Source organism: Hemitrygon akajei, chromosome 15 (assembly GCF_048418815.1).
Source record: "Hemitrygon akajei chromosome 15, sHemAka1.3, whole genome shotgun sequence".
Classification (NCBI taxonomy): Eukaryota; Metazoa; Chordata; class Chondrichthyes; order Myliobatiformes; family Dasyatidae; genus Hemitrygon; species Hemitrygon akajei.
In genome coordinates, this window is record NC_133138.1 from 7,709,160 (window position 1) to 7,997,517 (window position 288,358).

A 288,358-nucleotide genomic window follows, 5' to 3' on the forward strand; every position below is an offset into this window, starting at 1 on the left:
ACAGCACAGAAACAGGCCATCTCGGCCCTCCTAGTCCGTGCCGAACTCTTAATCTCACCTAGTCCCACCTACCCGCACTCAGCCCATAACCCTCCACTCCTTTCCTGTCCATATACCTATCCAATTTTACCTTAAATGACACAACTGAACTGGCCTCTACTACTTCTACAGGAAGCTCATTCCACACAGCTATCACTCTCTGAGTAAAGAAATACCCCCTCGTGTTTCCCTTAAACTTTTGCCCCCTAACTCTCAAATCATGTCCTCTCGTTTGAATCTCCCCTACTCTCAATGGAAACAGCCTATTCACGTCAACTCTATCTATCCCTCTCAACATTTTAAATACCTCGATCAAATCCCCCCTCAACCTTCTACGCTCCAATGAATAGAGACCTAACTTGTTCAACCTTTCTCTGTAACTTAAGTGCTGAAACCCAGGTAACATCCTAGTAAATCGTCTCTGCACTCTCTCTAATTTATTGATATCTTTCCTATAATTCGGTGACCAGAACTGTACACAATATTCCAAATTTGGCCTTACCAATGCCTTGTACAATTTTAACATTACATCCCAACTTCTGTACTCAATGCTCTGATTTATAAAGGCCAGCGTTCCAAAAGCCTTCTTCACCACCCTATCTACATGAGACTCCACCTTCAGGGAACTATGCACTGTTATTCCTAGATCTCTCTGGTCCACTGCATTCCTCAATGCCCTACCATTTACCCTGTATGTTCTATTTGGATTATTCCTGCCAAAATGTAGAACCTCACACTTCTCAGCATTAAACTCCATCTGCCAACGTTCATGTTCTCAATGTTTATTGCTTATTTATTTAACACTATTACTATTTATTTATTTTTGTTTTGACACAGTTTGTTGTCTTTTACCGGTCTTTCATTGATTCTGTTACAGTTACTATGCTATGAATATACTGAGTATGCCTGCAAGACAATGAATCTCAGGGTTGTGTATGATGACATATCTGTACTTTGATAATACTTACTTTGAACCTTGTACAGGGGCAACCCGATAAAGTGGCCACTGAGTGTACATTCATTTTTACTACCCTTTTCCTTTTTACACAGTTGAAGAAGTTCTTATAATCATGTTTCCTACCAATTCTCAAATACCTTTGTCCTGTTTTCTAATTTTTTAAATTAATTGTTGTTATTTCTGAAAGCCTCTCAATCTTCAGGCCTATTATTCATTCTAGCAACACACACAAAATGCTGGTGGAACACAGCAGGCCGGGCAGCATCTATAGGAAGAAGTACAGTCGAAGTTTTGAGCCGAGACCCTTCGTCAGGACTAACTGAAAGAAAAGATAGTAAGAGATTTGAAAGTAGGAGATTCATTTTAGCAGCAGTTTTGTGGCAATGTTGATTGGGGCTTTGCATGGAAAGTTTTGGTGGGGGTGGGAGAGGATGTTTTCAATTGACTGTCTGATTGGCAAGAGTCAAATCAAGACGATTTTTCCACAACTTACTCCTGGGTTGGAAAACTCATTCCAAGTAGTCATACAGATTGAATTGCACAATGCAATCACGTCACATTAGTCCTTTGTCGAGACTGATTTGAAGATATGTTATGAAAATGGAGAAATTACTTTCCTATGAAACTGGCATTACCTCCTAGCTACATGGACATCTCTTGAAGTAAATCATGCCAGGAAAGAAAAATGGAGAAGACAGAAGTACAATTGGAGACAGAAAAGAAGATAGACAATGAGAGCAGGATACAAAGAAAAATAGCCGTGTATGTTTACACAAGGGATACACAGGAGACCTTTAAAGCAGTAGGTATGCTGGGCTCATTTTTATTAATGGAATCTGAATTCTTATCTTGGAAGATATTTGCTTCCCTAACACTGAAAAATGATGTTCATAAGTTGTAAAGTAATAGCTGTCATCTTTCTCTTTATTCTTCTTGCAAACACACAAGAAATTATTCAGTCATGTCTCATGCTGTAGACATTCTGGCACTGTTATTTTCAGAAATTGATGTGGAATATTTCTGTATCTTTTATATTCAGAACACATCCATTACATAACTATAATAAATAAAAAAAAGGTCATGTGCCTTGAGTTACTGAAAAGGAGAGGCTGCCTCACTTATTATTTAAGAAAGTTTAAAGCAATTAAAAATGCTTGATTTTTTTGTCCTTTAACACACCTTTTTTTCCTTCAGAAGGTTAAAGAAACCCGGCACATCTCTGATGACCCTCATCAATTTTTTACTGATGCACCATAGAAAGCCTCCTATATGGATGTGTCACAGCTTGGTATACCTACCGCTCTGCCCACGACCGCAAGAAATTGCAGAGAGTTCTGAACGCTGCGTAGTCCATCATGACAACTAGCCTCCCCTCCACCAAATCTGTCTGCACTTCCCACTGCCTCCGGAAAGCAGGCAGCATAATCAACGACCCCTCCTACCCCACTTATTCTCTCTTCTTCCCCCCCCCAACCCCTTCAATCAGTCAGAATATACAAAAGCTTGAGAACACCAGGCCTCTACCCCACTGGCGTTAAGACTCTTCAAAGGACCTCATCCTCACAGAGGGACGAGAAGTGGTGAGAGTGAGCAGTTTCAAGTTCCTGGGTGTCAAGATCTCTGAGGATCTAACCTGGTCCCTACATATTGATGCAGCTATAAAGAAGGCAAGACAGCAACTATACATCATTAGGAGTTTGAAGAGATTTGGCATGTCAACAAATACACTCAAAAACTTCCATAGATGTACTGTGGAGAGCATTCTGGTATGGTGGGGGGCACTACTGCACAGGACCGAAAGAAGCTGCAGAAGGTCGTAAATAGGTAGTTGGCTCCATCTTGGGAACTAGCCTACAAAGTACCCAGGACACCTTTCAGGGAGCGGTGTCTCAGAAAGGCGGCGTCTATTATTAAGGACTTCCAGCACCCAGGGCATGCCCTTTTCTCACTGTTACCATCAGGTAGGAGGTACAGAAGCTTGAAGGCACACACACAGCGATTCAGGAACAGCTTCTTCCCCTCTGCCATCCGATTCCTAAATGGACATTGAACCCATGAACACTACCTCACTTTTTAAATATATATTATTTCTGTTTTTGCACGATTTTTAATCTATTGAATATACGTATACTGTATAAAGTATACTGAATAAGATTTATTTATTATTATTATTATTTTATTTTATTATTTTTCTTTTTCTTCTATATTATGTTTTGCATTGAACTGCTGCTGCTAAGTTAACAAATTTCACATCACATGCCGGTGATAATAAACCTGATTCTGATTCTGTTTCTCTTATATGATAAAATCAAACTCTTGAACTCTCGCTCTAGTACAAAGGCCTTGCATTTTATTATCTACCTGTAACTGTAATACTATATTCCGCATTGTTTTTCTTTCTTTTGCACTATCTCGATGAGCTGCTGTTCAGCACGATCAGTCTGTATGGCAAACAAACAAAAGAATTTCACTGCATCTCATTAATAAAACCATTACCTTAAGTCTAAGAAATAATATATATTACCTTCAAAGTCTAGTGTCTGTGTGTGTGTGTGTGTGTGAGAGAGTGTGTGTCTCTGTGTGTGTGTGTGTCTGTGTGTGTCTGTGGGGGTGGTATCGGTATTTATTGCAAAGATATTATCTTAAAATGTTAAAGGTGAATATTATCAAGGACAGTAATAGAGATCAGATTGTGGCATTATAATTCCTATAACGTCAATTACTTACAGAACCCAAGCCTCTACAAGCAATATTACAGTATGTGATTTCAGCTCTAGAACTTGCTCCCTTTAAATGGTACTGTACTGCAGTCTCTGTGTTCAGTACTGACTTTGCATACCTTCTCGTTCGGTATAAAATTCTCACCATTCTCTGCTCACAGCCTCATTCTGTTTGCAATTCCCACCATTGTTAGGGAAATGTTATTCAACTTCATCACTTCTCTTTCTTTCTTGCCCTTTCCTCATTCCCTGTTCGATTTTTAGCATAATAGCTCTGGATGCAGTTTTCAAAGGATGTGGACTGTGGTGAGTGAGTGATTTCAGTCAGGTAAGGGTGTGATCAAGACGTACAAACAAGCTGGATGAGCTCAGCAGGTTGGGCAGCATCTGTGGAAATGAGCAGTCAACGTTTCCAGCCGAGACCCTTCGTCAGGACTGAAAAAGGAGGGGGCAGGGGCCCTATAAAGAAGGTGGGGGGAGGGTGGAAGGTGCCAGGTGAAAAACCAATCAGAGGAAAGATCAAGGGGTGGGGGAGGGGAAGCAGGGAGGGTATAGGCCGGAGAGGTGAAGAAGGAATGAAAGGGGAAAGCACTATGGGTAGTAGAAGAAGGCAGAATTATGAGAGAGGTGATAGGCAGCTGGAAGAGGAGGCAGAGTGAAAGTGGGATGGTGGAAGGGAGAGGGAGGGAATTACCGGAAGTTGGAGAATTCGATGTTCATACCAAGGGGCTGGAGGCTACCCAGACGGTATATGAGGTGTTGCTCCTCCAACCTGGGTAAGGGTGTGATATGGGGGAGTTGAGGCAATTGGAGGAACTTTGACTCAGATTTGATAAACTGAAGTCCAAGCATTGAACGCTACAGTATATCAGGAAAGGGGTACATGATCTAGGTACTTTATTCCAGGAGTTGATCACATCCATAGGGAATGGATCAATAAAGAGGGACAGGAGTGTATGACAATATGGGACAGGTATCGGGTCCGAGAAGGAGCCTCAGCATGTGAACTTGTCTTCTTGTGTCTCCGGTCCTGATGCAGAGTTTCGACTCAGAACGTTGACAGTTCCATTCCTTGCTCAATCTGCTGAGTTCATCCAACAAATTGTTGCTTTTGAACTTGTCTAAGCAGGTAGAGGTTCTTGCAGTCTGCCGGACTGTGGTACACGGGGCTGGTCAAGTTGGTAGAGTGAAGTGGGATGTGATGATAAATGGGAAGAGTATTGTTTGAGGGATAAACCCTGTTTGCTCTCTATATTTGTGAACATGAGGCCTGGGGGCTGTTGCTTATCCACTGGCAGAGTTAAGGGCAGCTCAGTGAGACTGAAGAGGAATGCGGAATTGGTGGGAGGGACTGTGGAAGATCCAGTTGTCATTGGTCATCTGGAAACGAATATAACAAAGGAAAGGTTCTGTTGAAAGTTTGAGGCATTAGAGTATTAACTATAGGGGTTCGGACAAATTGGGGAACTGAGCATGTAGGATAAACATTGGTGTGGGAGAAATAGATATAATTTCAGGGACACTGCTAGCTGTACTGAGGGAAAGGTGATGTTCTGTGCAATGAAGCCCTCTAGGATGGGTTTTTATTTCAATCAGTCTGGGTGCAGAGTCCCAGCAAATTAAACAGACTTTTAACACTATAAATTGGCGAGTTGTTTTGTTATGTGAAACGGGGACACCTCTTTTTCCCTTATTAGGGAGAGAGAGTGCCTGTGGTATGTCGAATTAGTCTTTGGGATACTGCAAGTCTGTGTCTTTATTGATGCTTCGTCGCACGCTTAAGTGCTCGGTGGAGGTTGCAGATGCTTTATTGCTGGTGGGGAGGGGGGAGCTGGGGGGGTCTTTGGGATTGTAACATTTAACCGTCAGTCATTCTTTGGGGCACTCCTCTGTGGATGTTTGCGAAGAAAAAGAATTTCAGGATGTATATTGTATACATTTCTCTGACATTAAATGTACCTATTGAAACTCACTAACACTGTAGTTAAGGCTTTGAAATGAACAGATGAGTGAGGAGGAGGGAGGTTCCACGTTAAGGGAAACTTAGAAAGTTAAGAGAAAGGACAAAATGATAATGGATGTAGGAGAATGGGCAATGATAACAGAAAATGCCACGAAGGGTCAAGAGCAGACAAACCTGAGAACATATGGGTGGCACTGGACCTCAATGGTAATGTAGACCATAGTTTAAATTAGGAAATTAGATGTGTATGTACAAGGTAATCATGGCAGACTTTACATATAGATTGAACAAAACAATATATTATCTACTCCCTTTAGAATCTTAGAACAGCAGCCAAATCACCTCTAGCCATTTTTTCCTGGACAGAATATTCCAACTCTGCTTAATAGTTTATCATCAAGTAATCCTGCCCTCATCATCTCATTCTATTTGGACTTGTGTAAAGCTTTGGTTAAAACATTTTTGTACTTCAGTAATAAGAAACATACACCATATTCCCAAGGGCAATGCAGAGCAATCATTCACAAAGTGATAGGATTATTGTGATATCAGACTTTCAATACATCTCAACATCTGTTCTGATTTATTCATTCCTAATAGACGTCGTTGCAATAGTTTAAATGTATTTTTAATTTGTACTTTGCATTTCTCTCCGTTAAACCTTATCTGGTGTCAACATGTTCAAACAACCTTACAGCTTACATTTCTGTTTATTTACTATCACTTTCATTATGAAGCACAAATTTAGACACTGCCTGTGAGTCTTAGTTCCAGATCATTTATGAAGTCATTAAAAATTCCCCCGAAGTAGATCACTCTGTGATGCAGATTGCGAATGTGGTGCCACATGCTGATTTGGTCATTGTACAACTGGCGCATCAGAATTATATTTATTATCACTGACTTAACCAACATGGAAGTTATTGCTTCTGCAGCAGCAATATTGTGTAAAGATATAAATCATTATATAAATCACAAGAATAAGCAAATAGTGCAGAAGGAAGAAATAATGAGTTAAATGTTATTAGTGGGTCAAATACCATTCAGATATCTGATGGCTGAGGGGAAGATGTTGTTTCTGAATCATTGGGTGTGAGTCATCAAGCTCCTGTAACTGGTCCCCAGTGGTAATAACAAGAAGGGGGAGAGCCCCAGATGGTGGGGGCCCTTAGTAATGGATACCACCCTCCTGAGGAGCCGCCTTTTGAAGATGTCCTTGGTGGTGTGGAAGGCTGTGCCCATGATGGAGGTGGCTGAGGCTACAACCTTCTGTAGCCTCTTGTGATTCTGTGCATTGGAGCCTCCATACTAGGCTGTGGTGCAACCAAGCAGAAGGCTCCATCGTATCTGTCTTTAGTGACCAGTTAATCTAAAACATCTGTAAAGTATTGCCAATCATTCCTGCTTTCTTAATTTTCAAAACTGATTGTACCAGAATTATTATCAAAATACTTTATTAAAATCTAAGCAAATCACTTCCCCAGACTTAACCTTATTGAGCTGTCACTCCCTCAAAGTAAAATACACTTGAATGAGATAAAATACACCTGAACAAGACTTCTTTTAATCACGTTCTTATCATTTTATTTCTTTCTATGATCTTTAATGAAGTTTCCATAACTTAACCTTGAATGATCAAACTCTTGGGTAACAGTCAAGTATCTTCTTCCAATCCCAGATAAATCATTCGTTAGTGATATCTGAAGAATATGAAGAACATGTCCTGTAGTTTCTTTCATCAGTCCTCCACAGAATGAATGAAGTGATGCAGGGCATCAAGTGGCTCCCTTGATGGACTGTTTTCAGTGGGAGCTGTAAGTTTCTAGATATAAACTCTCTTCATTCATTTTGATTTAATAAACAGATTTGCTTCTGACAGTGCAGCCTGGAATGTAGTTTTAGAATGCTTCCATCTAGGTATCCTCTTCCTCAGATGAATGGATAAGGTCAATTTATACAAGGCAAGTTTCCAAAGCCAAATTGCATCAAGAATTACTTTACACTTGTGGAATTTGTACACTGTTGATAATGATTCTATCTTTGGATTTGAAACAAGTTTGAAACTATTTTAGCTACAATGAACTGTTCTATATATAGCACTAAAACACATTCATGACATACAGGAACCAGCATGGATAGAGCATTGGCTAATTGGCACAAGGCAAAGAGTGAGAATGGAGGGAGCCTTTTCTGGGTGGCTAGTGGTACTCTACAGGGGTCTGTGTTGGGAACCACTTCTTTTTATGCTTTATGTCAATGACATTGTTGAAGGAATTGATGGTTTTGTTGCCAAGTTTGCAGATGATACAAAGATAAGTGGAGGGGTTGTGTGGTGAACTACGTATACCTGTCTGGACACGCTCCCCCTGCTGACTGCTCCTGTGGCTCCTCCCACAGACCCCTGTATAAAGGCGATTGGAAGCACTGTTCCTCCCTCAGTCTCCAGGATGTTGTGCGATGGTCTCTTGCTGCTGATAGTGCTTTCTTCCAGCTAATAAAAGCCTATCTCTCGCCTCACGTCTCTGAGAGTTATTGATGGTGCATCAGGTTGGTAGTTCTGAGGAAACATAAAGGCTACAGAAAGACTTAGACAGAGTATGGGAATGGGCAAAGAAGTGGCAGATGGAATACAGTGTCAGCAAGTGTATGGTCATGCACTTTGGTGGAAGAAATAACATTGACTATTTTCTGACTGGAGAGAAAATTTAAAAATCTGTGCTACAAAGTGACTTGGAGTCACTAAATAGGTCATTAAGAAGGTAAAGATGAAATATGAAAGTAAGCTAGCCAATAATATTAAAGAGGACACCAAAAGTTTCTTCAGATACATAAAGTGTAAAAGAGAGGCAAGAGTGGATATCGGACCATTGGAAAATGATGTTGCAGAGGTAGTAATAGGGACAACGAAATGGTGGACGAACTGAATCAGTTTTCACTGTGGAAAACAACAGCAGTATGGTGGAAGTTCCAGGTGTCGGGGGTCATAGCTAGAGAGATGGATCTTGGGAAATTGAAAGGTCCAAAGAAACCTGGATCAGATGGTGTACACCCAAAGTTCTGAAAGAAGTGGCTGAAGAGATTGTGGAGGCATTCTTTTTTTTAAATAATTTTTTTGTTGAATTTTCAAATAGATTACAGAAGGAAAAAAAATTATTAAAAAAATTATCAACCCTTCCCCCCTCCCCTTAACCCCTCCCCCCTAACATATCCCTGTAGAAAGAGAAAAAAATTACTTATAATTTAAGAGATAAATATGAAATATTTCTGAAAATGTGGCGCCCTTATTTACAAAAGATAGGATTAAATATATAGGTGCCCCGAAGATAAAATTATTGGTCATCTGTGGAGGCATTCTTAATGATCTTTCAAGAATCACTAGATTCTGAATGGTTCTAGAAGACTGGAAAATTGCAAATATCACTCCAAGAAGGAAGAGAGGCAGAAGAAAGGAAACTATAGACCAGTTAGTCTTACCTCAGTGGTTGGGAAGATGTTGGAGTTGATTATTCAGGATGAGGTCTCAGGGTATTTGGAGGCACATGGTAAAACAGACCATAGTCAGCATGGCCTCCTCGATACGGGGAGAAGGTAAGAGATTGGAGCTGAGAGGAAAATTGGATCAGCCATGATGGAATGGCGGAGCAGACTCAATGGGTCAATGTCTTAATTCTGCTCCTATATCTTATGGTCATCCTCATGCAGAATTCTCCAAAGATTTACTTGTAGGTTGAGTCTGTGGTAAGGAAGGCAAATGCAATGTTAGCATTCATTTTGTAAGGACTCAAAAATAAATGCAAGGATATAATGATGAGGCTGTATAAGGTACTGTTAATGGCCTCACTTGGAATATTGTGTGCAGTTTTGGGCTCCTTATCTAAGCAAAGGATATGCTGACATTGGACAGGGTTCAAAGGAGCTTCATGAAAATGATTCCAGGATTGAAAGGCTTATCATAGGAGGAGTGTTTGATGGCTCTGGGATTCAGAAGAACAAGGGTGAATCTCACTGAAGCCTATCGAATGTTGAAAGGCCTCGACAGAGTGGATGTGGAGAGGATGTTTCTTAAGATGGGGGAGTCTAATACCAGAGGACACAGCCTCAGAATAGAGGGACATCCATTCAGAACGGAGGTGAGAGGAATTTCATATGCCAGTGAGAGGTAAATCTATGGAATTCTTTGCCACAGATTGCTGTGGAGGCTATCATTGGGTGTATTTAAGGCAGAAGTTGATAGATGCTTGATTAATCAGGAAGTGAAGAGACATGGGGAACAGGCTGGAGATTGGGTCTGGGAGGAAAATGGATCAACCATGATGAAATGGTGTAGCAGACTCCACTGGCCTAATTCTGCTCCAAAATCTTATGGTCTTACAACAAGTTGAAGAGAAAGGACAGAATTATAATGCAGTTAACACTAATGATAACCAAAGATGTCAGGAGAGCATCGAACTGACAGACCCGACTACACTGGTGACAATGGACCTCAGTGGTAAAATAGACAACTGTATAAATTTAAGAAATGAGATTGTAATTAACATGGAGGAATTTACATATCACCTGGGGCCACCAGACTTGCAATAATAGTGTAGAAGACAAATCCATGGAGTGTGAAAGAGTTCATTTTCTAGTTTGGGATGCTGTGGAACCAACATGGATATAGGCTTACTTTTTAAAGTTTTAGTAATGTACTATGAGAACAGATTACTTGATGATTTGGACATTAGGAACAGTGATCATGATCTGAAAGAATTTCATAAAAGAACTGAAAGTGAAATTGACTTCAATCTGAAACCAACATCTTAAACCTGAATAAAATAAATTGCCCAGGCATGATCATGAATTGGCTATGGGAGGGGAAATCCATTAAAAAGAATGACAGCACAAACATGGCTAACTTTTAAAATAAATACATAATACAAGCAATAAATATTCTATTAAGGCAACAAGAGTCCAGCAGGAAAATGGACAAGCCAAAAGTACCTGGAGAATTTAAGGATTTAATCAAAGTGAAAGCAGTAAGCCTCAGGACTTGGAAAATTTCTGACTTCTCAAAGGAGGATAAGGAAAAGCAGATGGTATGAGTTTTTATAGATGTGTAAAAAGCAATAGATTAGCAAAGCTAAAAGCATATATTTTACAGACTGAGGAGAATAAAGAACTGAGAGATAAACTAAAGGCATATTTTCACTTTATTTCACAGAGGAAACATGGAAATCCTACCATAGGTCTTGAATAAATCAGGATCTGAAATAACTTTGCAGTTATGCAAATTTGAACTTGGGAAAACTGAGTGGGATCATCCTGGGATTTTGAAAGAGGCTAATATGTACTGAAGTCTTAGGCACATGTTAAAATTTCTGTAAAGCCAAGATGCTTTCAAAAACAATGAAATTAAAAGTTTCTAAATATCAAAAAAATTACCATAAGCAGTAAACAGTAAAAAACTAAGTCAAAACAATATCTGGTGTGACCACCCTCCGCCTTTAAAACTGCATCAATTCACTGTCATGCACATTTGTAAGAAAATCGGCTGGTGAGCTGTTTCAAGCACCTTGGAGAACTTGGCACGGTCCTTCTGCAGTCCCTGGCTGTCTCACTTGCCTCTGCCACTCCAGGTAATCCCAGACAGCCTCAATGATGCTGAGACCAGGGTTCTATGAGGCCATAGCATCTGTTGCAAAACTCCTTGTTCTTCTTTTCACTGAGATAGTTCTTTAGGACTTCACCCATGTGTTTCAGGTCATTGTTCTGCTGCAGAATTGAGTTGGGAATCAGACACTTCCCTGATGGCATTGTGTGATGGATGAGAACCTGTTCGTGTTTTGAGGATTCCATTAATTCACACCAGATCACCAGCCTCATTTGCAGAAATACAGCTCCAAACCTGCGTGCTTCACTGTTGGCTGCAGGCACTCATCAATGTAGCACTCTCCAGATCTTCTATGAACAAACTGCCTCCTGTATGAGCCAAAAATATCACGTTGCTGCAATTGTTCAGCATTCCAGTTCTTTGTGTGTAGGCGAGTCTCTTGGCTTTGTTTCCACTTCGGAGGAATGGAAATCTTCCATGAAGACCTCTTCTAACAAGACTTCTCCAGATTGTAGCGGGGTATATTTGGGTTCTGGTGGTTTCTGGGAGTTCAGAGCTGACAACAGTGCTGGACTTCTTCCAATTTAGAAGGGACGCCAGTTTGACATATCTCTTGTCTGCTACACTCAGTTTCCATGGCCAGCCATTACGTTTCCAGTCCTCAACCTTGCTCGTTTCTTTGTGCTTCTTCAGAAGAGCTTGAACAGCACATATTGAAACTCCTGTCTTCTGCAAAATTTCTGCTTGGGAGAGACCTTGCTGATGCAGGATAACCACCTTGTGTCTTGTTGCTATGCTCACTCTTTCCCTGGTGTAAGATTTGATGATATGAACTGTTATATCTGCCACACCCTCACCTTTTAGTTGGGTTGTCCTTCACCCATTTCTGTTTCAGTTAATCAGTTTGGTTCATTCAACTCATTAGCACCTGTTGGTTATCTTTGTTTAATAATGCATTAGGCAATATACCTACAAAATAATCGTTTTTTATTTGAAAAGTGGTCTATCACTTAATGTGTTACTTCCTTTAATGAAATACAAACATTTCTCTGTAACATTTTAACTTTTTGGAAAATGAATGCTTTTTTCTACTGACACATTAATGCAGAAGACAAAAAATAAACATCAAAAACAAACTTTAAAAAAAAATCGAGGGTGCCTAAGACGTTTGTACACTTCCATTGTGGCTGCATTGGTTGTTACCTTCCAAAATTCCACCAAATCCAGAGAGGTGACCAAAGGTTAGATGCTAGCAAATGTAGCAGCAGAGAGTGAACAGAGAACTATAGATCAGATAGACGGGCATCAGTGGTAGTGGAATCAACTTTTTAAGTACAGTACTGGTAACAGGATAGTTGGAAAATAATAATTTGATTGGACATTACTGAACATGAAGTTATGAAAGGATGATCATGTCTATTTTCTGGAACCTTTTGAGCTTGTAACTACCAGAAAATATAAAGAGGAAGCTTTGATAAGGTGCCACACAAGAAATTACATAATACAATTAGCATACAAATTATTGGGTTTATTTACTGGTGTAGATTGAGGACTGGTTAATTGACAGAAAACAGTTGGAATAAATGGGTCATTTTTGGATTGGATGGCTGTGATGAGTGGAATGTGGCCAGGATCAGTGAAGATCCCCACCCACATGTTCACAAATTTATCAGTGATTTGGATGCTTCATGTCCACGTGTGCTAATGATACGAAGCTAGGTGGCAGTGTGGACTGTAAGGAGTGCGCTAAGAAGCTTCACGGGTATGAACAGGATAGTGACACAGGCCAGTTAGAATATAATATCAAAAAATATAAGGTCATCCATTTTGGTAGAAAAAATAATAAGACATAAGAGGTTGAATATTGCTTTAAGGGACTCAGTTTCTCTGTACACCCTGTGCTAAAAGTATCGATAAGCAAATAAACAGAGAGTATGTTGGTTTTATTGTAAAACTATTTCAGTAGAAGTCTCATGCTCTGAGCACATGGATTTATTGTGTGGCTGCATTGAGAATATTTTGTATGGATTTCACCACCATGCCTGAGGAAGGACAGACTTCAAGTAGAGCAAGTGCCAAAGAGGCTCATTGGAATGATTCCAGGGACGGCAGGTTTGTTGTATGACGAGCGTTCACACAGACCTGAAACACTGCTGAGTTTTGAAAAATGGAAGATGATCTCACTGAAGCGCGTATTCTCTTAGGTACCTCTTGTGCCTAATAGAGTGGCCACTGAGTGTACGTTCGTGGTCTTCTGCTGCTGGAGCCTATCCAGTCGAGGTTCAATGTGTTGTGCACTCAGAGTTGTGGATCTGAGTTCCTGTCGCCTTCCTGTCAGCTTGAGCCAATCTGGCCGTTCTCCTCTGACCTCTCTCATTAACAAGGTGTTTTTGCCCACGGAGCTGCCACTCACTGGATTTTTTTTTGTTTTTCACATTGTTCTCCATAAAGTCTAGAGGAGCTTGTGTGTTAAAATCCCAGGAGATCAGCAGTTTCTGATACTCAAACCACCCCATCTGGCACCAACAATCATTCCACTGTCAAAGTCACTTAGATCACATTTCTTCTTCATTCTGATTTTTGATCTGAACAACAACTGAACCATTGGACTATGTTTGCCTGATTTTATGTATTGAGTTGCTGCCGCATGATTGGCTGATTAGATATTTGCATTAACACACACACACACACACACACACACACACACACACACACACACACACACACACACACACACACACACACACACACACACACACACACACACACACACACACACACACACAATGCTTGAGGAACTCGGCAGGTCAGGCAGCATCTACGGAAAACAGTAAATAGTCGGCATTTTGGGCCAAGACCCTTCTTCAGGACTGAGTGCATTAATGAGGTGGTGTACCTAATAAAGTGGCCACTGAGTGTATGTTACTTGTCCAACAATTAGACAGGCTGGAAGACTAGATGCACGGAGGTTGGCTTTCTTGGATGTACATCCAAGTCACTGGAGATGTTCATTGGCTGGTCTACAATGAGGGGCACAGTCTTAAAATACAGGGTAAGGCTACGGAAGGGCTTAAACAGATTAGAAGAATGAGCAAAGAAGTGGCAGATGGAAGACAGTGTTGGGAAGGGTCTGGTCATGCACTTTGGTAGAAGAAGTAAAAATGTAGACTATTTTCTAAATGGGGAGGAAATTCAAAAATCTGAGGTGCAAAGGGTCTTGGGAGTCCTTGTGCAGGATTCCCTAAAGGTTAATTTGCAGGTTGAGCCAGTGGTGAGGAAGACAAATGCGATATCAGTATTCATTTCAAGAGGACTAGAATATAAAAATACTGAGGCTTTATAAAGCACTGGTGAGGATTCATGGAGTATTCTGAGCAGATTGGGCCCTTACCTAAGAAAGGATATACTGACATTGGAGAGCGTGCAAAGGAGTTTCACGAAAATAATTCTAGAATTGAAAGACTTATTACAGGAGGAGCATTTGATGGCTCTAGGATTGTGCGAGGAACGAGGAGGAATCTTGTTGAAACTTATCAAATGTTAAAAGGCCTCAAAAGAGTAAATTCGGAGAGGATGCTCTCTATGGTGGGGAGTCTCAGACCAGTAGACACAGCCCCAGAATCGAGGAGGGTCCTTTTGGAATGGAAGTGAGAAGTAATTTCTTTAGCCAGTGAGTGGTGAACCTGTGGATTCACTGCCACAGGCAGCTGTTAAGGCAGAGGTTGATAGATTCTTAATTAGTCGGGGCATGAAGCAATATCGGGAGAATGCAGGAGATTGGAGCTGAGAGGGAAATGGATCAGCCATGATGAAATGGCAGAACAGACTCAATGGGCCAAATGGCCTAATTCTACTCCTATATCTCATGGCCTTATGATGAGGAGAATTTTTTTCACTCAAGTGAAGAACCTGGTGGAATTCACTACCACACGGGGATGTGAAGGATTACTTGTTGAGTATGTTTTAGAAGGAGATAGTTAAATATCTAGAATCAAAAGATAACTACAAGTGTGAGAAGTGAGCAGAAATATTGTATTGAAACAGATGATCAGCATGATCTTTTTCAATTGTAGAGCAAGTGAGAAAAGACAACCTGGTCTACTCCATTTTAATATGTTTCTCTTTTCCCATGGACAATCTGACCACTTCAGATTGACACTGCGTAGTATTACTGTTGTGTTACTACCCACCATAAGCACTGTGATCAACATTTACCAGGCACCTCCTGCTACAAGAGCAGGCTAGAGCTGTGAGTCACTCCCTATTGATTTCCCCAACCTTTACAGCAAGGAATATAATGGGATTGGGCTGCTCTCACAAACCTCATCCCAAGCAAAAGATGACTGCAAGAAACTACAGAGGATTGTGGACACAATGGAACCATCATGGAACCAGCCTCCACTCCATGCACTCTCTCTACTCTTCTCACATCCTCAATAAAGCAGCCAGAATAATCAAAGATCCCACCTATCCTAGATACTCTACCTTCTCCCATCTCACATTGGCTAGAGGATACAGGAGACTGAAAGCACATCCCATTTAGACTGAAGACCACCATTACAAGACTATTGAATGGTTCCCTGGTACAACAAGATGAACTCTTGACCTCACTATCTGCTTCATTTTGACCTTTCACCTTACTATACACCTGCACTACACTTTCTTTGTAAATGGAACACTTCATTCTGCTATTGTTTTACCTCATACTACCTTAATGCACTCTTGTGATGAATTGATCTGTATGAAAGACAAGTGTTTCACTGTACTCGAGGGCATAACAATAATAAACCAAGTTACTGATTCACTTTACAGTTAATGTGACTGTCACTTCATCCACCACCCCGAACATTCCTTCCCTTCACCACCAGAAATCCACGGCTACAGGGCATATCATCATGAAAGATGTACTTCCATTCTCATCTAGGCTTCAACAGCACGCATTGAACCTGCAACCAAAGAAGTACAAGGAGATAATGAGATGTTTTTGAATAGCATTGCTTGCAAGTTCCTTTCTACTGTAGGCCAGAGACGGAAGTGACTGAATTGTCAAAATATCTTTACACAAAAGGTCCGGCGAATCTATACTGACTTTTTATAGAGCAAACTTGTCAGTTCAATTTACCTCTTCTTTTCCTGAACTGCAATTATTCTTCCTCAAGTCTCTACTCAATTCTCTTTTGAAGACACAAATTAATAATATTTCAGCGAATTCCAAACCATAACTCTTCCTTCAATAATGAAAGTTCTTCACACCCTTGTATCTTTTTCACAAAAATGTTAGATCTGCTTCCTCTTGTCTATGAACCATCTGTCAATGGGAACATCTCTGCTTACTCAAACTAAATGAATCTTTTTCACCTCAGTCAAATCTCTCACAGCCGACCTACTTTGGAATGAGAAAATGCTCCAGTTGTGGTGTATTGTACAGTATAAACATAACTTTGTCTCTTTAGAACAAAGAATGAGGAGGAACTTCCTCAGCCAGAGTGTGGTGATTCTGTGCAATTCACTGCTACGGACGGCTGTGCAGGCCAAGTCATTGAGTATACTTAAAGTGGAGGTTGATGGGTTCTAGATTAGTAAGGGTGTCGAGAGTTATGGCGAATGGGGTTGAGCAAATAATAATTCAGCTATGATGGAATGGTGGGGCAGTCTCGAAGAGCAGAATGACCTAATTCTACTCCTATGTTTTATTGTTTTATCTTCTTAACTTCTCACCTACCTGACCTCATAGTTGCTCTTATTTCACAACACACTCAGAGGCTCTCCTTGGACAGACAGCCTTGGCTTCTCCCCAGTAACCTTTCCAACACCACCTCTGATATCGCTTTTCTGAATGGTTTCCAGTATGCACAACTCCTTCATCGTGGTTCTTAACCAGCCTTGCTGCACCTTGGCAACAGTGCACAAAGCCGATATTAAACCCGAGGTAGGTGTATATCTGGGATCCTCATTGTCCTTAAGTCACCTTTACATGGCAACACGATTCTCTGTTGAGGCACCCAACTCAAACTGAGGCTGCTTAGCCTCTCCATGAGAAGCAGAAGTATTGTCAAAGCCATCCCTTTTTTCAACATCTGCCCAGTCTCTTCCACCAGAGTAGTTTCATCCAGGCTGCCTTGAATGTACATATTCCATGAGCTTTCATTACTCCAGTGTATTCTGGGAGAGGTAAAACACTGTCCTATTGCACCAGGGACTCAGCTACCTCATGTGACCCAAATGAATCCGGGTCCACTTGCGAAACAGTCAAACATGAGCAAGTGGGTAAACACGTACAATCAAGACCTTCATTCAGTCAATGATTCATTGAGTTATCACAGTTTTATTAAAAATCTACCATATGACTAAGATCTCTTAAATATTTTAAGCAAAGGAAGATTTGGCGGGCAGAGGCTTTCTCCCATAGGGCTCCTTTCCGGAGCACAAGCTGCAACATATCCTCCTGGGTAGATTAACAAAGGCTCATCATGAGCAGTTCCCTGCTGGTCTCAGGGTGACCTAGGCCCTCTTTTACAGCCGATGGTGGACTTCAGAAAGGGGAAGCTGGGAGAACACACCTCAGGCCCCAGTGAGGTGTCAGTGCAGCAAAGGGGGAGCAGCTTCAAGTCCCTGAGCGTCAACGTCTCAGAGGATCTACCTTCGCCCCAGAACATTGCAACCGTGAAGAAGGCACGCCAGCTGCTCTAATTCATTAGGAGTTTGAGGAGATTTGGTACGTCGCCAGAGATTCCTGCACATTTCTATAGCTGTACCATGGAGGGCATTCTGACTGGTTGTATCACCGTCTGGGATGGAGCCTCCAATACACTGGATTGCAAGAGGCTGCAGAGGGTTGTAGGCCCAACCAGTTCCATCATGGGCCAACCTGCCCTGCCATCAAGGACATCTTCAAGAGGTACATCTATTGTTAAAGACCCTCCCCATCTGGAACATGCCCTCTTTGAATTGCCACCAGCAGGGAGGAGGTACAGAAGCCTCAACACTCTCACTCAATGTTTTATTAACAGCTTCTTCTTGTCCATCATCGAATTTCTGAACAGTCCTAACGGTGGCTCCTTTGCTTGCATCTTTGGAAACAGCTCTATTTCTACCTTTAATATCTTTATTTTTCCTTTTTAGGGTTCTTTTGAAGACGCTGACCTGGAGTTACACACAGGCTTCGGTTCTTTGGGGGAATGGGACCCATTCTCGGGGTTTCGGGACCGGCCGCTGTTCGGCACGCCAAGGGTTAGGCCTGAGAGGCGGCCTAGCGTTTGGAAGCCTAAGATCTCGGGGCTCTGGTGACGGGCAGATCGAGGGTCAGAGTCATGGCAGGAGACTCGTGTGTCGTCAGGGAGGCCTGAAAATCTTTCCCTGTGGGCCCGAAGACCTGAGGTCTTTGCGATCTTTTTCCACTGAGGATAGGGGAGAAAAAAAAGAGGACATGGGTTAAGGGTGAAGGGGGAAAAGCTTAAAGGAAGCATGGGGGGAGGGGCTTCTTCACACAGAGAGTGGTGGGAGTGTGGAATGAGCTGCCAGATGAAGTGGTAAATGCGGGCTCACTTTCAACATTTAAGAAAAACTTGGACAGATACATGGATGAGAGGGGTATGGAGGGATATGGTCCAGGTGCAAGTCAGTGGGACTAGGCAGAAAAAAGGTTCAGCACAGCCAAGAAGGGCCAAAAGGCCTGTTTCCGTGCTGTAATGTTCTATGGCTCTTTTGGCACAGAGCACGTAAGAAGTGACAAAATGGACTTCTTAACATCATAAACCAGCAGGTTGTTGTTATGTCTCGCACTCGCTATGAAAATGGGGGACACATTCCTCTCCCTTGCCAGAGAGAGAGAGAACCTGTGGGTTGCTGAATGCTGGGTAACTGCAAGGTCTGTGTCTTTGCTATCACTTAGCTTGGCAGCTTTTTGTTTTGCTGGTGAGATCGTTGCTCTCCGCTGCTTACGTGCAGGAGGGGGGAGCGGGGGGGGGTGGGGGACTTTGGGGTTCTCCCGTTTAACTGTCGTTCATTCTTTGGGGCACTTCTCTGTTTTTGTGGATGTTTTGCAAAGAAAAAGCATTTCAGGACGTATACACTTCTCTGACATTAAATTGAACCTTTGAACCCACAAACACTATTTCATTCCTGAAGAAGGGCCTCGGCCCAAAACCTTCACTCTTTCCTCTTTTCCAGGATGCTGTCTGACCTGCAGAGTTCTTCCAGCATTTCCTGCGAGTTGCTTTAGATTTCCAGTATCTGCAGATTTTCTCATGAATGTAAAACACTATCTCATTATTCACCTTTTACACTATTCATTTTTGCAATTCTTATGTCTTGCACTGTACTGCTGCTGCTAAACAACAAATTTTACAACATGCGTAGGTGATAATAAACCTGATTCTTGCTCTGATCCTAATTTCTTCACCACATTCTAGGTGATGAGGTGAACGGGCTAACCACCAGACACTGTGTCAAATGATCTTGGATGTTTGATTAGTGAGAAGTTTGTTTAGGTGTGTTGGTCGATTGGACTCGGATAATTGAGACTCAAATGACAGTTGCACATTACTCTCTCCTCTGTACCAGTGATTTTCCAATAATCACGTGCAAAGAAACTTCACATTAACAAAACCGCCCAGCATTTTCAACACATTTCCACGGCACTGTGACCTGAATCATTAAAATTGATTTAAAAAGTCAAGATTGCTTTGCTCAGTGTGCAGCTAACAAGGTGCAAATGGTCTTGGACCAAAGATCGGTTGATAAGATGTCCTGGTAACAGGTTTAAAGCAATTTGGATTGGCTGTAATAAACTGGTGATTCATCTGCTGAAACCAAGTTGAGAGCGGCTGTGGCTTTAGCAGGAAGTGCAATCACACAGTTGGAGCAACCCAGGCAGTAAAGGAACAAGATTATTTTAAAGAGAAAGCACAAGCAAAAACGTACAGCACAGATAGAGTTGAAGTTTGAGGAATTTGAAGTTAATTGAAGCTAAGGAAAAGAAAAGTTGATGGGAAAGAGGGCAAATCTGGAAGTGGAATTATGATAAGAAAGAATTACTTCTCACTTATCTCAGAAGCAGAAACCATGAGTGGTTATTGATCTACAATGTTATCTCTGCTGACAGTGCCTGCTCGGTGCTTCTGGCATTTTCTGTTTTGATTCACACTTCCCCTGAGGTGTTCTCCAAAGATGCTGCTTCATCACTTATTGGCCCAAATGATTCTCTTCCTCAGAAAATGCTGGAAAGAATCAGCAGGTCAGGCAGCATCCTTGGGAAGAGAAACCAAGTTATTGCTTCAGGTCTTAGGTCTTTCATTTTATTTTCTGAAGAATCTTTGACCTGAAATGTTTCTCTTTCCACAGGTGCCATGTGAACTGCTGGATGTTTCCAGCACTTTCTCTTTTAAGTTCAGATTTTCAGCACATGTCGTTTCTACTTTTAATTTTCTTCCAGCTGTTCTTCATCTATCCTTACACTAACTGGAGCCTTCCTCAACCCACAGTACTGCAGGTTCCTGAAACACCCGGATGGAAATCCCACTGATCCTCGCCATCCACCGGTTTGTTATCGAAAGAGAAAAGATCTCTGCCAGCCAAGGTCGAGAAAGACAAGTGCAACAAGGTGATGGTCACAAAGGCTGGATATGACCAGAGCCACACAGCTAGGCAAACGAAATAAGGTTCTATCTCACCTGAGCTCTCTTAACTGCATCAGACTGGTTCAAAGTGTGTTGTTCGTGCTGATAAATAGTTCCATTTGAATTAGACTGAATTGACAAGCAATTCCTTACAGTGGAATCACATTCTTCCTTCTGGTGTGGTGCCAGAATTGTACACCGTGTTCCATTGGTAATCCATAATCTTCTTGCTCTCATAAAGTTATACCCCAGCACCATGATGCTAATAATTGTATATGCCTTCTTAACCAGCGTATCGATCTGTGCTGCTGCCTTCAATACGTACTCAGTTTGACTCACTGCGGACACACTTTCATGAATTTCAGTTCTGAAAGTGATTTATTTTAGTGTTTGCATGTTTTTTTTTCCCTGCACGTTGGGTGTTTGGTGGTCTTTTTTTAATGGTTTCTATAGTATGCTTTGTGGCTGCGTTGTATATAGTATACATATCTGATAATAAATATGCTTCGAACTTTGAACCCTAAAGTCCCTCTGTTCCTCAGTGTTTTGTGGAGCCCTTCCATTCATTCAAAGACGCCTTGCAAGTCTTCCTAAAGTCATTTTACAGGATTGAATTCCATCTTCCATTTCTCTTTCCATGTTAACGATACATCAATATCGGTCTTTACCCAAAGGCTACACTCCATATTACTAGGAACACTTCAACTTCTGCATCATCTGTGAACCTTCCAATTATACTTCCTACTTCCACATCCAGATCCTTAACATATATACAAGAAAATCGCAGATGCTGGAAATTCAAAGCAACGCACACAAAATGCTGAAGGAACTCAGCAGGCCAGGCAGCATCTATGGAAAATAGGCTTGGACCCTTCACCAGGGCTGGTAAAAAAGATGAGAAGTTAGATCAAGGAGGTGGAAGGAGGGGAGGAAGAAGTACAGAGTGGTAGGTGATAGGTGAGACCAGGAGGGGGGAGGGGTTAAGTAAAGAGCTGGGAAACTGACTGGTGAAAGAGTTAAAGGGCAGTAGAAGGGGGAATCTGATAGGAGAGAACAGAAGGCCATGGAAGAAAGGGAAAGGGGAGGAGCACCAGAGGGGGGTGATGGGCAGGTAAGAAGATAATGTGAGAGAGGGGAATGGGAAAGGAGAATGGTGAGGGGGGGTGGTGCAATCACAGGATGTTTGAGAAATCAATGTTCATGCCATCAGGTTGGAGGCTGTCCAGATGGAACATATGGTGTTGATCCTCCAACCTGAGTGTGGCCTCATTGTAGCATTAGAGGAGGCTATGGACATGTTGGAATGGGAATGGGTACTAGAACTGAAGTAGGTAGCCATCAGGAGATATTGCATCCGGTGCTCCAGGTGTGGCTCCTGTATATCGGTGAGACCTGACTTAGATACGGAGACCGTTGCGCCAAGCACCTACGCTCCGTCCACCTGGAAAAGTGGGATCTCCCAGTGGCCACCCATTTCAATTCTACTTCCTGTTCCCATTCCAACATGTCAGTCCATGACCTCCTCTAATGCCACAATGAGGCCACACTCAGGTTGGAGGAGCAACACCATATGTTCCCTCTGGGTAGCCTCCAACCTGATGGCATGAACATCGATTTCTCCAACTTCTGGGAACACCCCTCCCCCTCTCTTCACCATTCTCATTTCTCACTCTCACCTCATCTCCTTACCTGCCCATAACCTCCCTCTGGTGCTCCTACCTTTCCCTTTCTCCCACTGCCTTTTATCCTCTTCTATCAGATTCCCCTCTTCTCCAACCCTTTATCTTTTTCACCAGTCAGCTTCCCAGCTCTTCACTTCACCCCACCCCTCTCCTGGTTTCACCTATCACCTTGTTCGTCTTCCTCCTCTCCTTCCACCTTCTTTCTCTAACTTCGCATCTATTTTCTCCAGTCCTGCTGAAGGGTCTCGGCCCAAAAAGTCGACTGTTAACTCTTTTCCGTAGGTACTGCCTGGCCTGTTGAGTTCCTCCAGCACTGTGAGTGTGTGTGTGTGTGTACCTTAACAGTTATAATAACCTAAAAGTAGAAGCCCAAAGTTTGGTGAGTTCTGAGGACAAAACCTAGAGGTCACCGAGTCTGGAGAATCTCTAGGTCAGTGAATCCAAAGGGTGGATCCAACATCTGTGAGTCAGGGGCCAAGGCCAAGAACTGGAGGTCAGAGGCCCAGTGGCAGCCTCTGAGTCAGGGTGGGAAAGAGGCTTGTTTTGTTGTTATCGCTGTTGATCATTGTATGTTGGCTGTGTGTTGTTCTGCTGACCATTGTGGCCAGGGCATGTTGGTGCAGGAATGAGTGCTGCCCCAGCACACCCTTAGGTTGTGTTGATTGTTAACACAAATGATGCATGATCCGATGTGCATGTGATAACTAAACCTAATCAAACTCTAAATTAAATCTAAATCCAAACAGCTGAAGCTTCAACATCAATTCCTGCGGTGCATCACCTCCTGCTTCCTATCGCCAAGCTAATCTACCAAATTGTCCCAGATCCCATGGGTGTTTACCTCTTAGACCAGTCAGTAGGTAACTGTCAAAAGCCAGGTTATGTAGACGACATCAACCAATCCCTTACACAACAGTGGAATAACAGAGAGAGGTGAGGAGGTAGTCACAATCAAATTATTCAGTCATAATCTTTCCTTTTACTAACCTTAGTTAATCCCTGTCTCTCCTAGTGGAGATGAATCTGCTCGCCAGATATTTTTTCCAATAATTTCCCTACCACAGATGTTAGACTCATTAGCATGTAATTTGTTTACAAGTGTAAAAAATTTGCATAAGATATTTTGCTTTGACCATATAGCTTTCAAATGAACCAGTTAAGTGACAAAACAAAACAGTCAAGCTGGGGAACATAGTATAGAGCCAGTGATATTATTATTTGCTCCAGCTGTTCAAACAGAGAAAGGTGGAGAGGATTCAGGAAATGAGAAATGAAGTGGGAAAATGCTTCAGGCAACATGGCACTGAGTGACTGGAATTGTCTTAGTTTTGACTCTTGAGTTAACAAATCAGGTTCAGCATCCCAAGACAGGGAAGACCCATAGAGTGAAGTTAACCCAAAGCTGTGCTTGGCACAATTGAAGATCTGACACTTATACAGACTTTGTGATTAGATTACTATAGCTAATTATTTCCACATTCTTGAAAACCCCATTGCAGCTGTCTTGGAAACTGGTCATGCATGGACTGTTTGAGAGATGAATTCATAAGGGGCACTGTCCTAATATGCGTTCTTTATAAACCATGCCATTCCTAGAGTCATAGAGAAGTACAGGACAGTACAGAAAAAGGCCCTTTGGCCGGTCTAATCCATACCAAAACAATTTAAACTGCCTTCTCTCATTGCCCTGCACTGGGACCATAGTCCTCCATACCCCCTCTATCTATGTACCTATCTAAACTTCTCTTAAACATTGAAAGCAAGCTTACTGGCAGCTCATTCCACACTCTTATTCACTCTCTTTGAGTAAAGAAGTTTCCCCTCATGTTCCCCTTAAACTTCTCAGCTTTCACCCTTAAGCCATCGCCTCTGGTTGTAGTCCCACCGAGCCTCAGTGGAAAAAGCCTGCTTTCATTTGCCCTGTCTATACCCCTCATAATTCTGTATACCTCTATCAAATCTCCCCTCAATCTTCTTCGTTCCAAGGTATAAAGTCCAAACCTATTCAATCTTTCCTTATAACTCAAGTCCTCCAGACCCGGCAACATCCTTAAAAAATTTCTCTGGACGCTTTCAAACTTGTTTATATCTTTCCTGTAGGTAGGTGACCAAAACTGCACAAAATACTCCAAATTAGGTCTTATCAATGTCTTTTACAACTTCAACATAACATCCCTTCTCCTGTACTCAACATACTGATTTATGAAAGCCAACTTGTGAAAGTCCTACTTGCATCTGTCAATTGAGATCAGTTTTCTATGGCAATGTTTCTCTGTACATTTTTTGACAGAAGTACATATACTACATGACTTTGCGTACTGGAATGTCCGCAAAATGCAAGACTCTGCAGAAGGTGACCGACCCCAAAGACGCTCGGCACGAGAACTAGCTCGGCTGGACATTGACATCGCTGCTAGAAGCGAAGTACGTTTTGCAGATGAAGGATCTTTGACAGAGCCACACTCGCTTCGGGTCAGGCAGAGGCAGCAACGAGAACAGACTCTCAGGGTGGGCTTCACGATCCAAAAACACCATCATCAATAAGCTTCAATGCCTACCGGTCGTACACTCAGATCGACATATGTCCCTGCGATCCCTGCTGCAAGACAAACAATTCGTCACTCTTGTAAGACTCTATGTCCCCACACTGCAAGCAGACCCTCCTATCAACGAGGCGTTCTAGAGGAGCTGAAGTCCCTCCTACTGAAAACATATAAGACAGACAAGATCATCGTCCTAGGTGACTTCAGTGCCAGGGTGGGTAGAGAAGTTAAGGTATGGCTGGGAGACTTGGGTCATCATAGTGTTGGAAACTGCAACGACAATGGGAGGATTTTCCTGGAGCTCTGCACAGAACTAGAGAAGGGGCAGTGTTGGATCTCCTGTTAGGGAATGAAATAGGTCTGGTGATGGAGGTATGTGTTGCGGAGCACTTTGGGTCCAGTGATCACAATGCCATTAGTTTCAATACAATTATGGAGAAAGATAGGACTGGACCCAGGGTTGAGATTTTTGATTGGAGAAAAGCTAACTTTGAGGAGATGCGAAAGGATTTAGAAGGAGTGGATTGGGACAATTTGTTTTATGGGAAGGATGTAATAGAGAAATGGCGGTCATTTAAAAGGTGAAATTTTGAGGGTACAGAATCTTTATGTTCCTGTTAGGTTGAAAGGAAAGGTTAAAAGTTTGAGAGAGCCATGGTTTTCAAGGGATATTGGAAACTTGGTTAGGAAAAAGAGAGATATCTACAATACATATAGGCAGCATGGAGTAAATGAGGGGCTAGAGGAATATAAAGAATGTAAGAAGAATCTTAAGAAAGAAATTAGAAAAGTTAAAAGAAGATATGAGGTTGCTTTGGCAAGTAAGGTGAAAATAAATCCAAAGGGTTTCTACAGTTATATTAATTGCAAAAGGATAGTGAGGGATAAAATTGGTCCCTTAGAAAATCAGAATGGACAGCTATGTGTGGAGCCAAAAGAGATGGGGGAAATTTTGAACAATTTCTTTTCTTCGGTATTCACTAAGGAGAAGGATATTGAATTGTGTAAGGTAAGGGAAACAGGGAAGTTGTGGAAACTATGACGATTAAAGAGGGGAAAATACTGGCGCTTTTAAGGAATATAAAAGTGGATAAATCTCCAGATCCTGACAGGATATTCCCTAGGACCTTGAGGGAGGTTAGTGTAGAAATAGCAGGAGCTCTGACAGAAATATTTCAAATGTCATTAGAAATGGGGATGGTGCCAGAGGATTGGCGTATTGCTCATGTGGTTCCATTGTTTAAAAAGGGTTCTAAGAGTAAACCTAGCAATTATAGGCCTGACAGTTTGACGTCAGTGGTGGGTAAATTAATGGAAAGTATTCTTAGAGATGGTATATATAATTATCTGGATAGACAGGGTCTGATTAAGAACAGTCAACATGGATTTGTGCATGGAAGGTCATGTTTGACAAATCTTATTGAATTTTTTGAAGAGGTTATGAGGAAAGTTGACTAGGGTAAAGCAGTGGATGTCGTCTATACGGACTTCAGTAAGGCCTTTAACAAGGTTCCGCACGGAAGGTTAGTTAGGAAGGTTCAATCGTTAGGTATTAATATTGAAGTAGTAAAATGGATTCACCAGTGGCTGGATGGGAGATGCCAGAGAGTAGTGGTGGATAACTGTTTGTCAGGTTGGAGGCTGGTGACTAGTGGTGTGCCTCAGGGATCTGTACTGGGTCCAATGTTGTTTGTCATATACATTAACGATCTGGATGATGGGGTGGTAAATTGGATTAGTAAGTATGCAGATGATACTAAGGTAGGTGGCGTTGTGGATAATGAAGTAGGTTTTCAAAGTTTGTAGAGAGATTTAGGCCAGTTAGAGGAGTAGGCTGAACGATGGCAGATGGAGTTAGTGGTGTGAGGTGCTACATTTTGGTTGGAATAATCCAAACAGGACATACATGGTAAATGGTAAGGCATTGAAAAATGCAGTAGAACAGAGTGATCTAGGAATAATGGTCAAACACAAGGAAATCTGCAGATGCTGGAAATTCAAACAACACACACAAAATGCTGGTGGAACACAGCAGGCCAGGCAGCATCTATAAGGAGAAGCACTGTCGACGTTTCGGGCCGAGACCCATCGTCAGGTCTCGGCCCGAAACGTCGACAGTGCTTCTCCTTATAGATGCTGCCTGGCCTGCTGTGTTCCACCAGCATTTTGTGTAGGAATAATGGTGCATAGTTCCCTGAAGGTGGAATTTCATGTGGATAGGGTGGTGAAGAAAGCTTTTGGTATGTTGGCCTTTATAAATCAGAGCATTGAGTATAGGAGTTGGGATGTAATGTTAAAATTGTACAAGGCATTGGTACAATTGGTAAGGCCGAATTTGGAGTATCGTGTACAGTTCTGGTCACTGAATTATAGGAAAGATGTCAATAAAATAGAGAGAGTACAGAGAAGATTTACTAGATTGTGACCTGGGTTTTAGCACCTAAGTTACAGGGAAAGGTTGAACAAGATAGGTCTTTATTCTTTGAAGCGTAGAAGGTTGAGGGGGGACTTGATAGAGATATTTAAAATTATGAGGGGGTAGATAGAGTTGACGTGGATAGGCTTTTTCCATTGAGAGTAGGGGAGATTCAAACAAGAGGACATGAGTTGAGAGTTAGGGGGCAAAAGTTTAGGGGTAAAACAAGGGGGTACTTCTTTACTCAGAGAGTGGTAGCTGTGTGGAACGAGCTTCCAGTAGAAGTGGTAGAGGCAGGATTGGTATTGTCATTTAAAGTAAAATTGGATAGGTATATGGACAGGAAAGGAATGGAGGGTTATGGGCTGAGTGCGGGTCAGTGGGACTAGGTGAGAGTAAGCATTCGGCACGGACTAGAAGGGCCGAGATGGCCTGTTTCCGTGCTGTAATTGTTATATGGTTATAACTAGACCTGGTTATAACAAATACACTGTTTCAAAAAGAAAGCCAGGTTCAAGACGTTCTAGAATCACCCCTGATCCAAACCGTGGCATCTCCTGGACTACATCCTGGTGTGCCAAAAGGACGTGCTGGACTTTCTATGCATCAGGGGTACGCCACAGACTGGTCAGGTTGAAGGTCAGACTGGCTATCAAAAAGGGGACCACGGTGGAAGAGACTCCGGGTGGATAAGGTCTTCGATCTTTGAGATGTATTCCAGATCAAGCCAAAGGAGAAACTGGACAGCAAAGGAACCCCAAGCGCAGTCTCCGACACAGGAAGGAAATGGAAACACTGCCATCCAAGATGCGGCTGTTGAGGCAGTTGAGTGTCCTCAAGAAGAAACAAGGACTGGTTTGGTGAAAATGATGTTGAAGTTCGGAACCTGCTCCAGATCAAACGCTCCTCCCATCAGGCAGTGCTGTCTAGACCCGACGACCGTGCGGCCAAGGCAGAAAAGAGAGTTGCATGCAGCTCCTTCCAAGCCAGGCTGAGACAGATGCCAAACGATCAGCGGACTGCCCTAGCAGAATGAACGCAGCACTATCCAGACACCGGCAACTCTCAAACTTTCTTCAAATTGCTGCGTCCAGTGTGTGGTCCGACTCATCAGATTCAAGCCCCCCTCTATGCTCATCTGACGGCTCCAGCCTGCTGACAGACAAGGAAGCCATCATGAGGCAATGGACAGAGCACTAGGAGAGTCTTATCGGGGATATTTGTCAATTACAAGAAGCATCCATTAAAATGATCCTCCAGCATGAGGTCAGGCTTAAGCTTGAGGGCACGCCAACTCTGGATGAGGTCAAAGCCACTATTTCCAAGCTGAAATACCATAAAGCCCCAGGCATTGATGAAGCATACAAAATGGCGGAGACATTCTCCTGAGTGAACTCACAAACCTGTTTCACACTCTTTTGGGAGAAAAGTTGAATCCCAAATGACCTACGTGTGGTAAACTATGTGTATACCTGTCTGGACACGCCCCTCTGCTGACTGCTCCTGTGGCTCCTCCCACAGACCCCTGTATAAAGGCGATTGGAGGCACTGCTCCTCCCTCAGTCTCCAAGATGTTGTGGTCATGTTTGCAGCTAATAAAAGCCTATCATTTGCCTCCCGTCTCTGAGAGTTATTGATGGTGCATCACTACGTGACGCTATAATTGTCTCCGTGTACAAGGGGAGAAATTGGATTTCTCAAACTACAGGGGTGTTACCCTGCATCTCCATCCAGTCCAAAGTGGTCGGGTTAAACACAACGGGAAAGTCTGACCCATTCCCCATCAGTACCAGCATGAAACAAGGCTGAGTTTTTGCACCAACACTCTTTGCCATTACCTTCAGCATAATGCTACAGGAAGTGAAGAACACCACATCACAGAGCATCTACATTCAGTTCCCCACTGCCAGAAATGTCTTCATTCTCGACTGCCTTCCCGCAAGAACAAAAACCTCGCAAGAGCCCATACTCGAGATACAATGTGCAGATGAGTTTGCTCTTCTCACGTACACTGAGGATGCACTACAGGCTGCAGTCAGTTTGCCAAAGTGCAAGGGGTTTTGCGTTAACAATGATGCTCCATCAGAGGCCCCCTCGTGGCGTTTACAACCCACTTTGGATCACCATTGATGACCGCTCTCTCACCACGGCTGAGCAGTTCACCTACCTGGGCAACGTCAACTCCAACAAGGCTACAGTAGTAAGGGACGTTGACAATTGACTCGCCAGAACCAGCAGTGTCTTTGGGCATCTCCAAAAATGTGCGTGGAAGAACCACCAGCTGCGTCTGTCCACAAAAATCCAGGTTGCCGTTGTCACAACACTACTCGCTGACATCAGCGCTGGCTCCGCTCCATCATGGGTATCAGCTGGCAGGATCATATCTCCAACAATGAGGTCCTGGAGAAGGCTCAACATCTAAACGTTGAAGCCATGTGTCGCATGGACAACTCCAGCTTACTGAAAGCAGCACTCTATGGAGAATGCTCTCAGGGCAAGAGAGATCGTGGTGCCCTGTGCAAGAGGTACAAAGACCAACTTAAGCAGCAGCTCCCTCAGGTAAATATCGAGGTCAACGAGTGGCTGCAGGTGGCTTGTGACAGACACCACTGGAGAACGCTGATCCACGGAGCAGCCGAGAATTTTGAGGAATCCCGAAGAGTGACTGCCGAAGAGAAGAGTAGGCACAGGAAGGATCGTTCTACCCAAGAGCCCGCATCCCAGCTGTTCCCGTGTCCCTATGGCTCCAGGGTCTGCAGATCCAGAACTGGCACCAGCAACCGTGCTGTTGCTCCTGAGGACTTTTCTTCCCTCCTGATGTCCGCAAGCGAACAGCCTGCCATTATCATCATCATCATCACATGTACTACCTGTGTCAGACTGACCGCAATCTCGAGTTATTAGAACGTGACATTCCAACGCCACAAGATCCCATCAGGCCACTCCTTAGGACCTTGGAACACCATCAACATCACCTCTGCATCAAGCAAGAGATTGAAATCATGTCTTTATCACTTGCACCATTGTACAACAGGCGGTGCTGCTACCTCACGACTCAAGTGACCCCAGTTTGACCCTAACCTCCAGTGCGATTGGAATGGTATTTGCACGTTGTCCTATGACTCCTGTGCTCTTGTTTCCTCAAACATCCCAAACACGCACTGGTTGGTATCTGAATTACTTCTAGTGTAGATGGTGGCAGGAAAAAATCCAGGTTGAAATGGGTGAGTGAATAAATGGGAAAATGGAATGAGAATAGCTATGAACCGTATCACGTCCCCAGCTCACGTTGTACTGTCAATAACTATTTTGTTTCAGCCTATGACCTAGTTAGAAAGTCGAGGCCACCACACCCTGGCTGATATACAGTGCGTATAAAAAATATTCACTCCCTTTGGAAGTTTTCATGTTTTATTGTTTTACAACATTGAATCACAGTGGATTTCATTTGGCTTTTTTGACACTGAGCAACAGAAAAAAGCCTCTTTCATGTCAAAGAGAAAACAGATCACTACAAAGTTACCTAAATTAATTACAATTATTAAACAGAAAATAATTGCATAAATATTCACCTCCTTCAAGTCAGTATTTACAGATGCACCTTTGGCAGCGATTACAGCCTTGAGTCTGTGTGGATAGGTCTCTATCAGCTTTGCACATCTGGACACTGCAATTTTTCAAAACTCTGTAAGCTCTGTCAGATTGCTTGGGGATCACCCCTTCCACGTCCAATCACAATTTTTGTGATTGAGGTCTGGACTCTGACTTGGCCACTCCAGTTTATTAACTTTGTTGTTTTTAAGCCATTCCTGTGTAGCTTTGGCTTTATTCTTGGGGTCATTGTCTTGCTGGAAAACAAATCTTCTCCCAAGTCGCAGTTCCCTTGCAGACTGCATCAGGTTTTCCTCCAGGATTTCCCTGTATTTTGCTGCATTCATTTTACCCTCTACCTTCACAAGCCTTCCAGGGCCTGCTGCAGTGAAGCATCCCCACAGCATGATGCAGCCACCACCATGCTTCACGTCAGGATTGGTGTGTTTTTGATGATGTGCAGTGTTTGTCTTACACCAAACATAGCGTTTAGTCTGATGGCCTTAAAGCTCAATTTTGATTGAATCAGACCATAGAATCTTCTTCCAGCTGACTTCAGAGTCTCCCACATGCCTTCTGGCAAACTCCAGCCAAGATTTCATGTGAGTTTTTTCAATAGTGGCATTCTCTTTGCCACTCTTCCATTAAGCTGCGACCGGTGAAGCATTTGGGTAACAGCTGTTGTATGCGCAGTCTCTCCCATCTCAGCCACGGAGACTTGCAACTCTCCAGAGTTGTCACAGGTCTCTTGGTGGCCTCCCTCACTTGTCCCCTTCTTGCACGGTCACTCAGTTTTTGAGGACAGCCTGCTCTAGGCAGAGTTATAGCTGTACCATATTCTTTCAATTTCTTGATGATTGACTTAACTGTACTCCAAGGGATAGTCAGTGTTTTGGGAATTTTCTTGTATCCATCTCCTGACTTGTGCTTTTCAATAACCTTTATATGGAGTTGCCTGGAGTGTTCTTCTGTCTTCATGGTGTAGTTTTTGCCAGGATACTGACTCACCAGCAGTTGGACCTTCCAGATACAGGAGTATTTTTACCACAATCAATTGAAACACTTGACTGCACATGTGATCTTCATTTAACTAAAACCAATTGGCTGGACCAGTGATTATTTTGTGTATCATATTAAAGGGGGAGGTGAATACTTATGCAATCAATTATTTTGTGTTTTATATTTTTAATTAATTTAGATCACACGGTGCTCACTTTGACACGAAAGAGTCTTTTTCTGTTGATCAGTGTCAAAAAAGCCAAATTAAATCCACTGTGATTCAATGTTGTAAAACAATAAAACATGAAAACTTCCGGGGTGGAGGGAGCGAGTACTTTTTATAGGCACTGTAGACGTGTCTGGTGCTGTGGGTTGGATTCCTTGGGATTCAGCAATTCATGTGTCTGTGATTTCCACATTGTTATCTGAACCTTAATGGGAAATGTTCCAACTTCAGTTCCTCATCATATATAAAATTGAACCAATGGGTGATTTTGGTTTTACTGGTGTTTTTACTGGTTTCACAACCTCTCGTGGTTCCAAGACTCACCCCACACAGACAGGAAAGTTCACCAATGCCTCTATTTTCTGTGGAGGCTGAAGAGAGCTGGACTTTTCACATCCATACTCCTGTCATTCCACAGATGCGAGTAGAGAGAATCCTAATAAGCTGCATCATTGTTTGGTGTGGAAACTGCACTGGCACAGAGAGAGGAAGGCTCTACAACGGGTAGTCAAAACTGCCCAATGCATCACTGGTACCAGCCCATCCACCAACAAGGACATGTATCCAGAAAGATGCCAGAAAAGGGCCAGTAACATCATGAAGGATCCCACACTCCTGCTCATGGACCATTTGCCCAACTCCCCTCAGGAAGGAAGCTATTAACCATCCATGCCTGGACACCAGACTCAAAAACAGTTACTTTCCACAAGCAGAAGTAATGATCAACACCTCCACCCACTAACTCCACCACTACTTTGTTATTGCTCATCAGTCATCTTACGTACAGCCTAGCATCATCTAATGTACAAAGACTATCTATGTGTTTATATTTATTCTGTGTTTTATTATTATTCTTGTTCCTTATCTTTTATGTTTTTTGTGCTGCATCGAATCTGAAGTGACAAATACTTTGTTCTCCTAAAACTTATGTGCAGGAAATGACTTGAGGTGAAGCTTTACTTTCTGTTTATCAATGTTGGATCAATTCTTAAGAATTGTGGATTCCCTTTATTAAGAAGAATTACTGCATTTGTGAGAAGATGTTGCTCATTTCTTGGTAACAGTGCACCAGCATACAATAACAACAGGGGGATAATCACCTTTCATGGTGTATGATAATCAATCCTTTAACATAATAACACTTATCTTGATTCCCCATTTCTTAGCTTCTGCAAACTCGTATATTTCGTAATCACTTTTTGGGCAGCTTGTTCATACATAGGCATATTTGGGAAATTTGCATGGGCAGTGAATTGCCCTCATGGGGTTACCAATTTGTTTTCTACCAGTGATGACAGACATTCAGTATCGATACAGGCTGTCCTACTGTTTCATGCAATGAAACATGTTCCTAGAGTGGCCAGAAAATAAATTGGGCCATCAGAAGTTTGGGAATTGGAATTGATTAATTGTTGTCACATGTACCAAAATAGAGAGAATAATTTACTTTCTCAAGCCATCCATACAGATAATTTCAAAACATAAGTATATTGAATTAATACAAAGTCTATTCAGTATAATTCAGCCATGTGGAAGTGCATTCAAAGGTTCATTTCTTATCAAAGTATAAAACTCTGAAATTCTTCTTCTCCAGATAGCCACGAAACCAAGAAAGAAAAGAAAGGCCTCAGGCCTAATACGATCATTAGCCCTCAAATCCCACCTCCTTGCAAAAAACAAACAAACAAAAACAGAACAGGCACAGCAACCCTCAAATCCCTCCTCCTGCACAAAAATTGAGCAAAACGGATCAGGCATATCGACCCCCAAATCCCTCCTCCCGCACAGATCTGAAGATCTATCCTAAAATCATAGGGCCATAGAACAACAGAGTGCAGAAATAGGCCACTTGGCTCATCCAGTCTGTATCAAACCATTAATCTGCCTCATCCCCATTGCCCTGCAATCAGATCACAGCCCTCCATACCCTCCCTTACATGTATCTACCCAAATTTCTCTTAAATGTTGAAATCAAAACTACATCCACCACTTGTGCTGGCAGCTCATTCCACACTGTCACCACCCTCTGAGTGAAGTAGTTCCCCCACATGTTCCCCTTAAATCTTTTTACCTTTCACCCTTAACCCATGACCTCCAGTTCTAGTCTCACTCATCCTCAGTGGAAGAAGCCTGCTTGCACTTACCCTGTCAATACCCCTCATAATTTTGTATATCTCTATCAAATCTTCCCTCATTCTTCTACACTTAGGGAATAAAGTCCTAATCTATTCAATCTATCCTTATAACTCAGGTCCTCCAGACCTGGCAACATTCTTGTAAATTTTCTCTTCACTCTTTCAACCTTATTGACAACTTTCCTGTATTCAGGTGACCAAAACTGCATGAATATTCCAAGTTAGGCCTCACCAAAGTCTTATACAACTTCAACATAACATCCTAACTCCTGTACTCAATACTTTGATTTATGAAGGCCAATGTGCCAAAAGCTTTCTTTATCACCCTCTATGACTGATGCCTCTTTCAAGGAATCATAGATTTGTATTTCCAGGTCTCTTTGTTCTACCACACTCCTCAGAGCTCTACCACTCACTGTGCAAGTCCTACCCTGGTTTGTCCTCCCAAACTACAACACCTCACATTTGTCTGCATTGAATTCCATCTACCATTTTCCAGCTGGTCCAGATCCTGCTGCAAGCTTTGATAGTCCTCCTCACTGTCCACTACACCTCTAACCTTGGAGTCATTCACAGATTTGCTGATTCAGTTAACCACATTACCATCCAGATCGTTGATATAGATGACAAACAACAACAAACGCAGCACCAATCCCTGCTGCATGTTACTAATAATCCCAGGCCTTCAGTCAGAGAGGCAATTGTCTACAACCATTCTCTGGCTTCTTCCCAATGCCAATGTCCAATCCAATCTACTACCTTATCTTTAATACTGAACAACTGAAGCTTCTTGAACAACCTCCCATGCTGTACCTTGTCAACACCTTTGCTTGAAGTCCATTGATGCACCATCAATAACTCTCAGAGATGGGAGGCAAACGATAGGCTTTTATTAGCAGCAAAAGAGACCACGACATCCTGGAGACTGAGGGAGGAGCAGTGCCTCCAATTGCCTTTATACAGGGGTCTGTGGGAGGAGCCACAGGAGCAGTCAGTAGAGGGGCATGTCCAGACAGGTATATGTAGTTTACCACATCCATGTAGACAAAATCCACTGCCTTGTTCATCAACTTTCCTGAAAACTTCCTCAAAAAACTCTGTAAGATTGGTTAGACACGACTTACCACTCACAAAGCCACACTGACTATCCCTTATCAGTCCCAATCTATCCACATATTTATAAATCTGGTCCCATAGAATACCTTCCAATAACTTGCCCACTACTGATATCAGGCTCGTTGGCCTATAATTTCTCAGCTTATTTTTAGAGCCTTGCTTAAATTGTGGAACAACATTAGCTATCCTCCAATCCTCCAGCACCTCACCTATGGCTAAGAAAGTTTCAACCATCTCTGCTGGGGCACCTGCAATTTTTGCACTGGTCTCCCTTAGGGTCCATGGCAACACCTTGCCAGGCCCTGGGGATTTATCCACCGTAGTTTGCCTCAAGAAAGCAAACACCTCTTTCTCTGTGATCTGTCTATGATCCCTGCTTTGCCTGCTTCTATGGGCTCTGTGTCTGTCTCCTGAGTAAATATAGATGCAAAGAATCTATTTATGATCTCCCCTATCCTCCGCAGAACATATTGATGCAATTATAACGAAGCTGTGTTTTAATAGGAATTTAAAGAGATTTGGTATGTTACAAAAGGCTCTATTAAATTTCTACAGATGTACCATGGAGAGAATTCTGAAGGGTTGCATCACTGTCTGGTATGGTGGGGCTAATGTACAAGGTTGTCAAAAACTGCAGAGGGTTATAAACTCATGGATATTAGCCTCCCCAACTTCAAGGATATTTTCAAAAGCCAATGACTAACGAGTCGGCATCCATCATTAAGGATCCTCGCCGTCTAGGACATACTTTCTTCTCGTTACTACCATCAGGGAGGGGCAGGATGCTTTTAGGAACACCTTCTTCCCCTCCACCGTCAGATTTCTGAAAGGTCCATGAACCCACAAAGATCACCTCACTATTTTGCTCTCTTTTTGCACAACGTTTTAATATTTTTGCACTGTATTGCTGCCACAAAACAACAAATTTCACAACATAAGTGAGAGATAATAAACTTGGCTCAGAGTCTGATTCTGAAAAGCAAAATCAGAATGCAGTATGTAGTGTTACAGTTATGGTTATGGAGTAAGTGCAGTACAGGTAGACAACAAGGTGCAAGGGTAGTTTTTGATGTCAAGAGTTCATCTTTAACATACTAGAAGTCCATTCAAGGGTCTTATAACAGCGGCATTGGATTTGAGAGAGCAGCAGTGTGCATTTATTATAATCATATAGGTAAGATCTGAGGGGAGATCGAATATAAACTGTTGAAGGACACAGACTCAGAGACAAGGTAAGGGAGTGCAAATGATTTTTCATTTGGTTACAGGTCAGATGCTCACTAGGCAAAAGCAAAAACAGCCTTCTTTAATTAATGGATTTTTTTCCCCTACTGTTTAAAACAAGTCCATCTGTGCAGCAATCATTCATTTTAAGACTAGGCACTGTCAGCCTGGACATTGTGCATAAGGTTCTGGAATTAGAAATTACAAATCTTTGACTAAAACATTTTGTTGGTGATTAAGGAACAGAAATAGTTTAATATTTTCAATTAGGTACAATCACAAATAAATTAAGCTCCTCTATAATTCATTCATCATGCTTTGTATAATTGTCAGTTTGCACACCATGCCAATTTGCGCCAGCTTTTTCCTTTAAATCTTCTTGTCCTTTCTTGAATACAAAGAAACAAAAGTCATTAAAATCCACAGAGCTCCTTTCTGCTGTTGTCACTTATAGACCGATGCTTATGAGTAATCCTAAAAGGGCTGACAGGGCCACTGGAAAGCACTTCCTCGGGAGCTGGTGATTCACAAGTCGTGAATTTCATAGAATGTCCTTTAAATAATAAAATTGCTTTATTCCCTGCAGCGCTTCTTTTCCAGGAGCTGCATTCTGTCTCTCTTCTCTCTTTCATGTCTTGTTACTCATGGCTAATTTATCTATAATATCCTAACTTTTCCTATGCTCCTCATAAGAGGCCAGGCTCTTTACAATGATGAATTTTATTCACTTCACCATTCTCTTACTATTTGCCTTCCACATACTCTCTCAGATCTACAGTTGTGCTTCTCTTCCCAGCATAGCCCTTACACAAAAATTTCAGCGGAAGAAAATCCGTATTTGATCATGCATTGCCTTTTAAAAATGGACCCAGCTTTGTAAATAACCAACTCCTTGTCCTTGTCCTATTTGGTTAGCAGACTGTAACAAAAAATATTTAAAAATTCGTTTTGTGTTCTTTTGTCATTCGGTTCAGGGTATTCCCGTATGCATTCGCAAACAAGGAGACATCATGAAAGGCCACAGGAAACTTTATTAGAACTACCACAAATGCAATACAAAAAGAAAAAATAAAGTCTACAGTAGCAATAGTGCAGTAATCAAAATATTATTTAACATCCACTAAACAAACGGATCTCTGTAATGATCCAGGGTAGCCACAAATCCAACAATCTTACATATGACCTGTTTTCGCTCCCTCCCTCTGACTCAAACTAGACATACTCTAACTTTCTCAATGTACTTGTCCCTATCTTCTTAGCACTAGCAACGGTTGTGGCCTAGCCTAAGACCAAAACTCTCCCACTGCACAAGGAAAGAGCCCATTTTTATATCCTTTAGGATTCCTTTAAAGCGTAACATAATTATTACCCCAGTACTTTTCCATCCCTTGGTGGTTCCAGCTGCACCCCCTGATCTCTTATGACCTTCAGTCCAGACATGTTATTTAGGAAATTGGAGGAAACAAGTCTGTAAGGAGGAAAGGTTATTCACTGGTATCGTATTTTAACGAAGTGCATTCAAAATAGAAAAGTACATCACAGAAACAGGTCCTTTGGCTCTTCAAGCCTGTGCCCAGCCACTAAACTGCCTACTGTCATTAACTTGCAGCAGGATCTTAGCCGTTCATACCCCTACCATCCATATACCCATCCAAACTTCTCTTAAACGTTGAAATCAAACTTGCATGCATCACTTGTACTGGCAGCTCATTCCACGCTCTCACCACCCTCTAAATGATGAAGTTTTCCCATATGTTACCCTTAAACTTTTCACCTTTCACCCTTAACTCATGACCTCTAGTTGTAGCCCCACCCAACTTCAGTGGAAAAAACCTGTTTGCATTACCCTATCTATACCCCTCATAATTTTGTATACCTCTATCAAATCTGCTCTTAATCTTCTATGTTCCAAGGAATAAAGTCCTAACTTAGTCAATCCATATAACTCAGGTCCTCCAGACCTGGTGTATCCAGAGATACCGGCCACTTGACAGATGCACTGCCACCTGGCTGGTCGGAGGTCACACCACACGCCAATCAACATTTGGTCCCTCCCAACTAATCAATGCACACCTAAATTATTGGTCACCTTAATTGGATTATCGCGCCTAGCCCCATGCTATAAAAGGTGAGACGTGCCTGGCTCTCCCTCTCTTACAGACCACCTCTGTATTGATTTATGTTTGGGAAGGTTTATCGTTTGTCCTGGTAAGGGAGCCGCAGCTATTCGAGGTCAAGGGGGATAGCTGTTGTAGTGCTTTTCCCTTGTTCTTTGTATGTGTAACTGTACCCTGTCCCCCACACCGCTTTCTGTGTATTGTACAACCGACCCGACCTTCCTCACACGTGCTAACCCTAAACGTTTTTTGGTTAGAATATTGTAGTTGCTTGTGTTGATCCGACTTCCCCTTGTAAATAAATTCCTTATTATTAAAACAGTGTGTGTCCAGGCCTCTACAGTTGAGACTCAAAGAACCAGTTATTTTCCATCACAACACCTGGTGACATCCTTATAAACTTTCTCGTTACTCTTTCAACCATATTTACCTCTGTCCAGTAGCTAGGCACACAATACTCCAAGTCAGGCCTCACCAATGCCTTATCCAACTTCAGCGTAACATCCCATCTCCTGTACTCAATGTAAGAAGGCCAATGTGCTGTCATGTACCTTTCACTAGGTCTCATACCAAAGAACCAAAACACACAGTGGATCTGTTCATTACCTCGGAGGAGAAGCACCTCCACTCCTCGTGGATGGCAAACTGCTTCTGATTTACAGCCTTCAAAGTTCATTTTTTATACAAGTTCTCATGCTGTTCTTTGGCTGTTATCTGTTCCAGGAGTCAGCTCCTCCTCCTCAGTACAGCTGCAGTACTCAAGGCCAGGGCATATATCAACCTCCTCTTAGTTACGCAATGAACAATGATCAGGAGAAGACATGCTTCCTGCCACATACACACTTAGCTTATAGCAAAGCATTCTGGGATTATACAGGTCCCATTTTGTCACATTACAAGAATCAATGCATATAAATTCTCAAAAGTTTGGAATACATTTCCATATTCTCTCTTTGTCATTACATGACAACAGCATAACTTCATAAGCTTCTGCTTTAGAATAGAGTAATCAAAGTGATTGCAGACATTTTATGTTTTGTTGAAGTTGTATAAGACATTGGTGTGGCCTGATTTGGAGTATTGTGTGTAATTTTGGTCACCTACCTACTGGAATGATGTAAATAAAGTTGAAAGAGTACAGAGAAAATTTCTAAGGATGTTGCCAGGTCTGGAGGACCTCAGTTGAAACCATCACAGAGCTTTAGTCAAGCAAATCCTCTTCTCCCAGTCCAGACCAACAGGAACCCATTTTCAACAACTTCTCCTTCTTAGTCCTACTCTACTATACAAAAATCACAAGAGGATGACTCTCAATATTACAATGCCCATAGTCACTTCATAATGCAGGGCAGTAGTCCAGCATCATCATCCTAAATGGCCACAAGCTTCCTGTGGGATTATAACTGTGGAACTGGTCTCCTACTTCCTTAATCTTCCTGGTGGCCTCACGGATGTGATCTGTCAAGTGCCTGTCACAAGTTTGCAGTACAACAGAACAATGCAATGCAGGCAGTACACCAGGTTCAACTGCCACAGAGATTAGCATAGCTAGATCAGTCTTGAGAGGACGTAGATCTTTACACAGTCTATTTCTATGATAATTTAACAATATACAATATTTTCTATTCCAAATATCAATAGTATTGCTCCAGGGCTCCCTTTAAAAAAAATGGAAGTGATGGATTAATACAACAATTCAAATTTCCATTTATATCTTCATGTTTGAGTTGTGCAAAATGGAATTGAATGCATTGAATTCACAACAATAAAATGTTATAAAATCACTGCGTAAACCAAATACAGAGGGGTGAAACGGAATGAAGTGTAACATCAAAAGTATTACAGGGAAAAGATCAGATTATAAACAGATAAGTCCTTGCAGATATGGGACAATTACCATTTTAATATCTTATTTCAAATTAAAAGCAATGTTGGAGATCTTTTGAAAAAATATTGTCACCTCTCTTGCTCTTCTGGAGATACTTTTTTTACAATGGTTTCTTTTCACTTATCCAATCATTAATTTTGGTATTTCCAAGAAACTGCTCTTGACCCTCTTGAAGTAGATCCAGTTATCTTTCTCCTCAACAACTGTCCCCGCTTGTTCATTGCTTCTGCTTTTCCAAAGTGTCTTTCTAAAGTTCAGTTTTGGACAAGCTAATTGGAAAAACAACCCACTGTCTTTAACCTCAGTCCTCTTAACCTTTCCCTGGCCATGGATTCCATTCACCTCCTTTGTAACTTTTCATCATGGAATGAAGCATCCTATCTGATCCAGCTCCCATTCCCATATCACCTTCACCAATCCCATATCACCTTCACCAATCCCATATCACCTCCACCAATCCCATATCACCTCCACCAATCCCATATCACCTCCACCAATCCCATATCACCTCCACCAATCCCATATCATTTTCTCAATCCTACATGATCTTCATCACAAAGACCACTCGCTTTCTGTCATGTCATGTCCCTGCCTCCCATTCCTCTGCAATAATAGTGGATATAAAATCGACTGGTTGACAGAAATCTACCAACAACAGAGCTATCATCTTGATAAGTGAATATTAATCCTGAAAACGTCAATTTATTGCATGCATTTGCTTGTGTTCTATGGCATTAAACCTTTTATGAAAGGAGATCACCCAGAATTTGGGTTTCATCTTGTTTCGGTGTGATAAATATGCGCTGCTAATGCCCACCTGGATGGAAAACTATTTTAAACAATACTGTGGAATATTGACAGAAATGTGGCAGAAGCAGGACCCACAGTTGCCACCAGGAGCAGCATAAAGAGTCTCACCTGTTGTGACATTGCTGCTCTCATCCCTGGGAAGTGAATTGGTGCCTTTAAAAAAAATCTTGTCCATTGGGGAACATGAAATACGGGGAAGAGGAGACACGGCAGTCTATTCATGCCTCTCAATAGATGATGATCTGGTCTGATAGAATCCTGAACCACAAGTAGCCACTAACCTCTTTAGGGTGAGGGCTGGTCAAGGGGCCAAAAGTAAAGCCCAGAAATGCCTTAACTCAAAGATTGTGACCATTGGAGGGAGAATCATCAAATGGCGGGCAGGCCAATATAAGTATGGATTAATAAATTGATTTCTGATTCTAGCACAATCTGCCCATAGGTTTTTGTTTTGTGAAGGAACAGTACTGGTTATAGATTGCTCAGAAGCTCTTATGCTGGAGAATTCTGAGCCGTGATATTCTGAGCTGATGCTTTCAAAGTCAGTTGCTCAAAGGGGAATTAATTGTGCATCCCAGTAACTAAAGTAAATTGGGAGCACAGAAGAAAACTCAAGTGGAGCATAAATACTTGCATTGATTAGCTGAGTCAGGATTGGTTGTATATTCTATCTCATTTACGAGCAGATGAAGTTATGCTTGTACATAGGAAGAAGCGATTGAAGTAATTGGAGGGACCATCTCCTCATAGTAAAGCTGCAATTTTTATACTAAGAAATGTGAGCAAATATATTCAGTTTCTATGTCCATTTAAGGTTACAACATCTAACTGATATTAAACAAAAGTTTTCAAATAGTTATTGTATCTCTTCTACAGATAAATTACACTGGACAACAATTCCTTTGAAACTGTTGCTTCCTCAGAATTTTTTATTTTGCTTATGATAGACTGCATGAAGCAGAGCACAAATATATTTTCAGACTACTTGTATCATGTAGGAATTTGGAGAAACAATAAATTAACTTTTATTGATTATAATGCATTTAATTGCATAACAGTGCTGATGCTTTGCAATAGTTCAACTAAGCTAAACAAGTTTTGTTGATCATTTTCATTTGTACTCGGTGTCTGAGGCTTCTTGGTTAAGCGTCCAACAATAATCAGCCCGCATTGATGGATTCCAGTTGCCCTGATACCATTTCTCCATGACCACATTGTCCTGGCGAAACCTCTCACCATGCTTGTCACAGACAGTGTCAAGATTTGCAGGGAAGAAGTCTAGATGAGAATGCAGAAAATGTATCTTTAGCGACATGTTGCTCTTCATGGTTTTGTATGATTAAAGCATGCTGTCAACCAGCATGTAGTTCGGTGCTCTGTAGTTGCCAAGAAAATTTTAAATAACATCCTTGAATGCCTTCAATGCAATTTTCTACAGTCTCTCTAGAATTTCTTTGAATTGTCTGTCATTGATGACCTGTTTGATTTGTGGTCCAACAAAAATGCCCTCAATCTTGGCATCAGTTATTCTGGGAAACACCTTTCTCAAGATTCGAGATCCTTCATGGAAATTTATTGCCTTTCTGACATACAGCTTCTGCCCTGTCTAAGCATGCCCAGGCGTGTCTGGACAAGATAGAAAACTTTTCAGCTTCTATTGTGGGCAACATTTTAATTGACCTGAATTGTAGGCAATTTCAAAATAACGTGTGTGATAGGAAAATTTCATGCTGATTTTCATGATCAGCAGTCCAAAATCCATAAGATACAGACAAAAGTATTCAGGAAGCAAAATCTTTGTTGTCTGTGTAATAGGGAAAGTACCTTACAAGTCTTCCCAGCTTTGCTATTCAAAAAAAAAACAAAGACTTGACATTTCATTCTAGCACACAGTTGTTTTGTACACAAATCTTATGTCAGTGGTGTCCCGGCTGAAAGGAACACTAACAGACCATAACTTTAGCTTAACAGTTCTACCCAAGTGACACACAGAAATGATTGGTGGACATCCTAACATCTTGCAGTAATACAAGTGTGACTGCAAGGATGTATGTACATAATGGCAAATTCATAACAGCTATATAAGACCTTGGTCAGACCCCACTTGGAGTACTGTGTTCAGTTCTGGTCCCCTCATTACAGGAAGGATGTGGATAATATAGAGAGAGTGCGGAGGAGGTTTACAAGGATGTTGCCTGGATTGGACAGCGTACCTCATGAGAACAGGTTGAGTGAACTTGGCCTTTTTTCCTCAGGAGAATACAGAATGAAACCCACACTCTCACACTGTAACAGAGACTGACAGATACAGAATGAAACACACAATCTCACACTGTAGCAGAGACTGGCAGATGCAGAATGAACCCACACTCTCACACTGTAACAAAGACCGACAGATACAGAATGAAATCTCCAACGTGACTGAGATTAGAGGTGACCTGATAGAACTGAATTGAATTGACTTTATTTCTTACATCCTTCACATACATGAGTAAAAGTCTTTGTTATGTCTCTGTCTAAGTTTAATTAGCAGACAGGAGCTGTTGGTGGTGATACAGTCACAGGTATACAGGGAGTACACCACTCCTGTACTGACAGTCAGAGGGTTGGAGGTGAGGGAGCCCACTCTTACCAGCTGCCGGTGATTTGACAGGAAGTGCAGGATCCAGCTGCACAAGGCCGAGGTCTCTGAGCATCTGTCGAGCCTGGATGGAACTATGGAGTTGAATGCTGAACTGTAGTCCTAGAGCAGCATTCTCACATAAGCATCCTTCTTCTCCGGATGTGTAAGGACAGTATGTAGAGCAGTGGCTATTGCGTTGTCTGTTGATCAGTTGTATCGGTCGGTGAATTGTAGGGGGTCTAGTTTGGGTGGTAGCAAGTAGCAGAGGTGTATAAGATGAAGAGGGGCATTGATTGTGTGTATAGCCAGAGGCTTTTTCCCTGGGCTGAATGGCTAATATGAGGGGGTGTAGTTTTAAGGTGCTTGGAAGTAAGTACTGAGGGGATGTCAGGGGCAGGTTTTTCACACAGAGAGTGGGGGGTGCATGGAATTCACTGCCATCCGCGGTGGTGGAAGCGGATACAATAGGGTCTTTTAAGAGCCTCTTAGATAGGTACATGGAGCTCAGAAAAATAGAGGGCTATGCACTAGGGAAATTATATGCAGTTTTTAAGAGTAGGTTGCATGGTTGGCAAAACACTGTGGGCTGAAGGGCCTGTAATGTGCTGTAGATTTCCATGTTCTATGTTTTGTGTTCAATTCTGACTCAGCTAGTGATCAGACTTTTTTTGAGCGTCTTCCTGATTTACTTCAGCTTTTTTAAATTCCTTTCTTCCTTGTATACCTATACAGCCTCTCATAAAGTACACTGATGTAGATTTCCTCAATTAAAGAATGCGGTCATTCTGTCCACTTTCTGAACTATCTGCCCTCAAGAGAGCTTTGTATTCGAGTGATTTGTACCTTGCAGCTGGAAGTGGATTGGAAGGCATTTGGCTCCGAGCCATATATTGGGGTAGGCGACCAAAAGCTTAGTCAAAGGTCTAAATGAGAAAGGGGAGGTAAAAAGAGGGAGTGCTTGAGGGAGGATTTTCAGAGCTTGGGGCCCTGCCATCTGAAAACACCTTCACCAGGGGAAACAAGCAAAATCTGGGATTATTCAAGAGGCTGGTACAGGAGAAGTTCAGATATCTTGCAGGATAATCTTGAGATGAAGACGTTGAACCAAGAAGGGATTTGACAGCAAGGTTAAGAATTTCAAAGCCAAGCAGCTGTTTCTTTAGGATTCAGTACAGACCCACGAGCTCAGGGGTGATGGGTGAATGGGACTTGATGTTAAATGTGTTCAACAATTAGCATCACACGATTTTTCAGAAAAGCAAGTCGGCCACATCATTCTCTATTCGCTGGACATTGGGCATTACAACATCCAAACAAACTGCTTTCTGGCCTTATACACTTCCTTCATGCTTACATGGTGATACCTCAAAGATTAATATCCGAGAACAGCAACACACACAAAATGCTGGAGGAACTCAGCAGGCCAGGCAGCTACCATGCAAAAGAGTATACGGGGCATCCCCCGCTATTCGAAGGCAGAGGTGTTCCTATGGAACGGTTCGTAAGCCGGAATGTCGTAAAGTGAAGAAGTAATTACCATTTATTTATAAAGGAAAAATTTGTGAGCGTTCGCAGACCCAAAAAATAACCTACCAAATCATGCCAAATAACATGTAAAACCTAAAATAACAGTAACATATAGTAAAAGCAGGAATGATCTGATAAATACACAGCATATATAATGTAGGAATACTTTTCTACAATTATTGCAGCACTGTCCACTGCAGCGAAAATCTCACACAAGCGCTCTCGGCAGCACTCGCGGCAAAAACACACGGCGCAAGCGCTCCCGGCAGAAACACTCTTTCCAGTAACCTTTAAGCTACGAAGCTACCAAATAACACATAAAAATACATAGCCTGTATAAAGTACCCGGAATCGGGAAGACAGTGAGCACACTGATGATGGTGTGTTAGGCTGAGCCGTCGGAGGTTGGGGTGGTTGGAGGTACAGGAGACTGGGGTGTCATCTCATCGTCGTCTGTTTCCAGCAGGGCAGGCAGGTCACTAACGTCTTCTATGTCTGCCCGCCTCGTTGTCGAAGGTCGAGTTTGGTTCTCTGCTGTGACTGATGTGGAAGGCTTGAAATACCACAGTAAGCTTGACTGCTTAGCCTCGCGCATTTCTCTATCATACAGTTCTTCGTAAGCACTCAAACCATCCTGCAAATATGCCCTAAACCTACGTACCCTTTCAAAATTAAAGTCATACTTTTCTGCAATCATTGCAGCATTGTCAATCGCAGCGAAAATCTCACGCAATTGTTTCCCTGGGCGTCTTCACTTTCGCTACTGCGTTCGGTTTCAATTGTTATCCTTTCCTCTTCATCTCTCAGGTCTTGGTCATGGGATGCCAAAACCTCTTCAACATCATCTTCGTCAACTTCCACAAACCCTTACTTCGTTCAGCACGATTGAAACGCTTTATTATGTCTAGTTTTACGCTAAGTGTAACACCCTTACCAGCTCTTTTAGGCTTTTCCGACACCTTAGAACTCATCTTGGTAACGGATGCACAAAATAAATCGAAATAAAGCACAGATACTCACAGGCACGTGTCTAATCAACGCCGGTTAGACGGCAGTTCCGGGGGAGGAGCCTCGCTGCCTTTCTTCGCAAAAGTGAAACACTCTTCTGTTTGCGAAAACAGGTAACTAATGTAGGTCTTTCGTAACAGCGAGCCGACGTAAAGCGAACGTTCGAAAAGCGGGGGGGCGTGGGTAGTCGCCGTTTCAGTCCGAATCCTGCCGAAAGGTCTGTAAAATGACAGGCATTGATCGTGTGGGTAGCTAGAGGCTTTCTTCCAGGGCTGAAATAGTTAACATGAGGGGCATAGTTTTAAGGTGTTTGGAAGTAGTTACAAGGGGGATGTCAGAGGTAAGTTTTTCAGAGAGTGGAGGGTGTGTGTGGAATGCACTGCTGGCGATGGTGGATACAACAGGGTCTTTTAAGAGACTCTTAGATTAGTACGTGGAGCTTTGAACAACAGCGGGCTATGCGGTAGGGTAATTCTAGGCAGTTTCTAGAGTAGGTTACATGGCCAACACAATATTGTGGGCCGAAGGGCCTGTAATGTGGTGTAGATTTCTATGTTCATTTTGCGTGTGTTGCTTGGATTTCCAGCATCTGCAGATTTTCTCTTGTTTGCCAGAGAACAGTAAACGGGGGTTCAACTTAAAATGAGTTGACTGTCCCAGACATTAGTGAATCTTCAAAGAGGTGGAGATAGACAGTAAGTGCATTTCTTTTCAAGGAAATTGGATTAGGGAGGAAAGGAGTATAACTTGACAAGAACTGCATGAACATAAAAGTAATTAAATTATTGTATCATTTGAATTATTCATGCACAAAACCTTAAAATAGGTTGTGTTTCCGGATGAAATCTGCATGACCAATCTATTAGCTCTTAGCATGTTTCCCACCTGTGAGAAATAATAGCTCTTTCGTCACGTACAAAATGACTTAAGAAGAGATTTAACATGGAACATAAATGATTGATGAGGGGATACTTGGAGAAGAATTCCAATCGCCCTGATAAACAATTACTTGTTTGCATGCAGTAATGCTCAATAGAGAGTTCAGTTTTTTGGAAAGCAAATGCATGGGTTCACAGGATGAAACGGATGCAGCGCTCATGAGAAGGAAACTGTTGTAGAACATTGTTTATAGCCTGAAATTGATCAAGGTGGTTGCTGTTGTTTAGTGTGGCGCGTGATTTCTCTTCACGCTTCTAATTGATTTATGTTGGCGAGCCGCTCCTCCAGCTCGTGGCCGCAGGATGGACCGCGGCAAAACCGACTCTGATCTTGGTGAGAGGGCATGTGTGGACCTGGTGGGAGGACGTCCTTGGGTTGGGGCACCACAGGGTCAAGCTGGGGGGTTTGTCGGGCGCCCCATCAGTGTGGTGTTCGCGCTGTTTAGGCATGTCGACCTCTGAGTCTATTTGCAGCTGTCCAGTTAGCCGTGGCAAAGCGCAGGAGGAGCGAGGTGGGTCCATCAGATCTCCGCCGGGTGTGGGGTGCGGGTGCGTCGGAGGAGTATTTTCGATGAGTTTACGACAGTGGTCCCCAACCACCGGGCCGCGAGGAAACGATATGAGCCAGCTGCACCTTTCCTCATTCCCTGTTGAACTTGAACGCACGCGAGGTCATCAGTCGCCTAAACGCAGTGACACCCTTGCGCGGCCGGCGGGAAGTGCTGTTGATACTGGCCTGGAGCGCGGATTTGTTTAGCACACGAATGTTCGTGGGAAACCCGGTACTAAAATATTTGCACAGGACCTAATTCGGGCTCAGGGTTTCGTAAGTAGCAGAGCAACTACCTCGCTGCGAACTACTGAAAGTCATCCCTCGGCCGATAGATCCTACCTCCCTACAAGGGGGGCGGGCGCGGCCCTGTCACACTCCTCGCTCGGTTGGTCGCTCTCTCCGGACTGCGACCGCCGCGGCCCCGGCACGGGGACCTCTGGTCCTGACCTTGTCCTCTCACCCCACCCACGACCAGCCGCACCTGGCCAGGGCGTCTGGCGGCGGGCGGGCGGGCGGCTGGAGATTGGGCTCGGAGGCTGTCTAATGAGGCAATGAAGCCCTCAAAACTGCTTTGGTACCCTGAGTCCAAGCACCCTGCACTTAAAGACAAACCCGTTGAGGTTTTTTGAGCGGAAAAAAAAACGTGAACAAGCGGGACAGAAGCAAGTGCTGAGAGCCGCGAAAACTAAACTGCGGAATAGACTGGACATAAGGAACCCCCCCCCCTTCTAGTTTTTCTGTCTCCCATCACCCCTCGATGGGACCGTCTTGTTGCAGGCTCCCACTGAATCAGCGATATTGGTGTGTTGCAATGATTTTATATGTTCATACGAGGAAAATCTGTGCTGTGTGTTTAATATCCAAACGTTACTTAAAATGTTATGCTATTGACTTATAAGTGAGTTATAATTGACTTCTCACTATATTCATGTGAGGAAAATATGCGTTGTGTGTTTTAACATTAAATTCGTTAGATAAACCCTTTTAGAAACGAAATTGAGTGTATTAGCCACTTATAAATGACTTATAATTGATTTATCACCTATATTCCGGTCGTGATTAACACCCCGTCGGCCGGTCCGCAAGAATATTGTCAATATTAAATCAGTCCACGGTGCTAAAAAGGTTGGCGGCCCCTGGTTTACGAACTAAACTGGAATGTTGTTGGTCATGTTTTGGATACGCTGGTAGGATTCTGCCGAAGCGGCTCTTCTGTGGATGTCTGGGGTGCTATTCCGCTCATTGTTGGGAGTCATTGGACAGTGGAGGATTTTAGGGCTCCTGAGCTGTGTGTTGATAATGTTGGTGTGAGCACTTCTCGCCCAGGTGGGTGTGCAGTATTCGGTTGACTGAGAAACGTAGTGTTAGGCTGGACGTTCAAGACAAATGACTGGTTAGCTCCCCATTTGGTTCCTGCTGTCTTCCTGATCACGGCCTGTCCTGGGTTACAGTTTCTTTGCAAGATTTTGAAGGTGGATCTTGTACGAGAGAGTTCGATCTAGTGTAACTCCCAAGTACTTTGGGTGTGGATCTTTGGGTAGCTGTTTGTCATTTAGTTTGATATTAAGTGTAAGTGTGGTTAGTTGGCTGTCCAGATAAAATATGGAAATTACTGTTTTACAGACATTCAAATTTAGGCACCACTTTGTGAAGTAGTTGGATAGGGAGTTGATATCTTGGGTAAGGTTCTTTTTTCAATGGATTTGACATCGTTTGATTGGAAGGGTGTGGCCCAATCATCCGCATATACAACTTTAGCAGATTTGGTTTCAGGGAGGTCACAGATTGAACAAGGTTGGAGCCGGAACTGACCCGTGGGGACACCATTGCGGAATTTCATTTTGCAACTGGTGTCACTTCCTAGGCCGGTGAGGAAAGAACAGGTGCCTGTCGTTCTGTGGAGGAGATGCAAGATCTTTTTATGTCAGATGATTCAAGGTAAAAAAAAAACCACAAGCTGCTGTAATGAAGAATAAGGCATTATTTAATAACAGAATAGTAAGTAACTAAATGTTGAATCAGTATCATCACACGCTGGTGATTCAGTGAATAATTTATCACTTGTGATACAAAGATGTGCCATGAAGAATAATAAGATTCAACAGTGGCTAGATGGGAGATGCCAGAGAGTAGTGGTGGATAATTGTTTATCGGGATGGAGGCCGGTGACTAGCGGGGTGCCTCAGGGATCTGTTTTGGGCCCAATGTTGTTTGTAATATACATAAATGATCTGGATGATGGGGTGGTAAATTGGATTAGTAAGTATGCCGATGATACTAAGGTAGGAGGTGTTGTGGATAATGAGGTGGGTTTTCAAAGCTTGCAGGGAGATTTATGCCGGTTAGAAGAATGGGCTGAACGTTGGCAGATGGAGTTTAATGCTGAGAAGTGTGAGGTTCTATATTTTGGCAGGAATAATCCAAATAGAACATACAGGGTAAATGGTAGGGCATTGAGGAATGCAGTGGAACAGAGAGATCTAGGAATAACAGTGCATAGTTCCCTGAAGGTGGAGTCTCATGTAGATAGGGTGGTGAAGAAGGCTTTTGGAACGCTGGCCTTTATAAATCAGAGCATTGAGTACAGAAGTTGGGATGTAATGTTAAAATTGTACAAGGCATTGGTAAGGCCAAATTTGGAATATTGTGTACAGTTCTGGTCACCGAATTATAGGAAAGATATCAATAAATTAGAGAGAGTGCAGAGACGATTTACTAGGATGTTACCTGGGTTTCAGCACTTAAGTTACAGAGAAAGGTTGAACAAGTTAGGTCTCTATTCATTGGAGCGTAGAAGGTTGAGGGGGGATTTGATCGAGGTATTTAAAATTTTGAGAGGGATAGATAGAGTTGACGTGAATAGGCTGTTTCCATTGAGAGTAGGGGAGATTCAAACAAGAGGACATGATTTGAGAGTTAGGGGGCAAAAGTTTAAGGGAAACACGAGGGGGTATTTCTTTACTCAGAGAGTGATAGCTGTGTGGAATGAGCTTCCTGTAGAAGTAGTAGAGGCCAGTTCAGTTGTGTCATTTAAGGTACAATTGGATAGGTATATGGACAGGAAAGGAGTGGAGGGTTATGGGCTGAGTGCGGGTAGGTGGGACTAGGTGAGATTAAGAGTTCGGCACGGACTAGGAGGGCCGAGATGGCCTGTTTCCGTGCTGTGATTGTTATATGGTTATAAGAATGACCTTAGTACGGACCCTGATTTTTTTGAGAGTGGTAGAAGGCTGACGAGTTGTCCATGGGAAAGGGAAACTGGGACTCCATTATGATCTCCTATGTCTGCCTCTAGAGACCCATGTTGCAGATGGAGCTCTGTAATTGGCATTGATTTCCTCTAGTTAAAAATTACAGCGGCAGCAACTACAGATATTCATCATTCCATGCAAAAAATGGCAGCAACTGGATTTATGGAGTTGACAGGTTTTTCATATCTGACATGATAACAGTCATTAACACTTCTATAGACAAAACTATAAACAGCAGTAACATGGAACCTGAAGAGACATGTTTACATTTACCCCCAAACTTTGAAAGATCTGCCGAGTGGATTTGTTTGCAATTGTACATGTCAAATATGTTATATTTATTTTTATTTTAGAGATAGCACAGTAACAGGCCCTTTCTGGACCAACAAGTCCGCGCCGCCCAATTCCACCCATGTGACCAATTAACCTACTAACCTCATCTTTGGAATATGGGAGGAAAGCGGAGCACCCGGACGAAGCTGGAGTGGGGTCACAGGGAGAACGTACAAACTCTGTACAGAAAGCGGCAGGAGCGGCCGGATCACTGGCGTTACGCTACTGTATGAATTATGTGTTGCTACTGTAAGTCGGCAAACTTTGTATCAGCCTAGCATCGACAACATCAGTCTGGACAGCAGGAGAAATGGGAGAAGCACCACGCAGCCAGGCAGAACTTGCAACCTGCTGTCTCTCTGCACACTAGTGGGAAACACGGCGACTGACTCACTGTTTGGAATAAGGTTGACAGGTGGAAGAGCTTCAGGGAGCTGGCTCCAATCCTGCAGTCTGTGTGAAATCTACACATTTTACCGGTGACCACATGGGTTTGTGCAGGAGGCTCTGAAGTCCTCCCGTATCCTGAAGGTGTACTGGTTGTATAGCTGGCTACTCCAAGTGTAAGTCAGCAGCAACAAGAAGCAAAGAGCAAGTGATGGGCAGGAGAGGCAGAATGTGGGGGGAGGTGGGGAAAGGAGGGGCAATAGGACGAATGGCATTGCTCTGCCGGGAACTGGCATCGACTCAATAGGCTGAACATTCTGTGTTGTTGCAGGCAAGTAGGGCATAGGAGGAGGAGGGTGATCAGACAGCACAGTCTTTCTCACATTTTGAGGAGCTCAGTGATTCTGATGAGTGGATGAGGTTAGTGCACAAACATGTATTTGTATGTTTCTGCTCATTTCCTTATTGGTTTACTGGAAGTTTGTTTTGTGTGGGTTTGGAATTCAGTCACGGGAAAACTGCAGACAGAGGGAACACTTTGGGCTTTATAGACAAAACAACCAGGACGCCAATCAAAATATAGACTGATGCTGTCTGAACTTAGTTGTGTTGATCTGGCATCTTTCAGTCACAGTTAATGGGACATCCTGGACAGCTTACCATCTGAACACTTTTCAAAATGTCCTCAGCTCTAACTAACCAATAATATACTTTTACATCAATCATCCCCAATTGTACCAGCAATAGTGAATGACTAGCTTGGGTGGCAGGGTAGCATTGTGGTTAGCACAATGGTTTACAGTACGGGTGACCTGGGTTCAATTCCTACCACTGCCTGTAAGGAGTTTGTATGTTCTCCCTGTGACTGCGTGGGTTTCCTCTGGGTACTTCAGTTTCTTCCCACAAAAGGTTCAAAGGTTCATTTATTATAAAAGTGTACAACTCTGGAATTTGTCTTCTCTACATAGCCATGAAACCAAGAAAGAAAAGATCAGCAACATGATTATCAACCTCCATATCCTTCCTCCCTGCCAAATCCCCTGTCCCTGCACAAAAAAACAAACAAAAATGGAACAGGCATGTTGGCCCCCAATTCCCCTCTCCTGCGCACAAAAAACCGAGAAAGGTCAGGTGAAAAACACAGAATATAAAAAGGCTATAAGACTGGAAAGAAGAAGTCTATAGTTCAAGTGCATATCCAAAACGCTGAAAACCTGGGTAACATTCCCTGGGCACAGTGGCAAACCTTTCCCTCTCCAGCAGTGAGCGATCTCACCTGCAATCAAAAGGCAGTCTCCCCTCTCCAGCAGCAGAGTGATCCCTCAGCGACAAAAAGGCAGCATTCACCCTGATGTTACATTCTCCCTCATCGCTTCAGTCCAAAGACCTACCAGTTGGTAGATTAATTGGTCATTGTAAATTGTCCTGTGATTAGGCTAGGGTTAAATCTGGGGTTACCGGGCAGCGCGGCTCGAAGGGCCTGTTCTACATTGCATCTCAATAAATAGATTTATAAAAGGAGGCACGTATAGTATAATCGAAGATATAAAGCAAATTAAAAACAAATTTTTGACAGGTGTTTACATTGCTTTTAAGTTGTAGTGATGAGACTGCAAAAGCAGGGACACTTGCATCAGGATCCTAAAACCAGTTAAAGACCTGATCTGTGTGGAGACTCAGCCTTGCACCTGCTATGCCCATCTTGTTTGGAAAACTATGACATTGAATGGGCATTGAGCATCAGTAAAATAAAGTGTATTCAGGACTTGCCCCCAGTTTTCCTGCTCCTTCAGTACCTCAAAGAAACACGGAGGCTTCTCTTTACTGAACTAATCCATCCTCTTCCATCAGGTTAACACACATTTGTGAATTACTCTCTGCACTCCCAGGCCTTGGTCATCAGCTACACAAAATCCAACCCCACCCACCTTCCAACATCCCAATCATAGATGCTGCTTTCAAGGAGTTCTGCCACAAGGAAACAGCATTATCATCAAGGGCCCCACCATCCAGGCCATGCTCCCTTCTCACTACTGTCATCTGGCAGGAGGAACAGAACCAGGTTCAGGAACAATTATTACCCTTCAACCACCAGGTTCAGGAACAGCTATTACCCTTCAACCACCAGGCTCCTGAACCAGTGTGAATAACTTCACTCATCGCAACACCGAACTGTTCCTGCAACCTATGGACTTGCTTTCAACAACACTACAACTCACGTTCTCAATATTGTTTATTTATTTATTATTGTTATTTGTTTTTCTTTTTGTATTTGCAATTTATGGTGCATTGGTTCATGATTGTGTGTAATTCTTTTCATTGATTAATGGTTATTGTGTTTCTTTGTATCTACTATGAATGCCCACAAGAAAACAAATCTCAGGGTAGTATATGGTGACACATACAGTACTGTGCAAAAGTCTTAGGCACAGATATACAAAACTAGTGTGCCTAAGACTTTTGCACAGAATGGTAGTAATTTTATGTATTGCTGTGTACTGCTGCAGCAAAAAAAAACCAAGCAAATTTCATGACATGTGAGAGTGATGGTACACTTGATTCTGATATGGGTGGGCTGAGAGTGGAAGGGGGCAGGGAGTTGGGAAAAGGGGAAGGGAGAGGGGAGGGGGCGGAAAGCATCAGAGAGACATTCTGTAATGATTAATAAACCAATTGTTTGGAATCAAATGTCCTTGCCTGGTGTCTCAGGGCTGAGTGTGTCTGCACCCACGCAACCCCTCTCCCAGCCCCTGGCACTCCTTCCCTTCCATTTGTCCCACACCTTTCCCATGGTGCTCCCCGTTGACTAATACAGAACTGTGCAAAAGTCTTGGGCACTCTAGCTAGATATATACCTAAGACTTGTGCACAGTACTGTAGGTATTTAGATAATAAGTTGACTTTGAACATGGAGATCATTCCTGTCAGGGGATGGTGTGAGTCAATGTTGTAATCTATCAGTAAGAGTTGGGAGTTAGAATGGTTCGGCTTCAACTTGACACATTTAAATATATCACACTTACACCCACAATTAAAGCTGGGGTTTTGATAACTGGAATTGACATTTTACTGAATTTCGAGAGCTAGCATTAGGCTTCCAACAGCAGCAATGATAATTACCCATACCAAAGTAAAAATGTCCAAACTTCACAGGAGCGTCACACCAATTTTAGGCAGCAAGCTAAAGATAGCTTTATCCTTCACATGTACATACAGTGGAGTATGTCATTTCCACCAATGATCAATACAATCTGTTATGAGTGATGAACAGACCTGATGGTCAATGGGGTGCAGAGTTAACCATTCCCAACCCCCCTCCCGAGAACTACGAACTATTGCTGTTGCCATGCTGCTCGAGAGAGAGAGAGATAAAGCCCAGGCAAGAACATTTGCTACAGATAAGAGGGGGAGAGAGACTGTTGATTTACTGTATTATGACTCTTCCTGGATTATTTACCTTCTACTACAAGGACTTTGCTCGTTAACATTCCTCAGGAGATAGCAGGAGTGGCCTGATTTGATGGACACAGTCATTCAGAGTTGATGGATAGCTGAGACCCCTGTGAGTGGGGATAAAAAGACAGATCTGGAGAGACACCCTTCAGACACACCAGTGGACACTGACTGAGGGTTGTGAACCCACAGAAAGGTGGGGGCTTTGGAGACCGAACCAGGAGATCGGTCAATAAAGCTCACAGTGTTACAGCAGGGCCGGTGGGGACTTGTGTGTGTGTCCACTCGTGCCAGAGTGACGAGTCCACCACAGAAGAACGGTCTAGCTGAAGACCAGAGGGGTCATAACTGAATGGCCACAATGACACGATGGATTAAGAAAGCCACAAAAGGTTTGCCTGCCGTAGCTGTTGCTGTTACATCTCGCTCGCTCTCTCTCCAACGATTTCAATACAACAACCATAACTACTTCAGCATTTATGAACTGAACTCTATACTTTCGTATGACAATTCATTTACCCCTAGACATCGATAGAGCTTGTTTATTATTGATTATTATTATTCCTACACTTTTAGGTTTATTACTGCTAACTTGTTTTATATGTATATTTGCATTTTTGATATTGTATTGTGTAGTTTACTAATAAACACCTCTAGTTTGGTACCACCAGGCTCCAACGGATTCGTCTTTCTCTGCTGGTCAGACACCCAGTTACGGGGTACGTAACAAATCCAAGGATGGTGCTGGGGCAGCCCACAAGTGTTGCCATGGTTACGGTGCCAACATAGTGTGTGGACAACTCACCAACCCTAACCATAACCAGACATCTCTGGAGGATTGTGGGAAACCAGAGCACCAGGAAGAAACCCACACAGTCACAGGAAAAACGTACAAGCCCCTTACTGACAGCAGCCGAATTGATCCTGATTGGGGATCGCTGGCATTGTGCTAACTACTGTACTGTGGTTCCACCTCTTTGCATGTACCCTGATATATGCAAAGAGATGGATTTATGGACTCAGTTACGGGGGGGGGGGGGTTTAGAATTTGAGGCTTATTGTGCCAATGGCATATAGTAGGGTGAGGAAAATTTGGGATGTATTGGAGGCAGAGTGAGCGACCTCGTATCTTGAAGAAATGCTAATAGTGGGAACCATATAAATATGGGCTGGATTGAAATAGACAATTGAAGATGACATTGGATCAATGAGGGCCTCAGAGACCGATGGGTAACAGTGAGGTGGAGATGGGCCTTGCCCCATACACATGACGAGTTTTGGGAAGTTAAACCAAGGCAGGACGTGTAACTGAACAGCATGGTCCCAGAGAATGTTGTTTTAAACAGAGATCCAGGGGTACAAATATTTAGGAGCATTTTCGGTATCTCCCGGAGGACTTGCTCATTCGGATTGCGGCTCTGTGGATGAATAGATTCCTCGTCGGCGTCGCGGGACATTGAAACATCGTGTATGCTGCTGTCAAAAGAAGACCCTCGAGTCGGGAACTAGTAGAAGCGATGCTGCAGATTGTAACATCAACCAGCGAGCTGTTGGCCTCCCCCAGTCTGTTGCAGGAGCGATCTCTCTCTCTTTCTCTCCATTGCTAGCGAGAGGGAGCCTGTCTGAGTGTTGGGATGGACAGTATTTTTTGATGGACTCTGGGGGGGGGGGGGGGTCTGATGTTTTTGCTGGAGCACGTGGGAGGGGGAGAACTGATGCTTTTGCTGCTGCTTGTGTTTGGGGGAGGGGGCTTTGGGTTTTGGAGTTCTAACGTCTTCTGTCATTCATTCTTTGGGTTTTGGCGTCTGTTTTGTGGATGTCTGTGAAAAGTAAGGCTTTCAGGTTGTGTACATTCTCTGATATTAAATTGAACTCTAAAGTGGAGTTAGAGGTAGAGAGGGAGCTGAAGAAACTATCTGACATGCTTGTATTTATTATCTGTGGCGATGAGTATCAGATTTGGAATGTCATAATGCACTTGTGCCAAATGTTGGTCAGACTGCACTTGGAGTACTGTGTGCAGTTCCAGTCTCCCTACTATTGGATGGATGTGATTAAGCTGGAGAGGGTGCAGTAATAATTTACACGAATATTGCCCAGACTGGAGAGCTTGAGTTATAAGGAAAGATTGCAGAGGGCAGAACTGTTTACACTGGAATGAAGGAGGCTGGCTGGTGACCATATTGAAGTTTATATAGTCCTGAGGGGCACAGATAGAGTGAATGATCAGAGTCTTTTAATGGGGGTAGGGCTGCCTGAAGCTTGAGGACGCAGGGTTTAAGGTGAGAGGGGAAAGATACAAAAGGAGCTGAGAACTACTGGAATATATACATGGATCTGAGGGAATGGTAGAGTCAGATACAATTACAACATTTGAACAGTTATGTACATGGAAAGGAAGCAAGGGACCCAGCCAGGCAGATGGTTGCTGCTTCAGCTCAAGGCCAGTTCTTCCAGCAGTTTGTTTTTTGCTTCCGGTTCCACCATCTCGCGAGCGTAGGATTTTCTGACTCTTCTGCAATCATCTCCTGGGATGCTTTCTCAAATAAATGTAGCCATTCTGAATTCCTGGCTTTGAGGGTGGCCGATTATTTACAATCAATGAAATTCTGCAGATGAACGAGTAATTGGGCAAAGTCCAGAAGCAGAGAACAGCATCATTTCAGATCGCATTAGTAAGCTTTTGCAAACATTTGTAAATAATTGCAAACTGTACTTGAAGAAATGAGAGGAAGCCAAGGATGGCTGATTTACGACTATGAGGATAGATGGAGTGAGCTGGGGCTTTTCTCTCTGTGGCGGAGGAGGATGGGAGGGACTTGATAGAGGTGTACAAGATAAAAGGCATAGATCAGGTGGACAGCCAGAGACTTTTTCCCAGGGCAGAAATAGCTAATACAAAGGGACATAATTTCAAGGTGATTGAAAGTAAGTATTTGTTTTGCACCCACCACTTTGTGTATAAGCACCCTGCCAGGGATTGTGGTAGAGGCAGAAACATTAGGGACATTTAACAGATTCTTAGGTAGGCACATGGATGATTAAAATGGAGCGCTACATGGAAGGTAAAGGTTAGACTGATGTTAACGTAGGTTTGTAGACTGATTGTAGGCTTCAGGAGAGAGAAACCAGAGGTCCAAGAACAGAGGATCAGAGGTGGAGAGGGTCAGTGACTTTAGATTCCTAAGTGTCACTATCTCAGAATTCCTGTCCTGGACCCATCATATAAATGTAATTGCAAAAAAAGCACAACAGCATCCCTACTTGTTTAGAGGTCTGTGGAGACTGGCATGTTATCAAAATTTATACAAACTTCTATAGCTAAGTGGTGCAAAGTGTATTGACTGGATGCATTGTGGCCTGGTCTAGTGGATTTGGCCCAGTACATCATGGGTAAAACCCTCCCAACCATTAAGCACATCCACATGAAATGCTGTCGTAGGAAAGCAGCATCCATCAGAGATCCCCACCACCCAGGTCTGGGTCTTTTCTCGCTGCTGCCATCAGGTAGAAGATACAAGAGCCTCATGACTCACACCACAACGTTCAAGAACCCCTCAACCATCAGGTTCTTGAACAAAGTAGAACAACTACAATCATCTGTTGCACACCAATAATCTCACTTTAGGGAATCTTTATCTTATTATTTCATACTCTCATTATTTATTACTATTTACTTAATTTGTATTTGCACAGTTTGTTATCTTCTATGCTCTTACCCTTTCATTGATCCTCTTTACAGTTACTGTTCTATAGATTTGCCATGTATGCCCGCAGGAAAAGGAATTTCAGGGTTATATGTGGTGTTACGTATGTAGTCTAATAATAAATTTTACTTTGAACTTCAAATGGTCGACCCAGCATTGTGGGCCAAAGGGCCTGTACTGTGCTGTATTGTTCTATGTTTTATGATAATGAGAAGGAGAGAGGAAGCTGCAGGTGAAAGGAGGTCACAGATCCGCATTGAGGAAGACAGATGGAAGTGAGGCTAATTGTAGAGGCTAAGGAAATAATTCAAGGGTATTCAAGATTGCTTAATGTCAATACACAAGTGTAAAGGAGAACAAAATAATTGTTACTCCATTTCCAATGCAGCACAAAAAACACAAGATAAAGAACACAATAATAAAAACACACACACAATAAATATCAACGTGTAAGATAGCTTTATACATAGATGGATTGTATGTCCATAAAGTGACGCTAGGCACAGGAGTGTCTGTACAGAAGGTGACTGGCAGGAAGTGATAAAGTAGTGGCGGTTGGGGGTGTGGTGTGGTGGGTTAACGGTGGAGGTGTTGATCAGCCTTACTGCTCGGGAAGACTAACTGTTTTCAGTGTGCCAGTCCTGGTGTGGATGTTACTTGGCTGATAGGAGTGGGTCAGACAGTCCATCAGGGTGGCTGGAATCCTTCATGACATCGCTGACCCTTTGCTGTCAATCCCCCCCTCCTGTTCTGGATATTGAGTAGGAAGGGAAGACGAGGTGACTAGGTAAAACTGCATTGTATAAAGGGAGATGCAAGGGTAGAGCCAGAGTATTTAAATCAGCAGTAAGGCTTTGCAGTGCCACTAATATCTAAGTTCAGCTGAGGCCCAGGCTCCAGAATGCCTTGAGCAGGATAGTGACTCATTTCCTGTTAAAGCCATCAAGCCTCTAACAGTATCAAAATGACTCTGATATTAAGATTGCTTTAAAAGTTAAGAGATTAAAATTACTTTAATTTTTTTAAACAAAGCATATTAGAACATTAGGATATAAATAGAAACATGAATAAAATGTCAAGAATAAATAATTTGTCCTCCTTAATCTCTAGAGAGTGTCCCCCGATCAACACTGGATGCAGCAGCATATTACTGGAGATCTATTTCAGAGCAAAACAGAATTCTGCCATTGGCCTCCATCTTGAATTATGCTGACTCCCTATAATGCCATGGCTTTGCTGATCCCATTGGAACCACAGGCCTTGTTTCTTGATCTGCCCCTTCTTAATTGGTTTAAGTGGTCATTTAGTCTTGGAATTGTTACGATTGGTTAACTGAACATGTATTAAGTTACCAAGAAAGTGAGCTACTAAATATTAACTTACTACATGCATTTAGTGGCTGGGAACAGGATAACCTCACCCCATGCTTTCCAATGGAGCAAAGTTTCTGGTGTAATTGTCTTATGTATGCATAATTGATTTGTATTCAGATACACACAAAAATACGAAGTTTTAGAATGGCATTTGAGGTACAGAATAGATTATTCAATATTGGACACAGGGCAATGTTGCACATGCACAATCCAGCAGGCATCATATGGGTTCTCTTTATCTCACAACAATCAGGGACATGTAGAACAGTGACAAAGGATTGAACAGTAAATTTCAGTATGCCATGATCTATCAGTGGATTCTGATTATTAATCTTAAGCTAAAAGTTTAGATGATTTTTTAAAATCTAAAGGTTATCAAGTAGGAAATTGGCCACAAGTTTCATAACTTAAAAGATTTATGCAGTTTTCAACATTTAATAAATTAAACATAAGATGATTGAATCGGGAATTATTAATGAACAACATTACTAGCCTAGGGATAGCATTAACATCACAAAATGACACATATGAGGGTATAATTCAGTGAATGGCTGCTTGAAAGACTAAATCCATGACATGTAAAACATTAAATTGCTGGTGTTTTCTTTCATGATCATGAGACTTCCAAGTACAGGGATCTGTACGTACGTAGCCAGACACTGAAATTCAGGTGTTGCTGGCAGTGATTCCCCGCTCCTTCATTAACATTCTCTACCAAATATACAGTGAATAGCAAATACTGAAAAACTGAAAGGAAGGGACTCACCTCATAATGCCTTGCCACCATTCACAAGACACCGAGTTGGGAGGGTTAAATGGCCTAGTTCTGTCTCTTTGTCCTCCACTTCAAGTGGAAGTTACAGGTGAAGACATCATGAAATATTGCATCACAAAGGTTCAATCACCATCTATAACTATTACATTATTTATTCCAGTTCTCTCCCCAAATCTTGGTATCAGGTCACCACATACTGTGAGTCATGACGGGTTGATTCATTTTAATCATTGACCCTTGCTGGAGACTGCATTTATGAGTGCTCCTTGGAGCCAGGGTTGAACTTGCAAAGGTCACTACTCAATATCTTATCTCACGGCTGAAGAACTTCTTGGAAATTGGACTCTGGATTAATTTGGAGGCTTTGAAAAAAAGATTAAGGAATTGATGGAAAAAGAGACAAAAGACTGCCATTTACTTGTAAAACACTGCTTTATTGATTGTATGCTGCCAATGAACTGACAAATGCCAATTTATCAAACTCGAGAATCAGCTATTTCTTTCTCTTTGTGAACAGGGTCCCGCTCCTTACAGTCTCCTTTTCTCTCTTTGTACAAAATAAGTCTGCCTCTCTGTAGAGGTTCTCTCTCTTGTAGGACTCTTAAGTGCAACTTTACTCCAATTGAGATCCAAATAGAAACAATTAGAGGATTTAGCGATTCCAAGTTGACACCAACAGCAAGGCAATTACACAAAGTACACAACTTCTGGTACATCATATTGCTTTAAAGGTTGCTGACATGGAAAATGTACAAAAGATTAATAGGTCTGCAGTTTATACGATTTCTTTTGCACTAATGGAAAATACATTTCTTCTCTACAAAGGATTTATAAGTACTCTAATACAAGAAAATAAATATTGCAAAAAAAAAGCCAAAAATAATTTAAAATAGCATTTCTTCTTTATATATATCTTCTCCATTATTCTCTTTATTATTAACAAATGGCACATCACTTTTCCTTGAAACAAAAGACACACGCGGCCTCCCACTTGCCATAAATGTGTGCCTGTCAAGACCTCGCACGGAGTTTTAATATTTTGACATACAGCGCAGACAGCAGCTTAACTCGGACAACAGACAAGATTCCTTTTTTCTTTTGCAATTTCTGTAATGAGTACATATGATGGAAGAAACTACTCAGCAGGCAGTATGGTCTAGAATTGGAGTACAGTATCAGCGAACAGCATGTGGATATATTGTAACTACTCAAGCACATTGAAACAAGCATCGGTAGAAGGCAGTGTTCAATAAGATTTGGAGAGCCTATGGTACATACTGTTGCTACAGTCTAACAAAACCCGAATATGAATTTATTTTAATGCTTACTTCTCTGTTTACATTACCAAATCTATACGTCCTTACATGAATATGGCAAGCACAAATAATCTAGAGACTAAATCTGACTCCATTCAAGGATCAGAATTTTCCTCATGAAACTCGTAATGTTATCAGTTTCTTCAGTATGTTTGTAGAGAGTTGACCATTCAAATAGGCTCCAAATCAATAATCTCGTGAACTAGTCTTTGCATTCTGTAACTGGGAAATGGTATCAACCACAATCGAGATGTGAGCTGAACTTTCTTGTATCCTTTCCTTTCCATGCTTATCAGATTGGTATCGGAACTTCAGTGTTGTAGGTAATTTTGCAATAAAAAGGCAGTGATACAATGAGTTGTGAACACCGCCTGACATCAATGGTCCATCAGCAGGCAATGCCTGCTCAAAAATAAATTAATCCAAAAGGATAACAGTGTAAATCACTGGAAAGTAACAGATGGGGTGCAACTTCAAGGCTAAAACCTACCCAGTATCAGGAGACGGTGGTACATTGCTCAAGCTTGTCAATTAACTCCCGGATCTTAGTAACTACTCATAAACCAAAAGGAATCCCGGAATCTGATTCCTGTCTGTCACTGTGTGTGTGTGTGTACACACATACACATATACACTACCTGAACCTCTCAATTAGATCTCAAACAGCCTGAACCTCACAATTAGATCCCCCCAACCCCAACACAACTACCGGAACATCTCAATCACACACACACTACCTGAACCTCTTCATTAGATCCCACACAAACAGCCTGAACCTCACAACTAAATCCCACACACACACACACTACTGGAACCTCTCAATTAGATTAGATCACACACACATACCCATTAAATTCTGGATATACAATTTATTTCCCAACTTACTTTCATGTTGCAGACTACAGGGACTCTTATTGCACTCATCACATATAAAATTCCCTCTCAATGCCTACAACAAAAGCTTCAAGTCTCTCTGCTGCATATGGTAAAGATGAAGAGAGGATTGGCATGCCACTACAGGGAAACCCACAAGAAATCTAACAGGTGTACCAGGATACAGGACATCACATTTACTGGTGTTTGGGTAAAATACTATTCAGGAACATCTTTGTTTCAGAGCAATTCAGAACAACAAATTTTTTTTTGATTTTGATGGTATCACATCCAGGGAAAGAAAATATTCGGTGTTTTTTTCCCCAGTGACTGATGCAATTCTAAAAAAATACAATTTTGACAATTTAGCCACTGCCAGGATAAATTATATGCCAAATAGAGTTCGCTCCCTTCATCAAGCCCAAAGCTCATCACAAGCAGCTACATTTTCCACTTCTCATCTCAGCAGTGTACAGGACTAACAAGAAGATTGCAAATTTAGTACCCAATTAGGGTTACTTTTCCTTTGTGCATTTTCAGTTGAGTCTCTCTTTGCTGATTTCATTTGGATCCTCACAGGCAAGAAGGAATCATTAACCTAAACTCAATTCAAATACAAGCTCCAGGTCACAGGAATCTGTGTCTTCAGACATTTGTTTTCTCCCATTTCCTACCACCAACCATAACCATGCCATGCACTGGTATAGTTTCCTGTCCTGGCAGTAAACCTGTTCCCATTCTCCCTCTTACCATAGCTGATACTGTTTAATCTGGATAAAGGCTTTCTTGTTTAAGTCCATAACACTCGCTTTGCTTTCCAAAAGTTCAAGTTTGGATTTTTTTTCTACCTTTATACAGTCATTCCTTTTATTTAGTATACTGACTTGCATTTTTGCAGTTAATGCTCTCTATATATGACAATTTTATTTCACATTGTGATCAAATAATTATCCTGGAATTAAAATGATACTCGTGATGCTTCACAGTACTTATGAGAACATTGCCCGGGTCATCAAGATTACTTAATTTGTAATATGGTTTTGTAATCTATAATAACTTCAATCAGAAGCCGTTTTGATAAATCAAAAATTTGGAAGAAAGCATCTTGAAAGTATTTTTACACCAGATAAATTGTAAGGATTATTTTCTCCAAAATTATTCATGGTACCATGAACTGGATCTCTGCATTTTTAGAACTTGGGGATAGGAATTCTAAAGGACAGCATCTGCTACCTTTATTCGTTCAGTGACCAAATGAATTCTTCCTTACTTGATTGCTTCAGTAACTGCATATACCTCCACTTTCATTTCCTCAGTGAATTTGGATGTGTGCCTGCAAATACGTGCAACTGTTCCATTCTCTTGCCTCTTCAGACTAGGTAAAAAATGAAGATATGAACCTCAATACATAGACCATTTAGACCACACCTGAAGTATCAACTTGACTAGAATTTTAACTTGATCTTATCATTAAATAGATTTTAATTTGAGGTGTAAATTATTAATTAGCTGGGAAGCTAGAATAAATGGGAATTAAATGGAAACAAAGTTCACTGGTAGGTCAGAACTATAAACTATGTGAATAAACAGTTTAAGTTTCAATTTGAATGATTTAAATCATATTATTAAATTTTTGTGTTTTGTGGGTGTAAAATTCCAGGGTAATGCTGTTGGTAATTAAACACTGCCAAACATGTGCTTCACAGGAGTTCACATAGAATCCGAATTTTCCAGAATACAGGCACTGTGCTTTCTCCCCATTTTGGTTTGGAGTGTGCATCCAAGTGTTCTTCAAGACTATTTATTGTCATTCTTCAGTACACGAGTGTCAAGGAGAACAAAGTGATTGTTAATCCACTGGTTTCAGAATAGTCAGAGCGACAGCCAGTTTCAGAGGACGGGGATTGGAAAGGTCAATCGCTACAGGTGATGAAGTGACTCAGGCCGGGAATGAGAAACGTTGATTAAGGGCCAAGAAAATCAGTAATATGGACTCCCCTCTAACATAATTTGAAAGTTTAACTGGGAGGAAATTACATTTAATCCAGGGAGGCTTGACGTAGAAAGCACAGGGAATTGTATGCTCACTCACAGTGAAAGGAGTTTGGGTTCATCTAATAACTTGGTTTTCTAACTTGGGTGGGTGAAGATTGAGGAAATGGAGCCCCCTAATGACACATGGTAATGTCAGAAAGATGCAATTATTAAATACTTTTTATCCAGTGTCTGTAATTAGTGTGGGGAACGAGGGTAAGTGGGAAGACCAAATCTCTATAGTCTGACACAGAAAGGAAGCTTGGAAACTCTAGTGCAATATTTCTAACACCGATGCATCAAATCCATTCTATATTTTAAATGAACTAACTATGGACCAATGTAACAGATGCCTTCCATTCTCCAAAGTTAATTCATTACAAAAGAACTGTGAGAAACCAGATAGACCACAAGGCAATCAGTATGCTGTAAAGCACAGTAGTGGCACTTTTTCAACCGTCTAATGAGGATTTCAGTTCTAACCATTTTAGGACGCAAATTGTTATTATGGGAAAACCAATGCTCCCGACTGCATTTCTCCTGAATTAATCTTTTTTAACATAAAAATGTACAGCTTTAGATCTTGCTTGTCTAGTTTATTGATACCAAATGATCATGTGTTTCACAATGCCACAGCTGCTAACATAAAAAAGTAACATATCAGAATCAAGATTTCAAACCTTCTCATAAGCAAGTGTTCATTTACATCTGAGCTCCCACTCAGGGACAACAATCACTCAGGAATTAATCTGTGACAACCCTCACAATCAGATTCATGGGGACCCAGTTCCAATACCCGAATCTCTGAGGTACAGCACACCTTCTAGCCAAATCGCTGCCTCTTTAAACCACAATAAAGTACTTATTTGAGGTAACACCCCAGAGGTGTGGTGGAAAAACAGTCAAACTTATTTTTAAAACAGCGAAAGCCTTTTTGAAAGGCAGCTATTTTTTTTCCCAGTCCTTCACTGAAGACAATGACTCGCACTGGCAAACTCTAAAACTGTGCCCAGATGGTGAGGCAGCATACTGCAATGTAAAATTAATTTTATCATCTGACTCCTGCAAAACCTCATGAAATACTCATACGTAAAGACATTATTATCAACAATGTTATGCTATATAGTCAGACATGGATATTGATTTTAATGAACACATTCAACATTCCCAGGCCAAATGCTGGAGGATTCAACATGCTCTGTCTTTAAATGTGACTTGCATTTATTCGCTGTTCTGTGCACACTCTAATGCAACGCCCAGAGTTACAGAGCATCAATGTAACTCTGAAAAAGATGGAACTTCAGATGAGCAATATAAATGATCATACTTGGACATATTAATTATCATTCCTTTGGTAGAGACATAAATTTATGAGTACACTAATAGTCTTGTCAGTATCACACTGATGACACTAAGTAATCATCTCAAATGGATGGGAGGCCAAGAGAGAAGGTAAAGTGGGAGAACGAGGCTTCCTGCCTTTGACCTGTAGTAATCTCTGCAGCATTATTGCATCTCTACTTAATTTTGATGCCTTGTAGATTAGGAAAGTGCTGGCATTTTCACCTTTCCGGACAAGAAACCTCTTAAACAACACAACTACTCAATCATGGCATTCACCTCTTTCCTTCTTAAGATCCTTGGTGGGCCAAATGGCCTAAATCTGCTCCTATGTCTTACGGAAGCTGCTGCTGACAACAACTTACAAAGTCACCCAGGTAGTTATAAGAAGAACTCAGCCTCAGAGGTGAACTCCACCAGCCTAGGTGACAGCAACTGGGACGATGCAAGGTAGTCAACACCTATCAACAGTTTACTTCAAGGCAGGAAAAGCAGCTCTAGTCAACATATTGGTTAAGTGCATTCATCACCAATTCTGAGTGGTATTTGAAATGGCAAGTTTCGCAGCAACATGTTCAAAATCAGTTGCAGGATCGAGACCACTTAGGCAGGTTACATAGCTTGGTACAGCAGGACTGGATTACATGGGACACTGTTCAAAATGCAGAGAATTTCAGTGTTGTGAAGCTCAGATCAGTTCTAAGCTTCAGCAGATCTGGTCTACAAGTATTTATTGCTGCCAGTAAATATGAACGTGAAAAAAGTGTAGTTTTGCTGCCCTTATGAATATATTAGAAAATAGTTAACAAGGTCCAGAATATTAAAATGTATGGAGGGCAGATGTAATATTATGCATTTAAAAGTCTTTTGATGTATTACTCAGTTAAAAAAAAACATAATTATTTATAATGTGTACACTTCTACTTTGTGGCCAGTACTACATGGTTGCTGGTGTGAAAAACCCACAAGAAACCACACCTTAAGATTTGGGCTTAGTCATAATGGTTTCCCATTAACTAGGAGTGCTGTAGCTTTGGATTGGTGCAAGTCCTGTGAGTTTCTGAAAGCCCCAGATATTATCAGGAAATTCTTTCTTTAAGGGCTTCCTATTATTAATAGGAATGCCTTGCCAAAAAAAGCCCAAGCAAGGCATTTATTCCAAGAAAATAAAGGAACAGTTAGAACACATCATTATGAACATACCTGACAATTAGCATGCTTAAGAAAAATGAAGGGCCAGAATTCATATTGTGCATCCATCTTGTTTTGAAGTGAACATTAAAAGTTGCTCAAAGTAATTTGTAACCATTAGGCTTGTAATAAAATGAGAACAGATTTCTTTCTTGAGTATCCAATAAGCCTTTGATTATTTCTTTAAACAATATCCTTGATTACGGTTGAGGGGTTAGAACAGTCAAAATTATTACCATAAAAGCAAACTTTATGAAATCTATATTTAATGTGAAAAACTTAGCCTCTTTATCCAAAGTATGATCAAATCAATGCAAGGGAAAGAGATCTGAAGAATAGCAGAGTCAGCTGATAGCTTTGCTGCTAGTGGTGAAGTAAAGGGAGATGGATGCATTGAAAAGGCTTAAGCTTGAGAATTTAAGATTGGTGATATAAACACAGTGATATGAGCCCATGCTGACATTTAATGAGAAATAAGAAAAAAAATTAATGCAACCTGAAAGAAATGGATTTCAAGGTGACTGGCAAGTGAAACAAAACCTGACAATTCCTTCGAGCTGCTTCAGTTTTGCTTAGGTAAACTACTCCCTGGGATGTAGTCACCCAGATAACGCATGCTAACAGGTTTCCCAGTAACCTGGCATCCTTCTGGTCTTGGTGTGGGCAGATGGCTGCATGTGGGACCAACTGAAGTCCCTTTGTGAGTCTTCAAATTGAGTGTAGACATTGAACGCAGAGGCAACTTTGTGCAAGGAGCAATTCAGATTGAGCAAAGGGCCAGGGAGAAAAATGAAGTTAATGATAATAGTGGAGACTTGGTCAAGGCTGAAGTTCTTGTTTCCCAAGTCAGTGCCAGAAAACCTGACAGGGTAGTGATGATGGGCAAGGATGAATGGGGTCGAGGTAACCAGCATACATATGGAGACTGCCCCTGCCAGTTAATGTTTAAGCAACACTGTCTGGAGTATTGAGATTTGGATTTATGTTTATCCTTTGTACTTAGGGAAGCTTGGGGCAACAGCAGCGCCCACTTTTCTCCTGAGTCCCCGAGAAACAAGAAAGCTCCTCCCAGATATGCAAAAACACGATTCGACTGTGCAGTGGACTCTCGCACTGATTTGTCCTTCTGAAGTGCACTGAAATCCTCCGGATGCTACGGAATCCCATTCTGCTCACAGCATTGAGCCTGTCAGTCAATTCAGGTAAGAACCTGTAAGGGCCCAAAGCAAGTAGGGCAATGGGCAAGGAGTGGGGCAAAAGGGGGGCATAATTATTTCAACTCCATCCTCAATTCATGCAAGTGTGCAGAGTTAATATATCAGCTCTGTCCATTCTGTTAGGACAGTGCTGTACAGAGCGTGTGTTGTGTCATATATAAATTCTCTACAGCCTTGAAATTGTGCATTGGGATACCAAAGTGAAGGTGCTCCTGCAACTTGCTCAGAATTTTCTTTGCCATTTTAAAATAATCAGGTTAACTTTTTTTGTTAAAATAGTGGAGAATTTTCAACACATGAAGCTCCATATCCTATGGTGAAACTTCAAACCCTATGGAAGTGTTCCTGGGGATAACATTCAGATTTACTGTACCACACTACACTGCGTAACACGTAATGCTTCCCATCTTAAAACACTGTGTGACTGTGTAGAGCACACCTACAGTATATGGTAATATTGTTACTGCTTTATGTACTCCAGTATACATTATTACAGACACTGTCAAAGTTTCCTTTGCATCATCTGGCTACTTCTTTACATTTCTAAAAAGTACAAAAAAAAAATTCCCTTTTGCTTGGCAAGTCCTGTATGGCCTCTGAAGTCAGCTTTCAACAACCTGCCAGACTTCTAAAAAGTGCATGTTGTGCTTTATTTTTATTAGAAGATCAACTCCACAAAAAAAAATCTTCTTTATTTTCCTACAAGTCATTCCTTGCACTTTAATCTATCACTGAACGGGAGTTTTCTGTTCAAAATCTGAATCACAGGTGCATAACATTTCCCACCTGACTGCTGATGTGTCAGTGTGTCACAGGCCACCAGGTGGGACAAAGCCATGAATGCCCTTTACTTCTTGATGATGTTTCTATATTCCACATTAAACTCAGTAAATGTGTTGGATAACACAGCTGGTGGTGAGTTATAAGGCAGAAATTAATGCCTCAGACTAGGAGACGAACAGTTGAAGGGCTTATGAATGACAGAATATCTCTTTTAAAGACTGAATCATGGCTTTGAACCTGCTTTCAACCATTTAGCTTTATAATACATAGTGTGTATTCCACTCCTGCTTTTCAATTAAGGCTGTCTTTTTACAGTTTTCCTCTGGCGGCAACAGGTAGAAGCAGAACAACGGAGGAAGGAAGCAGAGAGAGTTATGATGTCATATATGAAGTTACATGACTAACCCTCGAGTTATAAATCAGATCATCAGGGCACAAGCTACACGCTATGTATTATAATTAATAACCATGACTGCTTCCTGGTTTATTATAAGTTGAGTCACATATAGTTTTATGGAACAGACTGATTAAAACTTCATATACAGAGATTAGGCTGGAATCTGTAGGGCAGAGAGAGGCAATGGCAATGGGAGCGGGAGAATTCTGATCGGCCAGCTGTCCACACCCCCCCTTCCTAATATTTAGATCCAGTGAAGTCGATGGGACTGAATATCGAGAGGGGAGAACAGAGTCGGGGCATTACAATAAAACTTTGATCAGTAAGTTTCATCCCCTGATATTTCAATCATTTAGCTGGGTTTTGCAGGACCGACATTTTGTAGGTCAGATTATCAACAGAAATGAGCGCGAGAGCAGGAAGTAAGGATTCGAACCACCTGACTTATTTTTTTTATCTGATTGGTTTAGATGCTTTAGGAAGCCAGAATACTCCTCCTGACCACCTCACTGCCACATTTTCGGTGTACAACCATGCTTTCTGAACTCAGTCGCTGAAGCCTTTGCGACCTGTCGGCCACAGGTTCTGTGTCTGAGTCACTCATCTCGGCGTCAGAAAAGTAACCGTCAGTCTCGTTGTCGAAGAGCAACTTCACCTTCGTTGTCTCTTTGGGCTTTTTCTCTCGTTCTGGGCTGGCCTGCTGGAAACCGTTCCCCAGGTCCTGCTTTTGCACTTGTGACTTTCTGCCGCCCTCTCGCGTTTTTGGGATCTTGAAAGTTACCCAAGACTTTGAGTTTGTGGATGTTTTAGGCACTTGAACCGAAGAACTGGGTTTAGGAAAAGCAGATTCAAAATAATCCAATGTTTCGCCAATTTCAGTGGCACTCCTTACTGGCGACGTGCTGGGCGGAGCTGCCTTGGAACTGGAGTGATGCGAGGCCTGCTTTTTGCTGGTCTTTCGCACCTCACTTGCTCTTTTGTGGCTTCCATTGGCCTTTGCTCTCAGTCCCTTGGGCCCATTTGTGCAAATGCCCTGTGCAGCAAGTTCACTGGGGTTGGCACGCCAGGACGTGCCATCAACTGGGTAGTCCAGTTGCTTCTTACATTGGTTCTTGGCGTGAACGATGCCTACTCGATCCTTCAACAGCTTAGACTTACTCTCTTCACCTGCCTTGTGCCTAGACTCCTTTTCCAACGTGACGGGGGGTTGCGACTGAGCACTGTTTACTGAGCCCATGCTCAACAACGACTGCTCGTCGTGCATCAGCTTATCCGACAGACAGCTCGCCACTCCTTCATTTCCTGCACCACTGTGGAAAGACCAGTGGCTCAAGATATTCTCTGTCTTAGCTTGAACAGTCTGGGCCAGCCAATTCTGCAAAAGATCCCCATCCAATGAAATGGAAGTTGACAAACCTGGAAAAACAAAAGCAAAACCTGAGTTTCATTCATTGCTGAAGTCAACAACAATGGAATGAAGATCACTGGAGTGGACTTCTAACCAGAAAACTAGAATATACTGCAGACCCGGGAGCACACATTCCACCCCTTTCTGTAGGTGGACATTAAATAGGTAGGTGCAAAATAAAAGAGGCTCTACCAGTATGATAACATTGAACTGGCAACTGTTTTGTAAAATCTTTCTGATTCATTAACATTCTTTCAGAAAAGAAACCTGTTATCTTTATCTGGTGTGTCTTGACTGCCATGCGCTGGACTCCTAATGGAGTTTGCAGGAAGTATTGTGGACCATACACAAAATAATAATGAATGCTGTAAGAACTCTAAGGAATTTCCCCTTTCAGCAAAAAGCTCGGACTTAATTGGAAGGTCTGTTTTTCAGAAAGCACCAATTTTGGGGAGGGCCGGAACTCATCAAATAGAGCCAGTGTGTAACTAGATGGAATATCCGATCACCTGTACTTGGATCATGGTGGTAAATTTAGAATGACATTGTTGGGCAGAGGAAGAGATAGACAGGATTTGGGTCTTTACCAACAAGATGTTTGGGGACTCTTCAAAAGATCAAGTGTACTGGAATATTTAACTCTAGCAAGCACAGCACTTAGTACTCCATGCACTATGTACTCTGTGGCTCGCAAAACGTCTCACTTTTTCGACTTATCCATCTGTTGTCCCAGTGAATCGGTGACAACAAAAGGAAGATGTCTTCCTTCATTTGTATCACTCAGCACCCTAACTGACCCACGACAGAAAAAAATCGTGGTGAGGTTCTGTGGTTAAAAATCACAGTAACATAGTCAGAGCTGCTCATAGCAGAACCATTAATATTAGCCTTGTTTATTAGCTGCTGCATTGAAAAATTTCTGCTAAATCCTGCCCATCATTTAAACTCAGCACTGGACACAATATTATTTGTCTAACACTTATTTTTCTTGGCTTGAATCTTCAAATTCCTATCTACTAACAGAAGATGTTTTGGTGCTTTGAATAAGATTGTGGGCATGTGAACTCACAGCAACTACTTCAACAAATGATTTTCTTTAATGGTTCCAAAAGTACAATCCCTTCTATGCAAATCTCATTTTTACCGGTCCCTTTGGCTGGAGTTGCTATTCTGCATATCTGTTTGTAGCTTATTTCCTTCCCGCTGCCCGCTTTCTCCTCCCGGGAAGTGGTTAAGACATTAGGGTTGCATAAGATGCCAGACTGGTTGGTATTTCCTCAGTCGTTTGGATAGGTGCCCCTGCTACGAACTTGTGGCGACGGGGAGGGGGTGGTGGTGTTACACTCCAACCTAGCAGCAAGCACATGTTCTTGCGGCCAGCAGCAAAGCCTGTGCCGGGTGAGTTGAAGCAGGGAACTCTGACTTGGCCGAACTGTCTGCAGGGCTGCCAATGCTGAATGCCAGATGCTGCCCTCTGCCACTGCCCACTACACTGGCAAACACGAGGGAATCTGCAGATGCTGGAAATTCAAGCAACACACGCAAAATGCTGGTGGAACGCAGCAGTTCAGGCAGCATCTATAGGGAGAAGCGCTGTCGACGTTTCGGGCCGAGTCCTGACGAAGAGTCAGGGCTTCGCTTCTCCCTATAGATGCTGACTGACCTGCTGCATTCCACCAGCATTTTGCGTGTGTCTCTACACTGGAATGGTTTCATGTACTGCCAGCTGGACAAGATACCAACCAGAGGGGATAAAACAAATGCACTAAAACTGGTAATCTGACATTCGTGACTGAATATGCCACTCCGCACTTCCCAGAGAGTAACTGGGTAGCAACAACTGGATGATATAAGCTCCTTTCACCTCAATAATTCTCACTTTACTCTATCACGGTCCATACTATTTGTGCAGAACTTATGTGAAATGACTTTGAACATCCTCTCCCCATCTGGCTGATGAAACAAACTGACTAGTTTGCCCTTACTCTGGAATGCCAATTATGCGGTGTGGCTGGATTCCTCCTGGTTTGTGTGGGGGGGGGGGGGGTTCAGCTCGGGGCTAACAACCCTGACTAGTAAAACCAAATTGTTAGGGAAACAGCAACGAAGAATCCTTCTACACCTGAGTGCGACTGTGTTCCTGAGTCTTCACCCCGGACTTGCGTGACTGACATTAGTGAAAACCGAGAGGAAGCTGCTGACACAATGAAGGAAGCCCTGGACACTGGCAGGGGTCACTGCTGCCCAAGTGTCAGCAGAGTAACAAGCAGTATGTAAGTTCACTGGTGGATAGCAAACAAGGTATAAGCTACTGGTCTGAAGGATGCTATTCTATAATAGCTAAGGGACATTTATTATGAACTTATGGTCTTGCCATTAAATCCATTTCTTAGGCTTTGTCCATTCTTCCTGCCTTAGTAAAGTGCCCCATGTGTTGGCAAGAATTTCGTCTATGATTAGGAATCAAATGCACCTGTGTCAGACCCTTCTCCAATCCCTTCCATAATCTCCTGAAGTAAATTTATCACCAATATAAAGACTGGAATGCCTCTTTCTTCTTTTGAATGTAAATACTCTGCCTCCTGTCCCTCATTCTTGAGGAACTGCTATTTACCCTGCCAAATTATTTACAGAAATTACAAACGATGTAAGACTTAAACCTGCTTTGTGCCCGGCTAATAACGTACATATACTGTACCTCTATTTAAAAATGTTGAACAACCTTTGATTTAGCTCACTAATTTTTTAACTTCAATCAACTGTCTTTCATGACAGAGTAGATGATTTGTGTTTGGAAGGCATTATATACAAACATCCGTTGAGTTAATGTCACCTACAACACTGCTGAGGCTACATTGACCTTTTTTACCTCTGGGACCCTTATACTTACCGATTTCAGTCCCTGCAGTTGTAATGGTCCAAATTAAAATGGTCACATTATCTGTGGGGTGATGGGATTGGTGTGTTGCGGGGAGGGGGGGGGGAGGAGGTTGCACTTGAGTAACTTGAGCACAATGAAGTATAACCCTGACAAAGCTAAAAGGAAATGATTTTACATTTTTTTGAAAAAAAACCTTTAATGCAGAACTGGCCTGGTTAAAAAGCTGGGAGGTCCCACTTCTGGGGAGATTATCTTCAGAGAGCTGCAGTGGGATTCTGCTCTGCTACATCTTCCGGCCCACTGGAAATATAAATGCTGTTCTATCGTCAGCCTCCTGCTCATCAGTGATGTGCAAGATGAGATCTGGAATGCTGTGCTGCTGTCTAGTAAAGCTCTCTCTCCGAGCTTGATTCAAGGAGAACGTACCAATACCAGATAACACAGATAAGGTCTCATGTCATTACTGCCTCAGGCGTTGAAGGAAAATTCACAAGTTTAAAGCAAGCAGACGACTTCATTTTCTTTCACTGCCAGGACAGCTGAGACGTTATCTGTTTATCTTTTTTCCTGGGGAAGAAAGGAGGGCGGTGCTTATCTGGCTTAGAACAATACTCTTGATGTGTGAAGAAACCAGTTGGGAACAAAAATACTCCACCCTCCTTTCAGGACCTTGTTGCCAGCCTCCCAGTTACACAAGGCAACGAACTGTCAACAGCTTCCTGATGTTTTTTTCACAAACGTCAGTAGACATAAGATGACTCACCAAACTGCTTCAGCAAGGATTGCGTTTCACTTGTTAACTTGCCTTTCTTCTCCTGGCTGCCCTTTGATCTGTTCTTCCCACGATCCTTTGGGTCACACAGTTTTCCTTTTGTTTTCTTCCCAGAATACCCTAGGACAAAGAATCCAACAGAGAGTTTCCTAAATATGGTGACGTGGATCGATGTGGTATCTCGTTAATGGAGAGGATGAGGGTCTTGCGTGAAAGCTACAGGGTCAGATCCAGGGTAAAATAACCTCAGGAAAATAGATCCCAGACAGCAAAGTGGCACAGCTCACCGAAGCACTTATGAGCCATGTTACTTAGCAAGGGAACATTAAATATCACAACGGCAATTATCTTGAAGATCGTCGTCATGCTGCTGCAGAGAGGACTGAGCGAAGCCAGAGCAGGGAAGTCCATGGACTGTCTCACAAACTTCTTATCAGACAATTCCATATGGAATCCAGTGTCAGATTGTATATCTGTTTTCCTGACTACAATTAATGGGAGAAAAATTGGATTATTTTTCAATTATTTTAGTTAAGATTATAACTAAATTCTCTAATAATACTGGCAAGAGCAGTATTAGTCAATCATAACATACATGGAAGCGAATGCCACATAGACCTATCTATCTAGAAAAACAATTAAGCTATGGGAGGGAGGTCAGTACAAAGCAGGTTGGTCCACAATTTGAAAACAAAGATTGTAATTGTGTCAATGTAATTTATTTCAATTTGTGTTAATTTTCATTCAGGTCAAGTGTATTATTGTGAGCTTCTCTTGCATCCATTTATAGCATCGGGAAATGGCACATGATGTAGTGTGTGTGTCTCTTTCAACAAAGCTTTGTAAATAACGAACAGTACAGCTGAAGAATTATACCCCTTGTCAACTGGATAATGTGTTTTATCAGATATGTAAATAAAGAATTCTGGTCATCTGTATGACTCTATGGAAACTTTAAGCATTTTACTTCATCTGAAACTGGATCTGAAGCAACCATTACTGGTGTTTAATTTCCCTGTTTTTACATCAAAGGTTCTGTTGAAATCTGGAATGCAAGGTGCAAAACAGCTGACAGGCTTATTGGTTTTGGTCTAACTGTAATGCAGTAAATTATTGAACTTAAAAAGCATTTTAGATCAAGTAACAGTTTAAAATGCAAACATGGTAGCCTAGAAATTCAGTGCACAAAATACAACTGCAGTATTAATTGTAGTAGTCAGGCAACCCATTTCAGCAACTGTCTGACGTCAGGAAGACCCATCACGCAGATTTCAAATGTAGATTGTCAATGTTCCGTGGGCCAATTCCTCGATGAAATTTGTAGAATTCAATTGAATTTATTTCTTATATCCTTCATAGACATGATTAAAAATCTTCACGTTACATCTCTGTCTAAATGTGTAATTTGTAGTAATTTATAATAAATAGTATGTACAATAGGGTAGTCAATATTACATAGAGATACAGTTGTATCAGCGTGAGATAAGCAGTCTGATGGCCTGGTGGAAGAAGCTGTCCCGGAGCCTGTTGGTCCTGGCTTTTATGCTACGGTACCATTTTCCAGATGGTAGCAGCTAGAATAGACCATGGCTGAGGTGACTTGGGTCCCCGATGATTCTTCAGGCCCTTTTTACACACCTGTCTTTGGAAATGTTTTGAATATTGGGAAGTTCACTTTTACAGATGTGCTGGGCTGTCCACACCACTCTCTGCAGAGTCCTGTAATTGAGGGAAGTACAGTTCCCATACCAGGCAGTGATGTAGCCAGTCACGATGCTCTCAATTGTGCCCCTGTAGAAAGTTCTTAGGATTTGGGGGCCCATACCAAACTTCTTCAATCATCTGAGGTGAAAGAAGCGCTGTCGTGCCTTTTTCATCACACAGCCAGTACGTTTATACTGAGGAACTTAAAGCTGTTCATCCTCTCAACCCCAAATCTATTGATGTCAGTAACATTAGCCTATCTCCATTCCTCCTGTAGTCTACAACCAGCTCCTTTGCCTTTATGACATTGAGGGAGAGATTGTTTTCTTGACACCACTGTGTCAGGGTGATGACTTCTTCTCTGTAGGCTGCCTGATTATTATTTGAGATTGGGCCATTCAGTGTAGTATTGTCAGTAAATTTAATTAGCAGATTGGTGTTGTGGGTGGCGACAGAGTCATGGGTATACGAGGAGTAATGGAGGGGACTCAGTACACAGCCCTGAGGAGCACCTGTGTTGAGGGTCGGAGAGGCAGGGGTGAAGGAGCCCACTCTTACTACCTGCCTGTGATCTGAAGCCTTAGTGTAGAAGCAAATAATTGACAAAGAACGATAGGATATCAATAGAAAAGCATAGTGCCACATCAATTATAGGAACCTTTTCTAGCTTCCTAAGAGAGCAGTCCAGATCACTTATTCAAAAGAAAACACCTCCAGCATTATACACAATATACTGTACACTACAATAAAGTGTCCATCTGAATTTGCATAAGTTTTCAGAATGGGCCTTAAAGCTACATTCTGACGCAGACATAAGATGTCATGACTAGCTTTAGGCGAGCTTGAGATTGCCTGAGCTGTCACTTGTGTGAGTGCAAAATTTAAAAAGCTCTCCCTTTTTCTCTTCACAGTTAGAGCACTAGGACAGTGGAATGCTCCTCTTGCAGGATGTGGGAAGACAGGGAGACCTCCCGTGTCCCTGACAACCACACCTGCAGGGAGTGCATCCAGCTGCAGCTTCTCACAGACTTCGTTAGGGGATGGAGTTGAACTCTGGATCATTCAGCAGGCTGCAGGCTTGACTGACTAGAGATACAGAGAGGTAGTTATGCCTGAGGTGCAGGACACAGGTAACCGTCAGTACAGGGAAAAGGGATAGACAGCCAGTGCAGGGTAGCCCTGTGGCCGTACGCCTTAATAACAAGTATATTGCTTTGGATGCTGTTGGAGGGGGTGACCTAACAGAGGAAAATCGCAATGGTTAGGTCTCTGGCTCTGTGACTCAGAAGGGAAGGGGGAAGAAGTAGTAGTGATAAGGGATTCATAGGTTAGAGGAACGCACAGTAAGTTCTGTGGACGAAAACGAGATTCCTGGATGGTATATTGTCTCCCTGGTGTCAAGGTCAGGGACATCTCAGATCAAGATAACATTATGTTATTGATGGTATAACATTACTAAGGGTAGAGTAAGCAGTCAGAGGTCATGGTCCATATCGATACCAATGACATAGCAGGAAGAATGACAAGGTCCTCCAAAAAGTGTTCAGGGAGTTAGGGGCTAAGTTAAAGACAGGATCTCCAGGGTTGTTACCTGTGTTGTGTGCTAATGAGGTCAGAAATAGGAAGGTAATAAAGTTTAACACATGGCTGAAGAGATGGTCCAAGTCTCCACTCCCACCCCCCCGCACCCCATTTTCCTGTGCTCCAGGGAAAAGAGTCCTAAACCTTTCCCTATAGCTCAGATTGTCAAGTTCTGCCAATATCCTAGCAAATTTTCCTGCAGTCTCTCAATTTTATTGACATCTGTCCTATAGATAGGCGACCAGACTGCACACAATATTCCAAGTGAAACCTCAACAATATTTTATGCAGCGTCAATATAACCTTGCAGCTCCTGCACACAATATTCTGATTTACGAAATACGAAATACAATGTGTCAAAAGCTCTCTTTGCTATACTATCTACTTGTGAGGCCACTTTCCAAGAATTATGGATCTGTATTCATAGGACCCTCTTCTCTACTGCACTCAATGCCCAGTCATTCGCTGTGTAAGCTCCACCCTGGCTGAACCTCCCAAAGTGCAACACCTCACAACCGAGACTGCACTAAATTCCATCCGCCATTTTCCAGCTGCTATAGAACCTACTGCAAGCTTTGATAGCCTTCCTTGCTGTCTACTACATTCCAATCTTGTTGTCACCCGCAAGTTTGCATTACAGTTTATCACATTATCATCCAAATCACTGACAAACACCAATGGCCCCAGTACTGATCCCTGCAGCACTCCACTTGTCACAAATTTCCAGTCAGAGAGATAACCACCTACTATCAATCTCTGGCTTCTCCTGTGACGCCAATGTCTAATTCATTTTACTACCTCATTCTGAATGCCTGGTGACTGAACTTCCTTGACCAGCCTCCACTGTTAAAGACCACACAGACAACACCAACTGCCTTTTCTTCACCAACTTTCCTGTCAGCCTTCTCAAGGAACTCTCTAAGATTGGTTAAGCACAATCTACCACGCTCAAAGATGTCAACAATCCCCAAATTAGGCCCTGTCTATTCAAATACTTATATAGCCATTCTTTAGAATACAAGAACTTACCCACTACTGACGTCAGGCTCACTGGCTTATAATTTCCTCGCTTATTCTTAAGAGCTTTTCTTAAACAACTGAACAACACTGGAGGATCAGAGGGATCTTGGGGTCTGAGTCCATAGGATGCTCAAAGCTGCTGGGCAGCTTGACTCTGTGGTTAAGAAGGGGTATGGTGTATTGCCCTTCATCAATCATGGAATTGAATTTAGGAGCCAAGAGGTAATGTTGCAGCTATATAGGACCCTGGTCAGACCCCACTTGGAGTACTGTGCTCAGTTCTGGTCGCCTCATTACAGGAAGGATGTGGAAGCCATAGAAAGGGTGCAGAGGAGATTTACAAGGATGTTGCCTGGATTGGGGAGGAAGCCTTATGAGAATAGGTTGAGTGAACTCAGCCTTTTCTCATTGGAACGACGGAGGATGAGAGGTGACCTGATAGAGGTGTATAAGATGATGAGAGGCATTGATCGTGTGGATAGTCAGAGGCTTTTTCCCAGGGCTGAAATGGTTGTCTTTTAAGAGACTTTTGGATAGGTACATGGAGCTTAGAAAAATAGAGGGCTATGGGTAACCCTAGTAATTTCTAAGGTAGGGACATGTTCGGCACAACTTTGTGGGCTGAAGGGCCTGTATTGTGCTGTAGGTTTTCGATGTTTCTATGTTCTATTAGCTATCCTCCAGTCCTCCTGCACATCACCCATGGTTAGGGGCATTCTAAATACCTCTTCCAGGGGCCCTGCATTTTCTGGACTAGTTTCCCACAAGGTCCAAGGGTCACCTCGTCAGTCCATGAGGACTTATCCACCTTAATCTGCCTCAAGACTTCCTCTTCTGTAATCCAGATACGGTCCATAATCTCACTACCTTTTTTTGCCTCAGTTAAAATTGTATGTCTAAATGGAAATTGCAGTACCAATGTAAGCATAATTCAAAGCAAGTGGCCAGCTGAATTGTACTGTGGTGTGAGACCACTGTAATCACCCTTCATTGTAGAAAAAGCTTCCACACAAATAGTGCCCCTGAACATAATCCATGATATTGAATTTCTGAGCAGCTGTGCGTAACAAGCATCAAAGATGACTAAATGAACTAAAACTTAAAAGAAGAAAGACGTTGCTGTGAGTTTAGCATTTTCCTGTGTCATGTGTCATTTAGACTTTTTTTTCTTGTTTTAGGAAGAACTGGAGGGTAACTGAGCTGAATTTGGTAATACACAATAGATATAATTTCAGGTGGCGCACTGGGCTGTACGCAACTTTCTTTTAACTTCATGTTTTTCTTCTGGCTGTTTAGACTTTTTGTACTACTTAATTTACTCAAGTCCTTTCACAGCTTTCTTGAAAGCTCTGTCCTCATTTTTATCTCAAAAGCCAATATATATCAGCGACCTTTGTGTTTCTTTTCATTAAAAATGCTGTTTTTAAAATAGAAGTTTCACTTATTAGGATTTGTTTTGGATCCTCCTGCTTGGCCCAGAGGCGTTGCTCTGAAAGCAGCCACTAGGGGGTCTACAAGAGCAGGAATCACCTGGACATGAAGATATCTGTTGTCAAGTGGATGCACATGCCTGGCCCCGTGGGACAGTTGGGACCTTGATTTTGGTCCTTTACTGTCTTTACTGCACAGAACTCCAAACTGTCTCCCCTTTGCCAGCCACTGTTCTTATTGCCAATGTGAAAACGTCCCCTCTCCCAGGGCTGGCACCATCACTGTTCCTTGCAGAAGTGGTACCTGCTGCTGTCTCTCCACCACAGACCAATGCTGTGCTGTTGCTTTGGGGCTGACCCCACAGTACCTTCTAGCAGCACTGGTCGTATGCTTTAACTCTTTAGCCATCACTAACGTTTCACTGTTCCTGGCCCCACATCGCTCTGTTCCCATGGCCAGAAAATGTTAATGTCACCAGCAAAGAACACTGGAATCAGCATAACTCCTGAATCCAACCTCCCTGCGTTAAATTTCCCACGATGCCCGAAGAGATTAATGAACATAAACCTGATACTGAATGCAAATTTCAAGATACAAATTATTTTTAAACCGGTTGTGCAAACAGAAGATTGCACGACCAGCTGCTTCAAATTTCTTTGAACTCACTCACCAGACTAGTCTGTCTGTGCTCAGCTTTACTTGTAAAATAAAAACATTGTGACGCTGCCCAGTGGCCACTGTGTGTTCAAATTGCCGATAACAAACACCCACAAGTTTAGACGGCCCCCATGTCACTTGTCACGAAACAAAAAGGTACAACCAGAATTGTGCAGCAACCACAGGAAGTGACCTACGTCATCTAAAATTTTCCAGCTCTGATCTGGCACATCCACAAAAACAACGCAGGAATAGAGTTAACCCATTCAATGCTCTCAGTGCTACGCAGAGAGCCAGGACAGTTGTCAGCAGCCTTAGTAAGCTCTGGAAATCTGAAATAAAAATTCCAAATAGCTGGAAGTACTCAGTAAGTTGACTAGAATCTGTGGAGACATCAAAAGCAAATTGGGTAGCGATTTAGTTGAGCAGCTCTGTTCACATTCGAAGGGTGATCCTGGGCTTCTAGCTCTGTATCACCTTAAATCTTTCTCCTGCTCCGTTCGTCTGGCTCTGACTATTATGCTGACCCATCGCATTGCTCGAGGAACAACATTCCATCACCAGTCTAGGCACGTTGCAGCTCTCAGAACTTAAAATCGAATTCGATAATTTTAGGAGCAGCCCATTCTGATGAAAGGTCGTCAACTTGTAATGTTACCTCAGCTTTTCTGTCTCTACAGATGCTGCTATACTTGCTAGGCATTTCCAGGATTCACTTTATTTCATATTTCCAGCATCTGCAGTGTTTTATATCTCACAGTGCCAGCACCCTTTTCAATAGGTTTCAACAGGTACATTCAATGCCAATTTTTTAATGCTCTGTTCATTTATCCCCTTTTATTTGATCAGACAAATCAAGAGTAACTTCATCAATCTCCCTCAGAACTGTAGCATCCTTCACCCTCTCTCGATGTCCATGCTTTCACAAACACTCCCCTTCTTCAATCTACCCCTCCCTCTGTAATGTCAAGCATCTTTGACTTTCATTGTTCCTCGTCACTGGCCATACGATACAGGAGCAGAATTAGGCCATTTGGCACATCGAATCTGCTCCGCTATTTCATCATGGCTGATCCAATTTTCCTCTCGGTCCCAATCTCCTGCCTTCACCCGTATCCCTTCATACCCTGACTATTTACGAATCTATCAACCTCTGCCTTAAATATACATAAAGCCTTGGGCTCCACAGCTACCTGTTGCAACAAATCCCACAGATACTCTGCTCTCTGGCTAAAGGAATTTCTCTTCATCTCCATTGTAAATGGACGGCTCCCTATTCTGAGGCTGTGTCCTTTGGTCTTAGATTCCTCCGCAATAGGAAACATCCTTTCCACATCCACTCTATTGAGGCCTTTCAACATTTGACAGGTTTCAATGAGATCCCCTCTCCGTTCTTCAGTCTCCCGCCTTAGTCAATGACTGAAATGTTAACTGTTTCTCTCTCCACTAATGCTGCCTGACCTGCCGAGTATTTCCAGCATTTCTATATCTATTTCTCTTCATGCTTTACTGCAGTGAATTAGGTCTAAGACGATGCCAGCCCAATACCTCAAGAATGCTGCACTAACCGAGCCACTATGTTTTGGATCGGACTTGACACTGAGGCTCTGCCTGGTCTCTTGAGTGAATGATACAGTAGATTTCAAAAAGCAGAAGTCTTTGCACAGAATTTCACTCACTCATCAATAAAGCAGATAGTCTAACTTTAGCTTCCCGTTTGTGCAATCCTGCTCTGTGCTGTTTATTTATAAAACATTAGAAAAGGGTGAGGGATATTTTGAGATTGTAAATGGTACTACACAGATTCGAATTGTTTCCTGCACAGTTACAGGTTCACTGTTGACTGCACATCTCGCTGGAGTTATTTGCAACTCAAAGGTAAACAGTATTACTACACACTTAGTGCTTAGCCTCATTATAGCACAGAATCATGGGGACCACAGGAACTGGGATAAGCAAATTGGGAGAGGAATGCAATGTATCTGTGGGGGAGGGGGAGGACCGGGTCCCAATGCAGGATATCGACCCAAAATGTCAACAATTCCTTCTCCTTTTCAGAAGCCGATCGGCCTGCTCAGCTCCTCCAGCGGTCTGTGTTCTTTCAAATGCAGGGTAATCTCGAGCTGAAGAGTTGGACTGTGGTGTCTGAACTGCACTGCTGCTTTGTCACACTGCAGCTTCAAAGATAGCAGCGGAGCAGATGTGCCGATTCCAAACTGCAGCAGCTGGAAAAGTCACTTTAAGACTGTGCAACAGAACGGAGCCTTTCCAAAAGGCAGGGAGAGTATCTGTCAGAGTACAGACACTGCTTTGCTTGGAGCTGCCTGGGGACAAGCTGTGCCTCCACCACATCTATGCTCCCAGTAATCTGTCCATTATCATTCCTTAATGTGACATACACCAAATGCAATATTACACAATACAGATGGTTATTCAGAATGCTTCTATGTGTTTTGTACATTGGTATTCAATAACGTGTACCAGTAAGTTCTGTCTGTTCCTGGCCCTTTAGTGAGGATGTCACCACCTGTCAACTGCAAAGAATATCACACCTTCTGGTGTTACTGTCACACTTGCCAACAGCACAGCAACTTCAGGAGGCTTTTTTAAGCACCATCTGAGGTACCAGGATCTCAAGAGCAAGGTCTGTGGTTCAGCTTAAGACTGAATGAAGCCCATCTTTGCTCCCCACTGCAAGTAAATTTTGAAAATTGGCTTCCTTTCTCTGTAAGCAATGCAGTGAATTAAATGGCGAGTGAATCAAACCAGATGTAATCAAATCGACCGAACCAAGTGGATCAAAACCAGATTTTGTCTTCTTTTATAACTTGCTCCTTGAATTAAATATCTGAACCAAGAGCTACAGTTGGAGAGCAAAGCAGAAGAAAAAATTCTGGCCAATATTTACAGAACTGTAAAGACCGAGCTCCCTACATTCCAATCAGTCAGTTCTTTTCCACTCTCTCCAGTAGAAAAAAATTAAAATGAATAATAACCTCTTCTTGGTGAGGAATTGACATTCCTCTAGTTTGGAAAGTAACTTTAACTCAGTGAAAATGCTCAAGCAACCAACAGGTGGTTTTGGAAGTGGTGGGACAGTAGGTAAACTGAGGTGAAGCTCTGAACTGCATGAAGATGCTGCAGTCGCTCCTACTTGTCCACCTCCATGTTCTTGTATACTCTTTCTAAATGACTTTTGTTGCAGAGAAGTACGATTTGTGGTTACAGTGGGGGAACCCCTTCATTTATTGATCTGAGTCATACCTTTTTGCAGTTTCGAAGTCTGCTCAGAACAGTTCATTTAAATCATTAATATATATAATATTTTGTTGGCAGGGTGAATCAGTTAAACAAGTGTTACAGGGTGTATCTGACCTTTTGCAGCCAACTTGAAGTCCATGTAGTCAATCTGGAAGAATGCCGAATTGGCTTCCATACAACGGATGCTCCAGCTGCTGGTGAACAAAGTCGGGAGCTGTCAGGCAACGCAGCATGGCAGAAAAAGATCCATGATGGTGTGCACTAGCTGTTGTGGGACTTTTGGAAAAAAACCCAGGTTCAAAAGCTTAGCATAAACAAATGCAGGGGGAATTCCTTCAATAAAATCTGAATGTGCTGCAGGGCCAAAAGGCTGGTTATGAGTGTAATTTCAAGCCCAGGATTTTACCACTGACAGGTCTGAATAGCATCTAACTGGAGTTTCTTTTCATTCCCCGAGATCTGAAAACATTTGTTAAAGCCTAAGACACAGTAAGTGTGATGCAAGTGGTTCCATATGTCGGTTACATTATAGTTGCAATTGGTGCTATGGAGAGAGAACTACCTTGTATATGGCAATTCTTGGGGGATGAGGGATGGAGGGAGGGAAGGCCATCAGACAAAACTCCTTCTCCCGGTCTCTATCCAGTGGAAAAACGCCTCAGTTTTGGCTTCCCTTTTTAAACCAGCTACCTCTCTTTTCCTTTAAGATGTTCCTGAAAATGCCAGTCCAGATGAGGGATCTAGACCTGAAATGTTGTGTTTATTTCACTCCATTGAAACTGCCCGGCCTGCTGAGTTCCTCCACTACTTTGAGTGTGTTGCAGCTGAATGAGCTCCTCAGAGGTTTTCCATCCGAGATTTTGGTCAGCTGACCTAGTGCCTCCATCTGTGGCTTCCTGCCAGTTTATTTTTGATGGGACTTCAGCGTTTCTCCTGGGGACGTTTCGCTGGCCTATAGGTGATTTGAAAATGAGGAGGATACAAATGAAGACGTACAAACAAGCTGGATAAACAGCGGTTCGAACAGCATCCACTGAAAGGACCAGTCAATGTTTCAGGTCGGGACCCTTCGTCAGGACTAAAGAAGGAGGGGGCAGGGGCCCTATAAAGAAGGTGGGGGGAAGGTGGAAAACCAATCAGAGGAAAGATCAAAGGGTGGGGGAGGGGAAGCGGGGAGGGGATAGGCAGGAGAAGAGAAGAAGGAATCTAAGGGGAAAGCACTATGGGTAAAAAAAACATAGAAACATAGAAAATAGATGCAGGAGTAGGCCATTCGGCCCTTCGAGCCTGCACCGCCATTCAGTATGATCATGGCTGATCATCCAACTCAGAACCCTGTACCTGCTTTCTCTCCATACCTCCTGATCCCTTTAGCCACAAGGGCCATATCTAACTTCCTCTTAAATATAGCCAATGAACCGGCCTCAACTGTTTCCTGTGGCAGAGAATTCCACAGGTTCACCACTCTCTGTGTGAAGAAGTTTTTCCTCATCTCGGTCCTAAAAGGCTTCCCTTTTATCCTTAATCTGTGACCCCTCCTTCTGGACTTCCCCAATATCGGAAACAATCTTCCTGCATCTAGCCTGTCCAATCCCTTTAGAATTTTATACATTTCAATAAGATCCCTCCTCAATCTTCTAAATTCCAGTCAGTATAAGCCTAGTCGATCCAGTCTTTCTTCATATGAAAGTCCTGCCATCCCAGGAATCAATCTGGTGAAACTTCTCTGTACTCCCTCTATGGCAAGAATGTCTTTCCTCAGATTAGGGGACCAAAACTGCACACAATATTCTAGGTGCGGTCTCACCAAGGCCTTGTACAACTGCAGTAGAACCTCCCTGCTCCTGTACTCAAATCCTTTTGCTATGAATGCCAACATACCATTTGCCTTTTTCACTGCCTGCTGTACCTGCATGCCCACCTTCAATAACTGGTGTACAATGACACCCAGGTCTCGTTGCATCTCCCCTTTTCCTAATCGGCCACCGTTCAGATAATAATCTGTTTTCCTGTTCTTGCAACCAAAGTGGATAACCTCACATTTATCCACATTAAATTGCATCTGCCATGAATTTGCCCACTCACCTAACCTATCCAAGTCACCCTGCATCCTCTTAGCATCCTCCTCACAGCTAACATCTCCGCCCAGCTTTGTGTCATCCGCAAACTTGGAGATGCTGCATTTAATTCCCTCGTCTAAATCATTAATATATATTGTAAACAACTGGGGTCCCAGCACTGAGCCTTGCGGTACCCCACTAGTCACGGCCTGCCATTCTGAAAAGGTCCCGTTTACTCCCACTCTTAGCTTCCTGTCTGCCAACCAATTCTCTATCCACATCAATACCACACCCCCAATACCATGTGCTTTAAGTTTGCACACTAATCTCCTGTGTGGGACCTTGTCAAAAGCCTTTTGAAAATCTAAATATACCATATCCACTGGCCCTCCCCCATCCACTCTACTAGTTACATCTTCAAAAAATTCTATAAGATTCGTCAGACATGATTTTCCTTTCACAAATCCATGCTGACTTTGTCCGATCATTTCACCTCTTTCCAAATGTGCTGTTATCACATCTTTGATAACCAACTCTAGCATTTTCCCCACCACCGATGTCAGACTAACCGGTCTATAATTCCCCGGTTTCTCTCTCCCTCCTTTTTTAAAAAGTGGGGTTCCATTAGCCACCCTCCAATCCTCAGGAACTAATCCAGAATCTAAGGAGTTTTGAAAAATTATCACTAATGCATCCACTATTTCTTGGGCTACTTCCTTAAGCACTCTGGGATGCAGACCATCTGGCCCTGGGGATTTATCTGCCTTTAATCCCTTCAATTTACCTGACACCACTTCCCTACTAATATGTATTTCCCTCAGTTCCTCCATCTCATTAGACCCTCGGTCCCTTACTATTTCCGGAAGATTATTTATGTCCTCCTTAGTGAAGACAGAACCAAAGTAGTTATTCAATTGGTCTGCCATGTCTTTGTTCCTTATGATCAATTCACCTGTTTCTGACTGTAAGGGACCTACATTTGTCTTGACCAATCTTTTTCTTTTCACATATCTATAAAAGCTTTTATAGTCAGTTTTTATGTTCCCTGCCAGCTTTCTCTCATAATCTTTTTTCCCTTTCCTAATTAAGCCCTTTCTCCTCCTCTGCTGGTCTCTGAATTTCTCCCAGTCCTCAGGTGTGCCGCTTTTTTTTGCTAATTTATATGTTTCTTCTTTGGACTTGATACTATCCCTAATTTCCCTTGTCAGCCACGGGTGCACTACCTTCCCTGGTTTATTCTTTGGCCAAACTGGGATGAACAAGTGTTGTAGTTCATCCATGCGATCTTTAAATGCTTGCCATTGCATATCCACCATCAAACCTTTAAGTATCATTTGCCAGTCTATCTTAGCTAATTCACGTCTCATACCTTCAAGTTACCCTTCTTTAAGTTCAGAACCTTTGTTTCTGAATTAACTATGTCACTCTCCATCTTAATGAAGAATTCCACCATATTATGGTCACTCTTACCCAAGGGGCCTCGCACGACAAGATTGCTAACTAACCCTTCCTCATTGCTCAATACCCAATCTAGAATGGCCTGCTCTCTAGTTGGTTCCTCGACATGTTGGTTCAGAAAACCATCCCGCATACATTCCAAGAAATCCTCTTCCTCAGCACCCTTACCAATTTGGTTCACCCAATCTATATGTAGATTGAAGTCACCCATTATAACTACTATTCCTTTATTGCACGCATTTCTAATTTCCTGTTTAATGCCATCCCCAACCTCACTACTACTGTTAGGTGGCTTGTACACCACTCCCACCAGTGTTTTCTGCCCCTTAGTGTTATGCAGCTCTACCCATATCGATTCCACATCCTCCAGGCTAATGTCCTTCCTTTCTATTGCGTTAATCTCCTCTCGAACCAGCAATGCTACCCCACCTCCTTTTCTTTCCTGTCTAACCCTCCTGAATATTGAATATCCCTGGATGTTGAGCTCCCATCCTTGGTCACCCTGGAGCCATGTCTCTGTGATCCCAACTATACCATATTCATGAATAACTATCTGCACATTCAATTCATCCACCTTATTACAAATGCTCCTCGCATTGACACACAAAGCCTTCAGACTTGTTTTTACAACACTCGTAGCCCTTATACAATTATGTTGAAAAGTGGCTCTTTTTGCTTTTTGCCCTGGATTTGCCTGCCTGCCTCTATTACTTTTCACCTTACTACTTTTTGCTTCTACCCTCATTTTACACCCCTCTGTCTCTCTGCACTTGTTCCCATCCCCCTGCCACATTAGTTTAAAGCCTCCTGAATAGCAGTAGCAAACACTCCCCCTAGGACATTGGTTCCAGTCCAGCCCAGGTGCAGACCATCCTGTTTATACCAGTTCCACCTCCCCCAGAACTGGTTCCAATGCCCCAGAAATTTGAATCCCTCCCCCTTGCACCATTTTTTAAGCCACGTATTCATCTGAAATATCCTCCTATTTCTACTCTGACTAGCACGTAGCACTGGTAGTAATCCAGAGATTATTACCTTTGTGGTCCTACTTTTTAGATTATCTCCTAACTCCCTAAATTCACCTTGTAGGACCTCATCCCATTTTTTACCTATATCGTTGGTACCTATGTGCACCACGACCACTGGCTGTTCACCCTCCCACTCCAGAATGTCCTGCAGCCGCTCAGAGACATCCTTGACCCTTGCACCAGGGAGGCAACATACCATCCTGGAGTCTCGTTTGCGGCCACAGAAACTCCTATCTATTCCCCTTACAATCGAATCCCCTATCACGATAGCTCTTCCACTCCTTTTCCTTCCCTCCTGTGCCACAGAGCCACCCATGGTGCAATGAACTCGGCTGCTGCTGCCTTCCCCTGATGAGACATCTCCCCCAACAGTATCCAAAACAGTTTAGGAGGGAGATGACCACAGGGGACTCCTGCACTACCTGCCTACTGCTACGCTGTCTAGTGGCCACCCCTTCCCTTTCTGCCTGTGTAGCCTTTACCTGCGGTGTGGCCAACTCACTGAACGTGCTATTCACGACTTTCTCAGCATCGCGGATGCTCCAGTATGAATCCAATCGCAGCTCCAGACGCTCAATGCGGTCTGCCGGAAGCTGCAGTTGGACACACTTCCTGCACACATAGTCGTCAGGGACACTGGAAGTATCCCTGATTTCTCACATGCTGCAGGATGAACAAACCACAGGGCCGATCTCAGCTGCCATGACCTACCCAATACTTGCCTCAACTTTTGAAACTTTCTCCTTTGAAAGGAATTTACCCGGCCTTACCTCACTTGGAGTGAAGCTCGTCCTCAGCCTCTTCTCGTTGAAGCCTCTCGAGTCAAAGCCTCAAATCTCCACTCCTTCACTGGCCGCTTTCCACAGGCCGCTCCACTTGAGGTAACCCTCTATTTATTTGTTTGAGTTTTTCAAACTGCTTGGTCACCTGACCTCGATTGCCCAATCAGCTGCTTTCTGCTGAGTCTGAGCTATTCAAATCTTGATTGTCTAATCAACAGCTTTCTGCTGAGCTATTCAAATCTTGATTGACTTGATTGCACAGTCCAACTGCCAAAACTGCCAGAATCTCTCGAGTCAAAGCCTCAAATCCCCACTCCTTCACTGGCCCACTCACTCAGTGGCCGCTTTCCAGTGAGTAGAAGAAGTAGAAGAAGGCAGAGTGATGAGGGGTGATAGGCAGCTAGAAGAGGAGACAGAGTGAAGGTGGGATGGGGGAAGGGAGAGGGAGGGAATTACCGGAAGTTGGAGAATTTGATGTTCATACCAAGGGGCTGGAGACTATCCAGATGGTATATGAGATGTTGTTCCTCCAACCAAAGTTTGGCCTCATCATGGCATCAGGGGAGGCCATGTACGGACATATCCGAATGGGAATGTGAAGGAGAGTTGAAGTGGGTGGCAACTGGGAGATCCTGTCTGTTGTGGCGGACGGAGCGGAGGTGCTCGATGAAGCGGTCCCTCAATCTGCGTCGGGTCTCGCCGATGTAGAGGAGGCCGCTCCGGGAGCACCGGATGCAATAGATTACCCCAACAGACTCAAAAATGAAGTGTTGCCTCACCTGGAAGGACTGTTTTGGGCCCTGAATGGTGGTAAGAGAGGAGGTGTAGGGACAGGTGTAGCACTTACGCTTGCAGAGATAAGTGCCAGGTGGGAGATCTGTGGGGAGGGACGTGTGGACCAGGCAGTGGCAGAGGGAACGATCCCTGCAAAAAGCAGAGAGGGGTAGAGAGGGAAAGATGTCCTTAGTGGTGGGGTCCTGTTGAAGGTGGCGGAAGTTGCGGAGGATAATATGCTGGATCCGGAGGCTGGTGGGGTGATAGGTGAGGACAAGGGGGACACGGTTTTTTTTTGAGGATACAAATGAACTGGCCATGACCTTCAACTTCTCTCAGTTTCCTATACCAATAACAATTTCCATTTATTTAGTATATTTAATACAGCTGAACGTAGAAAATACAACATTATAGTTCATACAGGCCCTCCAGCTCACGATGTGACAACTTTATAACCTACTCTAAGATTATTCTAACCCACCCTCTATTTTTCTATCATCCATATGCCTATCTAAGTTTCTTAAATATCCATAATGTATCTGCCTCTACCACCACCCCCGGCAGTACATTCCACACACTCACCACTCTCTTGCCCCTTATTTTCCTCCAATCACCTTAAAATTATGCCCCCTGATATTAGCCATTTCTGCCCTGGGTCTCCAGCTATCCACTCAATATACGCCTTTTATGATCTTGTACACCTCTATCAAGTCACCTCTCATCTTCCTTCGCTCCAAAGAGAAAACCCTGAGGCTACTGAACCTATCTTCATAAGACCTGCTCTGTAATCCTGGCAGCATCCTGGTAAATCTCCTCTGCAACCTCTCTTAAGCTTCTACATCCTTCCTATAATGAGGCAACTAGAACTGAACACAATATTCCAAGTGTGGTCTAACCAGGGTTTTATAGAGCTGTAACGTTACCTTGCGGACCAATCCAATACTAATGAGGGCCAACATACCATATGCCTTCTTAACAACCCTGTCAACTTGCGCAGCAACTTTGAGGAATCTATGGAAACGGACCCCAAGATCCCCGTTCCTCCACGCTGCTCAATATCTTGCCACTAACCCTGTATTCTGCCTTCAGATTCGACCTTGCAAAGTGAATCACCTCACACTTTTCCAGGCTGAACTCTCACTGCCTCTTCTCAGCCCAGCTCCAAATTCTGTCAATGTCCCATTGTAACCTACAATAACCTTTCACAGCATCTGCAAGCGGGGGTTCCCGAACAGATCTCCGTGGAACACCACTGGTCACCAACCTCCAGGCAGAATACATGTACAACCACTCTCTGCCTTCTATGGACAAGTCAACTCTGAATGCACGCAGCCAAATCTGCCTGGATCCCATGCCTCCTGGAACATGCCAAAAGAACATCACAAAAGTATAATCAAACAAAATCTGATCCCCAAACACCAAAGAGCTATTAGAGCAGATGACAAGGAAGAGTTGAAGGAGTGATTTCAAGGAGATAGACAAGGATGACAAAAATTGATCAAAAAAAGAGATTACAGAGCCTCACATTATTTGATATTAGATGGTGTTCAAAGAGATTTAGGTGTTCTTGTAAAAAAAAACCCCACAAAATTGATACGTAGATATGAACAGCAATTAGGAAGAAAATAGTATGTTGGCTTTTTTTACAACTGGCTTGGAATAAAGAATGAGGGATATCTTCCTACAAATAAACATGGCTTTGGAAAGACTGTTCTTGGAGAAGGATATGCAACTTTGACCCTTCTACTTGAGGATAAATATGTATCTTGAAATCAATGTGTATCAATAATCAATGTGTATCCTAAAAGGTGGAAACATACATGTTAATGACAGAACAAGAGCAGAACTGAAGGGGTGAAGTGTTGGAGGAATTTGGAGATGGAAGTTACATGGTGGCAGGGAGCTGCGAGGCCTCGGTTGTTGCATGGACCAAGCCCTCGTGCTACGGCTAGGAGATGCCGGAGTCGGTGTGGCGCAGTGGGCATCCATGCAGGGTTGGGGGCTGGGTCCCCCATCAGTGCTGCCCTAGTGTGTGATGATCAGACTGCTGTTCTTGCCAACAACATCCCATGCCACATCAGTCTACAGGACATCAGGGATGCGGGCTACATGATTATTTTTGTGGCTATATGTTTACTGCTACTGTCCTTATATGTGCCTTGTGCTGTTTATGATTGCTGGTACTGTGTTTTGCAACTTGGCCCTGGAGGAACACGGTTTCATTTGGCTGCATTTGTGCATGGTTGATTGACAATTAAACTTCAACTTACAGAGACAGGAAGGGGTGAGACTCTGCAAAGTTGAAAAATAAGAATAAGAATTTAAATATTAAAGTTAGATCTAATATAAGTGATAGGTGGACATGTTTGATGCCAGTTAAAATATGGATAACCGCGTTATGAATATCCTCAAGGCACAACGAGGCTGCTGGGTCGAGACTGCATTTTAATAGTTAAGTTCAGAGTGACAACAGCATGGACAAGGGTTTCAGGGCAGGGTCATTGATTAGAGATATTTTGGAGGTGCGAACAGTTTTATTAATGATCTGGACAAGTGGTGGGAAGGTCAGTTTCGAGGCGCAAATGAACTGAATGAATCTCAGGGAAATTGAGTAGATGGCAGCCTGTGATCAGAATACTTATGTGGAAGGACAAAGACAACTGGAAGTAAAGCCTTGAAACAGCCCAGACAAAGGACCACGACCCAAAACATCAACTATCCATTTCCCTCTTCTGAAGCAGTCTGACTCATTGATTTGCAGAATCAGGTTTGTTATCACTGACAAATGTCATGCAATTTGTTGTTTTGCTGCAGCAGTGCAGGACATAAAAATTACCCGAAGTTACAAGATAGATAAATAGTGCAAAAGATGAATGATAAGGTAATATTCATAGGTTCAAGCACTGTTAAAAAAGCTTTCAGAGCTTCAGATCAACTGTCTAGGGAAGAAGCTAACATCATCCAAGAAGTGCCTGGCTCGAATCGGAAGGATCGTTGAGCACGGATTTGAACTCACTTTGTAGTTTAACCCTTTCAGCATTGACTTGTGTCTGAAATCCGGAATCCACTGCACAATTTCCAATGATATAACATCCTTTCTAGGGGCACAGCATGGAAACGGTTGTCCTCATCCTGACTGTGCTTTGGCAGTATCCTAGTCGTCTCCTCTCAGACAAAGGCCAATGCTCCAATTACATCATTTATTTTCTTTACTGCTCCATTAGGTTTCAGTGATTTCAGTATTTTGGATCCCCAAACCTGACTGACTTCATATCCAAGAATACTTTGCTGAATAAAAGTATGGAATTCTCTCAGACTTTGTGGCCAATATTGGCTCTTACACAACGACAAACAAAATAACTCACATTTAGGAGACACAGCAGGCATGGAACAACTGCAGCATTCACCTGTGCAAGTTACTCCAAGTGCTCTCCAAATGCAATTTCATCTAGATCAATCACCATCGCAGAGTGAGTTAATCAGCTGCTGGGCAATTAGGGAAGAGAATAGTCTGATTTTAGAAAATCAACCAACAGCCCTCTCCTTTAGTTTACTTTTATTATCGCTCCACCATCAATGGTTACACCTCCTTCTCATCTAGGCTAATATACCAGATGTAATTGAACATGTTCCTTTAAGGGCAACTTTGATCTGTGTCGTCAAACATTATTGGTTGTTGGGACTTAAAGATGAACTGTTTCCAATATTCACCAGTTGTACTTGAGGCTTTCCGATAGCCTATTACTTTATCAATGAGGTAGAACCCATTTAGATTCCAGTGATCTTACTCCAGTTTGCACAGAATCTTGAAGGAAATTTCATGATTCTATATGAGAACCAAAATTCCTTTATGGAGTGTTTTAAATGTAATTATAGAATTGCGAAGAAGTAATGAATTTTGTGTTGCAGGAAGGCTCAGAAAGGGGTTAAAACATTAGCTTTATTTGTCACGTGTGCATCAAATCATACAGAGAAATGCGTCGATTGCATCAAAACAAATCAGTGAGGGTTGTGTTGGGCAGCCCACAAGTGTTACAACTCTTCTGGCGCCAACTTAGCAAGCCCACAACTCATCAACCCTAACCACAAATCTTTGGAATGTGGGAGGAAACCTGAAACCCGGAGGAAACCCATGCAGTCACGGGGAGAACGCACAAATTTCTCACAGACAGTGGCAGGAATGTAAAACCCATTGGTGACCGCTAGGACTCGCCAACGCACTACTGTGCTGCTAGGAAGTGACAGGAATCTGTGTAATCAGTCCCCAGTATCAGCCCTGACCCAGTACTTACTTGACTCTTGCACTGAAATTGGAAAGCTCTGGAGTCTAGACACGATTTCAGGTTCATTACTGTCTTGGCCAACAATCATTCCTCAATCAAGGGCACCCAAATACATTTCCGAAGCATTTTCCTTATTGCTATTTGTGCGGTCATTATGTGAGCAAATTTGTTGCTTTGTTTGCTTACATAATAACCATGACCACACTTCAGAAATACTTGAATGAAACAGTTTAAGTTGGCGATAAAAGCACATCCTTCAGGGTCTTAAGACAAGAGGTTGTGTCACACAAATGTGATTGAAGGTTTCGAACAGATAACGAAGCGTATCTATGAGGGTAGGGCAAGCTTTACCTGGCCTTTGTCAAATTTCCCACAAGAAAGACTGGTTCAACAGGTTAGGGCAAAGGGAATCTAGGGCAGGCTGGAAAACTGAATCCAAAACTGGCGATACGATAGGAGACAGAAGGGGATGGTAGTTGATTGCTTTAGTCATCGGATGTCTGTTCCATAAGGACTGGTGAATGACTTGGATGTGGATGTAGGGAGCACGACCAGCAAGTTTGTGGATGACACAAAGATCATTGGAGCTGTTGATAGCGTGGAGCGTTGCCTTCGGCTGCAGAAAAATTCACTTTGCTGGTGAACTGAGATGAGAAATGGCAGAAGGAGATTGGACCAGACAAATGTAAGAAGAGCCAAAACAACAAGTTGCTGGAGCAACCGTCGATGATTCAGGTTAAGATCCTGCATCAGGATTCAGGGTGGAGGGGGAAGATAGGCAGTAAAAAGAGGAACGGGAGAGGGGTGAGATAGATGCCCGTAGGTGATGTGTGGACCAAGGAGGGATGAAGGATGATGAGCAGAAGGAGCCAGGTGAGGGAGAGGATTCGGCCAAGTTGGGAGATGGAGGCTAGTGGGGTGGCGGTGGTGATAGTTGGAAACAGACAAAGAATACAAAAAGAGACAGGTACAGCCAGGTAGGAGAGAGGAGAGTGGAGATGGAAATTATAATACTCCAGCCTGCAGGAGGATAAGCAGCAACACAAAGGCTAAGTATTATAATCTGATAAGCAAGGAAAGTGATAATGGGAAGGGAGAGATGGAGGGCAAGTAGAACCAGAAGGGAGATCAAAACAGGTATTTAAGGGATTGAGGGGGTAGAGGAAAGGGAATAAAAGTGGAAGGACCAGACATGGGTCAGAAGCAGACAGGGCGGGAAGTATAGTAAGTAGATAAAGGTGACCTGAAATTGGAAATTCAATATTCATAGCATTGGGCTGAAGGAAAATTTGGGAGTGCTAAAGGCAAGGCTAGGACATACACCGTGAATTGTAGGGCCCCAGGGAGGACTGAGGAACAGAGGGACACGAGCACAAGTTCACAGATCCTTGAAGGTGTTGGCATAGGTAGATAATGTAGTTAAGAAGGCAGAGGAGAAACTGGCCTTCACTAGTTAGGGTATCAAGTACAGCAGTAGGGAAGTTATGCTCCAACCTTACAAAACCTTGGTCAGACATCAGCTGGAGTTCTACATGCACTCCTGGTGACCATGCTTTCGGAAGGATGCGATGGTGCTGAAGAGGGTTCAGAGGTTGCTGCTCGGGAGGAAGCAGGTCAGGCTGGACATGTTACCTACTTTCTCCATGGAGAGGAGGTTAAAAGGGGACATGACTTGAGATACATAGAATTATGAGCAGCATGGATAAAGTAGACTGTAGGAAGGTTCTCCCCATATCGGATGTAGATATGACTGGAGGACGTGGATTTTGGTGACTGGAGGACGTGGATTTTGGTAACTGGAGGGAAAATATTTAAAGAGGGAGGTCATAAGGAGATCCTTCTTCACTCAAGGGGTGGCAAGTATCTGGAATGCACTGCCTAAGAGGGCACTTGAAGCTGGGTCACTGACACCATTGCCCAAGTGTCTAGATAAGTACAGGAGCCGCCTGTTTTTCAAACATTCACTTTATGACACCTCGCTGATTCGAAAGACCTACATTAATAGCTGTCTTTGCTGACCAAAAGAGGATTTCCGCTGTTATGAGAAAAAACGCCCGCTTTAAATGTGTGTTTACCCCGAGGAAGACTACCATGACCAGTGAGGCCTTGCGTGGGTAGGTGTGTGCACATACATGTATGTGCCGATTTTTTCCTACAAATCGGTTTTAGCTCGCTGTCTTCCTGATTCTGGTAAGTGAAACTACACCGTACATATAATATTTCTACTTTATATAGGCTGTGTGTTTATCATATCATTCCTGCTTTTACTATATGTTCGTGTTATTTTAGGTTTTGTGTGTTATTTGGTAGGTTATTTTCTTTGAGTCTGGGAACGCTCAAAAAATTTTCCCGTATTGCTTCTTCGCTTTACGACATTTCGGTTTCATAGAAACGCTCTACCTGCGGACAGCAGGGGAAGCCTGTACTCTGCATAGAGAGCAATGGACAAAGTGCTAGGAGATGGGATTCACGTGGAAAGGTGTCCAGTGATAGGTGTGGATGAATTGGGATGACTGGCCTGTTTCCATGACTCCAGCGCACATGGCTTAGAAAAAGGGATGAAAGTAGAATGAGGACAAGAAAAAAAATGGAATGGTGGGAGAACTCAGCAGGTCAGACAGCATACAGGGAGGCAGAAGGTGTAAGATGATGCTTCAGATCAGGACCCTGCAATAGGATCTCAACCCAAAACACCGATTTATACATTTTGCCTCTACAGATGCTGCTTGACCGGCTGAGTTCTTCCACCATTGCTTTCCATTCCAGATTCCAGCATCCACAGTTTCTTTAGTTTTCAGTGAATGACGACACTTGAGTCAACAAAGCCCTACCTCGATGGAGATTTTCTTCTATCAGTTTGGTTTGATGGTGGAATATTTGTTCCTGAAGCCTGGAGACTGATCGTTTCATTTTCTCTCTTCGTGTCACCATGTAGCAAAGATTTCTAACCTGTTGAATCAAACAAGTATAATTATTACCGATAGTATATTACTTCTTTGCACTCTTCATACTTTCAATATTAGAACACAACAATATTAAAAAACAAAGGAGCTGGTTGTGGACTACAGGAGGAATGGAGACAGGCTAACCCCTATTGACATCAATGGATCTGGGGTTGAGAGGGTGAACAGCTTTAAGTTTCTGAGTATACACATCACCAAGGATCGCACGTGATCTGTACATACCGGCTGTGTGGTGAAAAAGGCACAGCAGTGCCTCTTTCACCTCAGACGGTTGAAGAAGTTTGGTGTGGGCCCCCAAATCCTAAGAACTTTCTACAGGGGCACGATTGAGAGCATCCTGACTGGCTACATCACTGTCTGGTATGGGAACTGTACTTCCCTCAATCTCAAGACTGCAAAGAGTGATGAGGACAGCCCAGTGCATCTGTAGATGTGAACTTCTCACTATTCAGGACATTTACAAAGACAGGTGTGTAAAAAGGGCCCGAAGGATCATTGGGGATTTGAGCCACCCCAACCACAAACTGTTCCAGCTGCTACCATCTGGGAAATGGTACCGCAGCATAAAAGCCAGGACCAACAGGCCCCGCTCTTCCACCAGGCCATCAGACCGATTAATTCATGCTGATACAATTGTACTTCTATGTTATACTGACTGCCCTGTTGTACATACTATTTATTACAGATTACTATAAATTGCACATTTAGACAGAGACATAAAGATTTTTACTCCTCGTGTATATGAAGGATGTAAGAAACAAAGTCAATTCAATTCAAACTGACAAGGTTGCATGAAATTCTGTTAGACAGAATATAAAGTAATGACCTCGCTCAATAAACACATAGAAGGCCTTCATAAAATCTTGTTTCCTAAAAGGTTCAATCTGCACACAAGAAGTGTACTATAATCACAGGGTTACAGTTGATGCGATGTATTTACTGTGGAACTGTCTCAGAAAGAGCATGTGGAAACAATGATTTACACCTAACGCAACACTATATTAACGCCAAGGGTAGAAAAAGACAAATCTGTTCTCCTTAGATAGCTCTGTAGGGTTGAGAGTGGCTTGCTCTCATCTTGGTTCTGTGGGTTCTGGGATGCCTACTGAATCCTAAGTGGGATGGGCTCTGGGACAAGTGGGGCAGTTGGTTATTACAAAAGTGGTCTGTGAGTTGTTTGGACCACTGCACACTCTTTCTGGACTTTGTGCTTTGCTTCTGTGCTCCTGTCACAGTGACTCAAAGTACTCAGTGCTTTACTAGATGCTGGTCCACTAGTTTAATCTATCATGGGCTAGAAGTTCCTTTAAAGAAGCTTTCAAATGTCCCTGAATCACATTCCATGTCAGAGCTTGGCAACATGTTTTGGAAGTCTGATGCTTTAACTATTTCTACTGAATTTGTCTTTACTTTCAGGAACCTGTTTTTAACTTGAACCTGTGGAGGCAAAAGGACGGTCAAGGTTTCAGTTCAGGATCTGCATCTGGACTGTGAGTGTAGAGCGTAAGAGCCAGGATAGAGAAATGACGGGGAGGGTGTGAGACAGAGGATGGTAGGTGATAGATCAAACCAATTGAGGTGAGGGACAATCGGCAGAAGGAACCAGACACCTCCCTCCCACCCATTTCCATCACCCAGCCTACATATTTACTTGGGTTTCTTCTCTATTGGCTCATCTTTCCACTCCTACCCCCCCACCTTGTGGCATCATCCTTCCCTTACCTGGTTCCATCTATCTATCCCCTACCAGCCTCTGTCTTTACCCTCCCTCTTCCCTTCCCTCACCTAACTCCATCTGGTTCCACAAATCACCCATCAACCCTTGTTTCCTCGTACTGTTATAAGCTGACCATCTTCTCTCAACACATTCTTGAAGCATTGTCTTGTCCTGAAATGCTGACCATCTCTTTGCCTCTACTGATACTGCCCGACACTCTTGAGTTCTTTCAGCAGTCTACCTTTTGCTCCAGAATCGTTTTATTCAATTCTAATTGTCCAGTAATCCAAGCGGAGATTTATTTATTTTACAGACGAGCTTTAACCCCAAAGGGAATGTCACTTCTTCATTTGGGCATGCCAATTAACCAATGGTACAACTACCCTTAAGTACTTTCAAGCTCTCAAAGTGAAAAGGATGCTTGAAATTTTATACCATTTGCTCAAATCACAAACAAATTACCAATTATTTCGTCCCAGGAATTTGATTTTTACTCCATGATAACTTGGTTAATGAAATTATCGCACTCCATTCCATTAGTACAACCCAACAATCAGTTCTAAGGCCTATTTTAAAGGTAGGGGACACTGAATATGATTTCTGTTTTGTTTCAAAACACTCACCTCCAGATAGGAATACCCCACTTTAACAGCTGACTAATTTCATCCCTTGGCTCAAGTACTGTGCTCTATCTCTAAAATAGAAGAAATAATTATCCCCAATACATTCAAGTTGGCCTGGCGTCTTCCACTCAGGGATGGTGTTATGTTGACAAATAGAAGGTTTTTCTGGCCATCTCTTAGAAGGTTGGTCAGAAAAACAGGAGAAAGAGAACAGACCTGAATTGTGAACTCTCTTCCTTTTTCAATAGATGCTTCCTAACCTGAATATGTTCTGCATTTTCTGTCTTCATCCACAGAGAAGTGGCTGATCTTTGATGACTTTTAACTATGAAGGACAGTGTGAGGTCCAGAAGAGATACTACTACTTTTGTTTTTGGCTCCAGCTTGTGGACAGGTACAAACAGGGACCTGGAAGTAGACAACCAGGACTGGTGAAGCTGAGAGACAGAAACATGGATGAAGGGAGAAAAAAGTAACTTCCTCTCCAGCGACGATCTGAAATTTAGTGTAAGAGGCACTCAATATCAATATACATCTCTAAAAGCATCCAGCTGTTTAATAATGATGTCACAGTACTACTATAAATAAGCAATGTGTAATTAAAAAAATCTTGCAGCATCATAATAATTAATAATAGTTCAGTAATGGCGTAATTAAGGAACTACAATGATTTAAAATGTTTGTTTGTAATGAAATCTCTGATGGTTAGCCATACCAAGACAAAACTGATCTTGGTGGCTTTGTGATGTGACTGTTACCAAAGATGATGAATTGTGATAAGATTCATGAGTAAAAACGAAGATGATAATTCTGACCGTCATCCGTATGAGTACTGCAAGACCTGATAACTCTGTTTGCTAGCAGTAGCAATATTACTGTACTGTTAGGCCAATATTCCTGCACAGTTAACAATATTAGGGCTATAAAGATATGCAAGATACTAGTTTTTGAAAATAACACAAATTCAAAGGCTGGAAGAGATAGTTTATATGTGGTGGGATTACTGCAGTCAGATTTGAAAGCCTCTCCATCTGCTTCCATATGACTATTAACTGCCTACACATGGAAACCACGAGCTAGCTCAGAATAGCAAGTTGATACAAGCATGAAAAGTGATGTACAGGGAGATGGATTGATGGGTTGATGAGATCTAACCATGACAAAAAGCTGTTTGTAGTGTTTGTAGTGCACACATCATTATTAGCTTCCAACTGCTCTTTATGGGGAAATGCACCATCAGTAAATGTGAGTAAGCTGGTGGCAGAGCACGATGAACGACAACTGAGCAACGTGTGGACGATGACACTTATATACCAATGATAAAAAGGGGCAAGAGGTCCTGCGCAGTGAGTATCGGGAGTTAGGAAAGAGGGTGAAGAGCAGGTAGCAGTCTCTATTATTCCCGGCCCCACGTGCGAGCCTGGGCAGAGATATGATACAAGGGAAAGTTAATGAAGAGCACCTGTTTGTGGGGCAAGTCCACATCAGACGTGTGGAGGGTGTTTGAAGACCAAATGCACAGACTACAGGACAAAGGTAAGAGGATCCTGGATGTTGAGGGAGTTGATGAATTTAGTCAAGAGGCAAAAGGAATATGTAAAGTTTAAGAAGCAAGAATCAAACAGCTCCTGAGGATTATAAAGAACACAAGAAGGGAATTAGGAAAGCCAAGAGGGACCATGAAAGGTCTGTGGTAAGTATGATCAAAGGGAATCCCAAGGCATTGTATACATACATCAAGAGCAAGAGGATAACTAGGGAGAGAGAAGGACCACTCAAGGATAAAGAGGGGAACATTTGCTTGGAAGAGGACGATGTGGGTGAGGTCCTTAATGTGTGCTTTTCATCAGTATTTACCAAGACAAATGTGGAGGAGAGGGAGATCAGTACCGAGTGTATTGATACGCTGGGGCATTTTGAGATAAAGGAGGAGTAATATTGGGCATCTTAAAGAGCAATAAAGTGGATAAGTCCCCAGGGCCTGATGGGATATACCCCAGGTTATTGAAAGAGGCAGGCAAGAGATTGCTGGGGCCTTGACCACTTTCTTTGTGTCCTCTCTAGACACAGGCAAGGTCGCGGAAGCATTTGGAAAACCATGACCTAATTTGGCAGAATCAGCAATGGCTTTATGCAGGCAAGTCTTGTCAAACTAACTTGACTGAGACATTTTGACAAAGTGAGGAGGGTGATTGATGGAAGGTAGAGCTGTGGATATTGTTCACATGGATTTTAGTAAGCTGTTTGACAAGGTCCCTCATGGGAGGCTCATTCAGAAGACTAATATACATGCGGTCCAAGGTGAATTGACTGTCTGGATTCAGAACTGGCTTGCTGACAGAAGACAATGGTAGTGGTTGAAGGGACTTGATCTAAATGGAGGTCTGTGATTAGTGGTGTTCAACAGGGATCTGTACTAGGACCTCTGCTGTTTGTAATGTACATAAATTACCTAAATTAAAATGTAGATGGGTAGGTTATTAAGTTAGCAGATGATACGATAGGTTATGTGGTGGATAGTGTAGAAGACTGGCAAAGAATACAGTGACATATAGAGCAGTTGCAGACATGGGCAGAGAAATGGCAGATGAAGTTTAACTGGCCTAATGTGAAGTGCTGCACCTTGGTAGGTCAAATGTAAAGATATAATACAGTGTTAGGGCAAGACCTTAACAGTGTTGATGAACAGCGGGATCGTGGGGTGGGGGGGTCCAAGTTCATAAGTCCCTGAAAGTAGCTACACAGGTTGATAGGGTGGTTAAGACTGCTTGCCTTTATTAGTCCAGGCATTGAGTTCACTAGTCAGGAAGTCATGTTGCAGCTTTATAAAACTCTAGTTAGGCCACATCTGGAGTACTGCATACAGTTCTGGTCACCCCATTATAGAAAAGATGCTGAGGCTTTGGAGAGGGAGCAGAAGAGGTTGACCAGGATGCCGCCTGGTTTAGAGGGCGTGTGCTATCACGAGAGGCTGGACAAACTTGTGCTGTTTTCTCTGGAGCGGCGGAGACTGAGGAGAGATCAGACAGAGGTTTATAAGATTATGAAAGGCATAGACAGAGAGTATTGTTTTTCCTCAGGCTGAAATGTTCAATACCAGAGGGCATGCATTTAAGGTGAGGGGGGTAATTTCAAAGGAGATGTGAAGTGCAGGAGGTTTTACACAGAGAGTGGTGAGTGCCTGGAATACGCTGTCCGGGGTGGTGGGAGAGGTAGAAATATCAGGGACTTTTAAGAGACATTTAGACAGGCAGATGAATGTGAGGAAAATAGAGGGATATGGACCTGGTGTAGGCAGAAGAGATTAGTTTAGTTAGCCATAGATTACTAGTTTAATTGGTTCAGCAGAAGATTCTGGGCTGAAAAGCCTGTTCCTTGTTGTACTGGTTCTCTGTTCTATATACTGTTGATCCTGATTACCATGAAATTCACCAAAGGTTTAGTGCCTCTCATTTGATTTGTTAACCTGAGCTACCAAATTCACTGGTGTCTGATAATAACTTCTGAAGCATTTGAGAATGCGTTACATATCCCAAAGCTGCGATTCATTAATATACACAATGCGAGTCATGGGAAATGGAACGATTTCTAATTGGAGGCATCAAACATTCAGATTAAACTTAACTTAGCTTGGATATTGAGTAAAAGTCATTTAATTTCTGTCTCAAGAGCAAGGTAAGATTTCTTCAGCATTATAAAGGACCAATCGAGTGAGGCTACACTCCTAGTCAAGTCTTGTCAGCAGCAGGTGTGGGCTAAAGAGTTGTAGCTGTAACAAAACAACATAATCTCTCTCTCTCTCTCTCTGCCTTTCTGTCTTACCATGTTCTGCATGGGAACAACGTCCTACCTAATTTGTTCTGACATGCAGTTGCACTTTATTAGGTTACTGAGTGTATGTTCACGGACTTCTGCTGCTGCAGCCCATCCACAAGGTGTTATGTGTTCAGAGATGCTCTTCTGAACATCACTGTTGAGAAGCGTGGTTGGTTGAGTTACTGTCACTTTCCTGTCAGCTTGAACCAGTCTGGCCATTCTCCTCTGTCCTCTCAGTAACAAGATGCTTACGCCCACAGAACTGCCGCTCACTGGATGCTGATTGTTTCTCGCATCATTCTCTGTAAACTCCAGAGACTGTTTTGCGTGACAATCCCAGGAGATCCACAGCTTCTGAGATACTCAGACCACCCCATCTGGCACCAACAATCATTCTAGGGTCAAAGTCATTTAGATCACATTTCTTCCCTATTCTGATGTTTGGTTTGAACAACAACTGAACCTCTTGACCACGTCTGCATGCTTTTATGCATTGAGTTGCTGCCACACGATTGGATATTTGCATTAACAAGCATGTGTACAGGTATATATAAAGTGGCCACTGAGTGTATGCGTAGTGAAAATATACATGCCCTCTTAAAGAGGATGATGATTTTGTTATGAAAATGCATAAAAATTCTAATTGCTGTGACTTATTTTACCAGATGTCCACTTGATGTTGGGACTACTGGGCACATCTTTTGAGTGGCCTTCAGATTGAACATTTCACTTCAGAAAGAATAAGCGCTCTCAGTGACGGAGGCTTTCCCTTTATCAGCCTAGCTTAGTATCAAATATTGACCCAGACAGGATGACAGAATGTCATACCACAATACCATTCTCTCTTTGGTTTTCAACTGAATGCTAACTAATCAAATGCAGAAGCAATACTTCTGCCTGGATTCTATGGTGTCAGATATTCTGAGCTTGCTAACAGCAAATGTAAAGGTGCCCTCAAGCTGGGTTCTTGAGGAACAATGCACATTTTCAGTGACTGATGTTCAGTTCTCAGTCCCACCTCCCCCTTCCCAGGAGACTGGACTTTCATTTGCCTATCATTACTGTGAAGTTGCCAGAGTGGACATCAATTCCTGCGTTCCATGACACCAGGCACCAATGCATCCTCTTCTTATTGAATGACAATTTGTAGGACTGTACAAAGCTAATTGAGTATGTAGTCATCTTATTAAACAAAATGAATTTCCAAACGAGAACGTTATTACTGTGTATAACCTTCCTCCATTTCCTCCCCCCCCCCCCCCCACACACACTGACAGTCCTTCAACTCCTGGACAGGCTGCCGGCCGGACCTAAAGTCTCCAAGCTTTGGCCACTAGGCTTCAACTTCCAGCCTTCCGATTGACCTTTGGATTTTGATCGTCAGTTTCAAAACCCAGACTAGCTGATGACAGGATGCTGAAATCCAGGCGATGGGCGCGAAGACTGGCCGGCTCTTGTTCCTCCTCTTGTACCGACATTTGATCTCAGGCCCCAGCTGGCACAGTCCAACATCCACAGATGTCCTTTATCACCCACCAACATCGCTGGACTTGGAGTGCAGAGTGGGAGTCCGGACTCCGGATCTTCTCTGTCCCACATCCACATCGCCGGCCTTCAAGTGCGGAACAGAGGCCTAGAATTCAGATGTCCTCCGTCCCACGTCCACATCGCTGGCCTTCAAAAGTGGAACAGAGGCCTAGACTTCAAATGTCCTCCGTCCCACGTCCACATCGCTGGCCTTCAAAAGTGGAACAGAGGCCTAGACTTCAAATGTCCTCCGTCCCACGTCCACATCGCTGGCTTTCAAAAATGGAACAGAGGCCTAGACTTCAGATGTCCTCCGTCCCATCACTGGCCTTCAAAAGTGGAACAGAGGCCTAGACTTCAGATGTCCTCCATCCCATGTCCACATCGCTGGCCTTCAAGTGCGGAACAGAGGCCTAGAATTCAGATGTGTTTCATCCCACATCCACATAACTGGCCTTCAAAAGCAGAACCACACTTAAAGTGGACTGCTTACACTCTCCTGGATGCCCAAATTGGGCATTCTTAACTTCCAAGCCATAAGGCACAACCATCATGCTGATTTCCATTTCAAAAGGTCAAGTATTATTTTATTAGGCACCAAAATTCTGTGCTTCCAACGACAGTGATACAACAACAGTCATTTGCACAGTGTGCGTGGCAAAGCTAATGACTCCTTCATGTCATATTATGCCGCTACTTGGTATCCAGGGCATTGACTGTTTCCACTTCTCTCCCACCTCGTTCAGAAACACAAGTACATTCAATGTCAGCCCTCCTGATGTGTTCACTGATTTGTTTTTTCTCTGACTCAATAATTTCCAAATAACTGTTGTGTAAATGACATCAAAAAATAAGGACATTTGCTTTTCATTAGAGTTAGCAATTAACTGTAATGAGGCATCACTTCCTTTGGCTGATCTTTAGAAGCATATGTAATGTTATTAAAAAAGGTGTTTGTCTGTTTGATCTCATTTCAGTCAGAGGACAATGACAACGTATATAATTATGTGGCATTTAGATATTGAACTATGACATGATGATAACCCACATATACCTCTATATTCATTGTGATTTTATAATGTGTTCCCACTGCAAGTAAGTTCTACAAAGCAGCTCACAAATTCACGTTCCAGATTTCCAACAGAATGAACTTTGAATAAACACAAGAAAGTCCGCAGATGCTGGAAATCCAAAGCCACACACAGCAGGCCAGGCAGCATCTATGGAAAATAGTAAACAGTCGACGTTTCAGGCCGAGACCCTTCAGCAGGTCTGGATAAAAGAGATTAGAAGTCAGACTAAAAAGGTGGGGGGAGGAGAGGAAGAAATACAAGATGGTAGGTGATAGGTGAGACCGCATAAGAGGGAGGGGTGAGATGAAGAGCTGGGAAGTGGATTGGTGAAACAGATAAAGGGCTGGAGAAGAGGGAATCTGATAGGAGAAGACCGAAGGCCATGGAAGAAAGGGAAGGGGGAGGAGCACCAGAGGGAGGTGATAGGCAGGTAAAGAGATAAGGTGAGAGAGGGAAATGGGAATGGGAATGGTGAAGGGGGGGGGGGGTGCAATTACCGGATGTTCAAGAAATTGATGTTAATGCCATCAGGTTGGAGGCTACCCAGATGGAATATAAGGTGTTGCTCCTCCAACCCGAGTGTGGCCTCATCACGACAGTAGAGGAGGCCATGGACTGACATGCCGGAATAGGTATGGAAAGTAGAATTGAAATGGATGGCTGCCCAGAGATCCCGCTTTGTTTGGCAGAGGAAGCATAAGTCCTCAGTCTCCCAATCTACGTCGGGTCACACTGATATATAGGAGGCCACACCGGAAGCATTGATTATAGTAGATGACCCCAACATACAGGGTGAAGTGTCACCTCACCCGGAAGGACTGTTTGGGGCTCTGAATGGTGGTGAGGGAGGGGGAGTAGGAGCAGGTGTGGCACTTGTTCCACTTGCAAGGATAAGTACCAGGAGGGAGATCAGTGGGGAGGGATGAACAGGCAGTGGAGTCGTGTAGGGAGCAAACGTTGAGGAAATTGAGGGAGGGGAAGATGTGCTTGGTGGTGGGATCCCGTTCTTATGGCGGAAGTTACGGGAAATTATGTGCTGGATGCGGAGGCTGGTGGGGTGGTAGATGAGGAAAAGAGGAACCCTATTCCTGGTGGGGTGGCAGGAGGATGGGGTGAGGGCAGCTGTGAGTGAAATGGAAGATAAGCAGATAAGGGCAGCGTTGATGGTGGAGGAAGGGAAGCCCCTTTCTTCAAAGAAGGAGAACACCCCATTAGCTCTGGAATGAAAAGCCTCATCCTGAGAGCAGATGTGGCCAAGACGGAGGAATTGGGAGAAGGGGATGGCATTTTCACAAGTGACAGGGTGGGAAGAGATTTAGTCCAGGTAACTGAGAATCAGAGGGTTTATAGAAGATATTAGTGGATAAACCATAAACAGAGACAGAGAGATCGAGAAAGGGGAGGCAGGTATCAGGAATGGTCCAGGTAAATTTGAGGGCAGAGTGGAAGTTGGAGGCAAAGTTGATGAAGTTCCCGAGCTCGGCATGGGTACAGGAAGCAGCACCAATGCAGTGGTCGATGTAACACAGGTACAGCTGGGGGGTGATACCAGTGTAAGCTTGGAACATACACTGATCCACACAGCTGACAAAAATGCAGAGATAGCTGGGACCCGTGCAAGCGCCCATGGCTTCGCCTTTTGTTTGAAGGAAATAGGAGGTGCCAAAGGAGAAACTATTGAGAGTGAGGACCAGTTCTGCCAGACGGAGGAGAATAAAGAGGTGGAGGGAGGGAAGGAGGACAGCTAGAGAGTGAGAGGTGAAGCCAAGTGGATGGAAAGGGCTGGAGAAGAACAAGACAGCAATGAAAGCAAGTTCCCAGGAAGGAGACGTAGCTGTGGTAGTGAGTCTGGGTGAGTACGTGGTCAAAGAGTCCAGCAGAGATCACAGAATCCAGGAAATGCTTTACACCATTTAAGCCAATTCCTTAGCTCCCGAACACATCCCTTCCCTGACGATCCACCAAACGCCTGCTCCAAATAGCTGGTCACAACAATAAAGTTATAAAGAACCACAATTGGGATTGAGTGGGACGACATCAGGACGGGATGAGAAAGGGGAGACTGAAGAGTAATGGGAAGTAAATCTCCTAAAAGATAAGGGAACTTAATCACCAATTCAACTTCGTTAAATGCTTTTCCCCCTTCCAAAGCGTATTCTCATTTATCTACGCTACTTTTCCATTTTTACTTTCTTGTTCTTGTTAGAGACCAAGAACGCCATTTGTATTTGCAGGTACTGGGAACCCTGTACTTCAAGAAGCCTTGACCTTGAAGGTTCACAGCCTCCTCCACTCTGGGATACTGCAACCAAGTCCTTTGGCAGTCATGAGCTTTTAAACTGGAATTTTACAATCACTGGCCAGGGACTCTGGTAATAATTATAATTTTCCTACTGTCACTCCAGCATACTTTATGTCTTCGGCTTTCTTGGACTGAATGGCTGACTGCTCTCCATACTTTGTGGGTGTCTTTGAATAGTGAGAACCCAGATAGTTCAATGTCAGGAATTTAGAAGTTACTTGCAAAACCATCAACATATGCATTAGGAGCAGCTGTAGCCACTCCACTCCTTAAGCTGCTCTGCTATCTGTTAAGATCTGTCTGTAACCTCAGCCCAATGTTTTTTCTAACTATGGTAACCGGTTATCATTTGCTCATCCAGTATCTCTACCTTTGAGGTGAAGGGTAGCTCGACTACTACTGTACTAATCCAATTCTCCCAAAGCAAAAGAGAAAGCAAATTCAAGGAACAGGCACCATGGTAATTGGGGGTGCCAACATTCTGAATTGGGAATAAATTGGAAAAAATATAGCAAGAAACTGAAAGGAATATGTTGGAGTGCTACAGAAAGCTTATAAATTTATTATCAAAGCATGCCTATGTCACCATAAACTAACCTAAGTACTTTGCTAATAAAAATGATCTGCAAGTATAGTGTCGTGGAACTAAAGAGTTATTGGGCCACAGCATCTCTTGTTATGTGGGGTAGTGCTGTCCGTTCAGTATTGAGCACTGACCTCCCTCACAGCCAGTGGGCTCTCCAGCCCTGAGATTACAGAATCAAAGGCACCTAACTCACTGAACCTTGCTCTGATACATGCTGCATAGCAATCTGTCTTCACCAGCCAAATGCAAATAACTCTTCAGTGAATATCAATGAAACTGCAGATGCTGCAATTCTAGAAGAAAAACAGAAAGAGAAAATGCTGGCGGAGCTCAGCAGACTGTGTCGAAAAGCAGCACAGTTAACGCTTCAAGTTGAAGCACCTTCATGAGAACTCATCGTCACAACATTTCTGACAAAGGATCTTTGGTTTGAAACATTAACTCTGTTTCTCTTCCCCCTGATGCAGACTGACCTGCTAAGTATTTTCAACTTTTCTGTTGGAAGTAACTTTGACAGAAGTAACACTGTCTTTTCCTTTTAAATGTGTAAACCACATTTTCCAAGGCACTTGCATTTGTGAAGACCATAAGATAGATGAGCAGAATTAGGCCATTTGGCCCATCAAGACTGCTTTGCCATTTCATCGTGGCTGGTCCATTCTTCCTCTCAGCCCCAATTTCCTGCCTTCTCCCTGTATCCCTTCATGTCCAGACCAATCAAGATTCAATCAATCTCTGCGTTAAATATACATAAAGACTTGACCTCCACAGCTGCCTGTGGCAAAGATTTCCACAGATTCACCACTCTCTGGCTAAATAAAATTTTCTTCATCTCTGTTTTATAAGGACTCTGCTCTGAGACTGTGTACTCTGGTCTCAGGCTCTCCCACCATAGGAAACATCCTCTCCACATCCACTCTATCAAGCCCTTTCACCATTCGATAGGTTTCCATTAGGTCACTCCTTCATTCCGGTGAATACACATTACTGGTGAAGCGATGAATTATTATGAAGGAGCAATTGCCCAGCTAATGAAACCATGATGGATACGGTGAGAAGACAGCATCGCCAAGGAGAGCTACTTTCTCCAGAACACAGCCTCAACTTCTATTATCTCTCTACAATTTAACCTAGTTTATCATCTATTCTTCCTAGTTGTGAAGAAGGAAATCATTCAACCCAAAAAGTTAACTCTGTCTGAATGCTGAGTATATCCTACATTTTTATTTCAGATTTACCGTATATGCAGTGTCTTGCTTTTCAATCGCGCGCACTCACACAATGCTGGAGGAACTCAAGATGTCAGGCAGCATCAATGGAGAGCAATAAACAGTCAACTTTTTGGGTTGAGAGCCTTAATCAGGACGAATGTTTTTAAATGACAGGTTTATATGATGGTTGTTAATAAAAGTCTGTATTTGATGCAATTAACTTTAAATTTCAAACTCACCCTCTCCAAATCTTGGCGAAGGTGGGTGAAAAGCCGCAGCCTTCTGTATAAGATGTCCTGCTCCTGCTGGGCGAGATTGTCCACTTCGTCTGTTTTTGGAGCCAGGAGAGGTTTGTTGAAGTTTGACTTCCTCTTGAGCCTCCAGTACTGGTAGAAGAAATCCACCAAGACATCAGACATCTGAAGCTCCTGAGCCACATCTGCGGGCTTCACCAGTTCATAGAACTCTTCCTCTAGCTGTTGCAGCTTCTGTTTCCTAAGGCTTGCCTTCTCCAAGTCCTGCTCACTCTGATTCACCTCAGCTATCCCATCGGTGGCCGCAGTGAACTGCCGGGTCTCGTCCCGTTTGTTAGAGCAGGTGGTAGGAGTACTGCTGTGCTCCAGGCAGTAGGACTTAAACTTGACTTCATCATTCTCTGCTAGAATAGTCCTCATTTCCAAATTGTGATCAAATGCACAAGTGACATGGAATGCTGTTATACAGGAGGCCATTGAACACTAGAGAGAGGAAAGATAATAAAATAAAGATTTACTCAATGGTTTTCAATTCTGCTATGGCTTTATTACCCATGCACCAGCTGAAAACATCTTCCTTCCAGTGCCGGTTTCTAGCTCCACACTGAGACAACTATGACATGACAACGGTGACAATGCAGCTTAAAAAGTTACCACAAACTTCAGTAAACCAATAGCGTTTGTGAACTTACCCACTGAGCAATCACGCTCTTTTGGCAGCAAGCTTATCACTAATATTTCTCTATCAGAAGTGAACAGTTTGCGCATGTGGGAGCTACCTTGATATAACAACAAAAAGAACTTCAAACATTTGGCATGAAATTTGTGAGACCTACTTCAATGCCGCCTGGTCCAATACACATAATGTAGTTTCCATTTTTCTTAGTAAGTGCATTAGAAATTACTTTTCTTTAAATGCAGTGATATCTTATCTCCTTAACTCCCTAAACTGTGGTAACACTCCAGGGTACGTAATTAGAAAAGCCAATATCTTAAGGTTTTATTGCATGTTACTTGATCGTAAGATAATTCTTAATACATAAGTAACATTCAAGTGCTTCCTTGAGATATCAAAGGTCTTTAGCATTGTTAGAAAACTTTGATGTCTCAAGTAGTAAGAATGGTAATTTCAGATTAACTTGTTATTAATCATCTGCTATGAGCCAAAAATGATGCTGCAGAGTTGCTTCAGCAGACTGTGTTTTTGCTTGTGATTCCATGTCGGAGTAAAATCACGGCAAAGTGGAAACCACTGTGTGTGATGGTCCTTGTTATCCTGTGTCTGTTAAACAATAGGTGCTTCAGCTGCAGTTTGTGTCAGAAGGGGTGGGAATGTTTGCTCCATGGTGACTGACATCATTAGATGCAGATCTAACACTGGGAAAACATTGGATTTATTAATGCGGGATTGTGACTGGAATTGCCTGATCCTATTTTGTGACTGACATTATTTTTCCTGGGATGTTCACTCAGGTGATGTGCTCCAGATAAAATCGATTTTAGATTGCATAGTGCTGAGAGAAAGCAGTGCCATACAATTCAATCTCGAGGCAGAAGTCCCGTTTTGCATGAGAATCCACTTACAGGGTCAGAAATACAAGACGGGGAAGTCAGAAGGGTTTTGTTTACACAGTGAACGGTTCGAGCACAGAACTTCCAGACATTGCAGACGACGAGGCAGAAAGCCCGGATGCATTCAGAAGGAATTTAGAAATTAGCACGAGAGACAAGGTCATGATAGAAATATTCTGGAGGGCTGAAATGTGGTAGGTCTGAGTGGGGTAAAAACATCATCACAGTCTTATGAGACCAAATGGCCCGACTGTGAAAATGCTGTAAGTCAGACATTAGGAAGAGAACTGGGAGGTGAACTCTTCTGCTGTTTTACTGTTGTCACTGTGAACAGGAAAATATATTTTAATTTACTGATGCCCCAGTCTACAACCCATTAAGTACTTAAGGAGTCACTGTTGTGACAGAAGAAAGCTCCCACAAAAAAAACCATGACATTATGACATGATAATCTGTTTTTAAAATGTTGACTGAGGTAGAAATATCAGGGATAACACCCCCCCCCCCACCCCCAACATCCCTTCAAGGACATTGTACACACGGATAAGGAGTAGTTTAACAGCTCATCCAGGCGTCTGCCATTGCATTGCACCCCTCCAGACCCGCACTAAAGTGTCAGACTAGGTTCCTATGCTGAAATATCTCATGTGGGAGGAAGACAGGAAATTGTGATTCAGAGAGGAGGCTGACACTGAGCTTCTGGTCTCGACCTGTGCCAGGAGCTTCTGTTGATTAGATTCTTGGAAAATGCATTCGAAGGTAGAAAGACCAAGGAATTCCCCCAGCAGCAAATACAATCAGGCTGCTTTTAAGTGTTCAGTCTGGGAGACGAGTCCGCTTTCTGCGTCCTCACTGATGAGAGGCTGCAGACTGCTGTGCCGTCAGCTGAAGGACTGAGGTGAGTTCTTCTGATTGATTTTGCAGGCCGAGCCACTCTAATCCACTAGTGAGGATTTGCATCCCCTGTAGTGACAGCTCCCTGCCAACACGATGGTGACACAAGCAACGCTCCCTCTAATTTGTAATGACCAGTGTGCGCAAAAATCTTGTGCTGTGCAATTCTTTGTCCAGTGACAAGGTATGCGTACTGAATAATTTCTTCAATAAGAACAGCCCAAGTAAGCTAGTTCTAAAGCATGCAGAGATTAAGTGATGCCACTCTACAGCTTCAGCCTCCCAGTTCCAGCAACCCGAGTCTGATTCTGACCTTGGATGCTGTATGTGTGCACCTCTCACTCCAAGTAGAAGGTGTTATACTGCGGTACTCGGGAGGAGCACGCACTGGTCTCCATCACATCCCAAGAACACCTGGGCCGGTAGGTGATCTTGCCTTTTGTAAACCGCCCTTAGCTTGTAGGTGAGTGGTGGAAACTGAGCGAGTTGAAAGGAACGTGGGGTGAATAAAATGGGGTTAGTGTAAAGCTGAAGGGCCTGTTTCTGAGCTGAATGACCTTGCGGTTAGCCCCCAGCACATCTTCAGCTGCGTTAATGCAAACGACTGTATGTTTCAATGTACAAATGATGATTAAATCTGAATCTGAGATTCTATAAACGTTTTGATGTCTCATCATCAAAGGTCACTAACAGTGTTAATGTTAATGGCTGGGAAAGTATGCCTAGAAGCTAATAAAAGACAGACTAGGAATCAAGTGTTGCAAATATGGAGTTTATTACCAAGTGGCATGGTTGAAGTGACAGGCATAAACGTGATCAAGTCAAAATAAATAAAGGATTAAGGACAGAAAGGAGATGCTGACAGAGTTAGACAAAGTGGGTTGAGGCTCACACAGTGGTCAAACTCCCCTAATTCTCTGATATAAACAAAATGTGAATGCATCCAACAGAATTGTCATTAAGAAAAAGAAACAATTTGTGGAACAGGAATACTTTTACAGCAACCAGGAGCAAAAGCTCTGATCAGACTGTTTGCTTGGGAACCAATGCCATTTTCACTCCAATTTTTTTTTTATTAAGAAAGAAAAGAAGCAGCTCAAGTGAACCATCATCTGTTGTGCCTGCTCCACCATTCACTTACCTCAGTGTCAAGTTCCTGCACAGATTCTAAGTCCCTCTTGTTCCATTAATGTCTAAAACTATGTCGATCCCCATTTTGAAAATATCAATTAAGGTTGTCCTCTTGTGTAAAACAAAATCCAAAGACTCAATAACCCCTGGGTTACATCCTGAATGCATGACCCCTTATTCTGATACTATGACCCCTGGTTAGACACCCTCCAAAATTCTTCAGAATTCTAGGCAGTTTAACAAGATCATTCCTCACTCGTCTAAACATGAGAATACCGCCCACTTGACTTTACTCCTCCTACAACAACCAACAAGCCATCTCAGGGATCAAGCTGGTTTTCCTCAGCTGCATTCCATCTACTGCCAGTAAACCTTTCCTCAGGTAGAGAGAACAGATCTATACATAATACAGGCTCTGGGCCTATATTAACTAGAATTCAGAAGATTGAGGGGTGATCTCATTCAAACCTATTGAATGGTGAAAGGCCTTGATAGAGTGGAGGTGGGAAGGATGTTTCCTATGGTGGGAGAGTCCAAGACCAGAGGACCCAGCCTCAGAACAGAGGGGTGTCCTTTTAGAACAGAGATGAGGAGGAATTTCTGTAGCCAGAGAACGGTGAATCTGTGGAATTCGTTGCCACAGGCAACAGTGGAGGCCAAGTCTTTATGTATATTTAAGGCAAAGGTTGATAGATTCTTGATTGGTCATGGCATGAAAGGATACGGGGAGAAGGCAGGAGATTGCGGCTGAGATGAAAAATGAATCAGCCATGATGAAATAGTGCAGCAGACTCAATGGGCCAAATAGGCTAATTCTACTCCTTCGTCTTATGTTCTTATAATATGCAGAACTTAATATAACTTGAGCAAGACACTAACATTCTCATTCTCAAATCCAGTTGCAATAAGAGCCAACATACCATTTGCCTTCCTAATCTGCATATTAACTTTCAATGACTCATGTTCAAGGACACCAAGACAACACAGATCATCAATCGTCTTTAACCTCTTGCTATTTAAAGAATATTCTATAAGATTGCACATTAGACTCCATCCGCCACGTCCTTTCCCATTCACCCAATTTACTACATTCCCTGAAGGCTCTTTAATACTGCTCAAAGTGCACACCACCACCTTCCTTTGTAGCAAACTTGGATATATCTCACTTGATCCCCTCATCCCTCACACAATAGCTTTGGCAGTAATCATCAATAAGCTGTCCACAGTGTTAGAGAACAGAAGAGAACATCAATGTTTTCCTCTTCCTTCAGGCAAATTGAAAACGCTGCTACTACTCTGATCATGGCAGTCGAATCAACACGGACTGATGAGGCAGGGGTACTTTAAAGAGAATTTATTATTTATAGCTTGCATGAGGCAATACATGGACAAGTTGTCAGCGTTAGGAGAGCCCAAAGGTACGATTCTACTAAATAGCACAGGTGGTTCAGGTGAGGTAAGAAACTGGAAGTTGCACAAGGTAATTTCATAGTCTCCCATCACAACAAAATACCTTAATTTTTTTTATTGTAGTCACAGATCAGAAAAAGAGGCATGTGCTTATACTGACCTGAATACACGTCCCAGTCCGTTCAGTGCAAAGGCTACACGCCAAAGCCCATCTGCTAGCAGGAATGTGGGACACCTTTGTAATGGGTTCCATCTTCTCAGGGCAACCTATACTTACCTGAAAACAAGGAAATACAGTTCAGGCATTTAAAAAGGCAATTCAATTTTTGGGACCCTTATCCCCGATAGATTTGATTTTCTTCTGCTGTAGGCCAGACCAGCTACCATTATCACTATGGACAGAAGTTTTCATTCTAGGCCTCTGCTCCTGACCCAGTGGATGGTCTACGCCACCTCCTCTCTGATTCATGAATATACTTAGTCTCAAACCAACAGACTGCTCAACAGTGTTGAAATGTGATTTGAGTTTGACTGGACACACCCTGCGGTGCATCGATCTTATACGTATGGCTCAGAATTTGGTTTCAATTCTACTTCATTCTTTTTCTGGGCAGAGGATTGTGATCAGCTTGAAGAAGCAGTTTCTAAAGTGGACAGGAGTTCAATGAGGTAATTACTCCGATTTTTCATGGGAGGGTAGAAGTGAGAAGGAATTACAAGTCCTTTCTCCCAAAGCTAACTCTGCAATGTTTAAGGGATAAAGTAAAAGTTATATTAGAAATGATAAGGATTTTTTTCCCTTTTTTCTTTCTTTATTTAACAACTTAGATCTTGGTAGTGGGCTTAGATTCTTCGTTTTGTATTAAAAAATTATCACATTTCAATATTACGATTTAATTTAATTTACATGAATATAGGGTAATGAAATTGCAAGCGTGATTCAAATATAATGTATTTGGTATTATTTTATCTTGTTTTTGACTTGTATATCTTTTTGTACTCTGTATTTTTCTATGTAGAAACTAACAAAATATTGGAAGAGAAATGTGAAAAAAATAACAGAAAAAAATAGCATACAGAGACAGATCAACTAATATCGTAATTCTAATCAATTTGTTGTACATTAACATCATATTTTGGCTTTACCTAATAAAGTTCGAATTCTGTCTACTAAACAGACTTTAATCATCTTTAACTAAGGAAACTAAACATAATGTCAATGAAACAAATGTTAACTTTGGGTCAGGAGGAACAGTGAAATTATCAAAGGCTTATAACTTATGGCTGTGGACTGGAATAAATTTTCCATTGATGTATTAGGTTAATTAAATATTACCCATTTCCCAAGGAAGGTACATCACACTTATTAAGGACAGGGTATAGCTCCCTCTACTGCCACAAATTTGTTCCTTAAATCCAGTTTAAATCCCTCGAAACACAGGGAATAGAAAGATATTTCTTGGTTACTACCACAGAAATGATTATATAGTCTCTGCAATACACTTTAAAAGTCTGGTTTTAAATGAAGCCAAGTTTCAGAAGTAGGGTACAATGCACAAGAATATCTTTTGGATCATTCAAGATGCATCTGAAATGTTAAACTATGGCCAAGAAATGAAAACATTTCACCCGGATGAGTCCTGCCTTTCTTTCCAGCTCATGGACAAGAGCTAACTGTCATGTTGATAACCCGCTCACCCAACAGTCAAGTCTTTGCTGCAAATACAACTTCACTAAAAGATAATACTGCGCAGTGTACAGTTGTCTTGCAGATGTGTGTTACATGTAATCATCCTGACATTGTCTGAGAAACTGTTCGATACACAATATGTAGTCCTTTTTCTTGCTTTGTATAGGAGACCTGAACATTTCACTGTCGACAGTGTTGCTAATGTTAAGTCCAGTGTAAAGTTTAATTTCTGTCAGGGTAGCCTCCAACCTGATGGCATGTCCAGAAAGGAAATCATAGACCAGTTAACCTGACCTCAGTGGTTGGGAAGATGTTAAGAGTCAATTGTTAAGGATGAGGTGATGGAATACTTGGTGACACAGGACAAGATAGTACAAAGTCAGCATGGTTTCCTTCAGGGAAAATCCTGCCTGACAAACCTGTTGGAATTCTTTGAGCAGATTACAAGTAGGATAGATAAAGGGGATGCAGTGGATGTTGTATATTTGGACTTTCAGAAGGCCTTTGACAAGGTGCCACACATGAGGCTGCTTACCAAGTGAAGAGCCCAAGGTTTTACAGGAAAATTACTAACATGGTGAGAGCACTGGCTGATTGGTAGGAGGCAGCGAGTGGGAATAAAAGGATCCTTTTCTGATTGGTTGCCAGAGACTAGTGGTGTTCCGCAGGGGTCAGTGTTGGGACCACTTCTTTTTATGCTGTTTATCAATGATTTAGATGATGGAATAGATGGTTTTGTAGCCAAGTTTGCAAATGATACGAACAAAGACTGGTGGAGGGGCAGGTAGTGTTGAGGAAACAGGTAGGATGCAGAAGGACTTAGACAGATTAGGAGAATGGGCAAGAAAGTGGCAAATGAAATACAATGTTGGAAAACGCATGGTCATGCACTTCGATAATAGAAATAAATGTACGGATTATTTTCTAAATGGGGAGAAAATCCAAAAATCTGAGATGCAAAGGGACTTTGGAGTCCTTGTACCGAACACCCTAAAGGCTAACTTGCAGGTTGAGTCGGTGGTGAGGAAGGCAAATGCCATGTTAGCATTCATTTCAAGAGGTCTAGAATACAAGAGTAGGGATGTGATGCTGAGGCTTTATAAGGCACTGGTGAGGCCTCACCTTGAGTGTTATGAACAGTTTTGGGGCCTTCATCTTAGAAAAGATGTGCTGGCATTGGAGAGGGTCCAGAGGAGGTTCACAAGGATGATTCCGGGAATGAAAGGGTTATCACACAAGGAACATTTGATGGCTATGGGTCTGTGCTCACTGGAATTCAGAAGGATGAAGGGGGGAATCTCATTGAAACCTTTTGAACGTTGAAAGGCCTAGACAGAGTAGATGTGGAAAGGATGTTTCCCATGGTGGGAGAGTCCAGGACAAGAGGGCACAGCCTCAGGATAGAGGAGCGCTCTTTCAAAACAGAGATGCGGAGAAATTTTTTTAACCAAAGGGTGGTGAATTTGTGGAATTTGTTACCACGTGCAGCTGTGGAGGCCAGGTCGTTAAGGCAGAGGCTGATAGGTTCTTGATCGGACGTGGCATCAAAGGTTACAGGGAGAAGGCCAGGAACTGGGGTTGAAGAGGAGAAAAAAAAAGAGGATCAGACATGATTGAATGGCAGAGCAGACTCGATGGGCCAGATGGCCTAATTCTGCTTCTAAGTCATATGGTTGTATGCCAATCCATGGCCTCCTGCTTTGATAATTCGATCTGTAGAATGTTCAGAGAGGCTGCTACCTATGGCAACCATTGAGAAATATGTGGATTCTGTCACCAGCTACATGGGGAAGTGTACTGAAGATGTTACCATCACAAACCACATCCAGGAGAGGGCAAATCAGAAGCCATGGCTTACTGCAGAGTACCACGCACGGCTGACGGATCACGGCCCTGCTTTTAGAGTGGGAGATGTGACAACTCTCAGGGAAGGAAGAGCAGTGTTTTTCCGCTCCAACAGGCAGGCAAAATGGAGCATTCTCAGAGAATTCAGGGTCACTTCTGCGATAGCAGAGACACCAGGCGCATGGAGCAGGGAAATCAGACAACTACAGACTACAAGTCTACCGAGTGCATCAGTGACCAGGGCGCTTCGCTCCCGAGAAGCTGAATGTTTTCTACACCCGGTTTGATGCACAGACGAAGTGTTGGCATGGAAGGCACTCCTCCCCCATGGGAGCAGACACTCCATCCAGCTGAAGCTGAGGCGAGGAAGACCCTGGCCAGGGTCAATCCACGCAAAGCTGCGGGGCCTGATAACATACCGGGTTGGGTTCTGAAAGACTGTGCATTCCAGCTGATGGACATATTTAAGATCTCTGGAATAATCCATTGTCCCATCAGTTTTCAAGGCAGCAACCATCATTCCAGTGCCAAAGGAGGCAACAGTATCCTTCCTAAATGACAATCGTCCGGTGGCATTAACGTCAGTCATTATGAAATGCTTTGAGCAGCTGGTCATGGAGACTTTCTCCCAACTACAATGGACCCTTCTGCTTATCACTTAAATCGATCCACTGACGATGCAATAGCCTCTGCCTTCCACTCTGTCCTGTCCCACCTAGAAAATGGGGTCTCATATGCCAGGCTGCTCTTTATGGGCTTCAGTTCAGCGTCCAACACCATCACACCCCAGAAACTGGTGGGAAAACTGTCTTCACTGGGTCTTAACACCTCCCTCTGCAATTGGATACTGGACTTCTTAACAGTAAGGCCACAGTCAGTCCAGGTGGCCAGTAACGTCTCGCGTCCCATTACGCTGAGCACTGGTGCTCACTCAGGCTGAGTGCTCAGCCCGCTGCTGTTCACACTGCTGACACATGACTGTATCACAGGATTCAGCTCAAATTGTGTCATCAAGTTTGCAGCTGACACCATAGTGGTTGGCCTTGTCAAGAAGGATGACAAGGCGGAGTATAGAGAGGAAGTAGTGGCTGGTGGATTGGTGTGAGAACAACAACCTCAGCCTGAACGTGGAGAAGTCTAAGGAAATCACTGTGGACTTCCAGAAGGTGCAGATGAACCATTGCCCTCTGCAAATACGCGGCTCCTCCACAGAGAGAGTCAAGTGCACCAAGTTCCTGGGAGTTCACATCACAGATGAGCTCAGCTGGTCCTTTAACATCACCGCCCTAAACAAGCAGGCACAGCAGCACCTCCACTTCCTAAGGAGACTGAAGCAGGCAAGACTCCTGCCTCCCCCCACCCCGTCTGAAGTGCATTTTACAGGAGCACCATTGAGAGTGTCCTGACAAGCTAGATCATCTGGTCTGGGAACAGCAGAGCACTGGAACAGAAATCCTTACAAAAGATTGAGAGTAGCTGAGGGAATCACAGGGGTCTCCCTGCCGTCTATTGGGGACATTTATCAGGATTGCTGCATATGCAGTGCCCTCAGTGTAATTAAGGATCCCACTCATTCATCCAGCATCCTCTTTGACTTTCTACCATCAGACGCTGATGCATAAAAACATGAACAGTCAGGACGAGAAACAGTTTCTTTCCTCAGGCTATTAGGCTTCTGAACTCCCAGCCGCATTGTATTCAAAGTGTCACTGTTCCATACCTTACAATATTTAATATTAATGCACTTTAGTTTGTTATTTGTGTGTGATTCATCTGTAGATTTTATCCTTACCTTCATAAGTTATCATGTGTTATGTGTGTTTCACCCTGGTTCGGAGAAACTTTGTCTCATTTCTATATTTATTATATACGTTATACACATGTATGTAGTTAAATGACAATAAACTTCACTTGACTCGACTCTACTGTCGCGATGAGGCCACACTCGGGCTGGAGGAGCAACACCTTATATTCCGTCTGGGTTGCCTCCAACCTAATGTTACTAACACCGATTTCCTGAACTTCTGGTAATTGTAACCCCTCCCACCTTCACCATTTCCATTCTCATTTCCCCCTCACCTTCTCTGCTTGCCTGCCTATCACCTCCCTCTGGTGCTCCTCCCCCTTCCCTTTTTCCCATGGCCTTCTGTCCTCTCCAATCAGATCCCTCCTTTTCCAGCCCTTTAGCTCTTTCACCAATCAACTTCCCAGCTCTTTATCTGACCCCCCCCCTTTCCTGGTTTCACCTATCACCTACCACCTTGTACTTCTTCCTCCCCTCCCCTACCTTCTTACTCTGATTTCTCATCTCTTTTTCCCCAGCATCTTGTGTGTATTTGATTCCCAGCACCTGCACATTTTTTCTTATTTGTACAGTTTAACTGTGATAACTTCCAATATACACTGATACTTATTTTTAATTTACCAAACCAGGAAATCATGAGAAAATAGGACATAATTTTCTGTAATCAAATCACAGTGAACTCTTGCAAAGTTTGTACTGCAGTCAGATCCAGGAGCTGTGTTCAGTTTGCTACAGCACTAAATTCTGATCAAAGTAACAGCCAACCAACGAGGTAATTTATTAAAAGCCCTTAATGCTGACCTGCACACTTTTGAATATTGAGCCTATACAATCAGATTCTTGGCAACAAAGTCAAACCTCCCATCTGCTCTTCTGAGAAATTATTTAATTCATGAATTTTCTCTGCCTGGTGCTTTGGAAGAGTATACAGTGCCTGTTATCCCAAGGTGAGGAAATGGCTGTTCACTGAAGCTCGGCATTCAGGTAGGTTTCTTACTTCAGGTATCCATAAGGCACAGCTAACGTGGACCCACTTTGTGCCACTGCGTGTTGGTTTCAAAGCTCCTCCTCGCTTGGGACACAGCAAACACTTTGGCTGAACACCCAGGGCACACGTCCGACACAACCAACTGCCGAGAGGCACCTTCAGAATTCCATAACAAGCCTATTGTGATTTAAAAATAGAAAATGGTCAGATATCTGCTGTTAGAACATAATCATTCGTGAGCAAGAATGTCACCTCATAATCTAGTCAGCTTTCAGATGAAGCTTAAACAAGTGAACAACATAATAGTTGATACCAACTTCTAGGAGTCCGAACACAAATTTAAGAATGGAACTTTGTCCAGGCTGTCACAACAAACACCTTTACGCAGTTGGCTACTTTATGAGAAATACAAATCTCAACCACAGTACTCCGCTTCCAATGGCTGGCTTTCACATGAAAAGACCTACCAGGCAATGAATTCTTTCCCCACGGGTCAAATCATTTTGCAATAGTTATCCCAGTGGGTCTTAAAATTAAAACACTGGCCTCGCTGCGAAGTCACCAGCCAACATCACAAATTCAGATGTTGAGACACTGGTTGTTTCTGATGTGATCGAGGTGAAGGTGATTCCAAGTTTGACAAAAATTATTTTGCTATCTATGGTGTATCATACACTCGTTTTTTTTATATTTATGGCAGTCACAACACGGATGGGGTAAAACTGAGAACTATTAATTACTCCTGAAAGCAAAATGTTTGTTCAATATTTCAATGTGAAGCAGTACCAGGTTGTTAAACTAACATTTCAGAAGCTAGAAAAGGAGAGATTGGAAGTGAGTGCCCAAGGTTTGGACAAAGTATCAAAGTAATGGATGGTAGAAGAGGTTTAGCAAGCTGGAGTCGTGGGATGGATGGGATTTTGAGAAAAAAGTTGGAGAGAGTTATACATACCACACATAGATATATATATCTGAGGGGAGGGGGAGAGGGGAGAGAGTGGGGGGAAAGGGGGAGAGGGGAGAGGGGGAGAGGGAAGAGAGTGGGGGAAAGGGGGAGAGGGGAGAGGGAAGAGAGTGGGGGGAAAGGGGGAGAGGGGAGAGGGGGAGAGAGAGAGGGGGAGGGGGAGGGGGGGAGAGAGAGAGAGATAGAAGATTCAAGACCAATATGAATAAAATCATGGTAGTCACTTCCGTTGTTCAGATCTTTCAAAGCATTTGAAATTGAACAAATTATTAAGTCATTACTTTGCAGATATATTTAGCCCCTGTATTTATTGGACAAACGGCATTTAGAATTCAGTGAACTGGGCTCATTTATTGTAACAAATTTTCAAATAAATGTGAAACCACAGATGAAATCATTTGAATTTGCATGTGTAAGTACCTGCTATTTGGGAACCATGAGGAAATGAGTGGTTTTCAATTACTGTACATAATCTTCTTGTAGTAGGCAAAATTAAGGTAACTGGTGATCAGTGAGTTTGTCTTGAAGGATTTAGAGTTCAAAGTAAATTTATTATTAAAGTACATGTATGGCATTATATACTACCTTAAGATTTATTTTCTTGTGGGCATTTAAAGCAAATTAAAGCGATATAATAGAATTTATGCAAAACTATATATCACAAAGACTGACAAACATCCAATGTGCAAAAGAGGACAAATTATGCAAATAAAAAGGTAAATTAACAATAATGAGAACATGAGTTGTAAAGTCCTTAGAAGTGATTGGAGTCAGTTCAGCTTTGAGCTGAGTGAATTGATCTACGCTGGTTCAGCAGCTTGATATCTGTAAGGTATTAACTGTTGCTGAACCTAGTGCTGTGGGACTTAAGGCTCCTGAACCTCCTCCCTGATGGGTGTAGCGAGAAGAGAGCATGGCCTGGATGATGCAGGTCCTTGACAACAGATGCCGCTGTCCTGTGGCAGTGCACCTTGTAAACGTGCTCGATAATGGGGAGGACTCTGCTGTGTCCATCACTTTTCTTTTCCTAGGTACTGGTGTTTCCATAGAGGGCTGTGGCAACACAGTCTTAACACAAATTCACGTATGTGAATATACCACACAAACATGAATGATAAAGGCATATGCTGGCCCAGGAAGCACTCCAATAAAACTGAATAAATGAGGAAAGATTCTTTGTTGACCACTGCGTACAGTTGGCTTATCTACATGTTGGGCACACAATACACCATTTTGGTTAAAAGGCTTAAGTTCATTTATCAAAGCAGTCAGTGATTCGAAACTAAAACAATTACACAACAAAAAAACACCCAACACCCTTACCTGGTGAACACAAATATTGCATTTGTCGCAGAAAACCATCTCATTGCCATCCTCCCCTTCCGGAGAGCGGCAGACGTCACACACCACGTCCTCATCATACTCAATCCCCAGACCCTCCTCTGTCTCGATCGCCAGATTCATGTTCTCCTGACACTGGCTCTCCAGCTCCTCGATGACCTTTTCCATCATCAGCTCGTCCACTTCTAGCATTCCTGGGAAAAAAAAAACAAACTTAATCAAGTAGACCTCGGCGGCAACCTTATTTTTAATTCTGCTTGAAACAGAACAGACCACGTGTCCTTCACTGGCTCCCAAGGATCCTTGACTGAATACAGTCGAGTCCTGTGTTGACCCATGCAACTGGCATCACTCCCTTGTTTAACTGGAATGGGGAGGAGGAGGAGGATGAGGGTGATGATACTGGAGGCAGCAGAGGCTGGGATGAGAGTGACAGGTGGAAGGATTGTCGTAACTCCAGATGAATGCACACCCGGAGCTTTGATTTGATTCAATGGCAATAGGAATGCAATTGTTTATTATGACCCCAAAACAGAATAGCTTGCTAATGTTTATTCTCTAAATTGATGTTAAACATCAGAATCTTTACTCCTTCCTCCACACAATTATCTGCAAATTGCTGCGAATTCAATATTTGCTCCACGCAGGTTTGCACATCGTAGGTTTACAAAATCTAGTGAAGAATTATATCTTTATTTGAACTGAAGACACCAAAGGGAGCCAGAGCCACCCCACCTCCACCAGGATTACCTAAATAACCTGACTCCAGATGTTCCGCTGTGTCTGGTATATCCTTGTACTGGCAGAATGGACTCTTATGTTCATAGCAGTCTTAGAGTCCATTCTCGCATACGGATGCCAGACGTGGGCACTCACCAAGACCATGCAAAAGTCAATAGATGGTTGCTATTCACCAATGCTCCAGATGGCTCTTGACGTGAGTTGACAACAGCACATGACCAACGTCAAGCTCTATGATGACCTACTGATGCTCACTACTAATATCGAGGCGAGAAGACTGCAACTAGTGGGGCACTGTCTACGCCACCCTGAGCCCAAGCATGGGAGGATGAACCCTGTTGCCCTCCAAAGACTATGGTCAACACGCTCCTAGAAGACAGTGGCACCACTAATGTAGATGAACTGAACACACTGATGAGGGAGAGGGAGGAGTGGAGAGTCCGTCATCATGCCCGACGCCGGCTCCCTAGGTCTGAGTCCACGTCGTAGTAGTAGTAGTAGTAGTAGTAGTGGCAGAATCCTGTCTTGGCAAGTCCATTATGGTCAAACTAGAAAGTAAGTGCCAACACACCCAGATAGTTGAAGTCCTTCATACAGTTCATACTAAACCAAATAATGGTCACATCAATGGACCAAAATTATTAACAATGCAATGATTATAGTATTCAAATAGTTATTATTTAATTCTAATGCATAACAATTTTTCCATTTTATTGTCATTTATAATGAAAACTTTCTTTTGATCAGTGGAACATTGAATAGGGGAACTAACTATAAGACAGTAACATCATTTTAACTTCTGAGGGTTCAGACCAATCACATCATAGAATCTGAAATAGGGCTCTCCTTGTAGCTGATGAAGTATCGGAACTCATTCGTAAGGCCAGTGATGTTGTGGGGGTGGAACTGGACTCTCTGACGGTGGTGCCTGAAAAGAGGATGCTGTCCAAGTTGCATGCCATCTTGGACATTGACTCCCATCCACTCCATAATGTACTGGTTAGGCACAGGAGTACATTCAGCCAGAGACTCATTCCACTGAGATGTAACATTGAGCGTCATAGGAAGTCATTCCTATCTGTGGCCATCAAACTTTACAACTCCTCCCTCAGAGTGTCAGACACCCTGAGCCAATAGGCTGGTTCTGGACTTATTTCCACTTGGCATGATTAACTTATTATTATTTAATCATTTATGGTTTTATATTGCTATATTTCTTCACTATTCTTGGTTGGTGCGGCTGTAATGAAACCCAATTTCCCTCAGGATCAATAAAGTCTGTCTGTCTGTCTGTAAATAGAGTGATGTTCTGAATTTGTCCTCTATAGTTTTCCAGCAAAAACTATACACATTTATGTCACATCAAAAAGGGAAATTCTAACAATCAGCCAATCATACTATTAATTATGGCATAATTTTGAAATTTTGCTCTCACCATCCCTCCCTTTTTGAGGCAGTGCTGAACTATCTCAGTTAGTAAAACAGCAGGGAACAGCCTGCTGTACACTGATGTACTTCTAAACTACACACACCTTAATGCTAGATCCAGAACAGAGTCCATGTAAGTTACATTTATTGAGTTGAACAGTGATGTGACATTCCACAGCAGAAGTCACAGACATGTAATTCTATATATAGCATTTCCACAGTGACAACATCAACAACAATCTATATTTCAATAACATCACTGACATCGAATTTGGCGTTTCACAGCACTGTTATCAACATCAAATCACTTGAGGTGATATGAGGACAGATGACCAAAGGCTTGGGTAATGGCAAACCTTACAGGTGGAAAGGAAGAGCCCAGAGGAAAGGAGTGCAGAGGTTTATGGAGGGAATCATACAGTTTAGGGGGCAGAAAGCTGAGTTTGCCAATGGTGACTCAGTTCCGTTTGGGGGTAAAGAGCCAGAAATGGAGAAATACAACCATTAGTAAAACTGGAGATTACAAAGCTAACAAGGACAGAGTAGCAAACTTAGGGGTGAGAATTAACACATTGTGATGTTACTCAACTGTCAGCCAAGTACCTACAGGTGTGACAGGGGAACGGGATATAGTGTGAGCTAGAATAGTGTTTTAGATGAATTGAATGTAGATAACTCAAGTTTAAGAAGAATAAGAAGAGGAAATCTGGTCAGATGTTCATCAAAAATGTTAAGTCTGAAGGTAACAATTTATACACAAATGAGCTGAGGTACAGAGTTAGATAAAGGAAATAGGTGGATGTTGGTGTGAGGTCTACAGATCAACTGAGGATCAATAATAAGAAAAGACACCGTGAGTACTCTGGTTTATTTTCATTCAGCTGGCAGGGCTGGGACTCGACTCTTTGGCTATGAAACAGAATTTGCTGCCAAAAGTTTGAGCCACTCTTCAAAATGTTTTCTTGCTTTGAATACTTGCCCAGGTGGAATTGTTTAGGTAGAGTTATAACAGCTGAGAAAAATTACTCCTTAACTTTTACCATTGAACGCATTTTGCCTGCCTTTCGATTTTTACAGCAACAGGGCTTCAACGCAATTATTAACACAAACTGTTCAATTACCTTTCAGTTATTAGTTAATATGATAGTGATTAGATCTACCATTTAGTTCGTGAAGAGTTTCTGCCTATCAGACCATAAGATGAAGGGACAGAATGAGGGCATTCTGCTCCATTTAATCTTTCTTTAGGTTCATCAATATTGAAGTGTTTTTTCGGTAGATTCTAGATGATAACAGGAGCCTGAAACTTTTGAATATTTTTATTTGAAATATGAAAATACAAAGCTTTGCAATTAGTGATATATCAGAGAGGAATTTTGAACTGTATATCAGCTGTCTTTTGTGCCATGAAGGGACCCAGTATAACTTGAACATCTGGCATTTTTTGAATTACATTAAACATAATACATTAAGTGGTATTTTTCTCTATAGCACAACCTTAACATAATAAATACAACTGGTAACATTTTTTCAGGGTGAATAATGAAATTTACGGATGAGATTATTTTCCAAGGTTTTCACCCCATGTATTAATTAACTTTCTCAGATTAGATAAAATGTATAGAAGTTTGAGAGAAAGTTTCATCCTCATAGTGCTTATCATTTTGAACGAGCATATCTGAAAGCAATCATGCTTCATTCATTTCTCCCACAACTTTCATAGTTGTTTCTCTAATTGGGAATACAAATTAACATTAATTAGCAGTGAACTGCAGAAGATTCAATCCTGGCCATTTACGTACACCATGAAAACTGGCCAAATGAATTTCACTCAGCATCATGATAGCTGGCACAGATGTGCATCATAAACTGCTCTGCAATGGACCTCAGTGAAAATACACAATCAAAGAAGTTCCAAACCATCTTAATTAAGAATTAGTCTTAATAGATCCATATAATGTCGCTCACATAGTTGTTAAAATAATGCTGATTGGGAAATTCATGCCAACTTTACCTCCCCCACTGTAATTATGTAAACATCCCAACTACACTGATATCCTGTATTCAGCCAATATTTCAGGTTTTATTCTAAAAGTACAGTATTTATAGACCAGGACAAATAATGCATTGTTCTCTACCACAATCTACATTTTCACTAGCTGGGGAATCATATGTTGACAGGTTACAGCAAGATGTTTTTATTTAAAAGGACTGCTTTATAGTTGTGTAAAAACGGACCTCCCAGAAACTAATGGTGAGTTTTTTTTTCCCAAATGGATTTTCCTGATTTCAAGATTCTGATATACTAATTGGAGACAGAAGGCTCCATGAATCTTGCACCCTGTTAGTGCCACCCCTTGAGCTATTCAAGGCAAGAGGGGCCCAAGGTGAATTGGCAAACTGAATCCATCCAGTACTGGCTTGGCATTACAAGGCAGAGGGTAGTGGTGGATTTGTGTTTTTCTGACTGGAAATTTATAACAAGTAATCTACCACAGGGACTGGTGCTGGAGCCTTCGTTGCTTGTAATATTTGTAAGTGAATTTTACAAGCAACAACTATTTCTAAGAATGGTTTGGAAACGTAGGGTATGATTAGTAGGTTTCCAGATTATATTAATATTGACAGAGGTGCAGATAGAGGAGGAGGTTGTCTACGGATGTAGTGGAACATAGATGAGCTGGAAAGACAGATGAAGCAATGGCAGGTGGAACTTCTGGACAATTCTGAGGTAATTCACGTTTGTAGGTCAAATTCTGTTAGGACTCTTATGGCAGGGATCTTACAAGTACTGATTTACAAATTGACGTTGGGGTGCAAGTCCACAGCTCCCTGAAAGTGACAAAGGTATAGAGGATAGTGCAAAAAGGCATTGGTATGCTTCTTCAGGCATTAGGCATTGGGTATGAAAGTTAAAGCTGCATGTTACAATTGTACAAAAAGCTGGTTAGACTGCATCTACAGTATTGTGTTCTGCATGGTGGCTACACTACAGGACGAATACAGTATTTATAGATCAGGGGTCTGATAACATGCTTGTTTGGGTGGCTGGTTATGGATTGCATGAAATCCCATCTTCCTGCTACACTGGACATTATCCAGTTTGCTAATTGCTCTAATCGGTCCACTGATGTTGCCACAGCCTCTGCACTCCACTCCATCCTGTCCCACCTGGAAAATGGTGCCTCACATGCCATGATGCTATTTATTGACTTCAACTTGGCGCTCAGTGCAATCATCCCTCAGAAGACAGTGAGTAAACTGTCCTCGTTGGGTCTCAACACCTATCTCTGTAACTGGATCCTGAACGATTTGACAGAAAGGCCACAGTCAGTCTGTGTTGCAGAAGCACCTCTAGCTCCATCACACCGTGCACCAGGGCTGCGTGCTCAGTCTGCTGCCATCCACAAGGTGCTGACGCATGACTGTACCGCTAAACCCAGTTCAAATCCAATCACGTTCACAGATGACACAATGGTGGTTGGCCTCATCAACAACGTCGACAAGATGGTGTACAGAGAGGAGGCAGTGCGGCTGGTAAAACGGCGCAAAAACAACTTGAGTCTCCAAGTGGACAAGACCGAAGTGGTAATTATGGACTTTGGGAAGCTGCGAGCTGACCAGTTTTGCCAGGAGCACCATCGAGAGTGCCCTGACCATCTGGTACGGGCATCTGACCGCAACGTCCCCACAAAGGACCGTAAGGTCTGCTGAGAGGGTATCAGGGACTCTCTTCCATCCACTAGAGATAGTTAACAAAAGGGCTGCAGGCACAGAGCTATCAGCATTGTCAATGATCCCTCCCATCCGTCCAACAATCTCTATCATCAGGCAGGAGGTACCGTAGCATTTGGACAAAAACTGTTAGGATGAGAAACAACCTCTTCCCCCAGGCCCCAAGTCTTCTGAACTCCCTGCCACCACCAAGGTCTCATCAATATGAAGCCCCACTAGCATTATACTGTTTACTTTTTAACGTGCCACAAATGCATCTTATTACTGGTTAGTTTACTAGTGGTAATATTACTTTATGTGGTGTGTGTGTTACATGTACTTTGCTTTGCAACTTGGTCTGAAGGAACATTGTTTCATTTGCAGGTATACATGTGTACAATGACAGTAGACTTGAGCTTAAACTTGAGGAAGGATGTGGTAGTGATTCATCATGATGTTGTCTGGAATGGAGGACTGAGAATGGATAGGTTGTGTATATTTTCACAATAGGAAGAGGCTGAGAGGCAACCTTATGCACTCTCTTTCCTGATTCTCAGATTGTCTAGTCCCCAGAAGATCTATGTCTCCAGAGATCCACTGTTTTCAGCATGGTTTATACTTGTGGACAAGGCATCGACATTACTCTAAGAACTACCAAGTTTCCTAACTTCAGCTGTAAATGGACAAAGTCCGTGCTCCAGTTAGAGACTACCTAGTTACTGGTAATAATCTCTCAGCATCAATCCTGTTAATGCTTCTTTACTCAATTACCTTGTTCCTGTTCACACACACACAAATACTGATTCAAAGTCTCAGTATGTACTTAACTTGCCCAACTGATGGTTGTATGGTGTACTTGGCCCAAGGCCAAGCCTACCTTAGCCCACTGCAAGGAAAAGGTATGGATTTTATGTGTTTCTGGTTTTAGCTAAACTGTAGGAATAAATAATTCCTGAGCACAGTTAATGAAATAATGTCACACTGCTTCCAGACATGGCACTATTTTACTCTTTAAACTCACCTTTAAAGAATATCCAACTTCCTTACTGTTAGCACATCGATTACTTCCCTGTGCTTATACATGATTTATATTCAAAATGTGCTCAAAGCTGATTCCTTTCCAGACCAACTAACTCAATCCCATTTAACAAGAGAAAATAAAAAACAATGTGCATCTCCAAATCGCGAAACACGTCAGTCTGTGCAGCAGCAAATTTATGGCTTCAAACGCAACAAACAGACTGGCAGGGTAGAAATCTGGCCATGTTAAATCTGAATGCCTCTCAGAACATCAGCAAGAATATTTGTCCTCAGCTACTGTACTTCCCTCACAAGTTAGAAAGAGTAAACGTGATACCTGCTTCCTGAAACTCCGCATTCGCCAATTCCAACCAGTGGACATCAACTTCATCAAGGTCATAGCGACAAATACTTCTTGGAGGAAACTTTATGTCCATATGGCCAGACTCTGAGGACTCATAGCTGTTGAGTGACGCCAACATTTGCTCGCTGGGAGCCAGGAGTGTTTTTTCAAATTCTGGTGAAACCCTACAGAAAGAGCAAAGAAGGTCAAATATTAAACTATATTCTGTCACAAGCAAATTCACCATGCACAATTCCAGTGTGGACTTTCGTTTACACTTGTGTGTTAAGACAGCCAAGCAGAATTTCGGTGATTTCGGGGAGCTACAAGAGATATACAAGAGACTTGTCACCAGCTTGTTGATGTACAATGTGGCCCTGAAGAGAAAGCAGCAGTGAAATGCACTGGCATTGTTTCTGCTGAACTACGATCTACTCTGAAAGATACACCACCAGGCCAATAATAATGCTGATTGATATCAATACCACTATCTAGATCACTAATGTGAACTAGAGATATTTAGTTCATTTAAACTATTTGCTCTTTTACTCGCTTCCTCTGTGTCTCTTTTTGCAATTAAATGGATAAAAACACTTTGCTTATCTGATGTATTCAGGGGTTAGGTGCAATACCTTTCCCAGTGCATTTTGTTCTAGCCACATATCCTGCACTAAATACACAGTTTGCACACTCTACGGTGTAGCAAAACCAAAGCCCCAGCAAGTGAAAGTACGAGGGAAAACCAGCAACAGCTTTTCCTCAACTCCTAGGTTTATCTCCATTTCATATTCATTTTACTTATTTATAACTTCATCCAACAATACTCTAAACATATGCTGACAACATCTAATTGTCACCAGTATCAACTCCATGGCCAGACAATATACTCAAATGCAAATTTTCTCCCACTTGAAACTTGCCCATGTCATTTGCCAAATGCTCCACATCATTACATCAGAAGCTTGCATACAATTGCACACAATCTGTTTAATCATGAATTATATTTCAAACTCTATTGTTTTCATCCTTTATATCGCTTACTTTCACTTCTACATCAGACATAATTTTGACCACAGCTTCATAGAAATGAAACTCCTTTTCAATTATGATTTCTAAAGCTCACTTCTCTGGTAAGGCCAAGTTCAATTCAACTTTAATTCTCCATTGTCTCAAAGTCTGTTTTCCATACTCCAACTATAGTCAAACCCATTCATCCATCACTGATTTCCCCATCTTCTGAAAGTCAGTGTCATCATCTATAAAATCTTCTGCTTCTGCAATCTTTTTGAGCTGTGATTTCATTTGGCATTGAATCTCTTTGCTTCTCCTCTGGGTTAATGGTAGTACCTAACAGATTGGAATTCTAACTTACAACCTTTTCCTAAAACTGCCTGATTTCTTTGACCATATTCACAATACTGCTGCTTCATGGCAATTTCTTCATTATATGTGTAGCATGCACCACATTCAAGATTCAGTGTCCATTTGTCTCTGTCCATTGCTGCCATCTAACCCATTCTGGAGAGACAGCACTCAAGATGAGAAATCTCTCAGTCCATTAAAGTTAAAGTCTGTCCCGAGCCTTATAGGCTCATCAGGCTGATGCTTAAGCCGGTTTCCGTGGCGTAAAGCGACTGAGAGTACGAGACTACCCCCCGGATAGGATGCCAGTCTATCGCGAGGTTAATCCCCAGCATTTTGCCGGTACCCATTTTCAGCTGGGTGGACTGGAGCAAAGTGTGGTTAAGTGCTACACAACACGCTGCCTTGGCTGGGGCTCGAACTCACAACCTTCAGATCACTAGTCCAACGCCTTAACCACTTGGCCACGTGACACACTCTCAGTCCATCGACAGGTATAAATTACATATTTGCTAAGCTGGAATCCAAGTTGACACTTCTTTTATCTGTGTTACTCGGAATGCAGGAAGGCCAGATGTTTACCCTTCACAATGATGTACGAGTTCCTTAGGAAGCTATTTCTTTTTTTTTCTTTTGTATTTGCAGTCCGTTGTCTTTTGCACATTGGTTTTCTGCCCTGTTGGGTGGAGTCTTCCATGGATTCTATTATGGTTATTAGATTTACTGAGTATGCCCACAAGAAAATGAATCTCAGGGCTGTGTATGGTGACATATATGTACTTTGATAATAAATGCATTTTGAACTTTGAAGTTAAAGAAAAAGACACTACGACCTGCAGACCAGCTATTAACAGGAGAGCTAAAGAAGCACCTCTTTGGGTCAACTCGAGAACATATTGTTCTTCAGAAAACAAAATAAACGATCTGGAAATCTGTAAAATGGCCTTTGAGAAATCAGGTCCTCTTAAAAAAAACACATGGATAAATTTAGGTTCTGGAGCTTTGAGAATAAAAGGTAAAATTGTCTTTAAAAATGCCTTGAAATAAATAAAATGATATAGCTCGATTTGTACTTGCATCACATCCTATTTATACAGATGGAACCTTAGATTCATAGCAGTAGTGTAGAGGTTGTAGTGGAGTGGGTGTAATCTTGCACAACTTTTGGTTCTGATCTATTTGCATCAAGTAAAAAGGATCACAGAATATGCAACTAAGCCATAGCTGGTGTGATGCCTTCTCAACCTTCATCTGAGAAAAATGTGTGGTTCTTGACAGATCAACCAGAAGAAATTTCCAACTTAGCTGTTTTCTGTTTTCTACCAGTGTTAGAACATAGACCAGTACAGTACGTGATGGAATGTTGTTCAACTTATATAAACTTACTCCACAAGCAATCTAACCGTTCCCTCTTACACAGTCCCGAACCCTCTTATTTTACTTACACCTATATGCCTAAGAATCTCTATTGTATTAGCCTCTTCACGACCCCTCGCAGTGCATTCCAGGCATATACAACTCACTGTGTAAAAAACCCTACCTCTGACATTTCTCCTGAACTTTCCTCCACTCACCTTGAACAGACGTCCTCTTGTATTGGCCACAAAGGCGCTGGCTGTCCACTCTCTGCCTCTCATAATCTTGTACACCTCTCCACCCCCTTCTTAACTCAAACCTTTCTGCTAACATTTTGTGATTCATGCACCAAAACACCCATATACCACTCTGTACATCATTCATTTCCAGACTCTCTTTATTTTGATTCCTCTGGCCAAAGTTCATGGCCGTACACATCCCCATGTTAAATTGCATTTGCCAGGTTTCACACAATCACTCAAAGAATGTACAACTGCAGAATCACAATGTCCTCATTACAGTATGCTGTATCTTTCCATTTATTTTTGCATCAGCAAACTCTGAAACCTCATTTCTTTCCCTCCTTCATGTCATTAATGTAAATGGTGAACAGTTGAGGGCCAAGCTCAGATCCCTCTCACACTCCACCTGCCTGAAAAGGATTCATTTATTCCAACTCTCTATTTTCAGTGTGACAGCCAAGCTTCAATCCATTCTAACACACAATACCTCCAATACATTGGGCTTTTGTGCAGTAGCTTCCAATGTAGCTCCTTGTGAAATGTCTTTTGGAAATCTAAATCTACTGTATCGACAACTTCCCTTCGGTCATCTCTTCCTGTCACATTGTTAAAAGTACAGAACAAAATTAATCAAATATGATTTTCTTTTCATGTTGATTAAATTTGATTATGTTCAGCTCTCCTGACTCGTTGCTTCCCCTTTGATACTGACACTAATATTTTGTTAACAACAGACATGTAGCTAACTGGCCGGGAGATCCTCTCCTTCCTAGTAGTTCTTCACTAAGAAAATACTCTGATGCGTCTTGCATAGATTTGATGTGACTGATTTTGCATGTCTAACATTAAACCATACACCACAGCTCTGGAAATTCAATCTGTTTCACAATTTTGAGCTTTTTTTTCCCCTCTGACATTCATTGGGTTGACTTCGCCACCCAACTTGGTGTTAGAACACTCAATGATTTACATCTCAATACTTCATGCAAGTCACTGTGATCAATGATGTATAGCTGAGATTTACCACGTAATTACAGGATCAATTTCACAGCGCTTGCAAAGAGGATAAGAAATAGGAGCAAGAGCAGGCCAAGTGATTGACAGTTGATATTTAATCAGTGCTGTAACCTGCAAAGAGCCAGCCCAAGTAAGCTGACATTGCCACATTACCACGGTTTGAATTTTGACTGGTGTTTTTGATTGATACTCTGTACAGTGCTGTTGAGTAATATATTTCCTTCCGGATGGTTTGCTATTTTCCTTCAATTCGATGCCTCTGTGATGAATATCCTAATCTGGCATTCATCCCTTTAACAGGCAGTCACTGTTGACCATAGTTGTTTCAACTAATGGCTCTGCAGGACTAGGAGAATTTCTGTGAGGGAAGAGATGTAGGTGAATTGCCATAACAGGTGACTGTTACCTTGGACCACACACCTGGCATAGAACAGCAGTTAGCCTGGAATTGCCTCATTTAATCCTAAAAACTGTTACTTTGTTAGGGCAGAAAGAACTGGCTTTGCCACCTATAGTTTCAGTAGAGAGGTGGTGTTGTCAAGAGAAATGCATCACTTGGATAACCCAATTTAGATTCACTGCTTCACTGGATTTTATATTGTTGTGTGTTTAAAAACAATTCCTTTGGTAATTATTTAAATTGCCAAGTTTAAAACAATGCATCAGATTGGTCACTTTGTTGGTTGTAGATATGTTGTTACCTTCTTAATGGATGGGAGAGATCTGCTTCTGGAGAGCTTAAAAAAAGTTCCTACATGTGCAGGACTTCCGATTTCCATCAGGTTTATAACAATCTCGTAATATTCACACACCTATCCTCACTGAGGGGTCAGCAGTTCAGTTACAAATTCATAAGCTTCAATGTCACGTGTGAGCTGTTCCTTCCTGGAAACTTGTTTTGCTGGAGGAGCAACACCTCAAATTCTGCCCAAGTAGCCTCCAACCTGATGGCATGAACATTGATTTGCCCAACTTCTAGTAATCCCCTCAACTCTTCCCTCTTCTTCATTTCCCACTCTGGCCTCACCTCCCCCCTGGTGCCCTCCTCCTTCCTTGTCTCCCATGATAGACTCTCCTCTCCTATCAGACTCCTCCTTCTCCAACCCTTTGCCTTTTCCACTTATCACCTCCCAGCTTCTTACTTCATCCCCCCTCTCCCCCCACCTGGCTTCACCTATCACCTCTGAGCTTGTCCTCCCCCACCCGCCCCACCCACCTTCTAATTCTGGCTTCTTCCTCCTCCTTTCCAGTCCCGGTGAAGGATCTTGGCCCAAACATCGACTGTTTGTTCATTTCCATAGATGCTTTCTAACCTGCTGAGTTCCTCCAGCAGTTCTTTTTTCCCTGTGTTGCTCTGAATTTCCAGCATCTGCAGTATCTCCTTTCTTTATACCTTATTAGGAGCGTGAGATTGGGTATGTCACTGAAGACCAGCAAATTTCTACAGATGTACCGTGGAGAGCATCCTGACTGGTTGCCTCACTGTCTGGTGTGGAGAAACAGGATCTAAGAGGATTCAGGCAAATCCATCAGGGGCATAAGCCTCCCCACCATCGAAGACATCTTCGAAGTTGGTGCCTTAAGTGGACAGCATCCATCATGAAGGACTCACACCATCTGGGGCAAGTCCTCTTCTCATTACTACCATCAGGGAGGAAGAACAGGAGACCCACACTCAACGTTTTACAAACTGTTTCTTTCCCGCTGCATTCAAATTTCTGAACGGTCCATGAACTCATGTACATTACCTCACTGTTCTGCATTTACACTACATTTTTTTATTGTAACTTACAATTTTTGCTATGCCTGGACTGTACTGTTGCCACAAAACAAATTTCACAACTTACATTAGTGACATTAAACCTGATTCTGGTCTTCTGTCATTGTCCACAGTCAACAGGGATCATCATGTGAAACAATGCACGTGACAGCTAGGCCTTCCATCCACTGCTTACAGCTTTAATCTTAAGACAAACTGTGGTGCTACCACAAATAATTATGGCTCCACTGGAAGATCAAGGATCAGTCTTGCAGTTTTAAGGTTTTAAAGTTTCACCAGGATTTGGATAAAGATGATTCTATCCAATTCCTGGCGCAACACGCCACCAATCTGTTGAAATATCACTTACAATGTTCACAGAGAAGGAAGAGGAGGATATCCACAATAAAATGCAATACTCATCAGTGTTGGTTGATTGGTGATACATGTTATTGAGACTATTGTCTGCTGGCTGTACTCCCGCTGATATTTCATTAAACTTGTGGAAAGATTTGTTTCAAATTTTTAAATACATGTTGACTTAGAGAAAGTTTGATTTAAATTAATCCAAGATCTCATTTTCTGAATTTTACTGCCCCCTCCCCCAGGTACTTCAATGCCAGTCTGAAAAAAAAAATGGTCAGAATTTAAAATCAACTGAGTATCTAAATTTTGGTGGTTCATTCCTTAGGGTGTAGGGTGTAGGGTGTAATTCATGGCTTTGCCAAAGATGTTATGCATTTAAAAATCTCTTACCTAAATTTTATTTTGCTGCACTTTGCATTGGAAGCAGAATTGTCTGCTGTAACTGTTGCCATTCACAATATTATGATTTGTGATTTGGATATGGCTTATGTAAAGAATCCGGTTTCCCTTGTTGGCATTAAGAATTAAGTTCCGAGTGAATGAATCAATTAAATTTTCCAATATAGTACAAGACTTGAACTCTTCAAGACTTGGTTGTTAAATTCTCTGAGGTAGCTTCACAAACACAGATTAGCAAAGTACAGGCCCTTCTGCCCAAAATGTGCTGAACTTTAATCCTGCTCCAAGATCAGCCTAACGTTTCCCTCCTGGATAGCCCTCCGTTTGTCTTTCATCCATGATTGTTTTAGGTTCCTGTAATATATCTGCCTCTACCACCACCCCTGGGTGTCTTTCCACGCACCCACCATCTATTTCTGATGTCCTCTCCCTACACTTTCCTCCAAAGTGGTAAAATAAAATGATTTTGTACATGCCTACAACTGAAATAGAATCTTTTACACTCAGATGCACGTACCTTGCTCAATAGCAAAACTTTTTGAACTATACATATGGTCTACAAACACGGCAAATGAATATGATTAAGCATGTATAAAGCAAAGTTTCCTCATCAAATCCATTGCTATGATTGGCCACATTATCCATTCTATTATACAGTTCACCCTCTACAGAGTCGTTTGTAAAGAAAATATTTTGTGAAGTTATTCAAACGTCAAGGTATGTGAAACAAGTGCTCACAGTAGTTAGTCTGCCTTTACATTCTACATAGATTTCTAGTTACCATAGCTGTTCATTTACTGTTTGAATAATCTATAAGCTAGAGAATGAGAGTTCAAACTACAAAACGGCATCGAGCCATAGAACATTACAGCACAGTACAGGCCCTTCAGCCCTCCATGTTGTGCTGACCCATATAATCCTTTGAAAAAAGTACTAAATCCACACTACTCCATAACCCTCCATTTTTCTTTCATCCATGTGCCTGTCCAAGAGGCTCTTAAATACCCCTAATGTTTTAGCCTCCACCACCATCCCTGGCAAGTCATTCCAGGCACTCACATCCCTCTGTGTAAAAAACTTACCCCTGATGTCTCCCCTAAACTTCCCTCCCTTAATCTTGTACATATGCCCTCTGGTGTTTTGTATTGATGCCCTGGGAAACAGGTACTGACTATCCACCCTATCTATGCCTCTCATAATCTTGTACACCTCTATCAAGTCCCCTCTCATTCTTCTACGCTCCAAAGAGAAAAGTCCCAGCTCTGCTGACCTTGCTTCATATGACTTGTTCTCCAAACCAGGCCACATCCTGATAAATCTCCTCTGCACCCTCTCCATAGCTTCCACATCCTTCCTATAATGAGGTGACCAGAACTGAACACAATACTTTTTGAGAATTTGAATGGATTTTATTTTAAAAATCTGGTGTCATTTAAGAACACAAAACAGAAAGCTGTAGGACTGCTGTAGAAATTCATTTGTTTAACTACTGGCTTTAAAGGAGGGACACCTGCCACCTTTAGCTGATCTAGCTTTCCTGTGACTGCAATCCCACACTAATGTGGCTGACCCCTTGCTGCTCACTAAAGTAGCTTAGCAAGCTGCTCAACTGTATCAAACCACAACCACACAACACAGTTGTCTTATGGGATGCAGAAAGGTAGCCCTCCCACTGTTCATTCAAGGCACTAATGATGGGCAATAAATATTGGCTAAACCGTTTCAACACTTGTTTCTTGCGCATGATGCCACTAGCTCAGCAACCATAATGTTCAGAATGACAACTCAGGTGACAGTAGATGCTAAAATCCGGAGCAAAAAGGATTCCAGGTAACCTACACCCCTTGTTGAACCTTTCTTCACCAACCATTCCACCCAGATTCCCTCTCCCATTGTCACCTTTTCCATTCTTCGTAACCTAGATTCATTCTCCTCTCATACCTGGTTCCACCTGCCCATCACTCACATACCTATCTACCTGATTCTCTTCTCCTTTGGCTCATCTTTCTTTTTCCCTTCCCCTCCCTCCAGGTTCTATTTGCCCACCATCCCTCCCTTACCCGTTTCCACCTATTCACCTCAAAGCCTCCAACTCAAAACTCCCTCCTTCCCCACAGGTGCGGCCTGACCTGCTGAGTTCCTCCAGCATATTGTGCGTGTTGTAGTGAACCGAGGCTAGGGGCTCACTTGAGGTGATTCTACCTCAGAGGCAGAAGGTACGGCACCTGTAGACCTTGCGATTCACTACTGTCGGCAGATAAATGATCATGTGACAGGAAGAACATTAACTCTAATCAGAACTTTATTCTGGTGATAAACACAACCTAATTCTATGGTGCCAGCTAATATTCCTAGCCACAGTCTGAATGTTTGCAACAAGTTCATGGAGCTAGAGAGAAATCATCAATAAAGACCTACACGTGCAGAACCATTGGCCCTGCACGGGCTGGGGCTTCAAATTAGAGTTTCCATTGAAAGTTGTTTGATTTTTTTATCTGCTCATTCAGTTACCACCACAGTTGATGGATCTTGTGATCCTGTAGAGAGGTTGCAGAGCTACCCACCACTCACTGAAGCATCATCCATACACCCAACTATATGGATAGCAACTCAGTGGAAATAGAAAGGGTGGCACTGCAGAAGAGGACGTTAAGATCACTGCAGAATGTAGTTGTGCTAATAAATGTTTAACAATGACCTTTGACCTTGTTCAGAGTGGCAATGTTTACAAAGCTCCAGTACAAACCACTTGAATTAGCAAAATAAGCTTGTGAGAGTGAATTCCCTTGAATATGCTGTTTGTTTTTGCAGCAACTATCATTAACAGGTGGTGACCTTTCCTTCAGAGTTGTTTTCTCATATCATATTTGCTCAGGAAACATAGGGCATCATTCAAGTGCTAATTTACTCTAATCCATTTGCTATTCTCTGTTCAGGATCATACGTGGCCAAGAGCCAAGACCTTAGAATTCCTTGATATTCAGTATACAAACTGAGGGGTCAGGAATTAAACTTTCCATTTTGCCTTAGCCAGTAGATGAACCAGGCCATAGATTTCTGACATTCCCTGTCTCAGCTGTCCCTGTTGCTAACTATCTTTAGTGTAAAGAGGATGGAGACATATTTGTTCCCTGTTTCAGCCAACGTAAGCTATTGGTAGATTCATATTTTTTTGTAAACTCTTGGAGCTTCAGAGACAAAATTGCCTGGGGATTAAATATTTGGCAGGGGCTGTACTAACTATCAGTGCAAGAAATCAGATTGCTGTGGATACTGAAGGAAATAGCCTTAGTGGCAGGAAATCTTGGAGTTCCTCCTAAACGACTGACATTTAAATAATACTTAATGATGCCAATTTACTGAAACTAACAAAAAATTAGAAATGCTTTTAAATGAGGGAATGGTGTTACTTTTATTCCCTTTTTTTTATCCTTTTCCAAATATAATTTTGTAATTCTATTATAACAATTAGTTTCCACTTAAGTGTGATATCTTTAAGGTGTTTTGTGCACAGTATATGGTGGAGTTCACAATTTTTGACTTCTCAAACAATGTATCTGCACAGGATGAAGCTTTCTGTTTCCTTCTAAATTATATATGCAGTAAACTTTAAGTTGTTAATACTGATAGATATTGGTACTCTGATTCAGAGCCTATTGATCAGCCGGATAACTTGAACATGGAATATAATGTTTTTTCAAACATCTTCCCCATAAATTCAAAATAGGACAAGACAAGTAATATCCTTTAGCCTTGAACATTAGATGATCTGGTTTTGGGGGTTATATGTAGCTAATAGATTGAACTTCCAATGTACAAGGCAGGTGTTAGGAGCTGGGTGGCAAACCCTAGATCATGTCTTCTTCTGATTCTGAGGAGTTGTCATGAAATTCAACTGATCAATCATCCAGTGGCTCACTTAGGTGTCCAGATGAAAGGTTCAACCTGAAATGATGACTGTTTATTTCCTTCCATGGATGCTGCCTGACCTGCTGATTTCCTCCAGTGAGTGTCACAGCCTAAAATGCATCACTTCCCACTTGTCTGAGCTAAATTCAGTTGCCATTCCTCTGCTCACTTTCTAGCTGATCTAGGTCCTGCTGTAACCTTAGATGGTCTTATGGTCATATGGACCTTTCTCAGCGTCTACCACACCACCAGTCCTTCTCCATAATTACCTTGAAACTACTGCCATTATGATCACTAAGCAAAGTGTTCCACTACCCAATCTTCTGGCATTACTCTGTCTTTCTCTTACAGGAGATTTAACTTTGCACTCTCTCTAGTTAGGATCTCTATTTATTAATTAAGGAAATTTTACTGAACACATTTGACAAACGCTATTCCATTTAGCCATTTTACAGTATGGGAATCCCAGTCAATACGCGGAAAGTTAAAATCACCTATTATCACAACTTTACGCATCCTGCAACAGTCTGCAATCTCTCTACAATCATGCTCCTCTAAATCTCGCAAACTATTGGGTGGTCTGTTATTCCATTAACATGGTAATCCCTTTCTATTTCTCAACTGACCCATATAGTCTCAGTAGATGAACTCTCCAACCTGAGCACTGCCGAAACGTTTCCCCTGGCTCGTAATGCCAACCCTCCCGCTCTATCATGTCTGAAACAGCAGAACCCCAGTAATGATGAGCTGCCAGTCCTGCCCCTCCAGCAACCAATTCTCACTAATGGCTACAGTGTCATAATTCCATGTCCAAAGCTCAAATGCATTTCCTACAACTCAGAACATTAGTCCTACCATGCTCAACCTTTCCATTCCTGACTTTGTATGTAGGCTTAAAGACATCTTTCCCCACAATCACTCCACTATCTGCTTTGACGCTCTGGGTCCCTTTTCCTGCAATTCTAGTTTAATTTCCCCCCCCCTCCCCACATGCAACACTAACCAACCTTCCCACAAGGATTTTAGCTCCCTCCAGTTCAGGTACAAACTGTCCTGTCTATACAGGTCCCACCTTCCCTGGAAAACAGCCCAATGATCCAAAAGTCTGAAGCCCTCCATCTTATGCCAACTCCTTAGCCATGTATTAAACCATATAATCTGCCCAGTTCTGGCCTCACTAGCCTGTGGCACAGGTAGCAATCCTGAGATCACAACCCTGGAAACTCTGTCCTTTAACTTAGCACCTAAACTCACTTTGCAGGATCTCGTCAACCTTCATACCCATGCCAATGGCATCAGTGTGTGCCACGACTTCTGGCTGCTCACCCTCCCACTTAAGAACGCTATGGATTCAATCCAAGACCGTGGCACTCCGAAGGCAACATAGCATCCAGGAATCTTGTTCTGGTCCACAGTCACGGGGAAATGGCACAGAAGGGGCCAAGGCCAGCACAGAGCTGCTAAACTGAATGGTGCGGCAAGTCTGAAAGCCTGCTCCTGCTCCTAGTTTCTTGTGTTTAATTCACCAAAACCCAATGGTCAAAGTAGACAAAAAGGCTAAATGAATGTTTTATCTTTGAGGGACTGGAGTATGAGAAAAAAAAATCAACTACATTATCAGTTATGTAGTCTTGGTTAGGATCTACCTGGTACACGTACATCTTCAGTAAATATAAAGTAGCAATGAAAGTGGGACTACAAAGATTCACCTGATAACTCCTGAGAGTTCAATTGTTAAATTAAATTACGTATATGTGGGTTGCATTTTGGTATATTTGGAAGGTCAGAGGAGCAATCTAATATCATTATTACAATGATTAATGGATCCAACAAAGAGCTTATTTATCAAGTGGGGAAGCATACAAAAATAATTCATAATTTCAAGGCTCGGTTGTTCAGAGAAGAATTTAGGAAGCAACTTATTAAATCAAAGTAAAAATATTAAACTCAATTTCCACACAGGCTGTGGAGACTGGGCCTACAGACATCCCCAAGACTGAAATGAACAAGAACTTTCTTGGATAAATATTGAAGGGTGTGGATTATCAGTGAGTAAACACAGATTAGGTCTAAGTGCTCGGGTGAAGTAAGCGGTTAGCAAAACCAGTTCAAAGGGCTGAGTATACAGCAATGAGGGATGTCGTTCAAAGAAAACACTCTCGTTACTTTGAAATAGCTCCATGAGATTTTTCACATCCAGAGAAGGGAATCAAGACCCAAGTTTCACATCTCATATAAAAGATGGCAACTCTAGCATTGCAGTGAGCCCCAGGTATAGCTCTGGAGTTACCAGTCCACATTAGGACCTCGAGCATCTGTGTAGATAGCCGACACTGTAAACTGAGAATATAAAATAATTTCCCCCGCAAGGGCTACCTTAAAATTACAGAGGACTTGTCTTTTGCCCAAGTGTACAATTTTACTGCAGTAAATTTTGCTTGAAGTGCAAACAACAGAACTGGGTCACATTCATTCACATGACTGTCAAAAACTGCCAGGACACTGATCTATGTTTGTCACCAAAACATGAAAACATGTCTTCAAACGCCTAACACAATGTGTCTACAGATGGATGTCATCAGCAAGGTCAGCAGCATTTACGGCCCATCTCTAACTGCCCTTTGAAGGGAGTGGGACAGACAGGTGAATCCCATTGCTCTGAGGTCTGGAGTCACAAATGGCTTGGAACAGGTTAAAAAGAATCAGAATCAGGTTTATTATCACCGGCATGTGGCGTGAAATTTGCTAACAGAGCAGCAGCAGTTCAATGCAATACATAATCTAACAGAGAGAAAAAATAATAAATAAAATAAAACACAATAATAAACAAACAAGTAACTCAACTATGTATATTGAAAAAATGTGCAAAAACAGAAACACTGTATATTAAAAAAAAGTGAGGTAGCGTCCAAAGTTTCATTGTCTGTTTAGGAATTGGATGGCAGAGGGGAAGAAGCTGTTCCTGAATCGCTGAGTGTGTGCCTTCAGGCTATACCTCCTACCTGATGGTAACAGTGAGAAAAGGGCATGCCCTGGGTGCTGGAGGTCCTTAATAATGGACACTGCCTTTCTGAGACACCGCTCCCTAAAGATGTCCTGGGTACTTTGTAGGCTAGTGCCCAAGATGGAGCCGACTAGATTTACAACCTTCTGCAGCTTCTTTCGGTCCTGTGCAGTAACCCCTCCATACAGACAGTGATGCAGCATGTCAGAATGTTCTCCACGGTACAACTATAGAAGCTTTTGAGTGTACTTGTTGACATGCCAAATCTCTTCAAACTCCTAATAAAGTATAGCCTCTGTATGACTACATCAATATGTTGAGACCAGGTTAGATCCTCAGAGATCTTGACACCCAGGAACTTGAAATTGCTCACTCTCTCCACTTCTGATCCCTCTGTGAGGTTTGGTATGTTTTCCTTCATCTTGCCCTTCCTAAAGTCCACAATCAGCTCTTTCGTCTTACTGACGTTGAGTGCCAGGTTGTTGCCGTGGCACCATTCCACTAGTTGGCATATCTCACTCCTGTACGCCCTCTCGTCACCACCTGAGATTCTACCAACAATGGTTGTATCGTCAACAAATTCGTAGATGGTAATTGAGCTATACCTAGCCACATAGTCATGTGTATACAGAGAGTAGAGCAGTGGGCTAAGCACACACCCCTGAGGTGCACCACCAGTGTTGGTCGTCAGTGAGGAGGATACATTATCACCAATCCGCATAGACTATGCTCTTTTCTTCACTTACAGGACATTAGTAAACCAGCCAGATTGTACAACATTGAGCCGATCTTTCTTTAAATTCAAGGTTTATCTTATTACCTTAATTTAAATTTCCCAGCCATAAAGATTGAATTCAAATTCACATCTCTCCTCATCAGTCAATAATGTAATCAGCAAGCTGTTGAAACACGGAAACTTAACAATAACTCCGCTGGGCAAAGGGGCAATGAGGATGGGGACTAGACTAGAGTTAGAAAATCAGGAGGATACTACAGGAAGCCCAGGTGTTGGTGGAAAGAATGCTAGATTGAGTTTTAATGAACTGTTTAAACTGATGAAGAGTGAGCAGCCGAATACAGTAATAATGGGAGGAACCGAGAGAGTGCAGAGAACAGGGTTAGAAATTGTCAGCATGAGGTACTGAAACACTGATTAAAAACTCTAAAATAAACATATTGAAATAGGGAGCCAAGAAGAGAGATGGTTATGCTGTGTGAGTACAAGGACAGGTTTTGGATTAACTGGAGTTAGAAAGCCATGGATATACGAGAAGTCTACTGAAAGGAGTATTCCCCTCAAAGATGAAGAGGAAATAGTGTTTTAGCAGCAGAGGTAGAGGCATAGGCAGATCTAGTAACAAGATAAATAAACCCTGGCTTTTCTGATTTCCCAGAATGAAGGGGAGGGCTTATGAAAAATGGCTGACAAATCCAGCCTATATTGGAATGTTGAGAGTGAGAGGTGACCTTCTTGAAATGTGCAAAGATCATGACAAGATGGGTAATGAGAGGATGTTTCTCTAATGGGGTGATTTAGAACTACAGTGCATAGGTTCCGAATAAAGGGACACCCATTTCAGATGGAAGAGAGAAAGGGGGGGGGGGGCTTCTTTCTTATGAATTCCCATGGGGAAATTTGGAGGTGGGGTCACTGAATGGCAATGTGGAGATTGATAGACATTTGAATTACAAGGTGGTGCAAGGGTATTGGCAGAGAGTGGGTGTTGAGTCTATGATTGTTTTAACAATGATCTAGTTCAATGGGGGCTTGAGGGGCCCACAGATCGGCCTCTTGAGTTTACTTCATATGTTGTAGGTCCCCAGCTCCCTCCGTATCTTCATGTTCCCATAGCGCAAGTTCTTGCTGTGTGGCTGTAATCGAATGGGAGTGACTTCGAGTGCTGAGACCCCTCTCCCCACCACTCACTGAACTCAAAGCTATGCCACAGTTGGGATCTGCACTGAATTGTGCGGGGATCAATCGGGAACTGCACAGGTCTTGTTTCTGGGTGTAAACCATCGTAAAGCCTTTTCAGAATGGATATTTAGCTAATTTCACAAATTTATGCAGGGATCTAACTCGTTTCTGAATGTGACCACGTGTCAAGAGGTCTCAACAATGGCAATGATCTATCTTTGGGATGGATATTTCATTCTGCGTTGAATTGGAGTGAAGCACAACCGGTCCACAGAAACCAGCAGCAGCGATTAGAGGAGACACAAGCATCCGCAGGTGCTGGAGTCTGGAGCAACAAACAATCTGCTGGAGCGACCCAGCAGGTTCAGAAGCATCTGCAGGAAGAAAGGAATTGTTGAAGCTTCAGGTTGAATCCTGCTGAAGGATTGAGAGTGGAGAGGTAGATGGTCAGAAAAAAGGAGAGGGGAGTGGTGAGACAAGAATCTGGGGTGATTAGTGGACTAAGCAGGGCTGAAAAATGACAAGCAGGTTGCATTTAGTAGGGGGAGGGGAAGGGAGAGAGGGAAGAGTTAGGAGAAGTAGCCGTAGGCAAGGAAGACAATTCTTTCTACTAAAACATGGCTCAATTTCCTTAGCACATGAACCAAAAGAGTAACTAAACCAAAGAAAAATAAGGTTTTGAAGTGGGAAATTCGAACACCTCCATTTTATTAAATGTCAACAGCGACACAGGATGCACCGCAAATAACTATTATTGTTCTGATCATATCTTCCTACACCATCCATTTCAACAGGTTTTAAAAACACTTGCAAGTGTCATGCAGTGCCTGAGCTGCTACCTCAACCAAAGCGCCTCCTTCCAAATCTGAACAAAAGCAGGAAGAATCAAGACACCTCCATGTTGACATCACAGCTCCAACTATAAACAGCTATTACTTTACTTTATGCCAAAACGAAGAGCGAACTGAGCACAAAGAGCAGAATTCAAAAATGCTGTTGGGTTCTTTCAGCAAATCCTCTCAACATCAAAAGTTAGCAATTACTTTATGAGACCTTTGTATGGCACAAATGTTAAAACTATTATTTCAAAATAAAGTACTTAGTTTACAACCATCTACAAGACTGGTGAAATTAAAGTTGCATGAAAAATGATACATTGGGGCTGCAGGACTGCTAATAGAATTCCATTTTCTGCCCTTTGACTGGAACATGCCAATGCAGCCTAATAAAGAATGTTGAATATGTTACTGAGGAAATGCGCGTCTTCCCTTGGTCTATTATGAGAGTTATCTGCAGAAATGATTTCTCCTACTGTAATATCCTCATTAGATATTGATGCTATTTTTCAAATAGAGAAAGCCTTAAAGATAAAATTCATTCACTTCTTCCACTGACTCAGTCATACACCATAGAGATCTCGGAATCCAGGCGTACAAAATCTTGGCAGCAGCCCAGAGTATTGTACTGCGTCTTGATCACACTTCAAAACAATTGAATACCCTTCCACACCACGGGCAGAAGAGAGCAGACGTCCGGTATTGTGAGCTCCGTCAAACTCAGTAGCTTCTGTTAGGGAGTCCTGTCACATTCACCGCACATGAAGGGGTTAAAAAAAAAATTCAACTCAGTGGCTTGAGGAGTGCAATGAGAATGTGGGTGTTGCAGTCTGACTCAGGCCAGAGCCATTATGACTCACTGCTTTCTGAGAAGGTTAAAATTAGAGAAGGGATTGGAGGCTCAGGCTTGCAATATACATCGAAGAGTTCCTAAATACAATTAAAAATCCAGCTGGAGGAATTCCAAACAAAAACAAATAATAGTGGATTATCAGAAAGTAACTGCATAAAATACCAATTTCTACATGGATCATAGATTTGATTTAGATAGAATAGGAGAAGAGTTAGTGTGCCTTTTTAAATGTAATTATTCTGCCTGTGGCTGTATTTTTATTTCTGAGTGTGTTTAACCTTTACCTCATTCCTTTGAAAGTGAGACCAGGGTAAACGTCTACTCCCAGATATATGACAATACTTCTCTTTTCCTAGCAGCAGGAGTGAGGTCGTGGCTGATCTTTGAGCTAGCTCCACGTATTTGCCTCCCCCCCCCCCCCCAATATCTCATATTATCCTTAAGTGACAAAAATCTGTCAGTCTCAAACTTAAAATTAACACCCTTGCTCGCATCGGCAAATGCAAAGCCTTCAGTTTCCCAATCAGTAGAAAAATCTTTCAGTTCCTCTAATATTCTGTAAAGTTCAATCAAATCACCTCATAGCTATATGAATTCCAGGGAACATAACCACAGTGTGTCTAAGCACTCATGATATTTCAAATTTTGGTGTCCAATTATCATCCTAGAACTCCCTCCAGTAATCTTTCTTGAAATTTGGTGTCCAAAACTGCTTATAGAACAGGCAATGCAGACTTAATTCTAGTACCTATATTCCAATTGGCTATATGCACTCAGTGGCCAATTTATTAGGTACAGCTGTACACCTGCTCATTAATGCAAATATTTAATCAGCCAATCATGTGGCATAACTCAACACATAAAAGAATGCAGACATGGTCAAGAGGTTCAGCTGTTGTTCAGACCAAACATCACAATGGGGAAGAAATGTGATCTAAGTGACTTTGACCATGGAATAATTGTTGGTGCCAGATGGGGTGATTTGAGTATCTCAGAAACTGCTCATGTCCTGGGATTTTCACATACAACAGTCTCCAGAGTTTTCGATGCGAAAAACAAAAACCATCCAGTAAGCAGCGGTTCTCTGTGCAAAAATGCCTTGAACACATTGGCCAGACTGGTTCAAACAGACAGGAAGGAGACAGTAACTCAGACTTAATAATGTGATATGTTACAACTGTGGTGTGCAGAAGAACATCTAAACACACAAGACAGAGAGCACTGAAGTCGATGGGCTCCAGCAGCAGAAGACCATGAACATACACTCAGTGGCTATTTTATTAGGTACACGAGGTACCTAATAAAGTGGCCATTGAGTGTATTTGGGTCACTATTCACTGTGTCATCTTTGTAATACCTTCTGCACCTGATACCTTAATGATTGGTGAACTTGCCCTTCTATTTCTTTTGCTCTCCACTATTTCCAGTTTTGTTTTAACCAAAAAAGCACTCCAGTCCAAAATTTTAATTGTAACAACTCTGCACAAACATTAAATTTATTAATATCTCTCAGTAATGAAGCCGCCTGTCTTTGTGATGTTGGTAAACTTACGTAGATGCACGGGTGAGGAACTGAGCTTGAGATGGTGATGTTGCAATTGAACCAATCAAACCATGGCTAATTACGCAAGGTCAGGGTTCCAGTGGTATCAATGGACAGAGTACCTGCTGCTTTGATGTTTTTAAAGTGTTGGAATCTCTAAATATTGCATCAAATGCAATGAAGCAACAAGATCTGAAAGAGGTTTCGGCGGCTGAGTAAGAGGGACCAGGTACGAAGGGTTTAATGAATCCATGACACTTCAACTTTCTAATGTTATATGTCAGACTTTGGATGTTTAAATTCCAAAGAAATGGGATAAAAGCACAGCAAAGCTGGATTTAAAAAGCTACTGATCTTAAAGCAAAATTCCCAGAGTCTTCAGAATTACGGTGCAGTCATAGCACTAAGTCACCTCAACTGTGGAAAGAGAAACAATTAAAGTTTCAGGTCAAATGCCCTTCAGAAGAAGAGGAGCATTGTTCTCCCTTCTCCACAGATGCTGCTTGAACTGCTGAATGTATCCAACGTTTTCTTGTTTTATTTCAGTTTCCCAGCATCTGCATTTTTTTAACATTTTGATTCACCAGCTGCATCTCGACCTAAAGGCATCTTTCCGAAGAACTATGCAACCACTTAAATGTCAATGGACGTGTTAGCTGAGAGAGCCTGCAGTCTCCGGTGGAAGAGGGAATTTGTCATTCTGATCTGGCTGTTCCTGGCAGTGAGCCCACCAGCAATTCCTTAATGCAGACCAAACATTTTCATCTAAACATCATCATGTTACAAATGGGCAAACTGAGAAGAAGCTACAAAAGGCCAAAGAAACTTGATAAGAAATCCCTTCAGTAGAGATCGCTTTGAGCGATTGCAGATGCAAATGTATTTCCGGATTTTCCATTTGATCGCTTGCTACATTTATCCAACGGATCAACACAGAGTGGAAACCCAGGTAACTGATCCCAGCTAGAAAAACAGGAGGAACAGAAAATGCAACCCAGCTCCATTCATTAGGGTTGTAGAAACCTACCACAGATCACACTCTGTTCTGTAAAGTGAGAACAGAACAGGGCCTCTGCTCTAGTTCCAACTCCAGTCAGGCATCGGCAGCCACGTGAATTTGAACAAGAGCCGGTGTCTCCAGTTCTGTAACCCAGCAGAAGTATGACGCACAGTCACGAGAAAATCTGCAGATGCTGGAAATCCAAGGCAAACCACAAAAAATGCTGGAGGAGCTCAGCAGGCCAGGCAACATCTTGGAAAAGAGTAAACATTCGACGTTCATGGTCTTCTGCTACTCTAGACCAGGAGTCACCAACCTTTTTTGCACCACGGACCAGTTTAATATTGACAATATTCTTGCGGACCAGCTGGGAGTGGGTGTGGGTGTTAATCACGACCAGAATATAGGTGATAAGTCAACTATAAGTCATTTATAAGTGGCTAATACACTCAATTTCATTTCTAAAAGGGTTTATCTAACGAATTTAATATTAAACATACAGCGCATATTTTCCTCGCCTGAATATAGTGGTAAGTCAATTATAACTCACTTATAAGTCAATAGCATCATAACATTTTTAGTAACTTTTGGCTATTAAACACACAGTGCTTATTTTCCTCGTATGAACATATAAAATCATTGCAACACACCAATATCGCTGAATCAGTGGGAGCCCTGGGCTTGTTTCCCTGCAACAAGACAGTCCCATCGAAGGGTGATGGGAGACAGCGATACTCGAAGGGGGTTTCTTATGTCCAGTCTATTCCGCCATTTAGTTTTCCTTGCATTCATTGCAGAAAACCCTGCTTCGCAGAGATATGGTGTTGGAAATGGAAGCAACATTTTCAGTGCTTTCGTGGCTCTGTCAGGTTATTCAGCCTCGACTTTGACCCAGAATGCCAGCAGAGATTTTACGTCAAACATACTTATCAGCCCACCGTCATTTGCAAGCTCGAGGAGTTGGTCTTCTTCCCACGCCGACATGGATGATTCACCAGGGACATCCACAAATGGGTCACGGGCCCATTCCTTTGCACGTCTTGGGTCATTTGTGGTTGGGAAGTAACGCTTGGATTCTGTCAACAGCAAAGATAGGTGATGCGCACCAGCTGTGAGAAGGACGGTGCAGCCTCAGTCTCTCCCAAAATCCCAGCTAATGTTGACAGCATGTCCAATATGCCCCTGTCCACTCGCCGTCCCCACAGTTCCAGTTTGGCTTTGAAAGCAGACACCTTATCTGCCAACTTGAAGACAGTTGTCATTCTCCCCCGAAGTGACAAATTGAGTTCATTGAGCAGGTTTAAGATGTCACACAGATAAGCGAGTTTTGCTATCCACTCCTCGTCACTGAAGTGTGTTGCCAGTGGTGACTTTTTTCCTGAAATAAATCTCTGCAGCGGCTCTCTTAACTCAAAAACCCTGGCCAGGGCTCTCCCCCTTGATAGCCACCTGACTTCAGTGTGTAAGAGAAGGCGTTTGTGCTCTGCATCCATTTCCTCGTAAAGCTGCTCAAACAGACATGAGTTAAGGGCTTTTGCTTTGATGTGATTGATAACTCCAACAACGCCACTCAATACGCTGTTAAGATCAGGTGACATTTTCGGGCAGCCAGCATTTCCCTGTGTATGACACAGTGTGTAGACTGGCATTCAGGGGCAACCTCTTTGACTCGGGTAGTGAAACCAGACAGCTGTCCAGTCATAGCTGCAGCCCCGTCTGTGCATAATCCAACACAGAATGACCAGTCCAGTTTGCCTGACATGCAATCATTCAAAGACTTGAATAGTTCTGCCCCAGTTGTGTTAGTTGGCAGCAGCAGTGCACACAACATATCCTCCTGCACATCATTTTGAAATATATATCGCACATAAACCAGCAGTATTGCCTTGCTGTCGACATCGGTAGACTCGTCGACCTGGATAGCATATCATGGTGACTCATCGAGCCATTCCAACAACTGTGCTTCGACGTCCTCCGCTATGTCATCGATTCTCCTTGAAACTGTGGTAGCTGAAAGAGAAACCTGGGCCATCTTGTTAGCTGCAGCTTCCCCCAACAGTTCACTGCACATATCCTTGGAAGCAGGCAGAATCAATTATTCACCAACAGTGAAAGGCTTCTTAGCCTTAGCGATACGGCTGGCCACTAAGTACGACGCTCTCAGAGCAGCAGCATTTGTGGAGACGGTGGCTCTCAGCACTTGCTTCTGTCCCGCTTGCTCACGTTTTTTCCGCTCAAAAGACTCAACGGGTTTGTCTTTAAGTGCAGGGTGCTTGGACTCAAGGTGCCGAAGCAGTTTTCAGGGCTTCATTGCCTCATTAGACAGCTTGTCTCCACATATCACACACAGGGGGCTTGGAGCTTACGAATCACTGGTCGCATTAAAGCCATATTTTATGTACGACTCGTTGAATTTTCTGTTGAAGGGAGCTTTCTTTATTTTTGCAGTCTCGGCCTCAGCTGTCTCTGTGTTATCATCATCATTAGGCATTTTATGTTCCCTACCACCTCTTCCAAAGAAACTCTCAAACGACGTATGTTTTTTACTCGAGTAGTTGTAGGTTAATGACTGACTGATGGCCTCGCGTGTGTTCAAGTTCAACAGTGGGCGTGACAGGGAATGAGGAAAGGTGCAGCTGACTCATATCGTTTCATATCACCAAATCATACCGTTTCCTTGCGGCTCAGTAGCACATGCTTTGCAGCCCGGTAGTGGTCCGAGGCCCGGTGGTTGGGGACCACTGCTCTAAGCCATGCACGGCAAGGTTTGACACGTGTATTCAGAAATGCTTTTCTAACACCATTGTTGTAACGCACTGCATTACTGAGTTTGAGTTACTGTCGCCTTCCTGTAGGGTTGAACCAGTCTGGCCATTCTCCTCTGACCTCTCTCATTAACAAGGTATTTTCACACACAGAACTGAGGCTCACTGGATGCTTTTTGTTTCTCACACCATTCTCTGTAAACTCTAGACACTGTTTTGCGTCAAAGTCCCAGGAGATCAGCTGTTTCTGAGATATTCAAACAGCCCCGTCTGGCAACAACAATCATTCTGTGGTCAGAGTCACTTAGATCACATTTCTTCCCTGTTCTGACGTTTGGGCTCAACAGCAACTGAACCAGTTGACCATATCTGCATGATTGTATGCACTGAGTTGCTGCCACATATTTGGCTGGTTAGATATTTGCAGTAACAAACAGGTTTACAGATGTACCTAGTAAAGTGGCCACTGGGCATATTATTTACCCCCCTTTCCAATGAATTACTTTAAGGCCTGTCGTTGTTTCTCATTTCTCTGGTTGCAGCCCACTGCCCTAATTTATTTAGGCCACCTGGTTGCCATGTTACACTGCAATGCAAAGGACCATGAGCAAGTAATGTCATTTGCAATCCCAGTAATGCTGGGTAACACATTCGGTTACTATAGTCTCCTCATTGCTGCAAGCATCCATTATGGTTAGAGATACCACAGAAGGTACCTAACACGAAGGAGATGTGACTCCACCGATGGAGCCAAGCAAAGAGAGTGGAATGACGAGGCCATTTTGCTCAAAGGACTAAGTACAAAAGCAAATTGCAAAATAAAACCAGTTAGGAAATGACATTTCTGCTAAGTTTTAAATTACCTTTGTTTGAATGACATTGTTGAAGATCTTCCACTGGAGTCGACTGAATGCTGAGAAATTTTATCAAAGAAAAGTTGACAAGGTTTGTGTCTGTGAGCTGTAAAATCTCAGCACTGATTTTGCTGGCAAGGATGTGGCATCAATATTTAAGTATCAATCCTCTCACCTCTCCCAGTTTCATTTTTTCTGAAGTTACACTGTTCATCTTACAGCGTTCCCCATCATTGTTACCCTTAGGAAGGTACAGACTACAAGAGAGCACTAACCAGTGCGTCCTGCATCCAGAATCAAAGTGGTTGTGTATTGTGCCACCATGCTGCCAGTCTGTAACCCTCCAGACCAAGCTGCACGTCATTGCTATCACTGACAATTCGTGCTTAGCCTCAGGATACCAAGGGAAGAATGCATTTCAGACTTCCAAATTTGCCAAGTTACCAGTGTATTCTTGAATTTCAGGAATACCAAATATTATTAATCAGTGACCTTAAAGGCTTCATTGTTTCCTATTTGAATGGAAGTTCATTTTCTTAGCGATACAAAGCTTAATTGCGAAGGAATTGGGATTCCAGTGCATATTCTCCTTTCCTGAAGTCGCATGTAAGGGAGGCCTGTTAATAATTCAAGTAAGAAGTGAACTCTGCAAGGCGAATTTCAGTAGGATTCAAAGACTTCCAACATTTGGTTCTACAGTTTGATCATTCCTTTATGCTTCTTGTGATGGCTTAAGTTCTGGTTTTCTTTCTGCTGCACGGCAGCAGTGTGAGCAGGTGAATGAAGGAGGCCAGGATGCTGGCGGTGAGGGAAGTGACACCATTCAGATCAGGCCTCCTCTCTGTAAAGAAGCACTCAGTCCATGCTTGCAACTGCTGCACAGTACCTCCACGTGTAATGCAAAAGAACAGCTCCCATCATAACAAACCATCAGACAATTATCAGACTGCATCCAACACCCAAGTTTAGTAAGAACAAGCTGGCAAAAGTCCTACATGAATAAATCCACTTCAAAGCCTCACTTTGTAGCTTACCGAAGAGAAACAGCTCCCCATTTATGCATACTGGCAGAGTAAAATGGAACAGAATTAGTATGTGCTTATTTGGTAGCCACCTAAAGACCACCATGTCTCTTTAGAAAAACATCTGGCCTTTGAGGGATGTGGTCTGCCGCCTCAGCCCGACACTCCCAGAGCTCCTAGCCTCTCTTCGTAACATAATCCAACATTTTATATTACAGCAGAAGGACAAACTCTTACAAACAATTAGCAGACCACAACTAATATCTGTGAATTAAAGGGCTCACATCCTATAAACCACAGTTCTTTCTTTGATTTGGTAGGGAAAACATTCAGCTATCCATGCTAAAACACCAGTGAAATAATCCCAATACCCAACTAGCTCAATTAAAAACATGAGCGCTTTATAACCCTGTAATGTCTGCTATAGCTACTTTTTCATGAGGAAGACATCTTACACTGAGGCTTGCTAAGCCCTTGGACCTGTTCAGCATTGCAGTGAAGTACTTCCCACACCTTCACTGGTTAAATGTTTCTCAGAGTCTCTCAAACAATAATTATCTAATAACAATTTCACACACATTAGGGTCAAATTGGATTCAGTACAATCCAACTACAGGTTCAAGACAGAAGTGTTCCCATCCAATTTCCAACTTTGATGGCCACCTTTACCAACAGTCAAGAGTCCAACCTAAATCCAAGGGCTCCATGATTATCTCTTTAGGACAAGTGATTTTAACAAGAAGTGTAAGACTTAAGTCATGTGAAATTCATTGGAAAAAATTAGAAAACTGCCAAAAATGGAATAGACAGGTAATATTCCTCGGAAGAAATCCATGGGACATAGGAAGAGCAGAAATCTCTGCTTTAACACACCCCATGGCGCACTTTCCTGTGGAAATCTACTGAAAGCCCTGAAGTAGGGCTATACTGACAGAGATGCAAATCTTCCTTAAATACTTTGGCTGCCATCCACTCAAATATCTGCCAACATTTAAAAAAACTTTTGAAAAGCTGGCTGCAGATTTCTTCTGACTGACGTAATTCCAATGAGTAATGTCCCAAGAAGCTCCAGTTAAAAGTGTGGATATGATCACGGGGACAAAGTTACACTATAAGGAGCAAAATGAGGTGCATAGCAACTTCTTTTGCCAGCTTAACCTGGCAGATGGCACCAGTGAGCAATGGCGACATCCTACAAAACTACTGGATACTATTTTCTAGGGAGAAGCACTGTCGACGTTTCGGGCCGAGACCCTTCGTCAGGACTAACCGAAAGGAAAGATAGTAAAAGATTTGAAACTGGGGGGGGGGGGGGGGGGAATGCAAAATGATAGGAGAAGACCGGAGGGGGTGGGATGAAGCTAAGAGCTGGAAAGGTGATTGGCAAAAGTGACACAGAGCTGGAGAAGGGAAAGGATCATGGGACAGGAGGCCTCAGGAGAAAGAAGGTGGGGGGGGGGGAGCACCAGAGGGAGATGGAGAACAGGCAGACAACTAAATATGTCAAAGATGGGGTAAGAAGGGGAGGAGGGGCATTAACAGAAGTTAGAGAAGTCAATGTTCATGCCATCAGGTTGGAGGCTACCCAGCCGGTATATAAGGTGTTGTTCCTCCAACCTGAGTTTGGTTTCATTTTGACAATAGAGGAGGCCATGGATAGACATATCAGAATGGGAATGGGACGTGGAATTAAAATGTGTGGCCACTGGGAGATCCTGCTTTTTCTGGCAGACTGAGCGTCGACAGCGCTTCTCCCTGTAGATGCTGCCTGGCCTGCTGTATTCCACCAGCATTTTGTGTGTTGTTGTTTGAATTTCCAGCATCTGCAGATTTCCTCGTGTTTGCTGGATACTATTCTTCTTCTTCTGAACCGGGGTCAATCGCAGCCTGTAATTTCCCTTTTAAGAATGTATTTTTGGGCCGACTGAACAATCTGGTGCTTCTGTGGTCTCCTGGGGGATTTGACGTGGAATACAGCTACAGCTCTCGCTGGGGGTGTACGCTGCGTCGATTCCCAATGGCAGAATACAAACCTGTGGTGGGTGCCATTACTCCACGACAATTAAAGCGTCCAGCAAGATTAAAATCGAGGAGGACAAGAGCAGATACTGATTGGGAATTCAGTGCCATCTGCCCGTGTTTGACCGGTTTCTGTCTCGATGCTGCCAGCGGAAGGTGCAGGAGTGTTGGGACCCACTTTGCAAGGTTCGATCGCGTTGGTGGCCTGAGGCTCATGGCTGTGGACTCACTTTTACTGCGGTTTGACATTTAATATCCTCAGTGCTGACTGCGTTTTACTGCTTGCACGATTTGATTGAGATCTGCAGCCATTGACACAGCGTTGAACTGACTGACTTGGTTGCTATGGCCACAGCCACTGGCTCCTGGACTGGCTTTACTCACCTTGGTGGATCGTGGCGGTGGACTCACTTTAGGACTCTATGATTTGATGTTTAATGTTTTGTGTGTTCTTTGTTTACTTTATGCTGCTTGCATGATTTGTTCTTTTTTCACATATCTGATTGTCTTGTGTGGGGTTTTTCTTTAAACGGGTTCTATGGTGTTTCTTTGTTTTGTGGCTGTCTGCAAGAAGACAGGGTTGTACGCTGTATACATTGATAATAAATGTACTTTGGTTGTGAATCTCTGGAATTATATTTAAGATGGAAACAGGCAAATATTTTTAAAAGTTGAGGAATTGAAGCTTATTGATAACTGGCACAGTAGAGAGGTTGTGGATAGCATTAATGAGCAGGTTACAAGAGGCACAGATAGCCAAAATCCTCTTTTTCCCCCATGGTATGGATATCAAAGCAAGATAGAATTGTTGAAGATAAGAGGTGCAAGATTTAAAGGTGACCTGGGGTTAACTTTTTAAAAAAAAAACACAGAGAATGCTTGCAATCTGGAATACAACGCCAGAGGTGATGGAATCAAATAGAATTCTTATATAACATGTAATTAAACAAGGCACAGAAGGACATGGTACTAGTGCTGGCAAATGGCACTGAGTGCAGATGGGCAAAAAGGTCAATACAGTCGTGCTGGGCTGAGGCTCCCGTTTCTATTCTCTACAACTCTGTAACCCATCAGCCACGGCCACATGGAATGACAGGGCAGCTCCAGGAGCCCGGTGACCTGGTTACACTCCTACTTGTCTGTGTTCTTATGCTTGCTTACACCTGATTACGGAGACACATCTTACGTTCTGGAGGAGGTCTACACATGGAATTCTATCCCGTGAAATGTTGTAATTTTGATTGAAACATGTCATTCTCAATCTGAGAGCACGGTGTGATATATATCCAGGGAGCAATGCAGAGGAGAAATATAAAGCACAAAAGATCAAGTGGGAAGCTTCCCGCTACCTGCAGTAAAGCCTTATATAATTTCAGTGATCTGTTCACAATTTTCTCAACATTTTTCACTTCTTCCAAAGAGAAAGAGGAGCGTAATTTTAGAATACTTTTTGCTGACTTTTTAAATTCCTTTGCTACTCAGTAATGCACCTCTTAATGAATCTAGATCCCTTCGTTTTTCGGTGCTATTTGGTTCTTATCTTGTGCTGTGGATAGTGTTTTCATTTTCCCTACTGAAGTTCACAGCCTCATGTTCATTCCAAATACAAGTTCACTTACATTATTTGCTGAACAGTCTGAAAATTCCTGTCCAGATATTTTGTGTTATGTTACATTAGTTCCCAGTATTGTCAAAACGCCTATTATACCTTGACAGTTACTTGTTCACAATCAAATACCAACGCTGATTACTTGGGAACAGTGTTGCCCAAGATCCTCCAATGTAAGTACGTCTAGGATAAATAGAATGGAACTGAGACTGGGAGCAGAGGTGAACAATTGACAGAGGGCAGCAGGGACAAAAAGACTAGTAACAGCAGAAATAAGTGCAAGTTTATTTAAAGGCTCAGGTGGAAGAAATCTAACGGGGAATGAAGAAACGGTTGATAAGTTAAACAAAGTTCTTTAGTTGAGATTTTCCAAACCTCCCTAGCTTCATGAACGATTCCAATGGGTCAGTGGGTAGAAAATGTAAAACCGACATTCAAAAGAGAATTCAGAGAGAAAGTAAAGATCTCTAGACCATTTAGTCACCCCCAAAATCACGAATCTGGGAAAGTGGGGGATGGAACTAAATTAACATTAGGATATAAACATCTTCAAAAAAGGTATGGAGAAGGCAGGTGGTAGATCTATACCATCCCATTGTTCCCAACCTTTCTTAAGCCAGGGACCAATACCAGTAAGGGGTCCATGGGCCCCAGGTTGGGAACCCCTGATCTATAATGTCAAGTTATTTACTTTGGTAGGAAGAACAGAATGTTTCTAAGGAAGTGAGGAAATTTATAATAATGGTGCTCAGAGAGATTTAAATATACTTTCATACAAAATACAGTAAATTAATGTGCTGTTAACACAAACCAAATAGAATGCTTACTTTTATTGAAAGCAAGCTGAAGCACAAGACTAAGAAAACATTGTTGCAATTACACATGGTTTGGTGAGATCACACATGGAATACTACAAATAGTTTTGGTCTCTGGTCCTAAAGAACGATATATTTATGTTAGCACAACAAAGAGGCAGATGAGATTGGCTCTATGAGAAGAGGCAGAGTAGACATATTTTGTAAAGCAATACAAAAATTTGGAAGAATGAGAAATGATCCAAGTGAAGCACACAACATCTTAACAAGGCTTGACTGGATAGATGGTGCAAAGTTGTCTTATTATGACAGCAAGACAACAGAAATAGAAAGCAGAGCTCAGAATAAGTATCTGTTATTTAGTCCACAGGTGAGAAGTTCACTCAGGGCATTGAGAATTTTTGGAATTATCCACACCTGAGGGCTGTACGTTCCCAGATGCTGACCATTCTCATTGATCAAATTCAAGTTCAGCGACATCCTCATTCAACCATATCCATGTACACCACCAGACAAAGCAATGTCCCTCCGGACCAAGGTGCACAAACAGTATACACAGTACCTTGTAAAAGTATTCTGCCCCAGCTGTTTGTTCATATAAATGAACATTACAACCAGGGATTTCTAGCAACTCAACTAAGAATTTTTATTTGCAAATCACATGCAAGGAAAATTGTAAAGCATAAAAGTCTAAAAATTTAAAAACTGAAATGTCAGCAGTTCAGAAGTACTCATCCTCACAGCTACTACAGCCAGTAGTCTTCTTGGGTAAGTCTCTATTAGCTTTGCACAACGGGATGGAGCAAGATTTGCCCATTCCTCCTTGCAGAATAGCTCAAGCTGTGCCAGGTTAGTTGGCGTGCAGCAGTGGACAGCAATCTTGAGGTCTTGCAAGAGATGTTCGATTGGGTTAAGGTCAAGACTCTGACTGGGCCACTCAAGGACATCGATTTTCTTCATTTGAAGCCACTCCATCGTTGCTCTAGCAGTGTGCTTTGGGTCAATATCCTGCTAAAAGACAAATTTCTTCCCCAGTTTAAGCTTTCTGGCAGAGGCTAACAGGTTTTTATCTAGCATCCCTCTGTATTTGGCGGCATTTCTGACCAGATTTCCAGTCCTTGCAGCTGAAAAGCATCCCCATAGCGTGGTGCTTCCTCCACCATACTTTACAGTAGTGATGGTGTTACCTGGCTGATGCGCAGTGATCAGTTTATGTCACGTGTACTGCTTAGAGTTGAAGTCAAAAAGGTCCACCGATTCTCAAATCGGTTAATTCAACCTCTCTTTGTGCTCGCCATTGCCTTTTACAGTTTAAGATTGTTCATAGAGCCCATATGTCTAAATCTAAATTATCTCGATTTTACCCTAACATTAGTCCGCTTTGTGATAAATGCAAAAGGGGCGAGGCCTCTCTCATTCATATGTACTGGTTCTGTCCTAGCTTGGAGAAATTTTGGAAAGATGTCTTCATAACGTTATCGTATATTCTGAATCACCACCTAGAACCTAACCCTTTAATTGCTTTGTTCGGTTTCTGGGGTGAGACAGATTTACGTCTGAGTTCGACTAAGTGTCGAATATTATCTTTTGCTTCTCTCCTGGCTAGACGTTTAATCCTCCTTAGATGGAGAGATGTTGCCCTGCCCACGCATGCTCAATGGCTTAACGATATTATGGCCTGCTTAGACCTTGAAAAAATTCATTATTCAGTTCTTGATTCGGATTTAAAGTTCCATAAGGTCTGGGGACCTTTTATTGAGTACTTTCATAACCTTCCTCTTAACTAAGGTATTTTTTCGGTCCCTTGCTTTCAGCTCCTTTTCTTTTTCTTTGGTAGTAGGCATTAATATCTTCTGTTGCTAAGTGTATTTACAGTTTTGGGGGTTTGATTGTCCTGATTTATATTCTCTATACTGTGTTGTGGTTGGTCTGGAGTTTTTTTTTGTTGCGGGGCTTGGGGAGGATACTAATTTTACATATCTTCAATTTGGGTGCTTTCTCAATTATCTTTCTTTGTATCATATTATTATTGTTTGTTTATTTTTGCACTGTATCAATGTTCTTCATTTTGATCTGGGGTTTTTTTTATCTGTAGCTATGTAGAAAATGTATAAAAAAACTAATAAAAAAAAAGGTCCACTTCAGTATCATCTAAACACGAGACCTTTTCCCTCATCTTTACAGTATCTTCTAAGTGATGCTTTGCAAAGTCTCTACAGACAAGGACATGCTTTATTTTTTTAGCCAGGGTTTCTTCCTTGCCACACTTCCATAAATATCCTTTTTGTGCAATGCCTTAGAGAATATGGAGCCATGAACTTCATCTCCAGTTGCTGCCACTGACTCCTGCAAAATCACAGTAGCCTCTCTTAAAAGGCCATTCTTCTCTGATGACTTAAGTTCAGAGGGACAGCCTAGCCAAGGCAGTGTGGCTGTGGTTTCATATTTTTTCCACTTTTACATGATGGTTTGAGCTTCGAGGTAGAAAACGAGACAGTAAGATGTGAGAATAGTTGTGAGGGTTGAATACTTTTTCAAGGCACTGTGTAACTTACACACAACACATAAGGTAATATTGCCACAAAGAAATTAACAAATATTAAGGGGCATTTACAGCACAAGTCAAAAAGAAAACAGTATAACAGTTTCACTGCTTCAATGTGATGAGAGCTGGGCGGTGGCAGGGAGTTCAGTAGTTCATGGCCCGGGGGTCAAGCTGTTCCCAGCCTAACAGTCCTTGATCTAATGCCACAGTGCCTCCTGCCTGACGGTGGAGGGTCAAAGAGATCGTTCAGCCAATGGGAGTGATCACTGACAATGCAAAGGGCCCGCACACGTAGCGCTCCTGATAAATATCTCCGATGGGTGGAAGAGCAACCCCATTGATCCTCTCAGCAGTCCGGGCAATCTGTTGTTGGGATTTGGGGTCGGATATCTTGCAATCCCATGCCAGATGGTCAGAACACTATTGATGGTGCTCCTGTAAAAACTGGTTGTTGACGAGGACAACAACGGTTGTGTCCTCAGCAAATTTGATGAGTTGGTTTAAACTGGATCTAGCAGTACAGTAATATATCAGCAATGTGAACAGCGGAGGGCCAGGGCAGTGGGGGGGTGGGGAGAGAACGCAGCCCCGGGGCAGTGGGGGGGTGGGGAGAGAACGCAGCCCCGGGGCGGGGGGGGGGGGGGGAGTTGTTGCACCGGTGCTCAGCGTGACTGCAGACTGACTGTGGTCTACTTGCCAAGAAGTCCAAGATCCAGTTACAGAGGGAGGTGTTGAGACCCGTCGAGGACAGTTTACCCAGCAGCTTCTGAAGGATGGACGTATTAGCTGAGATCAATCCATTTCTGAACCATGCCAGATCTGGAGAAGATGTTCTCATGAAGAATCTTCATGAGTCAAAAAACAGGGACAAATCTTACAGTTTCCGTCATCATGGTACAGGTAAGACTGCATTGCCCTGTACCAGCAAGCAAGGCAAGTAAAGAAGTAACAAAGGAACTTGAGCAAATGCTTCCCTTTTGTACCGTAAACTGGTCTGAACTGGATTAGTTAAGAAATTTGTTAACTGAGTCACACTTCAGCTTTGCAGAAGAAGAGACTGAAGAGACTACAGAAGTATAGAACCCAATATACTACAGAACCCAGTCAGTTTGGATTGGCAACAACATCTCTTCCACAATCACCACCAGCACAGAATGTGTGCCTAGCCCCCTGCTCTATTCACTTCATGCTTATGCACAGCTCCAACGTGATACTCAGTTTTGCCGACAACACCACGGTCACTGGCTGAATCAAAAGTGGTGACAAACCAGCACAGAGGAGGGAGATTGAAAATCTGGCTGAGTAGCTTCTCAACAACAGTGTCTCAATCAATGTCAACCAAGAACACAAGGATGATTACTGACTACCCGTCCTTCTCATCAGGGGATCAGAGTTGGAGAGGGTGAGCCCTTTTAAATTCCTCGGCATTATCATTTCAGAGGATCTGTCCTGGGTCCAGCGTGTAAGTGCCGTTATAAAGGAAGTACGGCAGCGACTCTATTTTCTTGGAAGTTTGTGAAGATTTGGCATGTCACCTAAAACTTCTGACAAATTTCTATAGATGTGCATTGGAGAGCAGACTTCTGCATCACAGCCTGGTGTGGGAACACCAACATCCTTGAATGGAAAAGCCTACAAAAAGTAATGGGTACAGCCCAGACCACCTAAGAGGAGTGCTGTCACAGGAGTGCTGCGTCCATCATTATGGACCCCTACCATTCAGGCCATGCTCTCTCCTCACTGCTGCCATCAGGAAGGAGGCACAAGGGCCTTAAGACCACACCACCAGCTTCAGCCTGACCCCTCAGCCATCAGGCTCTTGAAACAGAGGGGATAACATTACTCACCCTAACACTGACCTGCTCCCACAACCTATGGGCTCACATTCAAGAACATGTCATGTTCTCGACATTTAGCGTTTATTTATTATCATTTTGGTTTTTTTCTTTTTGTATTTGCACAGTTTGTTGTCTTTTGCACACTGGTGGTTTGTGCAGTTTTTCACTAATTCTATTGTGTTTCTTTGCATTTACTGTGATTGCCAACAGGAAATTAAATGCCGGTTGTATACGGTGACGTATATGAATTCTGGTAATAAATTTCTTTGAATTTAAAACAAATAGTGAACGTTTACAGACACGTAGTTATACAAATATATAAGCAAGCCTTAAGAAAGCTAAAACCACAAAGATAAATACAACAAAAATGACAATCTGGAACTTAATCCAGCAACAGTGATGGGGTTCACCTGTCTCATTCCCCCATCAGGCTTGATCTGCCCAATCTTTCCTTGTCTGTTTCCCACCAGCTTTCGTCTCAAAATTCCACCCTCCCCCACCGAGCTCCATCAGTCACCTTCCAGCCTCTATGTCACCCCTCCCTTTCACCTCCTTATACTGGTTATGGACACTCTGCACCTTCAATCCCCATGCAGGATCAACACCTGAAACACCAACTATCTCTTTGTTCTACAGATGCTGGTAAACTGAAGATCACTTTTTTTTGCACAACACCATTATTCCAAACTTCCTCTCTAATGTGTTATTCATAAATGTGCTCGCCAATACTTCATGTCCTAATCTTTGTCATGAACTTAGTCTTAATAGACAATTTATGAGAATTAATGCACAAACCGCTTATTACATCGTCATCTCGTTCTATCACTTCTATCAGCTTTGTTGAGCATGACTTAACTTTTCATAATCTATTTATATACTATTTCATAATTTATTTGTTATTGCCTTTTGAGTGGATGCCTTTATATTGCTTCATTTCCTGTAGATTTAATCTTTCCTAACGCTGACATTAACCTAACTGCTCTATAAATTCTATGGTTTAGTTTAGTTCACAATATTTTACACAGTAAGAACAGATCTTTGGCAGCATCTGCGAAGCATCTGAATCTTTGTAATGGTATCTCAGTTCTTTCTCCTCTCTAAAGTATCAGCAGATAAACACCATTTGGACCTGGATTCCTACTTTGTTAATTTCCCTAGTTTGTCATCCTTTCCCCAACTAACCTCATACACTTTTGAACTTGTGCCTTAGTGAAACGTCTATTTAATATCTTTGTTAGTGAAAACTGAGGTAAACTACTTTCAATACTTTTGTGCCATTTCCCTGGCTGGCTTATTCATCCTTCAGTAAACATACTGTTGTATTGATTTTCACTCTTTCTGGTTTACAGAAGACACTATTATTTTCATATTCTTTCATCATTTAATTTGTCTTTGCCTTTTTCTTCACCGTTCTTCATTGACCATCTTTTCTTTAATCTGATATCCACTCAGTATATCCCAGCATCTTCTCTTCTTGTCAATGATCCCTCCCATCCACCCAACAATCTCGCTGACCCTCAACTCTCAGGGAGGAGGTACTGTAACATTCAGAGATGGGAAACACCTTCTTCCCCCAGGCTGTTAGACGACTGAGCTCTCTGCTGCTACCCCAGTCTAATCACATATGAAGTATCAGCAGTGTGATACTGTTTACTTTTTAATTTGTATTGGATATGCACCTTATTATTTGTTAATACAGTGAAACCCCGATTTTACGCAAATTCGGATATAATGTGATGAGTCATTGGACTCCATGTCCATCCACACTCCCCCTTCTCCAGCCCTGTATCCCTTTTGCCAATCAACTTCCCAGCTCTTGGCTTCATCCTTCCCCCTCCTGTCTCCTCCTATCATTTTGGGTCTCCCCCTCCCCCTCGCACTTTCAAATCTCTTATTATCTCTTCTTTCCGTTAGTCTCGGCCAGATGCTGTCTGGCCTGTTACATTCCACCAGCATTTTGTGAGAGTCACTGGACTTTTTTTTTTGCTCAAAATGGAACAAACTGCTAGAAAAAGAAAATCTTTTTCTGTGAAAGATAAGCTTCATGCACTTGACGCGATCAAGACTAAAAGTCAAACTCAAGTTGCACGAGACCTCGGGATACCAGAATCAACACTTCGTGGCTGGAAGACTCACAAAGGAAAGTTATGCACGTCGCTTTGCAAAGTTGAAGAAGCAGGACTAAAAGCCAAACACCTGAAGACAGCCAAAGGTGTCAGCCTCGATGACTCCCTGTACAAGTGGTTCGTTTAAGCTCGCTCAGAAGGTCTTCCAATTTCCAGTCCTATTCTCAAAGCTCAAGCCGAGAAGTTTGACAAGCAGATCAATGGAAAAACCTCACAGTTCAAAGCTAGCAATGGATGGCTAGACCGGTTTAAACACCGTCACGGGATTTCTCAAGTGTTAGTGTCAGGAGAAATTCGCTCAGCCGACAGTACCGCCGCCAGCGAATACCCGGCTGAACTAAAAACTCGCTTAGAAGAAGGTGGCTACGTGGGAGAACAAGTGTACAACTGTGACAAAACAGGCCTCTGCTACAAGATGATCCCAGACTGTACACTGGCTAGCAAAGATGATGCCCACCGACGCGAGGGAGCCAAACTACGCAAAGATCACGTGATGTTGTTGTTTTGTGTAAACAAGATTGGAACACGTAAGTTAATGTTTTTTATTTGTTGTTTTATGTATTAAAAAGCTTTACTAAAAATTAATTTGTGTTTTAATTTCTACAGTAACAACAACGATTTATTCATGGAATTCTTTAATTCAAAGGTAATTTACTTGCCAGAAGGTGAACGTGCAAAAAACGGGTCAAATAGGGGGTGGTTTTAGGATGTTAGGTCAACACTGGGTCAGTTTGAAAGCTGATCTTCTTGAACCCTGATTTAGCGCGACCCTGCTTTTTTTGTGATGACATTTTATGGACCCAAACGATCGCGTTATAACAGCGTTTTACTGTATATTACTTTATGTGGTACGTGTGTGAGTTATATGTACTGCGTTGTGTGCCTTGGTCTGGAGGTACATTGTTTTGCTTTTTTGTTGTGTACAGTTGAATGACAATAAACTGAACTTGAACTTGATCAGCTGCCTCTCAGTCCCCTTTTACCTCTTCACTACTTAGCTGCAAGAAAGGATAATTTACAGAGCTGATTAATCTAACGCCTTTAGGAGTCAAGAGTAAACTGGAATTCCTATGAAGGGACCCACTTGGTCTAAGGGAGAATGTGCAAACTCCAGAGACAACAGCCAGGGTAAGATTCAAACCCAGGCCCCTGGACCCGTGAGGCTGCAGCAGCAACTGCTGGGCCGCTTTATAATTCCTTTCCCTGCTTCCATTACTGAGATGTCTCTCTAATTTATTCAATCTTCTTTCATAAATAAGGTGGGTGATTTTCTTTCTGGTATTCTGACTAAAGATGGAGGCTTGGTTACATGACAAAAATGCAATCCCTTTTCCTTCTTTTCTTACTAATCTCTTATGCTATATTTCTGGTAATTGATATTCTCAGTAATTATTTGGCTGCTGTCGGTCCTGTTACCTAGTTACAGAAGAATAAGACCTCACCTAATATAACCATGTCAGCAGAGCAACCAAAACAATTCCATTCTATCCACCTTGGCCCTGCAGCTTACTCTGTCACAAGCCTATTAATTCCCTTTAGTTCTGAACAACTTCCTTGCACTAAGAGGCAATTTACAAAGTCATGCACATCTCTGGAACACAAGAGAAAACTTGGAACACCCTGGAAGAAACACACACAAAGAGAACATGCAAACTCCACACAGACAGCATCTCAGTTCAGTGTCAGGCACAAGCCCCAGGAGCCGTGGGGCAGCAGCACTAACCGCTGTGACACCTTTACAATTACTTTCACTGCTTCCTTTCACTATTTGGCATTCCTTTAGCATATTCCTTCTCATCCATTTGGACTCTGGACCAACATCTCATTCTAACACGCACAAGACGCTGGAGGAACTCAGCAGGTCGGGCAGCATCCATGGAAATGAACAGTCAACGTTTTGGGCCGACACCTTTCGTCAGGACTGAAGAGGGAGGGGGCAGGGGCCCTGTAAATAAGATGGGGGGAGGGTGGGAAGGAGAAGGCTGGTAGGTGAAACCAGTAAGGGGAAAGATCAAGGGGTGGGGGAGGGGATAGGCAGGAAAGGTGAAGAAGGAATGTAAGGGGAAAGCACTGTGTAGTAGAAGGAAGCAGCCTTCTAACTGGGTTCTAACTCATTCTAACGGCTTCAATATTCAACCCTGCTGCCATTATTCTCCTTCCTTTGATTTCACAGGCAGAATGTTCTTTTTCTCGTGTCCAGTTCCTATATCACACTGTTGCTCTACTCTTGATTTTCAACTCTGCCAAAAGCCGTTTTGATCACTCCGTTGTACCACACATAACACCACCCTCTGTACACTATCAACCCCTCTGCATTTAATCCCGGAACTATCTCAGCCTAAGGTCATTAAACAAACAAAACTTCAACCTGTTAACTTCCTAACGTATCGTCTTGCATTCACTGTATTTCTCTACCTACTTACTTCCTCAACCACTCCCGTTGCACCTTGTGACACCACGCTTTACAATGTAACCTTTACTCCCTTGTCACTCACAAAATGCTGAAAGAACTCAGCAGGTCAGGCAGCGCCTATGGAGGAAAATGAACAATCAATGTTTCAGGTTAGGACTGGAAAGAAAAGGGGCAACGCACCTCCGTAGAGAGAGAGTTAGGTGCACCAACCTCCTGCGAGTTCACATCACAGATGACCTCAGCTGGTCCCTTGATATCACCTCCCTGACCAGGAAGGCACAGCAGAGCCTCCACTTCCTAAGGAGACTGAGGCAGGCCAGGCTCCTCCAACCCCACCCATTTTACAGGAGCACCATTGAGAGTGGCCTGACAAGCTGCATCTCCATCTGAAAGAGGACCAGCAGAGCATCGGACCAGAAGGCCCAACAAAGAACTGTGAGAATGGCTGAGAGGATCATAGGTGTCTCCCTACCATCCATCACGGACATTTATCAGGAGCGCTGCATACACAGGACCCTTAAGGATCTCACCCACCCATCCATCCAGCATCCTCTGACTTTCTACCATCATCAGGCAGGAGACTCCGATGCACAAACACAAAGACAGTCAGGATGGGAAATAGCTTCTTCCCTCCAGCTATTAGGCTTCTGAACTCGCTGCCGCATCATATTCGAAGTGTAAATGGTTAATCTGTTCTGTACTTTACAATATTTAATTTATGCATTTTACTTTGTTTAATTCAATTGTAGATTTTATACTTACTTTCCTAAGATATTGTGTGTTATGTGCACTACTGTGCTTTACACCCTGGTCCGGAGAAACGTCTCATTTGATGGTCCGCATGTATATAGTTAAATGGCAATACACTTGACTTTTCTAGTCCTGCTGAACATATTTCAACCTGAAACATGAACTGTTCATTTTCCTCCACAGATGCTGCCTGACCTGCTGAGTTTCTACAGCACTGTGTGTGTGTGTTGACCCACATTTCCTGGATCTGCAGTCTCTCTCGTGTCTACACTCCCTCGTATCACGGCTTCCACTTGATTTATCCTCCACCTCTGGGACTTGTTCCTGTCAAATTTCCAACCCTACCACAGCAATGAAGTAGCTAAAGATTATAGAAATCAATAATGGCCAACCTCTATGGCAATGGGCATAGTTAATATAGCTTCTGACATCATCAACAGTTCCATCCCTTAACATTGGCTCTCCTCCAAAGTTCAGCTCATTGAGATCATGCTTAAATGTCACATTTACTCACTCAACCAGCAGCAGAACACGTCAAGTCATGGTTTCTCTGCACACTATCGATATATGCTTCTGCTGTTCAGCATATTGTAACTTCAGAGCACATTTCACAATCAGATTGCCTAATAAACCGCATACCTGACAAATTCCAGTGGTGTTGGTCAGGCATGAATTCTGTACTCCAAACAGGGTATGCTGTGACCTACCTCACTACTGGTTCGGGGATTGACTCAGTATTTGCTGGAACTTGAACACCCTTCTCCCATTCCTGTCGCCATGGATCCGCCAGCACATAGTACTCATCAGCATTAAGCTGGTAGGATTCAGGCAGCTTCATGGCAGTGATCAGATCTGTTCGAAAGACCTTTTGAAAATAAGTAAAAGAGAAACCATTTTTTTTTATTGTTCATCTGACAACCTCTTCAAAGCATCTAAGAACATTAAGGTTAATAACAAACCACAAAGCATTATCAGAAGTTGTGTCTTTTCAAAATATATGAATAGGTAGCATTGCAAATGAAATTCAGGACATGAAAGGGCCTGAAGACACAAACTCAATGTTTCAAGAACGGCTTCTTCCCCTCTGCCTGCAGATTTCTGAATGGACACTGAACCCATGAACAATTCATCAATATTTTTAGCACTACTTGTTTAATTTAACTTTCTTTTTCATATATACTTCTTACCATAATTTGTAGTTATTATTACACATTACAATGTACTGCTGCAGCAAAACAACACATTTCATGACATATGCAGGTGATATTAAACCTGATTCTGATACTAGATAATCATGTTATACAGACATCAGCCCAGAGGCTTTCCAGAGAAATTAACAAATCAAAGACTGGTACTCATAACTGATTACTTAAGCAAAAATACTAGATTAGGAAAAGTAATATCACTGAAATGAAAACTTAAAAATCTAGAAATGTTCAGGTTTCCACTTCAGGGTTTTGGAAAGAAATTGCAGCATCTAAAAAATCTATGCCACAGCTTCTCAAAATTGCACATTTCACCAATCAACTGCTATGAGCAAGACTGTTATTGAAAGTCAAGAGTAATGAAGTCCATGATCTTTATTCGAGTTGTTCGGAGCAGCTCACACACTCATGCATGGAAGGATTCCTGTCACGTACGAGTGTAGCCATTCTGATGTGATACGACCGGATGTTAACTCCATCCTTTTTAGCTTCATATACATGACTTTCACAAAGCCTCCTGAAATGCAACTCAATGTGTCCTTTTTAAGTAGGTCATAGTTGAAGCTAAACCAGGTAGAATCCCTTTTTGATTTAAGAGCACCTAAATCAACTTAAGTGTATTTATTGACTCTCCCTTGGACATCGTATCTCCAGCCTATCCCACACGGTAGCGAATTCCTGTCTCACAAACTTGACTCACCCCATTAGAGCATCTGAGTTGACACCCAACACCCGACCCTAATGTTAATAACCTGCACTCAGAAATCATAATGCCCACTGACAAATTCTCTCTTGACAATTAACTATCAGCCCCGTCACCCGTTACAAATGTTTCAAACCCCATGGCCTTTCCCCTACTCACGCAACCTGCCCACCTGTTCCCCCGCAGCTGAGCCTTGCCCCAATCTAAGTTGCTCTCACCTCTACCCCCTTTCTTTCCTCTGTGACTCTCTAGATTTGTATTTGTCACTGTCACACATTTATGATTTAATTTGTGTTTTCTGTGCTAGTGGGGGACTCAAAGGCAAGGCCTTAACTCTCAAATGAGATTGAGTAGCAATACATTGTGCCTTAGGCCAAGCGCAGCAATGAATTTCCAAGCAGAGGGTCCATGAACAAAAACCCTGTGGGTGTTTAATACACTTAAGTAGAAGCTGATTAAATTCGAGACTCGGATGCTTTTGTTGTAATGCATCAAAACTCTCTCAGTTCATGAATCATCCTTTAAACTGAGGAAACTGCAAATATGACTCCATTATTCAAACAAGTGAAAAGGAAACTATAGATTTACTTTAACATCTGCTGTGGGGAACATCTGCTGTCCTTTAATTAAGCACAGAGTGACTGAACACAAGAGAGATATGGAGGTCCAAAGAGATTCACAAGTTCACAGATGACTAAAATGTTTTGGACAGGTTCACAGAGTAAACAGCAGAAAAAGGACAGAAAATCTCTCAGAAGCAAAAGAGAGAGGTGAATGCAGTGCAGCCCATGGTAGGCACATCAGATCCTTCACGGTGCATTGCTTTCGGAAGGATAACAGTATCATCGGGGTGCCTGCCATCCATGGCAGTACCTTTACGCTGCTCCACCTTCTAGAAGGAACAAGAGCTTGAAATCTTGGACGGCCAGACTCAAAGCAGTTTCTTCCACGCTGCTAGCAAACTTCTGAGCCAATTCCTTTCTCATTCCTTTCTCTGTGGCACTGCCACATTCTCCTTCTTCCATTACTGCCACTTCCGCAATACTGCTTGTATCACCTCGGTTTGACCCACTTTACTTCCACTGTGTCTGCGCTCATCACTCCATTTATTGTTGCATTCATTATGTGTACCGTTTTTTTCTGTGAGCTTTGCGTGAGCAAGGTATTTCATTCTGCCCGGGTGTAGATGAGAATAAGCTTATCCGAATAAAACATTTACTCGTTAGACTTCTCCTTGGCTGATGTCAACATTTCTGACATTGCTTCTTCGAATTATCATACTGGCCTTGGAAAGAGTCAGTGTAGCAGTGCTGGTTTTCTCTGGGATATAGAGTATTAGTGAATGAGATTTTTAGTGTTTTCGAGAGAAATTTATAAAGTGGACCGTGGAGTTATCCTTCTAAGCGTACATGCACAAAGGTTCACGACCCTGAAACTCATCACTGGTCAGTGGCTCAATGCTCTCTCAAGCAGTGGCAGTGCATTGAGTCCTATTGAAAGCAGCTGGAATGGATCATTCAGGAACTCTCTCCCCCAGAAAGCAGCAGTTCAATTAATAAATCTGAGACCAATTTTCTTTTGGTCTAGAGCTATGGGGAATAAGGAGCCAATATTGGTTAATGAATTATAGATTAGATAGAACAGGGTTAAGGGTCTGGGCAGGTTCCAAATATTCTCATAATATTTCACTTAAAAAGATAAAGCATCATAATCTGCAGCCTTACCTGGGGATCCCCACATTCTGAGATTGAGGAAGTGTTTTTTTTCCCTTCCATCAAGGGCAAGGACAGAAGGGAGGCGGGCCGTTCTACACTAGGCAGCTCCTGATCTCACAGCGAGCCTGTATATGTCAACTCTCCATCTCACACTGTATTGCAGGCAAACCCAGGTCAATATTCTAGGGGCTGGAGGGGGGAGTTTGAGAGCACCCCAAGAACCATGCAGGGAGATGCTGCCCACATGCTGCATCCTTGACTTGCTCTTCGTCCACTGGGTCTAATCAAGTTCCTGATGTACAATAGCCTCACCAGGAGTTATTTGTGCACCTGGAACCACTTAACGCATGTCATAGGGAAATGGAGGTCACCTTGTCAAAAAGGATTGAATATGTTGGGACACCATCTCCACAGCTCCCTTTATTTATTGTGAGTAAAACAAACATTTTATTCCTGCCTAAACAGCGATGGTTGCATCATACTCCTGCAGATGATACATATGTGCCAGAACTTCAGCAACTATCAGCATTGAAGACTTTAAAAAGATCATTTATTTTCAATTATTAAATATAATACCACGCCAAGGGTTTCAACCCAATATTATCACAACTTAATTACTGAAGAAGTGTGGTGCGTAGCCAAGTGGTTAAGGAGTTGGACTAGCGATCTGAAGGTTGTGAGTTCGAGCTCCAGCCGAGGCAGTGCGTTGTGTCCTTGAGCAAAGCACTTAACCCAGCCCACCCAGCTGAAAATGGGTACTGGCAAAATGCTGGGGGTTAACCCCATGATAGACAGGCATCCTATCCGGGGGGGGGGGGTCTGGTCTTGTACTCTCAGTCGCTTCACACCACGAAAAACGGAATAAGCACCAGCCTGATGAGCCTATAAGGCACGGAACAGACTTTAATTACTGAAGAACATTTTATTTGCAACATAACTGCAAATTAACTTTTTTTCATTGACAAATTATCGTAAGTGAGACTGAACTGCATGGAAGGGTGCAGAATCTGAGTATTTCAACCTCACTTAAAAGGGATAGATTGAAGACTAAATGTCACACAACAGTCTATCCAATGGGGTAGTCAGGACAGGAAATATTCAGGGTTTTCTTCTCCTGACATTGTGACATTTGCTGCAGGTGGTGAAAGACAGTTAAGCCCGATAATTAAGACTTTGGTGGTACAAGACCGGCAGACTTTCTGGATGCATCTCAACATCCTTTTAATTCATTTTTTAAAGATATGACACAGGATTATTAAAAAAAATTCTAGTGAACTTAGCAACTTCAAAGGAGTGCAGAATGGGAGCACAAAAACTATCCAGTAATGAGAAAAATGCCGAACCGTCAAGATTTCCAAATATTCTGTTCAGTATTATTCTAGCCACAATTCATAGAGCCAGCTTTGATCGGAAACACCAGACAACCCATTTTCTGTTACCACCTTATTTCATTCTAGGATAACAAGATAGTAATTGTATGCTGATAGCAACTCACTGAAGGAATTCTGCATGTTATCAGCCTTTTGGGGCTTCAGTTTGTATCATCCATTTAAAATAGAAAGACACAGTGACAAGTTTTGTTTAGGAGGAGCAGGAGAGACATTTGGTGAGGCTTCTCCATAAATATTGTGCAACCCTCCTCAAAGTTCAAAATAAAATTCATTATCAAGGTACATATATGTGACCCTATACTACTCTGAGATTCATTTTCTTGTGGGCATTCACAGTAAATACAAAGAAACACAATAGAATCAATGAAAAACTGCACACAAAGAAAGACAAACAACCAGTGTGCAAAAGACAACAAATTGTGCAAATAGAAAAAGGAAAAAACCCTCAAAAATAGGAAGAGTGACAGACCCTCCCCCCCCACCAATAGCTGCCAGGACATTGAGGAACAGATAGGCAGGCAGATTAAGGAAAGGTGTAAAAACAATAAGGTTGTTGTCATTGGGGACTTCAACTTCCCAAATATAAACATGGACCTTCTTAGTGCCAGAAGTTTAGATGGGGCAGAATTTGTAAGGTGCATCCAGGAAAGCTTCTTAAAACAATATGTAGATAGTCCAACAAGAGGAGGGTCTATGCTGGAGCTGGTATTGGGTAATGAACCAGGCCAGGTAACTGACCTTTCACTGTGTAGAATGGTGACTATGCCTCGCTGACTTTTAAGATAGACAAGGGTAAGTATTGACCTTGTGAGAGTATTAAACTGGAGCAGGACAAATTATGAGAGCATTAGGGAGGAACTAGGGAAGAGTTCATAGGGAACAGCTGTTGTTGGGGAAGTGCATGCCTGACATGTAGAGAGTGTTAAAAGACCCACCGTACACAAGAGTACAGGACAGGCGTGTTCTGGACAGAAGGAAGGACAAGGTAAGAAATCCTCGGATGTTGAGAGCGGTGGTGAATTTAGCCAAGAAGAGAAAGAAAAAGTATGCAAAGCTTAGGGAGCTAGAATCAAACAGAGCCCTTGAGGATTATAAAGAACGGTGGTGTGAGTCTCAAGGTTCCTCCTGACGGCAGCAGCAAGAAGGCATGAGCTGGGTGCTGGGAGTCACTGATGATGGCTGCCGCTTTCCTGCAACAGCACTCCACGGTGGGGTGGGCTTTTCCGTGACGGACTGGGCCCTATCCACTAGTACTTGTACGATTTTCCACCGAAGGACAAACCACAATTTATTTGGTTGGGCACAACCTGTGCTGTACCCTGTTCCAATTCACTGGCCAAGAAATCCAGCACTGATCGATTGAATCGGTTTAAAAAGGATCCTGATGCATGCCACAGATACCATTTTGCCGATGAGATCCGGAAACATGCAGAGAAGACAGATCATGACATGACCTTGCTATGGGGATTTAATGCTAATACCCTTTTCCTAAACCAACATTTCTGTAAACTCCCAGAGCTGAAGCAGTGCCAGGAATCCGCTCCCAGGTATGGCTGAAGAAGCAGGTATGACTGTGGCATTCAAGAGATTTTTAGGCAAGCTCATGAATATGCAGGTATGGAGGGACATGGATCACGTGCAGATAAAAAGGATTAGTTTAATTTGGCATCCTGCTCAGCACAGATATCGTGGGCCAAAAGAGCTGCTCCTGTACTCTTCTATGTTCTATGAATGCACATTCCTCAGCATGAAGGTCATCCAATCCTTGTCACTGCTATTCAAATTCAACTTTATTTTAGTTGCTTAATGAAAATTTATGGACATTGCTAAAATTCAGCAAGTTTTCAAAACTTTCTACAGCTGCTTTGAATAGCAGAAATCTCATAGAGTGGATTGACTGTCGCTGAACAACCTCTGCTGATTTCAATGCTGTACAATTAGCTGCCCCCAGGCACAGTTGCATTATCAGCAGTTCATTTCACAATCCAGCAATAGTACGAGGATCAGCAGTGGATATAACACAGCAGGACACGTTGCTGGGAGGAGGAGGAGAAAGAGTAAATGAGTTACTAGCTGGAGGCAATGTTTGCCTTGCTTGTTCAGGAAGTAATTCTCCTTCGAACACCAGCAATGAACAATATGTGAGCTGTCCGTGTTCCCAGATGAAATCTTCACAGAACTATGCCACCTGCTGTAGCCACAGATGCAGCTCCGGAGCAGGGCAAGAAATGCACTGCAGGTGGCTCTCAAAGTGACCTTGGAAATGCGTCCTGAACTTCAATGCTGGAGCTGGACACAACTGCATCAACCAGTCTTCCATTCCCTGCTTTCTATGGAAGGCCACTAATACACTCCAGCTAGACAGTGGACATCTCCTTTTATTTTCACCTCTCCAAGACTTCTGCTGTGGCGGTCTAAAAGCAGAAGCATGCACACAGTCACATGAGGAAATCCTCCTGCATTACAGACCTGGTTGCATGAGGGACAGGACCGGAAGCTCCACGTTTCTAGGTTTCATTTAGATGGGATAGCGAGGGAGGTCAAGGAGGTGGAGGGGTGGCATTACTAATAAAGGAGAAAGTCAGAGCTGTATTCAGAGAAAGCATGCTGGAGGGCTCACCCTCGCAAGCGATGTATCTGCAGCTCTGAAATAAGAAAGGTGCGATAATATAGGCCCCCAGTAGCTATTGAGAGGCCGAAGAGCAGTTACGTGGACAGATTATGGAAAGATGCAGGAACAATGGAGTTATCATAGTGACAAACTTTAATTTCCCCGGTATTGACTGGAGCTTCCTCAATACAAGAGGATCAGATAGGGTGGAATTTTTTCAGTGCATCTAAGTGGGATTTTTTTTTAAAAAACAGCATGTGGAGAGTCCAGCTAGAGGAGAAAACATAACTGGTTTTGGGAAATGAGCCAAGCCAGGTGATAGGCATGATAGTGGGTGAGTATTTTGGGAATAGCGTCCACAACTGATTATGTTTAAAGACAGTTCTGAGTAAGGATAAAACTGGATCTTGCAAGGGAGGGCAAATTACGACAGGATCCACAGGGCAATGAATGGAAGCAGCTGCTGTTGCACAAGTCCACATCGGACACGTGGGATGGTAAGGTAGGGGAACCTTGGATGACCCAAGAGGTTCTAAATTTAGTCTGGAAGAAAACGAAGACAGCATATGCAAGGCTTGTGAGATATAAAGATAGCAGGAAAGTGCTCAAATAGATGATTAGGATGGCCAAAAGAGGCCATGAAATTGTCCTTGATGAGCAGGCTCAAGGATATTCCCAAGACATTTATACTTGTATTAAGAAGATAATGAAGGAGAGGGCAGGTTCACTCAAAGATAAAGGAGGGAATTGGGGTATTGCATTAGTAGGGGTGTTGAGTATAAGAGTACCAAAGACACGCTGTAGAAGCTGTCAGACCACACCCACAGTATTCCCTGCAGTTCATTATCGGAAGGATGCTGATCGGGTATGGATGAGGTTTGCCAGTGTGCTACCTGGATTAGAAGGGATGAGACATAAGAAAAGGTTGCACAATGTTGGGTTGTTCATCCAAGAGCAATGGAAGCTAAGGGGAGGTCTGACGGAGGATTTTAAAACTATGAGATGTATAGATAGGGTAGAGTCAGAATCCTTTCCCCAGAGGAGAAATGCCAAATACCAAGCAACATAATTAAGAAGTTAGAGGAAGGAAGTTTGCATTTTTTTTTAAACAAAAAGTGATAGCTATCTGGAAAGGATTTAGACAGACACATGACTATGAAGGGAATGGGGCGCGATATGGATGATACCTAGGACATTTAGTATTAATTGGCATCAAAATCAGCACAACATTGTGGACCATCTCATTGTGTGCAGTTTTCCACTGATTACATTGCGTTACTGTGAATGTCTGCAAGAAAATTAATCTCATTGTTGTATATGGTGACATATATGTACTTCGATAATAAATTTACTTTGATATTCAGCTGCATATTTTCCATTGATATCCACCATCTTCAATTTCACTGGTTCCTTTTGATAGTATAATCATTCAAATGCTGCCTTGAGGTCAAAAGAAAACTATCTCCCATTTCTCTCTAGAATTGAGCTCTTGATCCCTGTTTGAAGCAGGATTATAATGAGCTCTGGAACCAAATGGCCCTAGCAAAATTGGTCCTGCTTGGCACGGCGATGCCATTTCCCCCGCCAATAACTGAGAGCAGAGTGAGGAAGCAGTTTGTCAATCTGCTGGCAGCTGCTGTGCCATTAATGGCAACCTGATCGGGGAGAATTCTGTTGACTAACAGCTTTGACAGCTACGTGAGCAGTCCTGTCTACAGCTCTCTGCCCATCATAAATAAGCCAGTAGCTCAGATCGCTCTCTGTGTGAATTAATTTACACAATCACCACAAATTTCACCTCATCAAAGTTAATTACGAATGTTGCCAGGAACAATATATATATGTGTGTGTGTGTGTGTGTATATATATATATATATATCTTCACTGCCGTCGTAATTTTTCTGACAGCTTCAATCCTATATGTGTACTTTATTATTTTAACTGCCAAGCTTCCCCTCCGTGCCAGTGCGTGTTGCATAAACATTCAACGTTCCAGCTTGGCAGAAGGCAACAGTGCTGATAAAGAACCACCATGATCCTGTGGAGTCGTCACCTCACCATCCAGATCCTGAGGTGGACCTGTGGAAGGCTGCGTCTGATTTTCAATCAGCAGCCTGGCTTTGGGCTAACGTGTCAATTTATTCAGAGCCTGCAAGCAACTGGCAGTGGAACTCCACCACGTTCCACTGTTACATCGCAGCGCTGCGTGCCCCTCCTGTCGTGCCGCTAGCCTGGCCACTGATCTAAGGAAAAGGGACTTTACAGATTCAGTTAAAGGTCAAGAGGACCCTAATGGAAGTAATCAGGTGGACAAAACAAAATGTTTAAAAAGCAAACAGGAAATCTGCAGATGCTGGAAATCCAAGCAATACACACAAAATGCTGGTGGAACGCAGCAGGCCAGGCAGCATCTATAGGGAGAAGCACTGTCGACGTTTCGGGCCGAGACCCTTCGTCAGGACTAATTGAAAGGAAAGATAGTAAGAGATTTGAAAGTAGGAGGGGAAGGAAAAATGCAAAATGATAGAAGAAGACCAGAGGGGTGGGGTGAAGCTGAGAGCTGGAAAGGTGATTGGCAAAAGTGATACAGAGCTGGAGAAGGGAAAGGATCATGGGACGGGAGGCCTCGGGAGAAAGAAAGGGGGAGGGGGGAGCACCAGAGGGAGATGGAGAACAGGCAGAGTGATGGGCAGAGAGAAACAGAAAAAAAGGAGGTGGGGGGAACTTTGTCAGTCAGCTGAATACATGCACAGGTGGAAGTGAACAGCTCCAGATACCAGCAGGAGATCATGGGAACATTACAGTATTTCAGTATTTTGTAAAACTCATGGACGGACTTCCTAGACCTTTTGTTACAGAATCTGGCCTCCATTGCAGAGCTCCCAGGAATTCCGGAGGTGTGCATATTAGTGAAAATTAGAATTAAAATTGATTTTATTCCAAAATAGATTTTGATAGTATGACTTTTCAAGCTACTTGCAGAAGCCTGTCAGTTTCCACCCGACCTTCAACCACAGCAAACTCCTAACGACTGGAAGCTCACCAGCACTTTTAGTTGAGTGTAAAGTAAATTTATTATCAAGGTACATATATGTCATTATATACAACCCTAATATTCATTTCTTGTGGGTAATCACAGTAAATACGAAGATACACAGCAGAATCTACGAAAAATGCACACAAGACAATGTGCAAAAAGACAACAAATGGTACAAACACGAAACAAAAGCAAACAAAATAATAAATAAGTAAGAGTGTTACTTTAAGATCAAGTCAAGTCACTTTTATTGTCATTTCGACCATAACTGCTGGTACAGTGCATAGTAAAAATGAGACAATGTTTTTCAGGACCATGGTTCACATGACACAGTACAAAAACTAGACTGAACTACGTAATAAAAAAAAACACACAGAGAAAGCTACACTAGACTACAGACCTACCCAGGACTGCATAAAGTGCACAGAAACAGTGCAGGTATTACAATAAATAATAAACAGGACAGTAGGGCAAGGTGTCAGTCCAGGCTTCAGGTATTGAGGAGTCTGATAGCCTGGGGGAAGAAACTGTTACATAGTCTGGCCGTGAGAGCCCGAATGCTTCCAAGCCTTTTCCCAGACGGCAGGAGGGAGAAGAGATTGTATGAGGGGTGCGTGGGTCCTTCATAATGCTGTTTGCTTTGCGGATGCAGCGACATGGTCAGGTCAGGGGACTTGTAGTCACATGGTCACATGAATGGGGATTCCATTGTGCCATTCTCTCTTATGAAATTTTGCAAAGTGAAAAATTGAATTAATAGAAAAGCACGAGGTCTCATTGTTCTTAAAATTAAAGATTGTATTTGATGTTAAAAACTAAATAGAACTGCTTTATTTCCTTTAAGTTATATAAGCAAATCCTCCACGGGGCTGAACTTACTCACCTCATGAAATTTTTTTTGTTTACCAGCCTAAGAAAATCTGGGACTCATGACCCGGATGCCAAAGCAAATATAAACACTGCCCGCCCCCGGCAAGAGTAGAAATTTGTTTTTCCTGGCCAGACATCTTGCTCACCACAGTGGCATGTTATGCTCAGTTTCTCTTCCTCGGAAGGGAAACAGGCAAAGGGCACATCTCATGCATGGTGCTAAGTGGAATTGTAAGAGGCAGATTAGCCAACTGATGTCAGCTCTGCGCAGCCCTCTCTCCCTCACCCCACCCAATGTGGGTGGAGGACAGATGGTTGCTGCAAAGGTGACATCACCCAATGTGGCATCACACAAACCCAATGCCACATCACACAAACCAATCAGAAGATGCAAGACATTCCACAGCCAGCAAGGAAACCAACCGGAATGTAAAAACAACATTCTTTTTCACGTTTAATAAAAATCTTCCATTTATACCTACATGTGCTGTGAGGGTTTTACAACAGCATACACATAAAAGGCTTGCAACTTATAAGTAAGTCATTCATGTTACAGACATCATCACTCATTTACCCTTTGGTTACGTAGGGTAGTGTCCTATGGTTATTTTTGGCAAAGCCTCACCTAGCACCACAAATCTATGATTTTTACTTGATTTTGTTTCCTTAACATTATTGGACACGTACATATCTTAACAGGAAATAGCCAAAGTACAATCTTGGGAACTCCAATGGCTCAGCATGAAAAATGGGACATCAGATTTACACACAGCAGAAGGATCTCCGCCTACATCTTGACTGACGTCCATTAAGACCCTAAGACCATAAGTTAGTCCCTTTGAGATGTGAACGACAAACTGAGATAAAATACTGAAAAGTAAAACAGAAACAAACCTACCAGGAACGTGCTGAGAAAAGACAAACACTGCCACAACTTCATTACCTCACTAGTAAACAGCTGCATTGCTTTGCAAAGTGATGAATTTCACTGCAATGTGATTATGCTTTATACCCAAGTAATAAATGCCAATACAAAACCTCCACTCTCGTCAGCATTGCAGACACATTGCATGGAAGTTGCTTTCCCCTACCTTTCTTATCAATTATGTAACACCTCACCTCCTCCAAGGCTATGACATCTCAAGAAGGGTCAACTTCAACAGCATTTCAGTTCTTCAAGTATACTGCACATTCCACTTTGAATTACACTAATGACGGATTATACTGATGTCGCAGGAAAGCGGCACCCATCATCAGAGACCCCCACCAGGCAGGACATGCTCTCTTCTTACTGCTACCATCAGGAAGAAGGTACAGGAGCCTCAGGATCCACACCACCAGGCTCAGGAATAGTTATTACCCCTCAACCATCAGGCTCTTGAAACAAAGGGGATAAGTTCATTCAATATCACTCGCCCCATCATTAAAATGTTCCTGCAACCTATGGACTCACTTTCAATGACTCTTCATCTCATGTTCACGATATTTATTGTATATGTATTTTTTATTATTATTTTGTATTTTTTTCCCCATTTGCACAATTTGTTGTCTTTTGCACACTGGTTAAACACCCAAGTTGGTTCAGTCTTTCATTGATTCTGTTCTGGTTATTATTCCATTATGGATTTATTGAGTACGCTCGCCAAGAAAATGAATCTCAGGGTTGTATATGGTGACATATATGTACTTTGATAATAAATTTACTTTGACCTTTTAACATTTCTGCAAAGCAATATAGATAACATGCTTTGATATATCCCATTCATTACTTCAGTTGCCTCTTTGGAGAAAACTGGTATAATCTACCCTTTACAAATCCTTGTCAACTCTCTCTGATCTAGTTGAATGCTCAGGGCCCCAAACAGTCCTTCCAGGTGACGCAACACTTCACCTGCAAGCCTGCTGGCATCGTCTGTCGCATCCGGTGCTCCCCATGTGGCCTCCTCGATGACTGTGGGACCGTTTTGTCCAACACCTCTGCTCCGTCCAAAAACACAGAGCTTCCTGGTGGCCCAACATTTTAATTCCCATTCCTATTCACATTCTGGCATGTTGGCCCGTGACCTCCTCTTGTGCCATGATGAGGCCACCCTACGGGTGGTGGAGCAACACCTTGTACTCTGGCTTGGTGTCCTCCAACCTGCCGCCATGTCAATTTTTCCTTCCAGTAAAAAAATTATCTTTCTTCCCATCCCCTTTCTTTCTAATCCCTGGCTTCTTACCTCTTTTCCTCACCTGCCTATCACCTTCCCTGGTGCCCCTTCTCCTTCCCTTTCGTCGGTCCGCTCTCCTCTCCCATTGGATTGTTCCTTCTCCAGTCTTTTACCCTTCCCACCCATCTGGCTTCACCTATCACCTTCTAGCTATCCTTCCCTACCCTGTTATCCTGGTGTCTTCCACCTTTCTTTCCAGTCGTGAAGAAGGGAAGCAGCACAAAACGTCAACTGTTTGTTCACTTAGATGCACGCTGCCTGACTTGCTGAGTTCCTTCAGCATTTTGTGCGTTGTTTTGAATGTCTTCAGGCTGTTTAGACACTTCTTAGTTAAAAAAAAGCTGATCATTTCCCAACAACAGATGTTTAACCAGATAGTTAATAAATCTCTGATCTTTCTCTCCCATCTTTCCTAAATAATAAAGCGACACGTGCCATCTGAAAGAGCAGTTCTTAAATTGCAAGCAACAGACACAAAATGCTGGAGGAAGTCAGCAAGTCAGGCAGCATCCGTAGAGGGGAATATGCAGTTGGTGTTTCGGGCTGAGACCCTTCATAAGGACCTGAAAGGAAGGGGTAGAGAGCCAGAATGAAAAAACCTGTTATGATCTCATCAACTTTAAAGATCCCTAGCATAAAAACCACCTGGTGCAAACCATCTCTCACTCAAGAGTTCCATCATTTGCTTCATTATTGTGGGTTTGTCAGGTTCATTTTCATGAATACTGTATAGCTTTTCATTTACCTCAGGGAAAAAAAAGCACAACTTAAGTTGTATTCTAAAAAATGGTCACTCGTTCATTTTCAGCCCGCTTGTGGATCCCAAGTTCAGTCCCTCTTTCCCTTTTGCTGGCTCCTTATCAGGAGAAAGAGCTTCCTAAAGAAGACAGCACAGGTGCTGTCAGTGTCATGTGTCACAGCCCTTTCAAACAAAGCAGAGACATCGCGATTCACTCTCTTCCTAGGAAGTGCCGAAATTCTACATGTACTCAAAACAACAATAAGAATGAAGAATCGTTGAAGCTGATGGCAAAGAAAGCTCAGGAGAGAGCGTGCCAGAGGGGAGTACAACTGGAATGCGTTTGGCACTTGTGACAAGCAATGTGTTTTTTCAATGTTTCCTAAATTTCCACGTGCACAATCCTCCCTGAAGATCCATTTCATGTGTCAGCCACTTTCTTGCATTTCCTTTGCCATACTATAAAGAAGTAATGAGAAGTATTGTTCTAGAAATATTATCTCCATCTTATATATCAATGTAAAACCAACTTCCAGTTACATTCTTTCAAAAGCAAAAAGGCAATTTTTCCAGCTTCTTGTCTCTCATTATTCAGACTATAGTAGTAGGAATTGGTCCCTTGGCATTTCTGCAAATTGACTCTGGGGCTGAAATGATTTCCTTGTATTCTATTGCATAATGCAGTAGTGAACATATTATTGCTTTATCAAACGCATTTTCTTCTGTTTTGGCAAAATGAGTCTCTTCAATTGTTTTTTTTTGCTGGTTGCTATAGTGACTGAATATGTCAAATATACTACAGGTGTTAACTTTGGCTCAGCGCTAACATTCTCACCTTTTAGTTAAAAGGTCATGGTTCCAGTCTGACTCCCGAAGTTAGTCTGATACTCCACCGTTGGAGGTGTTGCCTTTCAAGTGTGAAGTGAAAGAGATGCTGTCTCTGCTGATGTAGAAGAGGCTATACCACTATTCAGAAACAGTAGTGCATTTTCCATATGCCTTGACCAATCAGGAGCGAAAGAAGCTAGGAAGTTGTAAAGTCAGTGAACTCCATCATGGGTACAAGCCTCCGTAGTATCCAAGGTATCTTCAAGGAGCTGTGTCTCAGAAAGGCGGTGTGCATTCATCGAGGACCCTCATCACCCAGGACATGCCCTCTTCTCATTGTTACCGCCAGGAAAAAGGTACAGAAGCCTAACAGCACACACTCAGCAATTCAGGAACAGCTTCTTCACCTCTGCCATCTGATTCCGAAACGGATACTGAACCCATGAACAATACCTCATTTGTTTTTCTGTTTTTGCACCACTTAGTTAATTTAACTATATATACACACACTTACTGGTGTCAAAATGGTTGTTGTGATACATCCAGTGTGGTAGTGCATAGTGCCCGTCGCTCTCACTTTCAGCTTCCACCACTGGCTAGCAGTCTCGCAAAAAGGAGAGCCTAATGTGCCAGTACACAGCCTCTCCAACTGCTAGCCTCATGTAGTGCCTCCTCGCTGGTGACACAGAGAAACTGAACTCTGTTCTGACTCAGGCTAAACTACAGAAGATGGAGAGGAGGTCTGGCCCCTGCATACAGAGCTCGCAGGCTCACCGGTCTGTGGATTGCCCTGGTGCTCGTGTACCAGATCCCCAGCTATGGGTACAAATAGCCCCACTGCCTTGTGGGCAGCCTCGAGAGAGACGAAGGCTACGGGAGTAAACTTAGACGGCAAATCTGGAGCGGAGCCCTCAAGGCAGCTGGACATCATTGGGCAGCCTTCAGACAGCTCCTGCAGCCAAGCTGGTGCCGAACGTATCGCTTCATAAGCTTTCCTTTGGGCTACACTGGTGAGGCCGAGATGGGGATCTTGACGACTGGGCATCTCAGGATCTCCATACCTTCCACCCAGGCTTGTGATGATGGTCATTGTCCTTCGAGACAGACAGATGCCAACCATACACTTACTGTAATAACTGATAGTTCTCTTCTTCCATATTTATCATGTATTGCATTGTACTACTATCGCTAAGTTAACAAATTTCACTACATATGCTGGTGACATTAAACCTGATTCTGATTGTACCTTAAGCAGATAATAGTGTCACAAATACTGGAAATTTTGCAGATGCTGGAAATCAAAAGCATAAATTACTGTGCATAAAATACTCAGCAGGTCAGGCAGCGTCCGTGGAAATGAATGTTTCAAGCTGAGATCTTCAGGACACAAGCTGCTCTGCGACATGGAGGAACTTGCTCTCCGCTGATGCTGCAACAATCCAGTGAAGTACCAGAATACCCATCTCAAAGCTTTATTTGCCAAGTACAAAATGCTGTTGGAAAGGAACTGGGAGCTATTTCTTCCAAGGATGAAAGCAGACCTTGTTAGAGAGCAGCAGGATTGTTTGGTTTGCTTGGAGATCTGGTTTTAGAACAGGTTTAGTATTCTGGTAATGATTCAAGTTCCTTAGGTAGACTATTCCGCTTCTTGGATCGGCACAGAGAGATGATGGAGTGGAGCGGTATCTTGTACTCTGGGATGGGCAATATACCTTTCCTCCGATTGGTGTTGGACCTAAACATACTTTTGTCCCATTCTTTGTCCAGGTCACGGGCTCCTCGCGAGATGTCCTGACACGAGGTCGATCTTCAGAGAAAGCCGTATTCTCAAGTGTGGGCAAAATATCCACCAAGGCTTCAAAATGTGTGTCTGACACTCTCGTTGTAACTCCAGCAGCAACACACACAAAGTGCTGAGTACTCTCTTGAGCAGCTCTTCAATTAACATTAACAGTACAACCATTCGTTACAGTACCAGCCAACAGGTATCAAGCAGTCTCATTAACAGATAGTGCCAGACATTTTCCGTGCTTATCAGCCATTTAGCAAGCCACAAGGTCATTGCGTATGTTGGTTTCAACTACTTTACCAAGATTATTTCTGGGACTATAGTTTTTAAACACCCATCTTGGCCACTTCGGAGGCTAATTACCTCCAACATGTAAAAGTTGTTGGCCATCTTTCAAGCCTCCAATCTCTTTCTGCAGACAAGGCAAGACTGGCAGTAGATGAAACTGAGTGTATATAAAAAAAAAAGTTTAGAGTTGATACAGTTCTAAATGAAGAATGGGCAAAGAGACATTATTTCCATTATAAGCTACAATAGAACAGTTCTAAATATGAATGCAGGCCTGGGAAGTGCTTTTTAAAAAGCAAAATCTTAAAATGATAAGCATTAAAACACTGGATCCCTGACTTTCTCAACAGGAGACCACAGTCTGTGTGGATCGGAAGTACCACTTCCTCCTCGCTGACAATTAACCTCAAGGATGCGTGCTTAGCCAGCTGATCTACTGTCCCCACACCCGTAACTGTGCAGCTACGCAGAGCGCAAATCATCAGCTGGTTGAGTGCTGTCACAACCAGCACCTTGCATTCAACATCAGTAAGACAAAGGAACTGATTGTGGACTTCATCCTCATTGAAGGATCCGTAGCAGAAAGGCTAAGCTGTTTAAAGTTCCTGGGTGTTAACATTTCTGAAGATCTATAGTGAGCCCAACATATTGATGCAGTTACGAGGAAAGCATCACAGCAGCTATATTTCATCCGGAGCTTGAGGAGATCCGGTTTGTCACCAGAGGCTCTAGCAAATTTCTGCAGATGTACCGTGAAGAGCGTGCTAACTGGCCACATCACAGTCTGGTGTGCAGGGGGCACTGCACAGAATCGGAAAAAGCTGCAGAGGGTTGTAAACTTAGCCAGCTCCATCTTGAGTACCAGCCTCCCCAACATCCAGGACAACTTCAAAAGGCAAAGCCTTAAAAAGGTGGCATCCATCGTTAGGGCTCCCCAACACCCAGGACATACAGTCGGCCCTCCATATCCGCGGATTCAACCAATCGAAAATATTCCCAAAAAAATTCAAGGGAGTTCCAAAAGGAAAACTTGAATCTGCCGCGTGCCGAGCACTACACTGAATCCACACGAATGAAGTGATGTGTAGGCATATCCTGCTGTAGCCTCCCGCCATTTCACAGATCCTCAGTCTCTCTCCAGCACTCGTTGTTTGAGCATTGTTCACCTCGTGTCTCGTTCGTTCGCTACTTGTGTTGTGAGCGCGAGGAAGGAGTTTAAGGCTAGTAAGGGATGGCTGGCTAGCTATGTAAAGCACTACAGCCTCAAGAACTTAAAAGATCACGGGAGAATCGGCATTGGCTGATGCCAAGGCAGCATCAGCGTTCCCAGAAGAGCTACGATGGTTGCTTCTGTACTGAACATGTACAAACTTTTTTCCTTATTATTATTCCCTAAACAGTCATTATTCCCTAAACAATACAGTATAACAACTATTTACATAGCATTTACATTGTATTAGGTATTATAAGTAATCTAGAGATGATTTAAAGTATACTGGAGGATGTGCGTAGGTTATATGCGAATACGATGCCATTTTACATAAGGGACTTGAGCATCCGCGGATTCTGGTATCCGCATGGGGTCCTGGAACCAATCCCCCACGGATACCGACGGACGATTGTACTCTCTTCTCATTGTTACCATTAGAGAGGAGGTGCAGGAGCCTGAAGACACACACTTGATGCTTTAGAAACATCTTCTTCCTTTCTGCCATCGGATATCTGAACTCATAAACATTACCTCATTACTTTTGCACTCTCTTTGCAGTAATTAAATTTAATATTTTTATGTTTCTTAATGTAATTTATCGTATTTTTATGTATTGCTGCTGTAACACAACAAATTTCACAACATGTCAGTGATCATAAACTTGATTCTGATCATAAACAATTAAATACATTTAAGCAAACTCAGTTAATTCAAAATGATGTAAATGTCTTAATACTTGGTTGGATCTTGCAGGGGAGGGATGTAGGAGTTACTGGAAGAGAGGAATGGGAGATGCAGGGAGAAGGAGAGGAGGGATTGTTGTGAAGGGACAAAGGAGAATTGCATGACCGTCAGCCATAGAAAGAGAGAAAAAGTGAAAGTGAGTGAGAGTAAGAGAGGTGAGGGAGAGGAAGCTAGAGATTGATGGCGTATATAGATATCAATGAACAAGAGCAGGAACAGGTCACCCATCCTTCACCCTGTTCTGTCATTTAATTAAATCACAGCTGATCTGACTGTAACAACTACTCCACAATACCATCCGACCATGGTAACCGTTCAATCCCATGTACTTATCTACCTTTGACTTTACATTACCCAGACCCTGGTTCCACTGCACTTTGATGAAGGAACTTCCAAACATACATTTAAACAGTGACCCCTAATTCTGCACTCTCATGGAGGAAACATTCTTATCGTTTTCCAAATCACATGAAAAATCTGCACAACAGCCTTTTGTGCGTCATGTGTTAGGACACCGGGAGAGTCGTATTGAAGTATAGCCATAAATAGGCCCTTCTGCCCATCCTGTCCATGCCAAAACCATTTAAACTACCTACCCCCATTGAACTGCACTGGGACCATAACCTTCCATACTCCTACCATCCATGCACCTAGCCAAACCTCTCTTAAATATTGAAATTGAGCTTACATGCACCTCATTCCACACTCTCACGGCCCTCTGAGTGAAGAAATTTCCTATCATATTCCCCTTAAACTTTTCACCTTAACCTATGGCCCCAGGCAACCTCAGGGAAAAATCCTGCTTACATTAACCCCATCTATACCCCTCATAATTTTGTATACCTCTATCAAATCTCCCCTCAGTCTTCTACTTTGTACATTCTAAGGAATAAAGTTCAAGTATATTCAATCTTTCCTTATAACTCAGGTCCTCCAGACCCAGCAACATCCTTGTAAACTTTCTCTGTACTCTTTCAACCTTGTTTACATTTTTCCTGTAGGTAGGTGACCAAAACTGCACACAATACTCCAAATTAGACCTCATCAACGTCTTATACAACTTCAACATCCCATCTCCTGTACCCAGTGCACTGATTTATGAAAGCCAACTTGCCAAAAGTTTTTTCAGAGCTCTGTGAACACCATTCAGATGCTGTTTTTTTCTTCATCTTTGAGAGGGTGAGTGGCAGAGCAAATGGGAAGAGAGAGGAAGTGAGGGGGATAGAGGAATGAGGGAAGAGAGGAGTGTGAAGCAGTAGAAAGAGCGAGGGTTAGGGGATCAGTAGGCTAGCTGCAGCAATGGTAATACTGGTGAGGGTAACATAGTGTTAATGAAATCAACAGATAAAAGTTCCTCTGTGCAGATTTCTATTAATCAACAAATCAAAGGTCTATATCTTCCCTTCCTTCCATTTTTTTTGCCATTATTTCACGTTGCTCCTCTTCAAAATTTGCTCTTTGATTCGTAGCCAGACTTCTAAGGTTTGGAAGCAACCTTTAGGTCTTTAAAAGCTCTTATACACGAAGTGAGCTCAAAAAGGGTGAACAAGAGGGCAAATGGTATGGCACAGATTTAAGGTCATTGGCAAACAAATCAGAAGCAACACAAGGAAAACCTTTTTATTGATACATTTTTAAAATTTTGGACTGCAGAGCCTTGTAGAGTCACTAGGCACAGAAGAGACTTCAGATGCTGGAACCTGCAGTCAGAAACAAACTGCTAAAGTAGGGGTTCCCAACCTTTTTTATACCATGGACCAATACCAATGGGCGAGGGGTCGGTGGACCCCAGGCTGGGAACGCTCATGCTGAAGGAATTCTGCTGACCAAGCAACATCTGTGGAGTCAAAGTGATGGTCCACATTTTGGATTGGTACTCTACATAATAAATCAGCATGAGTGAGGAGGTAGCAAATACAAAGAGGCAGAGGAATGGTCAAAGTCTGCTTCATTGTTGATCTGGAGTATCGATAAACTTGAAAGAGAACAAAAAGATCATCTTTGAGAATGGCAGTGGGGCAACAAGGACTGCTGTTCGAAAATGTGTAGTCGATGGATTGAGTGGCTTTATTTTTTTCATTTGTTTGTTTTTTTAAAAATTTATTTGAAGATACAGCACAGTAACAGGCCCTTCCAGCCCAACGAGCCCCTGCCGACCAATTACACCCATGTGACCAATCAGCCTACTAACCCATCTCTATGCCTTTTGGAAAGTGGGAGGAAACCGAAGAACACAGAAGAAACCCACGTGGTAACGGAGAACATAGAAATCCTTACAGACAGTGGTGAGAACTGAACCCAGGTTTCTGGAGCTGTAATAACATTATGCTAACCAGTACTGATTTTGGTAAGATTCAATCATTCAGTTTCAGCTATTTTACCACAAGTAATCACTTCTTCTCCCAGTCTGTACTGCTACACGTTGTTTTCTTGTGAGCTCCTTCCATGCTCAAGAATGAAGCATTAAACAAACCAACGTTATGCAGTGAAGTTACTTACAATGTAACACAACTTTTCCTCCATGCGAACCAAACGCTCCCTTGGTAGAAGGCAAGTAAGCTGGGAAATTCATCTCATGTTGTGTCAGGAACACCAACATAATTCACAGCATATGTTAGCATGTTGCAGAAAAGATGCTAGACGTTATTTCTTTACTTGAACAAACCACAAGAGCCACTGGCATCTCTAGCACATCCATACATTGTAGCAAGGCCTTTTTGGTTTAGTTACAGAACTATTCCTGAACTACGGTAATAATTATTACTTTAGTTTATCGTACACCATGAAACACCAGCACAAACCTGCTGGCTGTTTACGGGACAGTTCTGCAGGAGCTCATTCAGAAGAGTGAACAATCTGTGAACAACCAACTTGTGATTCTCCAGTACTTCCATGCTAAAAGTATTTCAGAAGGTCACACCAACCTGGTCATCAAGCCACATGAGGAAATGGGAAAACAGACGGGTAAAAGCTCGGAAGGTTTCATGAAGGATTTTAAGCGAAGGAGCAATAGAGTGGTTTTGGGAAGAAATTCCAAAGAGCCAGGCACTGGTACTGTGATGAAAAGGTATTGTATATTGCAACAGAATCAAAAGAGGACTGGAGGGAGAAACACGTTATGCCTCTCCACTTTCAGACCCACAAATTTCGAAAGAAGCAAGCAGAACTGAGCCAAGCCCAATACAGAGTGAGTCATCAGCTCTGCCTCCAGTCTTGGATTTTGGTCAAGTAACGAGGCAAAAAAAAATTTATTTTATAATCTGAGCCAACGTCGAGCAAATTGCTCTAAACTGCAAAATCTACGTCTCTGGGGTATGTAAGATTATTTGTTGCTTGGGTAGTTAAAGGTGGGTTACTGTCTGTACATTCCTGAGACCAGACAAGATCTAGGCTGACACAGCAGATCAGCAATAGATGGCGTGGGACTACCAGAGCCCTCTCATTCTTCTTCTGAGATTCATGCACGCCACTCTATCCACTATTCTGAAGGAGATCGACCACTGACATCCACAACATTAAGTTTCCCTCAATCAACCTCAGTAAAAACATATCTGACGAGAAAATTTGGTGGACACAACTGGATAATATAACTGCAGTGAGGCACTGAGGGTGTAGCTAAAAGGAAGCTGTCCATGTTCACAATTGGAAATGAGCTGCCTTGGAGAGGAAAATGGAGGGAGATGGAGGACCAGCGTCCAGAAATTATGGAATACAGCCCAGTGTCAGTTTGTGACTGAGCTAAACCAGGAGGTGGGGAGCGTCTAGGGGGTGAAATTGAGAAGAATAAGGCTGTGGATTAAGGCCGAGGATCCGTGATCAGGTAAATGGAGGAGATGGAAGATGCAGTGCTGTTCCTCACTATAGCACTGGGCCTTATAATAAAAGTGCAGGAAGCCACAGAGGGAAAGGGATGAGGAACTAAAGGTACTGTGAAACTTTGGATCACCGTTTCCGACTGAATTCAGGGTGTCATCAGCTGATCTACAGTATCTTTGGTTTCTCCAATACAGCACAGAATGTATTTGTGAACAGCAAGTACAGTAGTGACATAGCGCTAGTTTAACTATTTGTCACAAATACATTGAAATATCACAACACTCAAAGATTGTACACAGTCGTGTCATACATTATACAAGATTGGAAGAATTGCAAGTACATTACTGCTTCACCTGGAAGGCCATTTTGGGTCTGTGGATGGGGGAATGAGTATTGCATCTCCTGTGACTGTATGGGAAATAGAGATGACTAGTTGGGTTGGGAGGTGGTGAAGGCAGAGGAAGCAGAGTGTTGGGAAGGAAATGAAAGAGGAATAACAAGAGGAATATCTATTGGAAGACGCCAAATGTCACACTACTGTTCAAAAAAGGATGTAGGCAAAAGGCAGGTTACTACAGGTCAGCTAGTTTAACATCTGTAGTTGGTAAAATGCTTGAATCTATCATTAAAGAAGAAATAGCGAGGCATCTGGAAATAAATGGATCCATCAGGCAGATGCAACATGGATTCAGCAAAGGCAGGTCCTGTTTGACAAGCTTACTGGAGTTCTTTGAGGATATGACGAGTGCAGTGGATAGAGGGGAACTGATGGATGTTATTTACTTGGGTTTCCAGAAGGCATTTGATAAGGTGCCACATAAAAGACTTATCCATAAGATAAGAATGCATAGAGTTGGGGGTGATGCATTAGCATGGATAGAGGATTGTTTAACTAATAGAAAGCAGAGAGTTGGGATACATCGGTGTTACTCTGACTGACAATCAGTGGTGAGGGGTGTGCCGCAGGGGTCAGTGCTGGGCCCGCAACTGTTCACAATATACAATCTGGAAGAGGTGACCGAGTGTAGTGTATCTAAGTTTGCTGATGACAGATTGTGCAGGAGATATGGAGACTCTGCAGAGATATAGACAGGTTAAGTGAGCTGGCAAGGGTCTGGCAGATGGAGTACAATGTTGGTAAGTGTGAGGTCATCCACTTTGGAATGTAAAATGGAAGAGGTGATTCATATTTAAATGGTAAAAAACTGCAGCATACTGCTATGCTGTTGTGCAGAGGGACTTGCGAGTGCTTGTCCATGAATCACAAAAGGTTGGTTTGCAGGTGCATCAGGCTATCAAGAAGGCAAATGGAATGTTGGCATTCATTGCTGGAGGAACTGAATTTAAGAGCAGGGAGGCTATGCTGCAACTGTACAGGGTACTGGTGAGGCTGCAACTGCATGCAATTCTGGTCTCCTTACTGGCTTTGGAGGTGGTGCAGAGGAGGTTCACCAGGTTGATTCCAGAGGAGAGGCGGTTGGACTGTGAGGAGAGATTGAGTTGCCTGGGACTGTACTCGCTGGAATTCAGAAAAATGAGAGATCTTATAAAAACATGTAAGATTATGAAAGGGATAGATGAGATAGAGGCAGGAAAGTTGTTTCCACTAGTAGGTGAGACTAGTACTAGGGGTCATAGCCTCAAGATTCGGAGGAGTAAATTTAGGACAGAGATGAAGAGGAACGACTTTTCCCAGAGAGTAGTGAATCTGTGGAATTCTCTGCCCAGTGAAGCAGCGGAGGCTATATCAGTAAATATATTTAAGACAAGGTTGGATAGATGTTTGCATAGTAGAGGAATTAAGGTTTATGGGGAAGAGGCAGGTAGGTGGAGATTAGCCCAGGCTAGATCAGCTATGATCTTATTGAATGGTGGAACAGGATCAGGCCCATCAAGCAATTTCTTATGTTCTTATTTGAAATGCTGAAAGGGAGGAAGGGAAGTAGTTCTGATAGTGGAATCTTATTGGCGCTGGGAAAAAAATTGCAAAGTATATACCAGGGAGTGCTGAGGATGGAGTAGAAAGTGAGGACTAACGGGATTCATACCCTTGCTATTACCAGGAGCAGAGGGAGTGTGAACAGATATAATCCATTTATCCCTATCCCACCCTTCCTGACAACTTGTTTTTCCTCTTTCCTGATGCTGACAAAATGTCTTTGGCCTGAAACAGTGACTGTTTCTCTTTCCACAAATGCTGACCTATTCAGTGTTATGGTACTGTCTGGTTTAATTCTAGATTTCCATCATCTATAGTTCTTTTTATCTTCTATACTGTTCCAGAGTACTTTAGTACAGTCACAGAAATACAGCTCTCCTCAAAAGATCCAGGTTTTTAAGCTTTGGTTCTCCTTCCTCCTTGTACAACTGCAGGACTGCTACACTTTTCCTTACGTGTTTCCACCAAGTGGGAATCTCATTTCAAATGGTTTCTGGACACTTACTTTGTAGAAGAAATGTTCACCGAAAGTGCAAACACAAGCTGAAAACACCCGCACCTGCATATGGTTGCGGGCACAAAGCTGCAACTAACTGGCTTTGCTTAATGTTTCATCTGAAAGACCATGCTTCACTGAGTCAATACTTTTTTGGACAGGGAATCTGATTCAGTGTTGAACTGCTATCTGTCTCTGCATTTTAACCTTCAGGGTTCATAAGACAAGCTACAATTGGATAGGGATTGAACTGATTTTTGACCTGATGTCACCAGGCACCATAACAACTAACTGTGCACTATACTAACAGAATGCCTTACACCAAGTCCTCATTACCTCTATAACAGCAGTTGATAAATCTTCAACCTCCATTAAACCAAAAGTCAAGGGTTGTACTCAACAGCACCATCATGCCCAATGCATGAATAGATATTCCAACTCCTTAGAAAGAAGTGACATACGATCAGAAGATGTAGAATCCTTGTGAGTAGAGTTAAGAAGCTGCAAGGGTAAAAAGATCCCAATGGGAGTTTATATACAGGCCTCCGAGCAGTAGCCTGGATGTGGGACACAAATTACAACCGGAGATAGAAAAGGCACATAGAAAGGACAATGTTGCAATGGTCATTGGGGAATACAATATGCAGGTAAATTAGGAAAATCAGGTTGGTGCTGGATCCCAAAAGAAGGTACTCCTAGAATGCCTATGAAATTGCTTTTTAGATCAGCTTGTGGTCAAGCCCACAAGGGAAAAGGCAATTCTGGATTGTCTACTGAACCAGATTTGATTAAGGAGCTTCAGGTAAAGAACCCTTAGGAGGCAGTGATCATAATATGACAGAATTCAGCCGCAGTTTGAGAGGGAGAGGCTAAAATCAGATGAGTCAGCATTACTGTTGAGTACAGAGGCAGAACAGAGAACTGACCAAAGATGGTAAGGCGGGGCAATGCCAGCAGAAGAGCAATGGCTGGAGTTTCTGAGATGAAGGATCTGTCCATCCCAAGGAAGAAGCAACATGCTAAAGGGAGGGTGCAGCAACCACGGCTGACAAAGTCAGCACAAGAGCAAAAGAGAGGGCATACAATCTAGCAAAAATCAGTAGGAAGCTAGCTAATAATATAAAAGAAAATAGCAAAAGGTTTTACAGATATATAGAGAGAGTAAAAGAGAGGCAAGACTGGACACTGGACTAGTGTAAAATGATGCTGGAGAGGTAGTAATGGGGAACAAATGACAGATGAACTGAGTAAGTATTTTTGCATCAATTTTCACTGCGAAAGACACCAGCAACTTGCCAGAAAATCAAGTGTAATGGGGGCAGAAGTGGGTGTAGTCGTTATTACCAAGGAGAAGGTGGTTGTGAAACTGAAAGGTCTGAAGATAGATAAAGTCACCTGCACCGGATGAACTACACCCCAGGGTTCTGAAAGAGGTAGCAGAAGAGATTGTGGGAACATTAGTAGTGATCATTCAAGAATCACTGGATTCTGGAATGGTTCCAGAGGATTGGAAAAATCACAGATGTCACTCCACTCTTTAAGAAAGGAGGTAGGCAAACAAGAGGCCAGTTAGCCTGGTTTCAGTGGTCCGCAAGATGTTAAGAGACAATTATTAAAGATGTGGTTTCAAGGTACTTGGAGGTACATTCATAAAATAGGCTCAAGTCAGCAAGGCTTCCTCAGGGGAAAATCCTACCTGCCAAATTTGTTGGGATTCTTTGGAGAAATAACAGGCAGGATAGACAAAGAAAGTCAATGGATGTTGATTACATGGATTTTCAGAAGCCCTTTGAAAAGGTGCCACATGTGAGGCTGCTAAATAAGATATGAGTCCATGGTATTACAGAAAGATACTAGCATAGACTGAAGATTGGCTGACTGGCAGGAACAAAGAGTGGGGAAAAAAGGGAACCTTTTCAGGTTGACCACCTGTGATTAGCAGTGTTCCACAGGGGCCAGTATTGGGATTGCTTCTTTTCACATTATATGTGAATGATTTGGATAATGGAATTGATGGCTTTCTGGCCAAGTCTGCAGATGATACAAAGACGGGTGGAGGGGCAGGTACGACTGAGGAAGGAGGAATTCTGCAGAAGGAATTAAGACAGATTAGCAGAATGGACAAAGAAGTGGTAGGCGGAATACAGTGTGGAGATGTATCTGGTCATACATTTTGGTAGAAAGAATAAAGGTATAGACTATTTTCTAAATGGGGAGAAATTTCAGAAATCAGAGGTACAAAGGGACTCCTCATGTAAGATTCCCTAAAGATTAACTTGCAGGTTGATTCGGTGGTGAGGAAGGCAAATGCAATGTTAGCATTTATTTTGAGAGGACTAGAATATAAGGGAATGTACAACTGAGGCTTCATAAGGCTTGGTCAGATCACATACGGAATAGTGTGGGCAATTTTGGGCCCCATATCTAAGAAAAGTCGTGCTGGCATTGGAGAGGGTCCAGAGGAGGTTTACAAGAATAATCTACATGGAGCATTGTTGCAGGAAAGCAGCATCTGTTGTCAGTGACCCCCATCACCCAGGTCATGCTCTCTTCTTGCTGCTGCCATCAGGAAGCCTCAGGACTCACATCACTAAGTACTTATTTCTTATTTTTTAAAAACTTTTTTCCCTGTCTTTTTTGTATTTGCACAGTTTCTTTCGTACATTGGTTATCTTTTTATTAAGGTTACTGAATTTATTTAGTATGCCACAAAAAAATGAATCTCAGGGTAGTATATGGTGACATATACGTTCTTTGATAATAAATTTACTTTGAATTTTGATTTGTGCAGAAGTTTACTTTTGCCAACTCACCTAGGAAGTAACCCAACTTGGAGGCAGTTCTTGTCAAAAGATACCTGTGACAAATATAGTTCTTTCCAATATAGCATTAGATATTTTTAATTGCACAATGTCCCATGACTGCTATTGCACAAGCAACATCAAGTGACTGCGGTGTAACTCTAAGGTAAAGGTGTAGTTCAGTAGTCCCACCTTTCGAACAGGATGCCAAATTGAGGTCCTACCTGTCTGCACAGGCGCTTTTGTGAAGAAATGCAAAATGGTGCTTGCAGCAGCCTGGTAAGTGGTTTCCTGGAGAACATCACGTTGCTGTTTTGTGAACACTCATTGCCCAACACCAACTCTCCATTGATCAAAGCTTTCATGTCATTTTGTCAATACCCACAACGCTACACCTTTCTGGACAGGTGGTGGGGTGAGGCAACACGAGCAGAGGCAGACCACCTGTTAAGGGGTGCATTGCATTGCTGTAACACAGTCCATGGGCCAATTAAAAACCGGTCCAATGATATTACCGAACCATTTTATCTCAAAATATGCAGCCAATAGCTCAACATTTGGAGACAAATTGTGTGAAACTATACTCTATAGCATTAATATTTTTTTAGAAACTTTACATGGAAAAATACCCATGACTTTTGCACCTACAGGGTCAGGACATGAAGGCATACAGGGAGAAGGCAGGAGACTGAGGCTGAGAGGGAAATGGATCAGCCATGATGAAATAGCGGAGCAGACTCAATGGGCCAAATGGCCTAATTCTGCTCCTATATCTTACAGTCTTAGGAAGAACCCCAGTTCAACATCCAATCCCACAGGTTGTATCTTTTACAGCACATGATTCTCTCAAAATGTTAGTTCAGCAACTATAGCCTCAGCATTTGAAAGCAAATGTGCTAACTTTCAGATCTAAGAAGTTACCAGTGGTGAAAAAGACTCAAGAATGGACACTAAATGCTACTCTTACAACTGATGCCTTCATGCTGTGGATAACTTTTCAAGAATCAATAGTGGAATTGGTACAACTACTACTTTTCAAATTAGATGAGGTAATATTTATACCATTATGACCAACTGGTTGGACCAATTTACTGACACTCAAAGGGGGGGGAAATGTTCCAATTTCTTTTAAAACCCCTTCATTTTATGTTTCACTTTTAAATGTTCGTGGAATTTGTGTGTTTCTAATAACTTACATTCCTAGGCTCTATTTAAAAAATCCACAATACTGCTTCGGATGCAAGGTATCTGTTCTATTACACAGTTCTCTAAGCTACAAAGCAACAAAAGTAAACACATTTATACAGGCCAGTACTTTTTTTAAACAAGAAAGTGATACTTAATATGCTACAGCCCCAGCAGAGCTTAAATTGTTACTGAGATAGGCTAACTCTCATTGTTTGTAGTGATGTTTCTTAGCAACACATTAATTCTTATTATAGTTAAATTATAATGGTCTCCTCATCAATTAATGCCATAGAAACTGTTTTACAAAAAAAGTAAAATATTATTTCAAAAATATTTAGAGATTTGAAGGGAAAAATTATATGTTTATCTATAGGAGAGTAAATATTGTGTTACTACATAATTTTCTTATCAGTTGCATTAAACCTATAATTAGGCAGAGTTTATGGATTTTATATTGAAAACAGTATGCAAGGACAAAGGTTTAAAGACTGGAAGTTATAAATAAACAGTGAAAAATTGGACTAAAGTCAATTATGGATAACAAGAAAGGCATATACCCTTATATCAACAAAGGGTGCAGAATAGAATGATGAAGCTCTTCCCATTACTGAAAAGGTGAAGGAAGGGTATGATACAAGTTGTAATATCACAAGAGGAATCAATTAGTGATTGCAAACAGATTCTTTGTATTGACTTGGGATAAACAGAGAGCAGGATTAAAATGCAGCCAAAACCTTATTTTTTAAGTAATCACTTCAACTTTGTAGTCAATTTGTGAACAAAATGCCACTTAGCACAATATGCATTACTCATGAACAGTTTGCAGAAACAAAATCAAACAAGCATATTCCAGTTTAAAATGGAATAAATGTTACCAGTTGCGTGAAAAGGGATAGATCAAGTAATTACAGGCCCGTCAGCTGAGCAAAAGAGTAGGAAAATAATTTGAGAAAGCTTAGAGGAATGTTTTATATTTTAGTTTAGCAAGTCATGCTAATCAAAGATGGACCTGTTAAATGTCTACTTTGATTAATTTATTTGAAGCAACGACAAGTGATATTTGTGGATTCAGATTTTGAGTTTTCTAGAGTTTACATGAATTACAGAAAGGAGAGAGACAAAGTCTCCTATGTCAGGCTGATTTGAAGAGTCATAATAAAGAGTGTTCTAGACAAAGTGGGATTGGATTCCAGACTGATTTGGTCACAAGAAACAAAAGTAATGGCTGAGGTGAATATTCAAAACTGGATTATTTTGTGTAGTGGGGTTCAGCAGTCCCTGGTGGTAAGTCCCTTGTGTTTTAATATAAATAATGATTAAGACATCTGTAGATGTTTAAGTAGGTGAGAAAGAAAGCTATAGACAGAAGATTATTAATGAACTGGCCAACTGGCAGGAAGGTATCAATTAACTGGCCAGAGGACAAGAAATGATCAAATAGGGTCACTAACCACTCTGGCCTATTGGCAATTTCAGATGCCAAATGCAATTTATTCTTAAATGCTTTCTGAAATGGTTTAACAAGACAATCAAGTTGTACCATAACTGCTTCATCAAAACATCTAGCAGTCAAAGTATAACATCTGGACATAATGTCACTCCCAGCCCAGCTAAGCAACTCCTCCTCACTCACAGCATCTGCAATGATGCCCACGTTTTGAGAACTGCCCTCCAGCCAAGTCAGGTAATAGTTTTATCACAGTGATACTCATAAGATGATACCCTGCAATCAAAATGTCCTTATCCAACTCCCTAACTACCTGTTCCACTAATAGCACAGACAAACTAAAGTGGGCACAGTGATATACGGGTGAGGATTAATCGCTATGAAATCCCATTAGCAGGGAAATGTGCTCCTGATTTTCAGCAACTGCCCTCCCTGAACTGATATACCAGTGCTCCTCCAAGATGAGCAATGCTTGAAGGAAAAAACAGCACTGAAGGTAACATGACACAGAACAAACTGTGGGTAGGTGACTCAGCAGGGTATCACCCTGACCAAGTCTTGAGGGGCATAGCTAGCTGACTGGGTCTGCAGCAGGTAGTGTTTGTCTCAAGCAAGGGATAAATGTACTTGAACTGTTCTCACCAGCCCATGTGTGTGAGATGTGCACTGGTAGAAGTGACAGCACCATAATCCTCGTGTAAAAGCTCAGGGCACAATTCCGCATTGGCACCACCCTCGTATTATATAGGACTGAGTCAGAACAGATTAAGTGTATCAAAACAAGGCATCTTAAGATGCTATGGATCATCACCAAAGCTGAAATGCTCATCACCTCAATCTATGGCTTCGCGGCCCAGAATATTCTGCACTCTTCCATGACCATCGAAGCCATGAGACCCGCAAAGAGAAGCACTATAGAAACCATAAAATCAACACTGCACTACATCCATGCTAAACAGCAAAGCACACTTGCAATATAGAGTTAGGCAACCTACAGTCCCATCACACCATTCTTTAAATACTTCTTGCACTATTTATTTATTGTAACTACAGTACTGCACTGTTCTGCTTCCCTAAATTACAGCATGTCAGTGAACAATAAATCTAATACAACCATCAGGCTCCTGAACCAGCACCTGAATGCTAAAGTGACTCCACAAGTCAGGTTTATTGACACTTCCTATGTACATAACCATATAATGTATATAGAAACAAGACAAAGTTTCTTTGAACCGGGGTGTAAAGCACAGTAGTACACGTAACACACGATAACTTATGAAAGCAAGGACAAAATCTACAGATGAATCACACATAAATTACATATAAAGTGCATTAATATTAAATATTGGAAAGTATGGAAAGATTAACTAGTGACATTTCAAATACAATGTGGCAGGAAGTTCAGAAGCCTAACGGCCTGGGGGAAGAAACTGTTTCTCACTCCGACCGTTCTTGTTTTTATGCATGGTAGTCTCCTGCCTGGTGGCAGAAAGTCAAAGGGGATGATGGATAGATGGGTGGGATCCTTAATAATACTAAGGGCCCTCTGTACGTAGTGTTCCTGATAAATGTCGATTGATGGGAGAGAGACCCCTATGCTCCCCTCAGCTGTACTCACAGTCCTTTGTAGGGACTTCTGGTCTGGTTCTCGACTGCTCCCATACTAGATGGAGATGCAACTTGTCAGGATGCTCTCAATGGTGCTCCTGTAAAATGCAGTTAAGATGGCGGGGGGGGGGGGGGGAGGCGGGAGCCTTGTATGCCTCAATCTTTTTAGGAAATGGAGGCAATACAGACTAATTTCCAAGGACTCTACCACCCATGGTCTCAGTATTATTTACTTACTTTTTATTATTTGCACATTGGTTGTTTGTCTGTCTTAATGTATAATTTTTCATAATTTCTATTGTATTTCTTTATTTTTCTGTAAATATCTGCAAAAAATGAATCTCAAGGTAAACTATGGTGACATATACGTACTTTGACAATAAATTTACTTTGAATTTTGATTCTGGTTCACCAAGCAGTGAATGGATGTGGACAATGAATCATCGAGCAGGAGGAGGACATCCTCACTCTCGACGCATACAGCACAGCACATGCTAAAGACAAGGCTGAAGCATTTGCCAGGCAAGAGATCCAGCTCATCTTCCTCCTGCGATCCCAGCATCAGAGAACCCAGTCTTCAGACCATTCAATTCACTGCAGCCGATTCAACACCCGAGCACAAAGGCTATGAAAAGAGGCACCCCAGCTGCAGTCCTGAAGGCCGACACTCCAGAATTAGCCATGCCTCCTGCCAAGCCGTTCTAGTCTAGTAACGACACTGGCATCTTACCCGGCAAAACTAAAAGTTGTGAAGACTTTGTTTGCTCCTGTTAATGAAAGGCCGAACAAATCTAATCCAGCTAATTACTGCAGAATCATTCTATTCTGTTATCAGCAAAATGATGATCTACAGTACAATCAGCATTTATTCACCAATAATCTGCTCACAGGTGCCCAGTTTTGGTTTTTCCAGGATATCTTAAGAGTCACAAGTACTACGGCAGAGAAACACAGGCCTTTCAGACCATCTAGTTCATTCCAACCTTGCCTCCTGTCTAGTCTCACCTTCCTGCACCTGGACCATGGTTCTTGCTCTGCACATCAGCAGCCATGGTGCAAACATGGACCAGAGAGCTGAATTTCTGAGGTGGCTGAGGTGAGAGTGACTGCCTATGATACCGAGGAGGGAGGTGTCCAGGTGTGATGTGACGGTGTTCTGGTAAAAGTGAGCATCAAGTAGAAAACACTTTTGCAAAGGAATACAGTTGTGGCTGTTGGAGGTAAATCATCCCAGCCCCAGGACATTTCCTCAGAGCAATGTGCTTTGCCCTACAGCTATTAAATCAAGGACCTTCCTTCTATCATCATGTCAGATATGAGGACATTCACCAATGACTGCACCACATTCAATCCCACCTACATCTCTTCAGCAAATAATGCTGTCTGCATCCACAAGGAGCAAGACCTAGGTGAATTTTTTTTATTTTTTTATTTTTTTTTTGGCATGGTAGTTAAGTAGCAAATAACATTTACTGTGCAAAATACCAGGCACTAACTATCTCCAGCGTGTTTATGTCAATGAATCTTTCATCGTCATCCTGACTGGGTCATTAATGACCAGCAACTCGACAGAACCTGCCACATAATTATGGCGACAAGATCCGAATAGAGGTCGTGTCCTGCTCCAGGTGATTCACCTGCTGACACCAGAAAGCCTTCCCTGCCTCCCCGATCAACAATGCACAAGCTGGCAATGTGATACGATATTCTCCACTCACCAGGATAAGTGAAGTTCCAGTAACACACAAGAGGCCTAACACCATCCAGGACATATAAATGGTACCCCATCCTCACCCTTCACATTCACTTCCTTCAATACCGGCACACTGTGTACCTTCAACAAGACACCCTACATTTACTCAGGTAAACTTAAAGTGGCAGAGAAGTTGAGTAATCTTCTTTTCTCCAAAGTGGTGGTGAAAGGGAATATGCTTTGGCAGAAACCCTCATCACACTTAAAAGGTACCTGTCCATGCACTTGTGTTATTAGCTGGATGACTGTGGGCAAGAGGCAGAAGGAGCTGGGATTGTTCAGAACAGTTCGTTTTCAGCCGACATGGACCCAACTGATAAAAAGGCCTTTTTCTAAGCGGTACATCTCTAGAATTCCTTGGCTATAAATTGCTATTTTCACTACGCTTGCTGACACTGCAAAGCTGCTTCATAGTGCCCAATGTTTCAACTGCAATGTAACTTAAATCTGTGATTAGGGAACAATCTGTCACCACAACAAAGAGAAGGTATCTGAGCGGTGTTATCTCGTTCCACTTTACCTAGGAGTTAGTTTTGGCACTGACAGATACTTCATGCTCCATTAAGTTCAGTGCCAATGCCTAATATATGATTACAATAACCCTAAGAGAGTCTCGGAGAGATGATGCTGGTTCGACCAACTGATTCCTATCCCCTTCTGAGCTAAAATATCCAATTTTACTTCCTTTTACAGGAATACAGCTGTGTAAGTCCAGAACTAGTCACCAGGCAATCACTGAACTAATGCCAGATGTTGAATTCTTCCAGGGGCAGTTAATGTATGTGGAATCTCACTGTATAAATTTGAAATTCTTGACACAGGGCAAGGTGCCAGTTGTTCTGAAACAAATCATTAAATTATTTGCTCTTAACAATCGAATTAAAAAGTGAATGCTTGATTAAACATAACGCAAGTTAAAAGCTACCATCCCTTATCTGATTCCTGCTTCCCTTTGCTTTAGCTTTGACACTGTGAACAAGTTGTAGTATACAGAGTTACATGGTAGCTTTGAAGCATGAATCAACCACATCGCTCTCTTATGTCAGGTGCAACGTACAGGAGATCAGTTCTATTATTATTCTTTATATCAATCATATTGCATACAGGGTTTAGGAAAAGTAAAAATGAATTCAGATTACTTCACACTACTGTATATTCCATAACGGATGGATTAAAAATTCAACATTGAACATTTTTAATTAATTATTCAAAGTAAGAAAAATATAAATAGAAAAAAATGTGAGACAAATATATACATTTCCAGCAAAATGCATCAGAAAATCCAAGGATTTAATTACGATTGCCAGAACCACAAGTGCACATTACTGGCAGGTCACTAACAGTGAAATGATGAAGCAAAGCAGCTTCAAACAGGAGTGAGAGGTTGATCTTTCATTCATCCTGTTATAGTTATCATTCTATAGATCTGCTGAATCTCAGGGTCGTATATGGTGACATATATGTACTTTGATAATAAATTTACTTTCAACTTTGAGGAGCACAATACTCAAACTCCTCCGACAGAAGTTTTAAGGAACTTTTGTTTGTAGCCCTATAACAATGGAGGAGGGGGAAAAAATGAGTCATTCGTTCCTTGTATGGCAAATTGTGATTTTAATTCTTGCTAACTATCATAAAACCAGTTTTTGAACTATTAATCTCTTTATCATACGAAAACTCTGCTCATATCTGCAGCATAACACAACTTTGAAGAATTATTTTACTGTCTTACAAATAGCTCATGAAATCTAAGAAAGCAGCATCTTGTAAATGGAGACACAAGCCCTGTTTACCTTTAGTAAACACAAAGTACACTGCAGATGCTGTGGTCAAATCAACACGTACAAACAAGCTGGATGAACTCAGCAGGTCGGGCAGCATCCGTTGAAACGAGCAGTCAATGTTTCGGGCCGAAGGGTCTCAGCCCCGTTTACCTTTAATTTCCTGATAACATGCTCCAAGTCTCTTAGCACAGCAATGCCGAACTTGTAATGGCACTGAAGATTGCGCCTTGCCCTTACAACGGCCTTTACTGCTTTCACTTACATCATAACAGAAGAGGCACTTAATGCCCCATTAGCACCCCACCATACTACAGTATGTAATGTTACTGTTTACAGAGTTATGTATATGCCAAATAATGTTAAAGTTAAGGCTATATTTCAGTGAAAGTCATAGTCTCTTTGTTTCTATTCTGAAGTGCCACATCTACAATCTAATATAGTTTTCTTTAACCAAGTAGTAATTGGTTACCTTTTTTGCAAGCGGTCATTCCAGCCTTTTTCATTCTAGCTCTGGTGTATTGTTAAAGCTGGTTCTGGAACATCGACCAGTCTCTTCAGAACGACCCAATTTCACACAATATTGTGATACTTTGCAAGACAGAAGTTCATTCATAAAGTAATAGTTACTTAGATTTTATTACCTCTCCACTTTCAATATGCATCTCTTACCTTTGGTTCCTAAGGTTGTCATAACTGGGGCAAGTGGGGATAAGCTCCCACTACCTATTAGATGCTCCCAATGGCATGCATTGCAGACAGCCTCTGACAACCAAGTCCAGCTCCTGGCCTTCACCTACTAAGCCCGGTGGCACCGTTTCTACTAACAGGAGAAAGGAGTTACTCGGGCCTTAAAACCTGCCACTTTGGCAGATGGGGAGGGGGCTCATCAGCCATGATTGGTAGCTCATCAAGAAGGAAAACTCGGATCTCAAACCTCTGCTGCCTTGCAACAATACCCACACATAGGGAAGGCTTCAGGAGTAAACCCTGTGGAAAATCCAGAGCTGGAGTCCCCAGTCCTACGTGGAGTTCAACAGACTGGCAACTCTCGCCAAAATGGTGCCAAACTCTATCGGTCTCTGCTGTAGCTTTGGATTCATCAGCTGCATGGAGAGGTGGAGCCTCCTACATGGGCAACAGCTTGCTCGCCATATCGTACTGCCCTGGATTGTATATTACATAGACAGCTGGGACCTTCCAATGTTCTTCAATGCTGTGGAGTACGAGGAGGAGAGCTTAAAGGGGGAAAAAAATACATTTCCTTCCTTTGACACAATCATTAGAGAGTGGAAATGCACTGTAAAGCCCAGAGAATACATCACACCTTCATGAGGCCTCATGATCTGTGACAGTCATCTTTTGTTAAGCAGACGTCCATCAGTGTAATAGCTACAATGAATTAAAAAAAATACAGACCTCTGCATAAATGCGTTGCGGTGCACATGTCACAGGCCACCAAAGGCTAAGTGTGCTTTATCCTGGTCTGGTAATAATCGAAGAGATACATTTTAAACAGCTTGTGGAGAAATAAAAATATATTAAATAAAAAGCTGCGTTTCTGACTGCAAACTAGGTTCAATCACCAGTAATGGGTTCGCGGTACTTCTGTTTTCTTCTAAGGGGAAGGGTGTAACCCTACCACAAGACAAGACATATTTCTCCTTGACTTGTCCTGTTTAACAAGAAGCTTTGCCATTCCTAGACTACAACTGTTAACACAGGAGTGACAAATTCAGGAGGGATCTATTTCATTTCCTGAATTCTAACCCTACGGGTAAAATAGAAATTTATCTTGGTAGTGCATAACTCAGTTCTGTGCCATCAAATCAGCAAGAGGTCAGAGCACGTACACTGTAACCATTTATTGCAATAGAAGAATCGGGGAGGGTGTAGTATCATCCTGTTTTTCACATATCAGTGAATTATTTCCCTTTGGGAAATCACTGTGACAATACTGTGGACTGAAACATGAGAGAGCATGCTAGTGACAGAATATGCTGTCACATCAGAACATCTACAAGTCTAATCGCTGATGGACAAACAGTTCAGATGCACGTATATAGAACGAACATATAGAAGACATGCAAAACCATTCAACAAGCTCCCCAGACAGCCCTACCTACATTATCCCTGCTCTATTACAAGGATATTAACAGGATACAGTGTCCTCAAGGCACCACTTGTTTAACTATAATCCGTAACAGCCCAGACCCCTTCAAAACCTCAGCAACTGCACGGGGCACTAAACTGAGGTAATATGTTGCATTCTGCTTCAAGGATGGTTCATGGATTAAGTTACTTGAAATCCATCCTAACTTCCACTTGTAGTAGTAGCTTTGGGTGCATCAGCAAAATGGCGTTCCCCCCCCCAGACACCGACAGGTCAGTCTTACCGGGAAACTGGCACGGAGTGCAAGTAATCGGGACAAGGTCTAACACTTTGTAGATGTGACCAGCTCCAAGGCAAGCAACCATCTCATGCTGCTGAGAAACCATGAGCTTGGACCTTATTCTAACAGCAGTTAGATCTCAATTCTAACTGATAATGGTGGAGGCAAACATGCCTCTAAGGGACCATCCTACCATATACATGCTCTTCTATGAACCGAATTTCCCATTAAGCATATTTACAATCAAATTTCCCAGAGGTTGTATTTCAATGACTACTTTCGTTGGGGATTAGATAACCTTACAATCTGAAGAACTTTTTAGGCAGGATAGTGTAAGTGGAGCCTAGCGTACCTGCAGATGTCACAAAAATTTCACCTGTAGTGTTCTTTTCCTCTGCCCACAATTACATTGCAAGGGCCAGGTAGAGAAAGCACTCCTCCTAATCAGAGATGATACCATAGGACTATTGAATTAATGTTAAATTTACAATTTGACATTCATTGTATAGGGTGACTTGAGTTTTAAATATAAACTTGGCAAATGGCAAACAGCAACCTTCTCAGCTTCTTGTGCTCTAACTGCAGGCACAGAACTCAACCACAGAGGATGCAAACCATATATGGTAAATGTACTCAATGTTTCAAACTATATGCAACTCATATCTTATTATTCACCATGCAATCTAATGTCACGTGCTCAAACTAGAGGAAAAGGTGTTTATCCGATTACTTAACCTCTGCAATTCTAAACGTGAAAAGCCGCAAAGTCTCAAATTATGCTTGAAAGCTGTAACTTTTTTCATCCACGGCAATGGCTTTGGTCATTTCCCTTCTGGTCCGGATGGGAAAGCAGGAAAATTTTATGCATAGTTAATGATACTCTGACTACACCTCATTAACATCACCTCGTAGATAAAAGATCACTCAGTAGCTCCAATTTTTCCTATAACCTTTGAATAAACAATAGGATGTTTAATTAGACCCACTATAGCTGAGTAATAAATGTCACAAATTTATAATTTAGGTCCTACGACAAAAAAGCACTTAGTTTCGTCAGTAACCCATACTGTGAGATCCTGAACAGCAAATCACGAGTTAACTCCAAACCAACAGTCTGGAACTCCAGACTATAAACTGTTTTCCAATAACTGTCAATAAATGTATTGTTCATTTTATTGATCTGACCAGCTAAATGGCAAACAAGGCTTACAGCTCATCAATTCTCAGCTTTCTGACAGATTTTGTCCGACTACTTGATTCCGAGGTTTATTTCCAAGAGTTCTGCCCAATAAATACACTTCATGCCTGCGACAACACTGCACTAATCACACAAACTTCTGTTTCATGTTCAGACCTGTCAGCTTTTGATCTCCTCTTATGTTTTCAGGATGATGTATACTGAACTAATGCAAAAGGATTTAAAATGTGTTAAATACATTACAGTCTGTCCTGTCCAAAAACTGTTATGAATGTAATCTTCAAAAATACCTCAAACTCGATCTCAGTTCCTTTCTTTTGATAAAATTAGCAATACTTTATTCCACAGTTGTCAATGATCAAGTTCAGTGGTCGCCATGTTGATCATGGTTTCTGTCACTCAGTTCAATATAAATTTCTCACATATTTTTCTCTGGTGTTTTGTGGGATTACTCAAATTATTTTAGTTACTTTTCATATTAACTTCCAAATCCCACGAAACACAACATTTTTTTAAACACATCATTCTCCACAACCTCTGTCATCTCCAAAGCGAGCCTACCACCAAATATATCTTTACCTCCCGCCAACCGTGATTCCCTCGTCTGTTCTTCCCTCCCCTCCCGATCTCCCACCCAGCACTTACCCCTACAAGCAGCCAAAGTGCTACACTTGCCTATCACCTCCTCCCTCACCTCCCTTTAGTTGCCCCAAGCAGTCTGTCAACACTTCACCTGTGAAACTTCTGGGGTCGTCTGTCAGGTCCGGTGGTCTCTGTGACCTTTCCTCTTCATTGATAAGACCCGTCGCAAATTGAGGGAGTACCACCGCTCCCTCCGACAAAGCCAGACCTTCCCAATGGCCAAACACTTTAATTCCCATTCCGACATGTCAGTCCACGGCCCCCCCCTTGAGCCGCGATGGGTGGAGGTGATATTCTGTCTGGGTAGCCTCCAACCTGGCGGCGTGGATATCGATTTCTCCTTCCACTGAAAAATATCCCTCCCGTTCCCTTCTTCTTCCATTCCTCACTCTGACGCTTTACCTCTTCTCACCTGTCTATCACTTCCCCAGGGTCCCCTCCTCCTCTCCTCTCCAGCCCTTTACCTTCCCCACCCATCTCTCACCTCACAGCTGCCCTCCTTCCCTTCATGCCGCCTTTTTATTCTAGCATCTTCCCCCTACCTTTCCAGTCCCAGAGAAGAGTTTTGGCTCGAAACGTTGACTGTTTACTCCTTTCCATACACACTGGCTGGCATGATCAGTTCCTCTAGCATTTCCTGTTTGTTGCTTTGGACATTTCTTCGGTCAGGAAATCTTTGTCCAATACAATTGAGGGAATTAGTGATCAAGCTAATTTCTGTTTGTATTACAGGCAATAATCTAAAACATATAGACAAGTTACAGACAAAAGACATTAAAGACACTTCCAATAGATTGTATTCCAACATTTTTCTCCAATAAGGAAGCATATTGGTGCCAATACAGACAGTATACTGCGTAACCGTGACAAACTGTGCTAATGGCACCTAGTGGTAGTTATGGGTAGTTAGGTGACTGAATAGGCAAGTGCTTGAGAGGTGAAAAGGATTAAATCAACTTAAATTTCTCTTTTACAAGCTAGTTTCTTTAAACAAGTACTTAATTTATTAGAGCTGCACATTCTTCCGTTCAAAGAGCACGAGCATGGAAATGCCGAACATCCAAGATGTTACATATCATTTTCACTGAGTAACGAGAGACGTTAATTGAAGAAGGGCTGCCTCACTGGAGGAACAACCGCAAATACGGAACAGTGACTCCAAAAGAAGGAAATCTAACTAAATATACGAGAAATAGGAAAACTTTTAAAAAAGGCAACTCATTGAAAGGATTCTCAATAAAGCCACATCCAGACATTAAATTCACAGGATTAGAATTCGACACTGTTAAATCACAGATACAATTACCGTACACTAGATAACTGAATAACAAACACAATAATTACGCAAATTATCAGACTGCAAATAACTGAACAAACTCAGAGGGAAGGACTTTTAAAAATAATTGCCATTGCAAGACAATGCTTAAATCTTATTCTGCTTGCTTAGATCAAGCGTAAGGCCCACCCCAGCCCCCCACCAAAGCTCTCCGCTTTCAACAAGTGTCGATCCCTCCACCCAACCATCCCCCTACTCTCCGCAAGGATTGTTCCCTCTGCCCGCTCCATGTTCTGCAGTGATCGCCTCCCCCCATTCACTGACAAGGAAACTCCTTCTGCACCCCTCCACTCTACACTCACCGCAGGAATCAACCCCTCCATCACCCCACTCACTCACCGCAGGAATCAACCCCTCCGTCACCCCACTCACTCACCGCAAGAATCACCCCCTCCGTCACCCCACTCACTCACCTCAGGAATCAACCCCTCCGTGACCTCACTCACTCACCGCACGAATCACCCCGTGTCCCCTCACTCACTCACTGCAGGAATCACCCCCTCCGTGACCCTCACTCACTCACCGCACGAATCACCCCGTGTCCCCTCACTCACTCACTGCAGGAATCACCCCCTCCGTGACCCTCACTCACTCACCGCACGAATCACCCCGTGTCCCCTCACTCACTCACCGCAGGAATCACCCCCTCCGTGACCCTCACTCACTCACCGCAGGAATCAACCCCTCCCCCACCCCATTTTCCACACAGACTCTCCCCCCCCCCCCCACCACCAATTCCCAGCAGGGATCACTCCATCCACGCCCGTCACTCTCCACAGGGATCGCTTCAGACAATGAGTAGCCTCTTGTCATGAACAAACTCTGCCCTACAATTAAATCAACACTCCTCACACAGTTATGTGATTGCGTACTATCCGGTAGGCTGGAGATACGACTCTCCCACAGGAGGCAGCTGACCTGCAAGGTGTAGCACCCGCTTAGCCCCCCGATCAGGGTCGTATGAGCAGCTGACACACATCACAAGTCCTGGTCATGCGACCACTGACGCCAGGCAATCTCTGAAGAGTATTGATAATGGCTGAGGGGTCTCCCATCTTGTAAAGAATGTCCAGAAGAAGGCAATGGCAAACTACTTCTGTCAAAAAATTTGCCAAGAACAATCATGGTCATGGATAAGACCAAGATCACCCAGCACATAACAAACGAATAAACTAGCAGGTTATGAGAGGACACGCCAGCACTGCTCTAAAGGCGGTGGTCTGTTATTCTGTACTGTCATCACATGGAAAAGAAAATAATTCGGGAGTTTCAGCCACTTACTTGGAACAAAGAAGCTGAATGACGTGAAGGAATGACTGTGGTAAAATTGTTTCCCCTCAGGGTGATGCAGTAAGATTGTATGATACTCTTCTGTATCACATCATAGAAACTCCAGTATGAATACAAACAACTGTAGTATACTTTTATACTACTTGTCCAGGTACAGCTTTTTTCAAGTTGAAACTGTTATTACTTTGCCTTTACGATCTGATAATTATTTTTTGATATTGCACAAATCTTGCTGTTATTTTTTAAAACGGGTACCTTTTCATTACTTCCTGTGGTGCACATAGTAAATAAACTGAATAGAACACACCCATGCATTGTAAAATATCCCCTCACCCAAAACATACAAACAAGTCAACAGAATCTAACGCCAGTTATGGGGACGAGAGAGGTGAAACTGGGGTTGGCCGAAAGCAGGAAACAGTAAATACTGACAAGACAGTTGATAAAACAGTGGCAAAGGCCAATTTCATCACCAAAATCAGAATCCCAAGTAAAACTTTTAGCGCTCAATGCGAGTTCCATGCAGTGCAATTGTTAATGTTCTTTTTTTTTTAGTATGAATAGCACTATTATCTCTGCATGTGATGTCAAAACAGGACATAAATATGGCATAAAATGTTATTTTTAATACATCAATTTGAATGTGCAGGTATATTCATTTTAATACAGTAATTTTGTTTTAGGTGCCAAGAATAGTCGACAGAATCTTACAAAAAGCAATCTGCACTTAATCATTTTAAAACAAACCAAAGGATCCTTGGGTGGCTATTAAAATTCAACCATTGACTGCCTATTCTAATTGTGAAGCATTTCCAGTAATAGGCAAGATCCCCATGCACTGAAACTCATTTGTAGAAACAGCAGAATTATGAACAAACAAACCTCTGAAGGTTTCTTCTCTTCCTGTCTTGTCCAAGGGTGCTTTGTAGTTGCTGATTTAGAACCACGAGACCATAGTGTTATGTGACCTTGGGAGAGGTGGGCAGAGAAATATAAGACACTAGTACTCAAGAGTAAAAGGGATTTCATACAGAACTGGTACTATAAATATATCTTTGCATAAATGAAAAAATGGAAGTAACTCAAATTGTTTGATTTAGCGCTTATATTAAAAAAAAAGCTGGAGAGTTGCTGATATCATCAAGAAGACGTTTGCTTCCGCTAATGATGGTACAAACAGCTGTATTACAAAAGACTCTGAGAACGTTGTCAGGATTAAGCCTTTCCCCACATTCACATCTGATTTCCTGCTCAAAAAGCTGGGTGTGTGACCTGCTCCGAGATCACTGCCCACACCATTCTGCAATCCATCATAACGTTAAGAGATAGAGGCCATATTTTCCTCCTTCAAAGCATAATCTCTGACAACCTTGCAAGGTTAGAAGCTCTTTGTTCCAGAAATGCAAGGCAAAGCACTGGCCTTACTCAGTATAGCAGAACATTGGAATGCCAACTCAGTGGTGGGACATCATTTTCTAACAGTCTTCATTTACAGTGCCAATTTATAATGGAAGCCACTTACTAAATTAAGTTTTGCTTTGGTGTTAATTATTAAAATATTAAAGATAATATTGATATTACAGTTTTTTTTCTCAGGACATGAAGTGTAGAGCTGATTACAACATTTGGAGGTGGCTGACAATTGAATCATTCTCCTTGCATAATACAGGAAAATATTATGAGGGATAGGATTAGCTTACGTTAGCAAAAGCAAATAAATAATCAAAATATTTAGTATGGTTTTGCTAGAGTCCTGTCTGTTTGATTTGAAATTTTGAAGATGTAATGATAATGGCAGTGCAGTTGATATAGTCCTCAAAGACTTCAATAAGACTTCCGACAAGGTCCCAAGTGGAAGACTGGATCAAAAGGTTAGAATGCATGGAATCCAGTGCAGATTGACTAACTGAATCCAAAATTTGTTTGGTATTAAGAGATCAAGGGTAACAGTGGAAAATTATTTTCATGATTAGAAGCAGGGGACCAAGGATGTATCAGGGGGAATCGGTGCTGGGACTCAACTGTTTGATTTTGATGTGAATGTAGGAGGTATAATAGGTAAGTTTGTAGATGACACAAGAATGATGCTGCTGCTGACAGTGAAGAGGATAGTCTTAGGTTACAACACAATATTAATGAGATGGTAAGATGGGCAGTTGGAAATGGTAATCGTGATAGTTGAGAGGCAATAAATTTTGGAAGGACAAACAAGGCAGGGTATAAAGAATGAATGGTAAGAGCCTAGGAAGTATTGAGAAACATTGGTGTACAAATCCAAGGATCTCTGAAGGTGGAAGATAAGGCACCTTTTACTCGGTGGACAAATAAATACAAGAACAGGCAGGTACAACTTTATGAACGTTGGTTAGGCTGCAGCTAGAACTCCGTGAGTAATTGTAGTCACCATAAAAGAGGAAAGACCCAACTGAATTGGAGTACAAGCACGGCAATTTCACCAGGATGTTGCTTGGGGTGCACATTTCAATGATAAGAGAACGAACAGGGTGGGTTTGTTTTCCTTGGTCTCTGAGCAGTAGAGAGGACAAGTTCATTAAAAGTAGCATAGATCAGGGTAGGGAGAAGCTTTATTCCAGGGCTGAGGTATACAGGTTGAAGGTAAGGATCAGAAGGTTTAGAGATCCTGAAAAATATTTTCATTACCGAAAGGGTGGCTGGAATGCACTGCCTGGTCTTATAGAAGCAAATTCTCTCACAATATTTAAGCAATTTCTCAACAAACACTTAAAACACCAAGGTATAGGGCATGTACTAAAAAATTGGGATTAGTATAGATGGGTCCTCAATTGTCGGTGTGGACATGATAGTAAGAATTTTGTGACTCTGTGAGGTCACACCAAGATCATCATTTCAGTTACATTAGTGAAAAGATAAATAGACATTATAAACATTGTTATTAATTTCTGACAACTAGTAGAGACATATACTTCTAAGTTTCCTCGTAGACAGAAACTTGACAAATGTATTTGTAGATATAAAAATATAAATTCTTAGTATTAAACAAACATTTTTTAAGAAAATATGAGCTTGACTTCAATTCATAAAGTGTAGTTTCTACCCCTGAGGTCCTTACTGTCAGTGGTGTCCGAGTCCTCACTACTGATGGAAAATTTCCTCCGTTTCATTATTTCATTATCCATCCGGAAACCTGCAAAATTGCAAACAATCTCAATGTGAAGCTGGCAAGACTTACCAAAGTTACCACGTTGGGTTAAAACATCAGGCCAACAACAAAAAAAGGATTCAATCTGGGCAATCATTACTTGGGCAAAAGTCACAAAGGTGAAAATTATCAAAGAGGAATGAGGCTAGAAACTGAGTTCAGAGATAAAACGAGATGCCATAATTGGGAACATTCTGCATCTACACCAGGCTGTGTCCAGGGATGAGATGGAATCAGAGATGAAATCTGTACTGAGCACCAGGTGGCTTCTATTTACAAGTATAGTTTGAAGAAGTCATGGTTCACCCTAGCACTGCAGTAGGGTGAAAAACAGACAGAAACCTACACACCAGAATCTGATGTCCCCAGGAGCCACTGACATGAGCTGTCTTTCCTCACAACAGCAGCATGTGTCAGGATCACGTTTTTTGCCTCTTGATAGTGCACTGAAGCAAAGACAGAAGGCAAGTTCACCTGTTCGTGTGATCTGTCAACAGGTGCACATTGCAGTTGGTTCTTACCAGGAAGACTGGAGAGGAGAGGTTTCTCACTACCAATAATCTTTGGTAACTTGTCAGTAGACAACTGCATTTCATGAAGTTGTATCTTGGGGAAGAACTATAACAGGCAAAGGATACTTCTAAATGCCCACACAATTGGCATAATGTAAATTGAATACACAAATTCTTAAGGCACAGCTTTTCTGGTAAACTTAATTAAACTCATCACAAATGAAACTGACAGACATCTCTCTCTATAGAAGAGCTCACCGATCCCCTATAATACCATTTCAGAGTCAGCTGTTCTGTCCAAAAGGACTGTTTTTCTGCAGTTGTTCCAGCCAGAAATTGAACTCCAACTATTCTCAGAACAGTATGAAGGAAACCCAATCAGAACTGATCATAATGAAGGATATATTTATCCCGCGCCTTCATGAACATATAATCAAACATGAAAGACTCAGCTTGCTCTCATACAAGCTTCAGATTGCAAGGAGCTGCCAAGCCTGGTAGGAACGAAGACTGAAAATGCAAAGAAATTTCAGGACAAGTACTGCATTGAAGTAATAGTTATTTCTGTAACCTCAAAATGAGGGTGCTTCTTAAAATCCACTGAACACTTCAGTGCCTTCAAAGCAACTGTGTCTCATCACCAACAACCTCCAAATGGAGACCTTTAGACCCCACAGGAAACATCAAGGAACACTTTACAAGATGGTATTTGGCAGCACAACCTAACAAAGCCCAGTGAACACTTAAATGATAACTTCAGTCCAGGAATCTACCTTATCATGTTCCTCAGTGGTTGTTCTTGCTACCTACAGTCACCTCCTGAGAAACACACACAAGCTTAGACATCCTATAACAAGAGTTCAGGGAGAGCAGCTTCCTGAAAATATGCGTATCATATGAACCTCTGGCATTCAGAATCAGATTCCGAGCTCTGATTCCAAATCAGAATCAGGTTTACTATCAGCAGCATAATGTTGTGAAATTCAGTAACTTTGCGGCAGCAGTACAATGCAAAACATTAAAATATAGGAAAACAGCAGAATTACAGTATGTATATGTATATTAAACATTTAAATTAGGATAAGTAGTGCAAAAATATTAACTTCTAAAAAAATAGTGAAGTAGTGTTCATGGGTTCAGTGTCCATTTAGAAATCAGATGGCAGAGGGGAAGAAGCTGTTCTTGAATCATTGAGGGTGTGCCTTCAGGCTTCTGAACCTCCTTCCTGATGGTAGCAATGAGAACAAGGCACACCCTGGGTGGTGCTGGAAGCCGCAGGAAGCTATACAAGCGATCATACAAGATGAAGATTATCACCCATTTCTTTCCATAAAGAATATTACTAGGGGATAACTGCCTGAAGTAGAAGTGCAACACAAGTTTCAACAAGCTGTCGCCATTAGAAAAGTCATCATCCTCCATCTGTTCTGCAAAAGCATACAAGTCAAAATCCTCTTCAATACATCCACCACAAACTCAATGCTGTACAGTCTGGAGTTAGTCAATTCTCCTTCCAATGCTCCTTGCTACAATTCTTCATCTCCAACAAGCTCCTCAATGGAATGGAGTTCAGGTACCAGTTAAGGGCAACCTGTTCAAGGTTTATTGCCTCCACCTCATATCCAAGGCCACTCCAACTTCAGTCGATGAATTACATAAAGAGATAATAGATTCGAGTATGCATCCGCTCCTCTTGCAAAGCCTGCATGGGAGACTTGTTCTTCTCCTGAATCCGCAGAACTGGACTAGAAGGAAATTATTCTCAGCCTCGTGTAACACCCCAGACTGAGCACAGCAATGTGATGGAATATGATTGTTCTATCATATTGATGCTGTGCCAGACACTCTAAAAAAGAATCTGAGTCATCTGAAAAATGCAACTATTGATGGCAATTTGGTTGATATTACAGATCTCCTGTGGCTGTAAAAATTGTGTTTATTATTACGTTTCACACCCAGTTGGAAAACTATCCAGATGATGACCTCCTCTATAAGTCATTTAGATTAAATCATCAGTGACATTGGTCTTTTCACACAATGCTTCTCAAAAAAAAAATCATAAGATCAACTTTACTATAAACTCAAGATTGGGGTAATATACCCACTCACCTTCTTGAATACAGAACACAGGATCCCATGTTCTTGATTTAGAACCTTTTGCCAAAATTGAAGGCAAAATTCCCCAATCATGTTTCTGGCTCACAAGCCTCAAGAGCTGCTTGATTGCCTGATCCTAGCTTAACAGTGGTCTATTTTGTGTTGTTTGTTACTCAATTGAGAGACATTCACAACTTCTCGTAACCAGAGGCCAAGCTCTGAGGGCAAAGATGGTTTCAATGCATTTGGCTTCTGGATCCCCAGTGTATTAAGTGCTCAAACATGTTATCACACTTTGGTCAACAGATCTCAATACTCTCAGAGCCAAATTTCTTAATGGATGCTCACCCTCTCCCCATGATGCCAACAATATATGGTCAACTACAATCCATGCCTATTAAGTGATTATCTTCTAAACCTTTTGATCCCCCCCCCCCCCAAGTGTCTTCTTCAAATAATTTGGTGCAGATTTCAGAAATGTGCATGGTTGTTACTTAAAAAGAAGCTGTGCTGCACTTCATTTATGGTAGAAAAAGTCAGAACATTTACTAATGCTCTTGCAAGGATGCACCTTCTATGGTGATGATCTAGACCAGTCACATGAAAATCACTGCCTGAATACATACATCAATTGCACAAATCAGATTTTGTTATCTCCCTGATCCTCCACCATAATCTATCCTTAGATTTCATAAGTGTACCATTTTACTGACACAGTTTTCTACTCAGTTTTAGGAACAGCTTCTTCCCCTCCACCATCAGATTTCTGAATGGACAATGAACCCACCCACAAACACTACCTCACTATTATTTACAATATCTTTTTGCACTTATTTGTTTATATACTGTACATATATCAAGTTTTTTATATATTGCATTATACAGCTGCTGCAAAACAATAAATTTCCACAACATATGCCAGTGATATTAAACCCAATTCTGATTCTGATCCTATTCCCATTATCAATCGTCAATTTTGACACAGTAGTGACCATGGAGACACATGCTCTGCGAAAGTAAAGGCACTAGTTAGCATAATTCTATAGTTGGAGAAAATGTTGCTCTATGATAGGCATACTGTCTGGACCTATAAAATACACAGTTAAACACATGCTTGCTTGCTATCTAAAGATTTGATTCTTTTTGTCGTTCATTCTAACATTGTAATGATCTTTTTTTAGACAGCAGTAAATAATTCTTGCTTTTCTGGGCCACTATAATAACTTAGCCATCATCGTACTGTAATTATAGCAAAGAAATGAGATCAATTCAATTAAACTATGAAGAAAGCATGGCAGTACCTCTACTTTCTTAGAATTTTTCAAAAATTTGGCATGACATCTAAAACTATGGCAAACTTTTGTAGATGTGTAGTGGAGACTATATTGACCTGCCTGTAGCACAGCCTGGTATGGAAACACCAATGCCCTTGAGCAGAAAATCCTACAAGAATTATTCAATATGACGCAGTCCTTCCCAGGTAAAGCCCTCCTCATCCTTGAGAACATCTACATGGAACATTGTTGCATGAAAGCAGCATCAATCATCAGGGACGCCTACCACATAGGCCATGTTCTCTTCTTGCTGCTGCCATCAGGAAGAAGGTTTAGGACCCGCACCAACAGGTTCAGGAACAGTTGTTCCCCTCAACCATCAGGCCCTTGAACTGGGGGTGGGGGGGGGGGGGGGGAGAATAACATCACTCAACATCACTTCCCGCTTCACTGAACTATTCCCATAATCTATTGATTCACTTTCAAGGTCTCTTCACCACATGTCCTTAATACTTACTGCTTATTTATTATTATTTTCTCTCTTTTGCACTTGCACAGTTTGTTGTCTTTTGCACATTAGCTGTTTGTCCATCCTGTTGGGTGCTGTCTTTCACTGATCCTATTGTGCGTCTTAGATTTAGTGTGTATGCCCGCAAAAAAACAAATCTCAGGGTTGAATATGTTGACCAATATGCATTTTGATAATAAATTTACTCTGAATTGTGTTAAACAGCTTGGGCTGATTCCAGCATACAGCTTCAGAAGCTTTTCCTATCAAGCAAAAGAGTAACCTTACCTTAGGCAAAACTGTAAAATAATTGCCAACTGCCATTCTCTGCTAAATGTGATAGGGCACATGTGATTGTGATCTTCACTACTTACCCAAGTACTTTCCTTCAAAATGAAGAACTTCCTTCGTACAGTATACGCCTCCAGGTATGGGATGCTACCAGGACCCAACTACTTCCTTCACTTGTACCTTCCACTTAGTAGTTGTATGCCACTGGGCACCAGTGAAGACATTTGTCTATTTCCTTCTACCATCCACAATAATACATAGTACATCATCATAAAGCAGCCTCCCCTTAAGAAAGTCTGCAAAGTGATCACTCCACAACTGCAAATGATACCCTGTGTATTTATTTACAGCAGTAAATCGATTAATTGGTGATGGAGCATCAACATTACACGTTTCAAACCTGTTCAGTTTGGCATTATTTAAGAGTCTTCTGGATAAAGATGTTGAAACATTAAATTTATAGTTCAATTAAATCTTAAAAATAAACTTTTGGAGGTATTGTAACTTCATTTTGGAGCTCCATCAGCAAGGAAATACCTTATATGAAATTCTGCAAGCAAAGTTTGCAGTTTATTCTTTTAAACATTTAAGTTTAGGGGGTAGAGACATTTAGCTCACTGGATTATTAGAGTCTAGAAAGCAACTTTATACCTGTGATTTCATTCACTGTGTACTTCTGTTCTTAGTCATGGATTGGAGTTAAACAGAAGGCAAACATCTCCCAAGAGACGGGAAGGTTTGTTCTGTGGAAATTTTCATACTGACTCCTTAAATCTGGGTTCTGGTGCAAAAACTTGCCAAAAAATGGTGACTGCCACAAGGTGCCACCAGAAAAGCAGGCAAAGATAACCACAGCTAGAGATGATAAAAGAAATTTAAACTTTGTCATGTAAGTTTCTGGAAATATGAACTCTAACCAGAAAAAAGGAAAAAATCATTATTCAATTGCTATACAATCAGAACTGCAATTAATAAACAGATTCAGAGGAAGCAATAGGGAGTACTTACCTTTTGATACAATCTTCTGGTCTTTTCAAAGTATGTGCCCGTTTTCCCAGATTACGTGCCCAGTAGCTACATCTTGTATTGTGAATAGTAACAGCATTTCCAACTAATAAGATGCTCCCACGGATGTTAAAACATCTAAATATGAACAGAAACATTACATTATCTTCCTTCAAAACCTGGTTCTGAAAAGCATATAAAGCATTATTTCAGATAATGCTTTATTAATAAAAACATTATTACGATTGTGAAGGAACACGTTTGTGTTTCACAATGCCTTTTCACGATGGCAGAATAAGTTGTATTACCACACGAAACAATCGGCACCTGCATTAAAATCTATCTGAGACAGGTGAACTGCACCTGCTTTACCTTTTACCTTTAATGTCTCTTGAGTTAAGGTGAGAGAAGTTCTAAACTAGTTCCTTGTGTCTACAAGCCCATGGCAGAAAATTGCCTCTGAGCTCCATTCTAATTCACAATCTTTCTCAAATGGGCAAAGGGAATGGAGGTCAGAGAAATGGAATGGAGGTCAGGCAACAGAGTGGATGCTAAACACTGGTCTTCTAAGACACAATGATTGCAGCAAAATTGTTAAGCAATTTCTTATCCAGATGTGTTTGCTCCATTTAATATGTAGCAGAAATAGCATCTGTTGTTGGATCATGGCAGAGAAAAGTTTTTTTTTGTTGGTGGTAGAGAACAGGCATTAATGGTAGACTTGAAGGATGAGGAATGCAATTCTCCTTTGCTTCTTTTCCTGAAAAAAGTTGGCATGAGCATAAAAGGAGTCATTCTGTTTTCAACAATGGATTGACTTTTCAATGAAATTGTCAACACAGAAGATCTCAGTATATGATACAAGAAAATATCTAATTTTTAGTAATGATATCAGACTGTCACATTAATATAACATTTATATGAACTATATGTGGACAAGAAGGAAATATGTTATAAATAAAGCTTCAGATTGTTGGGATATAGACAAATAATTTACATACACAAATTTGAGACTTTTATTCAAAATGGCTAAAGAAATTTCCTACATGACTCATAAAACCATTTACAAAATGAAACAGTCATGCATTTCAATTCCACTATATTGAGAAACACACAATAATACATTATGGTGTAAGTGGGCATAATTTTAAAATACATTATAAAACCACAAGACAGAGAAGCAGAATCAAACTATTCAGCCCATTGAATCTTCTACACCAATTGTTCATGGATGATGTATTCTCCCTCTTAACCCCATGCTTCAGCATTCTCCCTGTAACCTTTGATGTTCTCACTAATCAACTACCACTTTAAGTATACCCAATAACTTGGCCTCCACAATTGTCTGTGGCAATGAATTCCACAGATTTACCACTCAGGCTGAAGAAATTTCTCCTCATCTCTGTTCTAAATGTACGTCCCTCTATTCTGAGGATGTTCCCTCTGGTGCTAGACTCACCCACTACTGGAAACATCCTCTCAATGTCCACTCTATTGAGGCCTTGCAATATTGACCAGGTTTCAATGAAGTCCGCACTTCTTCTAAACTCTTGCAAGTACAGCGCCAGAGCGCTTCATGTTAACCCTTTCATTCCTGCTATCATTCTCATGAACCCCCTCTGAACCTTCTCTAATGCCAAGGCATTCGTTCTTAGATGAGGAGCCCAAAACTGCTCACAATACGCCAATGCCTTATATAAGCATTACATCCTTATTACACCCTTTTTTTTTTTACATATTCTAGTCCTCTTGAAATCAATGCTAATATTGTATTTGATTTCTTCTAAACTTCCAATTTGAAGTACTGCAAATTAAAAGGATCATTAGATTGGAAAAATACTCACAAGCATACAAGTAACTGCTATCTGTTAGTCAGATTTCTTACATACAAGTTTGATAAAATTCACCTCCAGTCAATTCAGAGAATAAAACAAGAGTGTAATAATATTGCAAATCGATTTGTAGACCTTTTTCTCTTGCAATTAAGTATTGATGACAGGGGTGAAAGAGGACACTCCATTACACTGTGGTGGTATTTCCTAGCTGTCTAGGGTTCTATGTTCATCCAAGATCCAGGCTGCTCTTACCCTGAGGCTGTTGTATCACCATTCTTTAATGAGTCTACTAACGCTGGCAAAAAAAACATAACTTAAAGTATGTTAATTATTTGCATTTTTGTTGAAATTATGTTTACAAACTACTTATGTTAACTAAATAGCAAAAACATACTCAAGGTGTATGTTTTGAAAGAAGTCTGTTATTCTATAACATAGTCTCTGGTAAATTAGCCCAGAGGTTTCAGTTCAGATACTGCACTGACATCATGAAATTTGCCCAATAAATACCAAAAAAGAATGTATATAACCTAAGCTATTAATGTCCAATATCCCTCCTCTAACAAACTTGTAGTGTTAGAAGTAATTAACAGTTCCATCAAGTGACACCTACTCAATACTATTCTCACTAAATGATGCTCATTCTGGATTTGGCCAAAATCACTCAGTCCCAAATTCCATTACAGCTTGGAATGAAAAGTACCACAACAGAAAACTGCTAGAAGAGAAGCAATAATAACCCCCGCATTCTGTAAACCATGTCAACGATAAGTATCGGCAAAGCAAGGCAATTGGTGTCAAGTTTAAAAAAAACAATCTAACTGCTAGAGTCAGATGACACAAAAGGAAAACAGTCTCAATTATTAGATGCCAATTACTATAATCCACCAAATATTGAGGAAAATTTCTTAGCACAGTGCTGTTAGCCAAACTATCTTCAGATGCTTCATACTACGAGCAGACAGAAGGAGACAGTCAATGATTTAAAAACATTGACCTTCATTCAAAACTCTTCCTATGATATCAGTCAGGCTAGTTTACAAATGGTAAACAATAGATAATCAACAAACCATACACCATGCTCAAGCTATTTCCATCCAAAGGTTCTAAAGGTCATTCACTTGACCCACCCTGATTATAAATAGCTCCAGCCTTTCATTAAATCGTCTACTATCAACCTTTTGGGAGTCACCATTGATCTGAAACTGAAGTGAGCTGCCTTTTCAACACCATCACTAGAAGAAATTTAGTATAATTAGGTTGGTTCATTTTCTGAACCTTCAGGTCTTTGTCACCAGTTCTCAAAGCTCATGCCAGCAGTGAGATAAACAGGTATTACTCATCTGAATGAGGGACTTTAGCCACAAGGACTTCAGCCACAGGGCAATTTGGGATAGTTTGCCACAGCAAAGAAGGCTGAAGGGCACAAGATCATGAGGATTAAAGTGGATAGAGAAGCCACCCCCATTTATGGATGGTTCAAGGACCAAGGGCACAGGTTCAAAGTGATAGACGGAAGACACAATGGTGATGTGAGTGAGGAGATTGACTTTTTATTGCTAGGCTGTTAAAAAAGAATTGGAGAGATATTTGGAACGACAATAATTTGCAAAGCTATGAGGATAAAAGCAGGGGAAATGGGAACGATTGGATTGCTTTATAAAGACTCAATATGGACCCAAGGTTCTCAAGTTGATGCCAATAAATGGTGCCTCTGTGTGCAGCTCTGATAGGAATCAACGAATATTCCTGTTTAAGACAACTACAGGTGAAATCCACTGTCACAGGCAGTACTAGAGTAAGCAACACACTTTAAGACGTTTCAAAAAAATCTATCAATCCTCAAAATGGACAGACCTGGATGGCAGACTCAGGTCATGAATGCAATTCCATTTTAAGAAAATGGAAGCGGGGACAGCGTGTTGGTCTGTAGGTACGATTGAAACACAGAGGCCTTAGATACCACCTCACACCCACCCCCCCCACCAACTCCCAATTCTCCTGATGGCAAATACGAGTCTCTGAAAAATAAAACTGAAGCCCTCAGAACAAGATTGCAGTACCAGAGGGATGTATGGGACTGCTGTGTACTTTGCTACACGGAAACGTGACTCAGCCCGGCCAATACGGATGCAGTGCTGCTGCCAGAAGACTTCATTCACTGCAAGGATAGATGAATTGAGTCTTTTAAAGCTGGGTGGGGGGGGGGGGGGAAGTATGCCTCATGATTAACTCATCACGGGGCACACACAGGATGGTTCTGTCTCAGTCCCACTCACCCGAATATCTAGCAGTCGAGCATCGTCCATTTTATCTGCCGTGGAAGATCTCCACCATCACCCTGGTCGCAGTGTACATTCCACGTCAGACAGGCTGTGGAGAACCTGAGCACGTAATCAGCAGTCACAGAACTGCCCCATCCCCATCAGTCTGGGGGATTTCAACCAGGATAGCTTGAAGAAGCCTCTGAACAACTACCACCATCATATTACCTATGGATCCCAAGGAGCCGGCACACATGACCACTGTTATACCACCATCAAGAATGCTTACTGTGCCCGCACTCTGGAAAGTCCAATCGCCTGGCTGTACTTCCACTTCCAGCGCATGGGTAGAGACTGAAGGCCTAAGCACCAGCAGTAAGGACCATGAAGGTCTGGTCAAGGGAGGCAGAGCAGCACTTACAGGACTGCTTTGAGTTGGTGGACTGGACAATATTCAGGAATTGATTTTCGGATCTCAATAAAGACAACACAGATGTCACCAACTTCACCAAGAACTGTGTGGATGAGTACGTGCCTTTGAAAATCTATCAGACATACCCAAACCAAAAGCCATGGATGAACAAGGAGAATCATAGTTTGCTGAGGATTAAATCTATGACATTTAAGACCGGTGATCCAGAACTATACAAGAAGTCCAGGCATAACATACCAAAGCATTCTTAAGGGCAAGGAAACAACTCCAGTGAAGTTAGGAGACGGAATCATGTGCACGTCAGCACAGAAAGGGATTGCAGGCATTACTTCCTACAAGGTGAATCTTAACATCATGAATGGCAGTGATGTTTCACTCCCAGATGAGTTCAATGCCTTTTTTGCAGACTTTAAAAAGGAGAATAAAACTACACCTGTGCAAATCCCTGCAGCATCTTGGTGACCTGTAATGTCTGTCTCAGAGGCCAACATCAGAACAACTTTCAGGAGGGTGAAACCTTAAAAGGCACCAGTCCCTGATGGTGTACCTGGAAACCCTGTGCCATCCAACTAGCAGGAGTGTTAAAGGACGTCTTCAATCCCTCATTGCAGCAGTCAGAGGCTCCCACCTGCTTCTAAAGGGCGACAATCACACCAGCACCCAAGAAGATCAGGGTGAGCTCCTTCAACAATTGCATTCACATCGACTATGATGAAGTGCTTTGAGAGGTTGGTCATGACCAGAATCAGCTCCTGCCCAAGCTAGCACCTGGGCCCACTGCAATTTGCCTATCAAGATGATAGGTCTACATTGGATGCAATAGGTCTACAGTGGCTCTCCACTTGGCTTTGGATCACCTGCACAGCAGCAATACCTACATCAAGCTGCTGTTTATTGATTACAGCTCAACATTCAAAGCCATCATACCCTCAGTACTAATCATCAGGCTCCATAACCTGGACCTCAGTACCCTCCTCTGTAAATGGGTCCTTTACTTCCTCATCCAGAACCTACAGTCAGTGTGGATCGAAGTACCATCTCCTCCTCACTGACAATCAACACTGGTACACCTCAAGGTTGCCTGTTTATCCCACTGCTCTACTCTCTCCACACCTAGGACTGTGTGTCTCGGCACAACGCAAACACCACCTATAAATTTGCCAACGATAGAATTATTGTTGGCAGAATTTCAGATGGTGTGGAAGAGACATATAGGAGTGAGATAGATCAGCTGGTTGAGTGATGTTGCACAACAACCCTGCACTCTGCGTCAGTAAGACCAAAGAACTGATTGTGGTCTTCAGGAAGGGAACACACACCAGTCCTCATAGAGGGATCAGCAGTGGAAAGGGTGAGCAGTTTCAAGTTCTTGTGTGTCAACATCTCTGAAGATCTATCTGGCCCCCAACATATTGATACAATTACCAAGGTGGCACAACAGTGGTTATTATTTCATTAGGAGTATGAGGAGACTCAGTATATCACCAAAGTCTTTAGCAAGTTCTACAATTGTAGTGAGCATTCTGACTGGTTGCATCACTGTCTCATGTGGAGGGGCTGCTGCACAGGATTGGGAAAAGCTGCAGGAAGTTGTCAGCTCCATCATGGGCACTGGCCTCAAAAACATCTTCAAAAGGAACCTCAATCACCCGAGACAGGCCCTCTTCTCATATAGGACGTGGTACAGGAGCCTGAAGACAGACAGACAGACACACACACACGCACACGTACGTTTTAGGCATAGCTTTTTCCCCTCCACCATCAGATTTTTGAATGGGCAAAGCTCAAAGTAAGTTTATTATCGAAGTGCATATATGTCGCCATATACACCCCAAGATTCAATTTTTTTTGCAGGCATATTTGATAAATCCAAAATAGAATAATATCCATAATAGACCGCACCAACCTGGGTGTTCCACTGGTGTGCAAAAGACAACTAACTGTGCAAATACAAAAAGAAAGAAATAATAATAAGCAATAAATATCAAGAACGTGAGATGAAGAGTCCTTGAAAGTGAGTCCTTAGGTTGTGGCAATCCATTTACACTACCTCAGTAGTTATTTTCTGCATGATAACATAATTTCATATTCATTATTTGATCTCAAATATACAGAGGCTGCAGTATGTACAATCTAAAAAAAGCACTACTCTAATACAATATTATCTCAACATTGAGAAACACAAGGGCAGCAATGTTGTCACCTGCAATTTCCCTATCTAACTCATCTTCAACTGGCAACAGGTTATTAACATTAAATTCTCTGACAGTTATTACAAATGTTCACTTGCTAAACCCTCAGATCATCTCCACCAGCTGCAAGGTTCATGTCAGCAGTGAGGTAGAACAGTTCTCACTCATCTGAAATCATACAGGATAGAAAAGTTTATTGGAAGAATGCACAGGGAATGCTCAGCTTCATAAATAGAGGCATCGGGTATAAAAGTTATGTTGAACCTCAATGAAACCCAAGTTAGGTCACAAATGGAGGACTGCATAAACACGAGAGATTCTGTAAATGCTGGAAATCCAGAGCAACATACACACGAATTGCTGGAGGAACAGTCGATGGTTCAGGAAAAGATCCTTCATCAGGACTGGGAAGGAAGAGGGCAGAAGCCAGAAGAAGATTGGGGAGAGGGGAAAGAGTACAAGCCAGCAGGTGTTTTTAAAACCGAATGAGGGGAAGTGCGGGTGGGTGGAGGACGGAGGGTCGAAGTGAGAAGCTGGGAGGATTTCGGTGGAAAACGTAAAGAGCTGAAGATGGAATGAAATAGGAAAGGACAATAGGCCTTGGGAGAAAGGGAAGGAGGAGGGGCAGCAGAGGGTGGTGACAGGCAGATGAGAAGAAGAGACAGAATGGGGAATGGAAAAAAAAAGAGGGGTAAGAGGGAATAATTACCAGAAGTTAGAGAAATCAATGCTCATGCCACCAGGTGGGAAGTTACCCAGACAGAATGTAAGGTGTTACTCCTCCAACCTGAGAGTGACCATGGAAGAGGCCACGTCAGGCGGGAATGGGGAATTAGAATTTAAATGGGTGGCCACTGGGAAATCCAGTCTTTTGTAGAGACTGAGCAAAGGTGCTCGATGAAGCAATCCACAATCTACGTCAGAGCTCCCATAGGTAGAGGAGGCTGTGCCAGGAGCACCAGTTACAGTAGATGACCCTGAGAGACTCGCAGGGAAGCACCACCTCACCTCGAAGGACCGTTTGGGTGCCCTGAACAGGGGTGAGGGAAGTGCAGGGACAGGTGTCGCACTTGTTCTAATTCCAAGGAGAAGTAGCAGGAGGACGATCAGTGGACAGGGGAGTCGTGTAGAGAGTGATCCCTGCAGAAAGTGGAGAGTAAATGGAAAATGGTAGTCCTACTAACCACACTTCCGGAAAGCAATGCAGGTCAGTCGAAGACTACGGATAAGATATACTGGAATAGTTTCAGTTACAAGGTTAGACTAGAAAAAACTACAGTTTTCAAAATGCTAACAGCAGTTGGCAATGTTTCAGAGCTTTTGTGAATGGATAAGAAATGAAGTTCACAAACATTCAAAGTATTTGGTCTGGAAATCAGGGCAATCATGTGAAAATCATTGATTTTTTTTACTACCTTGATGCACTGCAAATAAAAGGATCTACTAATTGTGAACATGTATTGAGTCAGTGAAGCAACAGATTATTCCAATGGCCATTAGTTTCAGAACAGTCCACTCAAAGGCTCCTCTGGCAGAGCTGAGTATATCCACTGACACAAGGATAGTTCAGCCAAACTAAGCAGAATTTGAATCTTATCCACCTGTTTCCTCACCTCAATTTATTTCATTTGAGTTTGCATCTACCAAGGGATGTCTTTACTTCAGTGTAAAAAGTCTTTTTTTTTTGTATATTTTTAAAATTTCCTACTTGTGGAAACAGCAACAGGTGACTGTTCTTTTTCTAATAACATGCCCATAGCCCACCAATAGGAGGTGAGCAAAGGCAGCCCACGGTTGGTGGGATTGAGAGGCAGAACTTTGCGGGAGTCAGCCAGATAGCAATAAGGAAAACGAGACTAAAGTAGAGAGCGCAATAGACTGGGGAGTGAGGTTGGGTTGCGAAGAGGTGAAAAGTGACTGCAGAGTCAGATCAGTTATTGCTGGCATTGGTTCAAGAGTTGTAAGTTGTTTTTTCTTAAAATATCCTCTTTTAGTGGCGACCTGCCTGAGAACAGGAAAGAGCACAGGTCAACCTCACTTCTCTAAAATGTAGCTGGACCAGTGCTAACTGTGTTCAAATCTCACAAAGGTTTGGGTTTCAACTCATTTGCATATTGCAAATATTTACCACCTTTAGCCTGAGATTTTGTCTTTACCAACACAATCCCACAATACAAAATCAACAGTGGATTAACATCAGAATCAGATCTGAACAGTGCACTTGAATGCTCCGCACATTATGCCAGCATGCTACCTGAACTCACTTGCACAGTATCGCTTGCATCGTGGCACTTGATCTATTATCTTCACACCATTTCGCCAAAGGTACACAAATCAGGTAGACCAAAACCTGCAAGCTCATCACAGAAACACCCTTCCTCCCATGTTGCACGTAGACAAATTCAAGGTCAATAAAGGGCACGGTGGCCAATTACTGTGGACAACTCATTGTTCAGTTATCATCCAGATGCCAACTCAGACTTAACACTGACCTCTAGAGTTCCACTTCTTTTAGCAAGTGTGTGTGTGACCACAGCTGTGAAAAAAGTCTATACTCTTCACCAGTTACAAATCAAGGGAGGGTCACAGTGCACTAACCACAAGAACACCGGTATGCAAAGTAGTGCACAGCCAAGAGATGTTTAAAGGAGGAGGTTGAAGCACTGCAACTGTTATGTTTCATACACTGCACTTGCAAGTCCTATTTAAACAAGTAAAGCTTTCTAATTTACTAAGCTCAAAACATACAACATAGAAGACATTCAATTATACTTCATAAATCTTTCCAGTTCTTTAACTCAGTGCCAGTCCACACTGCATCACTGGATAGAAAATATTAATCACTTCTCTAATCGTAGAACAACTTTTGTCTATACTTCCGATTTCACCTGGGATGTAACAGATTATCAAATGCATCCATTTCACGTTACAAAAACGGTTAGTTCTCTATCTCCCTTGTAACAAGTTTTATCCTTTAATGTTCCAGTCAACATATTTTCCCCCGGACTATAAATTTAATTCTCAATGCCAATAAGTTTCCTAGCTTTTTTTTCCCATTAAAAATGTTTTGCACTTAAGTTGAAAATGTACTTCACTGCAAGTCAGTGATACCCAAAAAGTTGCCAGCGTAGAAAGGGTTACAATAGGTCAACAGCCCTCCTCTTCCTCCCTTTCTGCCCCAATCTATGGGCTCTCGCTGAGTGCGTGATGCAGCGACTGGTCAAGTGATTGCCACACGGCATCAAGCACAACACGTGTGCAGCTGTCATAAAGTTGTGGTCCAGGCCTACGGTTAGCAGTGGAAGTATTCCCCCCACCCCACCCCGTAGGGAAGGGGAACAGATTGCTAGGAATTTGGATGGATGATTTTTAACCGAGCTCGAAGTTATACCTGCGTAAGGAACTTTTTTTAATTGGCCGCCCCCACCTTTCAGTTGTGCTGTCGCTGGCAGGGGATGAAATTGGTGAGCCACGCCTCCTCCAGAGAACCTGAGCGCAGCGGATTCGGGATAAACAAGAGCCACTCCCCCTAGAGTCAGCAGAGCACTTTGCACTCAGCAACCAGCAAAACCTACAGGATTAGACACACACACACACACTAAAATTATTAAACATTTTAAGCAAATTAACTCGTACTTCGCAAACGGCAGCCGTAACACAGCACAGATCACGCACATTGAGAATTAAACAACTAAGTGAAGACGATGCATTTTTCAAAAAAAAATCCTAATCGCCCCCCCTACCCCGTGTGAGCTACATGGGCACACAGATCGTCATAAACAGCACCCTCCACCCCTACCACCATACCATCCCGTACCCCTCTTCATAGGCAAGGGTGCTTACATATTTTAATAACTGGACTGCAATCATTGATACAGACATGCAATAGAATATCGGCAATAGAAAAAAAAGTTCAGCTTTGCACTCCTGATCACTTAAGTAAAAGCATTTGTGCACGGGTGGGGTGCAGATCTAATTTCCCCGAAACAGTTACTCTGCCCTCTAGTTATAAACGATCAATAATAATTACCATGCAATTTTTGTTTAGCTTGCTTGTTGGCTTCAGATCTAGCTTCTTTTTTGCGGTGATTCCTCGGGCCACGATGGTGATGATGGTGTTGTAATATAAATGCGATGGTGCTGATATATGTTAAAAGCGGCTCATGAGGAAACGCGCATCGATCCGATGCACATTAATATATTTAAATCTCTCTCTCTCTCTTCCCTTCTGTAAAAAAAAACATGCAGTTACACAGTGCTGAGATGGCTGCCAATGAAATGCAATGGGCGCTCTCTCTCTCTCTCACACACACACATACACACTTTGCAGCTCCTTCCCTTCCCTTCCTTACTCACTCACACTCTCTCTCATTCCCACCTTCCAGATCACTTTAATGCAGTCCTGTTGCGTTTCTTATCCTTTCGTACCGATCCTTTTTGCAAACTGCATCTTGTGTCTTTTTTTAATTTTAAAAAAAAATCTTCCCTCCTTTTTTTTTTGCAGTCCGATCCCCTCTCGGTTAGAGTATTAATCTGGAGGTGGGAATAAAACAAGAGCCCGGACGGTCAGAACGCAGGAGGGAGACTCACTTCGGGAAATTTACCTCCAGGAAAAACAACGCGATTTTTTTTGGCACGGGCGTACACTACAGGACCTAGCAACGAAATAGCTCATACTTCAAAATCTTTTGGCGCCATATTAATGACGTACTTAAAATTGCCTCTTGAAAGAGACAAGATCTCCCTGCGTCAAAACTGGCGTCTTTTACTTAAATATTGCAATGCTCGAAGGACAGGGAAACCTAAAGAGAGCTGGGCTCGGGAAAAGGATGCGCATCTCATTTAATTCTGTATATTATTTTTACATTTAAATGTCTTACAGCACTTGTCAGTTATCTTTCAACCGCTTGCATTTTTTTTAATTTAAAATGTCCAGTGGTGTTGCAAAGCAAACACCTTACTTCAAGCGTTTAGGATTTTGACCTCACGCCGAACGCAAGATACTGACGGCAGAATGCAATTAGCAGATATGGAATAATGATTGTTTCAGTCCGTATAATAATCAGCAGGGCATATTTAAGTGAGAATAAGTTACCAACAACTTTACACTCTTAAACCGTTGTGAAGTCAATTACCCTTTTCTGGTGGGGAATCAGATGATCAAATTTATGAATTAATGTCATTGGTCAACGTTTATCCCAAGACGTGGATGCGGAAAGTGGTGTTACGATGTGTGAAATAAAATAACACTGAGAATTAAAGTACAGAATAACTAAATGGAAGTATATTTATAATGGAGTGGGAGAATTACATTAAGATCCTGCAATTCATAATCCAAACTCAACAAGCTCCGAAAGTTTTATACATATTTATTCTCCCTTGTTTAAATGCTGCATTTGCTGTAAAATACACAAGCGTGTCTCGCATGCCCGCTGAAAGTTTTGTCCTGACGCAATAACGTTTATTATAAATGTATATGAAGCTGAAAAGATTCGTTCCAAGGGCCTTGGAATTAAAATCGCTCTGGAAATGGAATGAGGTCCAGTATCTCTTCCTTCCAAGATCACTGGGAGAACCTGCTCTGTGTTACATACAAGACATTCAAAGACTGCTTTAACTGGCCTGGAAAAATAGTATAATCATCTTTAAATAATATATGAAACTCCAGTGTGATGCAACAATATCCCATTTTTATCTATTTTAACTAAAAACACTTCAGCATCTCAATTGGTATTATTTCTGTAATAAACTATAGTTTGTGGGAATGATGCTACACCTGACAACTAAAATCTTCCTGGAGGGAAATGTTCTATTGTTCCATTTGTGATACAATTATTGAATCAGGTCAGCTTAATTCATTTCAAATAAGGTCCTTATAAGGCATTGTTTTATTCATAATCTAGACATGGATATACCATATTTGTCACCACTTCTTTGGGGTGATTTATAAAATATAACTCAGTATAACTCCATTACAATGAAAACAAAACAGCAAGAAGAATGACGAAGTCCTGACGAAGGGTCTTGGCCCGAAACTTTGACAGTGCTTCTCCTTATAGATGCTGCCTGACCTGCTGTGTTCCACCAGCATTTTGTGTGTGTTGCTTGAATTTCCAGAATCTGCAGATTTCCTCATGTTTGCTTGAGCAAGAAGAATGTTGCAGCACAACACAGTCAAAATATATGTTGCAGTTCAAAAGTTTGTCTCTTTCTTAAAGGTAAGTAGAACATTCTCAGGAACATAAAATAGTGAAAGTAGTGTGTCTGCTGTCTCTTAATTGACTCACTCAAAGTTTGCTAAAAATAGGTGCCTTAATACAAGCTCTTGTTTAATTAATAATAATTAGACTTCACCTGCTTGAAGGTACATTCAATTACACATCTGCAAAAATCATATATATGGTTTTCATACCATATTGCTTATAAAACATTGAATCCTTTGATGTTGAGTGACACATGCCATAAGTGTCATTGGCGCATCTGCAGTGACAAAAATGCCTTGTGTATATTTTGTCTATCAGATCCATTAGTAGAAAAGTTTCTGTATTAAATACATAATGAGGAAAGGGAGGAAGAAGACAAACAAGAGAAATATCTTTGACATCCTTTTCTGCTGTTTTACACCAGAGTACCAAATAACTGCAACTTCTGACTAAAACTGCAAAATGAGAGATAAACTTCTTAAGGTTGCAAGTCTTTGACAAACCAGATTAAATTAGCAAGGTGAAATTAAGTTAGTATATAGTAAATAGGTTTATTACTATCACATGTAATGAGGTGTAGTGAGAAACTGATCTTGCATATCGTCCATACAATTCAATTGATAGCAAGAGTGCATTGAGGTAGAACAAACTAGAACAATGTGTTTAAGTACAGAGAAAGTGCAGCGCAGATAGAGAGTAAGGTATAAAGTGACAACAAGGTAGATAGTAAAGTCAAGAGTCCATCTTATACATTTGATAGTCTTATAACGCGGACAGAAACTATCATTGAGCCTAGTGGGACATCCTGTGGGGTTTTTGTGTCTTTTACCCATTGGCAGTCAGAAGAGTAACCAGGGTTTATGGAGGGGAGGCAGATTTCAGTCGTATTCTGAGTTGTGCCCACAACTCTGCATTTCCTTGTGGTCATAGGCAGAGCAGTTGCCATACCAAGTCATGGTGCGTCTGTATAGAATGTTTACTGCCATGTATCAATAAGAGGGACAGACCAAATTCCCTTAGCCTCCTGAGCAATTAAAGCTGTTGGTGAGCTTTCTTGAGCACGCTATCAATGTGGTTGGACCATTACAGGCTACTGATGATGTTCACCCTTTTTCCAATCCGTGTTCTGGCCCCCTTGTTACCCTTTCTCTCCTCACCTCCCTCCGGTCTACCTCCTCCTTCCCTTTCTCCCATGGTCCACTGTGCTCTCCTATTTCCACCTATCACCTCATAACTTCTCACTTCACCCTCCCCCCGCCTTGATTCACTCACCTGGTTTCACCTATCACCTGCCAGCTTGTACTCCTTCCCCTCCCCCCACCCCACTACCTTCTTATTCCGGTCTCCCGTCTCTTCCCCCTTCCTTTTTCATCCTGATGAACTGTCTCAACCCAAAGCATCAACTGTTTATTCTTTTACATGGATGCTGTCTGACTGCTGACTTCCTCCAGCATCTTGATTGTGTTGTTATTGGTAATGTTTACTCCTAGGAACTTGAACCTCTCAACTTAAGCAATGTTGATGTAAACAGGAACATGGGCTGACCTGCTCTTTTGTCTTGCTGACTTTGAAGGAAAGGTTGTTGTCATAGAACATAAAAACAACACATTACAGGCCCTTCGGCCCACAATGTTGTGCCGACTATGTAACCTACTCTAGAAACTGCATACAATTTCCCTAGCACATAGCTCTATATTTCTCTAAGCTCCTGATGCACCATCAATAACTCACTCTGAGACGTAAAAGCGAGATATCGGCTTTTATTGACTGGAAGAAGGAACGAGCAGTGAGTGACCACCATACTACATCCTGGAGACAGAGAGGCCGGGCTCAGACCTCCATCACCTTTATACAGGGGTCAGTGGGAGGAGCCACAGGAGCAGTCATCAGGGGGAGTGTCCAGACAGGTATATGTAGTTCACCACAGCTCCATGTACCGATCTAAGAGTCCCTTAAGAGACCCTATTGTATCTGCCTCTACCACCATTGGTGGCTCTGCATTCCACACTCTCACCACTCTCTATGTGAAAAATTTACCTCTGACATCCTTCCTGTACCTGCCTCTAAGCACCTTAAAACTATGTCCCATCATGTTAGCCATTTCAGCCCTGGGAAAAAGCCTCTGACTATCCATACAATCAATGCCTCTCATCATCTTATATATCTCTATCAGGTCACCCCTCATCCTCTGTTGCTCCAAGGAGAAAAGACCAAGTTCACTCAACCTATTCTCATAAGGCATGCTCCCCAATCCAGGCAACATCCTTGTAAATTGCCTCTGCACTCTCTGCACATCCTTCCTGTAGTGAGGTGACCACAACTGTACACAGTACTCTGAGGGGGGGGGGGGGGTGTCTAACTAAGGTCTTATATAGTTTGAACGGTTCTTGAACTCAATCACACGGTTGGTGAGGCTAACACACCATACGCCTTCTTAACAACACTGTCAACCTGCACAGCAGCTTTGAGTGTCATATGGACACAGACCTCAAGATCTCACTGATCCCCCACACTGCCAAGAGTCTTACCATTAATATTATATTCTGTCTTCAAATTTGACATACTAAAATGAACCAGTTCATTTTATCTGGGTTGAACTCCATCTGCCACTTCTCAGCCCAGTTCTGCATCCTATTGATGTTCTGCTGTTACCTTTGACAACACTCCAGACTATCCACAACACCCCCAACCTTTGTGTCATCAGCAAACTTACTAACCCACCCTTCTACTTCCTCAGCCAGGTCAAAATCACAAAGAGGAGAGGTCCTAGAACAGATCACCACTGGTCACCATCCTCCATGCAGAATACAAACCATCTACAACCTCCCTTTGCCTCTGTGGGCAAGCCATTTCTGGATCCACAAAGCAAGGTCTCCTTGGATCCCAGGCCTCCTCACTTTCTGAATGAGGACACCATGTCACTAGGTTCTCAAAACTCAGGTACACCTGTGCACCTGCTCATTAATGCAAGTATCTAATCAGCCAATCATATGTCAGCAACTCAATGCATAAAACTTGCAGACGCTGTCAAGTGGTTCAGTTCTTGTTCAGAGCAAATTACGGAATGAGGGAAAGAAGTGTAATTAATCTAAGTGACTTTGAGCATGGAGTGATTGTTGGTGCTAGGCAGGGTGGTTTGAGAATCTCAGAAACTGTTGACTTCTGGGGTTTTCATGCATGAAGACCTCTAGAATTTACAGAGAATAATGTGAAAAACAAAAATTATCTGGTGAGGAGTGGTTCTGTGGGTGAAAACACCCTGTTACTGAGAGAGGTCAGAGGAGAATGGTCAGACTAGTTCAGGCTGAAAGGCTGAAATAACCACGCATTGCAACTGTGCAGTACAGAAGAGGATTTCTGAACACACAACACTTTGAACCTTGAGCGGATAAGCTACAGCAGCAGAAGACCATGAACATATACTCAATGGCCGCTTTATAAGGTACAGGAGGTACATAAGAAAGTGGGAACTGAGTGTATTTCTTTTCTGTACACCAACTCATCAATATTGGAGATACGGCCCATGACTGGGGTACAAAATATTTTTTAACGGATATGGAGAGAGGTTTATTGAGTGGGCAAGTTTATATAAGATGAAGCAGAGTTGGGGAAATATGAGTTATCTACTTTAGTAGGAAAATGAAAAAGCAGGTGATTATTAAATGGAGTGAAACCAATGAACAGACTGGTTCAGAGAGACCTGCAAGTCTTCACACACACAAGATCAACAAGCAGGTTCAGTGAGTAATGAAGAAAGTAAACGGAATGGTGGCTTTTATTGCAAAAAAGATTTTGTGCAAAGAGAAGAACTGAACAAGGCTTCGGTGAGTCTACATGTGAGGGTCTGCATATAATTTTAGTTGGTTTATTTAAGGAGCTAGTGCAGAGAAGGTTCACAATTAATTTCTCTAATGACTGAGTTGTCTCAAAGACTGAGTCCATAGTTTCTGATATTTAGAACAATGTAAAGTAATACAAATAGACATAACAGTCTAACAGGGCTTTACTGGTTTCACTAGTCTGGGAGTTAGAGGTCCTGGTTGATACTTTGAATGGGGACACCCCTGATCTATCCATCCCACCTATAGATGGTCTGCTTCTCTGCCATATCCACCCAAGTACCGGACACTGCTCTACTTTGCCATTCTCCTCATGACTTCTGCATGTGCACCGACAAATCCCCCAAATCCCAAAGTTCAAAGAGTTCAAAGAACATTTATTATCAAAGTATTTATACGTTACACACCCTTGAGATTTGTCTCCTAACAGGCAGCTGCTTCTGCTATTCTGTTTTAACATCCTGGCTACGTTTTTTATTTGGCTAATTTCTCTCTATGCCTTGCGTTCCTTTCTGTTACCAATATTAGTGTCATTTAACCATCGCCCATGTTCCATCCAATCACCACAAATTACTCTTCTCTTTCCCTTCTATTACTTTCCTTCCTCATTTGCTCTTAATGTAATATCTGACAAGGAGCCATGAATCTAAAACATTAATATGGCATTTTTCAATTTGTCACAGATGCTATGAGATGAAGTGTGTCACAACAATTTCCAGTTTATTTTCAATTTTCAGCATCAACAATAATTTGCTTTTTTATTTCAAGTGTCATCAACCTTGAGTTTCTATTGTTAAGCTTAGCCATGACAATCTGATATTACTGCAGTCATCTCTGTGATCCATTACATCTTCAATGTTCCATCTGGCTTTAATCTATCTTATAAATGTTCTATCCCTTCCATACTATCAAAATCTCCCAAAACAATATTTTTGAATAATATTTTATCTTTTCTCCTCTTAGACACTGTCTTGAATTGAACAATATAGTTCGCAATTACGGTGTCTAATTCAACTTTGTGTGTTCAGCTTCAGATCAATATCATCTGTTTTCTTCCATCGGTACAGCAGCAGTTGTTCCCTCCTCTATCTCAATCCATCTGATATTGTAACCTTATCTTACCACTACTTTGTCATATTTGAACACCAGCCTTCTATCCTCCAGCCTCTGTAAACTTTATTACTCAATGGCTGATATTCTATCCTACTTCATACCTTGTTGACTACTATTCCGACCTTGTTACCTACACTGCAATGGTTCCATTATGCTGGAGGGTCATTGCCCTGAACCATGAGCAGGTTGTGTCTTCTCTGATAGTGTGCATACTTCCAGCATTTAATTTTATTTCAAATTTCCAGCATTTGTAGCATTTTCATCAGCATCATCATGTGTCATGTCGTATGATGTGGGTGATCATGGTCTTTGATCGTGGTTGCTCATGGAAAATTTTTCTACAGATGTGGTTTGCCATAGCCGCCTTCTAGGCAGGATGGGTGGCCTTCGGAGTATGTCTGCCTAGCGTCAGTGGTCGTTTAACCAGGACTTGTGATATTCACCAGCAGCTCATACAACCTTCTGCCACCTGTTCCCGTGGCTTCATGTGGCCCTGATCAGGGGGCTAAGCAAGTGCAACACCTTGCTCAGGGGTGACCTGCAGGCTAGGTGCCCTACACCTCCTTTGGTAGAGACGTGTCTCCACCCTACTGCCCAGTGTAGTAATTTGCTTTTGCAGATTCCTAACAAGTGCTTTAGTTGTTCAAATTTGTAATGTCCATGCTTGTTTTAATTCCTTATCCAAAACAATAGTTTTGTTTTCATGATTTCAACCCAGTCTATATCCACCTTCTATTCCTTTAAAACCAGCCTCTTACTTTTCCCTTCCACCTTAACCATGTCAAAAATGTATTTATTATTTCCATCTTATTATAATTTTCCCATGTTGCTAGGTTTTCATGTTCTATGTTGCAATATTATATTATTATCAAGAGTTTACAGGGACTGATCCAAAATTGCTAATCTCCTCATTGTATGCAAACTGACTTTCTTCATGAAATACTCTTTTACTTTTGTGGATACCCAGTTAATTTCATCCTCTCGCCTTTCAATGGCAGTTGTGCCCACAAACATTGTCTAGAATTTTTCCCTAACTTTATAAACCTCAACATCCTTCTTCTCTTTCAAGACTCATCTTGCGGTGCAAGTGTTTAGAAACTCTGTTCAATGATTCCTTTTCTGACCCAGAGTCCTTTTTTTGCACTCACTGAAATTCCATGTTCTTCTAACCACCTGCAGTTGTTTTCTGTACACCATCAATGGATGGCAGAAGATATCAGACTTTGCTAATATTTTCTCCTCACTAAGTAATGATAATGAGGATAATGGTGCTTTGCCATTTCTACCACAGTTTTATTTACGCCAAGAAAAAATGAGGTTCGAAGGTAAACTAGCCAAGGATATAAAGGAGGATAGTAAAATCTTCTTTAGGTGTGTGAATAGCAAAAAAATAGTTAAGACCAAAATTGGGCCATTGAAGACAGAAACGGGTGAATTTATTATGGGGAACAAGGAAATGGCAGATGAGTTGAACAGGTACTTTGGATCTGTCTTCACTAGGGAAGACACAAACAATCTCCCAGATGTAATAGTGGCCAAAGGAACTAGGGTAAAGGATGAACTGAAGGAAATTTATATTAGGCAAGAAACGGTGTTGGATAGACAGTTGAGTCTGAAGGCTGATAAGTCCCCGGGACCTGATGGTCTGCATCCCAGGGTACTTAAAGAGGTGGCTCTAGAAATCGTGGATGCATTGGTAATCATTTTCCAATGTTCTATAGATTTAGGAACAGTTCCTGCTGATTGGAGGGTGGCTAATGTTGTCCCACTTTTCAAGAAAGGAGGGAGAGAGAAAACAGGGAATTATAGACCGTTTAGCCTGTCGTCAGTGGTGGGAAAGATGCTGGAGTCAATTATAAAAGAGGAAATTATGACACATTTGGATAGCAGTAGAAGGATCAGTCCGAGTCAGCATGGATTTATGAAGGGAAAATCATGCTTGACTAATCTTCTGGAGTTTTTTGAGGATGTAACTATGAAAATGGACAAGGGAGAGCCAGTGGATGTAGTGTACCTGGACTTCCAGAAAGCTTTTGATGAAGTCCCACATAGGAGATTAGTGGGCAAAATTAGGGCACATGGTATTGGGGGCAGAGTACTGACATGGACTGAAAATTGGCTGGCTGACAGGAAACAAAGAGTAGTGATTAACGGGTCCCTTTCGGAACGGCAGGCTGTGACCAGTGGGGTACCGCAAGGTTCGGTGCTGGGACCGCAGCTGTTTACAATATACATTAATGATTTAGATGAAGGGATTAAAAATAACATTAGCAAATTTGCTGATGACACAAAGCTGGGTGGCAGTGTGAAATGTCAGGAGGATGTTATGAGAATGCAGGGTGACTTGGACAGGTTGGGTGAGTGGGCAAATGTATGGCAGATGCAGTTTAATGTGGATAAATGTGAGGTTATCCACTTTGGTGGCAAGAACAGGAAGGCAGATTACTATCTAAATGGAGTCAAGTTAGGAAAAGGGGAAGTACAATGAGATCTAGGTGTTCTTGTACATCAGTCAATGAAAGCAAGCATGCAGGTACAGCAGGCAGTGAAGAAAGCTAATGGCATGCTGGCTTTTATAACAAGAGGAATTGAGTATAGGAGTAAAGAGGTCCTTCTGCAGCTGTACAGGGCCCTGGTGAGACCCCACCTGGAATATTGTGTGCAGTTTTGGTCTCCAAATTTGAGGAAGGACATTCTTGCTATTGAGGGAGTGCAGCGTAGGTTCACAAGGTTAATTCCCGGAATGGCGGGACTGTCATATGTTGAAAGATTGGAGCGACTGGGCTTGTATACACTGGAATTTAGAAGGATGAGAGGGGATTTGATTGGAACATATAAGATTATTAAGGGATTGGACACACTGGAGGCAGGAAGCATGTACCCACTAATGGGTGAGTCCAGAACTAGAGACCACAGTTTAAGAATAAGGGGTAGGCCATTTAGAACAGAGATGCGGAAAAACTTTTTCATCCAGAGAGTGGTGGATATGTGGAATGCTCTGCCCCAGAAGGCAGTGGAGGCCAAGTCTCTGGATGCATTCAGGAGAGAGTTAGATAGAGCTCTTATAGATAGCGGGGTCAAGGGATATGGGGAGAGGGCAGGAACGGGGTACTGATTGTGTATGATCAGCCATGATCACAGTGAATGGTGGTGCTGGCTAGAAGGGCCAAATGGCCTACTCCTGCACCTACTGTCTATTGTCTATTCCTCCTCTGAAGGACAACACTAAAACAAATTACATCATAATGAATAGTCATATTTTATTTTTCCTGTAATGATGTCAAAGAAAGGTGTCTAGATGATTTGTTTTTGTCATGGCAATGACATTTTTCATTGAAGACTTTATTATCTCTGGGGTATGTGCTTGGAAAACAAATTAAGCTTCAAAAATGTTCTTGTATGAGGACTGAGCCCAATTGCTTTAACCATTTTGTTCTATAACTACCATTGCAGGGAATACAAAAGAAGCATATGATTCAATGTCTTTCAGTAATAAAGGAAAACAAAGACAGTTTCAAGTAATGTAAGCATTAACATGTTTCTCAGGCTTTGAAACTCTACAAATTAAATTTTAAAAGGATATCTGAAAGGATTATGCTACAAGATGACTCAATCTTTAAAACCTTAATCAGGTTTTCTTACAAATGGAATTATACAGCATGTTACATTGATTTGTTGTCAACTTATTTAAGTTTTAAAGTTTTAATTCCAACGTCAAATATTAGCAAAATAGGGTTTCTAATATGGTTACGATATATAGTGATGTGCCATAGAGTTCAGCTGCCTCCAATATCTTGCCTGTGTATGTTGACAATCAAATAATAAATGAGTGCTTTTTCAAATGTGGGAACTTAAAAAAATCATAGTGTAATTAGCAGCCACTGTGGTTTTAAGCAAGGGCAGTCACATTTGATAAATGGACTTCTTCAAGATGTAACTAGGTAAACAAGAGGGAACTAGCTGATTTGGGAAACCAGACTTTCAAAAAGCCTTTGATAAGCTTCCACACAATTTATTGTTACTTAAAGTAGCAGTTTGCAGTGTTGAGGGAAATGTAGAGGATTGGAGGTGGCAAGAAAACATTAGGCAGGGTAACATTTCAAAGCTAGGGAGTAAATGAGATCCAAGATGAGCTCCAAATTAATCTACAAACTTTAATTTTATCAGTTTGGATCCATACAGAGTTGTGTACCATCTGTTCCCATTCTAGGTAACTGAAAAAGGACTTTTATTCCCGAGAGGATGTTCTCCTAAATCCACAGGCTGGGACTAATTTTGGATTGAATGCACAGAGACAACTGTTTGACTGCTGTAGTTGTAGCAATTGCTCACTGAGCAGTGCAAACTATTGCCTTGGTAGGAACTGATTACAGTAATGTGGCAGGTTGCCTGCATTCAATAAGCTCTGGCCATCAATTCATGACAGGTGAGGCTTGGTTTTAAAACCTGGTCGGAGTAGGCCTTTCAATAGAATGGTGGGACAACACTGGAGGAGCAAATTGACTACCAATGTCTGGCAAATTTCAGTGGAAAGCACTCTGGCCGTTTAATTCACGGTCTGCTATGGAGGTGCCAATGCACAGGATTGCGAGAGGCTTCAGAGACTCAGGCAGCTCCATAGGCACGAGCCTCCCCACCATGGTGAACCTCTTACAAAAAGGCCTCAAAGCGACAAGCATCATCAAGGACCCTCGCCATTCAGGACAAGCCATCCCCTCAGCACTACCTTCAGGGAGGAGAGACAGGAGCCTGAGGACTAACTCAACACGATAGAAACGGCTGCTTCCCCTCTGCCCTCAGGTTTCTGAATGGTCCATGAACACTGATTCACTATTTGACACTCACTGCTTGTTTATATTTTTATTGTAACTTCTACTGATCTGCTGTGCTACAAAAAACAAATTTTATGACTTATGTCAGTGATAATATACTTCATTCTGATTCCATAAACTTTCAGTGAACGAGGTAAGTTTAAAGGGAATGCAGGAAACAACTGCCGATGAGTTTAGCAGGACCATGGGGACAAGGCCCTTTGGAGTCCATAAGGAATTCAGGAATGGGCCAGTCAGGGTGAAGGGAGCATGTGGCCAAACCAGGTGGACTGCTGAGTAATCAGACAGCAGATTAGAGGAGTTTTACAGCAGCAGGATGGAGATGAATGTTTCATGGTGCTCCTTTCCCGAGCTCGTGAAGTCATGGACTATCTCTGACAATGAATCCGGGGCGATGCTCCCTCCGAAACTTTCTTTCCCGGTGTTTACTTGCAGCTTCTTCTTTCTGACTGTACGGGAATAAGATCTTCACTTTATAATTACCATCGTTGAATCTGAAGGCAATTATTGTGCACATGATGTACTTTCCCCACTTTCCTTTTCGAGTGTCTTCGACACCAGAGTCCACCAATATATTTTAAATACCAAGGATGAAATTAAGTCATGTGCAATATCATTATGTTTGCTCTGCGTAGTTGGTCAGGAAATCCTGAGCTAATATAATAGAACAAAAGAACTAAGTTCACTTCAAGAAGCATGCTGTTGGAAGAACAGTTTGTCACTGGCAAGGCAACACCCTCTTCTACAAGTTCCTGATATGATGAAAAATTAAAATACAGACCAAGGTTGTGTAGCACACCCTAAAGATTGAGTTGTCAGTGTCCATTCTGATTTGACAGTTGTTTTCAGTGAGACATACTTGAACTCTATTGTAATATATCATTGGTCACATGTTTACATTTACTAACTTCTTAATACAGAAAGCAACAAAAGCATGCAGTTCCTTAAAAGGTTCTGAGCATCATTTTAAAAATATAATTCTGAGACACGTATGATTTTACAGCAGATATCCAAAAGCTTTGAAAAGAACTTTAAACAATGATTTGCCAGAAATATACCTTTTGATTTTGTGTTTTATATTCTGTTTCTTCGCTCTTTTTTTTGTTTATTTGCCTTTTGTTGCCATTTGTGCTGTTTCTTTTTGAGCTTGTGGGGAAAGAAGGTGGGGGTTTGATGTTTTTTTGAACAGGTTGGCTCCATGGTTGGTCTCTGTTTCATGACTGTCTGTGGGGAAGAGAGAGAGTTCAGGGTTCTATACGGCATACGTACTTTAATAATAAATGTACTTTAAATCTTGAATCTTTGAATCATGTTTCCTTTCAACTATCAGGATAAACAAAGAGGGAGAGGAACAAAGCAGAAATTGCATAGCTTAAAGTGTGTGCATTTTAAAAGTATTGCCACCAGTGACAATGATGAAACACATAAGAGGCCAAGTTTGGAGAAGGACTTGTCTCAGAGGGTATACATTATATTGTAGGGGGTTACTAAGACTTGGAAGTCAAAACCATGAAGGAATTGGTAAAAATGGATGAGGTCTAAAATCAAAGTGTCCTTAACTTATAAATACACTACATAGGAGGCTATTTGGATTATTCGGGCTCCCAGGGAAGCAATCCCATTAGTCTCATTAGCCTTATTTTTCTGTAGCCCTGTAACTTATACTTTCTCATGCATGCCCATCAAACCCCCTTTGATGTGTTTTATTGACTTACTGGGGTTGCATTCATGACATTACTAGCTCTTTTTAGCATTTGACTAAACACTTCAGAAAGATTATTAATACTATATGAAGGGTGGTCTGGGTTCTGTTACTTCAAATAGATTAAAATGTTGAAAGTGTTTGTAACTTGTACTCTGTTCAACAAGGATTTCTTGTATTTGATCAAAGAAATGTTTCAATAGATAAAAATAATCAACTGTTCCAAAACCAAAGTAATGCTTGATTCTGTCTCCTGGTATTTGTCTTAATCTGGTTTATGCTCTCCAGTAATTCCCTTTGTTTATTAAATAATGGTACTTAAGAGTAGCAAATAGGAGTCAACATGGAATAGAATTGCAGGTCTCTTATTGAAAACAGTGAAAGAGAAAGAAATGCACGAGACAAAGTGCTTTAAAGAACTGTTGATGTAAAAAGAAGCCAATATTAGCGAGGCAAAAGGAACTCTTGATATTAACATACACACTAAAATGAAGGGAAAGAAGATCCAAACCATCAAATCCCTAAAAATGGAAAAAACTCCTGGGATAGGAATTGATTGAGATAAATCCTGTTAGCATCAGCCCTAGCCCTGACAAAGGGTCTCCGCCCGAAATGTTGACTGCTCCTTTCAACGGATGCTGCCCGGCCTGCTGAGTTCATCCAGCTTGTTTGTACATGTTAATTTGACCACAGCATCTGCAGTGTACTTTGTGTGAGCCCTAGCCTCTCTTTATAGCTCAGTATGGGAAAGAAATAAAGTACCAGATGAATGGATCAATGGGATTATAGTAAAGATACTCGAGGAGGAAGCACTCCATTATTGTAATACGTGGCTTGATATTCCTAATAATATCTGTGCCAGACAAGAAAATGTTTAATATCATAGTCCAACTAACAACAGTGGCAAATGATGACAATGTCAAAAGGTTAACGTCTTCCAGGGATGAATAGGGTGTCCATCTGACCAAGCTCCTTTTTGGGAAAAACTGTACCTTTCTGCTATAAAACATAATAGAACAATACTCAGAGAACCATGTTACCTCAGCATTCGGCAGAGTTTGACAGGGTTGTAACAGAATTCACATGCCCAGCCTGTGGCACATTTTGTGGGCATATGGAAATTCTCTCCATGTGTTGGACATCATCAAAGGCTTCCACCACATTCAAGTACATTGTTGAACATGATGAACTAACTAAAAACAGGAGTGTGTTGGCGTGTGCCAAGCCTGTAATTTTCTTCAGTATTCCCATTAATTGAATAATTCAATGAACAACTGAAGACTTGCTGAAAGGCATCAGATGGACATTCTACTCATCTCTGGAAGACTCTGACTTTGTAGATTATTTCTGTATCTTGTCAAATATCCAACACCACATACCGTTCAAGAAAAATCCACACAACTCAATATATCACACAACAGGTCAGACTAAAAATTAACAGCAACAAGAAAGATAAAATGACCTTTAACATTGCCTCATTGTTACCAGTACAGGGAGATGACCATGTTTTCACTAACACCAAAATATGCACATATTTGGGCAGTATTGCCAACAGCAGAACAAGTCAGGACATCTCAAAACAAATCAACGAAACTAGGACATTATCAGTGTTATGTTTTGTCACTTCAATACATTAAACTAATTCAAAGTAAAACAAGAGAGCCGAGAACTGCTTGCTCTTTACTTTGAGTGAGGTGCACACATATCACATGGTAGCTTGATGACAGATGCCATTCATGTATTAATACATACAAACCGTAATGTATTATTTACAGAACAAGAACACCTACTGAAACAATATGCTTACAATATTGTTCAAATACTACTGAAATATTAAATACACAACAATCAAGAGCTTAAAAATGGTGTGGAAATCATCAAAATGCAATAGTGAAATCAAACTAGATTCATCGGAGTTAAACACTTTCAACACATTGCAATAGTGCAGAATGCTGGGAAATGAAAGAATATGAGATGTCCAATTGCCTTCACTTCTAAAACTTTGCCTCAGAAAAATCTTCCATATCTTTTGCTTCAAAACAATCATGAACATAGTTTATACAGGGTAACCAAGATAATACAAGCACAATCTTTATCAGGAGATGATGGAGGTAGATTGGCTAGCAGAAGGAAATTGATTCCATCAATAGAGTAGCAAGAACATAAAGTCAACAACAGAGGGAAAGCAACATCAAACTTCCTGAATATGATACGGTGAAGGGCTGTGGAAGTCAAGCTTAAAAATCAGATTTGGATCCATTGTCAGAAACAGAGAGGGTTGAAAAAGCTTCGCTGTTGCTCTAAATGTCAGAGGTGTAATTACAGTAAGTAAGCAAGTAAACATAGCCCACAACATATGGATTCATGACATTCTGCCTCCACATTGCACAAAATAGGTGTCATTTTGTGGTCAAAATATTTTAAAGCGATTCACAAATTTACAATTCGCCGAATATTCTAAATTATGCATAAAGGATATCTTGCCTAGAATATTACACCATTCTGGGAACTGATGTTTTATAGGTTCAGTTCTAAGAATTTATGGTAGAATCGTTTGTCATCAATTTGGATTAGTTGACAATCTTACTGAGAAATATACTATGGTGGTGCAGTACAGAATTTTCTGACCTTGGAATAATTGATGCTAAGAGAAGTAGAACAAAATGGGAAATGTTCCATGCTTTGGCACTAAATCTTTCCTTTAGATTAATACAAAAAATATAAATAAAAAATAAGAAAAGCTTAATATGTCACTTCTCAGTAAGTGGATACAAGATCATGGTCGGTGACTGCAGCTAAGTCATCCTTTGCCTTCATGCTATGCATTAATTTTTGGGAGGATTTGGTTCCTTGGAAGTTGAGTAGATAAGAGCTGAAGTTGCAAAGAGACATAGATTAATGGTTTGGGTAAAACTGTGGTAGAAGGAACTTAATTGGATTAACCACATCAGAGCAGTGAAAGGTAAAAGTATTTTCTAGCAGTCAGACACCAGGAATTGAAGAGAAATAAGGTGATTTAGGAGTACACATACACAAATAATTTAAAGCCAACAGGCAGGTACAAAATGCAATTTAAAAAAGACTTCAGGAAAAATTGAACTTTATCTATCAAGATACAGGTCAAAGGGTAGGAAACAATATCTCACGTTTACACACTGCACACTACTATTGCATTCAGTTCAGGGGACCTGGTGTAGAGCACATTCCCCAGAATACTACCAGGGTTCTGAAAATTAAATTATGTGATCAAGTTGAATAAATCTTTGACTTGAGAACAAAAGGTGAGATCTGATTGGAAGATTTCAAATTTTAAAAGGATTCCTTTAAATAAGTATATAAAGTTACCTTTATATAAAGTAACTATTCTTTTGATGGGGAATCAAGGGACATCAGATGCTAAACTAGATCTAGATGATAAATCTAGAAACATTCTATCAGATGCGGAGTCCTAGAAATCTAAATTTTCCCCATCAAAAGGCTTTTATAATGGTACAAATGGGTCATTCAAAAATGAGACATTTAAATTATAATATAACTTAGATACAGACATTCAGAGACATGAAGATACAGGGAGAGGTGGGGTTAAATAGTGTTGAGACACAAATCAGGCGTGCTAAAATTCAATAGTAATCTAGCTTCAAATGACTGAATGACTCACTGTTTACACAATCACAATGCTTTTTTTGTTTTTACATCTAAATTCTTTTATCTTAAATAAATCAAAACTGTGCAGAATTATTTGATGCACTGTGCCATCCCATTTCAATTAAAAATAAGATTATTGAAATCCAGATCCTGACAAGTGAATGCACAGAAGATCCAGATTAAGTGTGAAAACCATCCAATGGCATACAATACACATTCTGACTAAAGTGTCATAGTTTTAACACCTCACTAATGACTCACAGCATCTTCAGGCTTCCACAAAGTGAAGCTAGGCTTGTTTCTGTGTGACGAACATGTGTGAGCACCTGACTGAGGTATTCTCACTTAAGCTAAGTATTTTACCAAGCCTTCTAGGGTCACTACACATCTGTGTAAGAGTCACTCTTGCTCTCCTTAAGTCTACCCAATCCACAACCCATCACTAATTGCTTAATCTGACCCTGTCAAATACAACCCAATCCAAAAGTCTGTGGACCCAACCTAACTATTGCACCCTCCTGCTCCCCAGCTACTTGAAGCACCACTAATCTTCCCTCTGCTGACTACTGTTTACTTCAAACAATCAAGACAACCAACCCTCTCAACATCAACTAGGTTCATCAATAACACCTCTTGACCATTCTCCACACATGACAAGGACATTTCCCGAGTACTGATATCACCCTTGGAATCTTGGAAACCGATCCTCTACCCAATCCCTCTTCACAACTCCTACCATTCAAATACCTATTGTTCCACCTCATAGACTTCCTTCCACATAGTCTCAGCCCTAGCTCCAGCCTCTGGATTTAGCAAACTCCCTGTTCTTGTCCTGCAGTGGGAAAATTGAAAGGAACACCTTGAATGTTTGAAGCTTACTCAGTAATGGACAACACAACAGGCTTGTGCACTTCGGAATTTCCTAGATCGGGCTCATATGCAAAATGTCCATTGTCCACCATATACTGTTTGTGTGATGGTATTGGGCTCACTGTCCGTAAATTCCTAAACTCAAAAGAAGAATTTAAGCCTTATCCAAGAAGGATACCCTCACAATAAGGAGGCTGTAATGTATCCACCTACTTTTCAAGGACTAGATTACTTCTCTATCTAGTTTCTACAGTGAGGTCGAGCTGCCAATACCCACTATTTGAGTGGTGGGTCCACTTCCCTACCAAGGAAGAGATACTTCCAGCTAACTAAGTAGCTTAAACACAATTGATTTTGTTTTAAATGATACATGTTTAAATTTTTAAAGAAGTTCTTAAAGCACATTTAGCACTCACAGAGGATTTCTGAGTAATAAAAAATTCCAAATTGCAAACACATTACAAACTACAAAGGATTTCCAAACACAGGTACAATTCTTATGAACTTAACAAACATACCGACAAATAGCAAGCAAACAAGTTGTCTGTCACAGAAACTGAAGATTGAGGAATGAATTCATAGAGTCATAGAAAAGTACAGCAGAGAAACAGGCCTTTCAGCCCATCTAGTCCATGCTGAAACCACTTAAAATGCCTCCTCCAATCGAACTACACTGGGACCATACCCTTCCAAATCCTACTATCCATGTACCTATCCAAACTTTGCTTCGATGTTGAAATTGAGCTCACATGGACCACTTGTGCTTGCAGCTCATTCTACACTCTCATGACCATCGAAGTGAAGAAGTTTCCCCTCATGTTCCCTTTAAACTTTTCAACTTCCACCCATAACCCATGACCTCTATTTGTAGTCCCACCCAACCTCAGTAGAAAAAGCCTGCTTGCATTTATCCTATCTAGACCTCTCATAATTTTGGTATATTTCTATCTTTTCTTAAACTTATACATTCCAAGGAATAAAGTCCTAGCCTATTCAACCTTTCCTTATAACGCAGGTCCTCCAGACCTGGAAACATCCTTGTAAATTTTTTCTATACTCTTTCAACTTTATTTACATCTTTCCTGTTGGTAGGTGACCAAAATGGCACATAATACTCCAAACTAGGCCTCTTCAATGTCTTATACAATTTCAACATAACATCCCACCTTCTGTACTCAGTACTTTGATTTATAAAGGCCAGTGTGCCAAAAGCTTGCTTTAGGATCCTTAAGATCCTACCTACCTGTGATGCCACTTCCAATGAACTATGGACCTGTATTCCCAGATCCCTTTGCTGTACCACACTCCGCAGTGCCCGACCGTTCATCGTGTAACACCTACCCTGGCTGGTCCTACCGAAGAGCAACACCTCACACTTGTCTGCATTAAATTCCATCTGCCATTTTTTCAGCCAACTTTTCAAATTCATCCAGATTCCTCTGCAAGCCGTGATAGCCTTCCTTGCCATCCACTGCACCCGCAATCTTGGTGCCATCCGCATATCTGCTGATCCAGTTGATGCCTGACGCCTTGCTGAGGTCCATGTAGACAACATCCACTGCCTTGCCTTCATCCACTTTCCTGCTAACGTGCTTTAAAAAAAACTCTATAATATTGGTTCGACATAACCTACCATGCTGACTATTCTTAATCAGTCCATATCTATCAAATACTTATATATCTTGTCCCATTTCTTTTGGCTCCACACATGGATAACCATTCTGAGCTTCCAGAGGACCAACTTAGTTCCTTGCAATCATTTTGTTCTTAACTTATCTGTGGAATCCCTTAGGATTCGCCTTCACCTTGTCTGCTAGGGTAACGTCATGCCTTCCTTTAGCCCTCCAGATTTCTTTCTTAAGTGTTCTCTTCCATTTCTTGTACTCCACAAGCACCTCATTTGTTCCTACCTGCCTATACCTACCATGCACCTTCTTTTTTCTCTTAACAAGGGCCTCGATATCTCTTAAAAACCAGGTTTCCATTGACAGACTCTATCCCATCTAGTCTCTTTACAATATAGGAGTTCCAGTCAATATGGGGAAAGTTGAAATCACCAACTATAACTGAGGTGAACTACATATACCTGTCTGGACACCCCCCCCCCCCCCCGCTGACTGCTCCTGTGGCTCCTCCCACAGACCCCTGTATAAAGGCGATTGGAGACACAGCCCCGGCCTCAGTCTCCAGGATGCAGTGTGGTGGTCAATTGCTGCTTGTTCTTTCTTCCAGCCAATAAAAGCCTATATCTTGCCTCACGTCTCCGAGAGTTATTGATGGTGCATCAATAACAACCTTATGGTTCTTGCAGCAGTCTGCGGTCTCTCTGCAAATTTATTCATCTGAATCCCTAGGTTGTGAGGTCTGTAATATAGTCCCATTAACATGGCCATACCTTTCGTATTTCTCAGTTCTACCTATAAGGCTTCACTAGATGAGTTCTCCAGTCCATCCTGATGGAGTATTGCTGTAATGCCACTCCTCCTTTAATCCCTCCCATTCTGTCACATCTAGAATAATGGAAGCCCAGAATGTTGAGCTGCCAGTCCTGCCCCTCCTGAAACGAATTCTCATTAATGGCTACAGTATCATAATTCCACGTGTTGATCCGTTCCCTGAGCTTATCCACCTTTCTTGGGATGCTTCTTGCATTGAAACGTGTGCAGTTCAGGGCCTTTAGTCACAACATGCTCACTCAACCTTTTGATTCATGACTTTGTCTGAGGCCTTACCAACACTGGTCTCCACAACCCCTCCACTAACTGTTCTGGCACTCTGGTTCCCATCCCCCTGCAACTCTAGTTTAAAACCCACTGCGCAGCATTAACAAACCTTCGCGCTAGGATATTTGTCACCCTCCTGCTCAGGTGCAAACTGTCCCCTCTGTACAGGTACCACCTTCCCTGGAAGAGAGCCCAATGATTCAATAATCTGACACCCTCCCTCCTACACCAACTCCTTAGCCACATGTTAAACTGTATTATCTTCCTATTTCTGGCCTCACAGCATGTGGCAAGCATAGCAATCCTGAGATCACAACCCTGGAGGTCGTGCCCTTTAACTTAGCACCCAACTCCCTGAACTCCCTACGCAGAATCTCATCACTCTTCCTACCTATATCATGGACCACGACTTCTGGCTGCTCACCCTCCCACTTAAGTATGTGAGGATTTGATCCGAGATGTCCCAGACCCTGGCACCTGGGAGGCAACATACCATCCAGGAATCTCACTCTCATCCACAGAACCTCCCTTCTGTTCTCCTAATTAATGACACCACCTTAGCGTGCCTCTGCTCCCCCTTCCCTTCTGAGTCACAGAGGCAGACTCAGAGCCAGAAGCCCAACCTCTGTGACATTTCTCTGCTAGGTTATCCCCTTTGCTAACAGTATCCAATGTGATACAAGTGTTATTGAGAGGAATGGCCACAGGGTACTCTGCACTGGCTCTTTAACCCTTTTCTCATTCCTGATTGTCACCCATTTTTCTGTGTTCTGTACCCTTGGCGTAACTATCTCTCTATATAATAGTAATAAATACTTTATTGATCCCGAGTGGGAAAATCATTACAGCAGCAACGTTTAAAAACACATTTAGCAGTGTGGAAACTTAACTAGTAATAAAGCACAGAATAATAACATACACAATTATAGTTTACCAATGTGCAATAATAATGTATGAAATAATAAAACAGAGACTACTGTACTATGATGTGTGTTCTCCTGTCGCACAGAGATGAACTGTTGTACGTGCTTATTGCATTTGGGAGGAAAGATTTTCTGTAATGATCCTTGTGATGCCATGGTGTTGGTTTTCTGGTCAAGTCTGTTGTCGAGGTGAACACCCAAGTATTTGTACTCCTCCACCACAACCTGTTTCCCAGAATGTATGCAGGACTCACCATGGTCCTCGTCCTCCTAAAATCAATAATCATCTCCCTGGTTTTGGCCACATTCAGGAACAGGTGATTCCTCCCACACCACTTCACAAACTTGTCCACCAGTCCTCTGTACTATGACTCCTGCCCATCTCTGATACACCCAACCACCGCAGAGTCATCAGAGACCTTCTGCAAGTGACAAGACTGGAAGTCTGTGTACAGTCTGAACAGAAAGGGAGAAGGGACAGTCCCTTGTGGCTCTCCAGTGCCACTCACCACCGTCTCAGACAGGGAATGCACAGCCGTACAAATGGGGTCTATCTGTCAGGTAGTCAGTATTCCAGGAGGTAGTGGATTTGTCTACGCCTATTCTTTGCAGCTTCTCAGTCAGGAGAAGTGGCTGGGTTGTATTGCAAGCACTAGAGAAATCAAAACATGGGATTCTCACGATGGCCACCAGCATCATCCAGGCGGGAGTGAGCTCTCTGCAACAGGTAGATGACAGCATCATCCATTCCCACAGGAGGTTGGTAGGCGAACTGTAGAGGGTCCATTGAAGATCTCACCTGCGGTCCAAGGTAAGTCAGGACCAGCCTCCCCCAGCACCTTCATCACATGAGATGTGAGGGCGATTGGTCTGTAGTCATTAAGTTCAGATGGAGTTGTCTTTTTAGATATAGGAACCAAGAAGAAAGTCTTCCAAAGCACCAGTATTTTTCCTGACTCAGACTGAGATTATAAAGGTACTGCAAAATACAGACAGCCGGCTCACAGGTGCATATGTATGTCCTATATGTTCCATCTATCACAGCCTCAGCCTCCCAAATGATCCCAGTTCCTCGGTTCTGTCAGTGTCTTTCTGTCATTCTCCTTGTCATTCCAAACAGACCCCAATATTTTTATATTTCAATTTATGTAGTTATGCCTGCCTTTTTGTTGGCTTTGTGGAACAGTCCATGTTCCAACACTATACGGGTATCCGTCCCCCTCTTTTCCTTCGCTACATCGACGACTACATTGGTGCTGTCTCCTGCACGCGTGCTGAGCTCGTCGACTTCATTAACTTTACCTCCAACTTTCACCCTGCCCTCAAATTTACCTGGTCCATTTCTGACACCTCCCTCCCCTTTCTTGATCTTTCTGTCCCCATCTCTGGAGATACTTATCTACTGATATCTACTATAAGCCTACAGACTCTCACAGCTACCTGGACTATTCCTCTTCCCACCCTGTCTCTTGCAAAAATACTATCCCCTTCTCACAATTCCTCCGTCTCCACAGCATCTGTTCTCAGGATGAGGCTTTTCATTCCAGGACGAAGGAGGTGTCTTCCTTTTTTAAATAAAGGGGCTTCCCTTCTTCCACCATCAACTCTGCTCTCAAACGCATCTCTCCCATTTCCCACACATCTGCCCTCACCCCATCCGCTCGCCACCCCACTCGGGATAGGGTTCCCCTTATCCTCACCTACCACCCCACCAGCCTCCAGCTCCAACGTATAATTCTCCGTAACTTCCGCCACCTCCAACGGGATCCCACTACCAAGCACATCTTTCCCTCCCCACCACTTTCTGCTTTCCGCAGGGATCGCTCCCTATGCGACTCCCTTGTCCACTCGTCCCCCCTATCCCTTCCCACCGATTTCCCTCCTGGCACTTATCCTTGTAAGCGGAACAAGTGCTACACCTGCCCTTACACTTCCTCCCTCACCACCATTCAGGGCCCCAGATAGTCCTTCCAGGTGAGGCGACACTTCACCTGTGAGTCGGCTGGTGTGGTATACTGCGTTCGGTGCTCCCGGTGTGGTCTTTTATATATTGGTGAGACCCGACGCAGACTGGGAGACCGTTTCGCTGAACACCTATGTTCGGTTCACCAGAGAAAGCAGGATCTTCCAGTGGCCACACATTTTAATTCCACGTCCCATTCCCATTCTATGTCTATCCATGGCCTCCTCTATTGTCAAAATGAATCCAAACTCAGGTTGGAGGAACAACACCTTATATACTGGCTGGGTAGCCTCCAACCTGATGGCATGAACATTGACTTCTCTAACTTCTGTTAATGCCCCTCCTCCCCTTCTTACCCCATCCCTGACATATTTAGTTGTTTGCCTGTTCTCCATCTCCCTCTGGTGCTTCCCCCCCTTTCTTTCTCCCGAGGCCTCCCGTCCCATGATCCTTTCCCTTCTCCAGCTCTATATCACTTTCGCCAATCACCTTTCCAGCTCTTAGCTTCATCCCACCCCCTCCGGTCTTCTCCTATCATTTCGCACTTCCCCCTCCCCCCACTACTTTCAAATCTCTTACTATCTTTCCTTTCGGTTAGTCCTGACGAAGGGTCTCGGCCCGAAACGTCGACAGTGCTTCTCCCTATAGATGCTGCCTAGCCTGCTGTGTTCCACCAGCATTTTGTGTGTGTTGCCCCAATATTTTTTAACATGTATAATGTTTGGCTACTAGTTGACATTATTTTTATGTGACGTTTTTCAGATACCTTTGCTGGGACAAAGTAACTCACACAGATGGTCTAAAAACTTCTGGAGACTGAGATCCCTGATATCAAAACTAATGCTGTGAGGCCTGACTCTAACCCAGCCATTGACTGATCATACCTGTCACTATGTTTGATGTGCTAACTGACAAAATAAGCCCAATTTGGACCATTCCTTGATCTCTATCACAATGATGCAAAAAACCTTGCGATAGTTGCCTGGTTTGATGTTGGCCAACATAACCCCTTTGTCTTACGTTTAGCTGATGCAGTCCAGATTGTTTCCTGGTCACTTCACTTTGCACACCACACCTCTTAGGAGCCATCTGTCCGCTATGGGCCAACAGCCTATTCTCTGTAAGACTGCAAAGCTACCACTTTAACTTTAAATTAATCTCTGCTTATGAATGATGTTAAGAACTGAAGACAAGAAACTGAGGGAGGAATACTTATTGAAAGGTTAAATTTATCACAATCAACTTTGAAAAGGTCATGCTGCTGTGCTAGAAAGCTGAGGTTGGCAATAAGCCTCTCGAGCCCTGGAAAGTAAATATCCATCATGTTAGAGGCAATTACCAACTTACATATTTGTCAAATCTAAGTCCAATGTTGCTTGCAATAATTAGATTAACATGGCACATGGTCTGTATTGTCTGGAAGTTATAGATAAACATAATGAAGAACACTAGCAATTCTCACATTGTACTCTGCTCCAGTAGAGAAACCAAATGCTTTGCAGATCACTTCTGCTCAATCTGCATGGGTTACCTTAAGCTTCCCATTGCCTGTCATATTAATTCTATGTCCCCTCCAATTCTGACTGCACTTTCTTGACTCTTACACTCTTTCAATGATCCCATTATAAGCTTGAGAAGCAACGCCTGATCTTTGTGCTTGGTATTTAGTTGCTCTTGGACTCAATATCAAATTCAATGATTCAGACCCTTTCCATCCTTCCCTTTTTGTAGCAGCATTATCCAGTTCTGATACTGTCATCTGCCTGTAATATTAACTCAGATTTATTTATTTATATTTATTTATTGAGATACAGTGCGGAGTAGGCCCTTCCTGGTCTTCGAGCAGCAATCCCCTGATTTAACCCCCCCCCCAAATTACAGAACAATTTACAATGACCAATTACCCTACCAACCAGTATGTCTTTGCTCCATGGGAGGAAACTGGAGCACCCAGAGGAAGCCCATATGGTTGGGAGAGAATATTCAAACTCCTTACAGACAGCAGCAGGAATTGAACTCAGGACACTGTGACTGTAAAGCATCATGCTAACCACTACACCACTGTGCTGCCCTGTCCACACATGCTGTTGTTCCATTGAATATTTCTAGCATTCTCTTTTGTTTCAAATTTCCAGCAATCGCTATGTTCTGCATCAACACTTCCAGTATTTTATGTTTTTTTTCTCTAAACACACTTTTTCATTTATTAACTACACACCACTAAACACAGGTCAACCTTGGTATCCTTCCTCCTGTCTACTCCTCCATGTTACTGATCTTACACCAGTTTTCAATTCGGATAAAGGCTTACAACATTAACTCTGTTTTCTTTCCACTGAGCTGTCCAATGCTATATATTTCTGCCTTCCTTTGATATAGCAAATTCTTGGCGGTACTTTGCTAAATACTAAATCACTCTCAATTCTTTCTGGGCACTTTATAAACATTTGACTTAATTACTCCTGTAGTCTATGTTTGAGCCTCAGTGGCTTAAGATAATCTGTATTTGTAGAGTCTGTTGTTTAGATGTTAAAGTGCCATTCTAATTGGAAATTTATGGATGATACATTGTCCTGTGGTAAATTTGTCCTGTGCCCCCTACTGAGCACCACATTGAGAAGTATGGTGGAACTTTGTAGAACAAATATACAGAAAAACTGATACCAGAGTCACCAAATTGTACCTCAACAATCCTGCTAGCTTCAAGTGTTGAAATCAAGTAAAGTGTGCAGTATTTAGCAACAGAAAGGTTCTATCACTATGTTATTTCAATAGGTTATCAATCAGAGTGATCAGTGACTAATTGGAAGAGAGGTTGCTTATAGTGATGCTCTGCTTGGAATTCTTCAAAGACTCAGGTGGCATCCTGACCTCAAAATCCTACACAAACCCTAATACTGCCATACCTAAAGGTCTGTGCTATTTGTCTGTGTCTTTAGTGTGTTGAGGAAGACAAGGAGATGGTATCACAGCTTAGGTGTTAGATGCTTGAAGAGGGAGGTTCTTGGTTTCCTGTTTGCAATTCAATGAGGTTTAGCAGATTTCTCTTCCCTCAACTGGTGGAAATAAATGGTTCAATACTACTTTATCAAAAGAATTCAACCAGAATCCCTTTGACGGGAGCAGGGAGACTGATGTTGACCGTCAGGTTCAAGTTCAAGTACAAGTTTGATTGCCTCTCAACCATACACTGGAATACAGCCAAACAAAACAAACATTCCTCTGGTGCCAAGGTGTAAAACACAGTCTCAGCAGTCACACACAGCACATATCACATATATAATTATGAGAACAGAAAAACATGCAGTTAAAAAAACTATATTTAAAAAATATAGCCCAAGTCCCTGAGTGTTTTTTCTTGTAGATTGATGCTTGTCTTCCCAGGAGCGAACACTGGAGAGCAGCACTGATGGGAGGGGCCAGCCCCAACTGAGTATGCATTCCAGTGGCACACAACCAGCTCTGGTGGCTCCTTTGCCGGTGACCGTAACAGGTGACCACCAAGGCACGAGGGTGTTGTCTACACAACAACCACGATGACTCAGCTCTCCTGTCAGCTTCACCAATGAACCAGTGAACTGTAGTATCCTACATTATTAACATCTAACAGGGTCTTTCTTGCGATCGCAAGAAAAACGACAAAGCCAATTACTTCCGTCGCCTGTTGGATCACACACTAACTGGATGGCTGGAGCAGGGTGCAACCCAGTGCACAACAAGTTCAGGTCCATCGTTTTCCAGCAACTCGCTAGTGGGTAGACCTGTGTACTTGGATTTCTTAATATCCAGCGGTGTATTGTGATTGTAAAAAAAGGCATAAAAGACTAACAATTGCACCTTTGTTTGGACCCAGAGAAGCCACTGTGTCTGAGTGCACCAGGGGGTCAATGCAAGGGCCCTTGGCAATAGACTTCACTTTGCAAAACTCCATTCAATAGGGAGATTAGGAAGACTCTACTTCAAATTCCACTCCCATTCCCTTGAGAGAAAGCAACAAACATCATAAACTTTAAAGTGATGCACAGAATCAACTACTGCTCCAGGTAATCTTGTCACTAATTGGTTTGTTTCAGTCTTCAATATTCAATATATTCAATAACTCTATTTCCACAGTCGTGTAGGGTAGACAATTGTAAAGATTCATGAGTCTGTGGAAGTCCATTCATTTTCATGGTATAAATGTCCCAATGTTCTGAGGCTATGTGCCACAGTTCTATATTTCTGCATATGGAGAAATATCCTTTCAGCATGTACCCTGACCATTCTTTCAGAATCTTGTATGTTTCCATTAGATCGCCTCTCATTTTTCTAAATCCACGTTAGAGAATGTTCAGTCATTAGTCTTAAGGCAACTGTTTCAACCTAGAGAACCTTCATTGAGCCACCTTCAATGCTAAGATATCCTTCCTTGAATAAAGACACCAGAATGGTACACAGTACTTCGAGAGTAGCCCCTGTGTAGTTGACCTGGATTTTGTCACCTTGGTACTCCATCCCTCTTGTTATAAAGGCCAATGATCCTTTTGATTTTTTTATTACTTGCTCGATCTGCTTGTAAATTTCTGTATTTCTTGTATAAAAACTTTCATATCCATTTAATATTATTTTGCAGCTTCTCCTAATCCAAGCAATATTCTGTTTTTGCATTCTTCCTATCAATGTGAATAGCATTTCCCTGTATTATATTCCATCCACCAAAAGTTTGCCCACCCACTTAACCTATCTATGCCACTGTGCAGATTGTTTATGACCTCTTCACAACTTACAGTATTTTCCCATCTGTTTCTGAATTGTCAATAACATATCTACGTTATAGTTCATCCCTTCATCTGTCATTAATAGGAATGGTAACAAATTTGGTTTATAGCACTGATACCTATGGTACCCTTTGCATCCATTTGGAATTTTTTTTACTCCATTTAGCTATATTGCTCATTACAGCCTTGTTGGGATTAAATAAATGTGTCAAGTATCATTTCCTTTTCATAAAACCATGTTGACTCTGTTTATTCTTATTATGATCTTCCTAACATCCTAACATCAGTAGTGGGGAAGATGCTAGAGTCCATTATTAAAGATGAAATAGTGGCATATCTAGATAGCAGTGATAGGATTGGGCTGAGCCAGCATGGATTTACCAAGGGTAAATCATGCTTGACTAATCTATTGGAGTTTTTCGAGGAAGTAACCAGGAAGTTAGACAATGGAGATCCAGTAGATGTAGTGTACCTTGATTTTCAGAAGGCATTTGATAAGGTCCCACATAGGAGATTGGTGGGTAAAATCAAAGCTCATGGCATTGGGGAGAAGACATTGACATGGATAGAAAACTGGTTGGCAGATAGAAAGCAAAGGGTAGCGGTGAATGGGTGTTTCTCGGAATGGCAGGTGGTGACTAGTGGAGTGCCACAGGGCTCGGTATTGGGACCACAGCTGTTTACAATTTATGTCAACGATTTAGATGATGGCATTGAGAATAACATCAGCAAATTTGCTGATGATACTAAGTTGGGTGGCAGTGTGACATGTGATGAGGATGTTAGGAGAATTCGGGGTGACTTGGATAGGCTGGGTGAGTGGGCAGATACTTGACAGATGACGTTTAATGTGAATAAGTGTGAGGTTATCCACTTTGGGAGTAAGAACAGGAAGGCAGATTATTATCTGAACAGTGTAATGTTAGGTAAGGGAGAAGTACAAAGAGATCTAGGAGTCCTTGTTCATCAGTCACTGAAGGTGAATGAGCAAGTGCAGCAGGCAGTGAAGAAGGCAAATGGAATGTTGGCCTTTATTACAAAGGGAATTGAGTACAAGAGCAAGGAAATCCTCTTGCATTTGTACAGGGTCCTGGTGAGACCACACCTGGAGTATTGTGTACAGTTTTGGTCTCCAGGGTTAAGGAAGGTCATCCTGGCTGTAGAGGAAGTGCAGCGTAGATTCACAAGGTTAATTCCTGGGATGTCCAGATTGTCTTATGCAGAGAGGTTAGAGAGACTGGGCTTGTACCCGCTGGAATTAAGGAGATTGAGAGGGGATCTGATTGCAACATATAAGATTATTAAGGGATTGGAAAAGATGTCCAGATGCTGGGAGAGTCCAGTACCAGAGGGCATGGTTTGAGAATAAGGGGTAGGTCATTTAGGACAGAGTTAAGGAAAAACTTCTTCTCCCAGAGAGTTGTGGGGGTCTGGAATGCACTGCCTCGGAAGGCAGTGGAGGCCAATTCTCTGGATGCTTTCAAGAAGGAGCTAGATAGGTATCTTATGGATAGGGGAATCAAGGGATATGGGGACAAGGCAGGAACCGGGTATTGATAGTAGATGATCAGCCATGATCTCAAAATGGCGGTGCAGGCTCGAAGGGCCAAATGGTCTACTTCTGCACCTATTGTCTATTGTCAAATTCCCTGCTTCAATTGATTCTAGCACTTCCCCAATCTAGAACATTAGGCTAACTGTTTCTGCCTCCATCCTTTGGATTATGGATTTTAGAACATGGCCCATTTTCTTGCACACTTCCAAAAGCAAGTAAACAGTGATCTGGAGTTCACCCCTGGGTGCACACGTTTTAGCTCCGTGACCTCAATCTGCACTCAGTTTGGGTTGACAATGGACCCATTGCTTAGGGGTACAATGAAATTGTTCTTCTCTGTGCAGAAAATCCAAGGAAAATGAAGGAAGTACCACCAGTTATTATACCTGGTCTTTCCTGATGTTGTACAAGCCTTCAACAGTTCAATGGAGAGGGATTGTGGAGAATTAATTCTCGAATATGGCTGCTGTAAGAAACGTGTCTCCACTGTAGAGCTGTTCTTGTTAGCTCTTGGAAGACCAATTACTGTGATATTTTTGAGATGCTCTGTGTGAGGATCACAGTCTATGATTTTCCACTGCAGCTCCCAGACTCTGAGAGGCTTCTGCATTTATCACAATGAAGGTAAGGCATGAGCCAATGGACACTGTATGATGGCTGGATAAACAAGCTCTGAAGTAGTGATGGTTACTACTGGAAAACACTAAGTCCATGCTCCTCGGGCAGATGGTAATGGAAGTTGGTGGGGTCAAGTTAGCAGTGAATACATAAAATAGCTTTCATTCCTGAATCTGAAGACATTGTGTAATGAGAGTAAGAGAGGAATGAAAATATAGATTATCTATAATTACATCATCATCTATGTTCATCTTTGTACCAATTCTGGCTACTGTGACAGCCAGTTGGCTGCTGCTGGTGCTCCACTGAGAAGGAAATGTACAGTTCAGGGTGATGCTGGTTGTCTACGCCAGATACCGAAATATGAGCTTATGAGTCACTATAAGTGTGTGAAGTTCTATGAGCCATTTGGATGTTAGGTGTCAGCTTTGATGGATAGAGGTTTCTGGTAGGAGGTAATGAAAGAAAAAGTTTGATGGAAGAAGGAATTTGATGAGGATCACCGAACCCCAGCTACATGTGTGATTTCTGGTACTTCCACTACGTGTTATAAGGGCTTCTTAACTCCCTGTGGACAGAAGAACACCTGTTTTTCTTCAGGCCTTCAGGACTAGGAAATCTGTGTTCTTTTTCTATGATCAGTGATGAATACCAGCAAGACATCTATCTCTGTGGAATAACTTTCATTGTAAGTTCCAAACAGAAAAGGTCCGTGCTGGCTTGAGACATTAGCGAATTCAAGCTTGAACTACCCATGAATGAAATTGGACCACTTGCTTGTGTGTGTCACTGAAGTGATGTTAATGTGATTGCAGCACAAATCCTGTGTGCATCCTACACCATCACACAATGCAGTCTAGTCATCTATTACAACCTCAGAACCTGTTCTCCAGTGCTAGTCAATTTACTAATGCCTCCCTCTCCAACATTTCATCTTTTGGTGCAATCATTTGTAAGATATCAAAGATACCTGTATGCAGAAACTGCATAGGCAATCTCTTTGCAGTTAAACTATCTCTGTTAATCTGATGATTTACCCCCCAAAAAATTGCATTCATTTCATTAGGCATAAACTTCTTATCAGGAAAATGTGTTGCATGCCTGAAATGATTCTATCATTAATAGCATCCTATTTTGTTTTTATGAATCTTCATTTTTCCTAGAAAATGATTGGTTAAACTTTTTCCTTGTCACCTTTTTAAATGACTAGAATTCCAAAGCTATCATTGCTTAACTGTTTAATTTCTAATTTAATTAAAGGAATCTCATTATAGAAACCCAAGTAAACTCACACACCTCTTTGAACACCTTCTCCCAATACATTTCTCCCTCTCTTTCATAGAGAAGGCCAGTTGATAAACATCAACTGTCCACTTTGTCTTAGATACAAAGTAGATGTTATTATTATTTGTCTATTCCAATATATTCTCCCCTAAAATTCTATGTTGTAGTTTTTGATCAACCTCAAGACTTTTTTGGAGGTTAATATGCATGTTGTACCTGAGAAATTGTCTTTTGTCTGCTTAATAAATGGTGGATTGAGTGGTGATGGAACTGGTAACATGGGGGGGGGGAGGTGGGGGGGGGGAGTGCTATGTTCCCAAAGCAGACACAAAGCAATTCTTAGCAGAAGAGATTCTGCAGATGCTGGAAATCCAGAGTAACACACATAAAATGCAGGTAGCACTCAACAGGTCAGGTAGTATCAATGGAAAGGAATAAAGGACCCTTTTGGGCTAAGAACCCTCACCAGGACTTAATCTCCTCCTTTCACATCTTGACAAGGGAAAAGGGCAAGGTGGAATGTTGCAGAACATGTTCCAAACGAACTCAATTAAAAGTTGAAAGATCTGGCTTGATTGCTTATGTCATTAACTGTATATGTTAATGCAATCTCATCAGTTCCCCGGAGTATTTTATTTAGAAGCTCAATATATGCTCAGATTCATGAAAGTAACAGCAATCCTATGAACTGCTAACTCCGATTGCTGTTTGAAACAGAATGAGTCTTTTCCTTACGGTGAAGAAGTAAGATCCTTCCCACCTCTGTTGGTGCCAATGCTGACTGCAGGCACAGCTCAACCACAAATATTGGAAGTACTGACTGAGTTACTCATACAGTTTGTTTGGACTTAACACTAAACCTTACATGGTGAAGGAGCTCACACAGTGAATGCCAAAGAGCCAGATGGAAAGAAATGTTGATTACACTACCTTCAGTGTACAGTCATATGAGGGCAGAGGAGTAAAACAAGGGATATACAAGAGCAAGGAAAAGTGGATGGCCAATAGAGAGCCATTTAAACTTCAAATTTTTAAAGAAATAGTTCTTTTTAATTTTTAGCTTTTTATTTATCCTTTGGCTGAATGTTAATATTCTAATTCCATCACTACATTCCTTAATATTTCTGATTCAATACTACAAACTTGCTAATAAAGTTTTTTCTAGACAAGATCAGTTATCTGTATACTATGCAGCCTTTTTTTTCTCTTGGGCAATGGATGCAGCAAACTAATAGTCAGGTTTCCTGCTCCTATTGATTTAAATAAGATCATTAGTGTCTGATGTGGCTGTGATGCTTATGGTCTTCAGTAGCCTAACAACATTGTTTATTTCAGCTCTACATTTCTGAAAACCAATTTCTTTCAAAGTGGAGCCCAATTGCATCCATTTGTAGAGTGAAGCATGCCACTTTGGAAATTTGACCAGTTGTTTTTGGTTGTGATTTCCCTATCAACTGCAATATGTATTGGCGTTTTTCTGTGTGCAATATTCTTTTTGAAGTGGTTGGGGGAAATTAGACTAAGTTTTCCTATGCGTGATTGCTCAGAAACTTTGGGTCTTCACAATGCATTGTTGGCTTTGACCCCATAACTGTTTTCAACAAAAGAAATTATCTCCACCTCATGGCCCTGACACCTCCACCCCAGCTTCATGTCCTTCCCTGTGATCTCCACCCACCAATCTTGACCCAAAAGAAATTATCTCCATTTCATGGCTCTGACACCTCCCTGTTGCATGACTGACCTCCTCCACCCACCAATCTTGACCCGACCCTCTAATTCCAAACCAATGTTTGATAGGTGCCTCAATCTCCCATTCCGCACAGTCCAATCGCTAACCTTAATCCTCCACCCACTTCCCTGATCTCCATCTAGCAAACACTGTCCACATCTCTTTGTCTCTTAGCTGCTTACATAATCTCAATCCCCATCTCCTGACCCTGATCTTGCTTGCAGCCTGGATCAGCTCCCACATTCTACACTTCTAGAAAACTTACCTTGATGACTGACCTGACAGAAGGAATCAGTCTTCAGCCTACTGCTGCCAATCTTCTTGACCTGTCCTCCACTGGGTCTCACCATTCTACCCTTTTGCCTTCCTCCTCCTTCATCAACGACCAGCAGGTTGTCAAATTTAAGAAATTACAACCCCTTTAAGTATAGAAGGCACAAGACTACAGTAAGTTGCCACAGACACATCACTGCTAAGAAGATTTTGCACAGCTGCTCAGACAGATTAGCACTTTCAAGCGTTAATGTCCTAGCTCATGGAAGAAAATAGGTAGTTGAATAAAGGCTAGACTACAAATATCTGCTGATTTGTTTTCAGCTCAGGAAAGATGAGAAACTGAATCATGGATGTCTGCAGGACATTGCTAATGCTTACTAAGTTCAGCACACTTTTAATCAAGGTGTTTAATTATACAGCAAACTTTCAGTAATATCTTTGCACTCCTAACAAACAGTATCCTTTCCAAGAAAAGAATACACAATTTAAATATGGATTTCAGAACTTCAAAGAGAAGAAGTGTAACAGGCTAGTGTAAATCGTCAGTCTAGACTGACTCCTAACGTAGATATGAATTCCAACAGCAAGCATATAACATTGTTTTCTCCAACAGAATCTATTCTTAGTTTCCCTGTATGATATTGCCACATTAGTACCAGTTAGCACCAAAATCTAGACTGTATTTTGTTGCACACTTATGTACTTAAAGGGAAGGGTTGAGAATTCTCAAAGACAATTTTCTTTATAGCTATTGTAGGCCGAGGACCTGGGAAAACATTATTTTAATCGTGTGGGCCACATTCCTTTACAGGTCTGAATTGGCATGCTGACAACGAGCTCCACAGTCTCTGCGTGCTTCTACACTGTCTTAGAGGCCAATGGAAATCATTCCAAGTCTACTTTGACAGGCTAAATTTACAGTGACATTGATTACATTTTTTCCCAAGTGCAGAAAGACTCAAAGGGGGAAATGCTGTGTTGCAATTCAAGATATTCAGATATCAACGATAAACAGTCAGTTGCATCTTTGGTTTTCCTGTGACTAAGCTTTTCTTGTGTACGAGGTAACCACAATACAACAGCTACAGCTTGGTGCTCAGATGAATAATGATATATGTATTATGTCTGCTCTGGCAATGTACAGTACAAAGAGGGTATCACTGTTAAAATTGGGCAGAGCCCACTGAAAGATTAAAATTAATTTAAAGGATTTTGTTGAAGTCATCACTAATAAGATCTCTAGTAAATATAACTTCTTAATATAAAACATTACTGCTATACTCTTCATACTTCTGTTATTCAGAATTTTCAAGTCTGTTTTTTTGTAAAATTTGCTTTCAGTTTTGGTAAGCAATGAACAGTATTTCTGGTATCTCCAGCAAAGTTACTTGGAAAATGCTGGATCAGCATCTCATTATGGACACACATCAAATCACTGATATAAGTATTTGTGTACAAATGGTCCCTGTAAGCCTACTCTGAGGATACGTTACCTGGTTTTTCCACCTAGCTTTCTTTTCCTTTGTGGTCAAAGGTGAGGTGGATCCTCAGTCATCATGGATAGTTTGCTGTAAAGCATTTGTGATTGTTGCCATTAATCTAACCAATAGGATGCAAAGGAAGGCCACCTCTTTGCTTTGCTTTCTGGTCCAATAGAAAGTTGGCCTCCACTTTTCCATCTAGCAGGAGGAGAGAGGTGAATAAATGAATAAATCTAGCCTGAATTCAGCATGTTACCAAGGTCAGTGGTATCAAATCCTGTCAGGATTCATTCACTCAGCCTTTCATTATTCCAAAGAAGAAAAATGAGTTAAAATCTGCAGAGATTTTATAAATCATACTAATTCCACAATAATTTGGTCTGTTCTGCAATGAATGATACAGGATTCGACAGTTTGACTACTGCTCAGTAAAATCTATTGCCGCATGCATTACTTTTAAAGATTTCCAAACAAATGGAGAGTATGTCAAATAGAATCTTACAGTACAAAGGAGACCTTTTACCCATTGAAACAGTGCCAGCTCTTTGAAAGGGGTGTCGTGTTTGTGCAATGTCCCAATTTATTCCCCATAACCCTGAAATTAAATTATTGCTAAGTATGCATCTATTTACATTTTGAAATGTTCCTGATAGAATTTGATTCCAATTCCTTTTCCAGATCTTTGCAGTCCTCATATGATAAAATGATTTAGCTTCTCCTTAGTTCTTCTGGTCAATTATCTCAAAGCTAAGGTTACCAGCTCACTCGCCTTAGGAAACAATTTCTTTCCACTTGTTCAATTAAAGTATCTAATTTTTGAATACTTCTGCTATGTGTCACTGTTCTGGTATAAGAATTATTCTAGTTACTCCAATCACTTCACATAAATGAATTCCTTATACCTGGTATCATCCTGGAAAACTTATTTTGTATCTTCTCCAAGAGTTTTCTTCCTTTCCAAAATGTGGCACCCTGAGTTAGTCATGAAGTTCCTGATGAGTCAAAGCCATTAATCTGGAAAGGTTTAGTATGACTTCTGTAACTGGTTCTTGGACTTCTTGATAGAAAGACCACAGTCAGTCCATGTTGACAGCAACATCTCTAGCTTCATTGTGTCCTCAACTGTTCAGGCCACTGCTGTTCAAGCTGCTGATGCACGACTGTACTGCTACATCCAAACTGAATCATCAAGTTCGCCGATGACACGATGGCGGTTGCCCTCATCAACAATGTCAATGAGACAGCATGCAGAGAGCAGCTGGTAGAATGGTGTGAGCACAACTTGAGTCTCAGTGTGGACAAGACTAAAGAGGTGACTGTGGCCTTTAGGAAGGTTCAGGCTGACAGCTCCTCTCCGCTCATAAGTGGCTTCTCCGTGGAAAGGGTTAAGAGCAACGAGCTTCTGCAAGTGAACATAATGAATGATCTCAACTTGTCCCTCAACACCACCTCTTTAGTCAAGAAAGTACAGCAGCTTTTCCACTTCCTGAGGAGAGTTAAACAAGGAAGGCTCCAATTCACCCTCCTCCCACCCATTCTAACCAATTTTGACAGGAGCACCACTTGAGAGTGTCCTGACCAGCTGCATCACCATCTGGTACGGAAATTGCAAGGCACCTGACCACAAAACCCTATAAAAATGATAGCAAGGACTGCAGAGAGGATCGTTGGGGTCTCTTCCACACAACTGAGATATTTATTAAGACTGCTGTGTACACAGGGCCTTTTGCATTGCCAAGGATCCCTCCCATTCATCCAACAATCTCTTCAACCCCTTACTATCAGGCTCAAGGTATCATCATATTAGGACAAGGATTGTTAGGATGGGAAACAGCTTCTTCCCCTAGGCCATGAGAATATTGAACTCCCTGCCACCCCCCAGGCCTCATCACGTATGAAGCACCAGTAGTGTTATACTGTTTACTCTTTAACTTATGTTGTAAACGTATCTTATGTTAAATATCAATCTTCTGGAATACATTCCATTATTTATTAGTAGTAATATTACTTTATGTGTTGTGTTTGAGTTATAATATACTGTATTGTGCACCTTGTTTCATATACATGTGTACATTTGAATGACAATAAACTTGAACTTGATTTCCTCAATTTTTGAAATACAATACTCTGCTTTCTGAATGAACTGGGCTTTATTATTGTATAATTGAACTTTTTATTCCTTTTCTCTCAAAATACATTTTTGTATTTGGTTTCCCTGCTTGCTTAAACTGTCCAGTTGAAGACGGTGAGGACTGCTGGGGTCTCCTGGATGACATGACACTGTGAACACCATTAAAGCAGCACAGAGGGAAGGGATGTGCCAATAGCTGAAGTTAATTGAGAGCTGCCTTGGAAGCCATTCAAGATTAAAATATTTAAAAGAGCAGTATCTTCATTAAACTAAGTATTTCATATAGAAGTATGGACATCATATGATGATACAATTTGCACCATCACCTTAAGTATTTGGGAGCAATAAAAATATTTGGAAAATGGTGATAATGAAGGAAATAAATACCAAAATTAAACTGCTGTAAAAAGACTGGTTGGGAATGGGAGTGGGAATACCACATTCTCTATTCATTGACATTTTTCGCAATAATTAATAACAGGATTAATTTGGCTAACTAGTAGCTAATCCAGGAAGCAGTAGTACATAACTGCAGAGCTGAATCACTTATCATTTTCACACGTAATTTCACACCTCAGGGAAATATTATTTCTTGCATGTCAGTAGAAACTATGCTTTACAGCTTACCATTGACATACTAGAGATAACACTCCACTGAGAAGACCTGGGCATTAGCTCAGGTCAGGATTGAAAAGTGACAGAATTGAAACTTTGAGTTATTAAAAGAAATGAGAGCAGAAGAGAATTCTAGAGGAGGTGTAACAACTTTTACAACAAATGAAGTAGTAGTTCTCCGGACAGATAAGAAGACTGGAGCAGAATTCCTAATGATTGAGCAAGGAAAAATGCTTCCACATTCAAACAGTACTTTGGTTTACACAGGGAGTGGGTGTAGCAAATATTCAAGTGTGCCTTAAGCAGAAAACCAACCACTTTGGTTTACTACTTCGTGACTCTTTATTGTAACCAGGTCCTGTGTGCTCACGTGCAGAGGAATCTGGATGTGCCAACTGGCATTCAAAGTTATGATGTTCACACTTGGGCAGAATTTAATTGCATATGTTTCAGTACAGCTATAGCCTATGTAGAAAATTTCCCAGCGATGTCCTACTCAGAAAAATGCAAATCCAATCCCCTCTCAATAGACAGAAAAGTTACAAAGGTGCCTTCCGCTGTATAATCAAACAGCACTTGCTCATCAAAGATACCCAGTGTGGCTTTCACCAGGATCATTGCAGTGCAGACTCAATTTATAGAAGTTATTTACAAACCCACAGACAAAGAATAGGACATATTGAAAGAGGCATCAAGATAAAATCAGTATATATTCATTAGAAATGGCATAGTATGCTGCATAGTTGCTGTGACTGTCAACAAATGGAATAAGGTGTGATAATTGGAATGGTATCACTGACTTGTCTATAATTGGGCTATACTCATGTATGCATGTTGGAACATAGAACAGTACAGCATAGGACCTTTGGCTAACAATGTTTTACTGATGAATATAAACTTATTCAATAATCAATCTGACCCTTCCCTCCTACACAGCCCATAACCATCCATTTTTCTTACTTCCATGTGCCCATCTAAGAGTCTTTAAAATGTCCCTATTGTATCAGCCTCTATCACCACCCCCCAGCAGTGTGTTCCAGATACACACCCTCTCCCTGTGTAAAACCCTATCTCTGACATTTCCCCTAAACTTTCCTGTGCTCTGGTATTGGCCAATGGCACCGGAAGAAAAACTTGTCGGCTGTCACTCTGGCTGTCATTCTTTTGCCAGAGGGTGGTGAATTTCTGGAATTTGTTACCACGGGCAGCTGTGGAGGCCAGGTCGTTGGGTGTATTTAAGGAGGAGATTGATAGGTTCTTGATTGGTCATGACATCAAAGGTTTCGGGAGTGATGCACCATCAATAACTCTCCGAGACGTGAGGTGAGATAAAGGCTTTAATTGGCTGGAAGAAAGAACAAGCAGCAATTGACCACCACACTACATCCTGGAGACTGAGACCAGGGCTCAGGCTCCAATCGCCTTTATACCGGGGTCCGTGGGAGGAGCCATGATCAGTGGGAGGGGCCACAGGAGCAGTCAGCGGGGGGGGGGGGGGGGCGTGTCCAGACAGGTATATGTAGTTCACCACAGGGAGGAAGGCCGGGAAGTGGGGCTGAGGAGGGGGAGGAAAAGGATCAGCCATGATTGAATGACGGAGCAGACTCAATGGGTCAAATGGCATAATTCTGCTCCTATGGTTTATGGTCCTACGGTCTTACTCAGAGTTTTCCAGAGTTGCAAAATTACGTTGCATATCTGGAACTCAATGCCCTGACTAATGAAGACCAGCACACTACACACCTTCTTAACCACCCTACTAACTGCGTGATAACTTAGAGGGACCTATGAACTTGGGCCTCAGGACTTTTCTGTTCCTCCGCACTGTAAAGAATTCTGCCCTTACCCTTCTACTCCAGCTTCTAAAGTGACTTTCCAAAGTATAGCACTTCACACATTTCTGGTTTTAACTTCACATGTCATACTCCTGTACTATTCATCCACAATTAATTCCATTTAAAGCAGTGGAAATGAAATTCAGAAATAAACTGAAGTATGCATTGCTTTTATTAGAAACAAGGTTCTGTAACTGGAGGTGAATTGTCTTAGCATCCCAAATTAGTTTCATTTATTCATAACTGAAGTTCACAAGGATTGTACTCTGTGCTATATTAAAAACTCAAATATGAAATGATATAAATAAAAATATCAAACATTTGGTAAGACTGTACAGTTATCATGAAGATTGATATGATTACTTTAGATAACATTAGCTCTATGAAAGTTCATGGTATAATTAATTAGAGCAATTATGTTTTACAATGTGAATTCAACACTCTAATTGGAATCATGATAAAGAGTCCCAATTGTGATGTTGCACTTCCAAAAGTTTCTATACTCGTTCTGAGCAGCGGCAATCAGCGATTTGAAGTGTAAGAAGATGGAGCTCACTCGGGTTCGCCGACTGAGTACATAAGGAAACAGTTTGCAAAAGTTTGAAGTTTTTTTGCAGTGGCCAATCAGTGATCAGGATGGTTTGGCAAGAGTAAATTAAAGTAAGGCAGGGAGTGGCCTCTGTTGGAGTGAACAGTGTTAGAGTGAGTGCTGATTTTGAGGCTTCGAGGCTTCAGCGAGGAGAATCTTGAGTAAGAGAATGTGAAAACACTGTAGGTATACTTTGCCCCCAGTTTATTCATTGTTTTCCTTCTTTATACTTGCACAGTTAGAAAAGCAGCGTTGCCAGGCAGGATAGTGGAATGCTCCTCTTGCAGGATGTGGGAAGGCAGGGAGACCTCCAGTGTCGCTGACAACCACACCTGCAGGGAGTGCATCCAGCTGCAGCTTTTAACACTCCAAGTTAAAGAACTGGAGCCGGAAATGGATGAACTCTCGATCATTCGGGAGGCTGAGGGGGTGATAGATGGAACATGTAGAGAGACAGTTACACCCAAGGTGCAGGACACAGGAGACTAGGTGACAGTCAGGAAGGAGAAGGGGTTTAAACAGCCGGGGGGGAGTGTGTGGGTGTTAAACCATATTTGCAGAGGGATGGCAACCAGAGAGCTGGAACAGATAGTGAAGAGGTTATGGAGATAGATGTTGTTCAGACCTCAGTTGAGCATGGTGCAACTAATCTCCTGAGCCGTGTACATTTCAATGCAAGAGGTGTTGTAGGAAAGGCTGAAGAGCACAGTAGTAATGTAGCCATTAGGGAGACTTGGTTACAGGAGGGCAGGATGGCAGCTCAGTACACTGGGGTTCCACTGTCTTAGAGGTGACATAGAGGGAGGGATTAAGGGGGGAGTGGTGTTGTTACTAGTCAGGGAAAATGACATAGTCAGGAGAACTGGAGAACTCGTCTTGTGAGGCTTTATGGGTGGACTTGAGGAATAAGAAAGGTACGACCACGTTAATGGGGCAGTGGATTTTAGCAATGTGTTTGACAAGGTTCCACATGGGAGGTTGGTCAAGGAGGTTCAGTTGCTTGGCGTTCAAATAAACAGGATTAAACATTGGCTTTGCGGGAGAAGCCGGAGAGTGGTAGTAGATGGTTGCCTCTCTGACTGGAGGCCTGTGACTGGTGGAATGCCACACGGATCAGTACTGGCTCCATTGTTGTTTGTCATCTATATCAATGTTCTGGATCTTAACGTGGCTAACTGCATCAGCAAATTTGCAGGTAACACCAAGATTGCGGGTGTAGTGGACAGCGATGAAAGCTATCATAGCTTGCATCTGGTTCTGGACCAGCTGGAAAAATAGGCTGAAGATGGCAGATAGAACTTACTGAAGACAAGTGTGAGGCATTGCACTTTGGTAGGACCAAACAAAGCAGGCTTTACACATGAACGGTAGGGCACCGAAGAATGTGGGTACAAGGGTCCCAAATATACCAAGTTAACCAACCTACTGCAACATTTCCTTTCATTTGTTTCATGTTGAATGTCAGCATCTATTGGATAACTGTGCTACAGGTAGAGTTCTGATTGAAGCACTGTTTATTGCACAGGGAAAGAGACGGGACTGTTACCGAGTGTGAGAAGACAGCTTTAATTTCCAACTTTATCTGTGTGTCACAGTCCAAACAACAATGTATATGCTGGTCTGATACATGGTCACTGATTCTCCTTCTCTTCCGATATTTTCACAGCAAAGAAAAATAAGTATAGAAAACGTTTTTTCTCCTCCACCTACAATCCTTGCTGATTCATAACATGGTTATAATATTGAGACCATCAGTTCAGGAAAGAGGTCCTACTGTGTGATTGAGATTGCGAGCCATCTGCCAAAAGGAACTACCCATTGTCCTGCTGAAGGGTCTCGGCCCGAAATGTCAACTGTAGAGCTGATTAAGAGTCTTGGCCCGAAACATCGACTGTACTCTTTTCTATAGATGCCGCCTGGCCTGTTGAGTTCTTCCAGCATTTTGCATCCCCTGTTTGGGCTTCCAGCATCTGCAGATTTCCTCTTGTTAATCCAAGCCAACTCCAACATCTGCAACATCAACAAATGATGCATGACCTATACAAAGTCCCTTTGGTGAAAGCTGCTTTGCAGTGCTACTGCCACAATCGTTTGTTGCACTAAGCGTCTGAGTAGCATAAACTAGGTGATGCTTTCCAACCAAAATGACCCATTGATGCACCATCAATAACTCACGCTGAGACTTAGGAAGTGAGATATCGGCTTTTATTGACTGAAGAACAACACTACATCCTGGGAAAATGAGGGAGAGCAGCAGACCACAGTTGCCTTTATACAGGGGTCTGTGGGAGGAGCCACAGGAGCAGTCAGCAGGGTCTGTGGGAGGAGCCACAGGAGCAGTCAGACAGGTATATCTAGTTCACCACACCCATATCATTGCAAACCTGAATATATTAATAGTGACAATGCTAAATATTGCCTTTGGTTGTAGGAAAATATTTTCACGTAATTTTCTTTCAAAAATTTCTTTACACAAACAGAAGGTGTTCCTGTGCCCCACATGTGGAGCTCTTCACAAGTATCATGATTTAAAGGAGAAGTGCGTATCCCTCAACTTGAGAACTTGTATCTCTTTCCAGGAATGATAACAGGTGGCTAGCTTATCTTTGGATAATAATAGCTATAATGGAATCCACATGAAACTCTCCTTCAGCTTACTCCCCAGCAATGATGGAAAAATACCCTTTGTGGGTTATAAAGCCTGTGGTTACCGTTTGTGTACAACTGATGGCATCTAGAAGTTTGTAAATCCACCAGTAGTGAAGAAAAGTTCTCTCTGATTTTGGTTCCTCTTTATCATATGATATTTACATAACCAGATTCCATTAGTCGCAGGTATTATGCGTGCGCAGCAGTTCCTGTACCACTCGAAAGGACTCCGGTAGAGCCCTTGAAAGGTGCAGTGACAAAGAAAGAAAATCAGGGTATTGTGCCCTTCTGAGTCTTGAGCTGGACAATTAACAAACTCTTGCTCTAGGAAGCTACCGTTCACTGTCACCATTTTCCAAGACATGCTATGTGGAAGCACTGCTCCTTCAGTGGCTTAAAGGATCTGAACCTCAATCTCGTCAACTAATCTGTGTGTTGGATCCTCTTTTCTAACCTGCATCCAATGCGCCCTGTGGTGCACCTTATCACAGTGAAGCTGATTCAAGTGCAACTATCAGTTGGTCTTATGTCAAAGCCCCAACTATACAACTCAGCAGTAATTCTCACTGCTGTGAACCTCACTACAGTTTACTTCTCTCCAGCACCACTCTCTTAGTTAAACACTCTCCTATGTACTCATGTCTGTCTACCTCTTTACAATACACGTTTTGCTGTGGACCTCAATCCTGTCTCTAGTTCACCTCTCCCCAGCGAGCTTGAGTCCAGTGCAAAGCAACGTAAGTGCACAGCTCTCCAGCATAGCACTCTTGACTCTGCACCACCTTCCTGTTCCTGCGCACCGTTCCCTTGTGAGCGTTCTCCAGTCCAGTTCATCCCTGCACCTCCCCAATGCCGCTCTTCTCACAGCACCACACACTGTGCATCTCTGTCCTGTTAATACTTGCAGCTCCTCTTTCCACTCATCTCCTCGCCCATCTCATATCTGTGCTCCTGCCTCAGTGCCCTCCCCCTGTTCTCCATCCTCCAACATATCTCCCTAGTGTACCTTGCCCCTGTACACCATTCTCCAGTGCATTTCTGTCTTGTCTGTTTCATTCAAGTGCTCCTTTCTCCAAGCTTCTTACTGCTGCCCACATCTCTTCTCTGCGTACCTCTCCAGCGTGACTCTTCCCAGTGAATGCCTCCAAAGCACGACTCTCTCCTCGGTTTCCCACTCGTTTCTCTGCACCTCACTCACCTCTTCTGCTCCTTTATCCAGTCTGTTTCTCTCCTGCGCACCTCCTTCCTGGGCATCTCAGTCCTTTCAAATTCTTCCTGGAAAGGAGGGGAGAAAAATTGAGTAGCAAAGAAGAAATCTCATTGTCATAAAATTTTAACAGTGGAGTTTGAAAAATACTTATGAAGTTGCGCAGACTTACAGTAAAATCAAACCAAGAGCAGTGTGTACAGTTTTGATCCCTTTACTTCGAGGTTTCACTTTGCTTAAAGGAATGTGGAAAAGTTTACTCTATTTATTCCTGGGATGAGATGGTTGTCTCATGAGGAAAGATTGGGCAGAATACTCTCTGGACTTTAGAAGAATGACTGGTGATCTTATTGAACTGTTCAAGCCTATGAGAGAGTTGTTTGCTGTGAGGATATTTCCCCCTGCTGGGAAAACCGAGAACTAGAGGACATTGCATCATGATATGGCATCAACAACTCAAGTAATCAGATGAGGAGGAACTTCTTCTCTCAAACAGATCAGAATTCTCTACCCCAGACAGCTTTGGATGAAACATTAAATACATTCAACGATGAGATAAACAGATTTTTGGACTAATGGGGAATCAACATTTTTAAGGAATCAGTCAGGAAAATCATAATCTTACTGAATGGTAGACCATTATAAAGTTTAGCACATGGCTACTGGGTTGGTGTAGGAGGGAGGGTGTCAGATTTTTGGATCATTGGGCTCTTTTCCAGGGAAGGTGGGGCCTGTACAGAAGAGAAGGTTTGCACCTGAACTGGAAGGGGGCGAATATCCTAGAGGGAATGTTTGCTGGTGCTCCACGGTGGGTTTAAACTAGAGTTGCAGGAGCAAAGGTGAGACCACTGTCAGGGTGGAGGAGCGACACTTTATATTCCGTCTGCGTACCCTCCAACCTAATGGCATTAATATCGATTTCTCTCTCTGGTGAACAGCTTCCTGACCCCCCCCCCCCCCCCCGCCCCACCTTCTATTCCTCAGTCTGACCTTTTTATCTCTTCTCACTTGCCTATTACTTACCCCTGGTTCCTCTCCTCTTTCTCTTTCTCCTATGGTCCACTCTCCTCTCCTTTCAGACTCTTTCTTCTCCAGCCCTTGACCTTTCCCACATAGTGCGACTAATGTCCTGAGCTGCGTTTTTTTTGTGTAATTTATTTTTTTTATTGAAGTTCATTGGGGCATTGGCCAACACCTGGAATTTTAGCCATTAGTGAGACTTGGCTGCAGGAGGGGCAGGACTGGCAGCTCAATATTCCCAGGTTCCATTGTTTTAAATGTGACAGCACGGGAGGGATTAAAGGAGGAGGGGTGAAATCACAGAAAATGTCACGGCAATGCTAAGTCAGGACAGACTGGAGAACTCATCAAGTGAGGCATTATAGGTGGAACTGAGAAATAAGAACGGTATGACCATGTTAATGTGTCTATATTACAGATCACCCAACAGTCCGAGGGATTTAAAGTAATGAATTTGCAGACAGATCGCAGACTATTGCAATAAACATGTTTGTTATAGTAGGTTGTTTTAACTTTCCACATATTGACTGGGACTCTCACACTGTAAAAGGACTAGATGGGTTAGAGTTTGTCATATGTGTTCAGGGAAGTTTCCTTAACCAATGGGAGAGTGTGCAATGCCTGATCTGCTATTAGGGAATGAGACTTGGCAAGTGACAAAAGTTTGTGTAGAGGAAAACTTTGCACTCAGTGACCACAACGCCATTTGTTTCAAAGAAATATGCTAAAAAGAAGGTCCAGTCTTTGGGCTGACATTCTAAATTGGAGAAAGGCCAATTTTGATGATATCAGGAAGGAACTGGCAAGTGTGGATGGGCACCCGCATGGGTCCTAGCTACAGCTGCCTCTTTGTCAGCCACGTGGAGCAATCTGTGTTCCGAGCCTACACCGGGATCTGTCCTCCTCTTTTCTTAGGTTATATCGACGACTGCATCGGCGCTGCTTCCTACACACATGCTGAGCTCATCGACTTCATTAACTTTGCCTCCAACTTTCACCCCACCCTCAAATTCACCTGGTCTATTTCTGACACCTCCCTCCTCTTTCTAGATCTTTCTATTTCTATCTCTGGAGACAGCCTATCCACCGATGTCTACTACAAACCTACAGACTCCCACAGCTACCTAGACTATTCCTCCTCCCACCCTGTCTCCCGCAAAAATGCTATCCCTTTCTCTCATTTCCTCCGCCTCCGCCGCATCTGCTCTCAGGATGAGGCCTTTCATTCTAGGACAAAGGAGATGTCTTCCTTTTTTAAAGAAAGGGGCTTCCCTTCGTCCACTATCAACTCTGCCCTCCATCGCGTCTCCTGTATTTCACGCACCTCTGCCCTCACCCCATCCCCCCGCCAGCCCACCAGTCCCCCTGGTCCTCACCTATCACCCTACCAGCCTACAGATCCAACTCATAATCCTCCGTAACTTCCACCACCTCCTACGTGATCCCACCACCAGACACATCTTCCCCTCCCCCCCCCACTCTCAGCTTTCCGCAGGGATCGCTCCCTACGCGTCTCCCTTGTCCATTCATCCCCCCCACTCTCGGCTTTCCGCAGGGATCGCTCCCTACGCGACTCCCTTGTCCATTCATCCTCCCCATCCCTCCCCACCGACCTTCCTCCGGGCACTCATCCCTGCAGACAGAAGAAGTGCTACACCTGCCCCCACACTTCTTCCCTCACCACCATCCTAGGCCCCAGACAGTCCTTTCAGGTGAGGCACCACTTCACCTGTGAGTCAACTGGGGTGATATACTGTATCTGTTGCTCCCGATGTGGCCATTTATACATTGGGGAGACCCGCCGCAGACTGGGAGACTGTTTCGCCGAACACCGGCGCTCAGTCCTCCAGCAGTGGCGGGATCTCCCTGTGGCCACACACTTCAATTCCACAGACCACTCCCACTCCGACATGTCTGTCCATGGCCTCCTCTACCGTCAAGATGAGGCCACGGGCAGGTTGATGGAGCAATACCTTATCTCCCGCCTAGGTAGCCTCCTACCTGCCGGCATGAACATTCAACTCACAGACCTCCGTTGATACCCCTGCCCCCCCCCCTTACCCCACCCCTATCTATAATTTTAGTCTGGTTCTCTTTCTCTCTCTTTTCCCCCCTCACTATAATCTCCCCCCAGCCCTACCTTTCTTTCTCTTTTATTTCCCCTAATTCTCCACCTTCGCCCTAGCCCATTTCCCTCCAGCCTATCACTTCCCAGCTCTCTACTTCATCCCTCCCCCCACTAATTATCCCCCCTCGACCATCCCATGTTACTTCACTCCTGATGAAGGGTTTCAGCCCGAAACGTCATCACTACCTCCTCCCATAGATGCTGTCTGGCCTGCTGAGTTCTGGCAGCATTTTGTGTTATTATGGATTGGGACGGGCTGTTTTCTGGCAAATGTGTACTTGCTAAGTGGGAGGCCGTCAAAAGTGAAATTCTGAGAGTACAAAGCTTGTATGTGCCTGTCAGAATAAAAGGGAAAGGTAACAGGTGTGGGGAACCTTGGTTTTCAAGAGATATTGAGGCCCTGGTTAAGAAAAAAAAGGAGGTGCATTGCATGTATAAGCAGGAAGGAATAAACGAAGTACTAATGGAGTATAAGAAATGCAAGAGAATGCCTAAGAAAGAAATCAGGAGGGTTAAAAGAAGACATGAGTTTGCCCTAGCAGACAAGGTGATGGAGAATTCTAGGGAATTCTACAAATATGTGAAGAGCAAAAGGATAGCAAGGGACACAATTGGTCCTCTGAGAGATTGGAATGGCTGGAGTCAAAAGAGTTAGGGAGATCTTAAATAAAACCTTTGCATCTCTGTTTACTTAGAAGGACACAGAATATATAGTAGTGAGGCAAAGCGGCATCAACTTCATAGACCCGATACAGATTAGAGAAAAGGAGGTATTTGCTGTCCTGAGGTAATTTTGGGTGGAGAAATCCCCAAGGCCTAACACGGTGTTCCCTTGGACCCTGTGGGAGGCAAGTGCAGAAATTGCCAGGGCCTTAGCGGAGATATTTAAATCATCCTTAGCTACAAGTGAGGTACTAGAGGATTGGAGGACAGCCAAAATTGTTCCACTGTTGAAGACAAGCTCTAAAATTAAACAGGAAATTACAGGCCAGTGAGCCTGACGTCAGTAGTGAGAAAGTTATTGGGAGGTATTCTGAGGGACCAGACATATAAGTATTTGGATAAACAGGGACTGATTAAGGATAGTCAGCATGGCTTTGTGCGTGGTAGACCAAATAAAACCAATTGTATGGAGCAACCACGAGGAAATCTGCAGATGCTGGAAATTCAAACAACAACACACACAAAATGCTGGTGGAACACAGCAGGCCAGGCAGCATCTATAGGGAGAAGCACTGTCGACGTTTCAGGCTGAGACGTCCTGATGACGGGTCTCAGCCCGAAACGTCGACAGTGCTTCTCCTTATAGATGCTGCCTGGCCTGCTGTGTTCCACCAGCATTCTGTGTGTGCCAATTGTACAGAGTTTTTTTTAGGAAATTACCAGGAAAGTTGATGAAGGCAAGGCAGTTAAAGTTGTCTACGTGATCTTTAAAGAGGTATTTGACAAGGTCCCACATGAGAGGTAGGTCAAGAAGGTTCAGTCGCTCGGCATTCAAAATAAGGTAGTAAATTAGATTAGACATTGGCTTTGTGGGAGAGGCCAGAACGTGGTAGTAGATGGTTGTCCTTCTGACTGGAGGCCTGTGACTAGTGGAGTTCTGCAGGGATCAGTGCTGGGTCCATTCTTGCTTGTCATCTATATCAACAATCTGGATGATAATGTGGTTAACAGGATCAGCAAATTTGCAGATAACACCAAGATTGGGGGTGTAGTGGACAGTGAGGAAGGCTGTTGTGTCTTGCAGCAGGATCTAGACCAGCTGGAAGAATGGGCTGAAAATTGGCAGATAGGACGTAATGCAGACAAGTGCAAGGTGTTGCACTTTGAGAGGGCCAGCCAGGGTAGGTCTTACCCACGTACCCACGCACGCAGGGCACTGCGGAGTGTGGTAGAACAAAAGGATCTGGGAATACAGGTCCGTAATTCATGGAAAGTGGCATCGCAGGTAGACAGGGTCATAAAGAAAGCTTTTGGAAAATTGGCCTTCCTAAATCAAAGTACTGAGCACAGGAGATGGGATGTTATGTTGAAGTTGTATAAGACATTGGTGAGGCCTAATTTGGAGTATTGAGTACAGCTTTCATCACCTACCTACAGGAAACATGTAAATATGGTTGAAAGAGTACAGAGAAAATTTTACAAGTATGTTGCCGGGTCTGGAGGACTCGAGTTATATGGAAAGATTGAATAGGTTAGGACTGTATTCCTTGGAACATAGAAGATTGAAGGGAGATTTGATAGAGCTATACAAAATTATGAGGGGTATAGAGAGAGTAAATGCAAGCAGGGTTTTTCCACTGAGGGTGGGTGGGATTACAACTAAACATCATGAGTTGTCCCCATTATCTTTGTCATTGGTTGGTCGAATTAATGCTATTAAGATGATAGTATTACCCAAATTTTTATATTTATTCCAAGCATTACCAATTTTTATTCCTAAATCTTTTTTTGATATTATTGACTCCAAAATATCCTCATATGTGTGGCAGAATAAAAATCCTAGATTAAGTAAAAAATATGTACAGAAGCCTAAGAAGGAGGGTGGTTTGGCTTTGCCAAACCTGAGATTTTACTATTGGGCAGTTAATATTCGATATTTAATATTTTGGACACAAGAATGGATTATATTTACCCACAATGGGTAAATTTGGAATGTAAATCTGTACAAAACTTCTCATTGTTTTCTATTTTAGGATCTTCGCTTCCTTTTGCTTTATCTAAATTGAATAAACAAATAACCAATCCTATAGTTAAACATACATTACGAATATGATTTCAATTTCGTAAATTCTTTGACTTGAATAAGTTTATCTTATCAAGCTCTATTATATCTAACTTTTTTTCCGGCCCTTTTTTATGGATCAAGCCTTTGTATTATGGAAAACAAAAGGTATAACATGTTTTCATGATTTTTTTTAGACGATAGTTTTATGTCCTTTGAACAGCTATCTAATAAATATAATTTGCCTAAAACTCATTTTTTAGATACTTGCAAGTTAGAAATTTCTTGAATAATATGTTACAGTTTTTTCCGAAATTATGTCCAATGGACATTACAGAAATTTTTTTAGCTCTGAATCCTTGCAGAAGGGTTTAGTAGCCATCATTTATAATATGATCATGAAAATACAGCCAGAAGTATCAGGAAAAATTAAGAAGGAATGGGAAAAAGAGCTTCATTGTCTTATACCCACTGAGCAGTGGGAGAAAATTTTACAATTAGTCAATTCTTCTTCTATTTGTGCTAAACATGCCTTAATACAATTTAAGGTTGTACATAGGGCTCATATGTCTAAGGATAAACTTGCTCGATTTTATTCTTATGTTAATCCAACCTGTGACAGATGTCATTCTGAAGTTGCTTCATTGAGCCACGTTTTGGTCTTGCCCTTGCTTGCAAAATTATTGGAAAGATATTTTTGGTATTATTTCAAAAGTTCTGAATATTAAATTGCAACCGCATCCTATTACTGCAATTTTCAGTTTACCAATGGTGGATAATAGTTGTTTATCCCCCTCAGCTTGGTGGATGATTGCATTTGTTACGTTAATGGCTAGAAGATCTATCCTACTGAATTGGAAAGAAATTAATCCTCCACCCATATTTCAGTGGTTTTCTCAAACTATTTATTTGAGTTTAGAAAAAATTAGAAGTGTTGTTTTTGACCCTTCAATTAAATTTGGAGAAACTTGGAGACCATTTATTCAACATTTTCATATGAGCTAAACTGACTTTTCCTAAACCTTACTTTTATTATCCTTAATTACTTGGATGGAGGTACGGAGTTATTGACGCTGCTGTGTATATTTGACATAATGCAATGGCCCATGTTGGTTAGGTTTTTTTTGGAGGAGTTTTTTTTCTTATTTATTCCTTTTTTTGTAATCACTATGAGTTTGGGAGGTTATTATATATGGATTATCATCTATTTGTATTAATACTTTAACCTATTAATTATGTATTCTCAAACTCTCTGTATCTATGTTTCTCTTACGTTTGTTTAAAATTAATAAAAAGATATAAAAAGAAAAAAGCATCATGAGTTAAGGGTGAAAGGTGAAAATTTAAGGGGAACATGAGTGAAAATTTCTTCACTCAGAGAGTCATGGGAGTGTGGGACGAGCTGTCTCTACAAGTGAAGCATGCAAGCTCAATTTCGACATTGAAGAGAAGTTGGTATAGGTACATGGATGGTAGGGGTATGGAGGGCTATGATCCCGGTGCAGATCAATGGGAGTAGGTAGCGTAAATGGTTTGGCATGGACTAGATGGGCCAAAGGGCCTGTTTCTGTGCAGTACTTTTCAGATTCTTAACTCTATGACCAGGGTTGAGAGGCCTGATGCAGAGAATAATACAATACATGCTGATTTGTTCACATAGTTTCAGTTACAATTTCTATTGTGAAAATATTAGTGTTTCACACCGTGCTTTCTTATGAAACAAATCAAGGAGAAGCAGAGTGAAGAACCTTTAAATCCTTTTGCTAACAAATACCCTCTTCACTTCCAATTTCCAGTGTTGAAATCTGTGCAATATGAAGCAGCAACTCCACCTTATTCACACCACTGACATTAAAAATATAGATAAATACACAGAATGAAAGGAAAGAAAAATGATTAACCTTGCATTTATTGCATTAACATGTCACAGCCTCTGAGCTTCCAAAGGTAATTTACAGCTAATGAAATAAATTTCATGGTTGTGCCTTATTAATTGAAAGGACATTTACACATGACTTAAACAGATCCCTGATCATCCTGTATTACCCATTGTGCAGATATCAAAACTAGTAACTACAGAGAACTTAACCAAAGTTTCTTCAGACATCCTCAATACAAACTTTGCTGTTGAGGTTTGTTGGTTAACAATGGCTAGTCTGCCATTACCTGACAACTGAATGTGAAGTATTGTGCACTTATTTTAGTTTGGGCATAGACAGGTAAACAAAGTTTAAAACTAAGGCTTTGCTGGCCTGTTCAATTCAGTAACTGATCTCTAGTGCTCATTTACTTGACCATCAGGACCCATAGTAGATAGATTTCTAGTTTCAAATACATCTTGTTTCATGAATGCTAACAAATAAAACTATAACTACATTCAGCTATTAACTCTCACCATTTTGGTGAATAGCCTCAAATGCATCCAAAACTGATTTGTTTGACTGGTTTATTTTCTTGTGAACCATTTCTGGCTATCCAATTCAACATTCCTCATCTATAATACCTAATCTTGGGAATTACCTTTTTGTATGAATTATCTTCTTTAATAGATAAATAGGAAATAGCAAAACAATTGCATTATATTTAATAGTCATTCCGAACTTCGTCAGTACCATACACCTTAAGCAGGCAATGAGTGCACCTACATATTAAAAAAACTGTTCTTTGTGTATTCACTTCATATTTCTATCAGCTGCAGTTTTTTAATATAATGAAATCATGGATTTACTGCACAGAAACAGATCATTAGGCTTACCTTGTTCATGTCAACTGGTAGACACCCATCCATAGTAATCCCATCTTCCAGCACTTGGCCTGTAGCTTTCTATGCCTCGATGATTAAGTCCTTGCCCAGATAACTGCCAAAAGTTGTCAGCAGCTCTACTTTTACCACTCTTCTTGGCAGTGATACCAGGTACACACCACTGACTAGGCGAAAAAGATCCGATCAAGTCTCCGCTAAATTTCCTAATCCTTACACTAAATCTGTATCTTCTAGTTTTCCCCAGCTCTGAGAAGAGGAAAAGTTTCCTGAAGTCTTTCCTGTCTATACCCCACATTATTTTATGTACCTCAATCACGTCCACTCCAGAGAAAATGGACCTTAGGCTGCCAACTCAATTTTATTGTCGTTTGTGCAAATATGGTGGGATACCAGTTAAAGTTAAAGTCTGTCCCGAGCCTTATAGGCTCATCAGGCCAGTGCTTATGCCTGTTTCCGTGGCGCGAAGCGACTGAGAGTACGAGACTCCCCCCCACCCCCCGGATGGGACGCCAGTCTATCACAAGGTTAACGGCCAGCATTTTGCCAGTACCCATTTTCAGCTGGGTGGACTGGAGCAATGTGTAGTTAAGTGGTTTGCTCAAGGACACAAAACGCTGCCTCGGCTGGACCTCGAACTCACAACCTTCAGATCGCTAGTCCACTTGGCCACGCACCACAGTGGGATACTAGGATAACAAAAAAACCTTTTTAAACACCTTCTTGCTAAATTGCAGATGAGTTATACAAGACAGTGAAAAAAAAGACTATGCAAAACAAGACACTAGTGAAACAAAACACAATGAGACATAAATACATGGTAGTTCCAGAGACACAAAAGTTTACAAGACTCTTAAGCTTTCTAAGGAAATAGTAGCACTGGTATATCTTCTTCATGGTTGTGCCTATGTGTGGAGCCTAAGAAAGGTCATTCAAGACAGTAGCACCCATAAATTTGAAGTTGCTAACTCTTTCCAATTCGGACCCACCAAAGACAACAGGCACATGGTCACTAGATTTCTTTCTTGATTAGTTCGTTGGCTTTATTGATGTAGTGAGAGGTCATTGTAGCACCATTCACCCAGGTGTTTGATCTCATTCTTGTGCATGGACTCGACACCACCTGTGATTCAGCAAACAGCAATGTTGTCATTGGTGAGTCTGTAGATATAACCATATAACAATCACAGCACGGAAACAGGCCATTCTGGCCCTCCTAGTCCGTGCCGAACTCTTAATCTCACCTAGTCCCACCTACCCGCACTCAGCCCATAACCCTCCACTCCTTTCCTGTCCATATACCTATCCAATTTTACCTTAAATGACACAACTGAACTGGCCTCTACTACTTCTACAGGAAGCTCATTCCACACAGCTATCACTCTCTGAGTAAAGAAATACCCCCTCGTGTTTCCCTTAAACTTTTGCCCCCTAACTCTCAAATCATGTCCTCTCGTTTGAATCTCCC

The 288,358-nt window shown here is 42.2% G+C and overlaps 1 protein-coding gene across 6 annotated transcripts; it reads right to left on the minus strand.

Moving 5' to 3' along the window:
* Positions 1-61,975: 61,975 nt before the first annotated feature.
* On the minus strand, positions 61,976-234,411 carry jade2 (jade family PHD finger 2). 6 transcript variants are annotated; one of them, XM_073067130.1, is made up of 15 exons: positions 234,319-234,411; positions 233,745-233,942; positions 233,142-233,285; positions 222,994-223,128; positions 217,214-217,288; positions 215,005-215,090; positions 171,799-171,956; positions 132,766-132,956; positions 125,508-125,719; positions 123,230-123,397; positions 117,054-117,170; positions 111,872-112,369; positions 98,646-98,763; positions 75,767-75,895; positions 61,976-72,130 (listed from the first exon to the last, which is right to left on the minus strand). In XM_073067130.1, exons 5-15 carry the CDS (start codon positions 217,278-217,280, stop codon positions 71,190-71,192), a joined length of 2,685 nt encoding a protein of 894 aa, XP_072923231.1. In that variant the 5' UTR covers positions 217,281-217,288; positions 222,994-223,128; positions 233,142-233,285; positions 233,745-233,942; positions 234,319-234,411; the 3' UTR covers positions 61,976-71,189. The 6 variants fall into 6 exon arrangements, with proteins under 6 accessions (XP_072923231.1, XP_072923232.1, XP_072923236.1 ...); XM_073067131.1 differs by having other exon boundaries at positions 234,305-234,402; XM_073067135.1 differs by having other exon boundaries at positions 75,809-75,895; positions 234,093-234,401.
* Positions 234,412-288,358: the final 53,947 nt, after the last annotated feature.

Coding starts and splice junctions, on each gene's coding strand:
- jade2 (XM_073067130.1), bottom strand. CDS start 217,280: ATGGATAATGAAATAATGAAACGGAGGAAATTTTCCATCAGTAGTGAG. Junction 215,091..217,213: donor GGACTCGGACACCACTGACA/GTAAGGACCTCA, acceptor ACCTCTCCCAAG/GTCACATAACACTATGGTCT. Junction 125,720..132,765: donor TGCGGAGTTTCAGGAAGCAG/GTATCACGTTTA, acceptor TTTTTTTCCCAG/GAATGCTAGAAGTGGACGAG.